The sequence below is a fragment of the Drosophila subobscura genome, chromosome U (assembly GCF_008121235.1).
Source record: "Drosophila subobscura isolate 14011-0131.10 chromosome U, UCBerk_Dsub_1.0, whole genome shotgun sequence".
Taxonomy (NCBI): domain Eukaryota; kingdom Metazoa; phylum Arthropoda; class Insecta; order Diptera; family Drosophilidae; genus Drosophila; species Drosophila subobscura.
This window is the reverse complement of record NC_048534.1, coordinates 20,893,010-21,168,291: the sequence shown is the minus strand read 5'-3', so window position 1 is coordinate 21,168,291 and position 275,282 is coordinate 20,893,010. Positions and strand designations below refer to the sequence as shown.

Below are 275,282 nucleotides of genomic sequence, written 5' to 3'. Positions count from 1 at the left end.
GCCTGACGAAAATCCTGAGGCGTGATTGATTAATATTATTCTCGGCTAATCTAACTTAAATGGGCCACAAGCAAAAGGCCCCAAACATATATATAACTTATTCAGCAACTTTTTTCCTTCGGTGAGACGCGCTGTGAGTATGACGGAAGGCTGAACGACTGAAAGAATGACTGACTGGAATGTGCGTGAGTGCGACTCGTTGACTACGCTTCATACATAATAAACACGCGGCGTGTTAAGTGCCCAAAAGCAACAACAAACTGCTGGATCTGCCAAGGAAACAGACAAAAAATCCTGTATATACATTTCATCTTATATTTATATGCATGAAAGGTAGACACGACTGTACAGCCTTCTACCGAAATAACCTTGTTAGAATAAAATTTGTTATGCATAAAGGAATGTAAGCGCAACACGATGGGACAGGGACACGGCCCAAAGTTTTTCTTTTGTCATCTTGTCAGAGAGAAAAAAAGAAGCAGAAATTTTGACATGAAAGTTAAGTGGATGTCCCAGCGCTTTGATGGAACCTTATTACCGAAAGTTAAAGAGTAACTAAATAAGAAAGAAAAGGCTTTATTTTCTTGGGCAGAAGTAGCTTCGGGGATACACTGGCAGGCTCATCAGTCGCCTGGTCCTTGGCTGCAAATGGAAATGTATGTAAATGTATTCCTTTCAACGCTCTCTTAATGCTGCATCGATTGGTTCGTTGCTTCATTTCTGAAGGAAAATAAATTTAATTAATCAATTTGCAGCCGCACAAATTGCGGCTGACAGCGTTTGTCCCGAAGGCGATTGATTGGTTACTTCATGGAGTCGCAGCTCCTCATTAATTAATGCAAACAAAAGTGATGGCAGAAAGAACAGCGGCATTAACTTTTGCGAATTTTCTGTTTGCGAATTGAACAACTGTCAGCAACATGTTGTCACCCCCGAGCCACCGCCTGATTGGCTTCGGGGCCAGCCTGGCATTTGACAGTTGCCTCATTTACAATATTTTCTGCAATTTTCCACCTGAAGTTGTTGACTTAATTAAAATAATAAATGAATTTTGGTTACAACCAGCCGATGGAACGCTCAAATTAATTAAACCTTTTTTGGCTCCGCTGCGGCATCCATAATTAATTTTTGGGGACATATGGCGAGCATACCAAAAAATATATTGTGGCATCAGTTATGAGGTGGCATAATTAGGCATCGAAATATTCTACCAAAAACTACATAAATCGATTGTACCAGCGAATATATCAAATTATATTACGCCGAATGGTTGGTGCATGATTTTACATGGAGTGAAAATAATTTATTAACTGGTATTTGCATGTGCATTTATGATTATACATATTTAAGCAGAATGTTTTTCCATTGCTATCATTTTAGATATCCACAATTACTACGAAAGACTGAATATTTGGAAGATAATTGAACAACACAGGACTGTGATCACAATTGGTGAGTAACATACGTTTATATTTATTTAAAAAAATTAATAAAGCATGAGGAGTTGACCAATTTCTCTCTATCGTAATATTAAAAGAATACTTTAAGTTTTCCTTCGCTTCATCCCATCCCTCTGTCCACAGTTTCTCGTCTTTATTTACTATAATTACGCTTGCCAAACACTGTCCATAGACATTGAAGAAATTCAACCTCAATGGAAGCCCCAGCCGAATCCCTTCTCTTTGGCAATGCAAATTGAATTCTGAATTCCTTTGGTGGAGAGCTCTCTCTTCCAGGAATTTTTCAATTAATTTTCGCCACGAATACCGCCAAAGCCTGGCCTCTGACAAGCGAGGGGGCGTGGCAAGTATCTGCCACAGAAAAGTTATGATTCGTGCAACACCAGCCCCAACCCCATCCCCTTGCCTTCCGCCCTCATCTGCTGTGCCTTCTCTTGGCCATAATTATTGTTTGCATTTGCTCGATGCGAAGTTTTTCATTAGTGACGTGAACAAACGAAGCAGCAAAAAAAACAAAACGGAAACAAAACAGCAGAGAAATAACATGGAAAGGAAGGAAAGCTGAGGGTGTCGAAGGTAAAGATACCCTTAAAGATCGATTTTTCCTATAAGATATATAAAAATTTGTGAAAATTATAGATTTCGGTGGCAGAGACTTGCTGAAAAGAGTGTTAATCCTTCCCAGAACCACATATACATATGTGCCATCCAAGCTTACTTTTCTACCTTGCATACATCTTATTATACCCACAATACCCTCTGAGAGGGTACACACAAATAATAATAAAGAAATGAAAATGAAAATCGCACAAAGTTGAAAATCGTTGCTGAAAGGAGGAGGAGCTGTGGAGGTGTGGCAGCAGGAGAGGGCGTGCTGGTGGATCCGGGGCGCATTTGCAAACGTGCTGGTGGCATGCTTCATTGGCTTGTGCATTATTTGTGCAACCTGGGTTGCATCGTAAAAAATGCACGAGCAGCGCCTGAAAGTGCAGCTGCTCCTTCCATACCATACCAAAGGGCAAAGGGCAAAAGGGGCACACAAACAACAGCGCGTGGAGGGTGTGCGGCATGCGGGGGCAGGCACTACGTGGCAAGGCGTGCCGACATGGACATGCGAGAACAAGCCACAGTATTTATGGTCCTGTGGCTGCCAGGGACAGCGGCAGTACGAGTAATGTGTGTGAGTGTGCCACCACTGCCTGCCCCATTCCTCAGAGGAGGCTACGCGAAGTGCTGAAGTTGGGTGGCAACTGTGGAGGTGCTGTGCAGAGCCTCGTCTGCCCATAAAACACAATCAAGCGTAAAAATACAGGGCGGGCACTTAACCCAGACAACAGCAACACCAACAGCAACAGCAACGACAACGACAACCGCGACACGTCAACTTTTTGTACCTTTTTTTTCTCTTTATACTCCCCTTAATCGTAGGGTACTCGGGTATATTGTATTCTGAATAAAAGAAGAGTGCATACAGCACTATATTTATGTGGAGGCACAACTCCTGAGCACATTTTTCCCATTCTGGAATCACTTTACCTCTTGCATCTCCTGCACTCCAATTTCTTCTGTCCACCACGGAACTGAATTTAAACAAATGGTAGCAGAGGGTATCCCCACAGTTCGAAACCAATATGCAATCTTCATGCAGTTGTTTTTCTTGGTTCCTGCCACCACTGCATCACTGTGTTATCCTCTTGTGTTATTCCTGTTGCTCCTGGGGAGGAGTTGTGGCTGCCTCGCGACGCCTTCGCTGATGTTTAAATATTTTAAAATGTTTGCTTAGCAGCTTCAGGGTTGTCATTGTTGTCGCTTATTTACTTATGCCAGTGTTGGCATTGCGTATTAAAATTGCATGATTTTAATTGCAGCGCTTGCAATGTTTTTCCGCACCGCCTGCATTTAATGTTGCGCATACGCAGCGCCGTCCCGCCCGATTATATGTGTCTGTCTGTCTGCCCGCCTGCTGCACATAATGTTTGCCTTTGTAATTGAAAGAGCAGCACGAAACGAGCATAGTAATGACCACGCCCTCTCCACACGCATACAAGTAAGAATTTATCTGCAGCCATAGTAGATCCATAGTTCTCCCTCTTCCGCTCCTCCGCTCTCCCACTCCATCTCTCCACTCTGCCCCTGCTGGTTAAATATTATCTTTGCCATTAGCTATGCTCTCAGCCTCCCCCATTTGTTTCGCTCATTTCGCTTGCTGTTTATTTATTTGCTCTCTGAATGCAGCTGCTGCTGACGCAGCTTCTAATATTTTTGCTCCTGCGGTCGAATACAGATTGTCTGGAAAGTATTAATTGGAATTTTCGCCACTGGTTCTTCCCTCCTAAAATCTACTATTCCATTAAATGTTTGATAAAATAATACGCAAAGTAAGCTCTTCAAACAATTTTTGCAGTCTTTATTCATTTCCGAGCACTTAATCCCCTGAATCCCCTGACCGCAAATAAATGTGCAAATAATATTTTGTGTTCGCCAAAGTTCATCTGTGAGTTCTCCCATAAATGAATTCCATTTAAATGGACATTTTTTCAATACCGTTTGACATTTTCCTTTGTGACTCTGCCAGTCTCTGGCACATTCAATTTTCCATATAATTTTATGAAATTCGCTTCCAGAACATTAGCGTGGGAAATGCGCTTGACATTTGCCCCGGTATTTTGAAAGCAATTAAATAATGTTTGCTTTTCTTTTTCCCGGAAGCAGCGAAAATCCCCAGCCCCCCCACAAAACATTTAAATTAATGAAATAACAAACAAGATCCTACCCAGGCAATGTCAAAACAGCGGGCAAAGAGCAAATGAGTTAAGGAACAATAAATGGCACAGTTGATACCGATGCTTCAGATACCCTTGCGGAAACATATTTTTTGCATTAGCTGTTATTTAAATTCTATATAGAGAATTTTGAATTAAACTTTTTAAGAACGCTTTCACCCAGTTGGCGAATGGTAAATATGTACACACAATTTTTCCTTCTTTTGCCTATCCACACCTGATCAAACAATCAAAATACCCCTTGCAGAGAGAGTACAAAAGCAGCAGAGAAAGCAAAAGAGAATGCGCTAATGGTAACTTTAATGCTTTAAGGCTTACCGAGAGAGTGGAGTGGAGTGTGTGTGTGCGAAAGAGAGGAATGGAACTCTGGGGCCGGCATAAGGATGCGCATAATGTGCAAAGTTTGCGACGCAAACTAATTTCAAAGTAATTACGTAGCACAAAAGTGTTGATATTAGACTGCAGGCACCACTGGGGCGTGGGGCGGGGTACAAGTGCGAGTATGCCCAGCTGCAAAAACAACATGACAAAATGTCGTCAGCAGGCAGACAACAAAACCAACAAACGAATACCAGCCAAAAAAAAAAAAAAGAAAGCCAAACTTGCCGGCAAAACAGCTGCACAAATGCGATGATGCCGCACCACTCCGCTCTTCACTCACCACTCTCCTCCTTAAACAAGCAACGAATGCGCCCCGTCAGCGCAGCATCATCAAGTGCCGTTACCCGACTTTTTGGCGCTGCCAACTTAACTGAAAGAAGAGCAAACCAAACGTCGAAAAAAAGGAGTCCAATGTAAGCAAACGAGAGCAGGACAGTGGCTATTGCGACTAATGAATACCCACTATGATCTTGGATGGATCGTTAGAAATAAAGATTTAAAACATAAATAATTTGTGTAACTTTCTACACAAAAAGCTTACATCTCAGCCACTGCAGTGCGCGGTATCTTTAAGCTCTTAAACACCCTTAAAATTGTATAACCAAAATGCTGTCACAACTTTTGACTTTAATGTGCGGTTGGGGAGAATATTAAAGACTGCAAAGGGAGCATTGAAAGCCCCAGGCGATATCCTAAGTAGCTTCATTTCAGCCCCACACTCCAGACCCCCCACCCAATCCCGCGGCACAGCACAACAATTTTCTATTTATTTGTGTAATATTTTACAATTTCATAAAGTAAACGAAAATTTGCTGGCAATGGGTAGGGCCATATAGATCTACAGGAGGCTGAGAAGCAGCCGGAGGACCTGCTCCCAAAGGCGCTAACAGGAAGACAAAACTCAGTAGCAAACAACACGCACACACACACACACACACACACACACACACAGCCAGAGACATAGACAGAGATAGACACAGACACAGACTTGGCGGAAACGGAAGCTGGCACAACAAGAAAACGCCGAACGGGCATAGCCGGGCACAAAAACAAAAGGAAAATGCAGAAAAGCTTCAGCTGCAGAAAACAAAAGCTAGGAACTCCGGCAACAGAAGTTGAAACAAGCAACAGACACACACACAGACATAAACACGTATATGTATCTATATGTGTACCCGCAAGAAGAGTCTCATGGACACACAATAAGCACACATGTCGTGCTTTAATGCACTGTTTGTAGCTATACTTGTCTGTAGATAATGTTTTTTCTAAGTTTTACACTATTTTGCGCTTAAAATGGGACACATTTCTGTTGCAGAAAGCCAACGTTTGCCGTCTAAAGTAAAATCATTACCTTAGAGAACTTTAAATTATATTTCTGAGGAGGAAACCATTCCATAAACTCTCTAAAAAACTTCAAGTCAATATCTCCATCACACCTGACGCTCAGGTGTTCCCACAACTTGTATAATTATTTAAAGCCATTTAACAGAAATTATTATTCCACTTAGTGGCCAGACAAAAACATGTTCAGATTATCTAAAACAGAGCCTGAGCCCATCTTGACCATTCGAGTCGTGAACTTTACCTTACGGAGGCTGTGGCCATCAGGCTGAACATCTCGGACATGCTGGGCACGTTCATAAACAGCCATTTTATGTTCGGTCTGGAGACAGCTGTTGCCTTTCAGGGCAAAAACCATAATGAAAATATTTACAAGACGAAAACTTGTTTCGGTTGGAGATCGTTGCCAGCTGTGGGTGTGTGGGTGTGTGGGTGTGTGTGTGCACTAGTAGGACATAAAATTAGCATTTTTATGCAGGCCAGCACACAATTAGAAACAGTTGCAGGACACTCTTCAGTCTCCACCCTGGCACTACACTCACACCCTCCCTCCCAGCCAGTCTAAAGTTTATGTGGAACTCATGAGCGTTGTAGAATGGTCTACATAAAGTGAACTTTAATGGCAGTCGAGCAAGCAGGTGGATAGGTTGGTTGACTCACATTTACATGGACATTAAATGGGGGGCACAGACCAGACAGCCTCCCACTCCGCCTTCTAAAAAAAAATAACAAAAAAGGACCAGGAAGGAATTCTAGTTGTGGAGGAATGAAACTTTAAATACCCTTTACGGTATGGATTACCTTAGACAGATCCATCTGGAAATCTACTTAAGAGTACATCCACCTCCTGCAACGTGTCAAACATTTCTCTTAAACTAATATTACCTCTCTGCTAGGGTACACATAAAAATGAAGCTAAGGAAGAGGGTCCAGGTCTGGGTCCGAGGGAGTTTTTAATGGCTCCAACTGCGAACACTTGGAGTGTCGTTAAGAGGGGGCGATAAAATTCAGAATGAGGCGTAGCCCGGCGACGGATGCTGGCGGAATGGAATGGAATGGTTACGGCCATGGTTACGGCCACGGTTACGGTTGTGTCTGACTGACCAATAACTGCAATTAAACTCACACCAGCACACAGATACACAGATACAGATACGTATCCCGTTCCATCCTGGTCGAATTCGCTGCTGCATTGAACTGCATCGCCCCAACCTGCCACGTCCCAGCTGGTGTGTTAATTGAGGTAAATTACGCCATTTTTATTTCCCTTACTTTTCTCTTGTTCTTTTTTGGCAGGGAAAATCCCTGAAACTCCGAACCGCCCTGCCCAGTCTCAAATAGGTTTATTCGAAAATTTATTTGTTTAATTGCATTATTTTTTTGGCGCTGCTACGGAAAAAGTCTGCCATAAAATTGTTTTTATGGCCCTGGCATAAGCTGGAAATTTATTATTGTTGTTTGCCAAACAGCCAAGGAATAAACGAAACGAACCAAAACGCAATGCAACCTACGAGCTGGCGCTTAATGAAATTTCTGATGTATATTTTTTATGCGCTTCAAACAGGCGTTATTTTCCGTATTTTAATTGGAATCTTTAGCATTTTGGTTAGAGACACACACGACAGGAATTTCTTGCATTTAGTCAAAGTAAAGAGAATATTTTACTAACTTTTTGGATTGTCACATAAACAAAAGGCATTTTTGTGTGTCTTCCTCAATCACATATTTCACACAAAAGGCAGTTAAAATCCAGCTACCAACTACATTCATTTCAATATTCATTTGCTTTCGGTTTAGGGCTTCTCACCATAGACAGATAAATGAGGCTCTCCTCTCCAGTTAAAACCTTTTTCCAAAAACTAGTTCAAAGCCAGGTAATCTCCTGCCACAGCTTAGCTCTCGTTTGGACAGATTTTCGCTTGGAGCACACCCAATCAGAATCGAAATCAGAATGCCAAAGCCCCGCAAAAACCAACTGAGCTAAGACACCCAAACGAATGGATCGGATGGGATTGGATGGGCTCCTGCTGTCTCAAGCATTTAAGCCTAATTTGAGGGGGAGTGAGGGTGTGCGAATATACAGAACAATGCACAAAGTGAATGGGTGGGGTATGCCCGTAGAGCTAGAGGCTGTGTGGAGCGCAGGCCAGGCAGGTCCTGGCAATTACAGTTAAGGCAATTTTCGCAACGTGTCGCTCGCTCTGCCACTCCCTCACGCCACAATCTACACTCGACAAAAAATCATTTGAATATTTCCCCTGGAATTGAAAAGGCTTAACTTTTGGTTTAAGACATTTTACATTCACAATTTAATAGTTGGCAAAAAGTTCTGCCATATTTTTCACAAGAATTGGTGCCTCGATTTTGTAACATAAAAGAGCGAACATTTTCAACCATTTTCCAATGCCACGATTGCACTGTTTTAATTTTTTTTTGCGCTGAGTGTATTTGAAAGCCCCTAGAGCAGACTCTAATCACATACCGACTGCAATCGGCTTTTGTGCTCATGGTGCTTCTGCCACGGCCCCCAGTCCGTGCCGCATCCTGTTGATGGCCTCGTTAGTTGCGACTTAGAACGAGCCGCAATACAATCAAACAGCCTCTACGGCCACACACACATGCGCCAATAAAAATGAATGTCCTGGCCTAAAGCAGCCAACAAAAAAGAAAAAAACCACGCCCGAAAAAAGAGGCCAACCAAATGCCATCAAGCCAAGGCTTTCAAGTTTTAGCTGCCATTTGCATTTAATGTGCAGCTCTTTTTTCCTCTCGCCCCCTCTCGTTTTTTCGGGCTAGCCCAAGAAAAAAAATAAATTGAAAACTTTTCCTTTTTTTTTTTTGGTGGCAGACAGAAAACTTTTGCAATTTAATTAAAGCGAAGCGAACAGCAAGTTGATCAAGTCAAGACACCTTTTCGCGTGAACTTTGGGCGTCGTTTATGGTGTGGGGCTGACATTGTAGCTGCAGGACCGTGGGTGGGGTGGCATGCAACTGGTTGCACGACATTTTATAGACCATTCAAAAGCGCTACAAAAATGAATCACAAGCGATAACAGTTAAGGCGAAAACTTGCAGTTTCCTTGATTACAGACAAGTTGCTTTTTGCCGGAGCGACACAAAAAAACGAAGGAGCAAAACGCCGGGGGACAGCGATTACTCATTCGCTTGACAAGAAAAGGAGGGACAAGAGAGAGAGAAGGAAAAGCTGTGCAGGGGGATACGACGATTCCATACCCTTGAACTGTAACTGTGTACTGTAAAGAGAGGGAATCTCAGGGCATTCATTGTCTCAAAGTGGGGATGATTCCATCTCCCACATAGCACTACACAAAATCTTTGCACAATACTTAAACTCTCTCCCAGGGTATACAAAGCATCTCTGGAGAAGGAGAAGAAGAAGAAGGATCAACTAATGCATATATAGGATTTAAATCTTAACTGTCATTAGGGCCACAGCAGAACTGGCACTGGAAGAGAGCACTCGGAAACGTTTAAGTGCACTTGAGTGGATTTTAATGGACTCCACTGGTTAAGAGGCAGGCAGGCAGGGGGAGGCGAACAGTGTAGAAGATTCTCTTGTCACTCTAATCAAGCCTTTTGTCTCTGTATCTGCGTTGTAGTGCGTAATGAGCAGAAGGAAGCTCCCACTCTCGACTGCCACTTTGTGTGTGCAATCAAGTCAGAGATTGCAGTTCTCAAAACTGAACTTAAATTTTATGTAGTACCAGTGCCAGTGCCAGTTGCATGGGCCATTTAATAACCAAAAACATGGCTAATTAGAGCGGGGGATTTGAGTGGCCGGGAGGAGCCATTCAGGAAATCAAAGCGCTGATGCGTGACTCAACAGTGGAGCCCCACCCCACCCTGCGGGGATACCAATGATGGGATTCCTATGCAAATAAACAACAACTGCAGGGGGTTGAGGTTGTGGTTTATTCAAAGGAAAGTGGCACGGGGGAACCTGGCACAACAATGACTGGGAAAAGTTGTAAATAGGCCAGGATTTCTTGTTACAAATGCTCCATTCAATACAGCAACAACAGAAAACAGAAAGCACAACTGAGCAGAACAGAACAGAAACTCAACTCGACTCGCACTTCTATGGCCTACTTCATTAATATTTATACAAAAGCGAGAAGAGAAGTTTCCTTTTCTCAACACACAAACATCCCAAAGCCCCGTCTGCCCCCCGCCACGTTCCATAAACATTCCCCACTTGTACTTGTGTAAATGGTTTCTCCTTTTGAATCTGTAATGGCTATCAGGGAGGTGCGGTCTTTGTTGGGTTTGTTAACTTCTGGCATCGTTTTCACTGTAATTGAACTATAAATGGGTAGATCTGAACATTTATATGCTTGTTTATTTTGGACCCAAAACACTCGCCATTTTGCATATGATTTACGACAGGCGAAGGAGCTGTATAAGAATATTTACCAACAGCCAAGTCCGCGCAAGCTCCCGCACAATCTTAGACTTTGTGCTCCTATGTAATATTTGCATCATACGAAAGTAATCGTTGTATTGCAAACAATGCAAATATCTGTCGAAAACATATCAAATATACCCAATAACCAATAACAGTCAACAGATTTACGAACAAGGCAATTAAAACCACAAATTGTAAATTAAATCAATAAAGGCAATTGCAAGCTAAGATTGTATTTAGTTTGCATTTTAATGTGTATTACATGACATCATATGATACCGGATGGCTATGAAATGGAAACCTGTTTTAATCATGTTCTTTTGAATCTTCATCTATTTGCAGAGTCGTTCAAACACAGCGTTCAAATGAATCAGAATGAGATTTTCCAATTTTCGGGGTAAGTGGACACAGCAGATTGAACGAACATTGACATTCAAAAACTCCCCACAACATCCGACAAACAAAGGCTCTCGAATAACAAAACCACAAAATCTGAAATTTCAAATGCAGTAAATCGCTTTTGAAGCTAAAACACACACAAAGGGCATGAAAATATTTCAAGTTGGTTGCACTTCTCTCGGAAAATTGATATTTTTGCTCACACTCATTGTGGCATGGGAGTCGGAAATGTAATTAAAGCAGCTTATAAGTAACTGCACAAATTTTGCAGCCATCATGCTGTCCCATTTTGAGGACAAATATTTGCCTTGTCTGGCGTCTGCACTTTGCAGTTTTACCCGCTGTGTTCCTTCTGTGTGGAGTTTTCCTCGTTTCTCGTGTCATTCAAATAAACAAACTTGCAAATTTGTCGAAGCAGAAAATTAATTTCCAAATTCATTCAATGAATTAAGTTTAGACGAATGGTGGAAGTGGAAGTTCGGGGGGGAGAGAGTCAAGAAGTTTGGGGCAGCAATCAAATCAATTTTGAAATACTTTAATGCCTTTAACAGTGGTGGAATGGAGCCCCAACTTATGTGTGTTTCATATTTATTTGAGCAAAAACAATTTACTTTTCAATTAGAATGTTTGTAAAATGTTTATATCCTGCATTCATCCTTCTAAATAGACTCTCCGAAACTACTTTTAAGTTCCACGAAACCAAATTCGTTCCTTTGATGAAAGCACTTGTCTAGTCCTTTTCCATTTAGCCCGCAAAACTTCATTTCCAAGAGCCATTTGTGTCTCAGAGAGAGCTATGTTTATGGAGGAGCTTGTTCTGCTAAGCCACCGCATGTCCTGCTCGGCTCTCACTCTCTCTCACTGCCCCTGGCTCTAGCCCCACTGTCCCTCTCACTCTGTTAGTGCACCGAAAATGAAGTTAAAGCTCTTTTTATGGCTCCAACATTGCAGCGTGAGGTTGTACGAGTAGTTGATGTTGTTCCTGCTCCTATTCCTGTTGCTGTTATCCTTTGGCTGTTTGCCTTATGCTCCGCATCTAGTTTGTTGCCCCAGCTATCCTTCCAACTCTTCGCCACGCTTCTTGTTGTTGCAGCTGTTTTATTTGCCGTACATCTTTGTTGACTTAGTGCTTTAGCCCTTCCCCCATCGTAGTGTAACTAACGTTAACGCTGTCCGCGCGCAGGAATTTAATTTGCCTGCAAATTGCTGGCAGGACACGGGACACACGCTGCAAAAGTTTGTTAGCACTGGAATTTGTTTGCACTTTGGACCGTTTCACCGTGGAATATTATGCAATTATTTCGTTAAATTCCACATTTTTGGGTGCTGTAAATGTTGGGCATGGCAAGTTAAGAGATTCTTGGGTCTCTCGTTTTTTTTTTTCGCCATTCACATTGGGTGGATTTCGGACCTTTTTTGCACAAATAAAAAGTATTCTTTCCATGCTAAACAATTTAAAGTGCTTGAAATTTTTCTAAGGAAGCCCCAAACGGAGCGTCTTTCAGCAGCTTAAAGTATTTCCTTTTCTTTATATTTCCAAGAGTGTGTGTGTGTTGTATTTGCCCAGCACAAGCAATGTAATACATATATTAACAAAAGCTGAAAGCCTGCATATGCTCCACAGACTTCTCTTTCTCTTCTTTATCATAATCCGAGAGCTGACCAGCTTGACTTTTTCTACCATTTCCATGTGTTGTTTGCTCAAGGATTTCGTTGTGGCTGCTGCATGCAAAAAGACATTCACAAATGCATTTATGCATGAGGAAACTCCTTTCTTGTACTCAAATGAGAGCTCAGAGCAAGGAGCTGTGGCACCTAATTGCATCACAAGTTTGATAGAATGGTCTATGCAAATTGCAATATTTTACAAGTCTAGCAAGGAGCTAAAGGGCAGGAAAATATGGCAAACAAAAAAGATTTTTCGGGCATATAAGATGCGACAGCTAATCCTTTTACAAGATGGTGGCAAGCCAAGGGCTGGCATCCTCAGGAAAAAGTGGTCATGCATATTGCATAATAAACACACACAAGGACATGAATAAATACAAATATAGATTTTTATCTGTGACTAAACAAAACATAACAGGATGTAAGATTTTACGTGCAGCATCGAAGCGTAAATGCCCTTCAAAAGGTATTTATTTTGCCAAGAAATATATTGAAAAATATTCGAAAATACCTTTCCGTATGTGTTGCAATCTTCAGAGACAATTTAAACTGCCATCAGGCAGTGTATCAACGAAAATAAATGTGCAAATCACAACCTTAACCAGCAAAATGTCAAACGTTTTTTCACAAAACCCGAAAACAGAAAACAAATACTAATAAGCCAGAGACAACTGGCTCAGTAACCGATTCCATGGCGTTTCAGTAGCAGTTACAGATGCAGATACAGCTACAGATATAGAGATACATTTACATTGTGTATCCCCAGTAGATGTAGAATTACATGCAGTTGAGCGTATGCATGGATTTCCTTTTTCTGGTCAGAATATTTGCATACAAAGCATTTGACTTTTGCTGCCAGCAAACAAAAAATAAATGACAAATAAAATAAATGATATACAATACAAATGCATGCACAGATGGTCGGAGGATAAGGCCCGGACTCCAGACTCCAGGCCAGAGTCAGCTTTGATTCTGAGGCATAGAAGGAGGACATTGGACATGGGACATTGGAAGTTCAACAACGGACAGTGTCTGACAGATACAGGCTCTCTACGTGACTACGACACGACCAATTAGTGTTTAGCCTGTCCACTGGCAGCGCCTGGGCCTGGGCCAGGCCTTCTGTGATAACTGCTAGGCAAATTAAAGACTTAAAGCATGTGTAGCCTCATGCCTGTGTACTCTCTCTTCCCCATTTGGAGGGCTGCCTGGCCCCGGCTGGGATGTCTGTAATTCAAAGCAGGCATTGAATTCAACACCTTTTATGAAGAACCAGCCCAACGATGCCTGCACATGCATACCAAATCCCACCCAGAACAAAAGAGTAGAATGTGGAAGAGGATGGGAGCACAGGACTCTACAAAGGAGTTGTGTGTGGGTGTGCGCCATTGTGGCAGTGGCAGCCTGTTTGTTATTTGATGACTATTTTAAGGACACTTTGCTGGGCGTCGTTTGGCCCAAGTGCCGGCTCACAAAACACTGAAAAAATAGCAGACACTCAGTCGCACACATAGAGAGGATCAAATGATAACAGGAGGAGACACAGACACAGTCACAGTAAAAGGAGTACGCAAATTTGATAAAATTCTACAGAAAACAGCAAATGAGGGGACATGGAAAGGAGATTGTATCCTGATTGGAGAACACTTTACGTGCAGCACAGTAAGAAGTACAAAACCTTTTTGCTGAATTTCTTTATGCTAGAAGGAATTATGGAATTTTTCAATAAAATCCTCAGGTTTTGCGTGCAAGAATATCCCATAAATGCAATCCTTATACCCTACAATCGATTCCATTCTTGCTTACTCATTTCCATAGCTCTCTGAACACTTAATCACTCCATTAGGGTCTGACTCCCCCCCATCAGAGGGTGTACGACAAATGAAATTTGCTCAACAGAAGCCCCAATGACAGGGGCCGACTTCAAAGTGAATGAAAATCGCAAGAAAAACTGATGAGAAAAACCCAACTTTTTGCAGATACAGGACCGAGAGAAGTGCCAGAGAAGCAGGATAAAAGAGGTGATGGGGAGGGGGGGACGCGGAGAGAGAAGGTTAAAAAGTAAACAACCATTATGCACTCTACGTAAATGGTGGGTGGATGTGGATGGATGGGGGGGAGTGGTACTGTGTGGATGATGCTATCGAGAGGGTAAATGGCAGTTGGGCAGCATAAACACATTTTACGGGCCCACTCTCTCCTTCTCACACACACACACAGAGAGACACTCACTCTCTCACACACACGCACACGCACAAAGCGAGAAAAATAAACAATTTCATAAGATATGCGGAAAAAACCTGAAAGAAGAGTGGGGACAACAACAACAGCACGAAAAAAAAACAGCCAGAAGAAAATGTTGGTAAAATATCTGAATATATATGGATGTATATGTGAGAGAGCCCGAGGGGGGAAAAGGACAACCGCAGGGAAAGAAAAAATGCAAAACAAACAGAAAATATAAAGGAGCAGGGGAAGGCGATGATGGGAGGGAGAGAGAGACCCAGGCGACGAGACACTTTGCCGCCAACGCAAACAAACCCCACTCCTCAAAAACTGAGGCGAAAAAGAAAAGGTGGTGGTGGCGGGGGCTGTGTTGGTGGAGTGGAGTCGAATATAAACCAGCGGGGAGAGGAAACTTTGAGGGGCGGCGAAACCGGTGGGGGAGGCCACCGGAAACTGCCGGCGACGGCAATGGCGACATCGTTGGCCACTCAGCAGCGTTTGACACTTGAAGCAAATGACAATGTGGCAAGGACAACGTAAGGACACTGCCAAAAGGGGACAACAGGAGTCACCAAAAAAAACAAGAAGTGAGAAAGGGCAAGATTCGAACAAAATATACTCTATATTTTGTCAAATTTTGAGATTGAATGAGCGTTTTTGGCACTGGAAATAGCTATTCCATAGAGATACAGAACAAAGTCCTAATTAAATATAGTTTAAGTATTTTAAGTGATGGTAGGTGGATCTTCCAGTTCCAATTACTCGAGCCTGTTACATAAATATCTCCCATATAATATACCCCTTCTCGCTGACCATCTAGTGGCACTATGTAATGGGTGCAAAACGAACAAAAACTGCTATAAATATTTCAATTTTTATGCAAAAATTTCACTTATGTATATTACACACACAATGTGTGTACATTCTGTATGTGTGTATACATTTATGTTCGTTAAGTTAAGATGAAATATTGAGAGACCATAAAATTAAGCATACACATATCCAAGAAGGAAAAAAAACAGCGTAACGGGGAGACTGGGCAAAATGCTAGAAAGAGAGAGAGAGAGGGAAAGGGGACAGTTGGCATAACAAACTGCTGATAAAGCGGAAAGACCGCACGCGAAATGGAGGGAAAACAGTCGAAAAAGAAAAACATCTGCGGGAGCAAACAGTCGTAAATAAATGGAAATACTGGTACTGTCCAAGAGATGGCGCCAAATGGTGAATATAAATTTTCATGTTCAGTTTCGATTCTGGTTGGATTTCGTTTTTGTTTGTCATTGGAAAGGACTGCCGTTCTCTAAACATCCATCGAAAAAGGGTTAATTTAGAGCTGAGCAAAGAATAAATGTAGAGATTAGGAACAGTGATTAGTGGCTAGCCCTGGAGCGGAACTGCATACGTTAAAGCTCATAGAAATCAGGAGAAATCCTCAATGGTAAATTATTTCCTTATGGTAAGCTTTTGCGTTCTCTCAGACTGCCATTCAGCTTTCGGTCTGCTAATGCTTGGTTCCATCTAAGCAATCATTACAGGTATTTCAATCAGTGGATCGATGTGAACTGTTTTCCATATTCTTAGCCATCATTTAGCATATCAAGTTTTGGCCACGCCGTTTGCTAGTCCCCATCATGGCCGGAGCCAAACCCACTCATATGCTATGCAATTGCCAATTCCCCTGTCAATCAGGACTCCAGTTGAAGTTTTCCTTCTTTTGTTGTGCCTCAGCTGTTGCCCTGCTCCCACCCAACTGCTTATAAATGAAGGCGCAAACTAAGACGCGCATTGAGTGGCCCTCTGCAAGGCATGGGGGCTAGACATTTGCAAGTGAATGTGGTTGTTGGTTGGTTTTTCGTTGTAACATTGACATTTACGCAACATGTCCCTGTTGCATGTTTGCAATTTGCATTTGCAAATAGTTGCAAAAACGAACATCAAATGTGGCGCTTGACGGGGGCGATGGTATGGGTGAATATCTATGGGTTGTTGGGTGCCACAGAGATTGACAGTGGCAGTTGTGGAGCTTGGCAGTACTCCTGCTGCTGCTCCTACTGCTCCTCCTGCCACTGGTTTTATTTCCCTGACTTTCCCTTCGAAAGTTTGTAAATATGCATGCAAATTTTCCTCCATTTCTGCTTCGTTTTTCCCCCCGCTCGCCACTATTTTTTTCGAGGATTTTCAATTTTGAATGCCTAGGGTCTGGAAAATGGTGGGTGGTTTTCCCACACACACACACACACAAACTGTTTTAGTTACAGTTTCGGTTTCATGTTTGGCATGTTGCGGCAGCTCTTGTTGTTTGCCTCATGGCATGCATTTTGATAGTTTCGGTTGCCCCTCCAGACCAGACCATGCCACCCCCTGCCCCCATGTGCAGCCCTGTTGCATAATCAAAATGGGGATTTTCATAAATGCAGATACAATATGGGATGTAGCATCGCATCTGTATGTCAATGCATGCAACGACATGCAACTGTGTATATATCCATGCACACGCTCTCAGATGAATTGGAATATTGGTTAGATAGTTATCTGTTGTAGTCTCGTGTAGTTTTTTGTATCCATTCAGGAACACTCGTGCATCAATATCCAATTTCTTGCTGTTGGCATTTTTCATTTGAATCCCCCAAACCGAACGTAGCGTTAATTTGCATTCTCGTATGTATCACACTTTATTCTCTTTTACTCCTGAATTAGCATATTGAGAGTTGATCCCTTGTGTGGGTTTTTATCTCTGTATTCGTTTGCTCTTTTGTGTGTCTCTGGCACACATTGTTTGCACTTCAATTAATGCACACATTTTTCGGGAAATATTTCTTTTGGTTTTCTCTTTTTTGTGGTTTCCCCCCTCCAATGGGAATGTGTTTTGAATGCCATTAGAAATCTGTTATGGTAATGACATATGGAAATTCTGTAAAATTATAGACCTCACCTGGAGAATGAATACAGAGAAGAGCATTTTAGTTATTTCTTTGAAGTTGTATTTAATTTTTTTAAAAGCTTTTTCCTGATCAGCCAATTGGAAAATTAGGGTACTCCAAAATCTGCTGACACAGAATTATGAAACATTTTTGATCAACTTTTTTAGCTTTTTCCCAACATCCACTCAAGCTCAATCAAGCGGGAAACTTTTGCTAAATGTTCTCTAAATTTAGAGCCAGAAGCAAGTCCAACTGAGACTGCAATTAAAAAACTGTTTGCCATCATTTCGGCAAATCACTTAAAATTATTAACAAACAAACTTCCTAAAAGCCTGTGCCAATGAAGTTACGAGCCTGGTCCATTCAATATGCTGGCATGACGGAACAAGAAAATAACGGAAGAAATCTAAGTAGAAATTCCCGAAAAGAAAATCACAACCATCATGTTTGAGTTCGGGGGTAAGGTAAATACATACATATATAAGTGCAAATCAGACAAGTTTTTCCTGGCTCTTTCTCTGGCTCACTCTTTGCTGACTTAACCACATACAAATGATGAAAATGAATGACTACATACAGGAATGAATGAATGAGCGAGCAAGCAAGGAAGCGAGCGAGCGGGTGAGTGTATGAGCGAGTGCATGAATAAATGTATGAAGTGATGTTTGCATGTGGAACGCGATGCTGAAAGCAGCTTACTCACGTTTGTGTAATCAGTGAGAATACCCCAAAAGAAAAACCAAAAGCTGAAGAAAAACCAGTACAAAAGTACTGGGGGGAAAAGCAGCCAGAAAAGCGATGTTCATTTTGTCCGTGAAGGCAGGAGGAGAAGTAGAAGGCAAGTCGGAAGGAAAAATGGGAAGAGAAAGAATGCTCCAAGTTCAATATATAGACATGACGACATGAGGCACTCCAGTCATACCTTCTCCCTGCCGCTGCTCCTGTTTCGCCTGCTCCTCCTCTCTGGCTTTGACTGACACGCCGTCGTTTGGCTGATGAAAATTCCATGTGACAATCGCTGTAAGCCATATACAGTGGGCGGGGGAGTTAGGGCGTGGCCAGGCAAATACCTTCATTGTATGTCAACGTGTCAAAGTCAATTCGACTTGCGGTTGCCGTCCTTGTCGTTGACAATTTTCTTTCCTGCTGGCTGGGTGGCTCTCCACCCACAATCCCGGGAGCTGTGCCCCAGGAGCTGTCTTAGATTGGCTTAACTTTTGGCCACAATGTTAGGGCCGTGTGCTTTAAGGCTGTGCTCTCTAACTGCGTTTGCCATGACTCAACAATTGCCACCACACACCCAAAGGCATTAAAACTACTTAACGAGCAATTAAAATCAAACCGCTAAAAAAACAAAAAGAAAAATGCAAGTCAATTGCATTTATCAAATGCTGCCAATTAGGGCACGAGCAAACGAACAAAAGAACTGCACAGGATGGGTCTGGCTCTGGGTCTGGGCCAAAAACAAAAGGCAAGTCGGAGCACTAAAAATTTATGACAGCAACTAACCTCAAAATGTGAATGGCACCAGCCAGGGGGGCCACATTACGACCAAAAAGCTCAGCCAAAGTTTGAACTCTACCCTTACACAAAGGCAGAGACATATCGGACTTGGGTATAGAATGTCTTGATCTTATGGACATGGAGAGTATGGAGAGTAAAGCGTTTGAGGAGAGGAGGCTATATATTGGATAGTGCGCACTATCATAGAAATCAATGATCAGGGAAGCAGAATAAGCTGGAACTCAAGGGAGAGTCATACGGAATAAAATTACTTAATTGGATCGAGAACCCCTTCGCGGAGGGTTATGAATATTATGTCCATACGGTATTAGATAGTATCCTCTATAAGAGTAGCCAATGATCAGGGGAACATAAGCAGAAAGCAGAGGAAACTAAGAGAGAGAAGAGTCGAAGCAAGCGTAAGTCAATGATAAGAAGGTGGAGAGAAAGCAATAAGAGATCATACTTATATGTATGTACATATGTATGTACATATTTATGTTTGTATGTTCGAGTAATACGCATATTTACGATAAGAATATATCAGGAGAGCAGAATTAAGAAAACAGAACAAAGCCTATGTGGCCGAACCAGAAGGGAGCGTACTACAGCTAAGCCATATCCATATAAAATATTAAGTGGAACTCAAATGAAGTCGAAGTCGAACTTGCACCCGAGGATCTACCGATAGTGATAAATTCATAACTAATATCACAGTTATAACTTATAAATCAATAAAGTATAACAATCACAGTAACACAAGATCAGGAGCGCAGCAAACAGAAGAAAGCTTTCATATGCAGCTGGAGCGAGAAAAAGCTGAGCTGGCATTAAGCGTTGATCAAACGAATGAAAAACCCGAGACATCCGCCGAATGCCACAAGCCGAAGTGCTCAGGCTCGCATGCACTAATGAAAGATGAGCCAAAATTTGTTTACCTAAAGGCCAGACATAGAGAAAAGAGACCAGAAGGTAAGCTGAAGCTACGAGAAGGGGGAAGCTATCAGCTCTCTAGTCGATGGGGGAATGGTCTTCTAAGACAGAGCGTGTAACGTAGGCAAAAACCAAAAGCCTTTGAAGGAAGAAAAATAAATTCATATAAATAAATAAAATAATTCAAGAATCTCTAAAAGTAGATTTCGTTGGAAGAGCAATCTTTGATTCAACAAGCAGATAAAAATGCTGAGTTCCAACTGTTTGATAATTTTCTGCTGAAATCTGATATGTGTATTTACGTACAAACATTGCCGTCATCTAGTGTGCTTACTAGCGATTGTTTACCTAATCGAAGTAATCGAATCATTGCTTAACCAAACAGCAATGTTATTCCAATAAATAATCATAATTAAATATCAACACTAAAGACTGTTTAAATATTGTTTCTTTGTCTTACAAAAAGAGCATTTAAGCTTCTCCTGACTCCAAGAACAATTTGCAATTCTCGCCTGTTTTCTGTGGTTTTTTTTTGCCTTTGGCGCCAATGATGTCGAAAGTTGATTACGGTTTAATGGCCAAGGCGTTGCACAAAGTTTTTACCCAGCCAGCCATCTCTTCCCACAAACACTTCCCCTCCTCTTGCTCTTCCTGGAAAAAACACATTTCTAATTATTTAATGGCTGCACCGCATGCAGTTTTGTTATGCAAATGGCCTCATGGCCTGCCAAATATTTACGACTTGGGGCGCGTACTGGTTGCAGTACATTTCCATAGCCTTTTTCACTCTTCTCTTTTTTGTTTATTTGGAATGCAACTGCAAAGCGAAACTTTCCAATCATTATTGCAGAAAAGGAGAGAAAGAGGAGAACCCCTCACACACACACACACACACACACACACAGACACACACACACACACAGACACACACAGTCGGCTTGGCACGTAATGGCCTGCCATCTCTTTCGTTTTGCCTTTGTGCAGTGATACGTGCGAGCTAAGCAACAATAAGAGAGAGCGGGAGAGCCAGACCGGAGAGTGCGGAAACAAAGGGCGCTAAAAAAGACCAAGCACAAGCCCATAACGGGTCTTAAAGTGCTCTGAAAGTAGGTGAAGAGCCATACAGTGAGGAGGAGGAGGAGGAGGAGGAGGAGGAGGAGCAAGAACTTGCTGTATAGTATTACGACAAAGGCCAAAGGTTTCTCCGTAATCTCACTTTGCTTTGCGCTCCCTTTCTGATTTTGTTTTATTGTTGTGCAAATTTTACACCAGTCTACTTGGCATTTTATCAGATTTCCACTATTTAAGGACTGGAAATACCCAGAAACTCCATATAAAATGGTATTTCCGTTTACAGAGGCCAACGATTCCTCTAGCTAAAGCAACTTACAACTTCAATTCGCTTGCAGGCATGAAATATTCGTACAAATATTTTTTGTATATTTTCCTGGGCGGATCTATCCAGTCAAAGCCAGACGCTAATTGAAATTCCAACCCAGTGGCAGAGTACACAAAAAGAGCGCAGTACAGTACACACATATGGACAGCAGGACCACACTCTTATATACAGACATGGTCACATTCCCTCGTAAATGGTTATCGATGCATCCGGCAGCTGTGGCTACTTCCGCTCGACTGCCACCCCCGCTCCCCCGCTCACTCAGACTTTGATTCGGATTTCTCTGTCGGAGCAGCCATTCAATGAGCGCGACGGATTAGCTTCTCGCCGACCACAAAAAGAGAGAGTCGGAAAAGGGAAGGGACATGGAAGCAAAATGAGCCTGACAAAAGCGGCATGCGACACAGTCCGTAATGATGCGGAAGTGGACAAAAGGCCCCACAGCCACACAAAAGGCAGTGGCCTCCTCCATGCCAATGCCAATGCCCCTGCCAATGCCAATGGCAATGGCGATGGGAGAGAAAAGGCATTCTAAAACTGCGGTCAATTGAAATGGCAATCAAGTTAGTGAGCACGTCCTTGTCAAAAGGCCACAAAGACAGACAGAAAGGCAGAAAGACACAATGGTGCCGGTGGTACAGTTCGACAATTTGTTGAAATTCACACCAACAGAACAAAAGGCCAAAGATTTGTCACCAATAATTACAAAGGACAAGGTAGATAAGGAAAAGATTAATTTACCCTGAAGGAAATAGAGGAGAAAGAGTTAAAACTTTCAGTTTTTATTTAACAAACAAATACTCAAATATGGGAAATACTTGAAGTTTCCTCAACATGAGGCATTGCCTACCATTTCACGCTCTTTGCATTGCTCTTTGAAGTCTATCCCCAAGCATTTACAAACCACCAAGTGACTCTCTCTTACAAAAAATTCCACCCAAAACAAGCCACAAATCAAGTGGATGCCGAAACGAAATTGAGACATGGTGCAAAAAAATTAAATAAAATGCTCTGCAGAGCAAACGACTAAAATTAATAGTGTCTAGAGAGTGACTACTCTGCCACTCTCTAAGGGAGCGAACACATTTTCCCGGCCAGACATCCTGGCATTTTGGAAAACGAGCTCCGGAAATGTCCAGCAGGAACACACACAAAAAAACACACACAGAGAGAGAAATGAGAACTTGAAGGAAAAACATCCTATATGCGGTGGTTCCCAAAACAGAAATGAACGGAATCCAGCTGGGTGGGGTCAAGGGGCAGCCATTGCCTACTTGCAGACGTTTAGCTCTGCTCAGCACTTTTCAATTTAGTTGCCATCGCCGTGGCAATTGCAGCTACCCGGGAAAGTTTGTTGCTGCCACAACCCCACGACTTGCAACATTCAGTGGCAGAGAAAGAATCAGCAGAAGAAGCTTCACCAGTTTAGCCAGCATTTGATGGCCTTTTAAAGCCATTTCAGGCCATTGCAGACAAATCCTTTGGCAGCAAGAGTTCTATCCAAAAACCCGAACCCGAACCCCAACCCCAAGAGGCGCCCCGCCAAAACAGCAAAAGACCAAAAACGCTTTGCGGTTTTCCAGCTGCCACTTCTTCTGCTTCTTCTTCTACTTCTGCTGGTTTTTCTCTGGTGTTCTGGCATTCTGGGGGCTCGGTTCCATTCTCAGTTCTGCGGCTGCCGCCGCAGTTTTGTGGCAAACTTGCCAAGCTCTTGGCAGCCCACCCGCTGCCACCATTCTAAATGGTTTTCCCCACACACACACACACAGACACAATTCAACGGCTTTTCCCTCGGACTTGGTTGTGTCTGTTCATGATTTATGTTGTCTCTCCTTGAAGCTCCCAAATCTTTGCTGCAACTTTTTGTGAAGCGCGAAAAGTGCAGCAACAGGAAGAAAAAAAACAGACGACGGACGGAAAAGAGATGAAAACTCGACTTGTCAGTCAATGCAGTTTGCGGTAGTTGTTATGGAGTTAACCTTTCGGCGAAACAACAAATGAAAGTCAGTGAAAATGGAGTACCAAAGCGATGCAGCAACAGTCAGAGATTCCGATTTGGGATACCTTTTAATGCATACACAAATACTACCTTGGATAGAACATAATCTAATTGTAATTCATGCTGGGATCAAGATGTGTGTGCAGGTCAATCAATTAGGAAATTGATCTAGGGAAAGATTGATGGACAGGTAAACCGACTAGGATGCTTCCTACGCCACCACAAAAATCACAACAACAAAAATAAAACTAAAATTCACTCAACAAAAACCTGCATGGAACAGGCAAAACTTCAGAAGATTTAGCTTCGACTCTTGAACTCTTTGGCTCTTGTGTAAGTTTGTGCTTGTCCTTCAGCATCAACCAGCACTCCAACCTAGACACCTTAAGCCCTCCGTCCCAGCTATTCCACACATTTGTTTGCCCAACTACTTTAAGCGAGCCTAATGGGCTGATGTCTTCGATGAGTTTATTTGTTTGCACAACTTTTGTCTTTGCCAAATTGTTTGCCTTGCCCTGGACAATTTAGTTAAGAAAATTATCGTTTCGGTTGTCAAGTGTGGACATGGCTTTCAGTCTCTCTTTTGCACTCACATCCACACATGGGGTGGTTGCAAAGAACAACAAATTTGGTTGGCAGAAGTTTGCTTAGAGAGTGCTTGACACGCAGAGGATGGCGCTACAGATTGTGGAGGACACGTGATGGAAATCTTGCATACGAAAGTTGGTTAATTGAATTAAAATCACTAGAAAGGCACAGAATGAACATGCGAAGAGGTGAATGAATGGTAAAATATACTCATGCCTGTTGGTTAATTGAATTAATCTGATAAACTTATTTGGACTAAGTAGAAATCAGTGATTTTGATTCATATTTAGATGTGGGACTGAGATATAATTTATTTATTACATTTATATGTTAAATATGTATTAATTTGTGTGGCACTAGCATCTTTTGAATATATATTATACATTTCTGTAGCTTTCCACAACGTACACGCAAAGCAATTACCTTCACTGCATTACTAATCCACTTGTACTTATTCTGCTCTGTTTCTTGCAGGACATCATAGCCACAATATTACGCTGCTGGCAATAACACAGCAAACATATTCTCAGGACATGGCCAGCATCGGGTTTATGAAGGTAACAAGCTAAAAAAATGCGAACAACTAGGAGAAACTAATCTGCAACTGAGGAAACTTTGCTGCCCACTTGGTATGTTAAATCTGCGTGAATTTATCAACTTTCGTAATGAACAAGGTTGCAGCACTCCTCCATATGAGTATTTCCCAATGTTACCTGCTCCGTGTTGGAGGCTAAAACTCGTCCTAAAATCTGTTTACATTTGCCACATGAGAAATTGTTGGGGCGAACACACAACATGGATATGGGACCACGGGCGATGCACGGCTCTCATGCATGGACATGGGAATCCAGGCGAACACACACACCACTCATGGACATGGGGAGCCAAGCAAATCCCGTTTGTCCATAACTTGTTAACGGTTTCACTTATGTAAGTTCATTAGCTGGCCAAACAGCAGGGCCCAGCAACGGTAACTGGCATTTGGCCATCAATCAAATCAGCAAATGACCGACTGACGCGATCCGCAACGTAAAGCGTTGGTTCATTGGTCGGTGGATTTTGCGGCTCTCGAGTGGAAATGAAATGAAAATTAGAATGCGCACACACACACATGTATGAGACATCTGATTGCATTGACTGACACGGAGAGACAAGTGGGGTGTGTGGTGCCACAGAGGTGTTGCATGAGCAGCATTGGATTGGACAGTGCTGGGGCAGAGAAAAACCAGTAACCGCAGGTTGGTTGCTTGGACAATGCCCGAGGGCTACGCGCCGTCACGTGAGTGCCCGAGCAGGGCAATCAACGAATCAGGCAACCAATCAAGCGGCGTGTGACATGCAACTGAAGCGTGTACGTGACCCAAGAGCACGACGCACAGTGGGTTGCACCAAAGCAAAGAAGCAAAAATTTGTTTTCTTTCAAATTGAGTTGGGACTTTGGTTTAATTTTGAAGAAGATCTGAAACTTTAAATTCTGCTGTGTTCTTTACCTTAAATTCTTAGGATCGAAGTCTGACCATTCTAAGATTATTTATTATCTTTTGACATCCATCTGCATGAGCTCTATGTAGAATCGATTGGTTTGTTTTCCATTAGCCCCTGAACCACTGTACCCTCCGTTCGTGAGCATCTGCCACAGCTGGGAGCAGCAGCTCTCTCGTTGCATTATGGACTCAGTGAACGTGCGTCTGTCAAGTTCCTAGCTCGAAGTAGTGCCTGGCAAGTCCCTGGCTTACAGACCAGTCCATTCCATTCCATTCCGTCTATCCTGCAGTCTCGCCTGGCTTCGCATGTCAGCACTCCTGGCTGACTGGCTGCCTGTCTGCTGCCTGGCTGTCTGCCTGCCTGGGTGCCTCCTCCTGCTCCTGTCGGTTGTCCGTTTAGTGCTTGCGACACGTCAATGCTTTCATCATTTAATTAACTGTTTCGTGTGGCTAAATGGCCAGGTGAAGTGGGTATGGAAGGCACCTGGACTACGTGCCCACACTTTACGTTTCAATTCACAAGATGCAGAGACATCAGCCGCTGTGGTACCACGAGTATGAGCAGGAGCAGCAGGGAGTCCTTGGTGGCACACTTTGCATGTAATTTTTGATTGATCGCTCATCTGTGTTTCTGATGCAGAGCGAAAGAGAGGTAAACGGGAAATTTAACTGTCACTTTTGCTCTGTCGGGCGAGAATTGTGTAAGTCAGACAACCCTCCAATGATGTTGGTTCGATGGAAGTAACGTATCTCCATCGAATGATATTGAGATGGGAATTCTGCTGAGGATAATTATGACCCGTTTACAAGCGTATATTTTGAGCATTGCAAAGCATTGCATTAAAGCATAAATATTAAATCCCAACAGCCTTTTCCCATAAATCAAAATATCTTCCAAATATTTCTTGTTACATATCCTCTTAAACTTGTTTCTAAAGCCAAAACCCAAAAGAGAAAACCACTGAAAGCAAACTCAGACTATCAAATTAGTTAGATAAACTTGTTTAGCAAATAATTTATGGTTTCCCGAACAAGTCAGAACAACAAAAGTGGAGGACGGAGGTTGGAGGACTATCTCTTGCTGCTATCCTCGCTACCTCTTGCTATATCCGTGACTTCTTTTGTGCAGATTGAAAAGAAATCCAAAGCTGATTTATGCTTTTATTTTGTGCATTATTTGGAGTTTATATTTAAAACATTAGACAACGTCAACGTCCATGGAGACTGAGACAGCGGCACTGAAGGGATAAAAACTGAAAGCAGCACAAATAAAACTGCAACTGCAGCAACAAAAATCCAAATAAATGTTGGTGGAAAAGCACTGAAAGCGGACGGGGGGGAGTGGGTGGCACAGATAAAGCGCCGGGCACCAAAGGGCAGACAGACAAATAAAGCGGAAATGTTAACATCAACGAATGGCGCCGGCGACAGAGAGCGAGAAAGAGGGAAGGAGCATTGAGGGGAAGAACGGTGGGAAAAGACAAAGCGAGAGAACACAGAGATGTATTTTTGTTCACACAAATTGAGGAGTACAAGCCATACCCTATAGATTTTATTGGTCCTATGAATAAAACTTTACGTATTGTTAAGGTTTTTGACCAAACACTCTTAACAGAAAAGTCTGAAAAGAGCCCTGTCTGTCATCAAGGGGAACCTTTACTCCCTTCGTTTTTACTGACCATTGGGTATCTAAAAGTCGGAAGTCCATTTATATTTTCTGCTTGACTGTACCTTCATTTTGTGCTCCATTTCCGCTTAAGCACCTGGGACTAGATTTCCCCACTCGATTAGGCGTATAATTTATGTTGCAATTTATAGATATATTTTTGGGAATTCCAATTGACTGCCACTCAAGTAGTGAGATATATGGCTACATGTTCAGTTGAAGAGGCAGGTGAGAAGTTGTTGCAACATTCTGTTGACACTAATGCCCAAGAGAGTGGCACAACAAAGTAAGAAAGAGCAACTGCCTCTTCTCACGGAAGGGAAGAGTGGGGGGTAGAGTGGCAAGTGGAGGCAAAGGACAATGGCGCAGGACCTGAATGAAAAGAAAAGAATAGCAGTCAAGTTGGAGGGGCACAGCGACAACGACAACACATCCCAACACAAATGTCAAGTAAATAGTTGTTTGTCCAACAATTGGCAACAGGCTGCCTGAGCAATCTCCTTCAACCCAAACAATTCCCTTCACGATGAATACAAATGTTCCTTTCATGTTGAATGGAAACGCTTCTCGAGCTCGTAAAGAAAACTTAAAGCATTAGCAGCTGCAGAAAACAAAGAGCCACAGAGAAGATGAGTCTATGTAACATATGGGAAACAGTTCAGAGAAGCAGTTAAGCCATTTAATTAAATATTACAACTGTAAAAAACTTAAGTCCTAGTTATGTAAAAGATGAACAATTACTTTAATTTTGAATATTGTTATATCTATTCTAAACCTAGTTTGCATGCAACCAAAATCCCTAGAAAGTCAGCGAATATTCAGTATTAGTTTCCCATTGGAGTAAATGTCCAAACTTTTGATGTGTGAATATAATTGCTATCTTTTATCAGCTCTGCATTCGCTGATGGTGACATTTTCTGTTGAAATTGACTTTTAATCCAATTATTTAAATATTTTTTTTGCCCTTTGTGTTGGTCAGAAACTTTTTCCATTTCAAATATATATTCATCGAATGTCAGTGAAGATTTTTACCTTTTTTGAAGCATTTTTTCCGCTGAAGCATGACTATTTTAATACCTTTATCAGGTTATTTTTAGCTCTGATAAAGTTTTCCCCTATCCAAATCCGAACCCATCCACTCAGCTTTAATTTGCCTGTCATTTCGCATTCCCTGCGAGGGTCTAAGCTGACATTTGGCCCATCCAATTCCCCCTGTACCCCTACCGCTTATAACCTTTTTCCCCCCCAGTTAGCTACATCTTTACCGAGCTCCCCAGTCCACCAAATTTTAGCCAAGCTGCGCACAATTTTCTGAAATGTAAGCGAAAAAAAGGGGAGAAAACTCGGGCACAGGTCGCCATCTTTCGCCATAGTGGGGGACGGTAGTCTACCGTAGGATGAAACTAATTACGTGGACGACTTTACACAAAGATAAGACTCGAATCACCAAAAATGAAATGAAATTTCTTTCGCCTCGGGAAGCGGCAAAAAAATGCAGAAAAAATTACGATAAATGGTGACTGCTGGCTGGCTGCCTCATCCTCGAGGCATGCAAAATGTAATGTATATAACGTCATTAGGCAAAAAGGCAGCAACAAAAGTGTGAAAGCCAAGAACGCGACCACGAAGCAGGTTAATTACGCAACAAACAATAAATTACTTGGTCCACGGAAATGCAAAAAAAAGGATAGGAACGAAAAAAATATTTGCAAGAAAATAAAGCTTGTAGACAAATGTGAGATACCCTTTCAGTTGTTACATGAACAGTGAATGAATTTGTTTAACTAAAGAAACAGATCTGTTTGTTAGTCTACTTTAACATAAATTATTGTGAAAAGCTAAAGTTCGATGAACAAACATATGTATATATATACATATATAATTTAGTTCGACTTGGAATGGTTGGGAAAAGATAATGAAATGTGACCCTTTACAAGAGTACATCCAAACAAATATAAAAGAAGATGAGAAAAGCTAGAAAAATAAGAAATTAGCGAAGGTTTGCTTTTGCTCCCTCCCTTTGGTAACCCTAATCAGCTTAGTTCAACCCCCAGCTCTCTGTGCCTCAGTACCCTGAAAGAATGATTAAATTTTTGTTTTCTCGTCAAATTCCAGACAACATTGCGCACTTGCCATGTGTTGCATTTAGTTCGCTTTTCATTCCGCTTGCTCTGCAGCATATCTTGAGTTTGATGTGCTCCACTGAACCCCCACTCTTCAAACTGCCAGTCTTGGGTGTCAGTCTCCTAAGCTGTGTCCTGCCTGTCGTCATTCAGTCGCTTCGTGTCCTGCTCCGTTCACTCTGTCCTTCTGCTCTCTCTCTCTCTCTATCTCTTGTTTTTTTCACTTAATTTCTTTTGCTCTTTCACTTTAGCACCGCTGTCTTTGTTTTTGTGTGTTCGTCAAGAAACGAAAGGAATTTTTTAATTATAAAATGTGTTTATCCGGAATTAATTGTTATTTTCCTTTTTTTGCTGTCTATTTTTTCTTTTTTCCACCAGCTGTCCGAAAAAAAGGAATCCAACAAAATAACTCTCTTTCTCTCTGCCTCTATGTGGATCTATCTTTTTTATCTCTCCTTCTCGTTTCGCTTTTGTTAAATTACTCACATTTTAAGCTTTGACTTTTTGTCGTGTCAGTGGCGAAAAATAAGGGGAAAAGGACTTTATATCCAAGCGGATTATAAACCTTTCGTTTGGGTAAAATTCTTCTGGCAAATGCTTTTGTGTATTATATTTTTTTATTTCCAGACAAGAATCATGGAATGCTAAACTCGAGCATTTTAATTGAGGAATTCCCAAAAGAATTTCCTTTGCCTTTCTCATCATATTTTTGTAATCATTTGTTTCCATTTAGTCCGTACAAATCTCAGTTGACCTTCATGTTCTGGATTGGCTATAGTTTTCAATAGAATAATTTCTTTACAAATTTCCTTATAGTTCCGATATAGTCCTATTTTCCAAAAGTATTTTTCTAGAAAGATGGCGCAGAACATCGCGACCCGCAAGCCAGCGGTTCCTGGTAAACCCAAGACCACAAAGATCGCCGAATCGACTGCAGTGAAAGGTAAGGTACCCTCGAATCAGTCTGCGCAGCGTCAGTTGGGCTTCCGTAAGCAGACCCAGGACACCCCGACCAAGACCAAGCCTCAGGATGCCAAAGGGCAGGACGTGCGGATTCCCAGCCAGGGGGCAAGGACGCCCGCACGCTGGAATATACCCGTAGCAGACGTCACTACAGCTGGTTACAACTCGTATCAGAGATTAATGGACCCTCCAGCCAAGAGCCCTAGGATCGCGATACCCGTGGCCACTGCTCAGCATGTTCCGCTCAAAAAGTCAAAAGGTTCGAAGGAGGTAAGGGCCAAGCCTAAGTCAAAGTCGCCCAGTCCCGAGAAGAGCAACCGCAACAAGAGCTTCTTCGACAAGTATCTGAAGTTCGCCTACGATCTGAGCACCCCCGAAGGTGTGCGCCAGCTGGAGGCGCATTTCTTCCCCACTGATATATTGGCGGATCAGCCGAGCACCAGCAAGGCCGCTACCACCACGACGACTACACCCAACAATATTGTTGTCAGCAAGCAAATGATTTCCACAAACGATCCACGTCCGGCCAAGGAGGAACCGAACAAGCGCGATAATTCGATTGAGACCATTCTCGAGAGGAGCAAATTCTACTAGTATGGAGAGGGGCTTTGGCATGGCCCTCGATTGCAAAAATTCCCAGTCATTATTCCATGTTATTCCACTGAAAATTAAAGCATACAAATTAAAGTTTGGACCTGGGCATTGGTGTGTGGAAATAAGTTTCTTTGCGATTACTCTGGGGAATTCGCCACTCAACCAAAAGGCCCAATAAGCGTTAACAACAGTTTTGTAAGTGTATGGGAATTAAGAGAAAACAACAGAGTAATTAAGGATTGGACATAACAAATTTTAACATACCCTCTGAAGGTTTAGGACTTCTCTTTGATACAATTTTAGAAGTTTAGAATTGAAGAAACTTAAAATAAGACAAATTAAATACACTACTGAACATCTTCGTTCTCATTTGTTCCACAAACATCTGATGATAACCATAATACCCGCTGCTTGTGGTATCGTAAACACTCATACACAAAAGACCATTTTGGCACACAGCTTAAATGAAATTTATTGTGTGGTATACAGTCATCTCACGCTCCCCCCACTCTCTTTGTCTCTTTTTGCTGTATGCAAATGCTGTATGTATTATGCTTTGTTCAACACAAATGCACACCCACACAAGCTCACACACACGCACGCGTGAAAAAGTACCGCAAGCCAGCAACAAAAGCAAACGCATTGGGCATTGTAAATCATAATCAAAACAATAGAACAAATGAAGCTAATGTGGCGCAAGCAGCAGCAGAACAACAACAGAATGCCAGGCACAAAGAGAGTGGGAAAGAGATAGTGGTGTGTGGGGGAAAGTGTGAACAATGAGAATGCCTAGTGGGAGGAGCATCATACAGAAAGCGTGGTCAGAAAAAATAAAACTTTAAAGTTGGCAAATCCATTAAAATCAAGTGAAAATTGGTGTTAATGTACGTATTTTTATAGACTAGGAAATACCTGGTAAAGCAATTTCGTTTGGTGTTCCTCTCAATCTTAATTATCTTTTGGTTAATTTTAAATTTTATCGCAGGTAAAGTACTGCCAGAAAACAATCAACAAACTGTTTTTGTAAGCATTTCATGAATATATGTAACATAGAGGGTATTACGATAGGGATCCCTCGGCCTACGATTTTGTGGAACAAAAAATAATTGTCAAAGATGACGGCCACTGCATTGTTAGTGTGATTTACTGCATTGGCATATTTTATTCAATTAATATTGTTTTGCAAAAATAAAATAATTCACCGCCCACAACAATGGCGTGTAATTAGTGGGAATTGATTTATGCGACTGCCGGCCGTCTGAATATTGTGAAGCCCCAATTGATGCTGGAACAAAACGTGCTTAATGAAATGCAAACAGTCCACAACAATATTCAATTCAATTCAATTTTGTGCTGTGTTTTTATTATTATGCGCAACGCTGTATGTAGCTGGTTGACATCGGGTCAGATCTATTTTATCAAGTATTTGGTCCCCTTCAACCAGCTGTATCAGTTGTTGATGTCAACATATTAAAAGCTTTGAAAATAGCAAACATTAAAGTGAAAAAACAATGATTCAACTTTTTGTTCTCGCGACAAACAACTGTTAAGAATTAATTAACATGCCATGCATTAACTGCAACATATTTTGCATCTGAAATTTAAACTTGGAAAATGTTCATCGATGAAACACAACAAAAAAACAAAACAAATCAATTAAATCAAACTTTGTCAATAAAGCAAGAGCTGCATAGAAAAACTTTTAGTATGAAATACCAAGCGCTGATGAATTCCTTCCCTATTTACATGGACCTCATTGTTAGTTACCGTTATTTGCAGGCATCGCATCATCGTCGTGCTGCGCATTCCAATGACACGGACCACGGCAGCTATGCAAAAAAATCTTCTCTACGAACGGGAGATGCAAAAGGGAGAGTCCGATAGGAGGCAGCGACAGCAGCAGAGTCTTCCTCTTTCTAACGAGCTAGAATTTCCCTGCCGTCCGTTGGCATTGTGAGAGGAATGGAATGCTATGTGAAAGAATGCCGTTGAAGCGATTTTTTGTATGAGCTGGCTGCCAGCAACAAAGACAGTAATGACAGACAGATTCAATAGAAATTTTTAATACCTCGACTCAAGGACATAATCAAATTAAAGTTCATCAAGAGATCGTTTGGCAATGCCTGAAATTTCATTTATTCTTTCGAGTTTCGTGTTTTAAAAATTATCGTGTAAGATGAAAGTGGTCGGGTCGAAATGTCGACTGAGCATTAAACGGTGGCAAATTACTTGGCGACTACCACCTTTACGACCTGAGGACATTTGTAGGGTGGCAAGTGTTCCTGGCAATATGACTCGATGGACTCCAACTCAATTTCGACATTGGGCGAGACAATGCAAATGACACAGAGTCGATGGCCCCACACCTCATTCGGGATGGCCAGTACGGCAACATCGTTGATTTTTGGATGCGAGAGCAGCACCTTCTTGACCTCCGAGCCGTTGAGCTTGAAACCCCCAACGGTTACCACATCGCACGTCTTGCTAATGAAGTAGAAGTTGTCATTGTAAAAGGCGCACATGTCGCCGGTGGGTATGAAGTTCTCCTCCACGTCTACTCCAGGCAGATGCTTGCAGGCAATCTCCAGCTGTCCAACCGCCACAGCTTTGCTGGGATCGAAATTGGCGACAGGAATTTTGGAGGCCTCACTGAGGGGCCCCGTTTTGATGGGACCATCGACATGGTTTTGGCACTTGAAGATCTCTTTGCCAGTGGGACTCATCAGGCGGGCAGTGACGCCCAGCAGAGGGGTGCCTAGCATGCCCGTCTTGTAGTTGGGTGGAAAGGATCTGGGCTGTGGTTTGGGTGCACGTATTTGGTTAACCACTTTGGGTAGCTCCTTGGGACCCTCCTCGATGGCATGCCCCAGCACGAAGCCCGTCTCCAACATGCCGTAGTACTCCAAAATGTGGTGGCCGGTGATGTCGCGCCAGCTATTGAATACCGAATCGGGCAGCATTGCAAAGCCAGTGGCCATTAAACGCATCTTCTCGCTACAGTGCTTCTTAATGTATTCGACCATGCGCGTATCCTTGAGGAACATCTTTTGGTATTCGGCAATCATTTGCTTGTATACGATGGGCATGGCCAGGAAGCAGGTGCAGCGCTTTTTGGTCGACAGATTGACGCCCAGCAGCGAGTTCCAGATGCTGCTGGTGTTGAAGCCGCCCTGCAGCACGACATTGCCGCCCACATGAAGCACTGCCCCAATGGCAATGTGCATGTGCAGCATCGGCAGCACGGGCAGCAGGGTATCGTTGGGCCCCAGGCGCCAGGTGTCGATCAGGCAACGGACCTGGGCATCCATATTGCGATGGCTGAGCATCACCGGCTTGGGGCTATGCGTCTCGTTGGATGTGTAGAGCATCATGGCCATGCTGTTCTCGTAAAAGTCATTGGGCAGCATGGCCTCTGGCATTAGTACGCCCGACTTTCCGGTGATCACCAGCTGCTGGGCATATATCGTTGTCGAGGAGATGTCCTTCACGGGCGGCACAAAGTCATGGTTTAGCATAATGGTGGCAGCGTTCAGGGTTTTGGCCAGTTCCTCCATAATGTTTTCGTTTTCAGGTGTGCCAAGCAACAGGCTTGGCCGACAATCAACCGCCTGGAGACGCAACAATTCCAGGGAAGGTAGCGTACGCAGTGGCACTGCCACCTGGCCGGACATCCAGCAGCTCCACAGCATCACAATCCACATGGCATTATTGGCACAGAAAAACCCCACAGGCAACGAAGCGCCGCTGCCTGAGAGCAAACAAATAGAGGTGTGAGAGATCCAGCCTATAGCCGGTAGTTTGTTCAATAGCTACCGCATATATTTGAGATCTGTATGGACAATCGCTTGGCTGCCATATACAACTGGAAGTAGGTGTACTCCCCGACATTATCCCTAACGGCCAGATCGTCCGGATAGAGCATAGCCTTCTTGTATGTCGGCAACAATACGTTGCTGCGCTCCTCCGAGTAGAAGCTGTTCCGCAACTTCTCAACATAATCATCCTGTGCAGCAAAACGACAGGGAGTGGTATACAAACTGGGAATATCGCTTGTTCAAACACTAACCTTGTAGACCAGATCTAAGCAGAAGTAACGCAGCGCCATTGGGCGACATCCTACACGCTGATAGCCACGCAATAAATTTGACAACATTTTTTCTTTTTGTATTACTTTGCTTGCAGCGCTCTCCCTCACTCACACCACGGTCTTAATAGCTTTACTGCAAGACAGAGCGGGCACGCACGATAGGAACAAAGCTATATCAAAACTTTGCGGAACTTTTTGTTTTACCGTTTTACGCTTTTCCGTTTCAATTTATTTCGATTTTGTAACTTATACTACAATTTGTGATTCGTTGCAAAAGTGTTTTATTCGGCTATGGGAAATTTTTGAGCAATTCTGACACACTGCTTTGATATTCTCATGACATACTAGTACCAGCAATAAAATTATGGAAAATTCAGCTTTTGGCTGATAATTCTAGGAAATTCAGACAACCCAATTACTCATTTTGGATGTCGAATGCATTAAGGCTAAGAGCATTAAGTATTTACTGTTTAAATACGTGAATGAGCGCGTATGTTGCACATTGTATTATATGCAAATATTTGTGAGAATTTCTGGCAAAGGCAAATACAAGTAAATCAAACATTTTGCATTATTGAAAGGCATCCACTCGCTCCTGGCCGTATCCGATATGAGCCGCCTGGACATTGCTTTCAGGTCTCAGTTGGAGTTCTATGAGCTGCGCTTATCAAACAAAATGAATTTAATTAATTTTATAGCCTGAGAGTAGGAGGCTGGCCGGCTAGCTGGCTGGCCGGCTGACTGGGTGGGCGGAAATGGCCACTCAATTAGTTAACAAGCTGCGTTGGAATTTTCACTCTAATCAACTCGAATGGAGTCCAGCCCAGTCCAGTGCCAGCTCCACTCAAGAGCTTGCCAGAAAATTTGCCAAATCAAGTGATATGCAAATATCCACCCAAAAATACAACCCCCTTTAAACAACAATTAATAGAATGAGTCTGGAACTGATTTAATAACTAGAAAGAGAGTATAACGCTCGGGACTTTTAACTGTCCATTAAAGTTGGCCGGATTTAATCGTCCACCTGTGATTGAGTGCTTATTTCCATAGATTTAGAGTATCCCAAAGTTACTACAAAATATTATTTAATTTCAAGTACTAGACACAGTCATAGATCTCTTCTGCTCGACCAATCAAGCCTCTTTCGCTTGCAATCTTGCAAGAAAATCGTTGATACCCCGCCCCCAAAAAGGGTAATATGTAAACTGCATAATCCAATTGAAAATGTAATGTTAAAGCCATGCAAAAACTAGTGAGAGATAGGAGCGAGTAGGAGCGAAAAGTAGAGGAGAGTCGGTTGGAAAACTTGATCAAAGACAACTTTGGTCCGGGGGCCATAAATTATTCAATTATGCGCAACCCGAAAGCAATCGAATCGAAATGAAACGAATCGAATCGAATCGAGCTGAATTGAAAGTTCAAATTGCATTGAATTTCAAAATGGTCAGACGCTTAATCAAGCCCCAACGAAATGGAGCAGAAGTAAACAAAAAAAAGTAGAAGAAAAAAAAAGATAAAGTTGCTTTCTCTCTCGCAAGCGGAATTCAATTTAATGTAGATTTACATGCAGGCGAGGTCGAGGCAGTTTTTCTTTATTTCTTTCTGTATTTTTTCAATGAGAACGCTTGACAAATCACCGCACAGGAGAACTGGAGTGGTTGAGGTGAGGGAGAGCTGCCTGCGGCCGTGTCATGAAATGAAATCGACATGAAACCAACGTGACCAACGTCATTAATTATCGCCGGCAACGCTGTACCCTGCTAATTACGACATGGCCAGGCGCCAGCCTCCTCTCTGGCTACGGACTCCCTCCCTCCATACTGAGGTGAGTTTAAGTGCGCATTGGTTGGAATGAGATGGGTTCAGGATGTGGCTGTGCGCTGTGTGTGGTGTGTGTGTGTGTGTGTGCTGTGGGGGAGGTACAGTCGTCGCTCTCGCAGCTTGGCAACATGACGGCGCACATTTTGCATTTCGACCACGAATAAAAAGTGTGTGCGGCCTGCCGCAAATAAGTACAGTGTGCAATGGCCCCGCGGGCGGGGGGAGATTGTGCAGTCCTCAATGGGGTCCACACAAATAAAGGCAAAGCCAATGTTAATTCGAGGGGGAATATATCCGGCGTCACACATTAATATTATTCATACGTTTCACCTTAAAAAAAATGTCTGACTTCCTGTCTGTATGCCAGTTGGACAGCCCCCCAACGGTTAGCCTAATGACTTTTATTTTTTACTCGTGGCAAAGACAACTTTTGCCACTTTTATATCAATTAATTAAATAGTTAAACACACCCAATGGTCAAGTATTTTGTGACTGAGACATGCCCTCGCTGATTTATGTTTCTTTTTGAATTGATTAAAGAAATTAGAGGATTTATTGAGAATTTCACATTCAAAAAACCAATCACTTGTGCATTTTCCCGGTCAATATCCTACTTATCACAGCTTTTGTAACCTCAGAGTGTATCCTAAAGTCCAATGGAGCTTGGGCCCTTCTTTCATTGGCTCTCAATTTGCTTAGAATTGTGATGGAGAGAAGTGAAATTTGATGAAATGTTGAGGAATTCAATGGAGCAGGACAAAGATGAAGAGCTGCTGACCGCACAATTCATTTTGTCATTTTACAAACAAGTCGCTGTAAAAGATAAGTTCCACCGAGCACTTACGCTGCTTGAGCCACTGAAAAGCGAAAGGAGACACACAACAGGCACTGTCACAGCAGCAATAAATCGGACAGCAACAGAGAAAGGAATTGCGTCCGTGTTCGAAACTTTTGATACCCATCATTCCCATTCCCAAGCAATCGAATCGAAATGAAACGAATCCATTAGCCCATTCTTGGCTATCTTCTATACACATGTATAGGATAAAGTAATATTATAATTGAGGCTCCAAAATATAACAGCAAAGATCTATGAACATTTTCACACTGCTGATCAAGAAAAACTTGGCTATCTTCTTATCCAAACTATGGTAAAATATAATGGTACCCTCCCTATAGTGCAAGCGGCACACAAATAACAACTGATAGTCAGAGAGATTTCTACTTTGCTCTCCACTCGGACCAATTCAGTGTGACCAAGCGACCGCAGTGAAAGGCACAAAGGACCCAGAGCCAGAGATATTTTTCGCTGGAAAAACCCTAAGCAAAGCATCACGAAGGGAGGAAGGGAGGAAGGAGGGCTGGGGCAATCGGGCGGCAAAGGAGGATTATGTTTTGGGGTGGCGATTCTGATGGTTCTGCGGTTATGTCAATATGACGACAATAGGATTTGCTACGATAAGCTTCTCTGTGGTCCTTGATTCCTTAGTGGAGTGTGGATGGGGTGGGACAGTGACAGTCCATTCGGTCCCATCCAAGTGACGGTTCTGCCCTGTGCCAGCTCTGACGTCTGAAGAGTTCGTCGCTGATAAATGAAATTCGCAAAATAAATGCACTGAAGTGAGCTTAACTCGGCCTCAACACAGTCCCACAGTCCGAGTCCCCACGGCACAGTCTCCCTCTCATTCCATACTGAGTGTCGACGTCAGCAGTTCATAAATATTTTGCCTCATTTTGCGGAGAGTATTATTTTATTCCCACTTGTCAAAGCAAAGTGGAACACAATCCACACAATCAAACTATAGCCTCTAGTTGGTTTTTCAAGGCCTGAAAATGTGGGGAAGCCCTAAAGAACATATTGAGATGGCATAGAGACGATAAATATTGGCTGCACGGCTTTACTGTGCGGAGAACAATTTAGGAGAATATTAATTACTTGTTCTTCAGTTGGCTTTTGCTGTAATTTATTGTAAAAAGAATCCATAGGAATAACCAACCATAACAAATGTTCTCTGAATCGCACATCATGAAATTTATTTTGGTATAAATTTAACATCCAAAAATCCTTTTTTCGCTGGTGAATTTATAACTGAATCCGATTTTAGTGCCACCTTTTAACACATACCAATTGATGAAACTTCAAGTGTCATTGCGGTTAATCCGATCAACTGTATTTTAAGAAAGTGCACTTCCATTAACAAAATTTATAGAGTGTGCTTAAAAAATTATGCCCATGATACAGTACGTTGCAAAAGCATAAGTATGAAGTTAAATTAAAACATTAATCTGCTGCTGACGTACATCTTTATTTATTGAAGCAAACAAGCCATTCATCAGAATAGAAACCCATAGAAAATAATTTACTGTAAGCAGCACATAAATAAGAGCCGACAATATCCAAAATCCATCGCTTAAAAGGATTTGAGAACATGTTTCTAATGGATCTTCCTATGCAAATATTATAATCCATCCATCATCTTCATATTTATGGTTCTGACTGTACCGATGGGTCATTAAAACTGATGCTCGTTCAAGTTTCCTCCATCATATAATTATCGTTTGTTTTGTCACTGGACTGGCAACATTCGCAATAATTGAAGTGCAGCATAAAATATTCCCCATTTAATGGCGAGCATTTTAAATAATTTTAAATGAACCGAACGGTGGGGCCATTCCAGAGAGCCATTAAAGAAATAATAAGTGGATGTAATTTACGGATTGCAGTTTTACACCACAAAATAAACATTACAGAAAAAAAACGTGTGGAGAAAGCAGAGAGAAAGATTTCACATTTAAAGGGAACAATTTCAGTTGATTTTAATTCACATTTTCTCTCTTATTTTTTTGCAAATGGGAAATCTCAAGCAAATAACTCACGGAAAGGACTTTGAAGAAATCTCTGCATTCATGTCCTTTGCAGGTGATTTGGTTGTGGGAGTCAGGCTTTAGGCTGCGAGTCTTCTAATATGGCCATATATCTTCTGCTGACATAACTTTTTATGCCCAAAAAGGACTAAAAGGACTAAGCGTCAGATGAGTGCGATGTCTCTGTCTCTGTCCTTGTCCCTGTCGCTGTCGCATTCCCTGTCGTGCTTGTCGCTGTCGCCCCAGTGCCAGGGGAGTTTTCAAAGAGTGAGAAGAGGACTTCCGGAAATACGCTTCACGTTTTACTGAATTTGAAAATTTGAAAATTATTCATGAGCATGTGGAAATTAAATTCAGGTCCACACAAAAGAGATTTATTTGCCCGCCTTTCTCCAGCTCTCTCTGCCTCTGACTTGCTGTATATTCGTCTCCTTTGCTCTATGAAATGGAATGAAATGAAAAGGCACTAAGACCAGGGCCAACTGGCTATTTATCTGCCTGACCGTCTGCAGCTCCACCTCAAGCTCTTTTTCTCAGTTCCTTTTCCATCTTCATTTATCGACTTCAATTCCTTGCTGGCTTTTTGGAGTTTTGTTATACCCTTTCAAGAACCCTAATCCTTACTTCGTTCTAAAACTACCACAAATTCATGAATAAAATCGGCGAAAAACACAATATGAATGAGAGTGTAGGTGTTGGTGTATCATTGAGAGAGTGTTTGTGGGTATTTATGCAGGTGAAGTGTCACTGAAAATGGTCTCTCGCTCTGTCTCGCTCTCCTCCTCATGAAATCCGCTAGCCAAATACCCATTTATATTTACATAGGAGAGAGAGCAAAAGATCTGCACACAGAATAAAGTAAATGTATTTCTCATTCCTTTTTCTCCTCTTCTTCACATGGCCAGGCCTCACGGGACCAATATTACACGCTTAAACCCTCCTCCCCTCACACATACATATACAAGTAAGAGCACATGAGTAAAGTAAAACAGAAATACGCAATTCAGCTTACCGATAATATTGTCCCGTTGGTTTTGCTTTTGTGCTTCTAATTCGCTACGCTGCACATGAGGTTCGCTTTGACTATTCGAAGAGAGTTTACTATAGAATCATGACAGGAAAGAGTATGAACAGAAAGAAACACAGCAATACAAAATTCCCCTTACCGATTTTGTCCTGTTAGTTTTGCTTGCGCGCTGCTCTTTTGCTGCGCTGCACATGAGGTTCGCTTTGACGATTCGAAGAGAGAGAAGAGAGACACCGCACGACGCTTCGACGACGGAACCCGCACCGAAACCGCAAACGAAACGAACGAAATTTCCAATAAGCGAGCACACATTTTGGGCGTATTAATTTAAGGTGAGGCATAAGTGGACGTAAGTTCGTGTGAACACACAAGATGAGAGCAAGTCAGATCAGCAGATTAGGAATGCCTCACCCTATCACTCACTTCACTTGGAACGCTCGTTCCTTTTTCACTTTCACTGCGCTTTTTTTATGCTGGAGTGGGAAAGGGACAAACTTAGCGCCAAATTTTTACACACACTTTGCTGGAACTGAGGCAATGACTTTTACACATTAAAAAAAAGACTTTACGCACAATATAATATGCTTATTTAGATATTGCCATTTTATGCCATTTTGCCTCTTTTTTCGCCAACACATTAGACCACTACACTTCACTTATTCGCCGAGCTGCTTCATTTTTCGCCATTTTCGCCAACACATTTTCTTACATTAAACACACACTTTGTTGTTTATTTTTAGTCAATCACAACAACACTACACTGTACATCACTTCACTTCACTACACATCACATCACTTTTTTGCCAAACTGCCATTTTTCGCCATATCGCCATATATGTACGCCTAGCTGCCATTTTCGCTTTTTGCCATTTCGCCAACGCCAAGTACTCTTTGTACGCCAAGCTGCCATATTCGCCATTTAGCCAATTCGCCGCCGCCATGTACGCCATGCTGCCATTTTCGCCTTTTTGACAATTCGCCGCCGCCATGTACTCATTGTACGCCAAGCTGCCATTTTCGCCATTTAGACAATTCGCCGCCGCCATGTACGCCATGCAGCCATTTTCGCCTTTTTGCCAATTCGCCGCCGCCGCTGCCGCCTTTGAGCCAACACATTTTCTTACACTAAACACACACTTTTTTGTTAGTTTTCAGTTAATAACAACAACACTACACTGCACATCACTTCACTTCACTGCACTACACTTCACTTTTTCGCCAAACTGCCATTTTTCGCCATATCGCCATATACGCCTCGCTGCCATTTTCGCCTTTTGCCATATCGCCAACGCCGCTGCCGCTCTGGAACCAACAAATTTTCTGCACTAAACACTTCACTTTCACTTACACTTTCACTACACAACTGCACCTCACTTTAGTTTTTTTATTTAATTCCCGAAATTCCCGATTTATACGGATATAAACGCGGAGACTACGAAAAGCGACCCGCACCCGGCACCGGTTGAAATTTAAAAGAGCGTGCACAGCGAAGATGCGTGGGCTGCTTAGCGCATTTTATGCCATGGTGTTGACATACAAGGTGACATCTTGACCGCTGGGCGGTCTCCCACAGCGTAAGCCTACACCTCGTTAGTAAGAAACCTTGCGCTGCTGTTCTTGACGTTGCTCTCTCGCGATCTCCTCTCTCATCAGCTAGTTTTGCTATGGTGGTGGTGGAATCTTTCGGTTCTTTTTGTCATGTACAGCTTCACCATCTTTTGCTAATTGCTTGCGTATTGGGAATTGACTCTCATTGAAATCACTGCCCCTTCACCTCTCCCTCTCATAGAGCAATAGGTAGCCAAGAGAGTGCGCTTGCGAGAAAGATGATGAGAGGGTGTTGGTGCATTGCCGTCGGCTTTGCTGTAGAACATTCTATGCTCTTGTTATTTTTCTCACCCCCCTCATGATTTAATGCATAAAAGAATAACTTATATTTCGGGTGTTGTGGGTGGGAGAGAGATGGAGGGGTTGGTGAGAGCTTTAAAGCGCGTGGTGTAGGTACAGCCAAAAATGCATGGGCGGCTGCGCTGCCGGCTTTGTTCTAGAACATTCCATGCTCTTCTTCTCCTCACTCCCCCCCTCATGAGTAAAGCAAAAGTCCGCACATTTCGGCTGCTGTTTGGTCACCTGTGGGTGGGAGTGAGATGGAGTGATTGGGGAGAGAACTAAAGCGCGTGGTGTAAGTACAGCCAAATATGCATAGGCGGCTGCACTGCCGGCTTTGTTCGAGAACATTCCATGCTCTTCTTCTCCTCACCCCCCTCATGAGTAAAGCAAAGATCGAACATTTCGGCTGTTGTTTGGTCGCCTATGGGTGGGAGAGAGATGGAGGGGTTGGTGAGAGGGTAAAAGCGCGTGGTGTAGGTACAACCAAAAATGCATGGGCGGCTGCGCTGCCGGCTTTGTTCGAGAACATTCCATGCTCTTCTTCTCCTCACCCCTTCCACCCGCATGAGTAAAGCAAAGATCGAACATTTCGGCTGTTGTTTGGTCGCCCATGGGTGGGAGAGAGATGGAGTGGTTGGGGAGAGGACTAAAGCGCGTGGTGTAGGTACAGCCAAAAATGCATGGGCGGCTGCGCTGCCGGCTTTCTTCTAGAACATTCCATGCTCTTCTTCTCCTCACCCCCCTCATGAGTAAAGCAAAGATCGAACATTTCGGCTGTTGTTTGGTCAGCTGTGGATGAGAAAGAGATGGAGGGGTTGGTGAGAGGGTAAAAGCGCGCCGTGTGCAGTCAAAAATGCATAGGCGGCTGCGCTGCCGGCTTTGTTCGAGAACATTCCATGCTCTTCTTCTCCTCACCCCCCCTCATGAGTAAAGCAAAGATCGAACATTTCGGCTGTTGTTTGGTCGCCTATGGGTGGAAGAGGGGTTGGTGAGAGGGTAAAAGCGCGTGGTGTAGGTACAGCCAAAAATGCATGGGCGGCTGCGCTGCCGGCTTTGTTCGAGAACATTCCATGCTCTTCTTCTCCTCACCCCCCTTCCACCCGCATGAGTAAAGCAAAGATCGAACATTTCGGCTGTTGTTTGGTCGCCCATGGGTGGGAGAGAGATGGAGTGGTTGGGGAGAGGACTAAAGCGCGTGGTGTAGGTACAGCCAAAAATGCATGGGCGGCTGCGCTGCCGGCTTTCTTCTAGAACATTCCATGCTCTTCTTCTCCTCACCCCCCTCATGAGTAAAGCAAAGATCGAACATTTCGGCTGTTGTTTGGTCACCTGTGGATGAGAAAGAGATGGAGGGGTTGGTGAGAGGGTAAAAGCGCGCCGTGTGCAGTCAAAAATGCATAGGCGGCTGCGCTGCCGGCTTTGTTCGAGAACATTCCATGCTCTTCTTCTCCTCTCCCCCCCTCATGAGTAAAGCAAAGATCGAACATTTCGGCTGTTGTTTGGTCACCTGTGGTTGGGAGTGAGATGAAGTGGTTGGTGAGTGATGAGAGGGTATTGGTGCAGCGCTGTCGGCTTTGCTCCATAACATTCTTAGTAAAGGGCAAAGTGGAAATGTTAAAACTTGATACACACTTGATATTTTCGTAGCAATCCATTTTGTGGCCTAATCTGCTAAAGTTTCTGCCTTCAAATGTATTTGTTCATACATTAAACATATGTATGTTTTAATCCTCTACACATCCATATATTATTCCATGGTTCTCCTCCCCACCCCTAGTGAATTCCAAACTTCGACCCACCACATCGAAGCTCCACTTGTTATTTTTTTATTGGTCCGACTTATCGCAAGTTTTCCATTATAAAATTAGGTCAGCTGCAAAAATAACTCAACTCAACTATTTTACTAGTCTTTTTTTATACTCTTATTCGTATATACTTTTTTCCTGCTGCGGTCGCCAGACAAATATTTAGTTGGTGGGGGTAAGGAAGCGGTTCCGGAAAATGGAAAAAATGCTAATTTGTCAGTTTTACGCTGACATTGGTCCGAGTCGGAGTCCGAGTGGGAACCCGACTCTCAGATAGGACTGCCAAAGTAAGATGCCATCCTCATCCTCATGGCCATGGCCATTTTTGTTGTTGATGTTGTTGTCACCCAATGCTAGAGCATAGCATGGCATACAATACGTACTATCCCATCCCGTTTTTGGGTTCCTTTGGTCTGTTGTCATAAAAATTGTTTCCATTACATTATGCTGATTTTGTGCATTTATTCAGGCCGAATGTCCCGTTCCCGGCATGCCGTTCGGAGGGTATCTGCTTTGTGGCAACTTAATTTCCATTTTTTTGTAGATTCCGTTTTTGCCAGAGCAACTCCACCATAGATTGTGTTTGTGTACTTTGACCAAAAAGCAATTTCTATTTTCTTCATATCGGACACACAAAAGTTGACTTTGTTGTGCTGCTGATAGTACAGAAAAAAAACCTTTGGTCAAACAATATAAATATTTTTTTTTCCTTAAGCTTTTCATATTTTCCGCTTGGACATGACATGGAGATGGCCCCCTTTGAAAAATGCCCGAAGAAACGAAAAATAGTTTATCCTGCCTGTCGATAACGGAACTGATTTTATAGGTAAAATTTATGGCCGGATAAGCATTTATTTTGATTGAAGTGGCCACCACTTATTTGGGTCCCTCGACTTCTCCACAAAATTTGCTGAATAAATGTCACAGATGTATAAAGAAATTTGCGGAGAGTGCCAAAATATTCTAAAGAAACAATAATAAAATGTTGCATATGTATGTACATACACGAATTAATTTATTCATAATTCGGTTTTAATAATAAATTGGTACTAATCTCTGTTGGTATACATCTGAAACTCTTGAAAAGGATAAATGATAATTTTAAGAGCATATCCAACTTCAGTAAAGTTTTCCCAAACACACCTCTACCTACGAGCGAACAAAAAAAAAAACGAACCGAACTCATCAACCGCCAGTCAAATAACCAGAAAGGAGCAACAACTATGCGACGCGGACAACCGACAGCCGAACGATGCGCGACATGTCAATGCAAGAACCGCAACAACAGTAACAATAACCGTTAAGAGAAGGAGGGTATAAAACGCGAGCTACCAAACACCGACGCCTTAGATACCCAAACATCGTTTCTCCTGTGGTCATCCTATATGATTAAATTTGCCAAGAATCTCGGTAAATTTAAAAGTTTCCGCAACACAATTCTTTATTTAGCAGACATTTAATTCAAATTTTATACTTTAATTGCGCCTTGTCTATCGAGCCTTGTTCTGAAAGTTAGCTCGTCGTAAAACGATACGATTTAGGCCTTAAAACCTAAAAAAACCTAAAGGAAAAGCGAATATCGATGTATTGGCATTGCTTATCATAGTGATCAAGATAAAACATTGTTGGTACGGAGACGTGTGGTGCTTTTTCGATAAATCAGAATACTCTACCTGCAAGGGTAAGCAAAACAACAACGAAAAACTGTCACTTTACGCTGATTGCATCAATTGAAGCTCCACTGTGGCGCACGTCCATTCATCATCCGGTTGCTTCATCAACATGAGATGACATGACAGCGGCGGTTGGGACAGCCCTTTTTTCTCTGTTCGAGTCCGCCCTATTCCATAGATCTACGCATGGACAAACTAAACGAAGGTTTCCACCAAGGAAGATTTGTATGAGGTGGGTCGATCTCAGGCGTACTTAAGACAGTAGCTTCAAGTCGGGGTTTCAGATCAGTGATGATCATATTTAGTGAACGTTACGAATGATTTTATTTCTATGAAAAAAATAATTGGGCAGGCCCCACCTTATAAAAGCCCACCCTGGCTTCTACCAACTAAAAAAAAAGAGAAGTAAAATAAGAAAAGAGAGTGTGACAGGGGGAAGAAGTGTGCAAAAGTTTTCAACTTTATTTCGTGCTTGGGATAGAGCGTGCGATGGTTGGGCAGTGGCAGATGCAGAGGCAGGGGCAGGGAACGAGGCACACACAAAGAAAAATAACGGATTCTTGGGCAAACAGAGGACTAAACGAATTTCGAAAATAAAATTACAACTTTTTGTCCTGGACCGAAAGGATGTCGAGCAAATTTCAGTTCGTTTGCTTGTTTCTCCCCTTCCACTGCCATCTACCAACCGAAAAATAGAAGGAATCCTGAAATTAGTGCCGAAATGAATGACGGCAGCGGGTTCGCGCACGTTTCAGTGGTGCACCATTCCCCCATCCGATTCGTGTGACCATGGGTGTCAGCTTCAGGCCAAAGGCCACAGGCACACGTTACGTTTTTTACCGATGGTTCTTGAGAACAAATATTTATATGAGCATCTGATGTGTCCTGTAATTTGTATTAAATAAAACGCGGAATATCTTAATTACATCGGTCATAAAACATTCATATCCATGAACAGATGGTACAAAAAAGGTCACTTAAAAATGAATCGTGTAAAGCCAACTGAAAGGAGAGAAGACTGAAAGCGATTGAGATTGGCCTCAGGTTTTTTTGTGGAGCTAATTCCTGCATTACGATTCGTTAGAGCGGACTTTGATGCAGACTTTCAGACCAATAGCAACACCAACAGCTATACAATTGGCCAAAAGTAATCAGGCAGGCGAAAATGAATTGCCCAGGAGCCGGTTACTAAGCTTCCCTGCCGCTGTGTCGTGATCCTGTCGCTCAACACTTAGTGATGACAATATCCAGAGATATTTATATATACTAAAGCATCTTTCTGTATAAGTATATTGTTCGTATCCTGTCACACATCATCTTAGCTCTTCGTGTAGCTCATCCTTTGGCACATGCATGTGGGTTTCATCCCTAATAAGCAGTCAAAAAGTTGAGCAGCTTAATTGCTTTCATTTGGCTTTGCCGTCGACGCATCAATATGACGCTGATTTTTATATGGTCGAGAAGGATACCCTGGGAGAGCGCTGAGGGGAAGAGCAGACAAAGAAGTGCAGGAGAGAGCACTACGGGCTCTGGGATGGATAGGAAGAAATTTTCCAGTGCACTTCACTTGGCAAACAATGATGCAAGAAATTGATTTTCAACAAGCTCAAGCTCAAGTGCGCTTCACCCAGCCACGCCCACACAAATGCACACCTCCTCTGTCTCTGTCTCTTTCTCTCTCTCTGTCAGTCTTTCTGGGCACCCTTTGCAGTTTGCCAGCCACCCCCTCGCTGTATACATTTGGTACTTGAGGGCGATGGCGGCAAAAGGCTCCCTCGTCTGACTTGATGATGAAACGTTGTCTAAGACAATTGCTTTTTGGTCCAAAGTGCAAGAAATAGATAAAATTAGTGAGGGGCGTGGCAGGCCAGCTCCAGCTCCAGCTCCTGGCCCAAGTGCTCCTTGACAATCGGAATGGAAAGGATAGGAAAAAGGAGCGGCTCTCTGTCTACTTCAAGTGGTGCCCAGAGCCATCATCAAGCCGCTGCAATCTCAGCCAAATCCCAAAAGGCAAAAATGAGAAAATCCTTCTTTTTTTTACACAGTATTATCCAAATTGTATTTATTTATTTTCTTGAAGTTTCTCGAGCGGCAACCAAAATTAGCAAACCCGAAACAGGTTTAATTAAATTGGTTATTTTCCTGTGGCCCATAGTGATAGGGAATGCTCGTATGAGTGGGATAATAATAGCTGCAATTAATCCATTAGGAACCTCCCATCCCTCCTGTCGTACCTCCGGGTTGGTAGAGATGCAGCGTCAGTTTGCCACTCTTATTGATGTGCACCCTGAAGGTGGTGCCTTCGACTTCCAGTAGATATTTTAGGTCCTTTTTTGGGGGCTGCAGGAGTTTCTGGACCAGTCGGTCCCTCAGCGTGGCTGGAAGAGTGTTGTTAGGTGTGCGGACCCGCCACTCCGTCGGCCCAATTACCCAGTCCGTGGACTTTTTGACCACCGGTTCTTCTGCTGCACCATCGATGATGGCTTCCTGGTCAGGTATCGAGGACAGGCAATGTGGCTTTGTGGGCGACTGGCATTCCGGGAAAGGAGGAGACATGCTGGACACCTCGGGAATCGCGGCTGACAGAAGCTTGATGTCCAAGGGCTCTCTTGGCGTGTCATGGTCTAGTCCACGTGGATCTTTCCACAAGCTGCTTTCCACCAACTGCTTCTCGGGCTCCTCCTGCACCATGATCTCTGCAAGCGACCAGGGAATGTCCCGACCATCTAGTCGTAAGGACAATCCTCCACACTGAATGGTTAGTTTAAAACTAAACATAAAATCTCTGCCTAGGATTAATTCCTCTCGCATTGACGGCATTATGATAAGCGGCATGTGGACCTGTTCAGTTCCCAGTCGTAAAGTTACCATTAGGTACTGGGACGCATTAATAAATGTGTCGTTGGCCTGTCTGACCCGTACATTGCTGGTCTTAACTTCTTGCCCATTATCCAATTTTCGGGCTAAATGCTCGTTAATGACACTCAAGCCGGCGCCTGTGTCAAGGTTTGCCACCACCGTTTGGTTCTGGATGTTGACCTGGGCGAGAAGCCTACCATTTTTTAGCATCAACATTGTTTTCCTCAAGCCCTCAAAAAGTTTCCAGATTAGATTCAGTTTCCGAGAGTCTCAAATGTAGGATTCTAGATTGCGCAGTGATAATTTCGTTCCTCTTGCAAATTCGTGAAAAATTAATGCTAATTAAAATCAGACTTTTAGCGATGACACAATGAAACGTGACGAGAAGAACTCGACGTATCGATAGGTCCGAACGATGGGATGCAATAGTTTAGTTAACGATTATTGAAATCAATAGGCGCGTTCACCAGGACAACCTTGATCACCGATCGATGATCCGATCAAGTTTTTGATCGGATTTTGAGTATTGGATCGGGAAAAAAGAACGATCCAATGAGCTCGTGCCTGGAACGTGCCATTGCTCTTGGCTCTTATCGATAACTGATATATCGATAAGAGCGAATCGGAAGAAGAAGAACGTAAACAGACACATTTTTTTTCTGAAATCCGCGTTACGTTGGTAAGGAATCGCTCGGACGCGTTAAATAAATTCACGAGAACTCTGGACCACCTCAACTGAAGAAAAAAGGTTCATGCGTGTTTACCTCCTATAAGTATGTATGTTTGTTCCTGAGTGTGTGTACACATTGCGTTGCTGCGTATTTAGTTTAATTGGATTTTTTCCACATTTGTTGTTTTTTGCATGGCCTTTCCTTTGCTGGCTTCCAATTTTCCGCCTCGTCAGGATTCCTTGGACTGGCTCGGGCTCTGGCTCTGGCGCTGCCCTCGTTGTTTCTTTTAAGGCGCTGCATTTGCATAATGCGCAATTATTTATAAAAGGCTCTGTCTCGCTCGCTGCATTTGCTGCTCTCTCTCTTTCTCGCACTCGTATGTACCTGGCCAAGACTCCCCAGCCAGCGATGTTAATTAAAAATTATTGTAATTTTTTAACGCGTAATTATGCTCGAGCACTCGGCCATGACGCTGCTTTTATTTATTGAAAGTGCAAATTTCTCCCACGGCAGAAAAAGCAAAAACCAACATTCACACAAATTTCATTAACGCAGTCCAAACGCCGCCTCACTGCATGCCAAAAGCATTTCTACTCTTATCACACTTTTCCTTTCCTTTTCCCATGCAGGTCAGGAAACCTCTACAATGGTATGATAAGCCAAGACGATGAATACAAATTCTCAACGGATGAAGACTCGCATAAGTGCCAAATCTCGAATTGGGAATGCTACGTGGGGAATTACGTTTCACTTGCGGCGAAATAACTGGACGAGCGAGCGATTTGGGGATTAGAAGAAAGCGCAAGGAGAGAAGCTTGCGGATGAAGACAGACGGCCAAAAGGTACGAAATATTTACTAGCGTCCGATTTTTGATGACACAGAAAAACTTGAGAGTAAATTACAAGCAAAACCTTGAAATTTCATGAATTTTCAAACAGAAAGCATATCTATGCATTGGCATATGGCAATCCACTTTGATCTGGCATAATTCCTAAACATTATCGATCACTCATATCCAAGCTAGAAGCTGTTAAAACTGGCCTTCTCACTGCCATCTAGAAAATCCTGCTCTTGCTGCTACCAATTGAAGCGGTTTGTGGGAGTGCAGAGCTCAAATATGGTTTGTATTCCAGGTGGCTGCGTGATATCGGAAGCATTTTCGAATGCTTGAGAAGATAGAGACAAAGCCTGCAGGCCAACAATGGGTGCACACATGCACTCACCCGCTTGCACACTCTCGTTTATGGAAATTGTCATTATACAATGCAGCGCGTGAATAATAGGCCCGACCCAGATGAGGTGCATTAACCAAATGAACCGCATCGCAAGCAATAACAATAACACACACACAAGCACAGACATCCACAAATATCCACCCAGAGAGATGCACATCATTCCCACCCACATCTGCACACCTCGCACATATACATATGTACATCTGCATACATATAACCCATAGCTTTCCACATCTTTTGTCAACAACCGCCCACGCGGCGTATGCGAAATGGGAGCTTAACTTTGGCCTTTTGCGAGATGCATGAGTGGCGATGGCAGGAGAATAAAGACCCCCTGAGAGATTGAAGAGAAGAAGTGACGGATAATTCAATTTAAGTGCAAAAATAAATCAATTAAAACCTTTGCTTATCGAATAAACATCTTAAAGCCTTATGCTGTTAGGGAGATATTAGCAAACTATTTCTTCAAACTGTTTTGTTATATAATTCTTTTAATATTTTTAATTAAAATATTTACCAATTTTTTTTGTTTATGTTGTCATTCACCTACGAAGGCGAGTCATCGAAAAAGCATCGACAATCGGTGCCAGATTGGTTCTCTCTGCAGTCGTAAAGCATTCCCGGTGGGCAGCTACGCTTTATCTTACTAAGATCGAAGTGCTTGCACTCGCATAACTTCTCATCCTTCGTGTAGATGCAGCGCAGAACCGTGTTTCCACTGCATGTACTTGGCCGATGGCCCCTTAATCCGTGTCCCGAGCAGCGGCAGACTATGATGATGCCGATGATGAGCCACACAACCGATTGCATTGCCCTCAACGATAGTGAGAACCCTGAAGAACGTTTATGGCCATTTAACAGCGGTGTGGCCACATCTAATCCGTTACGAATTAGACCTGAATTGTGGCAAATGTGTGGTATTGCTGAATGCAGTTTTAAGCGGAAAGAGCGAAGGCTCTACACTAGGAAATATTTTGTTAATATTTTGGTAAGTGATTGTAAACCCTTCAAACTTTATTCCGTCTTAAACTGATTCTTTATTTGGTGAAGGTTGAAAGGCACTTATTTCCTGGAACCCTTTGGTAGAAAGGGTTAAGCACTTTTAGAACCATTTCTTTTTTCTGCAAGTGTAACAAGTCACGACCAATTAGTGCCGGCCCGGTGGGCTCTGGTTGGAAAATTAATAAGCAAAGCTTGTCAGATCGGGTCTGGGAATGGGTTGGTCTGGTCTGGTCTGGAGCTGCACTCGTTGCGAGTCAGACTGGGACATGCACAAATCGCATTTGATTCAATTGAAGCTCAAAATTATTGATTGAAAGGCAGCAGCAGCAGCATCATCAAGCTGCAAGCTGAGCAGCCAGAAAACCCAGCCCCGATCCAGACTAGAGCGGAGTTTTCTTTCTGGAGGCGGTTGCGGCTGCGGAAAATTGCTCGTTTGCACATGAGCTCAGCTGAAAATTGCAACGCGAGACACGTAGAAAGGAACCCTAGCCAAATGATTGGCCGTGTCAGAAAAACTTATCACGACTCTCTGGAACGTCCGTTGGTTATGCTGGCTATTGGGTACGCTATGGGATTTGCCTGCCTTCCCCCTGCCTTGGCAGTTTATCAGCAGAACTCTGTGTTTTCAATTACGCTCCGAAGATAATATGCCATAAGCCAAAGAAATGGACATAGAACTTTTCCACCATCTCCCATTAGTTTTTGCTCTCGTGAAGTCTTCTGGAATTGACTGCCAATTGAAGCGGTTTCCAAGAGCAATAAAAAATGCACAAATTAGAACGAAATCTTTTAACTAAGATTGAGAAAACTTTAAGTAAGAGGTGAATATCAGAAGATTAAGAATTCGTCAGATGTCTACCTTTTTTTCATTCGAAATCCATCAATTGATCTCAATTAAACTGCTCTCGATAAAGCTTCGCAAATGCAATCTCATCGAGAAATAAATACCGACTTTATGTGCATCAAATTCAAATCCACTTAAAGTCTTGAAAAATCTCCTGGAAAGCTGCTCACAATGCCATCGTTAATGGATCAATGAATGCAATCAGCACCCACATCCACATCCACGTTCACGTCCAGCAATCAATACTCAATGACTCCGATTGCAGGCAAGCCAAGCTAAACCACAAACGCTTTGGGTGTAGTTGGAGGCCACTCGAAAGTCATCAAAGCTGTTATCTAATGGAATTCTTAAACTTCTGACCACCTCCAGTCCAGCGCCAGACACACACCCCATGGGGCGTGGACGCTGCACAGCTTGGCCATAATTAAACATGCAACGCATAATGGCGCCCTAATGGCTAATGAGGGAGCCAGCAGGGTAGGGAAATGGTTGGCAGGAGCAATGGTAGAAAGGAATGCCAAGAGAGATGCCAAGCTGAGGAATTTGCATTTTTATTCCATGCACTCGAAAGACTATGAAAGGGTCTATTGCTACAGCAGAAATGAAGCAGAGAATGCGTTTTTTCAAACCTTATGTCTGAAACTAAACCAACAACAAGTGTTGCCATTGCTATATGTATATCTAGGTACTACGAACCTTCTGTTATGGGGGATACTTTCGTCACCTTCCTACCAATTTTAACTTGTTTACGTATATAAGTAATATTCAATGGTCTGCGTGCCATTCCTGTCTTGGCTGCCGCCAATGGAATTGAAAATTAAGTCATTAAACTGGGGAAGTGGCCAGGGCCAGGGGCAGGGCCAGGCCAAGTGGCGAATGCGTATTTTTTTCAGTGGAATAACTGCCAGCTGGAATGAGATCTCGTCCAAAGATTAATGATTCTCGAAAGGCGATGGACGGGAGATGGACAGAGTTGGACAGGGAGAGCTGTCTGGTTGGGTGCAAATTTCCATGCAATTATTTCCATATCAACGTGAATGCTCCGTGAAAAGTCGCGCGACTCGAGCAATGAAAAACCGATTTGCTGTTGTGACAATTGTAATTTTTCACTCGCTTGATTTCATTGTTTGAGGGAAACTGATGCTGCCACCCACACAACCAGGACAGCCACTTCCTCATCAGTTGCTTTCCGCTGCTCCGCAGATAATCAGAGGTTCCTTTTTGCCCCTCAGATCCGTGTGCTTTTGGTTCTGCATTTCATTTAAATGATTACGGTTTTTCATTTTCCCTTTTGCCCATTTATGCTCTCAGTGTGTTTTCTTTTCTTTGTTTTTGCGTCCGCCTGGCGACCATCACGTGAGGCGCACATTTTTCATTGGCCACGGTCCCCCTCTCGCCTGAAGAGCGCCTGGGCCGTCTTTTGGGTATATTTTGCACTCCATTGGCAGTCGGAGGGGTCTCTGGGATGACCAATTGGTTTTATGGCCCACCATCCTCCCCACTTTATGCCTCCTGTTTATGTTGGCAAATTTTCTTTTACGAGCCTTTTCATTCCACTTCATTTTGTTAATCAATTTGTGTGTTGGTGTCTGTGCGCACTGAAAGAGAGGCTGACTAAAACAACATTCGCCTTCCATCAAAAGAAAGGGGAAAAAAGGCAAAAGATAACTCAGTTGGCAGCTCATTTCGCTGACAGACCAACTAAAATTCATTGTATAACATAAAGTTAAATTTACAAAAGAATTATTCTTTACAAGAGACAAGGAAACTTTATTATTTTGAGCAGAAGCTATCGAATTTCTGAGTTTCCTTGATCATAGAATTACACCTAAATAAATTCCAAATAAAGATGATACTTTTCTGCAAAGTTATCTCCGTTTAAAATTATGTTTTGCTGCTGGAACTTTATTTCTTTAAAATTAAATGGCTTAATCATATAATTTCTTCCAGGCAGACATCTCTTTTACGCCACAAAAACAGACGCAGCCACAGTTTAAGTTCGTCTAGAAAGGAAGTGTGCATATTTATGACCATGAGCACTTTAAACTCAAAGTCGTATAACTCTTTGTTAGGTGTGCGCCCGCTCTCGAGAGTTTAATAAGTTTAACCATGCTTAAGGCACAACTTTTGTGGTGGTGGGGAAACTGTTTTATGCATGCAAAATAGTTGAATAGTTTTTCATTTTCCCACTCAAAATTAGCTTGCCGCAAATTGAATACATCTAACCAACATATATGTACATACAGCTGTGTTCAATGAAATAGTAGTGCCGCACCTCACCACTTTCAAAACTATTTTTAAGACATTTTCAATCATCCAAATTAAACAAGTGATACCTTTTTAGAAAGCCTGGAATGTACATATTACGAACCAGAAGGAATTTTGGATTAATTGCATTCCATCTTCTTGATTTACATGACTTTGCAAAATTACCCATGAAAAGTGCTGTTCAATGAAATAGTAGTGAATTTTTTGAAAATCGAAAAAAAAAACCGAAACTTAAGTTAATACCTATCTTTCATATTCTACATGTTTCTTGAGGTTTAATATTTAGTTTTTTAATAATTTTGATTTAGTTACTTCCTTACTCCCGCCTGGAAGGAATTAATAAGGTCCTGCCCAAGCTCCAATAGGATTTTAGCCAATCCTTTTTCAACCACTGGCTCTAACCTTACTCTGGATCCCGGAATTGCATTTATTATAATGCATTTAGCATTTCCCCATAAGATTTTGATAACATTCAGATTCAGGGACTGATTTGAACATCGAAAATCGCCGATCTTTTCAGATGAAACCCAATTTCCCCACCCAGTTGGCGAGCTTTCTTGAGTATTTAGGATCATTATCTTGTTGAAAGCTCCTTTTCAAAGGTTTTTTCAACTGGAATATGAATGTAATGTATGAAAAAGCATGCTGGCCCACACAATTTTGTAAAACGCTCCAACTAGGAGGCTAGGAAGTACCACTTCATGTGGACTGGAGCTCATAAGGATCAGCCCAACATGCCCAATACCGTTTTTTCAAGAATTTGAACACTAATCTGATGTCTGTGAACGCCAAACCTATTCTTTTTTGTTATTTCTTACCATATTATACAACTTTACACTCATCAGTCAAAAGTATTTTTTTCACTGCGACACAGCTCAGCCACATGCGTTCTTGCAAACTTTAGCTGTATACCCCTATACTCTCAGAGACAAACGCGTAGCTTTCTGGGATTTCTTGCAATTAAATAATATGAAGTCATTCGTCAACGAGCTGTCATCACACTTACAGTGTGATATAAAATTGTTTTCATAATTTTTGAGGATATTGAAGACCTTGACCTTGCCTTCGACCATCTTCGACCATCTACTAAAAGACAATTTTTTTTCGCATAAAAAATCATTTTTCAGGGTGCTTTTTTAGTTTAAACTATTAAATATAACAGTAAAAGCACATTCAAATTAGTTTTGAAGTCCATTATACCTCCTGATTTTAGTTTTTAGTCTAATTCTAAAGTCTCCCATATTGGACCGTTCAATGATTACTTCTACGCTCCAAAAACAAAAGTACCGCTATATTCAAACATTTCTTTCATCAAAATATTCAATATATAAACTAAGCTTACTGATGGTAACTCTTTTGAATTGATTTAATTTGTTTTTTAATTTTTTTTTAATACTTGCACCCAGCACTACTATTTTATTGAACAGCAGTTTTCATGGGTATTTTTCTAAATTCATGTAAAACAAGAAGATGGAATACAAATGGAATAAGATTTCATCTGGTTTATAATGCTTACTTTCCAATCTTTTCAAAAAGGTATAAATTGTTTAATTTGAAAGACTGGAAGGGTCTCAAAAATAGTTGTGAAAGTGATGGGGTGCGGCACTACTATTTCATTGAACACAACTGTATGTGCATATTTCTATGAATGGTTAGACAAAAATGTAGCTCATGTAAAAATAATTTGAGTATGCGGCTTCGACTAGCCCCAGCCCTTGCACATGTCAATTATGCAAATTCGTTTTTCGCTTTTATGGCCACCACGAAATGTTCCCAAAATGTTTTTATAAATTCATTAGAAAACTAGTCCTCTACTTCATCTCTTTCTCTCTCTCTCTCTGGTCACAAAAATGTTTGCCTAATTTGATTTTCTTCTCAACAAAAAGAAGAAAAAAACACACACAAGGATAAAAGATAGTTGGAGTGTGGTAAACTACAAAATGATAAGTTTAAAGTTTAGTTTGATGAGGCGGAAGAAGCGTGAGTTTTCAGGAGAGAGCCAAACAAATTTAAAGTCATGTTTAAATTGAATAAAAACATGAAGAAAATAAGCTTCAAAGTTGGAGCTACATACACCACACACGGAAAGTCGCGAATGGCTAGAAGACATTGAATAGAATATTTCCATGCTTCCGCAGAGAGCTAGACATCCCCAAGCCAAATCGATCAATAAATAGCACAATTAAGTGGTCAATTTTTGCACCTTAAACCGAACCGCACCACACATAAAATGTAATTTGAATTTCAATTAGTTAGACACCATCACAGAGCGCACAAATATTGAATTAAATTTAAAATAAATTTCAATTACCAAAAAAATAAAATATGAGCCAAGCCGCATACGACCACTGACGGTCGACATGATACAAAAATACTCGTAAATGCAACATTTTTAGAATATCTCTTGGCTCCCCTGCACACCCCATTTGGTTGTTGTGTGGCACCGACAGACCAGTCCCTAAACCCAGAAGCCATCCAGAAAGAGAGTGCGGTGCCACTGATGGGGCATAGAGTAATATTTATTATCACAAAACATTTGTGCAAATGTCCTTCTCGCATAAGCAACGATGTCGGCGATGTCGGCCGGTCCTTGGAGAACATTTATCTTATTATCTTTGCAGCAACAGCAACAATGTCGCATAAATAAGACTCAGTACAGTCCGGAACAGCCAGAGCAACAACAAGGCCAACAATGAGATGATGAGCAACATTAGGCAAGGACAAACAAAAGCCAGAGCAGCAGGCTTCAACGAGGCTCAGACAAAAACCAAAAGTCAAGTCAAGCCAACAGACCGCAGAGCAGAAAACAACAACAGCCATACTCGCACTCGTAAAAGGGCCACAGTAAGAGCAACGTAAACAATAAAATACATGTAGGAGAACTATAGCCGATATACTAGCGGCTTTATGGGATATAGGATACCCCTCTGCAAGAGTTACTTCACGAAAATCACACTCAGATCATAGGAGATGGAAATTCTTGAAAGAAGTCCTCGAAATATTTGCCTTTAACTTGGGAATGAAATGCCATAATATATACAAAAAAGTATATCCTTTTCACCCATAGATTACAGGGCAGAAGCAGTTGAAATTTTTGGCTAAAGCCTTGCTACCCTGACAGCCAAGGAAGAAGGGCTTTAGGCTGAAGCAGGGACAGAGACAGAGACAGGCCGCAAAAGTTGCTTGCTTTTCTCTGCCTCTGGCAATTCTTTTGCTCCCCCCCCACACACTTCTCACTATTTGTGTGTGTTGATTTGCTTTGTTTTTCCCACACACAGATGGAAACTTTTTGCATGTGGGAAATTTTTTAATTGATTAAAGCCGCATTTGCATTGCGGCTTACAAGCAGCTTAACATTTTGCGTGTTCGTCCCCATATTATTTTTTGGGGCTTTCTCTATTCAACTGTAAGCCGCTGGCCAACTTGCAATTGAAATTTGTTTGCATTTTGCATTTGGCACTGTTGCCCAAACGGAGCTATAGTAATTAAAAATCTACAGAGAGTTGCGGGGTCCCCTAAGCAAACGGATTTACAAAAAAAATGGTCAAATAAAAAGTGCTGCATAAAATATTTACACAATTGTGGAAATGCTGAAAGTGATACTGTTAAGCCCGTGCCAGAATATTTGGACATCAAATATGGCGAGCATCTGTAAAAAAAATGGATTATATTGGTGGATTTATTGTGCGGCTTTTTGTGTTTCATTTTCGTCTGTTATTTTCAACTTTAAACATCAAGCTAGAAACCATGAAAAAATGCAAAACATTTCTCCGCTTCTTAAATAACATTTCCATCAAGCATTTTTCCTTTTTTTGAGCCAAAGATTCAACACACAAAAAAACGGTACAGGAAAAAGGTAAAAGGGACAACAACACAAATGGCAACCGAATTGCCCACGGGGATTGCAGTTAAGCAGTAAGATCCAGAGAGTGGAGTGCGGAGAGCACTCTCCCGGGTCTCCTCTGACTCTGACTGGGCCTAAGCCAATCTGCTGCAAATGGAAAAATAATAAAATCAAAAGGCCAAAAACCAGAGCCAAAGCAAAAACCAAAAACCAATGCAAACCCCAGCCAACGGGGCCAACCGAAACTTTAGCAATAAGCCAAACGGAAAACTTGGACTCATAATCAGGCGGTAAAGGTCGAACCATTGCTTGTGGCTGCCAAAAATTGATGGAAAATTCGAAATAAAGGGAATATGGAGGGTATGAATTTTCCTTAACGATTTGCATTGATTTCTCGGTCCTTCTGGCTTGATGCGCTGTGGCTGTGATTCTGACAGAAGTTGGGAGTACGTATGCGTAGGTGGAGAAGAAGATTAGCTCGTATTTGAGGTGTTTGTGATGGTAAAGGCTTGAACATTATTTTAAATAATTACTTTTAAGAACAATTCATAGCTAAAGTCTCTTTTTAGCGTAATAAAAGTGTACCATAAGAACAAGTATCAGTCATTAGAAGTCTCCTTATTAGTTTGTCTTTTATTTGCTTTGGTGGTTGATGGAAAATTATTTAAAGTTTTGCTTACCACATCATTAAAGTTATCCAGAAATTGAAATGCTGTCTGGCAGCAATTTTGTTGTTGTGTGGAAGAGTGGATGGATCCTGCCAATGTTTATGCAATCCTGTGGCCCCACAGCGGCAACTGCAACCGCAACACCAACAACGACAAAAACAGCAAGAACATTTTACCAACTGGAACAACAGGAATAACAACAACCAAGTCATTTTCTTGTAAAACATACAAAACATTTGGCCATTTTTGACTGCGCCTGGGCTCCACATTATTCTGCTACCCAAACAGGAGGGCATCACGATTTTATGCAGAAGTTTGTCATGGAGAAATAACTGAAAAGGCTAACGATATCCATCTGTCAGCTTCTATGGCAACTAGTCCTTAAGTCGAGCTTGTACATTGTTTTATTACATCATGCATCGTCCATCCCAATGTGAATTTTGTTGTTGGGCAATTATAGTACACAAGCTTTTGGCAGTTGCTGTTTTTCAATATTTGCTGCTATCGCTGCAACGACAGGCGCTATTGTTGTTATATTTGTTGTATCTGCGGCTGGCTCTGCTTTGGTGTGTGTTCTTTTATCGGTAGGGTTAAGGGGTATATCCGGTTGTATCTGATAGCAGAAATGGCTATAGGTACAGTCAGAGACACGGGTTTATATTTTGCTGCTAGTAAAAGTGTTTTTTTTTGTTTACTATTTTATTTTCTTGATTTAATTTCTTGCAATAGAAACTTACTAGTCGACGCCATAAAAATAAACCCTCAAATTATTTATCTTTTCTCCTATATTACGTACCCATTTGTTGTCTATTTTTTTGTTGCTGGCGTCGATTTTTCCATTCAGCATTCGCACAACTTCCGTTGTCAGTCGTGTGTTTTGTGTTTTGCTCGCTTCGCTACTAATTTTTGCCGCATGTTCATGAACCAAAAAATTGCTGTTGCTCCCATTGCCATGTTCCCCCATGCCACGCCACTGTCAGATCCGCACATCCTGTCCCTACTCCTTGGAGCCATTCCAGAGTTTTGACTCTTACTTCTTTCGACATAGCCAAATGTGTCTTTAATACCCCTATTTCTGGCTGAATAGAGATTCAAAGACCCATCTTTTTATTGATACATGGAATAATAAATCTGCAGGGTATCTAAAGCTTTGGATCATGAAGCTGTTTCTCTTACTTGTTGTTGAATTTTTGTGTGTTACTGTTGTTGAAGTTTTATGCTTGCTGTTGTTGTTGTTGTTGTCATTGTTGGTGGATTTTCTGAGTTTTTTGTTGTCTGACAGTTGGCAGGAAAAATATTAACGATGCCAGAACGCGTTTCAAAACACACACAGATGTATACACATTTTTGCCTTTTATGCTTTGCCTTTTCTTCCTTTTCTTTTTTGTTGTGAAAAATATTTACTATAGTTTTACCGTTATTCTCGGTTGGTTATGCTCCTGTTTTTTCCGCTGCCATTCGTTCGCACAGTTTTGCAAACTATTTTGCCGTAATTGCGGCACATTGTCGTTGCCATTAGCTCTCTCTTTCACTTCCACGTAGTACTGTCTCTTTCTGTATTTTTTTTTGGTATGCATGACGCACTCGTGACGGCAGTTTTTATTCACACTTTAAGAACATTTATTCATCTTTTTTATAAACATTGAATATATTTTTGGCACCGCGCGTTTCATGTTAATTGGCAGCGAAATTGACGTAATGAAATTTGATGGTTTTTAATTGAATATAATAAATAATGGACTGGAATATCTGTTTTGGGTATGTTCTTCAGAAAAAATACAAAGAATGCTACTGAAACCACTCAGAAAATGTCATCATTGATTAACTATATTCCATCTGTGTGTTTTCTTTTGTGTTGTCTCAATTACATAGACAAAAGCTACATATTCTGGTGTAAGTATTTTATTTTTATTTATTTAATAGTACAGATCGAGCAAAACTCTTCTTTAAACTCTTAAACCTCTTGAAATTCTCGGACTTTTCAAGTGTACTCCTCTGACATGGTTGCTCATTAAAGGAAAAAACCGAATAATACTCCTCTCATTCTCTTTTGAGTGCCATGTGCAGCTTCATCTCACATCGCACAGGAAGCTTGCAAGTAATTAAAAAATATACCCAAATTACAGGGCACAATGAGAACACAACAACAGCAACAACAAGAACATCGACGACGGCAAACGGCAATCATAATGATTGCATGAACGTAATGCAATTTAATGGCCAACAATGGAGGCGAGGACAGTGCCAACTGATGGGCGTAACCACACTCGGACGGAGGCTTGAAGTGTTGCAGATATTGGTCAAAAGTGCCGCCAATACTGTGCCGGACATTGAACTGCAGATGGAAGCGAATGTGGACAGTGGGATGCGATGTGGTGGCCAGAGGTGGGACAACAAAAGCCACAGCCAGAGAGCCGAAGCCGTCGAGAGATAAACGCCCACATGGGCAGCTATCCGTTTGGGACTCCGCACCGAACCGGACAGGATGAACTGATGGACGGACAGCGACAAAGTGCGTTCACATAATAATAATGGAAATAATTTAACTTATTGGATTTTAATGGGATTACACATGCGCAACATGGCCGCTGCGGGTATTAAAAGTTGGTCAACTTCCCGGACACGGACCCTGGACTGGACCAAACCAGACCAAAGCGGAGGACTGTAATGGCCCTTGGCCAGCTCCTGGCCAACGGAAATTCCGGCCAACCAACCCATGATGATAAAGATAATGATGATGTTGATGGGCCTTATCCTCCCACACCGAACAGGGAGCGGGAGCGGCCCATTTCATGCTGATTGCTGTGATTGCCGCCGCCTATTGATTTTTCTTTTTTCAAAACCGAAAATAAGTACATAATTTATACAAATCTTTTGTATGAAAACAAAGCTTAAAGATCAACATTAATTGACTTGAATTATATGCTCACGTGAAGGGCAACAATTGCTCTGAAAAACATTAACCAAAATTGCAGTTCACTTTTGAACTTGCCTTGAAAGTGCTTTAAAAATGCATCCTCAAACATCGTTTCAAGGTACTAGCACAAACCAAAACTGAGTTTCCCATAGGCTGCGTGATGTTAATATCGCATTTCTGTGTGCAAAAAGGCCTTGAGTCTTCCCAACTTTAGCCCAAAAGCAAATGGTCCGTTGTCTGACCTACTCCTGGCGGGCAACTTTTCGAAGCGTTTTCAGTTACCGTTCGTTCGCCATGGCCCCAAAAAAAAGTTTTTACCCGTCAGACCGACAGTCGTCATCGGGAACCACAGCAACAACTACAAGTACAACAAAAGCAACGACTGATGCATCAGTTTAGCACACCGCAGGAGCCACAGCTAACCACATCATTTCCAGGCGCAAACTGCCACCGAGAGCCATGTCCCTGTCCATGTTCCCTGTCCGTATCGGAGATGTGCGGCGCAGGATATTGCTGTTGATGACTTTGATATGTATACTGACTTGTATCTGTCTGGTTTTAGCTCTCCATCTCTCCTTCACTCTCTCTCGTTCGACTCTTTCTTTGCTTATTCCATCGGTTATGGACGCACTCTGCTTACTTCAGTGTGTAAGGATTTCAATTTCCATCGTAGGAAGTGCCAGGAGCGGACCGTGGACCTGAAAAACTTAATGCGGGCTGCAGAAATAAACATTTAAATTCGGAGAATCTGATTTGTGTGGCATTACTCAGTAGTACTGGGTACTCAGGAAGTTATAAGTGGTAGAATTATGGCATGGTAGAATGGTAATTCTCCCCCGTTCGCTGTTCATTATCAGTCTGACCGACTTTTCAGTTTCACCATACCGTTGCCATTGCCTACAGCCTACCCAGTTATCACTTCCCCGCCATCATTTTTATTGCCTTCCACACCCCCACATTTTCTGACCGCATTTTAGCTTCATTTACAGTTATTTGCATTGCCCCACCTGTACCCGTTTAGGATGGGTGAGGAGGGGTTTCAACCGCAAATTCAATTTTGGTTTAGAGCCGACAAACATTTTGCAGCATGTTTATGTCCGTGTGTCCATGTGTCCGTGTGTCCGTTCCATTGTTAGTTTGTTTCCCGCACCCAAACCATCCTACGCGCGTTTTAATGCAATTTATGTGAAGTGTTTTTGGCCCCGGCTCCGGTTGCCATTGACCACAAAACGATCTTTTGTGATATACTTGTACAAAGAGTGCCGAGTGGGCCATGAAGCGGGAGTTCCGTATGTAGATATGTATGGCCGCAGGGGCAGTGCAGAAATTGGACTCTAGTTTGTTTTCCATTTAAACATGACCGGGCCTGGCGCCAGCTGCCAGTCCGCCCGTGGCCATGTCCGTGTCACAGTTGGGCAGATAATCATCGTTGCCAAACGACAAACAATTTTGCAGTTTTGCAGTTTTGGCCTTTGTCTGGACACGTGGAACTCGCATCCGATTTCATTAATAAATGCCTAGCATATTGTGGCATCCGAGAGGAAAGGAAAGAAAGAGTATGTGAACTCCTTTGAAAATGAATGCCATCTAAACAATATCTAATAATTAAATGCCACAAAAATATATGACGCTGATTAACTGATTCTTTATCTATGTGTGTTTGTTTGCTGTGTGAGTGTGAGACTTGCATCAACGGTGTACATGCAGTGTAATATCTGGCCAAATATTAAACAAATCAACTGGTGGGATCCAAACAAGGTTGTGTAGCAGGAAACCTATGCGTAAATCCCACTACTTTTTGTCAAACTTGACGATGCGCATGTCATCGGCGAGGCACTCCAGATCCTCGGCATCGCGGCGAAAGCGATAGGTGCCAATGTCCTGGGAAGCAGACTCTGGCAGCTTAATCGTAATGCCCTTGTACGAGAATTCGCCTTCACGTTTCTCCGGCACCTTGAGCAACATCTCATCGTTGTATTCGTCATCGTTGCCAATGTCGATATCGGTGTTGTTCTGGACAGTCGGATCGGATTCATCGTCCTGTTTCCAGCCATCAATCTCAATGGGCGTAATCTGATTGCCATCCAAATCCAGCACGGAGCTCTTTTTGGCCCCATCACCATTGCCATCGCTAGCTGTGGGTGCCTGTGTTTCAGAGGCATCTTCAGTGTTCTTTGCTGAAGATTTATCCATGGTATTGGGTGTTGAATCTAGCAACTTCCCCGATGTCTGAAAGTTGCGGCGAAACTCCAACTGTCCCTTGGCGTCAGCGAAGTACTGCAAACACAGCTTGGTGCGGCACATCAGACTGGTGGCCATGCGTTCCATGGTGGCACGGTGATTGCCCTCAAAACCCAGCACATCACAAACCTTGACAGTGGAATCTGCAGGGAATAGATCACCATCGCTGGCTGTGGAATCTCCCTTGCCAAGATCGCGAATGTTGATTTCTGGATCGGGCTGCTTGCGGCACAGCAAACTGCTGGTCCAGCGGGACATTGTGGTACGGTGCACGAGTATTTCGTTCCTCAAATTTAATAGTTTGCCCTCCAAATCCATCTCAGAGCTAAGTTTGACGGTGGAATTGGCAGCTGCATCATCAACATCGCTGGCTGTTGGAGCCTGTGTCCCAGCAGCATCAGCAGTCGTCTTTGGGGTTGACTTCCCCTTGGTATTGGAAGTTGCGTCTTCCTCGGTCTTCGGCAGTTCCACCTCCGGGCGCAGCAACATCGGGGATGTCAGAAAATTGCGTCGAAACTCCAGATCGCCCTTGGCCAGGTCGTGTATGTTGATGTCAGTGATGGTAATATCTTCACCCAGCGACTCTGGCTTCTTGCGGCACAGCAGACTGGTGGGGAGCATGCTGCAGCGGGAGTTCATGCGGTACGCGAGAGCGCGGTGCATGAGCATCTTGCACTTCATATTACGAATCATTTTTAAATTTTACAAAAGAAAAAAAAAAAGAAAAATTTACGGAAATTGTTTTTTTTTGATTTTCAAACAAAAATTGGAATTGGTCTTGACTTGTCGAACTGTGGGTTTAGACTGAGATTCTGGTATAACCCAAACGACGTCTTACAAAAAGCCTGCGTAAACTCGATTTCAGTCGATTTTAAAGCCAAGTTGTTTTGGAAATAGGAAATATACTTGGAAACTAGCAAAATGCAAGCGAGAAAACAATCTAAGCAATGTATCCCATTGGACTTTACATAGATGTAAATGAAATATGAAATAGTTAAAGAGGACAAAGCTTATCTTAACAAGGTACTCCCCTAAAATAATTGAATAAATATTAATTAACAACAAAAGGAATTCGTTCATTTTAGCTACAATTTCTAGTTCAATTCCATTCGCAGAGATTCTGCAATCACATTATAAATTCGTTTCAAAATAATACAAAACAATATGTACCCCTAGCAGGGGTAGCATAATATATGATATACAAATGTCTTTTAACGTTTTCGTTTGGCGGCATTTCCTGTGGACTTGGCCACCTTTCGCTTGCCTGCGGCTGAGCGATCAGCCTCGGGAGAATCCTCCTCCTTGCCGGTGCGCACTTCCCGATTCACTTTGTAAGCTGCACTCATCCGCTTGATGTTCTCCTTGTGCACCAGCTCGTGCTTGACGATGCGATGCGGATAGTCAACGCCCAGAACGCAGCCGTATGCCCGCTGGTCGGAGAGTGTGGCCTTCCAGGGTTCGTAGATGCAGCCATTCGGATACTTGGCCAGCTCTGGCACATACTTGCGTATGTAGTGGCCCTGGGGATCGGTTTTCTTGCCAAATGCAACGGGGCTGTAGACTCGAAAGTATTGGTGAAAGAACGCCGATGCCGAGAGCCACATCCAGTTGCCGGCATTCAGGGCCCAGTCCTGATCCAACAGCAATTGCTCGAACACACGCTGTCCCTCCTCCCAACTGATCCAGAGATCGCCGCGCGTCAGGAAGCAAGCCACGGCATGTCGTGCCAGATGGTGTATCCAGCCCTCCTTCCGCAACTGTCGCATAATGGCATCGATGAACGGATACCCTGTGCGTCCATGGGTCCAGGCCTCCAGATGGTCGGCCTGCTCCTGCCAGGGTATCTGCAGGCAGTACACATTCCCGAGCATGCGATCAAAGTTGGGTTCGGCAGCAGCCACCGTGTAGTAGAACTCACGCCACATAACTTGTCCAACGAGGGAGACGGGCGGCTGCGAGTGCTTGGGCTGCCGCTTCAGAATCTCCTTCAACTGCTGATGGAAAAGCCTCGCACTGAGGCATCCAAACTTCAGATACGGACTGAGCACTGTGGTACTGGGTTCCAGGGAATTGGGTGCAGTGTTTGGCTTCTCGAAGCGAGCCACCCAAAGCTCATCCCGCAGAGACTCTTTCATGCGTCTCAGACCCTCGGTTTCACCTGAATCATCATTGCTTGTCAAACATTAAGTTACTCTACGTGAAATTTAATTGATTTCTTACCGCCAGGGAACTTATTGGGTCCCAGATCCTCTGGTCTCTTCACCAACTGCTGTAGAGTGGGGCAATCGTATGCTGCTTCGTCCTGCTGCTCCACTTCATCCTTGGGCGGCAGCGCTTTCTTTGACAATTTCTCTGGCAACTCCAGCACCTTGGGAGTTTTCAGCTGTTCAATCACACTCAAAAACTTTTGATATGTGATGGGAGCCTTGCCCAGGTTCTTGGCAATAACCAGCTCTGGATTGTAAATTGTATGGGAACAATGTGTGTCCACCTTGATGCCAGCGTCTTTGGCCAGTTTCTGAACAGCTGCATCGCGTTTCAGGGCGTAGGGCTCGATGTCCGTCTCGAATGTCAGGAGTTCCACGCGCCAGCTTTTAAAGATGCGGGGAAAAACATCCACGGGCTTGCCCCGCACCACAAACAAACGTGAATGGAGCTGCCTTAGCTGCTGGTCCAGGTCGTCAAGCGTCTGTTGAAGGAAACGCCAGCGGTTGGCTCCCACCTGCATCCAATCAAGGATGCCAGGATCCAGTATGAAAATGGGTCGCACATGGAATTTCTCAGGCGCAACGTTAGCCGCCGCAAAGATTTGCGACAAGGCGGGATTATCGTGGACGCGGAGACCTTTGCGGAACCAGTGGACGAGTGTAGTATGCTTGGCATCCATCATCCATTACCTCAAGGGCCAAAGAATACTTCCAAAAATATTTATCTGCAAATTCAAACACACGGCACGCGCCAGCTGGGAGGACAAAGCTGTCAACTTAACCCAAATGTAGTTACTTACAATTACAGAAACAAAGAAGGGTTTGAAACACGAAAAACAAGCTTAACTTTTTATTTGTAATAATTAATCAGTGCGTAGCTAAAACATTAGCGATTGAGATCGAGTCTGTTGTAAAAACAGCTGTTGTGTAACAAAAATACTACATTTCCTAATACCGAAGGAGTTGGCAGCTTCATCCATTATTTGGTGGTGCAAAAGAACCGTTTCACGGTATATTTTAAAAATACGAACGTATATTCTTAGAGTCCGACGGTATATTTAATCGATAATTCCGCGGTCACACTGGTGCACAAGCACCGGTTGCCAATATATAACTATTTTTACACAAATAAAACAACTAAATTAGCTATTACTGAAGAGTTTGATAAGCTCATAATCGTCGCCAGAGAGTGGTAAGTAATGGAATGATATTTTAACTGGCAGAGCATGCTAAATCAACCCAAATTTCCTTTTTTTTTGTGGCGGCGTCAGGCAGTAAATTAATCAACGAGCGAGCCCTCAAAGAACAGTACAACTGGGGGCAAAATGGATCTCCTCGATTCCATACTGAACGCCATGGATGCCCCTCCATCGGCCAGCGAGCAGCAGAAAACGCTTATCAAGAAGCAGCGTGAAATGATGGAGCGGATGCAAAAGAGACAGAAGGAGGAATTGTTGCGATTCCGAAAGTATGTGGACGAGCGTATGGCCCGCTTTGCCAAAGATGATCGGGTGTCCATCGAGTTCCAGCCCCTGGATAAAGTGCACCGCTCGGTCATTCACGAGATTGCGGAGAACGGCGGCTTCATAGCGATGAGCTTCGGCCAGGAGGATGTCGATCGCCATTCGGTGGTATACAAGAAGGAGCATGCACCCGGCGAGGATGAGGTGACGGCGCGTCGCAATGGCGATGGCTGGAACAAGGAGATTGCCAAAGAATACGCAGAACAACGAAAAGAGCGCCTGGCTCAAGAGCAGAGCGACAAAAAGGCTTCCACAGCAGCAGCCGCAGCAGAGGCGGGCTGCTCCACAGACCCAGACAATACAACGGGCGAGGTGAAGCCTACGACCAATTACAAAGCAAAATATGCCCATCTGATAGGTGAATCTGCGGGCCTGCAGGCAGCAGGCAAAACAGAAACAAACCAAAGCTATGGCTTTGTGCCCAGCAAGAACAAGAAGGACATGCGCTCCATCGAACAAACCCTGGCCGATATACAGGCCAAGAAACGCCTAAAGCTCCAGCAGCAGCAGGAGCAACAGCAAGAGCAAGAGCAGCAGCAGCAACAACTAGAAGAAGAGGCCTTAGAAGTCAGCCAGTCAGCGGCGGAGGATCCTCCCGGGGCTGATCATCAATGAAAGCAATAAGATTTCAATATTAGTTTTGTTGGTTTTGATTAGTCACATGCAATGTCTCGTCGACTGCCATGTAATAATAAGTAAATAAGCAATGTAATTTGTTGGCTAATTAGGACGCGACAACTAAATGTTTATAATGTTGAATATCAAGTGCAGAGTGTCCGATTCGCATTATCTATTTATATAATAAAAGCAAAATTTTTAACTGTAAATAGCGTCACACTTTTACGATACATAGCGGCTACCAGAGCTGCATCAAATCTATTTTCAGTAAGCAAAATAAAAAATAGAAAATGCAGTCTGCTTTTTGCGATCCATTTGTAGAACACGCGCCTGCAACGAAAATTCAAGTTCGTGGACTACATGGGGAATTTACGAGTTTACACGGTCTTGAAATAAATGTAAGCTACAAAATACACTGAAAAAAAATATATCAACAAATTCTCCTTAGAACGAACATTCCAAAATTCAAGTCCACCTATATGAGCAATGGTACTGCATTCCACAACATTCGTTTTTATTACTTCATAATTACAGTACATATTGCTTAATATTGTAATTGTTTATTTTTAGAAATGGAAATCAAGTTAACGGTGCCAATAAAACATCGATAGAGATCAACATAATCGGTGTATGTGCATGTATCGTAGGGCTGCAAAAACATCGATGGTCGTACCATCGGTAATTATAATAAACTAAAATAGAATCTACGGAACTTTGCTTTTATGGCTTTATGTTCCTATTTTTATGATAAGGTTAAGAAATCGCTTGTTTATTTTCTAGACTTCCCTGTAACGAGAGTGCCATCGATGGTCTTGCAGCCCTAGTATATGTAAGTATCGATGATGGCATCAATCTTTTTGCACCTCTAGCGACCGCGACACGTGTTGGATCACAAAATGAATTTTCAAAAAGAAATTTTTAATTTTAAACATAGTCTACGACCTTCGTGAACTAAGGAAAAGGTAAGCTCTAACTTGCAACTGAGACATCTGATAATTATTGCTGATTAATCATACATATGTATGTATGTAGATGACTACCATGCGGACAGTTCTCTTTAACCACAACTAATAATGCATTAATTTTGCTTTGCAGATGTATTAACGATTGACCAATTTACTGCAGCCTGCAGCTCGATTCCATTTGTAAGTGCAATTTATTAAGACCTCACCACAACACGTTGTTATTATGATGATAAACTATGATAGGGACATCTGATGTCCATGACTGATTTATCTTGATAATAGAACTGATATCTCAATGCCTTTAATGCGTATTATACTTTTATGAACATATTAAAATCCAAATTCGTCTCTTATTTACAGAGGAACCCTCACTTTTCCATGGACAGAACAATGATGTCGGAACTCAGCTTTGTAAGTATTGCCTTGGGTATACAATTTATTTTACTCTTCTCCTGATGATAACATGAGATAGGGACATCTGATGTCCATGACTGATTTATCTTGATAGTAGAACTGATTTCTCGAACCTTTTATTTTATATTTCCTTTTATAAACACTTTCTAATCCACATACCTTTTTTCTTGCAGAGGGAAGTGTGATTCACAATGGACACATCCAAAGACTGCATGGGCTAAGCCTACTTTGTAAGTATTTCCTTGGTTACAAAATATTTTCTGCACCTTTCTGATGATAACTTGAGATAGGGACATCTGATGCCCATGACTGATTTATCTTGATAGTAGAACTGATTGCAGCATTCTTTTTCTTCGCATAACGCCAGTCATGAGCACTTCTGATCAACATATCCATTTTTTTTTTTCAGGTGCTCGTCCCGTCGCAGTAATGTCCGTCTTAATTTGATTTGTAAGTATATTAAAGTACCAAGCAACTGCCACCTTTTCTGTGATGATAACTTGAGATAGGGACATCTGATGTCTATGACTGATTTATCTTGATAGTAGAACTGATTTGTCGAACATTGTATTGCATATTTACTTTTTGTAAACGCATTCTAATCCACACACCTATTTCCTTACAGATGACAGTGTGAATCTTAATAGACACATCGAAAGACTGCATGGTCCAAGCCTACTTTGTAAGTATTTCCTTGGTTACAAAACATTTTGTTAACCTTTCTGATGATAACTTGAGATAGGGACATCTGATGTCTATGACTGATTTATCCTGATAGTAGAACTGATTGCGGCAATGTTTCTCTTTTCATATCCAGCCCAGTCATGAGCAATTATAACTCATGTACATTTACTATTTCTTTACAGAGGAAAGTATGATTTTCAAGCGAAACCCAACGAAAGGACGTGCTTTATATTTCCCTTGTAAGTATTGCTTAGCTCTAACGTTTGCTGCTGTCTTTCTGATAATAACTTTGATAGGGACACCTGATGTCAATGAGTGATCTATCATGTTTTTTACATTCAGTTTTACAGTCTATTCACAATGACAGTTGATATTACTTTTTTATTTTAAATACATTTTTACTCCTATTATAGATTCACTCGGGCCGCAGAGGTGAGATTGGGATCATCCATTTGTTGTAACTATTACAACTACGATTGCAATTGAAGATTGATGTACTTAAATTAAACTATACTGATATCCCTTTTAGATGCTACTTTGCATGCCACAAATACATTTCGTGAAAAATCAAAAACCTAGTTTTAATTTATTTTGGTCTCAATCGAAACGCGGGCTGTAATTTGGGTGCTGCCAACTTGATGCAAGGAACAGCTGTTTGCAATTCCAAATAGGTTGGCAGTCCTGGCGCCATCTGTTGGCCACAACAATACTGATAAGGCAAGGAAAAAATCGCCGCTACCTTTCAATTCATTCAATTGCACGAGATCAAGATCAACCTGTTTGCCAAAATCCTACAAAATGCTGCCCACCAAAACGGACTCCCGTCGACGTCTCAATATTGGGGGCTCCAGCCCGGCGTCTGGCGACTACGTCAAGGTGATAGATGACCAATGTGAAACGGATGGGTTCGTGAACGAGCAATGGACAGAACCAAACTTGATACTTGAGCCAACGCCATGGAAAACGATACTCATCATCCTCACGCTGTTCATAGGCGGCACGGTGCGTTCAATAGTCGACCCCGAGGCGGCCCCTTGGTGACTCATCCACACGATAACTCTTTGCTTTGTTTTGTTCTCAGATATGTATTGGCTTTGCCACCATAGACTGGATGGCGGATATAAATCGAGAGCGGCTGGACCGTGTGTGGGCTTTGTCCATTATCGGAGCACTGACCATTATACCCGGCGGCTACTACATGTATGTGCTATCCTGCGTTATGCTGCATCGTCGTGGCTACACCATGGATGATATACGACGACTGGGATAGGGAAAGGGGATTAGCATATGTGTATTTGTCTTTGTTTTTATGTTGTACTATGTTTTGTCAAATACAGTTTTATTGCATTTACTTTACACTACAAATAATTCACACATTTCATTGGCATATTTATCTTAGATCCTTCGAGAAGGTAGCAACAATTCTTATATCTTAAATCCATGTGTATTGCCCCCGCGTCTATTGATTTTTTTGCAGTAGTTATTTCTTGTTTGTTGCATTTGCTTTTTGTATAAAAATATTTGTAAATACGAATTTGTTATCAAAATGTATAATGCTTGAGTGGTTTTGCTTTTTAGTGCGCGAAACATTTGCTATCTATATACACCACTTTGTAAGCCTAAAGCTGTATAACTCTGGATATATAAGATATATATATATATATAAGTGGACTATATTGATTTTATATTATGGCCATTGTCCCTATCAAGCATTTAGGTTGGTTTATATACGTTTTGGTTTATGTTTTGAGCTTAATTATATACAATTTATGCGTATTTATTTACTCGACTTAAAGTTTTGTTTCGCTTTACAAACAATTAATTGCTTTTGATATTACCACAAGCCTAGCGGTATAACAGAGCGGGCATCAAACTATATGTCCGGGGGATTAGCCAATACATACATACATATACACAAGAGACACACACACAAGCACGCACATATCCAAATATATGTTGTAACGAAATTAAACTAGAGACAAGTAACATTTCTTCACTGCTCAACAACGGTCACCTCTATGGGCGGTATAAACTTCCAAACATGCGCCTGCTGCTCATCATAGCTGGACGAGAACATTTCTAATTGACCTTCTACAGCATTTGTGGCGCTCGGACAGGAACGTGCTGACGTTGGCTTTTTCTGTTGCTGTTGCTGCTGCTGCTGCTGCGGGTTGGTGGTGCACTCAATGCCAGCCTTGAAGCGTCCAGGCGTAAAGAATATTACAGAGCAAGTGTGCTGCGTCTGCTCCTGTTTCTCCAGAATGGGAATGGCAATTCTGAAGACAAATGATTAGAAATTAACTAACATTAAAATATATCCATCAGCTCTCACCTATTTGGCCCTGAGAAGGCCACGCGTGTCTCCAGATTGTAGTTCTCCATTCCATTTAAATAATCCTGATAGAACTTGATGCTCAACACCAGATTCTTGAGCGGCTGCATCGAATCATTAGTCAACTGTATGCTAAGCAGCGCACGCTGTCCCACCGTACACACAAGTTCGCTGTGCGGCTGCACAGGCGTATCCTGAAAGCTAATAGCTAAGAGCAAAGAACACAAATGAAAATGGGTTTCTCGTACTCGATGCAGCACAACTTACACCACTGCAGGGGAGATACAGCAGTGAGATCCACCATGGACTGCGATAGGACTATGCCCCGCAAGGAGGCCATGCCCTTGATATCGGTTCCAGTCAGCAGCCAATTGATTTTCACCCGCTCGGCTATATGCTCCGAGCAAAGTTTGCCCAGAGCATCATTAAACGACAGCAGCTGCGTTCGAAAACAGAGTTCTGCAAAAGGATTTGAGTTTGGTTTTAAATCCACCCACACAGGACACAGGAAATATAGATCAAACCTCTCTCTAGATTCTCCGCAACTTCGGCTGCCCGTGCCGCACACACTTGCTCCAAAGAGCAACGATCCACTGGTATGGGCACACGGCAGCTCTCTTTGGCCTCGATGAGTATATTCTTGTTGTCTGTGTAATTGAGCGACATCTCTTGAGCGGTTAGATTGGATATATCCAGCACCAGATAGAACTGTGAAGCTCTAAAAACGAAGAGGAAAATGAATAGAAGTTCGCTTGATCATTCCTTCCACTTACATCTCGGCTGGCAGAACATCCCAGCTGGTAATCTGTGCACTGGGCAGCAGCTCCAGATTTAAGGACACCGCACACTGGCGACAATACCCAGCCGTCAGTGCCTCCCCTCCTGAGTATTTCAAGCGTACCTGCGCCTCAATGTGCTGCGAAAACTGCGAGCCAATGCTGGAGGGTTCAGGCTGCAGGCTCAGTGCCGCCAGCGAGGGCTGCCCACCGGACATGGTGGAGCGAAAGCTGGAGGTTTGCGGCTCGTGGCGCCGATGCTGCGGTGAGCCCACCCTCGAGGGCAAACTGGCATGCCCAGAGCCGGAGCCCGACATCAGGGAATAATCACCAGCAGCTGGTGCACTGGAATGCCCCACCGATGATGGTGGCTGGGGGCAAACGAAATCCGCCTCAGCATACACTTCCACCACAAAGTCAATGGTACCCTGCGGCGGAACTGGCAGCTTGGCCTGCAAAGGGGAATAAACCGATTAAGAATCGATACTCAGCGAGCATTTTTCCCACTTGAAACTCACCTGCAAAGCCTCTTCATCTATCCGAAAGATCTTCCTCTGCAGCTCCTGTTCTACATTTGAGTTAATGTTCACCTCCAGATATTCCAGCGGCAGGATGGCGCTCTCATTGGTAATGGTTATGGTGCAGCTGGAGGACTCTCCATTGTACAGCGTGAGGCTGGCCGAGGTGACGACAATGTCCGCACTATTCATATTGCTAAATGTGGCCGTCTGTGGCAGCGAAGTTTTCACAGCAATTCGCGGCAAGGCGGGTATCACCTCCACCAGATAGTTGGGCGGAAAGCTGCGCCCCCGCATATGCTTCAGTCGACAATTGGACTTGACGCCCAGCGTGTGCGTACTGTAGCCCTGAAGATCCAGCTGCCCCGTCTCAATGGGCGTGCCATGCAACGGCACATAGGTGGGCACATGCGGCTGTAGGACAATGGTCTGGGGCAGCGACTCGAACACAACGCCATTCGTCAGCAGTCGCATATCGGTGACGGTCAGCTCAAATGGCAGGGGATTCCTCAAACGCACACACACCTCGCTCAGATCGTTCTGAACCCACAGGAAAGCTGCAACAAAAGGAAAAGATGATTGTCATGGCTTCATTTCAAGTGCTTCTGGGACCTGCACTGACTGGCTCACCTATTTTATTCTTATCCTTCTTCTTGTCCCTTCTATCCACGGAATTAAAGTGGATGGGCGTGAACAGAAACGGCCCGCTGTCTGCCTTGGCCACCTTGATACGCTGCGGCCGCAAGTGGGGCGGTAAATCCTTCACCTGAAAGTCCAGGCAGTAGGGCAAATCTGTCAAATTTGCGGGCGGTATCACAGTGCCATTCTCCAGCACCAGCGGCACAGGCGAGCCCTCGCACTGGGCGCTCAGATTCTGCAACAAAATATTATTTAGATTTCATTGAAATACTAAATTTAATGGAGCTCCCACCTGCAGTTGTATAGCCATTTCGCTTTGTTCTGTGGGCGACATATTGTCCCATTGGGTCTGCAGCAGGAACGTCATGTGGCGCGTGGCCAGGGCCGAGTGTCCCAATCGCCGGGCAGCCGTGATCAGACTCTGAACCAAATCGATTTGCAGTGCCGGCCAGCCGGCAGCATTCTCCACTACTTCCAGCGGATCCAGGCACAGCAAGTAGCCCGTAAAGCTGCCCAACATCAAGCGATAGCTTTGATGCCAGTCCGGCGCCTGGCTTCCCTGCTGGACATGCTTCAGTGCCGCCAGCCGCTGAAAGAAGGCCGCCTTCCGCTGGTATCCAATCTGCTGATACAGATCCGTAATGATCTCGAATCGTTTGACACGCTCCGGCTCGCTCATACTCAGGTTTATGTAGAGAATGTTCTGCAGGAACATGGCCACGTCCAGCGGTCGATTCTGTTCGATGCAGATGCGTGAGGCCTTCAGCGCCGCCTCCGTTTCAATGGTGGCCGCATGCCGGTACTTGCTGTAGTTGATGATGGCCTTGCGATAGTAGTTGGTGATCTCCTCCGCCTTGAGTATGTTGCCGGGCAGCTCTCCGTTGCGCTGGTTACCGCCCAGCGGTGCTGCCGATATTGTGGATGTGGAAGAGGTGGTCGTGGACGATGTAGTTGGCGTGTCGGAGGCCGAGGAATTATTAGCCGTCGTCACCAAGGAAGATACCGATGAGCAGGAAGACGAGTTCGAGGTGAGCCTCTGCTGTTGCTGCTGCTGCTGGACTGTTGCCTCCCCATTCGTCGTTTCCGGTGCGGTGGTGACCTTTTTGGTGGCATCACTGGCTCGCCATTTCTCGGGGGTATGCCGCAGCGGTGAGGTGCCTGCAATTCCCAGTGGATCGGTTACATTTCTGCTTTTCAGGAACTGTTTTCCCACTTACCCGCTTCCTGCAGCGATGAGTTTCTATGCAGCGTCTCAATCTCTCGCATTTGCGGATACAACAGCATTGCCGATGCCGCACACAGACCCTCCTCGGTGGCCCCCACCCACAGGGAATCACCCACCGTTCTCAACGTTTCATTGGCGTTATGATAGAGACTCAGTGCGTCATCGACGAGGCCCGCTTGCAGCGACAAGTCAGCCAGATTCTTCATCACACGGCCCACGCAGCGTTTCCGATTGTTTCGCGACTCCATGTCCAAGCCCACAAAGTCGCGCTTCTCGAAGGGTGCCAGCAGCAGGCTCACCTTTTCCGCCTTCTCCCGCGAACGCTCCAGCCGCCGCGACTCGAGCACCCAAAACAGAGCGCTGACAAAGTCCCCAATGCGCGACTCGAGATCCGCACACGAATCCTGCTCGCGATAGAAGAACGCCTGCGACTTGAAGTTCGAGGGCGTCGTATAGTCATCCTGCAGGCGACGCGGCGTTGACGATTTCTCCTCGCCAATGGTCTCCAGGCCATTGGGTTCGTCGGGTCCAAAGAAAATGGCACGGGACTCGTAGAGTGTGCTGCCATACCGCACCTTCAGGGACTCGTGCAGGCGACAGAGCTCATTCAGCTCCGGTTGATTGTCAAACTTGCCAATGGTGACGAGGCCCAGCAGGCGGCGATGTGTCTGAAAGTCGCCCCAATCATTATGCTCCACGGGATGTTCATGGATGAAGCGCACCCAAATTGTGCGTGTATTGCCGCTGGAATCTGCAAGGGAAGAAGCATTTAGATAGGTCTCTGGGTAGCGTGCTCCCTCAAGTGTTTTACCATTCACTTTGATGCTGTTGACACGTCGCACTTTCTCAAAGGCCCGCTGGAGGATGCGTGCCCGTGAGGGTCCCACACCACGGAGCAGCACCAGCAGGGAGCTGTGATGCAGGGCATTCTGTTCGTAGTCGGGTCGTGACATAACTGGCTCCACGCTACCATGAGACAGCATAAGACCGACCGTAGCACGCATTTACACACACACTGCCTGCGCTCGCTCGCAATACACTTCGCCTGGTGGCTTTGGTCTGGAATTTCACATTTGTTCTCTTGATACGGAACCGCTTGCACACCCCCTCCGCTCCACGACGCACTACTGCCTGTGATTGATGTGCTGCATCAATTGATTTCCATTGTTTTGCATTGATATGTGGCCAAGTGGTTGAGCAGCAGCAGTGGAAAGGCGCCTCCCCCTTTTGAGGTGGTTTCGCTGTTTGATGTTGTTTCTGCTGCTTTCACCTCGAGAATTTCCTTTCTAGCACGTTCACTGCTTGGGATTCAAACTCGGCATGGATGAGGCAGCAGGTAAACCCGAGAATCTGGCTTTAATTGTTATACAAATTGAAGTAAACTGATAAAAACACTTTCAATTGTAAATTTTACAAAGAAATTGTCCAATCAGTGCATTGTCGGCTAGTCGCGGTGAATGGCAAATTGCAGAGATTTCTGTATTTCTGGTCACACTACTACTTGCTGGTCGATAGAATGTAAAAGTGTGTGGACAATCGCACAAAAGTACCGAATGTACCAAAAGTGTGTCGATATTTTGATACTCGCTTCGGGTTGTTTAAAAACTAGAACCAATAATAAATTCAACAGATTGCTTGTACGAAATGGTACATCTATATACAGTGTGGTTTGTAGCTCCGAAGATTTAGAAAATGCGACGGTTTATTTTGGTATATTTTCGACGGTCAGACAGTACATGTCGGTAAAACCGCGGTCACACTGCACCCTATTGACGCTATTTCACCGCCAAAAATTTGCAAGTAAGTGGAATGTTCGAAAAACCTTTGGATATTGATATTATTAAACAGCAACAATCACTGCAGATGCCTTTATCCATTACCAACGACATTCCAGCTGCAAAGAAAATGAAAATCGAGAAGTGTGTGTTGCGTTTCGCCAAACTGACGGAGCACGCCTTGGAGCCGGTCCGCGGCTCTTCCAAGGCAGCCGGCGTTGATCTTCGCAGTGCCTACGATGTGGTGGTCCCGGCCCGCGGTAAGGCGATTGTCAAAACCGACCTGCAGGTCCAAGTTCCGGAGGGCTCCTATGGTCGCGTCGCTCCCCGCTCTGGTCTGGCCGTGAAGAACTTCATTGATGTGGGCGCCGGCGTTGTGGACGAAGACTACCGTGGCAATCTGGGCGTCGTCCTATTCAACCACTCTGAAACGGACTTCGAGGTGAAGCATGGAGATCGCATAGCTCAGTTCATTTGCGAGCGCATCTTCTATCCAGAACTGGAACTGGTCGACAAGCTGGATGACACCGAACGCGGCGAGGCCGGTTTCGGCTCGACCGGCGTCAAGGATCTGCCAGCTGCCAAGAACGGCAACGGAGAGAAGGCACCGCCAGCCGAGCCAGAGGCCACCCCCACCCCCATTGCCACCTAGAGATTGTCTCACGCGCCTTAAGTGCTGCGGCGGTACACAACACTTGTAATTTTTAAGCTAAGCCAACACATTTGTCATTACCGGTCCATTACGTTGACCATTCATTCAATGTCCATACATAAGTACTACTTAAAATGCCATTAAACATTATGAAAATATGTATAAAACATTTTACTGTGGATTTCAGAAGCGCGATTGCGATTGCGACTGCAGCCATTTACAAAGTTAAATTGTGGGGGCTGCCAGATTAGTACAAGTAAAAAGAGAGACAAAGAGAAAAATAAGTAAAAAGTGTTTATCAGCAAACAGAAACAGACAGCAGCAAGCACTGGAGTCGAGTCACAGTCGTCAGAACGTTGAAAATTAAAAACGTTTATTGAAGTGCACACAGAAAGTAATTATAACTAATAAATAAATTTAATAAACATAAATAAATCAATATAAAAATAAATAAATTTAATTTAATAAATAAATAATAATACAAAATCATAAGAAATCTAATCGTAGTTGTGTATGAATCACTTGGCATTGTGTGCAAACATATGTATGTACATAAGACATATGTACATAAGTGATCGAAGCAAAAGCTCTTCCAGCGCGAACATAAATAATCAATAAAAAGCAATTTACGCTGTGAAATAATAATATCAGAAGCTGTGTATTAAATACCAAAAAATGAGCCACGAGAGCATCTTTGAGTTGTCACATTACAGCAAATTTGAAATATTTAATCAAATTAAAAGGAATTGTGAGAGCGAAAGACCAGGAGCAGTCGTGGAAATCAAGTATGGCGATCTCATTAGGCTCGCCGCTTGCTCTCAACATCTGGCCCGTATGCTCTTTGAATGGGATACACAGCTATACAGAAGCCTTGATCAATACATGATTCATAAGATCACAAGCATTTACATCGACTTTGAAGAGGTGTATAAACGCTTGGCGACAGCCTCGTCGAGGGAAAAGGAAACCTACTGGAGCTCCCTCAGCCATGCCATCAGGGATGCAGGTCCCAAACAAGTCGTATTGCGTTATGCACCCGAATCATACCACAGTGATCACATGGAAGCATTTCACACAGTCATGGGTCAGCTCCAAAACAAGCTAAATCTGAAAGAGTTGGACATATATATTCCAGGTGAGCATTACACAAATGTACAAACAGAAAGGTATAAACACAAAGATATTCATTGCAGGCTACACCCTAGAGGGTCTGGGCAAGCTTAAAAGCCTCGAGACACTCAGTTTAAATATTCGTATGGATATTGATGACTTGGTCGAGAGCTGTAAGCAGAACAAAAACTTGAAGAATTTGTCATACATGAATAACGAAACGGGAGGAAAGAGGCTGGCCACGATTGCGCCGCATTGCGGAGAGTTGGAAGAACTCACCTTCAAAATGAGACCCGATTGCGATGCAAGCGAGTACAAGCCTTTGGCCAAGATTCCCAAACTGAACCACTTGAAGATCGCGGGCGTGCACGAGAGGGGCACTCTGCAGCCCCTGCTGGAGGCATGCGTTGCCAAGCGGCGCAAACTCACCAGATTGTCCGTAGACGATGTCCCATTGGATAAATCGGAAACACAGGCAATGGCCCAGATTGAAACACTAACCAAAGTGAAGTGTGGATTTGACGATCCCCAGAGCATTGGGCTCTTGTCCCAACTGACCAAACTCGGCTTCTTGGATATACTCTCCAAGCATGATTTTCTGGCCATATCTGAGCAGGTTCTGAGCATTCTTAAGGACTCGATTGCGGAAAAGTGGATTGACATAGTAGATATTAACACTAACATCTGGTACCAACCAAGTGCAGGAGAACTTATTCTTACGATAAGGGGAGATAATGTGAATGCCTCCGACTTTGGTCCACTTGCGACTCTGCCAGGTTTGTGTTCGCTTGAAATAAGCGGATCGCCCCAAATTGGTTCACTTAAGCCGATTCTTAATGAATTAGTAGCGGCATTCCGGAAAGCACCCACTTTGACGTCTTTGAGGCTGGGAAAAATAACAGCAGCGGAAGTCGCCATCGTGTCTCAAATCGCATCCCTGAAGAGATTGGAGTGCGGGATTGCCGAAAAGGAGCAGATTCCCCTGCCCAAAGAAATGACTGAGCCTGTGCCATCATCCTCAAGATCCGCCCAGAAGATATTGGCATCACAGAACGCTGAGCTGCTGGCGCAGCTACCCTTGCTCGAAGAAATTACATTTTTATATCTGGGCCATTATCCCCAGTAATCCCACAGCGCTTCCTTACTGCTCTGGCCTGCAAGGAGTCGCAGACACTACAAAACCTTTGTTTCTTAGGGTGGAAAGCAAACATCGACACCGTGGCAGCAAAGGAACTGGCCCGCCTAAGGTCTTTGCGTACTCTGAGATGTCACTTCGCTGATCCTCTGGACATACAGCTGCTGTCTCACCTAACCGAACTCGAGGATCTGTGTCTGATAGCGAATGAAACGTTCGACAAGATATCGCCTGGGCTCCTTACAGTTATAAAGTCCTGCAAAAAGTTAAGCAGAATTGACATCTACATCCAACACAATCAGACAAGTTGCGGCCCTGGCAACACAACATCGCCTGATATATGCGCAATTTTGGAGGCCTCTCAAGATTTTATTTACATAGAGATCAACGGCAGAAGCGTATGGTTCAATCGGGAAAAAGAAGTTATTGCTTTTAAAAAGAAAGAACTTTGCGTAGAAATGAGTTTATTTGAAAATGAAAACTTTGCAATGGAACCTCTTGCCCGCCTTGAATCCGTACAGCACTTGCATATCCTGGGAAACAATAAAACTGTCTCATTTAGAGAGTTCTTCGCCGCTCTAGGAAGGAGAACTAATCCCGAGCTACAGAGTCTGGTTATGACTAGTCCGCTCGACTTTGATGAGACTATGGAGTTGGCCAAAATTACTTCATTGACGAGCTTCAATGGCTCCCTCTCTGATGCACGAAGCTTTCAGCACTTACTCCACTTAAGCGATTTCGATGTCAAGGAAATTTTTATAAGGTTTGTAATTGACTTGTTACTTTTATTGTTTAATCGCAAAAGTTGTATCCTACTCAGCAGACACATCGAATTTAACAAGAGCACTGGCGTTTTGCTCATTAGAATTTGGAAGGATGCCCAAGGGAGCGACACGGACCTAAACCCTCTTGCTAGGCTGCCGAATTTGCGGCATGTAACAATTGAGGGACCCTTCAAAGAGGGCTCCATGCATAGTTTCTTTGGGCAGTTGGCCACGTGGCAAGCCGAGACTTTGCAGGAACTGGATGCGGGCTATTACAAAATGAGCAATAATGAACTGAGGGAAGTCTGTAGAATGAGGTCTCTCCGAACACTGAATTGCAGCTTATCCTGTGCAAAAGACTTGGAACAGCTGGCAGAACTTCCACAGCTGGCAGAGCTGATTGTTGTGACCCATGAAAAGGGCTCCCTTCAGAACCTTCTTGCAAAGCTGGCCGGCAGGGAGAGCCACACACTAGAACACTTGGATGTAAGGAGCGCAGCTCTCACCCCCGAAGAGGTGAAGGCAGTGTCTGCAATAAGTTCATTGAAGCGGCTCACGTCTGCGTTCTGCTGCACAGAGGGTCTCGATGTCTTGTCAAAGCGATCCTGCATCGATGAACTGGTCATAACAACTGGGAAAGATGAAACCTCTCCGATAGATTTGCTCACTGCTTTTGGATCTCTTGGCGAATCAAAGATACAGAATTTGAAAATCAAAGGTCCGGCTGCCGATCAAGAACCAGCCAAGGTATTGGACATTGTTTCCCAAATTCCGAAACTAAAGTCCTTGGAGATCCCAATCAAAGATACCCAGGGCACGGAGGGATTGGCCGAGTCTTTGCATCTGGAAACGTTGACAATATCCTCTACCCCGGAAAGGGGTACTCTAGAAGGTCTTTTCGGTGCACTTTCATTGAAGGCTTCGAGCAAATTAAAGAATTTGGATTTAGGGAGATCTTTCGTTGGCCTTGAAGAGGCTCGCCATCTTGTGCAGGTTGATTCAATCACAAGTCTAGTGTGTGGCTTCAAAGATGAGGAAAGCCTCTCACTCTTGGCAAACATGACTAATCTTGAGACCATAGACATCACTTCCACACATGTATTTGATACTATTTCCGGACATCTCCTTGAAATCTTCCGTGGATGTCGAAAACTAGAGTATATCAGTTTGGGAAGCACAAACTGCCGCATGTGGGAAAGCTTCCTTAAAAATTCCGTGGATATACTGAAATCAGTGAGAGATCTCTCAGTTCAAGCTCCATTGAACATACGGATCTCCACATCATCTCAAGCATTTACAAACGAGGTAAGCCAAACACGAAAAGCCAAAACACATTCGCAATGTCCCAATTGGTGCTTTTTTTAATATCTTTCAGATGACTGCAAACGATAAAATGTATTTGACTGTCACCTCGAAATCCATGTAATAATGCATATGTACAACATAAGTATGGAATGGACATGGAATAAAAGACTCTTCCAGCTACTCCATAACACTTCCAAATCGAAATCGCTTCACTGAAATATACTTTTAGGCTGATGGGAAAACGTGCAAGAATCTAAGAGATACACACACATACAACGGCTGCATATGTAGATGCAGTTAGAACATCTAATTTAAAAAAAAATCATATCATAGCACACCAAAGTGATACGTATTGCAATTGGCTCTAATTAACATGCAGTGGCAAGCCAATCTCTTTGGACAAGATATGTTCCTAAGCAAACAATTATTGCTGAGGAAGCGGCAGTGGCGGGACCATAGTAACCTGGTTGGTTGTCAGCAGGGATGGTCTGTTGGGGATACTTGAGCCGGACTGGCGCAGTGAATTATGACCGAGTAATGAGAACCAAGGAGCGCCGATCCGATGGCCCACAATATCAGTTCGCGTGTCTCAAGTGCATTGCTGCGCAATTTACGCGGGGCCGATTTTAATAAATTCAATGACTCCAATTTGTAATTAGACGCTGGAGGTGCGCTGCGTGCTTTTAATTGTTTTGCAGCCATCCTTGGTTGCCTTTTGGCGCAACGGTTACGCTCGACCCGCGGCGCAGAGAGCGGTCCGGAGGTCAGCCGCGTGCCCATAACGCCTCAGAGACTGCAGTCAGAAGTGCAGTTTTACTATTTAAACCAAGACTACCCCATAGGGTATGTACGGGTATGTTGTGCATGTCTCAAAATTGGTTCAGAAGGAACTTCATCAGATCTCAGAGACTGCAATCGCCAGATTCTGAAAGGTACCACACTGAGCAAAGGGCATTTCATGTTCGTTCCATTATTTAATGTGTGTTGTATGATAACTGGTATAATTTATTTGCTTTAGCTTGCGAAAAATAGCTATATTTCATTAAATGTAAATAATAAATCAAATTTATTCTCTTTCCTAGTTTGCAGAAGGTCTGCATTCTGTTTCTCTTTCTCGTTCTCTTTCTTTTTGTTTAAGTTCGTTGCATACGGCCTATGTGTTAGAAAATGTTTCTCACTACTTAACTTATAAATAATTAAATAAAACAATATGTACACAGAAACTATAAAATAGGTATTTGTTTGTGTGTGTGTGTGTGTGTGTGTGTTTCTTCAAGTCTTGGAGCTCTTAAAAAATGATTTACAGTTCGTAAAGTTGAATTTTGAATTCCTCTGTGCATGGCCGCAGAAAATAAATGTAGATAAATACAAAATAAGGATACATCTTGAAAATAAACGATTTTTTGGGGGCTGTAACAATTGATGCCGTATTGCAATTAAAATATTTAAAATAAATAGCCTTTTACTTTCGTTTTGCTAAACAATATTGTATTGAATTCTTTAAGTTGTTAAGTTACTCATTTTGCAGAATTCTACGTATTTAAATGTTATGTGTATTACTGACTAGCAGTTAAAATAAAAGTCATAGAAAATAAATAAAATCCAATGCAAAGCGAGGGCGCTCTGCACTTAAGTACGTAAACGGAAACTCTTCTCATTAAATTGACTAATTAATTGATTAACTCTATACAAAGATGATTTGTGTCTGCCTATGTCTGTCTATGTATGTGTGTGTGGGCAAATGGAAGACTTTGCGATCGTTGTTGTTTTAGTTGTTGTCACTTAAAGTTTACAACTTTAGCTACTAGCAATTAGATTACACATTTAATTTATACAGTTATACAATAGGGTTTTCCTTCTCCATTTCTTTCTTGATTTTGTTTTGTTTTTGTTTTGTTTTCTTGAAAGCTCATTTGGTACAATACAACAATTTTTGCAGTTGAAATGCAATTAGTTAGTATAAATATCTAGCTGGGTTGGCAGCTACATAACTAGCTGGCATCGTTCATGCAACATGTGGCATTGCTCTGGCTACTGCTGTTGCTGTTGCTGCTGCTGCTGCTGCTGCTGCTCCCATTAAAGATCTCCGTTTTGATGATGCTGCAACTAGTTGGGGTGGCAGTGACCGCCCCTGTCCCTGTCCCTGTCCCTGCTGCAGCCCCTGCTGGCGGTGTTCCGCCCGTTTGCAAGGCCAACATTTGTTGCGCCTGCGCAACGCATGCAACACACGGACACGGCCCGCCCAATTTCCTCGCCAATATGGAGCGCAACTTGAGTGCCGGCCCCAGCTTCATGCCCAGCGAGTTAACCAAATGATCTTCGGTTAAGAGCGGCAGGCCGGTGCCATCGATGGACTGATCACGGAACGACTGCAAAGAGAACGCGAGAGAGCAAAGAGAGAATTATTAGTTGTGCTGTGCGCAAGCGTGTGTGCGTGTGTGTGTGTGTGTGTAAGAGTAGATTTATGTGCGCCATCATCGCGTCTGCACAGTGGTACATGCAACCAAATTTGCAACATAAAATATACAAAAAATAAGAAAATAATTGTCCTGCCAATACAATTGAATGTGGGGAATGTAGTAGCCATGTAGTCCAGTCCATTCAACTTCCACATTCATAGCCGTGGCAGAGTCAGAACCACAGTAGCATTTCTAGCCGGGGAAGCCTCGTAGGCACAGGGCATCCCACAGCTGCGTAGCTCTGTGTGTGTGTGTGTGTGTGTGCCTCTGATTAATGTGCCGCTTTTAAAATTGTTAATGAAAAACGATTTTAGCCCAAGCTGCCTGACTTGACTGTGGCTCCTGCTCTGCCGTACGCTGTTCGCTGTCTGGCCGCAGTAGCATTTTCATATTTGCAACGCACGATCGATTGAAAGTGGGCGCAGGGAGCGGCAGGCAGACAGGCACCGCACCACCCTGCCACGCCCCCCCACAGCTCTGGTCTAAAGCGAACTCCCCTTTGGGGCAAAACGAAGCTCGCGCCACATGAGATTTCTATTATAGATTGGCCCTGATTGAATTCCATGCCGCGCTCCTTCGACGGGGGCAACCTGTTTCAGAGCCAGCTGCTGCTGTTGCAGTTCCTACTGCTGCTACTGGTGCAACGGTTGCAACTGCTTCTGCTGGCCAGCAACTAACAACTGCCACTGTTTGGCCATCGAGCTGATGCCCGATGCCCGATGCCACTGCCCGAGCTCCATGTTGGACACGCCTTTATCGGGCGAGCTCTTTATGGGCTGCTCCACATCCAAATCGATTGCTGCGATTCGAACCATTCGCCGCACTAAACGGACCTCATCATCTATATATAAGAGAGGCAACCAGGGCGCTGCTCCAAAGCTTGGGATCGTAGCAGCGATGTGGAGGATACGGCTACTCACACTGGTCCTGCTGACCCTCGTCCAGCTGCAGGGGCGCAGCGTCCTCGGGCAGAAGTACTACATGAACTTTGCCTTCAACAACAACAATCCCGATGGAGCCATCAGCGGCGAGGGCGGCGGAGGTGCTGAGAAGACGGCCCCACAAAATTTCGGAGATCATGGGAACGGGGATGAGGCGGACCATGACAACGATAACCTCAGCTATCATAATGCTGATGGAGACGATAATAACGGAGATCAGAATGAAGAAGCCCAAGGGGATCACGGCGGCGACCATGATGGCGGAGGAAATGATGGAGGCGATGATGGAGGCAATGATGGAGGCAATGATGGAGGTAATGATGGAGGTGCAGGAGCTGATGGAGGCGGCGGCGGTGACCATGGGGATGGCGGTGGCAATGATAATGGCGACAATGATGTGGGCGTTCCCGGCGACGTGGGTGATGACGACGACAGCGACAGCAAAGACCCGCACGATCGTCGCCAGAGGATGGCCAAAGCAGAGGAGGAAGGAGGCGCCAATGCACCTGGAGAACACAGCCATCATAGCAGCTACGAGATCAGCATCGACGACAGCTTCGGCGGACGCTACATACGCTCCATCTACGAGAGCAGCGAAAGCCACGGCCACTCCGGCAGCAAGGGCGGCTCCGGCAGTGGGCTCAACGCTGACAGTTCTGCCAGTCAGGGAGGAGATGAGCCGGCAATGCATGGCCCCGCTGCAGCGGCACCATCCAACAGGGCCAAAGCAAGAACGTACGGGGACAGTGACTACGAGGAATACAACGGGGATAACTGAGCGTAGGTCCCTCGTCAGTGCCAGTCCAGCCAGAATTGATCTATTAACGTTTCTCGTTTACGTTTCTCCTTAGGCAGCATAACCCGGCCGTTGAGTTTCGGTGGTGGAAGAAGCCTCTTCACATGAATTCATTAACTATATGTCAATAAAATGTTAAATATAGAAAAGGAAATTTCATAGTTACGCATGCGGTTCGATTGCGGGATAGAATCTTTAACTATTTTTCGTTTCTTGGTTCGAACTCCAAGGAATCTTTGGAAGAAACCTGCCAAGAAATCAGTTAGACTTGAAACGGTATGAAAACAGATCTCTGCTCGCTGAAGTAGCATGTCCGTGCTCCCATCGACTCCTATTAAAACTGGACTCAACACGCACAAGTGATTGCTGGCAAAGAGACAGCCCGAGAACAACACCATAGAATATTGTTCAGCAATAATTTTGCCACTATCAGTGAATTTTGTTAGTTTATTTTAACTGTTTCACTGGTTGGAGGAAGCAGACACATCAAAAAATAAAATTAAATCATTTATTTTGTAATATTTTTATTATAATTGTAAATTTAATATTTTTCGCCTCTGCTAGCCAACCGAATAATGTGTCGATGGGCAAATGAACTATGAACTCTAGCAAACACGAGTTTTGTAAGTCCCGAGCTCGACTCTAACGAATCGCATGACAATTAATTGCCGCTTCATTCAAATTGAACTAAAGGTTGATATCACAATTGGCAATAGATAATAGAATTCGTCACATGGCAACCGGGCGAGGTTATAAAGTGAACCCGAATGGGTTCCATTGACTTTCACCCTGGGTGCGACCCAAGTGAATGTCGTCGCAATGCTGAAACGGTGTTTGTGGACAACAAGCCTGCCATGGATTGTCCTTAGCCAGACCTACTACATGAATTTTATCTTCAATAACAATGGATATATGAGCCGTGAGCGACATGAAATTGTCAGCGATCGAAGAAACCATTCAAAGTGGGTGGACATTGACGATGAGACTCTGGATATCAGTTCAAGGGATCCTGCACACATGGAGAAGATCTCGTTTGAGAGTTGGGCATCGAAGGAAAGCCTCGAATCTCATCAGTCAGCATCAAACACGGATGAGGTGGCTCAATTTGTTGTAATTAAACCCAACAAAAAGAAAACGAAGATGCCGACGGTTAGGACCACTAAGGAGGCCAACGCGGACACAACAACAACAGTTTACAACTTAGATGCCAAAGAGGAACCCCCAGAAGTAGTCCCAAAGGAACAAACCACAATGAAACACACGACCAAGAATCAGACTACTAAGAAACACACCACAGAGAAACCCACCACAGCAGGAAACCCAAAAGAATTGGACGTGGTTGGCAAAGTAGACATCCCAGAGAATAATGTAAACAAAAGAATAGAAAAAGCCACAGAAAAAGCCCAAGAAGTAACCACTGAACCAATACCCGAAAATGTACTAATCAATATCATAGAAGCATCCGACGAACGAGCAGGCAAGAACGAGACAGCAACCGAAATACCAGAGGAACCAAAAGAAACAACAACAACAGAGGAACCAAAAGAAACAACAACACCAGAGGAATCAAAAGAAACAACAACAACAGAGGTACCAAAAGAAACAACAACACCAGAGAAACCAAAAGAAACAACAACACCAGAGGAACCAAAAGAAACAACAACAACAGAGGAACCAAAAGAAACAACAACAACGACGGATGAAATGACAGACATAACGGATGGCACTTCAAAAGAGATCACAAAATGGAAAACCGTTACGCCCCATCCGCCGGAATTCTTTCAGTATCCCGGCGCCAAGTGTCACGAGGAAATGGATCTGCACGAGCTGTTTGGCATTAGCCTCGAAAGAGATCGGGGCCTGCCCAGCAAGGTGTTCTGTGAGTTCAACAACAGCTGGGGCGGCCCCTGGCACCTGATGACACGCATTGAGCTGCCTACCAGGGTGCACATGCGGCACTGGTTTTTCGGTTACATCACCGAGGACTACAAGGATATGAACATCAACTTCATGGCCCTGGCCCACATTATGAACTCCATGAGGATAGCCATGCTGATCATTGGGCAGGACAACAACGATCAGCTGGTCTACAACCTGTATGACGATGTCGTCATTTCGGGCTTCAACGATCTGTTTATGCTGCGCAAGGCCCAGCTGGTGGCTGCGAATACCACAGATCTGCTCTTCGTCTCCGTGGGCGATGTGATTACAACGTTTTCGGGCCGGAATCGCTCGTGTCCCTTCCACGTGATCGGTGGCTGGTGGGGCTTCAATGTGTGGCGACCCACATCCCAGTATTTCTGGTAAGAGCAGATACATGACTTTTCCGGCAGGACCTCCAGTGATTTCCTTTCCAGTGTCTTTCCTGTGGATAGGGACGTCAAGCGTCCTGGCTACATGGCCATCTTCATCAAGCCAAGTCCGTTTGCCATCAACAATACGGCCTTGTATGAAAATCTCGTCACCACACGACGTCCCTGGGTGCCCACAGTCGATGCCAGGCTCATGGAGATTGCTAAGGAACAAAAAATCAGGTACCGCAAGGTGAAAGATGAGGAATTTACACGCAACAAGGTGGCTGTGCTGGCTGAGCTGGGACGTCGCGCTGACATCTACAAAGACTTTGAAAAGGATCGAATCATGGAAAATGGTCAGCCGCTGGGCAAGGTGTAGCACCAAAACAGGATCCTAGGCTTAAGCACAAGAGAGCTGGTACTCAATCAAAAAACGCAAGATTAATTAGGCAATCCAAACAAATACTCAATAAATATAAGATTAACTTTTTCTATGGTCTTTTCATTGTGGAACTCTCGTTCATATTTAAATATGCAGAAAAATGTACGATTTTACGATCGCTTTTGTCAAAGCAATTTGTTACAGGAGAAGGCGATGGGTTTTTCCGAATGAACGTGATGTCTTATCTATTTGTCAATGAATGAAACATAATTGTTTTAGAAATGTAATTTGATATCTTTGATTCTAAGAACTTCAACTTACTTCCAGTGAAAGCTTGCTTGGGTTTCTTGGTCAGCCATTTCTTGCATTTCTTTGGTAATTTAATTATGAATTTATTTCCTTACTATCACCACAACATTCCCACAACAAAAGAAAAACAGCCGCAGAGTAGGAAGAACTGCAGCAAGATAAAAAAATATGTGAGGGAAAAAAACACAAACTTCTAACCGGAAATTGGTTGCTTTTACTCCAATGGCCAGGCCAGCGAGCTCTCTTTGGCTCTGTCATAATTCTGTGGCGAGGGGGCAAGACGGGGCTTTGATTTGGGTGCCTCTGTGGTTATGGCCATGGCTAAGGCCAAGTGCATTGGGCCGGCCGAGCATTGCATTCTAAATTCTGTGCCAATAATTGACAGAGCCAACAATAGCAACAACTGACCAGCAGCAGCAGCAGCAGCAGCAGGCTGGCAAACGGCAACAAGAACTTTGCATTAACTAGTAAAGGGGAGGGGGTAGGCAGGCAAAAAGCCTGGCCATAACAATACGGGCCACAAACAGATTTGAATTGTGAGTCTCTTAGCCAAAGCTCGGCTCTTGACTTTGAACTCCTTTCGCAAAAGAGTCAGAGCCGGTCTAGAGAGGTCTACACGCAATGTAATTGGACTGCAAGTCTCAGGTCCCGGTCCCAGTCCCAGTCCCAATCCCTGGCAACGCAGGCAATTTAAGACTGCACAAAACACACACACACAAAAAACAGGCAACGGACAGGCCATGCCAGCAAAAAAAAAAACGAGCAGGAAAAAAATATGGAAATATGCAAATCATTTTGTTGCATCAAACAAAAGACTCGAAGAAAGAAACGGGGCCAGCAGCAGCAGCAGCAGCATTGATGATCGGTTTAGTTTCTTCTAAACCCAAAAAAGAAATATTAATTAATGCAAAGGAGACGGGAATTGATGTTGCTTTGATGGTTTCGCAGCTAATATTTATTTGGCACACACACAAAAAGACACACAATTTTTGGATGATTGAAAATTAGCATAAATCCAATAATCCATCTGACATCGGGAATCTGCAATCCGTAACGACTGCCAAAATATTTTCAATCAAACTAGAGTCTGGTGCTGGCACGTGAGATGCTTATCTTTGAGCTACGCCCAGACTTTCAATCTAATTAAACTTTATAGTTCAAGTTTTTATGGACGGTGACCTGAGTTGACCATGGGACAGATCACAGATGGTTAAATATCAATGAGGGTTCGACTGGGATTTGCATACCGATACCGGGCACCCGCCAGCCAAAAGATTCGTCAAATGTTTGTTAGACGACGTCCACGTCCACGTCCACAGAGCCAAAGAACTCGTAAATATTTGTGGCTTCTTTTTTATACGACTTTAAAACTCCGGTCCAGTCTTTCTTTCTTTTCATTTGTTGGTGGCTTTAATAGAGCTATAAAGTTTAGGCCCAATAAAGTTATTTTGTTGCGCAATATTTACATAGAATTCAAGTGGGTTTCCATCATAAAATAGCCATATAAAATTGATACTCGTTTGGCTTAAAATATACCACGAAACAAAAACAAAAACTGATCTTACAGATGATAGAGATAAACTATCGCAAACTCAGGCAAGGAATTGATGATGTAAAAGGGTATTAAGAAGTAGTAAATATAGGAAAATTATATCTACGATATTCCTATGTCATTTCTTATATTCAAAATGCCGCAAAATAACTCTCAACTCTTTCAATTCCAATTGAAACACACAAATTATTGTGAAGAACATCGAATGCAAACGATAGGAGTCGGCCCACTGCCATCTCTAATATGCATATAAGTGGATTGGATTCAAATTGAAAGAAAAGAACCACCATTTGGGGGATAATCTTTAAGTTGTGGAATGTTTTGTTTTTTGTGCAAAATAAATTAATAGCCGGCTTCGGGTCAGCCGCATGGCGCGTCAAATGTGAAACGTGCCAGGTCCTCTCAGCCGCTCATCCTTCTGCTCTGTGCTGAAACCCGAATCTTAACCCAAAAGACACATCACACTAATAAGCAGCTACAAAAGTGCTTCTGGCTGCTTCTGGTCACTCGCTTGGACTCCGAGTTCTCCGTTCTCCCCCGAAATACATTTTAATTTGAAGACCGAAGACCCTGCGCTCGACACAACTGAAAAATGAATTCTACCCAGTGGAGAGAGAGGGGACCTCGTCTTTGCTTTGGCTGCGGCAGCAGCTCCTCTCCCAATTGTGTTTCTGGGGCTCAATTTAGTTGTACGGATTTTGACCTGCTTAACCCTACAGCCAGCCAGTCAGCCAGCCAACAGGCCAACACACAGTCCAGCCAGACCAGGGGAGGGACAGCTGGCTGGCTGGCTGACTGGCTGACTGGGAGGGGCAGACGAGTGGCGAAGACAACAATTTGAATTCTAAATTGAACAGCTTTTTGTGCTACCTATGCCCGGGAGCCCGAGTTGAACGTTGAGCGTAGAACGTGGGCCGACCTGCTGCCAACTTTGCAGAGGTTGAAGCTGTTCTCGAAGACAGAGACTGAGACTGAGACTGAGGCTGATGCTGAGCCACCGTCAATTGCGCCCAACTACCTACTCATTGTAATTCTTCATGTCTGGCTGGCTGGCATGGCCTGGTCGGGTCTGGCTTTGGCTCTGGCCCCAGCTCAGCCTCAGCTTCAGCTTCAGCCGTGAAGCTGGCCAAAAGCAAGCTCAAAGAAAGAGACTGACTTCGACCTGATTGCCGGCAGTGGCAGTGGCAAGTACCAAGTTCCAGTTGCCCATCAACAACCTTTGGCTCGGTTTGCTCGTATCGGTGGCTGCCCACCTAAAATAACAACAACTAATCGCAAAGCTAAGGAATAGTCGACTGTGGCATAGCCTGTAATGAGTGGCAAATACAATTTCTGGAGTTGCAATAATAATTCAAATCAATAACTTGAAATAAATGTAAGCATATAAGCAGCATAAAAATACGCAGAATATATCCTAAAATATTACTGATAAAAGGAACATCTACCCTTTCATATTCTCATATTAAAACGTAGCAAATGTCAAGAGCCCATGTTCATTCCCAGCCTAATCTACTCTCGCTCTGTTCGCGCTGTCAAAAGGGGTATGGAAAAGTTGACTTGTTTGCCCATCGCCATTGCGGGGCTACACTTCACTTGTGTCTTTGGCTTTGATTTTGGTACGAGTATTTAATGATATTTCTCTTCTCTTTTTTATTCAGGCCCAGCATTCAACCCAACAATTACGCTTAATGCCAAACATCCTCTGACGTCCGACTGTCCGACTGTCCCACTGTCCAAATGTCCGACTGTCCGATGAGCGGGGCCTCGTATCGTTTCCCCCGAGTGCGGTGGCTGTGGTTTGATCTTGTTACGCATTCGATGCTCTCCACAAAAAAAACTACTCTCCAACTACTACTACTACGACTACTACTAGGTGGCCTCGCCCCTTCTTGATTCTTGATTTTGTATTCTGGAATCTGTATTCTGGCATCTGGAATCTGCTGCAATCTGTGGTGGCATTTGATTGGCATGCCAGCCAGCCAGCCAGTCGGCCTCTCCGCGACTATCATCTGTCTTAGAAGATAGTTAGAAGGGTAACATCCGTTGAGCCAACTCCTCCAATGCTCTGTCTGCACTCTTTCCATTGAAAGTGTTTGGCAATTGCCAGTCTGCGCAAGTCTTTTGATTGATTTTCTAAACCTTCCTGCCATCTATTACTGAGAAACTTGTATTCTATATCAATCACTCGGCTGTTTCAACAGCCCGCTTATTATTTAAATAATTTAATAAATAATAATTGAAAAGTCGCCCCGGGGCCGTGTAATGAAGTTGAGCCACGGCTCTCTGGCCTGATGTAATAAATAAGTTTTATTTTTATTTCACAGCTACTGCCGCTGGCCAGACAGTGGGTCAAAATGGGTGATAAGTGCAACGATAAATATGAAATTTTAAGTAAAAGAATGCTGGGAATAGGAAAAGAAAACTAAAAGAATTTAGCGAATTCAATTCAACGAAAACGTATCCAAATATGAATATTCTCCATAATATTTGGCCATTTATTCAGCTATCTTTGCCCACTGTGCACAATGGCTACGTACCGGCAAAAGATATTGTATCTTGAGGTCAAAATATTAGCAAATTTTATGTGACCCGCTCGTCCGGCACAGAAACAAAAGAAGGCCACAAGGGAGCTCCACTCGGAACGGACTGCACACACACAAAGAGTGGAGTGGAGTGGAGTACGAGAGGACCCCTGCAGCCAAGGCTCTCGAAGAGATGCGGCCTGTTAATTTCGCGGCCCGAGAGAGCGGTAGGCACATAATCAGTTTATTTTGTAGCTTTGTTGGGCTGCTCCCCGGACCCCACCAAACAGCAGAAACAGCAGAAACAGCAGCAGAAGGCAGGCAAGGAGGAGCTGCTGCAGGAGCTGAAGATGAAGAAGAAGTGCCCCGGGTTACACGCCAAAGATACAATTTTAGATTATATGGCCAACTGCGCGCATGCGCATAATAATAATGCATGCAACAAGACGACCCGCGGACGACGTCGGACAACGACGATGGCGACGAGTAGCCAATTGCAGCTAAAGCCCAAGCCAAGCTTTGGGTCGGGGCTCTGGGTTTGGGCACTGGCACTGGCACTGACACTACGGAATCGGCTTCCTGTAGGGGCACAGAAAAAAGGCGTGCAAGTGGGTATAATCATCATCAGCTTTGATAACACACCACGAGCGACGTTCGCTGCCGCAACGACCCGACTGGGTCCGAGCAGCACAGCACACAGAGAGCAACCCAAAAGACCCCAGACCCCGGCATGATCTGCTGCTTGGCATTTGACTTTCGGTCTGACTCTTTTTTCTCTGCTGAGACTCTCTTTTGGTTGTGTGTGTGTTTGTGTGTGTGTGTTTGCTTCCAGTCATGCGCTGACTTCGCTTTGGTTCCGACTCTCTGAGGTCTCTGGGGTCTCAATGGGGGCTGCTGCCTGACTTTGCTGCTGATCCGCGGTGCTCCCTGCTGCCTGCTGCCTGACTGCCTGACTGTCAGTTAAATGGCAGCTCTGTTGCCGTGGCCACCTTATAACCTCCGTCTGGTGCACATTTCATCTAACCTCTGCTCCAGTCCGGCAGCCACAGTGGGACACTGCACGCCCAAAAAAACTGTACTGAAAACCAGTTGGAAAGGCAGGCAATGAAAGCCCCACCAAGTCGATCCATTTGGCACACAGTGCGAGATTAATTCCTAGTCTTACACATGTAAAACGCTCAGATTGATGGCTAAAGCTTTCATTTAACCTCTGTGAAACTGTTCACAATTTGTCTACTAATCCCCACTGTGCCACATGGTGAGAGAGAAAGAGTGAGTAGTAGACGGGGGACCTTGCAGGTCTCTCTCCCTCCCCAACCCCACCACTCGATTGCAATCATTTGCTTTCGTGCTGTGATTCCTGCCCCCAAAACTCTCCGTAAAGAACAGAGAACTTTTTCCTTCAATGTAGGTGATTGTTCGGATCGTTCGGACTGCCACAGCAGGTCGCTGCAGCAAGACTCAGCCAGCCAGCCAGCCAGCCAGCCAGCCAGCCAGCCAGCCAGGAGCAACATCATCAAACAGACGACATCATTATCGTGCAACATTATCAAAGAAACCAACCAAGAACTCCAACCCAACGCGAGGCAAGAAATTGCTTGTCGTTGGCCAATTTTTTGTCCATTCGTAGGCGGCCAAAAGTGGGAGCCAAGGTAGTAAGAAATCTTTTCGGACTCCCCCTCCTCTCCAGGTGCCCAATATATTGAAATATGGCGGTAAGCGGGCAATTTAAATGTTCCCCTTCAACGCCACCAACCGCCTGCCCCACCCGCTGCTGCTGCTGCTGCTGCTGCTGCTGCTGCTGCACGGAATGTGGTTTTAAGTAATTCATGGATTAATGGTAGCATATTGGTCTTGTGGCAAAAGACCGAAAGGAGCTCTGAGCTGCAACGCTGTCTCTTGAGTGAATGGTCGTGTCTGTGCCGCTGCTCTGCTCAGCTCTGTCTGTCTGTTGCTGCCTGTCTGCTGGGGCCTTGGCCGTGGTAAGAGTAGGAGTTGCATGTTTAGCACGTGCCTCCAGTTCCTCTTGTTGCTGCTGCAGTCTCGTGTGCGGCAGTTGTTGCCTCCGTGTTCCTGTTCCTGTTACCCGTTGCTGCTGCCGTTGCTGTTGCTGTTGCTGATAATGCGTTGACCGCCAACGCCGCAAACTAGATTGTTACGTTTATAATCATTAGGCAAGTCGGTGATTTGTTTTCCGTTCTCCACTTGGCTGCTCGCTGGGCTCACATTGATACTTTGGGCTATGAAAGTTGTTGCTGTTTTTTTTCTCTTACCACAAAAGCACCGTTAATATGGGTTCTTGTGAGCCCCGCTGGAAACGGAACTCGCGGCAAGCACACAGAGTGTTTTTTCCTGGCACATTTTTGTGTGCCGGATTTGTGGATCGCAGTTGGTCAGCATTTGCTCTGCCACAGAACTAGACCTGATCAAAATTAATTGGCATAACTTTCTATACGAGAACTTGTGATAGATACAATGGAAAAGGAATTTTAGCTCCTTGGTGTGTTATTTTGGGTTAAACTTTGTTAAGAATTGATCATTATATTGGTGTGCTGTAGCTAAAATGTTGCTTAATTTTTAATATCACACATTTATAAGCCAAACCAAACACAAAACCCAACTGCAGTCCCGCAGTTACATCAGACCTCAACTTTGACTCTTCCATTGAGGTTTTCTCCCTCAATCGCTCGCTCCACTGTCACTCTGCATAGCCGAAAAATTAATTTCAATTTTGTTTGTTTGTTGTTTTTCCTGTTGCTCTGTTGGGATACGCTCGTGTGGTGCAGCGTCATACTTCCTGTGGCAGAGGAAGAAGAAGCGAAGGCAGCGTTCGGGGCAACTTGCCACATAACACACTTCTCGCTGACTGACTCGCTGTGTGTCTCTCCACACAACTCAACAAATTGCATTTTAATGCAACTTTCCAAATCAATTTTCAAAACCAAACAGCGACAGCGCCAGAGAGTGAGAGGCGAAGGGGAAGGCAAGCAGCGATGGGAGCAGGGGCCACAAAACAGCGTTGGCCTGGCCAAAAGGCCAATATAAAGATAAATAAAACTTAAGTCAGCCATGTGACAGTTATGGATGGGAGGGCTGGCAGTGCACAACTCTGGCACAGTCCGGACCCTGAAGCTGGAGCTAGAGCTGAAGCTGGAGTCCTACTCTCTTGGATCCAAAAATAACAAGTTGCTTGTGCGATAAAAAATCTAACTTTAATACGAATTAAGATAAACAAATAATGAGGCATAGATACGGATACGGATACGGACCGGAGAGGGGCACACTCTGTGTCCCCGTATCTGTATCTGTATCTGTATCTGTTTCGAGTATCTGCATGTGGCAATGGAGACCTCTAGGGGCCCAAGCTCAAGTGACAAGTGCGCGCCTAGGTCTGGGCTTTTGACATTTCTTGAATACGATATACGAATGATCATCATGATCATCATGATGATGATGACGTTGACGATGACTCTGCGCTGACTTAAGGGGGATTTGCATTGCTTGTTTATGTTTTTGGTTTCATAATGCTGCCCCTGTCCCTGCACCTGCCCCCAACTGTTGTACGGATGAAACCCTATGCCTAATAATAGGGTCGTCTTTGAAATGCATACGCGAGAGCGCTGGCGAGCCGGCAAAATGGATGGAGTGCCATGCGATTGTCGGGGGCGTTAGCCATGGTGCAAAATCTAGAGCTAAAGTTGATCTCCATCTTCTGTTGGCTGTTGGCTGTTGCCAATGCTTGACATTTATGTGAACCCAAGCCAACAATAACACGTTGGTGTACCTCCTCGGTACAGGCAGCATCAGAGACGGAGACCTCCAGTTCAGATGAGTGGAGTGGAGTGGAGTGAGCCTAGACAGAACGTTCGTTCAGAGCCCGCGACACGACACCAACCCAGACCCAGACCCAGAGCTGGAGATGGAGACTGGGGACTACGACTGAGAGTCAAAAGAGCCAAACGATCGTGGGCAAAAAGGCAAAGTCAACTCTTTCCGAGTCATGAATCTTATGACGCCTACGTGTACTTTTGGCATTTGGCATGTCAAATACAATAAGTACAGCGGCGACGACGACTACGACCGACGAGGAGGAATTACGGGTATCGACGTGGAGAGGAAGAGTACATCCCAGAGCCATGCCACACCGAAGATGGAGATGGAGCACCCCAAAACGGTTGGACGGAGCAGTGCGGAGCACCTAGTAGGTTCCAGTTCCAATTTGAGTTCGTCTCTGGGGTTCAAGACATTGTTGGGCTGCGTTTGACAGCTTCGTTTGCGGCTTTGAGTTTCGTTGCTAAGGGGAGACATTCCTTGGCTTGTCATTAGCTGACAGAAACTAATTCGCTCCAAATAAGTTCACGGGAATTGCTGATAGATTGACAGGGCAAATGCTTGTCCTCTTTAGCCACAAAAAGATTGCAAATGAGTCAACCCAAGAAACTTGATGGAAAATTTCTTGACAGCTAAGCTACTCTGTGAGAGGGAGAATGTAATGTAAATATTTGAGTACGGGCCAAAGAACAGTGTCAAACCCTTTGCCAGGAGACTCTCAGTGATGGAAAATAATAATATAATAGGTATTTACTTTACTTCTCATCATTGATATTCCCCCCTACTTAAATACCAAAGAAATATTTCTGTTATCCAACTAACCAACCAAAGATCTCTCTTTACAGTCCAATTATCCTCGCCCAACTAGTGCAGGCAAGATCTTGTGTAGCCATCTACTAGCCATCTATCCAATTTCTAACCTCCACTTGGGTTACCGCACATTCCACAGTGCCACGCAGTGCCAGTGTCCCCTACTCTGCAGCAAAGTCAACCCACCTGCTACCTTCGGTCCACTTAATCAGCGAATAATTCATGACACAAATTCTGGCATGCAGAAAAGAGCAGAAACGAGGAAGGAGATACCAGAGAGGGAGAGAGAGAGAGAGTCGAAGTTGTCCCTCCTGTAGCTCGTGTCGCTGATCACGCATAGAAATTATTATTGTGCTTTAATATAGCCATAAATCTGTACATTTAAAATGCAGAAAATATCGCATCCTGCTGCGAGAGTCGAACCAGAATGGGACTCGGACTGGGACTGGGATTGGGATTGGCATTGGCATTGGCATTGGCCCCCAACTTATGACTTCATCTGCATTTTTATGGCGACTGCGAATGCTCTGGCGATAATAAACCCTGGCCTGGACTGGCCATCGAGATCGAGAGCCGTACCCAAACCGAACCGCCACCCATGCGTGGTCTCTCCTACCTCCTACCCCCCCACCCAGGGACCCTGGAGGAGTCTAGGCTGCCGGCTGGCTGGCTGCTTCTCTGAGGCAATATCAATAACACTTGCAACTCTGTCTGTGACTGCAACATGATGCGACAACGTCGCTGTTGCTGTCGTTGAGAGGCTCGGACAATGTCACTGAACCAGTTCTCAATGTCTTCATATAGATTTCCACCAAGGCACAGCCTCAGCCACAGCCACAGACTGCGAGGAGAGTCAACCTCTGCACTAAATATTTACAACCTCCACAATATCTCAGCGACCGACAACAACGACAACTAAAAAAAAAGAGGTCTTTCTATCGTTAGCCTGGCGGAACAAGTTCATGCAACTGCACCACAAAAGGTGTTCAGGCGAGCAAGACAGGCCCAAGAGCAGCCCAAGAGCAAGACCAAAAGCTGGCCAAGTGTCGTTGTGGCCATAAATTCAATTGAATATTACGCCAATTGCCTTTTTGTCTATTGCTGCTGCAAAAAAACAAAAAAAAGAAAAACCTTCGGGGAGGAGTCATCAGCATCTCACTCGCAAATCCTCAACCTCGTTCGTCTGGGGGGCAAACTGGTTCCATCACCATTATCATCGTCATACTGCAGATAGTCAAACTATTTTCAACTCTCGCTGCGCGGCGGTAAGCAGATTTGAGTTCATCTTTGACTGCACGCTAAGCCGCTTTGGGGGCTGCTAATTAGGCGACTTTCAAGGCGACTTCATCTCTCTGGCGGGCTAATATGCATCAAAATGTGTCAACACCTAGAGCTCTGGAGCAGGAGTCCGGCTTAATTGTTAACTTCGAACGTGTGCACATACACACACACACATGGCGGTTGGCTCGTACATGAATGTCTCTGCTATCTGGCGTTGAGACATGATTGCACTAGTTGGAGCAGACGGGACGGACCTCGCGGACCATGTTTTCACTCCATTAACGCGATGAAGTGGAGAGCAGGATCCTGAAGCCGTTGCTCTGGCAGCCGCCTGAACTGGGTCTGGTAATGATGCCTGACGTTGACCGATCGTCGACCGCAAAGCCAAAGTAAAACCTGGCCCCAGCCCCAGCTCCAGTCGCAGTCCCAGTGCCAGTGCCAGCTCCGGCCTGGCCTGGCTGACCGATCAAAAGTCGTTCAACTTGCCGGAACTGGTCGTAAAAGATCACCTGGCCACCATTCCAATGCCAGCTCTAGCTCCAACGACTTCTCCTTGCCTATGTGGAGCATTTTCTTCTTGGACTCGCAAAACGCAACTTCAACTCCAACTTCAACTCCAACTCCATGTCGAAGCTGAGGCTGAGGCTGATGCTGATGCTGAGGCTGTAGCTCGCGTGGCACAATATTAATGGCCGCCAGAGAGTTCAGCTCCGGCCATGGGGAGTGGAGTTCAAAACCCAAAAACATAGTTAATCTTGTCTCTTCTGCTGCTGATGCTGCTGCTGCCGTTGAGGAGCGTTGAGCAGCCTCCACACGGTTTTGCCGTGCGGTTTTTTGGGTTTTGTTTTGTTATTTTTTTGGCAGGAAACCCCCTTGAACAAAACGTCTGAATATCAGCGAAAAGTAAACGCAAACGAACGCGTTTATGTGCTGTCGATGTGCCCCTTGGGTAAATGAACTTTGACTGCTGAACGTTGATGGGGTTCAAGAATGCCACTCGCATCCATGTCCAAGTCACTCGCGAAGGTCTCTCAGTCTGTCTCTGAGGTAACTGCTGGCATTTTGGGATTGCTGATCTTTCGATTTTTGGGGATTGCTTTGCTTTGGTTTTTGTGGTTAGTAAAAGACGCTTTCAAGGTTTGATTTTGGTTCTCAACAGACTTTTTACTGAACTGCATGACAGATCCTAAGCGAATGTGGATTATTGTGGGCAAGATCTTCGATCTTTGCATTTGGAAACTTTATAAATGATTTCCCTCAGAACGTTCAATCAACGTTCCCTTTGAAAGAGTTTTACTTCCCAAAGTAAACTTAACTTTCTAGTGGAAGATATTTATGTGTACCCCCCCACCCGATGCTCCATAAACATCAATTAGTTGAAGCCCGTTTGGGGGAAATCTTCCTTTCTCCAGCGGAATCTCAATGCTTAATCAACTACAAATGGGGCTGCAGGGGGAGAGAGAATGGGTTCTGTGCTGTTCCGCTCACCTGAACATATTCGGCGCATATATCAATTCCACCCACAAAGCCGCACACATCGTCCACGGACCAGGAGTTCACCTCCTCGCTCTGTGCCTGACACTGACGCGGTCCGCCGCCAGAGGCTCCTGTGCCTGCGTTGGCGTGGGCATTGCTGGTACCTGGTTGGATCTCCTCGGACTGGTCCAGAAGTGGCGGGGATGGTGTGGATGAGGCTGTTGTCGCTGTCGTGGCCGTGGTGGCCGTTGAGCTGGCACGACGCGTCGTCCCTAGCAGGCCCTCGGGCTCGAGCTTCAAGCGCTTTGCGGCTGGCGGTTGGGAGCTCAAGTCTAATGGCGCCGCCGACGCAATCGATGAGCCACCAGCAGCAGCACCACCGCCACCACCGCCGGGCGCCACAGAAGTCGAAGTCTCTGTTGTGGAACGTGGACTAGACTGCCGCGAAGCGTGATGCGATTGTTGTTGCTGCTGCTGCTGCTGCTGCTGTTGTTGCTGTTGCAGCTGGGCCGAGTAGATGAAAGCGGGTGTAACAAATTGAGCCGCCTGCTGGAGCGCGGCATTCAGAGTGGAACGTGGCGTGCCCGCTGCACTGGCACTGGGCGACGAGGCATTGGAACTGGAACGTGGATGCTGTGAATGCTGCGGATGCTGTGGCTTGCCGCGCAGAATTTCCTGGATTTGGGCATCTTTGACAGCACGCACCTACAACGGGTGAGGGAGAGGGCGAAAGAATTGGCATAAAACGAGAGGTGAGCTTTAATTTGAAATACATTTTGAATAAATGATAGATAGTAAGGATATCCTCTATTTTTGTTACATTTTATTTTGTTGATCTGTTAAAAGTTTCCTGCCTGGCGCACACTTTTTCACAGAGTTGCTTAGCATTGAATGCTTGCGAGTCTTGTCCTCTCTGAGGTGCTAGCTTTTAATGTTTAAAGATATGAACATAGTGAATCTACATGTGAGGGCTCTATAATTATAGCTGCCATAATGTTATCTTGGAGTTCGGAACGCTTCAAAATCTCCGGGTACTCCGAAATCGAAGTGCTTATAGGGTAATATTTTGAACTTTTCAAGTTTAAATCATTTCCTTCTGTTACAAAATTTAGTAGAAATCCGGGTAGACCCTCCAAACCATCCACAATCACGGGGTATAATTAACATTTTGGGTGGCCCAATCACAGAGGAGTTTTTGTTTTGTATTTTTCGTGGATACAGTACTCACCAGCGTCATCAGGGCCTGGGTGCTGCTCATGTCTATCAGCGGCGGAAAAATGCCCGACGAGAAGGGCAAAAAGCTGGACATAAACGGCGAAACACTGGCGGCCGCCACCACAGCGGCCATTTGGCTCTTGGCCTGCTCCGTGGGCGACTGTGCAGCGGCTGGCGGTAGCAACGTTCCAACACTGGCCACAGAGCCCACGCCAGCTCCAGAGGTTCCGGCTCCTGCTCCACCGCCTCCTCCTCCTCCTCTGCCATCGGCCACACTCACTTTGGTCTCCTTGGGCAGACTGACAGCAGCCGCCGACGCAGCCGCCGAGGGCGAGAGCTTCTTGGCCGCATTGCTGGCATTGGTGGGGCAGCTGCTGCTGTTGTTGGTGTTGCTGTTGCTGCCGCCACCGCTGCTGCTGCTGCTGCTATTGGCATTGCCCGACTTTGTGGTGGAGCTGCTGCCACTACTGCTGCTCTGCTGTGTGCCAGAGGTGGCGACTCCTGATGTTGCTGCCGCTGCTGCTGCCGCCGAGTTGCCTGCGCTGCTGCTGTCGTAATAGGAATTGCGTCGTGTTGCATGGTTGCTGAAAAGTGGCAAGACGAGAGAGAGAGAGTTCAGTATTTGGGGCATGGGCCTTGTCAAGGATTCGGCGCTTACTCATTGGGATTGGTGTTATTGTATTTGGCCGCCAGACATCGCATAATGTCCGAATAGTTGCGGGTGGAGAAATCCGTGGCATTTATATTGGAGCTCGTTGTGGCACTGCTGCCCGAACTTCCTGCACCACTTCCTTGGTTCACATTGTTGCTGTTGCTTGTGCTGCTGCTGCTGCTGCTGTTGTTGTTGTTGCCGTTGTTCCCACTGCTGCCGCTGTTGTTGTTGCTGTTGTTTCGATGCTGCTGCTGCTGCTGCTGATGCTGTTGAATGGTATTCAACAAATTTGTGGACAAATTGTGTAGCGGCATGTGTGTCGTGGTTTGAGCACCAGGGGGACTCAATCTTTGTTGTTGCTGTTGCTGCTGCTGCTGGTGGTTGGGTGAGGCACCACCGCCACCGCGAAACGATGATGATGAGGGCGTGGCGCAGCGAGATCTACAAAAGAAACCAAAAACATCTGGATTAGTTATGTTAAGGAGAACATTTAGCGAGGCTTTGCATAAGTCCGGGGGTTGAGTGTGTGACATCAGCCCGCATAAATATTACACCATATATTTCTACAAATTCCATTTATCGCTTGTATCGCTCACAAAAATTTGCATTAATATTTAATTATCTTCCCCGTTTCCCTTGCGACAGGTGTCGCATACAATTGGATGATTTGTCATTCTCCTCTGTAGTGGTCCACATCCAACAACCGATCAGAGCCGAGACTTCTCTCGCTCGCAGATCGCTTATTTGACATGCTAATGAGTGGCTTCCGTGAGAAGCACTCCAGCAAGAACCAAACCCCTTGGCACAGGTGTCTACGTTCTACGATCTAAGTCTTGTTGACGTTTGATATTTAGTTAATTTCCATGAGGCATTGGCCATAATGCGATTATGTGCCAGCCAGTTGACATGGGAACCGTCCCGTCCCCACGAGGAAAAGGAGCCTGGGAGAGTTTACCCGCTGGGAGTTCTCTGGGGTTTAAGTCTGTTGAAATGTGTTGCAGAGTTCGCTTTTACTGGCATGAGGATCAATGCAGCTCTTCCTGTTGCAAAACAAACTAAAACTGTTCATTGAATTACACCACAGTTCCATTATCATTCCTTTTTAGTACAGATTTGAATCTGTTTAAGAAGCATCTTCAAATAGTTTAAGAATTTTCAATCTTGTTTTAATGCCTGCTCAAACAACATTTGCCCCGAAAAACAATTTCATTTTGGATGCAACGAAGAATCAAAGCCAAATCCATGTTAACCAATGTCGAGCATTTGTGGCAAACAATCTGCCAAGCATGGCCATAACTCATATAGAACTACCGCCAGGCCAGGGAGAGAGACATGCCACCAACATGGTGCATGGTCTCTACTCTACTCTACTCTACTCTACCCACCCATTATCCATTCCTAGAGCTGGACCTGTGGCTTTCCAACACGAGCCACAGCCGGGGCAGGCCGGCCACCCGAAAAACAACAAAAAAAAGAAGAAACCAAAAATAATCAGCATAGATTTCTGCCTAGATCGGCAGCGGGCCGCCGCCGGTCACCTCCTAAACTGAGCGCGGTGCCGGTGGCAGCTGTGGCAAGTGCCTGGCCAGGAGTAGCAGCACTCGCTATGGCTTCGGTTGCATGCCACACAACCAAAAAAAAAGAGTAACTCGTGCTGCACGTCGTCGTCGTCGTCGTTGGTTGGTTGGTCGTTGGTCATGTCGTGTCGCTTACGGAGGCTGCAGCACAAATTTATATATAGCAGCTATTGGAGGTGGTGCTGCCACAGACCCACCTGCTGCCACTGCCCCACCTCATCCTTCGGTTGCTCTGCCTGCCCCCTCATTTAGCTGCCTCTTGTGCCTCCTCCTCCTACTCCTCCTGCTGTTGCTGCTGCTGCTGCTGTTGTTGTTGCCATTGATTTATCGTGATCTGTTGGTTGTCGATTTTTTTCTTACTTGTATTCTTGTTGTTGTTTTTTGTTGCGATCATTCGTTGCCTGCCCCCTCCGCTGCTGCTTACAACTTTGTTTTTGTTTGTTCTCCTTTTTGTCTGTTTTTTTCATTTTATTTTTTTGTAGTAATTTTTTTTCGGTTTTGTTAAAAATGTTGATTATTGCAAATTGCTTTGGCGATTGGTAGCAGCTACTTAGTTGTGTTTTCCAGCCTGTTCTTGGCAATTGTTTGAACAGCAACAGCAGCTGGCAGCAGCACACGGGGGACGGAAAACAGAGGAAAATCCAAGTAAAAAAAAAATGGTTTATGGTGGCGATTATGTTGGCTACTGCCTAATGCCAACAGGTAAGCTAACGGTTTTGTATGCTGTCGTATGTACAGATAGATCTACAGATCGGTGGCATGCCTAATTGGTTTTTACGAGCGGCAACATGCGCCTTGTCCGCCTCGATATGCAAATGGTGTCTATTGTTACGCCTACACAGGGCGCTGCCCCTGCCCTGACCGATAAGTTACCAATAAAAAAGAAATAGTAAAACATACACACATACGCTGATGTATGGTGTACAGTGCGACTCAAGAGTGTAGAGCAATTATGAAAGAAAAGTATGGGGAGAAATGGCATGGAATCCAAGAAAATCTTCTCGAACCTTTCGAATCGAAATTTTACAGTCTTTATTCTTGGCAATATATCTATAAATATTATAACCAAGCAGGCTTCCGTTTTCTTATTCCTTTTCAACCACCGTAGAACTATTATTAAACATGAAATATTGCTTGCTACTGCCTTACAATTTTGAATCACACTGTCCGTGAATATTTATGTATTTAAATATGCTCTTTAAGAAGTATCATGTGTATGTCTAAGACGCCAAAAACAGAATGTCCATCATGGGAATGAGTTGTCAGAAACTAGCTCAAATATCGTAAAACAGACAAAAATCAAAACAAGAAAGGAAGGCTTTTGGACTCGGTGATCCGATGCCTCGAATGCCCTTGCTGTCACTTGATATAGGGGAGTACTTGAGAGATATTCAATCTGCTGCCTTAACTGGTCTAAAAGGGAAAGGAAACTGGACGTACAACAGTCAAATGTGAGGGTAGAGGCAGCCAAAGAATTCAGTATTCAAATTTGTCTAACATTTTGAGCATAATTTGCCATTTAATGACTTCTAGTCTAGACAAGTTGTTTGAAAATGTTTCATTGGCACAATAGAATATTTAGAACATTAGTCAGTTTTATGAATGAAACCTTTGGACCATGTTTGTGGTTCATTGAACCAAATATTGAATGTTTCCATAAGGCATTTTATGGTTTTTTCCTCATAAACTCGAAAACTGATAAGGATTTCAATCTGATTGATTTACAATCCATAAAAATCCACAAAATTAGGAAGATCAAAACAGATACGATCTCAATCTTCAAAAGGTTAAAGGTCTCAAGACCAAAAAACTGCTTGGGGACAGAATATTTGTGAATGAACCTGAACTATAACTTTTCGTGCGTCAAAGGGAAATTTGCATCAAATTTGCGTTAATTCCACGCAAAAATTTGAAAAAACAAAAGCTATAAATACATCTGTATTAAATATCATTCGAAATCAATTCAAGAACTCCTCAAAAACCTTCATTTATCATACGAAAATCATCGTCTGCTAGCTGTCCTAATAGGCCTCACTAATATGTGGATAAACAATTATAAATTATGAATATTATTCGAATTATCCCCATCAGCGACCACCCTGTGCGATAGCAGCAGCACCACAGCTGGGGTGCTACACAGATGCTCGACACAAGATACAAATCGTATCGTATCGAATCGAATGCTAAATCTAAATGACAGCCTATCGTGACTCTTTGTGTCTGCTCGAGCCACTCAAGTCCACACCTCAGGTGGCGATAGACTAGCATGTCTCATTAATATTAATAAGGCCCAGCCGGCGAGCGGCGACCTGCCCAAAATGTATCTCCAAAGAAGTATCTGTGTAGCTTTTGTGTCGTTACTCCATCTGTTTCCATCTATGCCGTGGCCAAAGGCTTGTTTATGTTTCTGGTTTTTTTTGGAATACAGCATCTTGCGTTGGGTATTGCCATTTTATGCAGAAGTTTGTATCTTTTATTCGTATATCGGAATGGCAGGTTTTTTTTCCTATATCAGGATGAAAGCTTAAGGGTTGTCCGCCTGTTTTTGTCTGTCTCTATAGGATTTCTGTCTCAAAGAAGTGCTTTTTGTTTTCAATAAGAACATTATTTACAAGATGTGTTAAATTATTGTTATTGTTCTCTAATTTTCAATAAATAATTACAAAATTAATATTTTTTACAGCCATCTATGGAAAGTGTATCAAAAACTTCGTTGCCACCGGAAAGCCCGACCGCCATTCGACTAAGGTTGCCATAGTTTCTGTTGGGTCTGTTGAGTGCTGATAAATTGCTTTTATTTATATTAGTTAAAATATAATCTTTGACGCCATTAATTTAGTTGTGCGTATTAATTGCTGCTGATCTTTGTAGACCGATCTTTGTTTTTGTTTTTGGTTTTGTTTTTGTTTTATTTGCATTTACATTTCAAGTTTTTCAAGTCGTTTTTCCTTCGTTTTCTTTGCCTCGATCGTGGTGTGTTCTTTGTTGGTGCCTTTTGCCTTTGCCTTTTGCCTTTTGCTTTTTGCCTTTCTGTTTTTGACAGCAGAAGCGTGCTCTTGTGTTTGTTATTTGTTTTTGTGCTTGGTGGCTTTGATTAATTTACTTTCGGTCTGCGAACAGAAGCAGCACAGCATCGATTTGGTTTCTTTTTTCGAGGTATTAATTTATGAAAATGTTAATTAATTTGTCAGGCGCTGACAGCCGTCGAGGCGGCCACAAATTACTTGATAAATAGTCTCGGGCTCGGAACGACTATTCTTTCTTTCTCCAAACCAAAACTATCTTTGAAATTTATGTGATTTGAAAAAAATACAGTTAACTCCTCATCCAGAAAGATGGCTGACAAGGAAAAAAAGGATGAGCCACAGGAAGAGGAGTCGCATCATGAGGTATATACCCCGGTGCACACGCCCCTACCCAGTGCATCCGCTCCCGAACGACCCATCCTGCGCACAGCCATCAACCCGGAGGCAGGACACCAGCATCCAGATGCCACCATATCCTTAGACCTGGCCGACGACGGCAACGAAATAGACATCGAGGAGCGGCCCTCGGACACCGAATCGATCAGGCAGCTGCGCCAGCGCAGGAGACGATTCGAGGAGTTGCGTCGCGATCATTACAATCGAATGTACTACGACGAGGGCAGCATTATTCGTGGATCACACTGTCTGGATCCAGAACCAAACGAAATTGAGATTGCCAGTGACAATGACCATGAGGGCGATGTTGGGAAGGAGAAAGGGAAGCCAGAGGATAAGGATAAGCCGAAGAAGTGACGACGAGAAGCATATTATAACCATTTAGGATCTCCCACCAATAAACTTCCTAACTTCCTTCTCTTGCCTCGCGCACCTTCATTCTCTCTCCCAGAGTAGCTTAGTTAGCTCTTCCACTCACCTGGCAAATGCTCCGACGGTTATGTCGCCATTGTGGCTGCTGTTGCTGCCGGGACTGAGGCGTTCTCTTTTCACGCCGAGGCTCATGTGCTGCTGCTGACTCGATTGATGGTTGCCAAGGCTGCCGCTTCCGCTACCACAGCTGTTGCCGCTGCTACTGTTGTTGTTGTTGATGGTGTTGTTGTTGTTGTTATTGTGTATGGTCACCATGGGCGAGGCATCCATGTGGCCACCATCCTTGTGGCCATCCATATGCGACAGTGGCGACATCTTTTCGTTCTTGACCTTCTCCAGATAGAGGGCGGCATAGGCTGCCGCAGCTGCTGCTGCCGTGGTCGCCGCCGGACTGGAGGACGTTGACGATGCTGAGGAGGTGGCTGTGGCAGTGATGTGGCTGGGTGTCGTGGCCTGATTGGAGTTGCCACCACCCGAGTTGCCACCTCCGGTGGCCGCTTCGCTCAGCTTCTTGGCGGTGCTCTCGATGGCCGCCCCATAACCGCTCAGCAGCAGCGATCGTTCGCTGAGCATTTTCGCTGCAGAGGGGGTGGAGGAGAACGGTTCGGAGAGGAGCTGGGAGCGCAAATCGCTGGCCAGACGCTCCAGATGTTTCCGCTTGTTGGAGCTGGAGCTGGAGCTGGAGGTGGAGCTGGTGGTGGCCGCCGCCGAGGAGCCAAAATGATGCTCGTCGCGGGTCGCCGGTTGCGTTGCACTGCGACCACCCACAATCGCTGTTGTGGCCTTGGCTGGCTTCTGCTGCAGTATGTCGGTGGGTGCGTTACCTGCAACGATGACAAAAAGAGTGGGACACAATTAGACTCACACCTTAAACTTCTTCTTATTCTCATACCCCAGAGGCAGGAGGCACTGCCAAGTGCGTGTTTGTACCCCAACGAAAGCTTACTGACAGCCAAACCAGACGAAAACGAAAAAGTTTCTGCTGTAAAAGCTCGACTCGGGAAAGTGTCGCGTAGCGTCGAGTCACATGCAAATCGGCCAAAGGTTAAAATAACTTATAATATGTTAACAAAACCATTGACCTGCAATGTTGAACCCCTAAGCTAATTATCGGGGTGACTGGGTGCCGACACCCCGACCAGTTGCTGCCTCCCCTCGTGAGAGTGAGAGTGCGAAAAGTGCACAACACACAACGCATCCGCACACTACTCGTAGTACAGACAGTAGAGAACACAACGGAATATGTACATATCTAGTACAGTGCGGTACGGTATTCTATGGTGGGGAATATTGACAGTGGATCAGCAATAGAGGAGTGGAAAATGCATAAAAGTTGAGGTGATCGTTGAAAGTGTTTGAAATAAATGTTGAAAATGCATAAAGGGTAGAGGGTTTTTGTATCTTGAGCTTCTATCAATTATCTCTGCGATCAATAAGTAAGAGTACAAAACATTCCATACAAACACCTCCTCAGATATACTACATTCAATCATATAACCATTCGTATATTATATAAAGACAATGTCACATTCGCATACATTGATCTTTTATGGTGTGGTTGAAACTTCCGTCGCAGACAGCCTGCCTGTGTAGGGCAGCGGTAGGGGCAGGGCCAGGGGCAGGGCGCATAAATTGTTTATTTATCGTGTGTATGAGCGCGTATATTTTTTTGTGTCTATACATTTCAGTTATTTACTTTTGGTAGCATATAAATAATTTAATTGTAATTTAAATGGCAAAAATTAAAAAGCAAATACGTGTATCGATGCGTGCACACAAGCATTGACCTTTAGCTGTCCGCTGGCAGTGCCAGTGCCAGTGCCAGGAAGAGAGCAGCCCAAAGCCCAAGCCCCCCGCCAGTAGGTGTAAATTAATGGAAGCCACACCGGGGACAGACCAAAATCCAACACACACACACACACACAAACCTGGAAACCCAAAGCTCCAGACCTTCCTTTTTGCTTTTCTCGCATGTTTAGCAACCAAAGCACACAGCATAAATAATTAAATGAAATATTTACAAGCGAAATTAACAACAATTTGTAGTTTTAAGCTCGTTACGATCCCCAATCGGTATCGGAATCGAACAATCAACGCCAGAAACAGAAACAGAATCATAGTTCGGGAATTGCATGGCAGATCCCCTGCCGATTGGTTTCATATCAAATTTCAACTCTCCCGGATTTAGATCCGATTCGATTGGCGATTGGAATATGCGTATATATAGTATGCTGTTTAATAAGTTAGTCGTGCGTTATCATAAAATTAAGTTTATCATTGGTTAGCATAGCAATTAAGTTGTGGGGGGCATACAAACAAAAACGACGAAGAGAGAAAGGGCAAACCGAAAACAACCGCCCCGAAGTGGTTGAACAGTGGAGGAATATTACTGAAATAAGGGTTTTGAACATGAATTTCTTTATAGATAATTTTTAATTCTCAAAGTTGTTATTTTCTTTCAATTCAATTTTTAAGAATTTTAAATCAACTTAAAACTTCCTGCAAAAACAATTCCCTCTCATTCGCATGCTCTTCCCCACGGTGGCTGGCATTTGGGATTGGATATTTTTGTCGTAGATCGTTCGCTCGCTCAGCACTCCCCATAGACCCCATCAATGGCCGGGGCCCGGCTGGCTGTGGCTGATTGGCATCGCTTGGTGCCAATGGTGCTAAGTGCCGAATGCCGAATGTCGAAAGCCGATGATGATGTGGAGGGAGGGCCAACAGCGACCGCAACGGACCCCAGAACGATGAGGAAGGTGAGGGCACGGAGAGATACAGTTCGACTGAGAGAAAGAGTGAGAGAGAGAGAGAGAGAGGAGAGGCGGGGGGGCCGAGACCGAGACCCAACATGTGCCATGCGCGACACTGTTGACTTTTTCCAAGTGTGGATGTTATGTTGATACCCGTCACACGTGGATCACAAGGGGTATGTTGGGTTCTACAAGAGAATGTACTTCAAGCAGGTAAAAGTTCGATGATATATTTATATATATATATTTCCGATCATGTTCAACGTTTAAATCTGTTTTCTGTTCATTTTAATTGATTTTAAATGACTTTGACTTGTTGCTGTGCCCTTAAGTCTTCATAGCAGGGTATTCTCTTATCTCAACGATCTTTCTTTCATGCTTTTGTTTGTGTTGTTCTTGTCGTGCCCATACCTGAGCGTGAGATTGTGTGTGTGCGTATGCGTATCTGAGAATGATCCGCACAGTGACAGGCCGCATTTCGGCCGCGACGCAACGCGACGCAACGCGACGCTGGGTCGACAAGTGTCAATAGTACTAATAGACGACGCCGACATCGAAACTTAGGACCGAGCACGTTCACACATAGAGAAAGAGAGATGGAGAGAGAGAGAGACATAAGGTAGAGAAGCGCATTGAGTTCTAAAAACGGTAAAGTTCATTGCCATTTGGTACGAGATGGCAAACACAGCTGTCCGCCCCGGGTCGGATCGACCTGTCATGTGACCATTTTTCATACATTGAAAATATATCTGCACTAAGAACAATAATAATAATAACGAGTAATTGTACGAATTTTGATGGATAGATTTCCCATTGAGTGGCAGCAGCTGCCTTTGATGGGTCACACACTCCAGCGTCTAGACACGAAAAGACCTTGTGGAAAAACCCTTAACCAGCCAATCATCGATAGTTACTGCCCTCTCGGTGGCCTCCTGTGGCCCCCCGTCTGAACCCAGAGGCGACTGTTCGTCGGTCGCCCCATTTGACTTGCATGAATCAGTGGAGAGAGTCCAACGATGGCGAGTCCAATGGAGAGTTCAGTTTGAGGGCTTATCAGCTGATTCTCTTTCTGCTTTTGTTGTGTTTTGACCTCATTTAAAAACCAAATGCCCCAGCAATACGCAACCAAGAGCAATTCCCCCTTACCCTTTATGCAAACTCTGCCTTTGTTATCGCCCCTCTACGGGGTGGACACAGGGTTCAACGCGTTCCATAACAAACATATTCTCGTATATAAAGAAGGTAATACTCGTATTGAGAAGTGCTGATAAATAGGGTCGGCCTGGTCTCTGGTCTCTGGGAAGCACTCATATCAGGGAGAGACGGGAAATGATTCGGTATAAAGCGACCCTGAACCGATTTTTGTGACGAACTCAATTCGGTTTGGCCTCTTGATCGTTGAGCTTCGCTATTTTCCACAATACTTTTCTGTTCTCTTCTGTTTTTCTTGCGCTCTTTCTTCTGTTGCTCTCCTTTATTCTTATTTTTTTGTCACATTCTTATAGATAAACATTTATAGAGGTCTATCTATCAGTATCTATCTATCTGCATCGTTCCTCCACTTCGAGTTCAGTTTCAGTTTCCTTTTTACGTGATTTCTTGTATCTCAAGTGCTGTGCTCTCTGGCCGTTGGGGTCTTATCGCACTCTGCCTTGTTTGTCCAAGTGCCAGTTGAACTATATACTCGTATGTATGTATAACGACGATGATGTGTATATTCCCATATAGTGTGGGGGCTTAGTACACTCTCATATATGGCCTTCTCATGGTTCATCATGTTTTCTCTGTGTGTTTGTTTCTCCCCCCCCATGCTTCCCTCTCTGCTTTCTGTTGCTCTCAATTCTTTTCGGGTTTTCGAAAATCATGTCGCATTTATTAGATCATCAAAAGGTGTTAAAGATTGTGCCCCGTTTCACTGATAATATTTTGGCCCTGCCTGGCCTTTTGTCTGTGTGTGTGTGTGTTTCCCTCTGTACGAGTATCCGTAGCTCCGGTTCAATTGTTGTGTGTGAAAGTATTTCAAAGTTCATTAGAGATCTCTCGCGGCTAACTGTTGATTTTTCATTTACCTCGCGACTTGGCCAGAATTTACCCCAAGTCTTTTTTTGCTGCCATATAATCGTGTTTGAGTTTCATATATTACCGTAGGAAGTGGCCCCCTTATCTTTATGGCATAGCAATTCTCTGGGGGCATGACATTTGATTCAACAACACAATGTGGAAATTACCCAAAAACAAAACAGAAATCTCAGCGAATTGGTAATCCTCGCAAGTTCAATGGCTTGTGGCAAAGGTTAATGAATCAGGGTGGGGTTTACTTTAAGAGTAAATGGGATTGCATTGTACTTAGGGTACCATTAGAATATTAAATAAAATACTACGTAACGAATTTACGTACCCATAAAAACTATGAATCGTTTGCCTCCTAATTAAATTTCTCAACGCATAATCTATCCTCAAGTTCGACCCATACCAATCCATACCACAATTATTTGATTAAAAAGCCAACACCAAATGGCCGTCAAGTGATGGAAATGGGAATTCCAAGAGGAAAAGCCAGACCAGCGTATGATCTGAAACTGGAACAGCCTCCATTGGTGCGGCCTCAAAGTGAAGCCTCCATTGGACAACCGCAAAAAGCGTTGCACTAACGGTTCATGACACTGTGCTGCTCCCCACAGAGGTCCACCAGTAAATTGAAATTTCAAATCGAATCAGAGCGCGCCACAAGACGGAAATGGCAATAGTTTCTCTCTTTTTTTTTTCGTTCAACATTCTGCAACTCTTTATAACGGCTGCCGCAAAAAGTCTAGTGAACAAAAAAAAAAATGGCCAAGAACCGAAGGAAAAATTTCATAAATTATTAACACCTCTGCCATTTGAACTGGACAAACTGGAAACCGTTCCGCGATTGTATCTGTATCTGTGGCTTTGGCTGTGCATCTGTATTTATATCTGTGTGTGTCGCGCCTCTCTTTGCGCTTCCCATTGAGGTAAGCTGCTGGTGCTGGCCGGGCTGTCGGATCGCCTGGCCCATGTCTTCGTACTGCATAATTGCTTTAATGGAATTTGATTTTTACCCAACCTCTCAACACGCTCAACAGCCATAGACTGGCAGAGACCAAAGACACAAGTGTCAGACATAGCGGCCAGAAGGTGGAAAGGCTCAAGCTAGACACAAAAGAGATGGCTGCGTGAGTCACGATCTATGTACGAGTATGTCCATAAAAGAAGGATTTCTAATATAATTTATTCCATATAACCTTTAACCTTCAACTTTTATCGCTTGGGTAAGCAATTGAAAGCTAAAACTGATTTAAATATCACATGAAATATGTATGTGCAGCTGTCGCTCATTTTTAAATGCAAACGCAAGCTAATAAATATCGTTTGCTTTATTACTTTAAGACTTGAGATTATTACATGTCTTCGTTTAATATGGAATGTGTCTTCGTAGTAGTAAACTTTGCCTGAATCATACAACATAAGAAATGGGGATAATTTAATATAATACCTATGAAAATTGTCTATAATCCCAGATCTTAAAGGTTGGAAAAGGAATGGGTAACCTACAATGTTCTGTATTCTGAATATCATCTAAATGTCTTTGGAAAGTTCTGCACGTATTTCGAAATGGATTTAGTTATTCCCTTTCGTTTTTCTAATTATCATGAATTCCCATACTTCAACAACTCATTAAATTTTACCAATTACCAAACACCAATCAATCAGCTAATAACTCTTCCATGGCTGCTTCCTTTCTGATTTATCCACACATCCACGTACCCACATCGTGTCACGGTGTCAGCTGTGGACTCCACCTTGTCGTTTTTTGGTCCATTGCAGATGATGTACAACTACTATTAGCATTAAAGTTTATTATCGACAACGACGCTGGTTCTGGATTCCTGTAAAACAGGTGCACCACACCACACAGCACAACACACAGCATAGAGGAGCACACACATGAGCACACAGTGGGGCCAGGCCTTTCAACTTTTAGCTAGAGATTTCTCCACCTCTGCCATAGCCATAGCAATACCCATACCCATACCCACACACCATACGATCCCATCCACATGGTTGCATGCAACCGATGGCAGTGCAGTGCAATGCATTTGGCCGCTAAAAGCGCCTTATTTGGTTAAATTGGTGCAGATTGCTGGCAGGCCAGCTCTAAATAATAATTAGCACAGGTTTTTTTTCTACTTCTTCTTCAGCCTCAGCCTCAGCTTCAGCTCATTCGCTATCTGGCTCTTCGGAGGGGGCTTTGGGGGCACCACTGGCTCTGCTTCTGCTTCGCCTCGCCTTGGTGCGCTTTTGTGGCTGTGGCTTCGGCTTCGGTTTTGGTCATTCAACAGGCGCACCGCAAACCAAAAAAAAAAACGAAGGAAAAAAATACACATACACATCTTGTTGCATGCCACATACGGGGTGAAATTTCCTTAGAAATTTCGTGCTTGCCTGCTCTGGTTTTAATTTGATTTTTACTTGATTTCCCCCTCCCCGCCACACTCCGACACTCCCAGAGTCTGCCACTCCGAAGGCTGTCTCTGTGCATCTTGTGGCCCAGGTTCAGGTTCATAAATTTACTAGATGTTCGCCCGATTTCTTGCCTCTCTCTGTTGCATGTTTAATGTTGATGCTTCGCTGCATATTCGCGTGTGCGCTATGCCTCTGTGGGCCGCCGCACACCCACAGCCTCTACAATGTTGCAGTTGCAGCGGCAGTTGCAGTTTCGGTTCGCAGTGCTCCTCCCTGTTGCATCTGTTGGTGTTGGTGGTGCTACATGCTACCCTACTGAGCCAGCCCCATTCTCCTTCCTCATTCGATCATCTCCGCCCTGCTCGCCCTCGGCAGATAATTGTTTTCCCCCTGGCATGCCTTTTACCTTTCGGATTATGAATACTCCGCACTGATATTAATGGGCTGTGCCTGTGCCTGTGGGGTGCTCTAGTTTTTTTAATCACGTCAACAGTTGACTTTTATGTGTTTAGAAATGCATTCTAAGCTAAAGGTATTTGTCGGGTTACTCCATTATTACTTGACAGATGTTATTTAAGAGTGTTATCCATGAAATAAAATATAATCAAAACACACGACAACTTTCAAAAGCTCCTTGAAATATTTTCTAATGGAAAAGTTCCTGTAAATGATGTAGAAATGTTTTCTTAATAATATTCCATCATAATTAAAGTCGCCTAATTACGTTTTTCAATCAGATAGAATCATACATTAAGCAAATAATGCCAATAAAATGTACAACCATAAATTGAAATGCTTCCTGAACACTTCAGGGAAAAGAAGTAACAAAAATGTATGCATAGAAAAATAAAATAAATATAAAACCAAAGGCGGTTTTTAGGTTTAAGTAAACTTAGAAAAAAAAACAATTTGCCAATTGATGCTGATATGACAGTTAGAGTGGGGAAACAGAAACCCAAAGAGACGGCATTGGCCCGTGGTGAGAGGGAGAGGTGGAAAACCAGATGTGCGCGCATGCCTCAAAGGCACCTGCCACGACAAGACATGCCGGGATCGGTGGCAGGGGCAGAGACTGAGACTGCGACTGCGACTGCAACTAGGGGCTAAGGCGAGGAAATCAAGTGCAGATTAATTAAATTCGATAATTAAATGAACGGACCTGAAGCTCTCTGGGAGCTCTGGCAGATCGTGTCTGCCTCCAGCTTCGAAGTTTGCTGTTGGTTTTAGATGAAAGCAGCCACAGCAGCAGCAGCAGTCAGTGGCAGCGGCAGTGGTATAATAATAAAAAAAAGAAACATTTGCACATTGGCTGCACATTTAGGATTGAGGTTGGAGTCTCTCTTCTCGCGACGGGTGATGACGACGACGACGACGACGACCGACCGACCGGAGGACCCCGTTCCGTCCCGTCTTTGGCTAATGCATTTCTGTGATTTTAGGCGCAGCAAATTAATGTGCATCGCTCTATAAATTTGTCAGCAATTAAACGAGCCACTCGCCTGTGCCTCTGCCTGGCTGAGCATCAGCAGCAGCACCACCTCTTTACAGCCACCCAACTGTACAGAGTGGTCTTTGGAAATATAACACGAAAAAGTATGAGTATTTTGGAGACAATCTTCAGGCTTCATACAAATCTATAGGTAGATTAATTCTTCAGTTTACATAGATTTTTGGGCTAAAAGAAAACCTCACTTATCCCCGAAAATATTAGAAAATTTCCCTTCCAAAGGTTACGAATTCTGACAAGACATTCCTCTATTTTCACTTCCGTCAAAGAGACAGAAAATCCACTCGACCCGAGCGCATTTCTTTTGCGTTCTTTAATGGATTTTTGAGTCGATAAAAGCCACAAACTCCTGAACTTTATGGACTGGACTTTAGAGAGAAGCCTCAGCTCAACCTCAAATGTGCAACGAATTTCTATGGACTTGATTGATATTTGGCGATAAAGAAATAGCCAAAGAGCCGACAACAGACTCCTCTCTTTCTCTCGTTCTCTATTTGTGCTTGTGTGTGTGTGTGTGTGTGTTTCTCTATCTCCATATAACATGTGTAGCAGTTGTAATGTATAGCTGGCAAAATCGGTGCATGTTGCACATAAATTTCATACGAGTTCAAGCCTCAGTTCGCCACAAATTTATGGCCAGAGCGAATGAGAAGACGACTGGGATTGTGGACATGGACTTGGACTTGATCTTGGCTGTGTCTATAGCTTTGGCTTTTTGGCTGTGGGTCTCTCTGCCTCCTCTCGTGTGGATGTTGATGGTTTTTTTGTTGTCTTTTTTTTTGTGGGGCGTGTTTGCCTTGTGCTCTGTCCTGTTAACAAGTTGTGAGTGTTGCAGCAGCAGCAGCAGCCGCATCTTGTTTAATGTGCATTTGGGGGCCGTATGTTGGAGGCTGGTCGTCGAAAGCCAGTTACAGCCAGAGATTGATGGTGCAAGGTTGTGGCGCACATAAAACCCCAAAGGTTGAAATTCAAGAACTGTTATAGTTTCCATAGGATGTCCGGAAATCGAACCCCTCTTTTGTTTTGGGCCACGTTCTTCTGCTTTAGTGCCTGCACACTGACTCTCTCTAGTTGTCTTTGATAACAGTTCGACTTCAGATGGCTTTGGTTTTTCATAACACACAAGAACAGATAAGGTTGCGTATACGTAATGTATCAATTGTTGAGGTCTTTCGTGGAGTGTTTTGACTTAGTTTTATAAGCACTGGGATTTTGCTTTTATCAATCAACCTGTACCTAACCTATCGTAAATACACTTTCCTAGAAAGCATTCGGAATATCCACCCACTGACAATGCCCACACTCCCATACATATGTATGTATATCGTTGTCGCTTGTCGTATTCATAATATGCAATTATAAATCTTAAACACGATCACCCAGAAGGCAGTCAATAATATAATTTCCTGCTCCATGTACGGACCAGTGTACAAACATACATTTGTGTGTATGTGTTGTATATGGGTTATATTGTTTATACATAGAAACAGACACGTTCGCTTCGGGGGCTCTGCCGCTGCCGTTTAGCTGCCTGCCAGCCAGTGTGTTGGGTGTACCGACAAGTTCAAGTAGTTCAAAACCTTTGCACGCGAACTTATCGCAAAAGCCAGAGCGACGCTCTGACTCTTTCTATCCCTCTGGCTGACTTTATTCCTCTGTCCCCTCCACCTCTCTGGCTGTCTCTTTCTCTCTGTCTGGTTAGGGTGGAGCAAAAAACAAAAGCGCTACAAAGTTGATAGACAAACAAAGTCTGAATGATTAAGGATTGTGGGTAGGGGTATATTTTATACCGAATTTTAACAAGCGTGAATGGAAAATGGCTTAGTTTCATTTATTTTTCTCTTTTTAATGATTTTTGGTAGATCTAACCCTGTACATATGTTAATAGATCATTGACAAGGCACTTTCAGATCATTTATCTTCCTATTGGGGCATTTGGCTTAAAACGGGAACATTACCATTTCAGAAGTTTTTATATGAAAAGTTAGGTTTTTAGGTTCCTCAACATTTTCGATTCATAAGCAATAAATATTTAATAACATCTAAAGAGGGTGTGCCCCGTGATTTTTTCCTTAGTTTCCCCCCCACTTCTACCTTTGTCCTACACACATTACATGTCCCTCGAACTTTAAAATATTCTTTTTGTGTATGCGTGTTTTATTTTGTTCTTGTTTCTGCTGCGCTTTTGCGTTGTCGCCGTTGACTGTTCGCTCTGTTCCCATTTTGCCCCCGAGTTGTTGTTTTTTTCTTCGCACTCACGCGCACTTTTGTATATATTTAAAACAGCGACCGACCGACCGACCGACCGAGCGAGCGAAAAGTCAAAGCAGCAAAGCAGCGGTCGACGCGTTCAAAATTCAACAGAATACAAAAACAACAAGAGCAACAGCGTAAGAACGGGAGGAATATGTCGCGTAAATACACACAACAGTCTATCAATAAGGTTTACGCACAGCAATTGATTACGGAACATAATCTGGATGGAATGGCACACATAACTGATACACCTTGAGAGGTATAATTAGAATGTAAACAGTTAGTTGTTGTCTGTGAGCGTCGCATGTAAACTTTTATCACCTACTGTAGAGCCCACCAGATCAGCCAGGCAGCAGCAGCCAAGAGCACACACAAACGTCAAAAAAGTCAACTGCGCCGCTGCCATTTGATAAGAGGCCACAAGTGTAAATATAGACGAGCAGCAGCAGCAGCAGAATAGCAACAACAACAAGCACGAATGTCCACGACACGACGACCGTTGACTGCGCGAGTCAAACGGTTGCTTGCTTGCCCTGCTGCGCTCTTTCGGCTACTTCTCGCTCTCTGGCTGCTGCTCTCTCTCTGACTGTCTCTCTCTCTCTTTTTCTGTCTGTCTGTCTGTCTCCTGGCATACATATGCGCCGACTCGAATTGATTGATATTGCCATTTGCCTTTGTCGCCATTTCATTTTTGCCTTCGGCCGCCAGTTCACCAGAGTTCACTCTCAGTGTGTGAGTGCGTGAGCGTACTTGTGTGTGTGTGCGTGTGTGTGTGGGTGCTAGAATGGGTGGGTGACAGAGGGGATTTATTCATTCTACGTGCTGCAATGCGACATGAGCTGGCCATTGCAGTGACAGGCACAGCGACAGGGAGAGAGGTGCTGAGGTGCAGGAATCGTTTACGATTTAGGGTTAACCACAAAATAGGTCAACACACTGCGACGGAAAGGTGGTGCAAGGGTGGTGGGAAAAGGCCAGAGTGTGGGTGGTGCTGTTGCGATATGGGCTCTGAGTCAGATAAGAGTTTGTGGAAGATCGTGAGCTCAGAGAAGTGATATGAGTCAGGGTTTTATAATAGGAGAATTTTTGGAAGATTCATTCCATTTTGAATGAACGCTATAAACCTTATTATTTTCCACATTTTATACAATAAATGGTATCTACACTTTAACAATTTGTTTTTTATTTCCTATGGCTTTAAATTGCTTGAAAATCAGCGCCAATGTTATGGTCTTATTGCTCAATCATTATGACAACTTCCCCTATACCTTATATAAAAATCCACCATCAATTGATTTGCAATTTCTGCAAATGACAAAGAGTTTAATCGCCGTAATTTATGCAACATAAATGGCCAGTAATGACACCCCCCAACCACATAAGCAGTCAACGATTTGTATTGCGGCTTTAATTTTTATTCGTTCGTTCGTTCGTTCGTTCGTTGGTTTCTTGCTCCCTGCCCTTCCCTTCCTGAACGATCGGAGAGAATAAAGACCTAAAGAATAAATAACGCGTGCACCATACAATTTAACAGCTCAATATTTGCATAATAACAGCGCGTGACACCAACAACAGGCGCGGGAAGAGTCATTCAGGCTGTGCTGTTGGCGGTGGAGGGTGGTACAGTCAGAGGGTTCAGACAAAAGATCAAGCATAATGGGGAATGTAGGGACCCACAGACAATGCGAGAAAAAGGGACAAGAATATCAAAAAATATGCAATTGACGTAAGTCAATTGGTGCGAGCAGAAGGTGCATCAAGAGGAGTTTGAGTTAAGGCGAACTTCTAAGCCGAAGCAGGAATACTCTTTTCGGATAGAAAATTAAGAAACCTATCCAATGAGAGATTATTCAAAAATATTATTTATAAAATGATTACATTTATGGACAGAAAAGTTCGCAGATCTAGAACGATTGCTTTCTGATCATTCCTTATGCCTTATACCACCTCCTCTGAGCCAAAGGGTAGGCACATTCTCAAGAAATAATCCTCAGAGAAATCCCCAAGAGAAGGAAAGACATATAGAGGAAGACTCCTCATAAATTACGAGACTAAACAACGGCGCTTCAATGACGGATTGACAAATCACACAAATCCAAACCCCAAGACAAACACAAACAAACAGAAACGGAGAGCGCAGAGTGCAGAGAAGACTGAGAAGACTGAGAAGACTTTATGTAAGTATATATATGTTTGTGACAAATTTATGACTGACTTTGTCTCCGTCCCTATAGAGAGAGAGAGAGAGAGCGACAGAGCGCGAGAGACCAATGAATGTTCATAATGATGCTCATGATCATGATGATTGTGGCACGTGAAGACATGCCAAATGTTTATGACTTTGGCCAAGGTAATAATTTGCCAACAAAACCATTTCTGGGGGACTGACTGACTGCTGCAGCAGGAGGCTGCCTGCCTCCTCTTGATGATGATGATGATGATGGGCCATCATAATGATGATAATTTGCATTTTAAATGCGCGACAAACTGCCACAAGACACAAGAAACAAAAGGGGCACCACTAGATACTCGGCACGTCTTGGGCATGGAGGCATCTCTATGTCTGGTGGGGACTACGGCTACGGCTACGGCTACCCATTTGAATACTCAACTCCTCAAGTCACATACATACATATCTAGGCATAAAGTACTCCCCATCACAGGTTCTCTCTCTCTCTCTCTGTCTATATTCGTAGAAGGAGTCACCATATTTGGCATTGAAGAGACCCGACCCAAAACAAAAACAAAATAAACGAAAACGACGAAAAAGATCGTCGTTTGGGCCACAGAGCCACATACAAATTTGTCACACGAAATTGGTGTTTGTGACAAATAGAGAAAGGAGTATCCAAGTATCCAAGTATCCAAAGAGCCTACGCGACGCAGAGGCACGGAGATGAATGCTCTTTTGAGGCGACAAGTGATTGAACTATTATGCTGAAGGCCCAAATAGGATTGGTGGCTCAGAGTCACTGGAGGATAATAAACGCTCGCTCATGCACAGTGCTTTGCACCTCATATGCATATTGTACTGTTACCAGAGTTTTGCATAATTTCCCCTTTGCTGTACCCCAAACAATTTGGAGTGGAGTGGATCCTCTGGGTGACAGCGTTGGCTGCGTGTTGTGTGAACTATTAGCCAGTGTGTCCCCCCCAAAGGAGTGACGACCAGTGGACGAGGTTCTTTAAATTGAAGTTAGGGCATACGGAAACTGAATCCAAGTTGATTCCATGAGAAAGTAGAATTTATGGTATGAGCTCTTGTTTGGAACTGAACTTTGGAATACATTTATTTATATTTTATATATCATTATATGATCCAACAATTTTCCTATGATCTAATTATGAATAAACTGATAAAGAAAACCAAAGAAAAACAGCGGATCTTAGGTAATCTCTTGCCAATATTTACACTATAAATAGATCATTCATGCATTCCATCAAAACTTCCATCAAAAAGTAAATGAAAAACTAACCCAGAAACATCTCTTGGCCCCTGTCTAGTAAATTCTGAGATAAGAGAACCCAAAGATCATTTACATGCTTTTGACAATGAGCCAGATAAGGGAAAACCTGAACTTTAAAAGGTGAAACACAACAGGGAGAGAGATGCACAGAGAACTCCAACGAGATACCCACTCGTACTGGCACCATTATTATCTGTGAGATACGAGTAAATCACTATTCACCGGCAATATCCGGGGCTAGAAGATAACGATCTCCGTGAAATGGCAAATTTTTTTTAATAGTTTTTCCCTCCCTCTCGCTCCTGCTCTTTCTCTCTCTCTTGAGGCAATCTTTGAATGCAGCCACACAAAAATCCACAAGAGACCAGCTAATTGAGACATCATCAGACAGGGGGCAAGAAGGTGCCTGGGAGTGAAGGGGAGGAGCTGCTGCAAGAAGAAGGCTAAGTAAACATTAAAAAAACGTCTAAGAAATCGTTGTGTTTTTAACGAATTTCCAATACTCTTTTGCCAGAGAAAGTTCTGGTTTGGAAGGGTTTTGAATTTAAATGATCCGTCTTTGAAAAGAGTTCATGCAATGGGAATTAAGATACACCATGGAAAATAAATCCCAAAAGAAGTCCAGACAAACCATTCCTTGCTGTTACCTTCCCTCAATGCCTTTACCTTTTTGTAGTGTATGGAAAAATACCTTCAACTTTAACTGCAGCTTCATGGGGCAAGAAGGCAAAAGTGTAAATAGCGCATAAAGCGCCAGAGGAAGTTGAAGTTGCAGAAGGAACGAAACGAAACGAACCTAAGCCCTCGCGTAAAAATCAACAGAACCGGGCAACAATTTAATGGCAATTTTACAGCCTTCTATCTTCCAGGTTCGAGTGCAAGCCATGCCCCGCTACCCCACTATCCCGCTGCTGTGATAATGAAGATTAGATGGCAAGGTAAAAGGCAAAGGTACCCGTACTCGTGGTAGTACTCTCTAGGCGAAAGTCAAAGCTAAAAATGATTGCAGATGTTAAATTTTGTGTCATTTTTGCGGTTGGTTCTTGCCAGGACAAAACAGGAAGTCGTTTTTAACGATGCTCTGGCTACTCTGGCCACCACTAATTTGAGGTTTCAGACGCAGTCGTAAAATAAAATAAAAGAAGGCAAAGTGAAAACTTCATTAGAAGCAACATAAAAAAAATATATTCATATAAATAAAGTGCTAGAAATTCACTTTGTTAAAAACATTTTGTTTGGCCAAGGGAGTGGACTGACTGATTGACTGATTGACAACTCTGACTCCGAACATTGACCTCTCTCTCTCCTCCAGATGGAACAGGCACAGACGGACTCAGGGGGTATGCTGTTTCTGTTGCTGTACTCACAATTTGGTTGGTACGTGATCGCATAATGAATAACTTTCAAATTGAATAATCAAACAGACGCGTCGAGACTGTGTGCCTGTGCCCGAGTGTGTGTGTGTTTGTTGGGTGTCATAAAGCCAAGTCGAGGCCGAGCGTAAAAACCTGGCCAAGACTGTTTGCCCGGCCGAGTGTCGTTCGCCGTTCGCTGATGTCTTGGGGTCACGCGCATCGTGAAGGAGGCAGAGAGGCAAACAAAAACCGAAACAGAAATGAAAAAAAAACCACCAACATCAACCAAAGAATGCCCAAAAAGCTGTTAAGACTTTGTCAAGATCTTTACTGTGCTTTTTTTTGGGTGCTATTCCCATTCCAATGTGGGGGATCATAACTGTTTTATGGGGCAAAAGTTGAGGGGAAGGCGCAGATGTGTCTGTGGGATCGAATCAGATATGGCAACGAAATTATCCATATAATTGCACCTCTAGGTGATTGGATGATATCTGAAATTAGTTTGGAAGTGGTTTACTTTCAACAGAATTTGATTTTCCTTTCATACGATGGCCTCGTAGAAACCTTGAGAGTTCCGCCAAGAGTTTCGCTTTAAAGAAGCTTCCAGTTCTGTTAAGAGATTTCCCTTTTTGGAGATCGTTTACGACCTCACACTCGCTCCTCCCTTCCCTTGGACACCGCCAACCACTAAATTGGTTAAAAATGTTAATAAGTTCTGACATTTTGGGATACACACACAGCAAACTCAGTACATCCCATGCCATTCCATACGAACCCAACCCAACCCAAACCCATTCCAGCCCATCCGATCGCACAATATGTATATAGCCTTCGATCTCTCTCTCTCTCTCTCTCTTCTTGTCTTCCCTTTCCTCTCCCTTACTTTATATTTAAGTTTTTTTTTGTTTTTTTGCCATTTCATCAATATTTTGCTCACGTTGCGACATTTTGTCAATATCTGCGCCAATGATCGTCGCCGTTTGGTCTGGACCCCTGCCCCTCCCCTCGTACAGCCTGTAGCAGCACCTCTCTCTTTTTCTCCAGACACCCCCGCTATATCCAGCTCTCTTCCACCTTCTCCTTCTTGTGCTACTGTTGTTTCTCCTTCTCCACGTTCCTTCATTACGCTTTGGGAGCAGGGCGCGCGCAAGAGTCGTTTCAATGATTTTTTAATTGAATTCTAAAAGCGTTTTCAGTTCTGAGGGGAGCTACGCTTTGGCATCTGTTTGTGTGTGTGAGTTCATGTACATATGAAGAGAGAATCAACCTTGTTATGCCCTGTGCGAGAGGCTCGTGCGATTATCTTGGTAGGTTTGGAACAAAAAGCCGGAAGAATTCCTTACTATCACACAGACTTCTAAAATCTGATTTCTAGCTCAATTTGAAAATTATCTTAATTAAAATTTGTTTAAAAATGTATTTTTCAGGTGGAAATATCAGTTCAAGAATGTTTTTACCACGATTCTGTGGGTGCAAAAACACCCATATTATAAATCTGAAAGTGTATAACAAATTCATTGCAAAATAAGTCAAAATTCCATGCATTTTGGAATGTGACTTGCTTCTGTGTTGGCCTGTGTTTGGTTTTTTTCGAAACTTTGGATACAACTTTGAGGTTTTGGAGCTCTTGAAGCTTTTTTAATGGACAAGACTCGACTTTGCATTGATTGTTGTTGCTTTTGTTTGCTGATGATTTTATTGAGCACTTTTTGTTGCTGTTGTTGTTCTGCTTCCCCAGTGATTGTTGGTATATTTTTTGTTGTGTTGAAGTTTTATTTTTTATTCGCTCGCGCTCTTGGACTTGACAATTACACGGACTTTTTTTCATGGCATTTCAATGACGTTCGTTAAATTTGTTACAGTCATGGTTAACACAGATACACACGTACAAATAAAAAATCCACAGTCAGACACACATACACACACTCCAATGAAGAGATACTCGTACACTCGTGAAATTTATGGGCGCCTAACGTTTTTTTTTAACGCTGTTTATTTTCTGTAGTTGCTTTTTGCTCATACGGCAGCCACACCATACAGTTCAAGTTCAATTGTTAATGTAAAAATGTGTCTCTTTTTTTTCTGCTGTATTCATTTTTAATTATTTGCAATTTTCGCTTGACCAGAATGAGGCCCCGTGGCAGGTGCTGGTACCATCCCTCGCTCTACGGATCTCCCAGTTGGATAGACTCCAAAGAGTGACCTTTTGCAGTTTCTTATTGCTGGCTGACCGAAAGCGCTTAATTAATATCAATTACTATTCAATTAGTGATTGCTAAGCTAAGCGGAGCCGCTGGAATAAAAGGTCACTGGGAATTAATGAACTTTTGGCTTTCTCTGTCTCAGTGCCCATAAAAGGTGAGACTCGGGATCAAGATGCTCAGCGAATGAGTAGAAACCTTTGGCGAAATGTCGGTGCTTAGGGGATGGGCGGAGAGAGAACATTGATTGGGCGGAGACGTTGGAACATACAAATTTTAAGTAAAGAAGACTGCTGTAGGCAAATCCAAAGAGTGAGAAAAAAAAGAGTAAAAACTGTCTATCATCATGGACCTCCCACCTGAGCACGTTTACGCGGCCTTACCTCACAGCCTCATGTAATAAATTATAATAAATCCATTAAAATTGAGTTACATTTCCCTTCCATCTCTATCAATATCTGCTTTATGGCCAGTACATAAATTTCCCTGTACTTAAATTCAACTTAAGATCAAGCTAAATGTAGGAGCTAGTCCCCTTCCGCTGGACATGGTTCAACTACACTTTCCAAACCAAAATTTCTTTGTCGTTTTGTACACTTGGAAGCCCAGATTCATTGGCAATTGAAAGCCTGACCCTAATGACAGCAGGCTGACTCTGGGAAAAGCGTTAAAACCAACTATTCAAAGCCGTTCTGTAATGCCTATAGATTACAGAGAACCAACAGCAAATACAGTGGTTCGCTCGCCTAGCCAAAGAATTCCAAGCCAGACAATAAGCATAACTCAAGAGACGGTGCAAAAGTCAAGTCAAGACTCATTATTGATGTGGGGATCGGCATGGCCTAGAGATGTGAAGTCTAGGAGTGGGATAAGAGGTCAAAATATATCATAGAAGTTATAACTTGGATTCCTGTTCATATTTGACGTGAGGCATGACATAATTTGAGTGAATGGGTTATCTAATTATCGATTTGTGTACCGATTGCCTACGACAAACATTATTTGCATCGATCTGCGATGTTATCTGCTTCACGCTACCATCTCTAGCATGCCGTTTAATGTACAGGCGTCACCACGAAGGTTGGTGCGCGGGTGTGTCGACACACACGTTGGAGCCAGTTGGACACATTGGGTGACAATTATCGAGCTCTGAACTGAGCTCTGACTTGACTTGAGTGGCAGCCAATAATCACTGTACGAGTATGTGATTACATACATATGTAGATACAAATCTGTGTCTACAGCTGCATTTAAAAATGTAGTACTGAAGACTTTACCTAAAGATCAGTCGAAATCCAGAAAGTATGTGGCAAATAATAATTTTATGAACAAAATGTATTACAATACAAATATTAGTCCTACGTTTCAATGTAGAACTCGTTTGTAATTTTTTGTTTCCTTGTATTTAAAGAACCGATTCTTAGTGCTATAATAATGAACACAATTGTACAATACCAGTGTCAACCCTCGGTCCTTAGCCCGGTGTTGGGTCGCCTTCGGCCCAGGCGGAATTTTTCGTTGTGTACAGTTTTTTTTTTGGTTTTTATTTTTCTGTTATTTGCTTTTGGCTGTGACCGCGACGCGTATAATTTACACGTTTTGCTCATTTGCGATTCTAGGCTCGAAACAGAAACAAAAACAACAAAAAATACGAAATGAATTAAAATCCGTACTCAATACCCAGCCAAAGAGAGAGAGAGAGAGAGAGGGGGAGAGCTTCTGCGGCTGAGCAACTTCGGCAAGAGGGTTACGATACTTTTTCCCTCCTTCTCACCCTCTTCAGACTGAGTGAAATTCCGACAAGTGGCATAATTGCGCCCTGCGGCGGCTACCGTGCCACGAGAGGGATTCCAGAGAGGAGGCAAGAGGCTGGCACCGGCACCCAAGTGGCCATCGATATACACGGGAGGAACAAAAAATCGCAAATCATAACTGCAGCAACAACAAACAATAAATAAGTGCACAGCGCACAGAAGAGAACTGCAACTGCAGTGCGCGCGCAACGTGCAGCGCTGGGGCACCACCACGTAAGGCCATGCCCCCCATGCCATGCCAAAGAGCAACAAGTGTGCGTGTCCCAAGTCGTTTCCACTGCCGCGCTACGAGTGCAAAGTTGAGAGCCAGACATAAAAAAACCGACTGCAAAGGGAAGCGATATAGAGGGAGGAAGAGAGAGAGAGAGAGAAGCACACTGAGAAGCTGCTGCGCAGTCGCCTTCCAAAGTCATTGGCGACGCGACTGACTCTGCTGCACGCCATCGGCATATAAAGCATGCGCAGGGAAGAGACGCGACGAGAGCTTAAAAGCTTTTCCCTATACTAAATGACAGATGCCCTTTCCAGGAATGGAATTTAATGGCACACACAACAAACGAATATGTTTTGAAATATTTTATGGAATATCTACATATACTCTGCACATGCGAGAAGGTACATCTCAAATGGAAACACTATAAGAGACAAAGCAAGCAACGCTCTTATGGATTTTTGGTAGTTTCGATACATTAAAGTTATTCATATAACAGTCGTCAGTCTTTTTGGTGAATTAATAGACAATGCATAAACGGAACTACAGCTGCAATATCACGGACTTATCGCAATAAATCAGAAAAATAGGTTTTAAATAAAAGAGCATCATAAATTCTTGTTAATATAATTTAAGGAACAAAAAACGTCCCATTACCCTCGCTTCTTATTCTTCTCATACAATATTTGCCTCTCTGCCTCCTCGATCAGCAGTACCGACAGAACGAACAGAGTTTCAGTCCCGCCAGACCCGAGACCCGAAAGACAAACAGACAGACAGCAAGAAGTCAACATTCCATGGCCACTCGCAGGGCATAGGTTCGCGTCAAAGGTTTCCGAGTCAAGTCAAGTCAAGCAAAAAAAAACCAAAAACAACAAAATCAGTGAGCAGAGGAATGGAATCATGGAGAGGGGGAGAGAAGCGAAGAGACGAGAAGATGAGAGTGAAAAGCGCAAAAGGCAAACACAAGAACAAAAGCGAGGAATCAGCAGCAGCAGCAGCAGCCGGGATGCATTATAACCTTTGCCTGACGCTGAAGCTGACGATGCTGCAGCATCTCATATTGATATTGTACAAGTATTCGTTGTCATACCCTGTACAGAAAGGGTATTATCAATTTGTTTGGGTGGTGTGTAACGCAGAACAGGTAGCACTTGGAGGGTTTTAAAGTTTTTAGTTATTTTTAGAACATTTTTGTCGATACACCATACACCTTTATGGAACCTATTAGAGCTCTACTATATCCTCCCACAAGGGTATCTTAAACTTCGCTAGAAATCTCTTTTAACCTTCTTTCTGGCTTTTATATTAGCTTGCTGTGGTCTTCGTATCTTGGTCGGGGTCTGGGTCTCCACGCAAGATCTGAACGGGTCGCTTCTGTATTGGAAGAATCTTGCCCTTTCCTCACTTCCTCGTCTGTGGACTTCAACGCTGAATCCGACTCGTTTTGCATTTTAATTTTTACCCAACGACGAGCGATCTTTTTCATCATTATCATCATCATCGTCGTCGCCGCATCGTCGCTTCGTCGTTGGCTTGTTTATTTTTATTTTTGATTATTTTCATTTTAAAGCTCCTTGCAGTCCGATATTTTTTGTTGCTTTTGTTTTTTATCGCCACTTGTCGGCCATTTGGGCGTTCATTTGTGTCTCCCTCTAACCTCGCTCCCTCTCACCACTCTTTCTTTTGGGGACCCGCAGCTCGGGCTGGAGCCCCGGTCAAAGTCAAGTCAAATCGCAAGAGGCATCGAAATTGCGTTCATTCCTTATATTTTTTAACTTTTATTTAATGAAAAATTTGCATGTTGAATGCTTAATTTTTGCCGCAATGCCCCAGCAATGCTCTCGAAGTGAACTTACTGATTCCGGGGAGCTGTTTGGGTAGCAGACATTTTTGTTGTATGGTCAAAAGGTTGTCACAACAGGCAGGGCAAGGCGTACAAGTTTCAGGTACAGTTTACAAAAGCATACAAAGGGATATGAGATAAGTACATCCGTAAGCTTTTAAAGCTTTACGTGCGAGTGTGGTAAGCTTCAGTTTGTCCTGGAAGCAAAATAATCTATAGCTGATGGCATAATTCATAGATATCCTTTAATTCCTTATTTCACTTATTTTAAACTGAAATCTTTCTCTAATTCAAACGAAATTTCTTCCGATTCTAAATTGCGCAGGCATTTATTTTTCACGAAAATTAAATTTTTGCCATACCTTCATTTCATTCATAAATTAATTTAATTAATACAATTATTATATTGCTAATTGCGCCACGTGCCGCTTTACGGATTTATTACCATTATTATGTTAAAAAGATCTGCTAAGCTACGTTGGAAGAGAGAGAGAGAGGAGTACTGGCAAGCTCTCGCGGAAGCACTTGCGTTAAGGAACTTGATATGATATGATAGTTCCACCCCCAAGACACTAGAAAAAAGTGATCTATCAATATTAAAACGTTAATCGAACAGTTGCAATCATTATAGCCATTTCAGTCACCTTTTCTGACGTCATAGAAAAACCCCAATTCTGTCTCGTTCGGTGACTCGGTTCGATCCGTTTTGTTTGTGATCTCCGTTCTACCTTTTACTTTTTTTTTGTACTGATTAACCGATTTATATCTATATGTATGGGTATGTACACAAGTATGTATTTATTTTCTGTTTGGCTTATAACTTTTTGTGTGTGTTTCACAATGTGCATGTCGAACAGAAATTCTCGTTTTTGCATGCTGACTGCCGCTGTCTCGGAGTGACCAAAGCAAAAGCAAAAGTTGAAGCCAAAGCAAAAGTTAAAGCAAAAGTCAAAGGTGAGGCCCCATGACATCATGGCTCTGTAGGAGACTTGTACTTGACTCCCTGCAGTAGAAGCAAGTGAAACGTTGAAAGATCTTTCAACAGAAAATAAAAACCCAGAACACCATTCAATCTAATTAATCCATCCACAAAAAACAAAAACACATCCACAATACAAACAAATAAAAAAGAAAACAAATGTCACACGCCCATAAATAAAATGTGAAAACAGAACCCACAACATCAGATCAACCTCCTCCCTCCGCGAGTGAGCCAAAGGTGAGACAAATTTACGGCAGCAACAAACGGAAAAAAATGTTAATAAAAAAAGCACAAAGCAAACAAACAAAAACAGAAACAAAAACCATTTGATCATAGACTGCAACGAGGGGGCCAGTCGTTGACGGCCTTTCGACGACCGATCCGCAAGAAATATAAACCCCGAAACGAATCGAAAAACATAAAGAATACAATAACAAATAAAGCAAAAGGAAAACAAATAGAAATTAGGAACATGTTTGGGCTATTGAGACACCCTTTAGAGAAAATATTCAATGCAAAGCAGCTCAACAGAATCGAGTGATTCATCTTGGGCATTATTATGATTCATTGAAGTACTCAAAAGAACAGTCATTAAGAAACAGCTTTGTTGAGCAATTTACTAACGTTTAAACGTTTCAGCCTAGCTGTGTCTTTGATTGTTAACTTTAGGAGCATAATATCAGAAGTTGTGAAATATAAAGTACTAAAATAATCATTTTCTTACTTTTCTTAAAGCCCTAAGTCCTAATCAACACCTCTCACATTCCGTGGCGTACAGGGTACAAGGGGATACAAAGACGGCTCAAAAACAAGAGCGTAAAGCGATAGTTGAACTTTCAACACCTTTTTCACTCGCCGCCCCGAGGCACCTATTGCAGGGGAGGAAGCACAAAGCATTACTTACCGGAATAACACCAGGCTGGCCATACTACTGTTGTCTCCGTATCAATTTCCTTCATTATGGGGGCTCAACATATTGTCAAACCACCGCTACTGCTGCCGCCGCTGCTGCTCCCACTCTCCCTGTCGCACTTTTCAACTATCTCTTTTGCTCTTTCCAGGCGGTGTGTCTCTTTCGCTCTTGCGTGTGTTACAAGTGGCCCCTCTGCAAGTGAGAGAAGTGAAGGCAGGAAATAAGTAGTAAGTAGTGAGGAGAGCATGGACAAATCATGAGTCTTATAAAATTATTTTAATTTTAATTTCAATTAAGTTGCCAGAGCCACAACTTTTGCAAGCAATTTTCAGTTGTGTTTTTGGCCATTTATGTTGCTAATTTATCTTTGTTCGTTTTATCCACCCGTCCGTCCGCGTGTCCCTCGTGATGGTTCAGTAGTCATCATCATCATCATATAATACTGGTTGTATCTGTGTGTACGCGTATCTATGAATGTATCTGCCAAGTGTGCAGTTTGTCTAGTCGTCAGGTGTTTGCTTAATTAATTTACCGCCTGTCAAATGTATCTACGAGTGTTCTTCTCTTTACGCTTTGTTTTTGGGTAATTAAATGCTATTAAATGCTGTCAAAATTAATGCATTTCTTGGGTTAATGTATTTATTTTGGCTATTATTTGGTAACGGATGGATTTTAATTCATATTAATTGTACAAATGAGCAGCAAGGGATATAACTCTAAATGTTTGCTAAATAAACATAGACTTAGCAGAGGTGCACACAGATCTTCAACCCTATAAACAAACCAAACATTTTCCTATAGATATGTATTTTCAAAATATTCTGTCTTCCATTCCAGCTCAAAACTAATTCAAAAGCTTATAGCTCCGTTTCTAGTGTTTCCGACAGCCCCATATAAGCTGCATTTTTCTGTCTACGAAATGATTCAACAACATCCACTAGGCAAATTCCAAAAATATAGAGCTAATGCCTAAAATCAAATATGACATTAAAACATGTCTTGGAACCTCGTTGGAATTGGTTCGGAACTTTAACCTTTGCTGTTTTAGTTGATGAAACAAAGGAAAAGTTTAAGGTCGCGTTGGCGGCTATCAAATATTTAAACAGCTTTTTGCATTTATATTATGCATTTATTGCTCTCCTCTCTCTCTATCTCTCTCCGTCGCTCTTTTACGGTTTGCTGCTTCTGCCTCTGTCTCTGTTTTTGCTTTGTTTCGGTTTGTATTTTTCCAACTCAAATTGAAATTTGAATTTACCTTTTTGATTGTTTAAACGTTGATTGCCCTCAACAAGTGTCTATTGTTGCATTTTGTGTTGTATTTGTTGCTAACTAACAGTAGTGGCGGCGAAGCTGCCAAGCTGCCAGACTGATTGACTGATTGAACTGCTGTCCAGATGTCATTTAGGCGTGTATCCGCCGTAGTAGTCTCAATATTTATTGTTTTTAAACTATGTCCCTTGTCCCTTGTATATCAACATATATTATGGCAAATTTTATATTTCTTGCCGGTTTTTCTGTGTTTTTTCGACAAAGTTTAAGTTTTACTTAGTTGAAATCATATATCGTACCACAAGCCGACAGCTTTGAGAATCTTTATCTTCTATTCTGTCCTTTAAAAGTTGGACAACCAAAAATCTTTGAATCTGATATTTTCCGAACTGAATCTGTATAAGTAACGGATAGCATTTGTCGAATTATTTATTTATTTAGTAATTTTTTTACCTTTTTACTTTTTTACGTATTTCCCCGACTTCTAGCACTTTTATACCGATTTAAATATAATAAAATTCTTCAACTTTTTGAAATGTTGTTGTGGTTTTATTTATATTTAATTAACGATTGGAAATTGATTTATTTTAATTAGCTTGCTGCTTGAATTTAATGGATACAAATAATATATTATTCGGACAATCAACATTTGTGTGTGCTTTGTATCTTTGAACTTTCAAAATATTGTTTATTTGAGGCCCGGTTTTGGAATATCTTCTTTTTATCTGTATTTTTGTTTGAGTGACTTTTGACTTTTAAACTTGATTTTTTTGCGTTTCACTTTTTTGGAGCTCTTGGATTTGCATATGTTCGGTATTTCTTTCTTTATCACTTTTTCCCCTCTCTCTCTCAAACGCACTATCACGCACTCACTCTCTTGCACACTATTTCACCCTCTTTCTCTTTGCTTTCTTTCGGTGTCCCATTCATTTATTGTTGGTCACGTGCACTGTGCTATTCAGCTACCCGCGTAAACCGATTTGTATCCGTCGTCTGTTGGGGACACGTGAGATTTCTGTGTAAAAATATCCGCCAGTAGTCGTACAAAAAACAGCTTCGGAATGAACTTTTGTTTTATCTCTTTGCGATTTATTTTTAGTTTAGGGATTAGTTGTGCTCCCCCTCGGCACGAGAGGCTGTTACAGTTACGGTTATGTGACGGATGCGCTCTCGAGTTGTATATTTGTTTGATCACTTTTAAGCTGCTAATCTGCTTCTCCGCACAACTCCCACGCAATTTTCCGTATATTTTTATATTCTGTCTGTATTTACGCGCGCGCGAATCGATCACTGATAAAGCGGTCGGTCTCTTTTTTCGCACACCTTCCAAAGCAAAGCACACGACGACGCAAGCACGAGCAAAACCGTACTGAACGAGCGGTCCCAATAAGAACGAGCCCTCGTCCAATAAGAAAACAACAAAACGAGCAAGAGGAAGAGGAGCCGCAGCACACACGTGCAGTCCAAAGAGAGTAAGACAGAGAGCCGCAGTCAGCTGTGTCTGATTTGAGAGAGAGAAAAGCTTAAGAGAGCGTTTGATGATCAGTCGATACTCACATAAGAGACAGGTGGCTTATGTTTTTGGTAGCTTTTTCCTGATTTAATTTGGTTTCTTAATTATTTATGCCATCCACTGAGCTCGGAGCTTCCGAGAAATAAAAAGTTAGCTTTTTGGAAGAGTTTAAGAGAGAGCCGGAGGCACTTTATCAGCACAGTAAATGCTCTCACGTGAACAATGTTTTTGAATGAATTTTCTGAATTTAAGAGAGTCTTAGTTATCAGTACAGTAAGAGCTAGAGTTTATTCCTCTCTTCTGCGGGCAAGCTTAAGAGAGCGTACGAAGTGAGTAAACAGTGTTTTATCAGTACAGTAAAAGCTGACAAGCGAGACAGGTGGATTTCCAATTATAAATCTCCTTCCGATGATGACCACTGTACTCCAATCTCTCTTTGAATTCTCTCTCATCTTTCATTTCTTCTCTTCATGTGAACTGCACTCCATATTCTCAGCGCAAAAAAAGGGTTCACTGAAGGTCAGCTGGTCAGAGTTCAAGTGGCAATGAGAATGAGCGGCCATGGCGGAATGTGACAAGAATGAGAGAGAGAAACGCAGCGGCGATAAAAACGGTAACAACAGCAACAGCTTTACAACGTTGGAAAGAGGTGCCAAGAGCGAGGAGGACAGACAGAGGTGGAGTATTAGAATATGTGAGGTGGGGTTAGGAGAGGAGAGGCCGCAGTCTGACGGATAACAAAGTGTAGGCGTAACTGTAACTGTATTTGTGGAGAGAGAGAGAGAGATACGCAGACAGACGCATATCTGTGCCGTTGCTGCGTCCGTCGCCTGGCCATTTGATACTTTGGCCTCGTCACTCGTCAATCAACAGAAACAACAGGGTACACGAAGGGGAAGGGGCTAGAGGAAGGAGCAGTGGCACAGTGGCAGAACCAGTGGCAGTCGCAGCAGCGGTGCAAGCAGCAGACATATTGCAGTTTGCAGTTTCCAGTTGTGTTCCGTTATTTGTCCAGTGTTGCATTGCACTTTCCCTCATATTTTTCTAGCTGTTTGTCCAGTTGTTGTTTGATAGAACCGAACCCCATAGATAGATTGGGTAACGTAAACCATATGCATATTAATTTCTCATATAACACCATTATATTCTAATGAATAAATCTGTCCATCGTCCTTATCGCATGACATATGCATACGTGTATGTATTTTCAGTGAAAATCAAAATCGATATGTGGCTCCAAGCGTGGATGTGGACGACCTGAACAACCTTAAGATCAACAGAACTCAGAAAACAGCAACAGGCCACAGACAGCAGACGTCAAATAAAAAGTATAAGAAAAATAAATGTGTATATATTGGATACCTCTTAATGGTGGAGTATAAAGGGTATATTAGACAGCTGAAAAGTTATGGAAGAGGCAGCTTTCTTGTCCTTTACTACTGTTTATAGTAAATAACTAAAGAGACTGGTGCAACTTGTTTCTCTATCCAAAATAATGTCTACTTTAAAATCAGTAAAGATTTAAGATCAATAAATATTCTTTTCATTTCCAAAGACCTTCTGTGATCAGTCCAGCACAGTTATCTACTCTAAATCATAAAAATCGTATGAGAAAGATCAGTTTCGAAAATCTCCCATTGATAAATCCAATTATCAAGTACACCCAATGTCTTAATGAAACAGATTTAATCGTTTTTGCTTGTTTTACATAAATATAAGTATTTATGTACAAACATATGGATGTACATATATAGAGTCCACAGGCTACAGCCACAGATGAGAGATCCGCACACTTAACCCAAAACGAGACCAAAAAGGCGAAACAGAGGCGACCGGGCCATGACGGGATCGGCGGCAGCGGCGACGACGACCAACGACCGACGACCGATGCGACGGCAACGTCGACGGCGACCTGAGTTGGCGGTGAAATATTTTTAGAACTCATGCGACCGATGGCGGCAGGGTGGGCCGGCGGGGGGAGGGATGCCAGGGGCAAAGGGGACATGCATATATTGTAGTACTCCGGTATCTGTATCTCAGGCAGAGCCCCAACCTCAGGTCTGTCTGCCTTTTTTTGCGCTTGCAGGGCGCTCAGCGAGAGAGAGAGGTCAGAAGGTCTGTGATCTTTTGCAAAGAAAAAAAAAACAAAAACAAAAACAATTCTCCGAACTGCAGAGAAGAACAAAAGGCAGCCTGGCAAGCGTTCGAGTGTGTGTGTGTGGGTATCTGTGAGATACATTTTTGCTGTTCACATATAGATATATCTATAGGAATATCTATATGTGTTTCAGTGTGTGTGTGTGTGTCTGTTGGCCGGGCAAAAAGTCAAATGACAGCAATCTTTGGTTAGATAAATAGGTAAAAACCCAAGAGATATGTATCTAGGTATCCAACAGATACTACACGCAGAGAAATCTTATTGCCTTTGTGGTAAAAAATGGAATTTCTACCTTCAAGTGACAGCCGTAAGTGATCCGGTAAACAAAAAGAATCGATGTTTAGAGAATTGTATCCCTATTGATTTGATTTCTCCAATTACCAAAATCCCAATTCATTGCAATGGCATTTAATCTCTTTAAATTCATATTAAATGTTGTATCTTTTTGTTTTAACTTTTTTTTTTAACCCCACACACAAGATCTTCAAGCGCAATTCATCTCCTCTTGAAATGAATATTTTGTCAAGGGTGTAGGCTATATATTCTCAGATACTATGCCATACATACATATATGCATGAATATCTTTACCTAAAACGTACGACAACCACGCAGTACATCAATGAATCAAAAAAAATAACCGAAGAGCAGGCGACAGATCGTTGGGGAGAGCACAGACCCCGTGGCAAGGTGAGAGGTGAGAGGCGCAGCAGTATCTGCCACGAGAAAACGAAACAAAAAAGAAGAAAACCAACAACGACAAAAGTTGACAACGAGATGCTACGTATGCGGAGTATATGCCACAGAATGCCGCCAGGTTGGCTGATGGAGGGGCAAGTCAAGGTGTGTTGAAGTATGGGCCCATGTCTCCCTCAGTGCTTGGGCCTGTGTGTGGGTCGATCTTCAATGTTTGCAAAATCGCAAGAAACCGAAGGAAAGGCTTGAAAGAGATGGCAAGAGATGCCGCTTTTGTGCCGCCTGCAAACCGAAAGACAGTTCGACAGTTCATACCAATTGAATCGTTTGCCAAACACGCGTCAACAACAACGATCCAACAATCCAAAAGATCCAAAAGATTCAACATCCCGCAGACAAGACTTGCACTGCATATCAGCGGATAACATGCTCTTAACCTTTCACAGTGTGGCTTAGCGTTTATGCTTTGTCGCTTTTATTTGCTTTCATAAGGTTTTAATTAACGAGTTGCTCGACTTGAGGAAAATAAGCAAAGAAATGTAAGGAGATGATATGATTTTTCTGTGTGCAAAGTGGAAAATATTTATTACAAGTATTTTTAAACATCCAAAAATCCTGGTGCGTTCTTTAATCTAAAAACTCGGCTGCCAACTTCAAATTCTTTGGAAAATATATGTAAGTACAGCTACATTTTTATGGCGTAATTCCGATTTTTGGCTTTTGACTTAGACATCGTTGGACATGTTCTTATTTCATGATTTCTGGAAAGACTTTTTTAATCTTATCTTCTACTTAGAGGAAATGGGGATCAGAGGATTTGCAGCGCAGAAAAGAAATAATATACATTGTACATATCGTCTTTAGTCATCACTGTTGAGATTATTGTACATATTTCGGTAGAACTTCTTCACGACTCGGGACAACCATAGCTGCATCTTCATAAATCTCGGTATCTAAAAGAATATACTCATAAATAATTCTTTTCCATGTGATCCCTATTCTCAAATTAATTGTGTTTTTTCGGAGTGATCATTAGATGTCCTCTGTCAAGCTTCCTCTCTTTCCCTGTAATTAGAATCTTCAGTACCACCGTACCATACGTCCTTATGGCTATCTCCATTTCTCTTGTGGCCCTCCAATAAGCCACATAACAAATGTGGTGCAAACTGTCGTTGGAGCACTCTCTCAGAGCCGTTTGTCACACTGTCAAAAATAACGTCAGATCGTTTGCCAGTCAGTCTGTCTGTCAGTCACAGTCACCTCCAACAGCAACAGCAACATCAACGCAGACACATTCAGATACACTTGCAATTTTTTGTTGCTTTTGTTGGATTTGTTTCTTTTTTTGCGCGCATCTAAAAATAAAACAACACTGAAAATGCTAATGCCAAGCGCCCGTACGACCGACCGATCGACACCGACATCGACCGATGCCCAGACCTCAACAAACCGAACGCCCGTTTGCCCTCACACAGATACTCGTACTCGCACTTCCCCCAGATACACCGAGACAGACACAAAGATACATCTACATCCACATTCACATGCAAACATGTCCCCAAAATGACAGCGACATATTGCGCGCCTCGAGAGTTCACTTCAGTCGAGAGTTTGAACTGATCTGAATATACTTTTAGTAGGCACTGCCTCTGTGCTTGTGTGTGTGTGTGGGGGTATCTTTCATGTGAATATATACATATGTAGGTATGTGGATATAGATATTCGTACTCTATATACCTTGTAGATGGACGGCGACGGCACACGCTGCTCACACGAGTCTTTGCTTAGGAGTCTGCCAATTGTCAGGACATATTCGTACACACAGACAGTGCATTACGCAGCTGTAAGGCTGGAAAGCTATAGAGCTATTGCAATTTATCGGTTGATAAATTGACAGGGTTCCAAGTTAAAATATGTTAAAATATCATTCGAATTTGAAGACCATTCGATTAGGGGGAATATGGAAGTCTTATTGGCAATCAGCATGAAATAAAGAAGATTTTTACTCATATAAAAAATAACAACTGAGCTGAAAACCCTTTCTTGGTCAATTTAGAATACCTTTTTTAGATTTTTCCAACATTTATAGCTTTGCAACGCACTGTAAGACCATAGGCCTGTGAATATGTACTTGTCTTTTTTTGCTTGCTTATTTTTTTGTTAACCAAACTACAACTCAACTCTCTGTCAGACGACAGACTGACTGCAGACTCTTTTTGGATAGAGGGAGAACAGGGACCCGGACTGAGACTGAGACTGAGGCTGAGACCCGACCCAAAGCTGGAGTCAAGTCGATGTCGAGGCGTGTGGGCAGCCCCCAGTCTCAGCCTCAACAGCCAGCGCGCGTGTTGAGTTCAGTCTTTTTTATGTTTTCTTCTCGTTTTGCACCAGTTTCAGTGAAGCCTGTCGCTGGGGATAACGACAGAAAGAAAAAACTTTAAGCCAAGAAGTGCTGGCCGACAAGACGACAAAGATCGTTTTGGGGCCGGCTTGAGGGGTCAGGTCGTGTGGCAACTGTACTCGAAAAGTGACACCTGCAAATGCAGGTCAAAAGCAAGCGAGGCGGAAGCAGATGACTAGAGTGGTTATGGGCATGACTGACAGCTTTGCGTGTTGCAGAATTGCAGAATGGAGAGGGCAGAACGAGTGGTTTAAATATCCTTGCCAGAAATAATAAGCTTTCAAAATAATTGTTTGAAGCAGATGATTATAAGTTGGATTTCTTATGTGCAAAGTTTACAAGTAATCGAAAGATCTGCATAAATTCTGATAAATGTAACTAGGCTACAAAAGACGTCAGAGTAACTCCTGAGTTCAACCCGTTTTGTAGGCACTTTATTATTCAAAGCGAATTTCGTGGGCTTCGCAACATTTGAGGCTTATAAATTACATAATTTAGTTCGTTTTCATTAATTAAAAATCAATAAAAAGAAAATTACCTACGCAAAAACTATTCTCAATGACTGGCATATTCTTGAGATAATTATCACATAAAGGATATTTCATTTGAATGATTTTCCAGTTTCTAAAAAATTCACTAATGATCTCTCGACCCTTTTAAACTGCGCTCGAAGAAATCAGCATATTTTAACAGCCTCCCTTCCACTTATCTTTATTGATCTTCAACCTCTTGACCCACCTAGACGACCGCACGTTTTAGCATAAACCCGACCAAAACTGAAAAGTGGATTAAAGCCACAACAAAACGCCTGGCTTGTAACCCATAAAGCCTAAAGCTTGATCAATTCAATGCATATAAATATTAATATTAACAGAAACAAAAACACACTGAAACTGAAACGAAAACAAAATGTAAAAACAATATGTATGCAGGCATTAACACGTTTTGGCCATAAACCATGAATAGATTCAAGCTATAAATAGACAACAAAGGCGAAAACCAAAATATTTATAAAACATATGATAAGCATTAAATCTAATACGGTTCTTGGTTCTAGGGCATATCTAAACGACTCATCACCAGTTAATTTATGCGGATAGAGACCACAGAAAAACGTCAAAGGTGAACCAGATTGTGGGAAAGAGAGGGAACAGAATGGTCCAGGCCATATCCATCTATCCACTGATTTCTAAACCTCCGAGAGCGGTTCGTTTTTCACAGAGTCATTCGTGGAATTTATATGGAATAATCTATGTTGTTTTCTATACTATTTTTCTTGTAGTTTCTATTACATCTAACTGACCTTTCGGTTATTCCATAGTCCCCAGTCTCGACTTCCGTTTTGGGCCAAACTTCCAACGGCTTTTTGTTTCTGAATGGAATTTGCAAGTTCATTGAAAAATTCGCAAACAAGCAGATGTCAGGGGAGCCAGCCATGGCTGGTGTGTAGCTATCAGATATCATCATATAATCAGGCGGCATATAAATGCTTACCTCACAAACGGACGGACTGACTCTTGTCACTTGATAGATCACCATCGTATGACGAGCATCGTACAAAATATGAAAAATATAAATGCTAATAATAACAAATTCAACAATTTCCTGCAACTCACATCATAATTCTGCTGTATGCCCGCACCGTTCCGTTTCTTCTTCTGCCCTGCCCATTTCATGTCATTAGCGGACTCTAAAGTAAATATTTGACGAAGACAAACGAACCCACAGAGCTCCACAGTAACTTCATCCATAACCCGTTCTTCCCCAACAGCAAAAGAGGAGATGAAAAATAATAATAATAAAAATCAAGTGACGATCACTTTGAGGGCTTTGAGGGCGTTCTTAGGGTGTATAGAAGTGTTACTTTTAAAGATAGAGCTAAAATGTACGACCCATAAATAATTGTATGAGATGTATGCACTTTTTTAAAATATATTCTTAAATTCTTATATTTAACTGCCAAGGGTATTAAATATTCGATACTTGCTGCGTCCTCTGAAGATCACTCCACTGACGTTTCCCCCTTTGGAGATGAGTTCGGGAATTGAGTAAACCGATCGCCGCCGACTCTGTTTTATCCCCCGTTTCTTTTGATTTTCTTGGGGCTTTTTGTTTGCTGACTGTGACACATTTTTGTCACATGAACTGGCGACGAAAGAACCGATCCCAGTGGATCCTCAAAAAAAAGGGCCAAGAAGTTTACTTTATGTACTCGCTGTGCTTGCCTTCATATTTTGTCAGCATTTTTTTCGTGGGGAAGATCTCACTGATCACTGTATCATAATTGAAACGATCGATCGCATTTTGTTATGGTCTCTCTCTTGCTGTATCTGATTTTGTTGTGTATTTCTTTTTTGCTTATAATTTGATCTTTTGACAGATCAAAGATCGACTGAACCTTAAGGTTAATCACTGACCGCAGCCTCGAACCGTTTTTGTTTGATTTGAGCCGCCTCGTGAAATCATATATTCGTACTCGCAGCATCCACTTTGTCTGCCACAGCCACAGCAGCTCTTTGCTCTCCCCCCCATGGATGATTGAGTGCCGATCTGGGCGCCCACACACTCGATCTCTCACATGTGTGTATGTGAGTGTGTGTGTTTGTGTGTTAATGATCGCAAATGTCGTGATTTTAGTTGAGAGTGGGTTGAGTTGAGGCGGCGAGGTGCTGAACTTTAATTAAACGCAAAACCGAAATGTGCTTTTTGCTCACATTCTGAACTTTGATACATTACAATGCAACGGGCAGCAGGCAGAAACAGCAGAAGGGGAAAATACATGGCAAGTTAGTCTGTGATGTTTGATGCACTGAAATTCGCTGATTAACAGATGGCTCTGTCCCCTGTATATGGGAGGAATCTATGAGCTAACAACAATCGCATAACGAGAGAGAACCTTCGAATATTGACTGAGATCAGTGAGGAATTGTATAACAAATTTTGTGTTGTGCTATTTAATTATTTACAGTGGCTACGAGTATTTAACCTAAAAGGTGTGGAAAATTTATACAAAGTTTCATAAAATATAACTTTTGGCTATATTTTACTTATTATGGAACTGTGGGATCTTTTCGAAACTATCGATTTTTATAAAGATGCATTCTTAAATATGTGAAATATTCCAGATTAGCCCAAATCTGTTGTGAACTCCTCGGATTTATTTTTAATTTGTGTTACACTCATTGACAACAATTAACAATTAATGGAAAAACTTGCAAAAAAGAGCTCGTAAAAGGGTACATGAAAGTTTGGGTGCTCCAATCCCAGAATAACCCAATGAGCCATGATCCGAAAACAGTTGGACATTAAAGAACACTGAATCACAAAACGTTTAGAATGTACGACAGAAAAAATGGCAAGGCCAGCAATATTGAATAAGAGAGGAAGAGGGATATAGAGGTAGCCAAAAAAAGCAACAACAACAAAGCTTCAAACAAAAATGCGAAATGCAAATAAAATGCAGGTAGAGGGCACTCACACTCTCTCAGTCTGTCACACCCATGCAGCAACTGTAACAATAACGGCAAGAGGAGACGTAACCGCAACAACAAAGAGTGGAGAGAGAAGATGTAGAGGGGAGTGCGCGGGAGAGCTGCAGAGTGTATGTGTGTGCGGTGGAAGGTAAGTGCGCTTATCAGGCCCAAAAGCAAAAGCAAACGCCGGATATGAGCGCCACTTTAAAACTGTAAAAACAATGAGCAGGCAACAAGTGTGTGTGACAAACAGAGACAGGGCTATCTGCAGAGACGAAGAGAGATGGAGAGGGAGTGAGAAAGGAAGGTGTAAGCAAAGAGAGTGTCCGATTTTCACTTACCGTTTTAAAGAGAAACAACAACATCAACAACAGAGCTGAGCATGGCAGGCAGACAGGTAGCCAATTAATGAAAGCGACAAAATGGCAAATAATACTTTGGCAAACTACAGTGGGACCTCCGTGTACACACACTGACTTAACGATATATTCTAGGAAACGTAAAAGTTATACTGAAAATCAGCATCCCTGCCTACAATATCTACGAACATCCGATACGATTTGAATACCACTTAAGCGAGCTTTCACTGTATTTAAAGAGAGGTAGAAAGAGGAGCGTCGTCCCCTCCTGCGCGTGCTACTTTGTCAGACGGACTACCACCCCATAAACAGTTACACTAATTGCAAGCATGCGTTGACGCAGCTTTCGTCACCCGCCAGTTGTGGTTTTAGTTTTACTAATTGTTGTTGTATTTGTAGTTGTAGTTCAATCAAAATTTACAGTTGTTCACCGAACAATTTGCTGAATCATTTGTTTATGGCCAAGTCAAGAAGAGTACGAGCAGTTTGTTGTTTGTCTTAATTACCGTTTTAAGCTGATTCTCCTCCTTCGCGTACTCTCCCGCTCGCTGGTTAGCTATTTAGGGTTGGTTGTCGTCAAACACTTCAATGAAAACTTTTATGTGGAGCAATTGATAAAGCCGCACACATATGTATACTCATGCAAAGGCACGCACACACTCACTGGCACTGTTACACGCACACACTCACAGGCATGCCATACATTTACAGCTATTTTGTACGTAAAAATTAAGTACAATCTCATTCACTGGCACTTTTCTATGTTGTGGTTGTTGTAAGTATTTTTTATAGCCGTATAACAATTAAATAAACATTTTTTCGTTGTGTGTGTGAGTTTCATTGATCGTCGCGTTTTGATTAATTGTTTGAATTACGTTTATTATTGCGATTATTGTTTATTTGTTTGTTCGTCTTCGTCTTCGCTCACATCAGACGAAAAAGCTCCACGGGCTCGCTCCACAAATGGCTTCTCTCGTTTCCGTTACTCCGAACCGCACTCGGGAGCGTTGCAAAAATCACTAACCTAACCGGCTGAAAGCTGAATGCAGCAGAAAACTGATCAATCGCCTGCGCCGATGGAGCCCATCATGCGGTTCGTGCTCTCTCTCTTTCTCTCTCCATCTTTTGGTTGCTCTCTCACAGTGCAGTGGAAGCCGAACGACAAGTGGCGATTCTTTTAGCCCCAACAACAACTGGTCGAGTGAGTGCGAGCAGAGTGTATAGAAGAAAGGGTGAGATTTGCCCCACAACTGTCACCTCGTTGCTTGTGTGCGCTGCACAAAGAGAACGAGAGATCGTGTGGCCACGATGACTCGAAGAGCGAGAAGGCCTTACCTTTGATTGAATACACCTTTGTGCGCGCGGTATGAATGAATTGGCTTTGGCACGCTCTGCTTTAAGAGAGCGCCACAAAACTAAGAGAAATCATTGTACGCTCTTTGATCTGATGAACTGATACTCTTTAATAATGTGTAGCAGGTTGAGTGATTATTATCATTATGAAGTGATCTGATTTGCTGGCGATATTAAAGCACAACCGGGCCCGGTCAATAATTATAGATGGGACGAGACCCGTGAGAAACTTAAAAGAAGCTAAAAATAATAATGTAGCGCATGATTAAAACCAAATCAATATGGTAGTAGGATCATCATCAGCCGCAGATACCCATTAGCTGCAAAACAAGATGGAGATATCACCTAGACAGGACAGGGCCTGCATGCAAAAACGAGGTGATAATTCACTTGTACAGCACCCTCTCACATTTGCATTTGCCATCCCACTAACTACGGTTATCCTCAATCAGCTAATTTATTTCCATGGAAAATATCGCCCCCACCTATAGGAAACCGAACAGTTTTCGCTGCCTCTGGTGGGGGCTATGGATGGGGCTGCACAGAGGTTCAATGGGAGAAACCAAACAATTAAGCAAACAAAACGACAGCCGTCTCGTCTTTGAGACTGGAACGGACTCCCAGTGCCAGCCAGCCCCGACCCGACTCTGATTCCCACTACGAATACGACTCTGATAGCCCTCCAGATAGAAACTGTCAAACAAAACAAACTACAAGATAGAAGCCAAACAAAACGAAGGCTCCCAAAGTGTGCTGAGACTTGGTCTTGTCTCTCTGCTACCTTTTAAGGTGCAAAGAGTATATTCTTCTCTTGTGGGTGTAGGATACAGATACAGAGAGAAGGAAACTCTCTAGACCAAATATTCTCTATCTTTATAATAGCTCAAGTCGATCTGGACATATCCGCCAGTCTGCATCTATATCGGGAAAATAAAAGAAACAATTCATTGGATAGGTCTGGGTTTAGTGGGTATTCTTTAGTCGAAGCCCCTTCAATGGCCTTCTTGCTGGTCGTTTCTTCAGTCTTTTGTTTTTGCATAGCAAATGGAAGACTAAGTACAAGGAAAGGCGTCAATGACGACCGACGGGCGACCTTACCCTCGAACATAGCCAACGACAGCCAGACCCCGACAACAAAAGCAACAACAAGAGGGACACATCAAAAAGGAAGTAAGAAACAAAAACAAAACACGCAAAACAAGAGGAGAAAACTGATTCTGATATGCGAAGCTTTTAATGCCCTGCCATAGCAAGTCCATCGTTATTACTATAGAAAAACTGTACAGGCTGTTGGAAATATCGATACCTGCTAAAAGGGTAAACGAAAGCACTCGCAAAATAGCTGGACGGAAAGGGAGAGAGAGATGCATCGAATATAAATTAACTGCCATGAAACGGAGTAATGGAGCAACACAACCACAACAGCAGCAACAGAAGAAGAAGCAGCAGCAGCAGCGGGAGAGAGAGAGAGCGAGACAAAGAGAGAGCTCGCGCCAGAGATATGTACGAAGGTAACAATGAAGGCTGCACAAAAAGGCAGAAAGCAAAACGACAAAACAAAGCGCAAGAGCAACGATGCTTAGTGGGCGTGTACCGCATGCCCCCCGTTACCCCTGGCGGCACCATACACCTTTCCAGGGTGCAATCTATGCCAGCGATCGGCTAAGTACAAATGGTTAGGAGATGCAACTGCAACAACTGCAGCAACAACACCAACAATAGCGAGGCGAGGTCAAACAGCAATCAATAAAGGTCGGCGACTACCGCCAAGGCACGCCTGAGTGCCTACCGTCAATGCCAGTGGAACAGGGAAAATAGCAGAATGAAGAGGAGGCGGAGCAGGAGGAGACAGCAACCAGCTCCCAGCCCACACCCAAGCATATCTACCCCCTCGGCTTACTCCTCCCTCTCTCTCACTCTCTAGTCATTTGCCCATTCATGCGGCCCACGATGAAGATGCTTTATGTTGCAAATTGAAAGCTGGACATCCAATCGACTGAAGAAGAACAAGACTCAGATGGGAGACGGAAGATGGAGATGGTAGCTGGAGACGGCTGGACGGACAAGGCAGCACCACAGACGACAGGAGAGGAGAAGAGCAGCAAAGAGCGACGGCGGCTGTAGGCAGGCCGACAAATGTAGACAGTTGCGACTGCGCAGCAACCAGCGGCAGCGGCATCAGCAGCAGCAGCATCAGAAGCCAAACGAAAAAGTGAGAGAAGAACCAGGAGAGCTTACTGCTAGGAGATGGATTAACCCACTAAAGGCAAAAGCAAGAAATACCTTATACTATATGTATATTCCCTGACTGCTTTCATTTACTCAAAACTCGAAAACCACAAGCCTCCTATATTAAGTTGCATTCCGTTTAAAAATCCATTGCCAGCATATGTAAAACCAAGTTTTGCATTGTATTTTATAATGATACTTAACTGGTGATACTCCCTTGATACTTAACTGGTGTCAAAACACAGATGTTTGCTGAGCGATTCGCTAACTGGATTCTTCGAAGCAACTCTGTAGCCAGCCACCCATTGCACTTTTATTTAAAACCGATTTTATGTCTATAAAATCAATAACTCTTTCTTGCGAAATAAAAATGAGCGACTCATGGGTACAATACTCTCAATTAAAAAGAATTCCAAAATGTAGGAATCTATTTTAACTCATATTAAAATCAGAGATGGGATGTTGTAATATGCTTGAAAGAATCAAGTTTTATCATGAATCGGACTTTATTTGTTGCCAGAAGAACCAACCCCATTGGCGAAGAGTGGGTTAACAAGCTAAATGGCGGATGTCGATGACTGTGGCATTAGGCGTATGTTTCTTGGCTATTTCTGTGCCTGCTGCCCCCTGGCTGCCCACTAGCCGGCGACCTGTCCCGGTACCGCCCCCCGCATTGTCGCCCCCGCAAGTGCAGCAGCTTCTGATGATGATGATGATGCTACCAAGTAGCCTCTGTGATGCAGCCACTACTGTGGCTGGATGCCACAGCCTCCACAGCCACTGCCACTGCCTCTGCCCGTGTGTGTGCCTGCCTCAACTCGGGATGTGTCTTGTGGCTGCTGCTATCTGCCTCGCTTTTGGCATACACAAGATATTTTTAATGGCCCAGCTTCCTTTTTACAGATGCTTTGCTTCGTTCCCTGGCTTTTTAGCTTCTTTCTTTTTGTTGTTGTTGGTTGGTCTGATTTTTGTGAATGAAGTTGTTTTAGATACTCTCACACACACACCGCGAACCGCACACACTCGCAGATACAGAGGCAGAAAGAGCACCATTATCGCACTGACATGTCTGGTAGATGTCGTGGCTCCCCCCTTTTAGTCACAATCCCCACAGATCCGCCGCCCACTTGGCCAGGGACTGCTGTCCCGTACTGCTGTGTGTCACCTGTTGATGGATTTCGTTGTTTGATTAACATGAAATGGCATCGCAGTCCCCAGTCCCAGCGATCTTGATGCCTTGAGTGGAGTCGCCGACTTTAAGTGACTCTCCGATTGCCTCGGGATGCCTGGCTAGACCCAGATTGATGTGGTGGATGGGCAAAGTGAGTGCGCCCAGAGTGGGATAACCAAAGGAAAATGGAATCACTGGTCATAAACTACCGAGGTAATCATCAGGTGGCTTCAGGTAGCCGTTGGACTTGCATCATTAGAAAACACTTAGGGTAAATCGGTTGCCAACTACCTAAACATCCTCTATATATTCCCCTCGTCCATGCCTCATCCAGCACATTCCAATCCCAGCTGCCAAGCAGTCAAGATGTCGAGCGTTAAACTTGTATTTCTCATCCTCATCGTTGTCACGCTGGTTCTCCTGGTTGCGGCTCGGCCCAGGTCACGATCTCCGATCTACAACGAGGTCACCTCCCTGCCAGTGAAGCGCGAGAGATTGAGCAATGAACTGCTGGCGGAACAGATCTCCCCGTGGAGGCGACAGACCAAAAAGGACTTCTACCTGAAGCGACACTCCTTCATCAATCCCAAGATGATGCTCTCGCGGAGTCCCTTCCTCCAGAGCTTCTACGATGTGCCAGAGCCGGACATTGCGCCCGGCGGAGCCAACTACTTTGGTAACGAGGTGTTGCCGCTGTCCACCTACGAGATCATGGAACCAGAATCCATGCTATAAGTTTAAAGATTCCTGCGAATTATATGTGAAGTAAATTTAATTTAATGCTTTTCAAATAGTGATATAATATTTCGTTCTTTTAAAGCAGTACCAAAAAAATGTGTCAATGAATTTAGAATTTTTCTTATTTCTAAAATTAATCTGAAAGAATAAATTGATTTTTAAAATGAATCTTAATGAATATCTACTTCCTGCGCCACTCACAGGGAACTAATGCACAAATCGGCAGGCAGCTGATCTGCAGCCAGAGCTAAAATTATGCCTAAACTTCCTCTCAAGAAAGCTCCACACTTCAAACTCTTCACTGCCCATAAGTTAACTTCTTCAGTGTAAAAGCCGTTTGGAATTTCTTTTCGCTGCTATTAAGCTTCTGCTGATCCTTCAAATTCGTACACAAAATATAAATATTTAACCTACCCATAATCTAACGGCAACCCCCGATATCTATCTCTCTGCTAATGATAATCTCGTGTAAAAATCTCTCACTCTGTTAATCAAAGCGAACAGCTCTGAGGGTCCAGCCGGCAGGCAGCTACCTACCGCGGCAGTCTCCAGTTGCGGCCGCTTGCAACAATCAACACTCAACAACAATCAACAACGATCTGAACAAACTACAACAACATAATCAACAGGAGATCCCACAATCCCCAAACCATAAGCAACAACAAAATGTTTAAATACGCAGCAAGGGAAAGAGAGGGAAGAAGAAAAAACCGAACCGAAAAGAGCATTGAAGAAGGAGCATCCCAAATGCCATGTTGGAATCCATGTAGGAACATTGTGCGAGTATATATGGTGTATATGTATATATATATTTATATATGGGTGTATGTATGTAGGTACATATCCCCAAGGAATGAATGTTTCTTGTTGTTGGAGGACAAATCTATAAGGTAGAAGAGAGGCAGGCAGAAGAGAGGCTGGACTGCCGCTGCCGCTGCCGCTGCCACACTGCAACAAGTGTTCCAAATCAAAACGGAAGCAAAGGCGGAGGCAACCACGACCACGGCCAGGGCCACAGAGACAGAGCGAAAGAGAGAGGCAGATGCTGCCACTAGTTGCTGCCCAGCTACTGGCCATGGCCAACAGCCAGCAGCAGCGGCAGCAGCAGCTCCTTTATGCCACATATGTACATGGCTTTTTGGTTCGACATGGCAAAAGCATTTGGAAAATGTAATTTACAACGCTCAACGCGGAGCAACAGGAGCTGCAGACGCACTCGCAACCAGAGAGAGGGAGGTGGAGGAGGAGGTGGAGGTGTGGACTGGAGTGGAGTGTGGCACAAGGAGGGGAACTGGTCAACTTTGGTCGGTCGCATCAAGCTACTCAACCTCAAAGTTGAACGGCATCACCTGCCACCGATCTCACACACTGCTTGAAGCGCGCAGTTTGCAGTTCGCTTGGATTGAAAAGCAACAAAACAAAGAGCAGTGGCAGTCAGGACTTAGGGTTTGGTGCTCGATTTGAGTATACCCTCTGGAAAAAGCTTATTAGTTAGGGTCTAGTTTTGAAAGCGAGAGATATTTACTAGATATTTGCAGGGAAAGTTAAGCCGGAAAAGGATAAAAGATTTTAGGTGGAGAAGATCCAAGACTTTTCCGTATCGAGATCATTGGTGAAATGATTTATTTGGAAGACTTAGAAAACCTTACACGAGCTCCACTTTCACTTTTGTCTGTTAGTTTTCGGGAAAACATAAAAGTTAAAACCATTATCATAATTATTAGAAACTTAATCCAAGTTTAAAGCATTACCTGAAACCTTTTCATTGCCTCTAAATTATGCAATGTCTCAACCCTTATTCCTACTGATCCTCACATACCCCATTGCTGATTAGATTTCTAAAGGGTATTTGGTATATTGAAAAACAAACCGCTCAACTAAGGAGAACAAGAGGCAGCGAAGATTTTAATTTTAACCTTTTTGTTCCCCGTCCCATTCTGTTCGGCTCCTTCCACTCCATCCTCCGATGGGCTTCTGTGCGCTCGCTGAAGTTTTCCTCGCTTGTTTTTTTTGTTATTTCTTACTTTTTTTGTTGTAATTTGCTGCTGGTGCCGCTGCTGCAGCGCTTCATAGAGCATTTTTCATTAAATTCCTGAATTAAGGCATTCCTCCCTGGCCTCGCTTTGGACGATGGTCATGTTCTGAAATAAGAGCAACATTGCAACATTGTCCAAGGAGTCCGACGACGACGACGACGACATGGTGACGACGATGGCCAGCGATGGTCCAAGCTACGGCTATGGTCTTGTTTCTGTGGCCAAGTGAATGCGGAGCCACGACACTGACTACCGGTTACGTTGGGAAGTTCGAGTTCGAGATGCGACTTGACCAGCACCAGCAGCAGCAGTGCCTTAAGTGCCCCGCAGTTGTTTGGAATTTCATATTTCTCTTCTCTTGTTGCTGTTGTCTTTGCCCTTTTGCGGCAGCCGAAGGTGCAGGATGGGGCCATTGGGTACTAGAGTGCAGGCCAATAATGACACAAAGTTCAAATCAAATCAATAAAGCGAATATGATCTTCTTTTTAGTTGGGATCTCTATTCCACAGGTACATTTTATAAACCCAAATTCTTCCTTTCTATACTAAAACTTTCCCTCAATCCATTTATCTCAACTCTTCAACTTTTGGAATATTTCTGAGCCATTCAACCCTGAACATATTCTCGCCCCATAGAAATTGCCTTGCCTGATCCGAGGGCGGCCCAGCTGGAAGCTTGTCTCGGGCACAATTCACTTAAGGCCACCGCCTCGCCTCGCCTTGGCCCCTAACAGCGTCCGCATGAATTCAGAGCATTTTTCTAACTTCCTTTTACCAATAGAACAAAACCAGCACAAAGCGCCGCGTTTAAAGTGGTATGACAACGGGCCTTGGGGCCAGCCAGGGTGCCCAGGAGGGGAATTGGAGTTGGCCGTGAGATGCGGAGAGAAAGATGCAGCCAGTGGCGACCCAAAGCTATGCGCAGAAGAAACGGGCACAAGATCAAGCCAAGTGAAGTCAAGTTCGAGTCACCCGACTGGGGGCTGGGGCTGTGGCTGGGGCAGCGACTGCTGTGGCGACTCCGCTGCTGCCGGTTGCATAGTTGACCAGATCAGGCCAAGCGAGAGCAGGCGATCCCAAGACTTGCCACTCCATTACCCAGAGATGGGCGTGAGTCGTGAGAGGTGTTTCGTGGTTACAAGTAAAGTGATGGAAGGGAAAGGTTTTTAAAAGTTATTAAAGTTAATTGAAGTTGCAAAATATTCAAACTTATTAGTTTGCTTTCGATTGAGACACCTTTAGGACTATGTTGTCAAGTATTGGTAGTCATCTTGTGTATCTTGCAAGATGTTTACGATCTATTAAATGTCTTTAAATTCTCACAGGAACCTCAGGGCACCTCAGACTAATCATTTAGCTGTTTCTTTCTTTAAATTTACTTTCTTTCTCCAATTTTACTTTATAAATTACTAAGACATACTTTCTACCCCACATATCAATTGCATAGCATTCCCTGGTTCGTGTCACGAGACCATCTCTACTTGCGCTTTGACTAGATACAGATATGCGCAACGACCGCGACGACTGCGACTGCGACTGCGCGGCTGCAGATACACTTTAGGGGCCATGACATGACTCGCATACGAATTATTATAAACGATCTGGCGCAAAAACTAACAAGCGATGGGGCCAGGCCTCGCCTGGACTGGACCTGGCCCCGGCCCGGCCCGGCCTGGTGCTCTGTGGGATGTGGATGTGGATGTCGAGATGTAGAGGTGGATGTGGATGTGGATGTGGATGCGGCGGCCAAATGGGCGACGAGGTGACGGCGGCAACGGGCGACCGACGGACGAGTTATGGTGGCCAATTGCAAAGTTAATGGAGTTTGGCTACTCCAGCAGTGAAAGATCAGAGTGAGAGAGAGTGGGGAGGGGCAGAGGGGAGACTGGGCGCAGACCCAGACGAGCGGATGCAAGCCGAAGAGATACAGCTACTGGTTCGCGACTTGGCCAAGATTGAACTTAATTTTGCACAAATGCAATTTATAGAAAATTGTTGCCACTTGTTTTCACGTTGATGGCACTCGAGTCGAGTAGATCAGCGGCAGAAGAGGAGCATTCTGTGGCAGCAGCAGCAACAGCAGCAGGAGGAGCAGCAGCAGCAGCAGCAGCAACAGATAATAAATGCAGGTAGCCATTGGATTCCTCTCTTTCGGATTCTGCCTGCAGCTTGGCCATTATTTAAATTTTCCTGCTGCTGCTGCTGCCTCCTTGCTGGCCAGCTTTGCTTTCTGCAAAAATTAACAATTAAAATGTCTAATGGCAAAAAGCAACAGAAAGAGAGATGAGAGCGGAGATCATAAAACAGGGTCCAGGGTGCAGCATCAGGTAGGTCGATATTGTCTCCTTCTTGGAACTTCCACTCATCAGGGCATGGCAATTAGTTTTCCCTTTTGTATCTGGTCTGAGGCAACATCTTTGCGATCACAAGAGAGAGTGCGGATTTCTTGTAGAGGAAGTGGAAATTGCCAAGTGGATTAGCGCAGAAATTGTTTATTGGGGAGTGGTAGGGCTATAAAAACTCTTGCCAATCGCTAATCCCCCGGGTTAGCAGAGGGGAGGGATGGCTCCTGGTACAGGTAACGGATATACTCAGTGCACTTGGGCTATAAAAGAGCGAACTGGAAACGCTGGACTGTCCAGTCTTGGTTTCGGACAGCGTTTGTCACAATATGCTAATCGTTCGCTATCTAATTGCCCTCGTCTTCTCCATCTTCATGATGGCCACCTCGCTGAAGATCGAAGAGCGCCACCGCAGAGGCAATGGCTTCAAGATCTCCACCCCGGATCGACTCGTTCTCCAAATGAAGCAGCGCCAGTCCATTGGCAAATATCAGGCCAAGAACTTGGAGGCGAGACGCCTGAATATCTGACAATATACGAGCCAGATAAATGTGATAAGGATGTACAGATCCGAAGGCGGATCGTTAATTGTAATTGTAATCAATTATATTCGATTGAATGGAGTGATAAAACAGAAGAGTTCTTCAAGATCTATGCAAGTTCAGCGGAAAACTAAAGGAGAAACCGCCTAAGAGGCAAACCATATCCATATTCAAAACATATAGAAAGTGATTTATGAAAAAAGTTAGATATAAGAATAACAAACTGAGATACATGAAATATTTCTTACAAATTGAATCAATTCTAAAACTTTAATGTTCCTAAAAGATCTTAAAAGTGTTTAATAAAAACCTAATAAATATGCAAGCAAAAATGTGTCATCTTTCCATCTCAAGATGTATATTTTAATTAAAAATAAATTCAATACAATGTTCATGAACATTGACAATGAAATAAAACATATTTGAAAAATAACAGAAACGAATTTGGATGAATATATAAAAACATAATTGATACATAATGCAATTTTAGGATGTTTCGGATGGAACATCAACAGAAACCAACTCCAGAATAGCCTCCAGAATTGTGTGGATTTAATACACAAAAACCATTTACCATGATATTTTCCTAGAGATTTTAGAGGGAGATATTAGTTGTTGCAAGAAGGTTAAATGCCTAGGTAGCTCGCAGCCCCGATCAAGGATGTGCTTATGAAATCTTTGTATTTTGAAACATCACAAGATTGACAATATCTCTAACGGTTTATACATACTTCCACATGATTATAAGAAACAGCAGATTAAGAAAATTAGTTCGTGGTAGGGCATATTAAGGATAAAATGTACAATAATGTAAATATTGTAAACATAAATATCTAGAAAATCTTTCTGCTAACAAGGTGCTATTCAAAGTTCAACCTGAAAATGGGAAAACTAAACTGTTCCTTCAGCATTCGCATTTATTTTGTACGTACTCGTACTCGTACGTAGTATAACTTTATTTAATTTATGTTTGCATATATATTACATGTATAGATTTTTATATGGATATTGTTATATGGCTCTAAGTTTTACATTTCATAAATTGCTGAGTTCATATTATACAAGAGAGCTTTGAAAGAAACATTTAAATGTACAAAAGCAAATTTCAGTTGCAATTCAAAATTATTCAAATTGTATTTTCATAAACGTTTATATTTAGGAATCAATTTGATATTATTTTACCACACCATATGCCAAGCGTAAATCAAGAATTGTTAGAAACCAACAACGAAATGGGCTTACAATTTTCATTTGTCTTGCAAATATATTTCAATAAATATTTATATGCTTTTTTCGCTTTTTTTTTTGGTAACTACAATGAAGCATTTTTTGCAGTAATTTGTTTAGACATTTATATATTTTCGATATTGTGTATATATATTTAGATATATGTAGTTTGAGTCTTAGCTTTAGTTTAATTGCACTAAATATTTGCGTTAAATTTTGTCTGAGGTTTTATGCTAAATTCCATGCTGGGCTTGATTTGGTTTTTCTCTATTCTCTTTTTGTTTTTTTGTTTGAAATGCTTGAAATGTTAATGTGCTATCCAAGGGTTCTTTCGGGTACACGGATTCACTTCCGGCGAGGTATGGATTTACTTCCTAAAGCAGGAGATGGGATTGAAGTAGCACTGCCGATACCTCACTTGACGCTTGCTCTCGGGCAGCCTATAGAGCTCATTCATATTGCCATAGGAGGGGGTCCTCAAGTAGGCGCTGTAACTGGGATATAGATTAATTATGCACCACTCCCTCAATCCCTCAATCCTCTTACGTGGGTCTGTACTGGGCGAAGAGCATCTGCAGGCGGTCCATGGGTATGTTGGGATAGATGGCCTGGGCTGGCATGTCATAACCTCCACCATAGGCGCCGCGCACATCCTCACCCTCCTGTCCCTCCAGTCCATCGGCATCCTACAGTCAAAGTAAATCATAGAGTTAATTCAGAGCTAAGGTCACGCTTGGGTTTGACCCTACGGGTTGTACTTACGGGTCCTGTTTCGGCTGTGGAGGGTCGGGCCTCGCTAACGGAGAAGAGCAGAGCCAGGAGCAGGCCATAGCACAACAGAATCTGTACGAATTTCATCATTTTCGTGCGGTTTTCTACTGAAAGTGTTAGAGAATAAAGGCAGGGAATTGTTAAGCATTGTTATAGTCACTCTCTTACAGAGTAGCTTAGCCATATGTAGTTCGAAATGCCATTTAATCTGTAACTAATATTGCACAACACGAAACTGCACGCAAAAGGCTTTGCCAGCCTCGCAGAATTTGAGCCAACAGTGCAACACACTCAACCATCCTTTTTTTTGTTGCCAGGCTAATCCTTTGAAGCTCAAAGCTGTGTTGCATGCAACACAGACTGTAAAAAAACGTTGGCGGGCAATACTTTTAATTAAAGGTCACAGACTCCTATTGCAGTTGTTATTCTTTGCGAGCATCGCGCTCAACAAGAGCTCATAACAAAGCAGATTGGAGTGAGTCCAGGACACTTGTTTCCACAAACGTGACCCGCATACCCTTTGGCCAGAAGGCCGGGTCGAGTGGCTTCACCTTCTCCTGCTTTTCACCTTAGTCCCGGCTTAAGTGCATTTCCGCAATTAAAAGCGGATATGAACTCGCAACCGAAACATTGCAACTGCCAGACACCCACGCGCACTGCATCCATAATGTGTAAGTACAATGCCAATTGTGCAACGTGTGGCAGCCACACAATAACTCCTGGACACTGGCCTTCAAACGGTCAGTGGGTGGCGAAATTTTAATTGATTTTGTACCGTAGCTGAGCCGAAACGTGATTCGAGTTGATATGGGTTCTTCGCATCCACAGCCACAGCCACAGATGTGTGAATTTATAGCGAAAACCCCTCCGCCATGACCCTCAAGGCTTATGTAAGTGCGAAGGAGATTGTGGAATCAATCAGAAAAGTCTCTGACAGTTTGTTATGACACTTCAAGTTCAACTCGTGCATTTATCAAGGATTTCATAACTTCAAGTTGAGCTTTTCTCCTTGAATTAGATCCTTGAATGGCAGATTATATCAATTGTACACAAATAAATCGTATATAATACGTTTGAATGGTTGAAAATAAAGCTGGGAGAACGGGGAATTTGTTAAAGTTTATTGAGAAATTTTTTTAAGATGAAGAAAACGTTTTCAAACGCTTCGATCTTTGGGTAAATAAAGAAGAGTATTATAAAATAAAATCCAGAAGCTGTTACAAAGTGAATGAGAAATCGTCAACATCAGCTTGAAAATCTATTTATCATCTATAAATAAATGTAAAAGCTTTCTAGCTAGGAGGAAGCTAGGCAAAACTAACATTAATTTCCCTTATCTTCAAACATCTTTCCCTTTGTAAACAAAAACATTAACATATGGATTGCTGCATTCCTAATTTTAGGAGTAATTTTACTCCTACATTCCTATGACAAACATCAAAGGTAGAGGCCATTTTTCTATTCATGGAATTGTCTCATGAATTAAACATATGCAGCATGCAGACCAAGTCAATCCACAAATGCCTTGCTCACATCGTAGAGCCAGAGAAGGGACATTTGCAGCACTCCTTCAGACAGTAACAGGCCACATCTAATTACTAATTTGTTGGCCATGAAGTGGGCGTAAAATCAAAAGAAAATCCCATACACAAAGCATGAATATGTAAGTAGATAAAGCTGCAAGGGAAATCAGGGTAGATAACTCCCTCGTATACACTCGTTTGGTCTGGGGAAATGAGGTCATCAAATGACTTTCAGTGTCATCAGCGTGCAACAGGTAAGCGACGCACATAAAAAGACGCCAGAGACGAGGCCCGGCCCTTGCTCCATGAAGGATCTTCTCAATGATGTGGAACCGTAAATGTTAATGACTTGTCTCATCTGGCTGCTGCAGCTCATAAAATGTTGCTTGAAGAAAATGAGAGGAGACACCCTAAGCAGCTGCCTAGAATTTGTTTATTGTACAGTGTTTTATGGCTTGTCATTTTTGCATTTTCCTGATTTTGCTGCTGGTTAAGGACATGCTAAGGAGTTTCTAACTATATCCTAAAAACCCTCAAAAACAATGGGATAAGTTCTCAATGGTTTAAAGATAAAAACAAATTGTCCTGGAACTAAACTAATTGTTTTAAACTATGAACTTTAGTTACCATTAATTATATTTAAACATTACAAATTCTCTACGTAATAATTTCCGCTGCAATTTGTTTCTATTAATGGCTCAAAGGCATGGCCATAAAAGCATTTTAATGGCAGGCTGCATCCTGCATATGGGTATATTTTCCATGCAGCAGGCGAACCCCTAAAACACTTTACAAATGTATTACAACCAAACAAAGATAATTACAATGCCTAACAGCAGCAGCAGCAGCAGCAGCAGCACTTTTTACCGTGCATGGAAAACGCTTTTAGCTCATAAAATATTTGATAGATTAGGCAGCTAGTGAGTGATAAATAAAAACTAATAACAAGGCTGTGGGAGGGATGGGTGGATGGCAAATTGCCTCCTCGAACTTTAGCCAGATCAAATGGAATAATAAAAGGCCCAAACCGGACCAGACCCGCACCAGGCCCTAAAGCAGGGCCCCGGAGCCAGGCATAATCAGGACACTTTTATTGCCACCGATAAATAATGCTCGAATGTTAATTGGAAATTTAATATCAGAGTCGGGCCAACCACAGCCGCGACAATGCAGCAGCAGAAAGGCAGAAACAAAAGGAGTGAAAAGTAGCAAAAGGAAAATGCAATTTTCACGTTGGTGTCGCTCGTCCCCACCGAACCATTGCCGGCTAATCCCTGGACCAGGATGCCAGAGCTCTCTCTCTCTCTCTCTGTCTGTGCCACAAGCAGCTTAGTTCCATTTTCAGTTTGAGTTTTCGTTGATTTTGTTTCCGTTGTTTCGGCTCCGGGCGAAATGGAACTTTCAAACAAGAGAGTGGTTCTACCATTAGAAGAGACATTTGGACTATTGGATACCCTTTACTATGATTGGAATGAGTTCAAACCGGATGGCAGCACTTGCAAATGGTGTCTGCATCACAAAATGATTCCTCCAGTACCAGACATCATGCCCCTCCACTCCAACAATTACAGGGTATAATTAGCTAAAGACCAAATATCGTTGGCTAAATATTTGCGCCAAGGACCTGCCGTGGGCATCATTAATGTGTGTTTGTGTCTGGCACAAACCTGCCAGCGCCAGCGTGTCCTTGGCCATGTGATTTATCTGGTCATATGATATTTTCCAGGGGCCATTTCCACTTGAAGCAAATTAAAATTACGTCAGTCACGTCACCCAAAACTTGGAAACTTCAGACATCTTCAAATAAACAGTGGAAGCCGAAAAAAATTGCTTTCCATTTTCCTGCTTTTGGGGCAGGAGCACTCTGCGGAGGAGCACTTGATGTTGTATCGAGTTTCATCGGTTTGCCCGTGCCTGTGGTTTCGCCTGGATTTGTGGCAACTTTGGTTCAAAGCCAACATCCTAAGCGGAAGAGTTGCTCCCTCAATTAGGTTTTAAAACTTCGGCAATGCCAAAATTCTCTGCTCAATTACTGGAGCGCTCTTTTGGAGATGGGGAAATGGAGGGGACAGATCAATTGCCGGAAGATAAGGGTTTCCGGGAAAAATGTGTTTGGGAAATGGAAGATTTGTCAATAATGTAGCCACTCAACGATAGACGGAAAGGAAAATAAATGTAATACAAAAATATTTGATAGATATGAACGTCCTAGAAAAATATTGCGACCATTTCCAGGAAGGTTGGAAATATCAAATGTGATTGAATTTTTACAGTAATCCAATTACAATTTAAGTCTTAAGTCCTTAAATGTATGATTTTTTGATGTCGGCAAATGCAGGCAAATATAAATTAATTTATTGTGGCAAACAGTTCAAGTGATTCATCAAAGTTGAATAAATTATGCTGAATGACCAACTTCATTTTGAAATAATTAAATATTTAGACGAGAGCTATTTTTGTTTTAACCCCAGCGGCAATAGGACGTGCTCCCTCTCCCTTTTTTTCTATCATAACTTCAGCCTAAAATTATCTGCTCCATTGATGCCCTCGAACCACAGTCTAAAAAATAAAAGAAAAAACAAACAAGGAAAGGGAAATTCTAATAAATATTAAATGCAATTTGATTGCGGCTTCAGCACGAATCGGTCGAGAGGCGAATCCAGTCTAGAACCAACTGAAGTCGAGTTATTTATCATCAGTGCCTTGAATGGAGATTGAAGTTTAAATCAAAAGGAGCACAGAACAGAGTTAGCTTTGCACTGGCCAGATTCTTCTACACTTCATTAATAATTCAAAAACATTTTCATTGAGCCAAAAGCGTAGGAGAAGGTTTCCTCTCCCACTCGAATGTTGTCTGTCATTACCGGGGGTCTCGAGCCAGGGTCCCCAAAGTGACGCAAGTACCATACATAAATTCAAAACAAAAAATTACATTTAAATACATCATGGGGGGCAAGGGCTAAAAGCTGATGATGTATTGACTACGAGTGGCATATATTTGCCAGCCTGTGGGAGTTTCTGGCTTACAACAAAGACCCAGCACCTCTGGCACCAACTTCATTGTTGTAAAATGTCAATCAATTTGTTGGGACTTTCTGCCCTAAGCTCTACTTTCGTTGAGCATTTCTGAGTGGCTTTAAATGCGAACAAAACAGAAATGAGCGGCAATTATTTTTGTAAGTAGGAAAAGTTTCTTTCAAAACCGCCATCAATATTTTGCAATTTTGAAGCAGCTTCATTCAGTTGTAGAATTTATGCATAATAATTGTTGTGTGTCATTTAAGGAAGGTTTATTGGAAAATTGTGGGAAATGCTGAAAGTATTTGCAGGCGATTAAACTTGGAAACCATCACACTTTTTAAGGAATGTTTTTTTTAAGTCTACCTTTGAATGATGTAACTATAACTATGCCATGAGCATGCTCATTTCTATTATCTTTGTATTCTTCTTTAAGCTGTTTCTCAGAATTCTCAGATTTGTCTTCCTTTTTTAGAAAAACTTTTTTTTTAGCTTATTGTGTCAACACAATTCTTGACATTAATTTTCACTATAAATTTAGTTTCACATTGCTAGAAATATTCTGTTGAAATCTAGGTTTATTGTAATCAAAGCCTTTACGTCTGTCTTCCACTTTAAATAAAAAGTTATGGAATGAAAAAACTGCAAACAGCTAGCTCGAAAACTAAAAGTAATTTAGAAAAATAACTTAATTCTCACTTACTAAAAACGTAAGAAATGTCTACATTTTTCCTATCAGAAATAAAGAAATCAAAGCAAGAAGTGATGGCATTAAAAATGTCTTTTTTAGGATAAAAATATCATTAATTTAGAAATATTCAATTTTGATTGAAAGACTGGAAAGCCTCATTCATATTTAAATCCAACAGTGGCTACTAATCCTTAGGCTATGACAATTAACCCATGGATTCTCGATATTTTCATGTGATCTGTTCCAATTTCCCATCACTGCACTACCCATATGAGCAGAAAAGTTTCTTTGCTCAATAATCCCTGTGGATATCTGCCCATATGATATGATATCACTGGCCATAACTCACTCGCCCGCCGATAATTCACTTGTCGCACAATTTCCGCGCCCACAAATTCATTTGCGTTGACACACAAATGCCCATTTCAATTAATCGCCAGGCACGCCGACTGGCCGGCCGGCGGCTTTAGTGTCCCCCCAGAGGGCCAAAAGGTGGGCCAACAATTTGAATGGCTTGAACACCTCCTCCGGGAACTCTACTCACCGACTGTCTGCTTGGGGGATGGGCTGGAAATTGCCGGTAATTTAAATGGCGTCGGGAAATTAGACAAATCTGGCGCCAGGCGTTGAACAGAAATGTGTCGAACTGTAGACGACGATTCCTGATGTTAATTGTGGTAACTATTTGCTCTTGGAATTTGGCCGAACTCTGCTGTGATCCTTGGACGTTTGGTTTTCACTTGTTGCTGCTGTCACTCTCGATGTGAACGCCAAGAAGGGAAATGGTTAACTCGATGTTGGCCATGTCTGACACTGGGCTTTATATACAAAATAGCCAACGTTCTGCTGCCGCTGGCTGACGACGACAAGCAGCAACGACAACGCAAACGACGAAGCCAACAGAGCCAGCAGCAGCAACAGCAGGAAGCACGAGCAATTGGGGAAGTAAGGAAGGAAGGAAGGCAGGGACTCTGCTAGCTGGAGGGGAAGCGTATGCTTAGGCGAAGCTTTATGCCTCATGTCAAGCGATACTGCAACAAGTATCTAACACTTGTTGTTATACTTGGCCTATAAGCAGGGTACATGGAGTACTTTTAGAACTTTAATAGGTGGTTGAAATGTCAAATTATAGAAATGTTCTGCAAAAAAGGTGAAGATTGAATATTTTGATGGTACGATTGTAAACATTTGAAAGGATTTATAATGAAAACACTTCTTTGCCCACTTTTTCTCATGTTCCTTTCATCGTATTTACCAATATCCTTTCTTAGTGTAGGAAATTATGGACAATTCAATCGGCAGTTTCTACCAATGTTCATCGGTTCGGTAAATGTCTGACTGAATATATTTAATCTGTGCATATTTATCCCATCATTCATGAAGTTGAAATTTATTTTGAAACTCCAACTTAATCCTCGTAAATTAAATGCAAGCAATACGGAGAAAATGGTGCCAAATTTGGAAACCTTCCAACACATAAAGGAATCTAGACACTTGTAGAGTATCCCCTAGTCACCAATCCAGCTAGCCAGCGGCTCTTGTTCACGCTCGTACAATGGTGCGTATGAACAATGTGTTGCGACTTATTAATTCACCACACGGACAGCCAACCTCAGCCCACCCTCATCCTCGCGTTCAACCACTCAACTCTGGGCGTGGTGAGTATCAGAGGACAGCGGCACCTGTTGACGATTTGGTCGCGGCGTGGCAGTACTTGTTGCATACGTTTCGACGCCGGGATCTGTGACGTAGAGGTTACATACCAAAAAGAGTCCAAAATGCACACAGACAGTAGTTGCTCTGGCTCTGTCAATGATTTATGGCCCATTGATAAGGAAATCGCGACATGTGGCAGGAAGAGATTATCGAGTGAAATGGCACCATTCTGTTGTGAGGCGGATTTCTCTCCTGATGGTAGCTGCAGAACATCAATTAACGAAGGCAATTAGATGCACATAAAAGACCATTAATGTCCATTCAAACAAAGTCATTAATGCGCTCTATTGGCCAATGAAATTTTGCCCTTCGGCACCACAAAAAAAACTTTAAAATGCAAAAATAAAGGAAATAAATGAAGGCATACACGTGAATCGCACACTTAAACCGATCATCGGAAAAGAGGGGAAGGGAAGGCTGACCTATGCGTAATTCTATGCATTGAGTGGCAAAGAGTGCGCTGAATAGTTTGCAAGAAGTTTAAGTGGTTAATTTGCATTAGAAAGGGCACGAAAGGAGAGGCAGAATATTGATGAAAAGGGGAGTGGAGTAAAGGTGTGGTGATAGAAATTGGATGTGATTGCAGGTGGGGCTACTAGAGATGGTAGCGCAGGAAAGAGTGAGTGCTAAGAGTTTGAGGAGAGTACAATTCAGGTGATGCAGGAGATACGATTCAAGGCTTAGAACCCATCTGGGATAAGCTCCTCCCATATGTAACTCTACCAGTAGCAATGCAACTATGATCATGATCCACATACTGATCGATATGTGTAAGTAGCACTTCCGCTCCCCAATCAGCAACCGAAAATAAAACGCAATGGGAGACACGAGTTCAGGGCATGCGTTGGATTTGGTTGGGAATAAAGTTTTATGGTCATGTCAATCAGCATTAAGCATGGCTGGGATTACGATACTCCTGTCCTGTGCCGTAATTTCCCCAAGAGATATACTACACTTGTCTGTCTGTACGTATATTTATAGGAACTTGGGAGTTGGGGTGCATGGAATAGAGAATATCAATTAATTTATTTATGAATGCGATTGAATTTATCATTTGTGGTTTATTTATAACGCAGTTTCACAGTGAGTTCCATTGATAAACAGAGCTACAAATACACCGATATACAGTTACAGTTACAGATACAGATACAAGATACGAGATACAGATACCACTACAGATACAAATTACAGAACTTGGGTTGTTGGATGTTGGGATTCTTTTCAGTTAATTGCACGAAAAACTCTCACAGCAGCCACCAAACGGGAAATGGAAACTGTCTCTAAAACACACATCTCTGGGGATCGTATTGTTACACTCCAGATGGGTATAGATTGGTTGGGTATTTTAGAAGCAGCTGACGGCATTGAAATAGCAACGCCAGTACATGCGACCACCGCCGGATGAATGGATGCGCCGGGAACCAGTGGGGGAGGAACCAGCAGCGGCGGGCGATCCACTTCGCTCCGACTCCGCACCGGCTCTTCTCTGAAAGCTCTTTGCCATTAACTGAAATTTTCTTACACATCGCGCTGCTAATTTTATGTCTTATATTACAATTTAGGTTTTATATTCCAACTTACTGTTTCGCCGGTGGCGCGATTGATTTGATTCAAATCTTTGAAATCATAATCCAACATTACGCCCGGATCATCATCGCTATACATATGCAGATTGATCCCTGTATCGAAACTCCAATGTCAGTTCAAATGGTGGGACTTTATTCCAGCACTCACCATCATCTCCTGAATGGTGCTCCTCCAATCCGTTCTTGTATTCACTCAATTTTGCATTAAGATTGTTCTTGTCCGCATAAAAGTCACCAATGCGATGTCCAACTCGTTCTTGTTCAAGGGCATGGTGCAGGGCGACCATCAGTCGATCCAGGAGTAGAGCAGCTCGCTTTGGGACAACCATCTGTGGAGGAAAGGTAATGTAAATTACCAATTAGTAGTAGAAATTAAAAATCAAACCATTAAAAATCGCATCTTAGAGCTTAGTATTCAAAATGCATTCATCAACATAAATTTCTACACAATTTTATTATATTACTTGCCATAATTTTCTGTACTTCTAAGGGTAACCTCAGCTATTCGAACAATGCCGTTATTCTAATATTTTCCATGCTTTACACATCAAAACAACTTCCCACGCAGCCACATAGGCCACTCCATTCTTGGAACATACCCCTAGACCAGGCCCAACCCTCATTAGGCGCACCAGCATAATCTTCACCTAAAACTTGTTCTAGGACCTTCCATAATCAAAGCGACGTGACGTCAGATTTTTTAGCACAAATTTACCTTTGGGTCAAAGTAAAAGCAATCAAATGAAAAATATACGATTTCAAATTGTGTGTAAAATGATAGGTGCCCAAAAAAAATAATAGCAAGTGAGCAAAAAAAGGTGAACCCGACACGGCCCACGCAGCTAGCGCTTCGTGGGTGTCCTGTGCCCTGTTTGATGTCCACTTACCGGGTACTCGTCGTAGCTATCGTCGGTTGGGGCACTGAATATCTCCTCGGGCTGGCTGGGAGATGACCTTCCTGCATTTCGCTTATCATCTGCAGCCATAGCCTCGGGCTGGGCCGCCTGTGCAGAGGCTGCAGCGCTGCCCAGGAAGGAGAGCTTGTCCTTGGAGCGTTTATCATTTGGCTGCCTCATCAATTGACGGCACATGTGGAGCTCAAAGTTCTGGATGAGTACGAGCAGGATAATCAACAAGGCTGGCAGGTGATAGGTTCTGCTGCTGAGGCTCCTGCCACTCCCGATGCTGTTGGCTTTGGTTCTGTTCCACCTGCGCCTCGGAGTATGCAGTGGGCTCTGCCAATGTTGGTGCTGCATTGCGTTTTAGCTGCAGGAAACTAATTAATGTCAATCCTGCTGCCTTCCACTGGGAAGATGTTGCTCGGAATTCTGCGTTCGACACTTTTGAAATTTCAACTGAAGCGTTGCCTTTATGCGTCTGACGCTTTTATAGCAGCCACACAGTCTCCATGTCGTTTGGATCTTTTTTTCCCTCGCCCTTTTTTACAATAATGAAACATTATAAATGCTTGTTAATCGCCAAGGAACAGCTTCAAAGAGGGGCGGGCAGTCAACAGTGAAATGCTTTTTTCATACTTTGATTTACGCTGCTTTCACTCTCCTCCTCGCGTCCTGTGGCTCCTTGTGGCTGTTGTTGCTGTAATTATTGAACATCAAAATCCATGTCCTGCCTGCAGCCAAGTTATTAACACACACATACGACGCTACGTGGGTGATATACGTATTGGATGTACACCGAAACAAAAACAAACACAAACCCGCTGTAGTCCATATATTTAAATCTTTGGATAACACAGTTTTTTTCCAGTTCTTCTGGGATTTGGGTTTTCTTAGCTCTCTTAGACTCTTAGAATCTGATAAAAGACGTGAAAATGCTTTGTTTACTCTACGGAAATTAAACATTTTGTTCTTTACGTGCACATCCATTGATTCATCCACTGACACATCCATTTATGGAGACTTTAATTTAAAAGTTGAATACTTTTTGTATGGCATGAATGGCAATATTTTCCTACAATTTTATGGTTAAAAAGTTTGAATTTTAAGGGATTTCATTTGATATTTAACTGCTTTTCAAAATAGAAAGCATTTAATTTAAAATTAATTTAATTTAACCTTTGAAAACTAAATTTTGTATACATATTTTGAATGTTTCTCGAATTCCTCTTTTTCTCAGTGCATGTGTGTTCTTGTGTGGGCTTATTGCAGCCTGTTGCGCTTTTTTGGTAGGTCCGTCTAATGAGCGATATACGAAGTCCTTTGGCAGGATTTCGCTGCCTTGGGTCTCCTTTGCTTCTGCCCACTTGTTGCCTGCTTCAGCCCTGAGGTGGGGGAAAGGCATAAGATTCAGGCATGAACGAACTCTGTTGACTCCTCGCTGCATGTGTCCTTTGCCACACTCTCGCATCCTCTCTTCCTCTCTGTCTGTGTGTGTGAGTGTCGATGTGTATGGATACTTAAGTATTTTGCATGTAAGAAACATTGGAATTGCAGTGCACAAAGAGCACTCGTAGACTGAATAGGTTCTGGGATTAAGGCTCATTAATTTTGGCGATATTTTGTAAATATTCAAAATATTCAGCTTGGACATACAATAATCTGTGGCGCGTGTTGATTTTCCAAGATATTGAATGCACAATTTTATCATCCTTGAAGTGGTTCATCCCTATCTTTCATTTTTTTTTTAATTCTCAAAATTTTATTTTGTGGCCTTCTCGCAAGGAAAGGTCAGTCTTCGAGCGGACACGGAATTTTGTTCAAAGAATTTTTATTAATTTCCACAGCTTATTTATATTAGCCAAAAGCTAATCCCACGTGCCCACCAAACCCTTAGATTTCAATTATATTTATGAATATTTAACATACATTTATTCGTTTTTGTTCCGATGGGCACTTATGTATGTACTTGCACACAAAAATACCCAGTCCAATCAAGAAGAAGCTTTTCTTGAAGAACAGCGGGAGCTCTGCAAAGCAAAGGTCAGTGCCCATAAAACATTGGCTGTCAAAAAGAATCCTACGGTTAATTACGCAGTTTGCGATTTTTGCAACATGCAAATCGCAATTAATGCTCCGAACTATTCCATGAAAATTTGGGAAAACAATTTCAAACATGATTCCCTATGGCCTATGGTCTATGATGGATTCACATCAGTATTAGCCCCAAGGAAGATAATAAGGTAAGGCAGATATTCATATCAATCATTTAGTTAAAACATAATAATTTTTCTTTGGGTTACTAAAATCAGTTACAAATATTTTCGCGCTGTGTACTTTCTGTGGCGCAGCATCCCTGGGAACAGCTGTTAAAATCACGCGTTTGCGCACAACTCACCCACACGGCCAGTAAGAGAGAGGCAGTAATCCAGGCAGCCTGGAGCCTGGACCTGGACCTGGCACAGCTTCCCAACTTGGGCAATGCTCAATTTGGACCTTCATTGATGAGCAGGCATCAACGGAAATAAACTGCAGTAACTTCTACCGCAAAAGCAATCAAAAACGAAAGCAGCAACAACAACAACATATACACATTTGGAACGGCGGCAGCAAGGAGGAGCGGGAGCAGCAGGAGGGGAAGAACGCGAAACAGCAGCAGCAGAAAGTGCAGTCGTGTGAAAATTTGTATTGAAAGTGCGTAAAATGTGCCACACAAACAATTAGTGGCATCCAACAGACGTGAGCATAACGGCACAAGCGAAGTGCCAAAACAAGAGACAGAGACAAAATCAGCTAAACAGAAAGCAAACAACATGTCAAGGACTTGAGTGTGAAGCAGAGAACGGGGTGAGAAGAGCTGAACTTAGAGCGCGTCAGGATTTGTTTGGAAAGATGCGTACCTACTACAGTGCAAAGGATATGAGAAAATACGGCGATTTGAGCTATGAGTGAGTACAGTGCGGGAGGGTGAGGGTAACCCAAAGCAACGGGAGAAGGAGAACATAGAGAGAGAGAGAGAGCGGAGACAGGTGTGTCATTGTGTGTCATCGCTGGTTTACTGTAAAGCACCCAGCATCGAATGCCATTTCAATGTTCAATGCTTACTGCTCTCCTACGTCACTATCGCACTCTTTCTCTCTTCTTTTCAACCCATTTCATTTGTGTGTTAATTTAGGTTTGAAAAAGGGTATTATGATTTTAACGAGATGTTTGTAACGCAGGGAAGGCAGGTAAGCCTGTCGATTTGTCCGTCAGTCTGCTATATACATACAGTACTCATACATACATAATAGACATTTATATGAACGTAATAGTTTTCAACTAACGGTGCCAACTGCAGTCTGTGTCAGAAATGCGTCCTGAAGGGTATCTCTTGCTTCGACTACAGCTGCCTAACCTTTCTTTCCTACTTGTGTCTGTGTGTTTGCACAAGTAAAAAGCAATCCAAAGTGTCAATTGAGAATTTGTTTTTGTACAAAATCGGATGGATGGGTAAAGAAATTTGTGTTGAATGGATTGCACCTGCACGAAGTGGGTTAACGGTAAATCTCGTCGTGCACTGCAACTGTATAGTGCTCAGAGCTGCCTACTTTCTTGGGAATGGAGCAGCCTCTCGTCTGAATATTTATGAGTTAAGCGCGAGCTTAAATAATTCTCTTCCTCAAGGAGCTTGGAAAGAAAAATGGAGCTCGGTGGGCAGCGGATTAAGGGCTTTCGGCTGAGTGGCCACTCGTGTTGCTGCCTCTTGTTGTGGGCATTCATTATGTTGTTTTGTAGCCTCAATTAATGGCTTGTCAGCCTGAAACAAAAATGCTCGAGTGAAGGCTAACAAAGACAATGAACCCAACAGGACGCGACGGCAGTGCCCATAGAAAGGTCAGTCAGTGTAGGCTGAAAGGAACTTGAGTGAATTATAAAGCCAATGAACCAAAATGAAGCATGAAGATGCTGCTTATGAAATTGCTACTGACAAACCAGCATCCTCATTCTGAACTCAACCAAGAAGCCTTCCCTGCCCCTACAAACCGGCCATAAAAATGGTCCGACTCTTTCGTTGCTTAGCAGTTTTTTCTGCAAGTTTATTTTGCTGCCATTACATTTTTGCAATAGATAATAAAAGCTTCTTGTAGTTAATGTACATTGTACATATTTTTGCATATATTTTGCATACTTATACATATCTAAACATAACAGAACCGAATGGATAACCGTTCCAAATGTGCAGATTGACAGCTAGAAATAGTTCCTATAATTTGAAACGCTTCGTTTTGTAGGCCGTTCACACGAATCGGAGTACCTTTTATTCTTAAATCAAATACTTTAAATATTGCCTTAGTTCCTCCTGCTGGTTTTCCTTACAAATAGTGTCGTATTTTATTTAAGGGCAGCGCAAGGTAGCATAAAACGCACACAAAATATAAATAAATACAAAAATATATCCACTAATTGAATCTCTTTCTATCAATTTCCATCTCTCCTGCAGAAGCAAATACCTGCTGGATCCAAAGTTTATGACAAAGAGGGACCTGCAGCATTACTATCGCTACTACAACATGAACAAGAATCGCGGACAGTTCAAGAAGATTGTGATTGTCATCTTCTGCCTGTGCGTCTTCTCGTATCTGTGCGTCGACTACAATCTGAGGACAAAGTTGCTGCGCTTTCGCGATGGCTTTGACTTTGTGGCACGGATAGAGGACTCGTATGGTGGCAAGCTGAGTCGTGCGTACTTTGTGGAGACCACGGGCTGCCGCATGCCACACTTCGAGGTGGTCGATGACAATATAGCGCAGTTTATTTTCAAGCCGAGTGCCTACAAGTGCAACAAGCCGCTGACGCGTACGAGTGACAGTGTGCCGGGGGAGCTGCATCTGAATTTGAGCCCCAGCGAGCTGCTGTTTCGCTACAACATCAGCGATCTGTCCGCCATAAGCTGCAACTATACGGAGGTGAAGCGCAAGAATGACTGGAACAATACCTATTCGCCAGGTGTCAGCTTTAAGCTGGAGCAGGTGATGCATCTGCCTCCGGAAATGGAGTTTGTTTGCCTCTGGTGCTATGACTCGTCCGACCGTTGCATCTACAAAGACTGCCACTTCTTTGCGGTGGACAAGCCACCACAGAAGATCACTTCCAGACTGGGTGTGGAGAGAGTTAGCTTCAATCAGAGCAAGGAGTCCGCCCAGGAGCGTCTGTCTGTGATGATCCTGGGCATTGACAGTCTCTCGCACCTGAACTTCCTGCGGCAAATGCGCAAAACCGCCGCTTACATCAAGAAGAATCTCTCCCACGTCGAGCTGTGGGGCTACAACAAGGTGGGGGACAACACCTTCCCCAACATAGTGCCCATGCTGAGTGGTCTGGACGATCAGGAGCTAAACATTGCCTGTGCACCCAAATCCAAGCAGACATACGACGGTTGCTCCTTCATTTGGAAGCGTTACCAACAGGCGGGCTACAAGACTTTATTCGCCGAGGATGTGGGTCGCATATCGGCGTTCAACTTCAATCAGAACGGCTTCCACAAGCAACCCACGGACTACTATTTGCGGCCCATCATATTGGAAATGGAGCGTACCCTGGCCTACAAGAAGGATGTCAATGTGAAGCTCTGCATGGGCGGCAGACGTACGCCGGATGTGCTCCTGGAATATCTAACGAAAATGGTGCCAAAAATGGGCAAAGATCTGTTCTTCTCGTTCCTGTGGACTGTAACCCTCACACACGATTATTTCAACTTTCCGGCACTCCTGGATGAGGCCATGGTGACGCGGCTCCGGCAGCTGCAGGACTCCGGGGTGCTCAATCGCACTGTGGTTATGCTGCTGTCGGATCATGGCCTGCGCTGGGGCTCCTTTCGACGCACCTACCAAGGCATGATGGAGGAACGACAGCCACTGATGACCATGCTCTATCCGCCCTGGATGAACGAACGCTATCCCGAGGCCATTGCCAATTTGCGCACGAATTCGCGACGCTTGGCCACGCCCTTCGATGTGCATGCCACAATGCTGCACCTGCTGGATATGGGCAACCTAGAGGCGGAACAGGTGCAGAAGAAGGCGGAAGAGTTCGAAGACGCCGACAGCGTCCTGCCGCGAGGCATCAGCCTGTTTCTGCCCATACCGGAGGTGAGGACCTGCGAGCAGGCTGGCATCGCCTCCCATTGGTGCACGTGCCACCAGCGCCAGGAGATTCAGACGAACGATGGCCGGGTGCAGCGTGCCGCTCGCTATGTGGTGCGTCTCATCAACAATCGACTGAAGGACAACTCGCAGTGCCGCACCCTCTATCTGAACTCCATACTGCAGGCGTTCATTGCGGCGCCGCACCACAAGATCGTGAAGAATATATCCACGGATTATGCCGTGGATATTACGCTGCGGATGCAGACAAAGCCCGGCCTGGCCGTCTTCGAGTCGACAGTGAGAATGTCGGGCTATACGAGTGTCCTCACCGGCACCATAAGTCGCATCAATCTGTATGGCAGTCAGAGCTACTGCATGAATGATCCGGCACTCAAAATGTTTTGTTATTGCCATAGATAAGATGGTGGAGGAGATTGGGGTTTGGGGAGGGGCAATTTGTCAAAGACTTGAGTACCCAATACGTAGCCTTAGCCATACCATAACTAAGTTTATTTCTATGAAATAGATATTGCCCTACACTTTGTATAAAGAATAATCAAATGTTTAAGCTCTTTTGCTTGTAAAGAGTTTCCATTATCTTGTGCATGTAATATGCGCTTGTAGTTTATGGTAGGTGTAGTAGAAATGGTTTAGTTTCCCTTAATCTAGCTGACAATACAATACAATAACAATTTAATCATAATATTGAACATTTGTTCCACCCCCAATTTATTTTTGTATAATAATCACTGAGATATGTAGCAGAATTGATAGCGAACTTATGGCTGCCATAAACGGCTCCCTTTAATGTGTGTGTGGTGTGTATGTGAAACGTTTTGTGTAAGAAAATATTGTGAAATATACATGAATAAAAGAAAATTAGACTTGCAGCAATTTAAATTTAAATTTCGATATGCCATCGATTAATGAGCACTTTCCCGTGCAACTCTACGTTCTAGTGTGACCAGTGGGTCACACGATAGGTTTGTTATTGTTAATCGTTCCCTCTTATCAGTTTCGTTTCGTTTTATTTTTATTTGTTTGTTGCAGAAATGGACTAATTTTTGTTCACCTGATTAACCTGTTCTCGGTTACACATCACCACATACATTCAACGGAAAAGATGCCACCAACGGAGACTCTGCGCTCGGGCGAGCGTTCAGGCGGTGGTGCTGGTGCCGGAGGCACAGGAATGGGTGGCGCTGCTAGCGCCGCCTCTGAACAGACATACATCATAAGGCAGAGCAACAAATACTATGAGCATCGCGATTCCCAGGCCACGGCCATGTCTGTGGACTATTCCGGCCAGTGGGTGCTGCTGGCGGGGCGTGGCCACCTGGCCCTGCAGCGCCTGGGCCAAGACGATGGCACCCTGCGACGTCACGAGCGACAGTCCAAGTACGAGGTGTCTGTAGCGGAATTTGCCATATGTCCCAGCCGTAAAGAGTACTGCGCAATAGCCGTAAGATAATGTTTATCGTCTCCTGCCGCAGCCTCCGATTTTTCACGAGTGTTCTTTGTCTTTTGCAGACGAGTCAACATATTGACATTGTGCGCTGGGGTCCGGCGGAGCCGTACTACGAGAGTTCGCTGCGTGGACACACGCGTACGGTGACCGACATTGATTGGCATGGCAAGGATCCCAATTTGCTGGTCAGCTGCTCTATTGACACCTTCTCACACATTTGGGATCTTCGTGAGCATCGAAAGCCCGCGCTGTCCCTGAATGCCGTCTGCATGTGTAACTAAATGTTCTCCTTATCCACATGGCTTGCCCACTCATTTGTGTTCCCCCTCTTTCCCAGCTGGTGCCACTCAAGTAGGCTTTAATCGTGTGTCGGGTAATCTTCTGGCTGCTGCACACGATGGAGATCTGAGGATTTGGGACATACGCAAGGGTAGCTGCCCAACGCATTACATTACAGCACATTTAAATCGTGTGCACGGCATCAACTGGAGTCACCGCCGAGAGACGTGCCTGGCCACTGCCAGCCAGGATGGCACAGTCAAGTACTTTGATGTCTGCAATCCCCGTAGAGCAGAGAAAATCATTACCACCATGTCGCCCGTGTGGAGAGCACGCTATACGGTAGAGCCAACAGCCTGCTGATTGGAGGTAAAATTCCCTATTTAAATCCCTCTTTTTGCAGCCCATTGGCAATGGTCTGGTTAGCATTGTGGTGCCACATTTGGGCCGCGGTGAGAACAGCCTCTTGCTCTGGAGCAACAGCAAGCAAACGGATCCCATTTGCTCGTTTGTGGGTCACACGGATGTCATTCTGGACTTTGCCTGGCGCCCAAATCGCGAGAATTTCACAGAAATTGTAAGCACGCACCTCCTGCTAAGACTTTTCTGTTTACTAATTGATTTATGCTTTTAGGAGCTGGTTACCTGGTCCAGAGATCGCACTCTGAGAGTGTGGAAAATCGATGACAATATGCTGAAGCTCTGCGAGCCATCCGCCGAGGAGGAGGAGCCACGCTATGAGCCCGAGCTGAGTGAACTGAGAGTGCCCACACCGCCGGAGTTCCTGCATCCACGCTCGGGGATGGCCGCTGGCTCGCTGCCCATTTCAACGGGCGATGGGGCATGCAACACGCTGCCCATGGCACGCTCGCCCAGCTTCGGTGGTGGCTACTGTCGCAGGGAGGAGCCGCATATAGCCCGTTCGCTGACAGATCAACCCACTTGCTCGCTGCATCATGAGTTCTCGCTGCTTAACACGAACATGCCGCACGTGGAGGTGGACATGTTGGATGCCATCAAGCGGTACGCTTGCTTCAAGATCTGTGCGGGTGGACACACGGTCATACTTCAGGTCACCTTCGCCACATCCTATCCCAGTCCCAGTGTGCCACCAGTGTTTCAGCTGTGCCAGGGTACCACGCTGTCCACCGAGGTTAGTGCCATTCTCCTCAAAATTCTGCGCTGCAACGCCCTGCAGAGAGTGAAGAAATCCCGCACTTGCCTTGAGCAATGTCTGCGTGCGCTGGTGGCGGCCATGAAAAAGAAGGTGGCTGCCGTCGGTGGCGTGGGCGAGGATCGAAGTCAACTGCTGCTGCAGAGCCCCAGATTGGAGGGTGCTCTGTCGAGTGCCCTGCACGATGCTTGCATTCCCTTTCCACGCACTTCGGGCGTGCACTTCAATGCCATCGGCATGCTGACCACCTTTGCCCAGCCGGTGAACAACAAGCGGCTGACCCTGCGACAGCATCAGTCGATGACTCCACGGACTCTGTCGGCCATCAATGGCAGCGGGCTGCTGGGCAATGTAATGGGCACAACCCAAAGGGATGCAAATGCTTCGTTTTATCTGCAGGAGCGAATGATTGCAGGCAAGCCCGGCAAACAGCGTGCCATTCGGCAGATGAACGGCAGTCCCGTGGTGCACGTCTACGATGCCAGCAGTCTGCTCCATGTCAGCCGCAACATGGCCAGGGAATTCTCGCTGGACAAGCACGACATAGCCGAGACGTGCCGACGCAATGGCGAGATCTGTCGCAAGCATGGACGCATGGACCTGTTGCCTGTTTGGCTGCTGGTCGAATTGATAGCCACTCCGCATGTGCCGCACGAGACAATGAACGAGCTGCTGTTCTACAAGGATCCGTTCAAGAAATCCCTGCTGGAGTCGCTGATCATGCACTATGCCAGCTCGGGCGATATACAGACGGCCGTGCTGTTGGCCTGCCTGTTCGACAAGTGTCCCACGGGTGGCATAATGGATGTGGCGGTGGCCTTTCACTTGCCACCGCAACTGAACTCGCAGCTGTCGCCCTACCACACGGTGCTCCCATTGGACGTGAAGTCCAGCTCTTCCAACCATTGGCAGCAGATGAAGCAGCTGCGCAGCAATTCCTGGTCGGATTCCCTCGACTGGCTGGACGTCAAGCAACTCCAGGCCGATGCCTACTCCTGTTCCCTGATCAGACGCATCAAAATGCCTCTGTTCGATCAGTTCAAGCGTGCCTATGCCGAGATTCTCTTTGGCTGGCAGCTACTCTCCAAGCGGGCGCTGATCCTCAAGCACACACAGAACACACCGCCGCCCATTCAGGGCGTTGAGTTTGTCACCGAGTGTGGCACGTGCAACAAGCCGAAGCGCACTCCAAAATGTGAATTCTGCAAGCGGCCGGCGCTCTACTGCGTGCTCTGTCGTCTGCCCGTGAGGGGTGCTGCAAATGCCTGTCTGGCCTGTGGCCATGGCGGGCACATGGATCACATGATGCAGTGGTTTGAGGTGAGTTCTCTTCTCTGCTTTTTACTCTATGAGTCTTATCTATTGTTATATTCCAGAAACACACTGTCTGTGCCACTTGTGGCTGCAGCTGCCTGGAGCGCACCTCGGAGCTGCTGGCACTGCTCAGCTGAACTTGAATCTGACAAAGCTTTAATATTCCTAGCCCCATTGATTGGTGTTTTTTTGTAGGCTCTAAGCGAAAGGATGTTTTTGTACTATTTGAGAAATATACATACCCATATGACCAGGATGATTATAGATCCTAAAACAAGTGGTTGAAGAAGACCCAAAAATAATTTGGCTTTAAGTTAGACAAAAAATTATAATTAAATGAAATATTTGTCGTTTCTTTCAAGTACATACATTCATACATTTATTCTTTACTTTTATAATTATAATTTTTTATTTTTTAGTTTAACTTTTCTTGTTGTTTACTTTTAGCTTATCATTTACGATTTTACTTGTAGTTTTTTTGCATTTGCAATCATTATGTGTGTGTGTGTGTTGAAAGTATTTTGTTTTTGTTTTTAGTGTTGGAAATAATTTTTAAAATTAATTTCTACAGCTCTGTTTTTTTGTTTGTTCTCTCTTCTTTCATAAGCGTCATAAAAATTAAAAAGAAAAAACCTCAAGGAACGAAAAGTTAAAAATTAAAACACGCATCGGGAACTGCTCGCAGCTCGCGTGCACAAAGGAAAAGTAAATTCTAAAGCAAAAGTGTATTGCAGGGATCCTAAACGAGAGAACAAAAACTTATATAAATCCCCTAAAACTAAAACGAAAAGCACACGTGCACAGAGACGAAAGAAAAAAAACAAAATTAAATTTAAATCCCGATGGAAATTTCAACATTTTAAGCTGCAGTTGTTGGGTGGTAAAAGGGGAATCGGGGGATGGATGGGGAGGGGGACACACTATCAATACCAGCCACTGGCCATGTTGTAATTCTCGTGATATCATTTCAGCTGATCCCGATACGTCATGATGGCCTTCATGAGCAGTCGCACATTGCTGCACTGCGTGCTCTTGGGACAATTCTTGATGAACAGCTGGCAATTGCGAAACAGCTCGGCGAGCACCTTGGGAGCATGCTCGCGGGTAATGGGATCCGCCATATTGATAGCCAGCAGCGCCTCATTGAGGTATCTGTAAATGTAACGTTTAAGTACACCTTCAAATCAATAAGAACTGCCCCTCCCTACCTCTGTTTAAGCTCATTGTGATTGGTCATATCAGCGGAGATTTGCTGGATGAGCGATAGCAGAACCTTCTGCTCCAGCCTGCATGCGTCTGGGGCAAAGGCCTGGTTGCTGTCCGTGTGCCTCAGTGTGTACTCCACCAGATTCAAATCGTTGGCCAGCAGCGCCTGGTGGAAGGCCTTATTTATCTGTCCCGCATGCAGCAGCTGCTTAATGTTGTCCCTCAAATCGTAGGGTTGCGCCGGTGTGGCCGCCTGCGAGCGCAGAGCCAGGTTCTGATTCTCCAAAAATTTGCGCAGCTCCGCCCGTATGGTCTCCTGCACCTGGCGGGCCAGTAGAATCTCCAGGCTCTTGACCTCACGCTGTGTCTCCAGCATGGCGTCCGTGAGCTCCGTGCGATGCTTGAGCAAATTACTTTCGACCAATTGCTTTAAGAGGCCGAGCTTATTGTTGAGCTCATCCCAATTGGCAGCGCCAGCTCCTTGCTGCTGCGGCATCTGCTGCAGGTAGGCATTGAATTGAACCATGACTGCAAGGGAAGGTAAAAACTTATTTAGTAGGCCCTTCTCCCCATCAGACTGAGGTACTTACAATCCTTAATGCCCACAGTGAAGGCATCGTGCAGCTGCTGGAACATATTCTGCGAGGACTTCTCATAAGCTGGTATCAAAGTGCTGCCCATGGACTCTATGAACGCCGTCTGCAGGCTGGTCTGCACACCTATCAGCACGGACTTGCCAAAGGAATCCATAAATTGCTAGCAGAAGATAAAAAAAATGCTTTTAATAAGGGACATTTAAATGCGGATGTTGCTTTTATACCTTGCTCTTGCATACTTGTGCAATATTTTCCTTGACAGCCTTCTCGAAGACGCCCAACTTTTGGACAAATTCCACTTGTATCTGTGCCTGCAGCTGATCCATTTTGGCATTCACCCTGGGCACCAATTGACGCTGCAGTTCCATGTTCAGCACGTTGCCAATAATGTCCGTAAAGTGTGTGAGCACATACTGATTGAGTACGGCCACCACAGATTCACGTAGTTCACGATTCTGGTTCTCCCTATAAGCAAAGATAATCCAAAATTAGGCATCTCTTTCAAGACTTAGTTTTCGTTTAAAGTCCTTACCTTGCCAGCAGAAACTCGGACAACTTCTTTGAGTGCTCGTTCTCGTATCGCTTCAGATATTGTTCCATCAATTTGGACAGCTGCATTTCGATTTTGTAGGCCAATTGATTGACATTCTTGGGCTCCAGGGAGGTATCGCTTTTGGCTGGCTGCACCGCCGTTGCTGTCTGTTGCTGCTGCTGCTGCAGCTTGGACACTTCGTTCTCCAGTTTGTTCAGCTGCTTGGATTGGGCCTTAACCAAATCTAAAATATAAATGGAGACAGACTTTAGTGATTGACCTTCTGACAGTGCTCTGATGATCTCAGAATGTATTTAACAGCTTTGAAGACCCAAATGCTTGATTATTCCTGGACCTCTGGACTCCAGACGACTCTTTTCTTGAGCTTAAAAGGCCTGAAGATAATCTCCAGACCCTCTTCTACTAAGTTATTGGTGAACTACTGCAAGTTTTTGGATTTACCTTAGAGTTTGACCTCTTCGTATTGTGTATTATGTGACTCTTGGACTCCAAAATACTCTTTCGAAGGTCTGAATCTTGACTTGAGCGATGCACTACAGGTTTGAATGAACTTCATGAAACAAGGTCTGATTTCAACTCGAAATCTGTTCTAATTTCTTCACATATATCTATCCTAAGTGCTAGGTTATGGATTGTTACAACTAAAGCATCTCTTTTCAGTGTGGTTACTCACCCAATAGCAGATCAATTTTATTATTTAGCTCAGCATTTCCTCCGGCCGTGCTCTCTCCCTCGCCGGCATTGTGGCTGCTGCTGTTGCTCGTATTCAAGGTGGTGCCAGTGTTGTTGTTGCTGTTGCTGGCGACGCTGGTGCTATTGATGTTGCCACCGCCGCCGAGTGTGGGCGGCACATTGCCATTGTTCTTGTGCTGCACCGCCTGTGACATGATCTGGGCTGCATTCTGCAGCTCTGCCGATTTCTTGATGGGCTTCACTTTGGCCGCCTCGGCCAGCCATTTGGCATCGACGGTGTCCAGCAGGGGCGATGAATTGGCCAGCTCCTCCTCCTCGTCGTCGTCGTCATCATCGTCGTCGTCTAGGTTCTCCAGCTCCGGCTCGTAGGCATCATCGCCATCATCCCGTGTGGCCATTATCTCCTGCACCTCACGACTCGGGCTCGAGCCGCCGCTGGCCAAATTCTCGGCTAGATTTCGCTCGGGATTCCGATCGATGGCAATAAACTTTTTGCGTGCCTCAAACTTATCCTTGATCTTCTGCTGTTCCCGGTCTTCGATCAAAGTATTGTTCATCAAATTCAGGATATTCGCATTGGAATTTTCGCTTGCCTTGCCCGCCGTCACGGTGGCCAGCATGCGGAGAGTATTCAAGACCTGAGAATCGATGGCATCGGTGGCCGCAGTCGCAGCAGTGCTGGCGCAGGCAGCAACATCAGTTCCTGTGCTGGTTGTGGTGCTGGTGGCCACCACCACAGCGGTAGTTGCTGTGCTGCTCGACTGCGTTCCACTGGCACTAAAAGCATCTGGTGTCATGAGATTCACCTGCGGAAAGGCGCTGCCAAACTGTGGCGAAGCGGACCTCGACTTGATGGTCGTTGCTGCCTCAATGGCCTGCTGTAGGATGGCCGAAGGTGCTGCGGCAGCGGCCACAGCCATCGCCACCACAGCGGAAGAACTGCTGCCGACCGTGGGAGCTGCTCTCTTGGCGGACTTGGCAAAGAGCGCATCGAGGGGAACACTGCCAGCGGCTGCTGCAACTCCAGCAACACTGTTGGGCGAGACGACAGTCGTATCCTTTTTGAGGATCAACAGATTATCTTCTGGGGTCGCGGAACGCCGCTTGCTCGGAATGCTGCTGCTGCTGATCAGACTCTTGCGTTCAGTCTTCTCGGGCACGCACGGCTGGTAGATGATGTGGCACTCCTGCAGGCTCTTGGCCTGCACCACAAACATATGCACCACCAGCGCGTATGTGGAATTGTTTTCATCATCAAAGTCATCCGGCTCCTCCACGGGATAGTAGCTCTCCACAGAGCTCTTCAGGCGCCGCATGGCCGCGTTCACAATCGAAAAGGAGAGTATGCCCGAGCTCAGCTTGAACTCGGCCACGTTTTGGATACGCTGATCAGTGCCCTCGCCATCACTGAGATCTGAGCCAGCATCGCCTGCCTCACTGCCAGTGACGCTGCCAATCTGCATGACATACACCGCCAGGTTATCCAGGCAAGACACCACCAAGTAGTTGGCACTGCGATCGATGCCCGCAATGAATTGTGCCCCCTGCATGGTCGCTGCTGTCGCTATATTAATCGTCTGCAGGCACTCCCACAGCGAGCAGTTCCACAATTTGATTTCCGTGTTGCTGTCGCTGGTGGTGATCACATGCTGCCAGTAGGATCTGCAATAGAAACAGTTTATCAGTAAGAAATCGGTGAGATATAAGCAATCTTTGAACAAACTTACTCCTCCACTGGCTTGTTAATGTTGTCCAGGAAAAACAACGAATTAACCTTCTTGCCATCGTGCGGTTTCCATTCGTGCAGGCAGCGTGGATTGCGTACATCAAAGAAGTAAATTTGATAGAAACGCACGAGACCATCGGCACAGGCAGCGGCCACTGTGGTGCCATCGGGCGACAGAGCAGCGCAGGTGATCAACGAATCTTCCTCAATCTTCAGATAACCAGCATCCAGAACATCCGGATTGATCTTGCCACGCTAACAAAAAGTATTTATAACTATCTAGCAATGGTTTGCATCCACCCACACTCACCCCATGCTCATTGATGATCATTTTCACATGAAAAACTTGAAATTGTCGACTGCGCGACCAAATCAATAGCTGATTCTCATCATCATCCTCGCTGGGTACACCGGCAGTCGTGCTGTTGCACACATATGGACACCAGGAGACCATATCGTACTCGGGCTGATAGTTGGCAATGGGATCCTCGACTTTCAGCACCAGATTGCACAACAAATTGCCTTCGATTAGATCGATTTTGTAGACGAAAAGGGAGCTCACGTCGATCACAGCCAGTATGCGTTCCCGATCTGTGTGGGCGAACTGCAGATCCAAGACCTCGCCGCTCATGCCCTTGATAAGGGCACGCGTGCTGGTGCTGATATTGCAGACACGCACCATGCCCTCCATTCCAGTGGCTTTGTTGTTGACTGCAAAGGAGGGGAAATTCTCTTCAATGAAAAGGGGAAATTCCAATTGGAGATAATCTCATACCATTGATGGCATAGGCCAGATGCTTGCCATCGCGATGCACGGCCACCAAATGGCCTGGATAATAGTATTTTCGCTCCCACTTGTAGTCGACAATGTTCTTTAGCTTGACCTTGGAAGAGCCACGGGTAGGCACAGAGGGGGATGCCAATATTTGCGCATTATTCGTTTTGATGCTGCGACAGATATACTCCTCGGTGAAGTGACTGCAAAAAGTGCCCAATCAGCATTAGAGTTAGGGAGTAATGATGATGATTCACTTGATACACTTGATATTACGTACATAATTTCCGATGCAAAGGGGTCTACTGCATTTCCATTGGCGGCTATGGCATGGCCCTGCTCCTGGTCAGCGTTGATGCTCATCCTGGATTTTAGGTAGATCGTTGGGGATGATACTAAATGGGCGGATGCGGTTGAGTTTGCTTTTGTTGCTTTGCCACACCTTGACAATTGGGGACGCGACGACGATGAAGATGGAGGTGGCGGCGGTGGTGGCGGCGGCTTACGAAATATTGGCAACTGTGCGAGCGCAAAAAGCGCGACTAACATTGACACATTAACTTACTGCAAAAGTTTGAAGGGAGGAGGTAAAAATCAGAACGTGCATGTGTATATGCGGCACAGGTAGAGCATTTATATTTTTTTTCACACTAACCTGCTCTATATCCAAATGCACTCTTGAGCCACTGGGCATGCAAAGCCTCCCCAGCCTGTGAGTTGTGCGGAAACCTTGTGTGGGAGTTAATTCGTTTTGCTTGCAGCCTCGTTTAACTAAACCATTTAGACAACAAAACAAATTTCGCTAACTTTACAAATTTTCGCAGAAATTTGCCGCAAAGGCAGTGTGACCGCGGAATTATCGATCAAATATACCGACAGACCCTCGGAAATATACCGAAATATACCTTCCCATTTTAAAAATATACAGTAAATATCTCGTGTTCTTAAATGATATTCCTCGATTTTGATGTTCTATTTGATATTACTAGCTAATTAGGAGACTAAGCGGAAAAAGTAAAATTTTATCTGATTTATTAATCAATTCTCCATAAGAGTAGATAGTTTTCACGGCATTCTTTTGTTGGAATGTTTACAAATTAAGTTTAAAACTAAAAAGGTCAACCAACAAAAATGGCATTAAACGTTACGTGAGTGGGAATAGATTGCTACGTTTTAACACTTTGACAATATACTGCCTGACCGTCAGAAAATACCGTAAAATAGCGAGGAAACAAACGATCTAAACCCAACTAACCCCCCTTTATTTAAACAAGTGAAAACCTTGAAAAAATCAACTTCTTTTAAAGTTTATCTTGTATGTGCATTCTCCCTCTTTACGTAAAAAATCATAACCACTACATCATTCACCTGAACTGCGCTAAAATCCTTCCAGTCTTATAATATTCGAGTGTTTCTTTACCCCCCTTGACGACAATGGGATTAGCTGCTCGATAGCGAAATCCATTAGGGATGTGCAGCGGCGTTGTGTGTAGTTAAATCGATAGCGATATCTTAGCGAGTGTTATCGCTTTTTCATACGAACTTTATAAATTCAAATGAAAACTTAAACGCGTTGGTTTGCTCTTCTCGCACTTATGCTTTTATTGCATTTTTTGTAGCTTTTTTAACATCAACTTAATACATTTATCTCATTTACTCATACAGATGTATATCCATCAAAACAATACACATTGATCACGCGCTGAAACGTAATAATATGTTTTCATAGTGTTTCAATATCACTTTGTTTACTTCTTTCTTCATTTTCAATGTTTTGTGTGTTTGTGTGTGTGGGCGGTTAAATGTTTAACAAGTTGAAGAAAACTCATACATCTAGTGGTTTAAGTATGCAAAAGAAATGACATATGATGGTATATATATCTGATAAATTCGACATATTTAGTGGTCCGGTTTAAATTAAATGTCTCTTCTCGGGTTTCCCATTTAACGTATAAAGAAATTTCGTTAAATGTACATAATATCAAGTTGTTTTTTGTGTGTTTTTGTTGTGTACACTATACATATAGAAAATATATATAATACGTATATACTTTTTGTGTGGGGGGAGCTACGCTTTCAAAGGAAATGACAAATAGTTTCGGTTTCGTTTTCGGGTTCTGTTTCAGCTTTCACTTTTCTAATACTTAAATATTAAGCCTGGCTTTCCTTTTCCTTACATTTTTGATAGATAGGATTTTTAAGATTAAATTTAGGTTTCGTTTTTGTGTTTTGTTTCGTTTCGGTTTGTTTTTTCTTCTTTTTGTTATGTTTCATTGCCGGAATGAATAAGAAATGTAGGTAGGGTAGGGTGGGGTATTGGAATTTCGAGGCATTAATAAATAGCAAATTGGCAAAACAAAAATGCAAAATGTTTTATAGCAGCGAAATATTACAGCTGGGGCGTTGGACCACTTTGTGGCAGTTTCATTATACACTAAGGGGCTGTGAGATACGAAGGTTCTTGCGAAGGATCTGTGTGTGTTTGCGGGCGTGTGTATCATCATTTTACTTTTGTAACAATTAGGAGAACATACTCATATGTATGTTTCAATATACATATATATATATATGTGTGTGTGTGTGTATATATAAATCGATCTGCATAAATATCTATAGAGGCGGCATTATTGTTTTTGTTTGTTTTTCGCATGATTTGTTGAGATTTAACTAGCCTACAAATTAAATTAGCGACTTTTATGTAGCAAAACACAAACTTGGGTGGAGCACATCCATCCATCCGTCTCACTGCAAACGTCAACAAACTGTACAAACATTCCAACATTCACGCCAGGCATCATTCTGTCTGCACAAGCGAAAGGAGAACCTCTAGAATGTTTGCATCGTTCTGTTACAGCGCGTTAAATAAATTGTGCAGAAGCAACACATAAATATGTGACAAATGATGACGCAAATAATGATTATATCCCACGCTGCTTAGACATTTGTGTAACCTGCTGAGCCTGAGGAGCCACCGGTCACATTCGCCGTCACTGGAGCCGATGATATCGACGAGCTTGTGCGCCCAGTGGCCTCGGTACCGCCATTCATGCTCTCCAGCCTGACACGCATCTCCTCCTTGCGCGTCTGGACGCTCAGCAGCTCGTCGCTGAGATCATTGCACAGGTGCAGCAGGGAGCTGTTCTGTTCGCGCAGTCGCTGCAGCAGCTCGGTGGTGCTCGTCTGGTTCTGCTTGAAGGACACATGACGCAGACTGTCACTGATGGCCGTCACTCGCTTCTCAAAGTTCTCGGCGCTTGGCAGTTGAGAGACCAGGGCCGGGGCCGGCGGTGGCGGCTGTTGTGGCGGCGATTGTGAGTTCCGTGGCGTCTGCGGCTTCCGATAGACCTCGAAGGCTGACACCCGCTGCTGTGTTTGGGTCTGCTGCAGCGTAATCCTCGTGGGGGGCACACCGCCAGGCGGTGGCGGTGCCGGCGGCAGCGAGTGCAGCTGCTGCTCGGCCACAGTTCCACTCTCCAGCTAGAAGTTGGACCAAAGATTAATACGATTCAAGCAGTGGGAAATGGTTTTCTGGTTGCTTGGAATGTTTTTAGAAGCTACTGAATTTGGACACAAGACACTAGTGGAAGCTACAGCCAATTGGTGTGGAATGCTTTTGCGATTATCAAACATTTAATTATTGACTTTGTGTTTATGGACTTACAACAACATTCGCGGCGCCACCTTCGTCGGCAAAGTGCGTGAAATCGGCAAAACCCGTTGAGGTTTGCATATCGAAGCTGGCTTGCGCAGTAATCTTAACAAAGAGTAGGTGGGTTGGTTGGGGGTTTCATATTTATATACACAAAACATATTATCGTTGTGGAATAAAGTTAGCAGAAATGTAAGAACAGGAGCTGGTTATCCACGGCCAGCCGAGGTCTCGCATACCCTTGCAAAAATATTTATGGTTTTCAGTTGGCAACGCAGATTGGTGCTGGCTTTTAAATAGAATAAATAGTCACTCTATTGTTGCTTAATTATTGTCTCATTTGCATCCTAAAACTTCTAGGCCCGTGGGTAGATAGACAGACATGCATTCTACCCTCCAAAACTTTACTCTAAAACAAGGACAAAGTGCACAGACTAGTTTGACGGAGGACAGGGAAACGGACAGAAATTAATTGGACTTTGCAAGGGTACAAAAGAATCTTCAATTGAATTAAAAAGTTAACACGTTGCAGGACAAATTTCAAACAGAAATCAACGATTCTCCGATGAATCACTGGTGCATCCACTCTCTACTCACCTCCGCTTGCTGTGCACCCCCCGTTGTGCCCATTTTGAACTTGTTCAAGTCCAGACTGCTGCTCCTCGCATGACGATGTGGACGTGGTGGTGGCAATGGCGGTGGCTCCTTCTTGGACACGGTCACTGTCGTGGCATAGACTGTCGCTGGCAGCGAATCGGAGTTATCGCTGGGGCCAGTGGAGCCAATGCTTGGCTCGCGTTGTGGTGGCGGTGGCAGCACACTGTTCTTGGCTGGCAGCTTCTTGGCCTGGGGACGTTGAATGGCACGCAGATCACTGCTCTCCCGATGCGTGGCAGTGGTCACAGTCGCTGCTGCTGCTGTTGCGCCTGTAGCGACTGCTGTTGCTGCTGATGCTGATTGATTGTTGACTGTGCTGGTGCTGGATGTGATGGTCTTGGGACTCTCCTCGCGTAAAACAACGACACCATCCATGTCGGACGACTGCTCACCGGAGGAAGAAGCTATGGCAGTGCCTAAAGGGAGAGAGATTTTTGTCATTAGAGCTCTGCCTTTCTATATTTCTATATCCCTTTACCTATTGGCGTCACACGCAACGGCACGGGATGTAATATTTGGGGATTGGAGCCCACATCCTGGGCAGTGCGCTTCATGTCGAACAGAGCTGGCTTTAGGCCGGGACTAGAGACGGCTGGAACAGCAGCTGCAGCAGCCGCACCACCAGCAGGAGCCGCTGTGACGGCAGCAGCTCCAGTCGTTGATTGAGCTGGCGCCGCACTCGTTGTGGGAGATTCACTGAACTTTGTCCACTGACTGGAGGCATTACTCGAATCGGCCGCATTTCCCGTGGATGAAACGGCGCCGCCCACGACCCTTTCGTGATTGGGAGAGTTCGAGATGCTGCGATTCTTACTTAGCGACGTGTTGGGTGGTGTCGCCTCGCGTCTCGAACTGTTGCTGGCCTGCGACGAGGTGGAAATGCTGCTCAGATTCATGATATTCTTGTCATTCGGCGGCACTGTGGGACGCGGCTTGCTGGTGCTCGCCGTCGTGCTGCTGCCACCGCTGAGATTTCCAGCAATGATTGTATTGTCCGTCTGCTCGTCCTCGTCGTCGTCATTCAAATGCAGGAGATCAGCCTCGGGAGGCTCTTGAGGTAACGAGGACGACGAGGAGGAGGTCACACCACCGCTACCACCGGCCAAGGCTGCCTGCAGCACATTCGGATGCAGACAGTGGGGCAGGCTGGTGGGCAGCGGTATATTGTTGCGTCGCAGCACCACCAGATGCATGGCAGCCGTGAATTCGGACAGACTCAACGCTCCATCGCGTGTCACGTCGCACAGTTGCCAAATGTGACGCAGCTCCTCCACGGGTATGCGACTCTTCTCAAAGAAAACCCTAAGAAAGAACCAAATTAAGAGGAAAGTCTGGCGAGAAATAGCAGCCTTAAACACTTACCGCGCTGCCTGGCCGGAGAGTAAGCCATGTGGATCACGTTGGACTGTTTTGAACTGTTTATTGTAGTATTCCCGCTGCTCTGGTGTGATCTGATAGACGGCCACCAGTTCGTTCTCGTTGTCATCGTCATCGCTGCTGTGGCGATCGGAGGATTCCTCCTCTGTGCCCAGCAGCTGGCGGTGCTCGTCGCCCAGCAGGCCCTGCCACAGCGGATCCTGGGCCCAGGGACGCTCCGCCACGCTATTGGTGGGCGTGGGGCTATCGCTGTTTGTGCTCCAGGCCTCTGGAGAGCCGCCACGTCGACGCTGCGCATAGATAACGAAGAGACAGGGAGACAGAGGGGTCAGTGTTAAGCCTATTTGCATATACTACGAGTATGCCATGATAAGATACGCACCCCGACATTCTCTCGACTGCTGCTGCTGACAACGCCACTGCCATCTGTGCGCTGCCCCGCCGCCTCGTCGATAGATTCGTTTTGTTCCACCTCAGAGTCCGTGCTGGGCACATCCGAGGTGTCCTGCAGCTGCTCCTGCTGCGAATTGCGACGCAACGAGTTCCGCCGATCTGTGGGCGGTGGTGGTGGCAGTGCGCCCAAACCATTCTCCGTGGCCGCTGGCGCTGTGGCAGCATCCTTCCAGCTAAAATGTGGCAATGGCAATGGCACCGTGGCGACTATCAGCTCCTGGCGCAACGGCATGGCTGCCTGATGGGCGGCAATCAGCTTGAGACACGAGTAGAACTGGGCACGTGAAATGTGCAACGCTGTCGAGGGTATGCCAGCCAGGCCGGTGATCTGCCAGAGATAGAGATTGAGTAATTAGTTTCATCACGATCGCAGGGGCGCGAATTGGACCTACCTCAATCACCGCCTCGTTGGCAATGTCCGCCGAGCGAAAGAGCTCCGTTGCCTTGAGCATTGGCACCTTGCCCGTCTTTTCCACATCGCAGCATTGAAAGAGTTCACTGTAGAAACGTGTCTCGGGCTCGGTGAGCGTTACGTCCATGCCGCCTACTTGTTGCTGTTGTTTTGCAAAGCCGAGTGTTAAGCTAGCCACGCCCCGTTCCGTTCCGTTCCTGGCGGGGTACTGTGCCTTTGATCTATTTGTTTATTTCCACGCCTAAACCAAACAGACTGTCGCTCGTCTACGGCCCCTTGTTCCCCTTCGCCGTAAAGTCTCTTCACTTTCGATGCTGCTACTGCTGCTGTTGCTGCTGCTGATGGCCCACACAGCGACGGTCTTGGGAGGAGGTGGGAAAAAAAAAAAAGCAAATAAGACCACGACAGCTCCAATTGCGATGGTTTTGCTAGCTTCACAAAGCCACCACGGCCGGGTTTGAGCTGGCGGCGATTAAAGCATGCCTTGGCACTTGTTAAGGTTCAACTCCAGCTAGCTTAAGCTGCTCAATTTTCCAATCAATATAACTTTTTGGTCAAATTTTTTCGCAAACTGTTTCGCACTGTGTGTGCGCTGGCTTTCGATAGATGGTTTTTACTGGTTGCGATGTATTTCCTATCGATTAATCAGCTGGCAGATCAGCCCTGCTTGTGAGTGTGTATGCAGCCCTGAAACAACTCAAAAGATAAGGTGGCGCAAGGTTTTTACCGCTCTTTGTTGTCTGACTGCTCTTCCAGAATTTTCCAAATGAACTATTACAAGACTTGTCAGTCAGGGCGACCATTTACGTTTCGGGATATTTTAACTACTAAAATAAGTTCAATGTGTGTTTCACTCTAATGTTTTTTACCGTTGATACTGCGAAAAGTGATCAGCATCGATAGTATCGATGGTGCTATAAATTTTCCCCAGCCCTAGTAAACAGTATTCAATCAAAACTATTCTAAATAATCATAGATAATGATAATATAATATCTCGCTAATTCAATACAAGCCAGCAACGCTAACCAAGTGACGTCTTTCCAATTTAGCAGCAGATCTTCCTTGCGTCACCTTAATTGCTTTCCCATAGATATTCTGTTATTGTTGTCTGAGAGCGGCTGCAACGCAATTAAAAAGGATTTGAATCAACTAAAAGTGTCTTTGTTACTTTATAGCTTTAAACTAGTCAAAAATGTTTGCTAAGAAGAAACCAGAGCCTGCCAAGCGACGACAGCATAATTTGGCACAGGTAAATGGTTTAAACAAACAACTAGATTCGCGTCTATTTATTAATTATGACTCATCGTTTCTTTGCATTCCCCCTGCACGCTCACTCGACAGTTTGGCTTGACGGAAATACCAGATGACTTTGATCCCAGCTCTGGCTATGGGGATGACGATGGCGGAGATAGCGATCTGGAGGCAGAGCTGGCTGCCATTGCCAGTGGCGGCGGCCAGAGGCCCAAGGCGAAGCCCAAGCCAAAGCTCCTGCCACCCAGTGATTTGGACAAAATGATTGCCGACAGCTTGCGTGATGTCAGCGATGACGATGATGATGAAAATCTGGAAAATGATTCCGACCTGTTGGGCGAACTGAGTGGCATTGGCGGCTTGGAGGAGGAAGAACCAGAGACGGAAGAAGCAGCAGCTGAACCAGCGGCTGCCAACGATGAGCCTGTGCAGACTTTCCTACCCACCACCACAGTGGATACGCTGGGCATAATCAAGCAGAGGCTGGAAATGTATAAACAGGCGGAGGCGAATGCCAAGACTACCGGAGATTCCGGCAAGGCGCGACGCTTTGGTCGAGGTCTCAAAACCTTACAAGATCTGCACAAGCAGGCGGCAGCCGGAAAGACCATCAATGTGGATGATATACCGCCTGAAGTAAGTGTGAAGCCAGCTGGAGGCGCCGTCGAACCCTCGCCAGCTGTAGATGAATCTCCTGCTCCAGCCACTCCAGTGGTACAGCCCAGACGTGTGGCTCCTGCTCCGCCCACACCAACATCTCCGCCAGCTGCTACACCTGTGGAGCCTGCCGCGCCAACAAATCCCCTTGTGGCTCAAATGCGCAGCCGTCAGAGTGAATACAAAGCTGCGGCCCTGCAATTCAAGCGCAGTGGCGACACAGCCAATGCCCTGCAGTTCCTCAAGGTGGTCAAACAATTCGATGTGGTGGTAAAAATGTGCGAGGATGGGCAGGAGGTTGATCTCAGTGACATGCCGCCACCACCCGGTGAATTTCTGGAGTTCCTAGCGAAGATGAAAGACGGAGCAGCCCCCGAAGCGGCAGCAGCTCCAGAGCCGACACCGGCTCCAGCACCAGCTCCTCCGCCAGCTGCTGCCTCAACCATGCTGGAGGCACTGCAGCAGCGCCTGGAAAAGTATCAGTCTGTGGAGGCGGCTGCCAAGGCCGAGGACAACACCAGCAAGGCGCGACGCTTTGGACGGATTGTCAAGCAGTACGAGGATGCCATCAAACAGTACAAGGCGGGCAGACCAGTGGCCTACGATGAGCTGCCTGTGCCGCCAGGTTTCGGGCCACTGCCCACGACAGAGTCTGCTCCAGCAGCCGCACCATCACTGCCAACATCACCCACATCTCCGCCAGCCACGGCAAGCACTTCTGCGGGTGGAACTCCCACCGGCAGCAGCGCGGCCACACCAACGGGGCCACGAAAGGCGGCACCACCACCACCACAGCCAACAGAGCTGACGACACGCGTCACAGGCAACCATCAGAAGAGTAATCTGGCCGAGCAGCAAATGAAGCTGCTGCTGGAGCGACAAAAGGAGTTCAAGGTGGCCGCCATCGAAGCCAAGAAAGCGGGAGAAATAGATCAAGCCAAGGAGTACCTCAAGATCTACAAGGGATTCGATTCGCTGCTCAATGCAGCCAGCAGCGGCCTACCTGTGGATCTCAGCACGGTTTGTTTTCTAGAATTTGTATCATTACGTTATCAGTGACACGTTTAATCCCTTCCAGCTGCCCGTGCCGCCCTCACAGCGTGACAATTTGGAGGCCTCGTTTGCCATTGTGTCGGCAGAGGAATGCGATCCCAGCGATGACATCTGTGAGATTGGTGTACGCATGGAGGAGCAGCTGGCCAAGCAGCTGATGATGTGCAAGAATACGCGAGACCATCACAAGGCCATGGGCGATGTGGCCGGCATGAATCGGTTCGAGAATCTAGCCCTAACTGTCCAAAAGGATCTCGATCTGGTGCGTTACTCCAAGCGCAAGGGCCAGCCACTGCCCAAGTTCCACTACGAAAAGCGCAACTTCAACATTGTCCACTGCAACACAGATCTGACAGACAACGAGCTGGAAATCGTTGTGGCACGAGGCATCAACTACAATGTGCCCAATCCCAAAGAAGTGGACACCTATGTGCGAGTAGAGTTTCCACTTCTCAACGTAAGCGAAAACGGGTATAAAATCAAACTCTTTCCTAATGATATGGTGTTTCCTGTTAGGATGAATCTTTCAAGACAAAAACAAATGTGATTAAGGACACAAACAGCCCAGACTATGATGAACGCTTCAAGGTGGACATTCAGCGCACCAATCGCCAGTTTCAGCGTATCTTCAAGCGGCACGGTGTCAAGTTAGAGATATATTCCAGAGGGTGAGTGGTGCGCCGTTCGCTCACTGTACATTTACATTATTTAATCCGTACTATGGCGCTTTCCATGCATTTTAATCCCGACTAACAGAGGTGATACATTGGTTTGAGTAATTAGTAATCTGATTTATAGCATTGGAAGTCTAGATCTTAATTCAATTTACTAATTATATGGGATTAACTACCCCTACCCCTACATAAAAAGTAGCTTAAAAGTAGTAGATAGATAATGAATCATTCATTATGCTTCGATTGACAGTTATTGATGTCTCAAATTCTCTTGGTTCCCATTCATAAATCCTTTTCAATTTGGTAGCAGTCCAACAATAATAAATGGGAATATTATTTAACGGGTAGGGTTGAGATAAAGCTTCAATGTGCAACATCTTGCACACATGTATTTTGTTTTGGGACTCACCAACAATATTTGTAGCATTGTTTGCTTCTTGTGCCTTCTTTTAATGAATAAATATCTGAGGAAATCACAAGATTTAACCATTCAAGATTCAAAGACTTTTCAAATCATTATTTTACAAGGAAAGTTCTTTGATTTGGAATCCGTATCTTATTTATATATTCGCTCTTTTTATTTTTGATTTCGATATATTTCTTCTCTTTTGCTTAATAATATTTTTGCCCACTTGCATTATAATTTGAATCTCCCCTCCCGTATTCAGTAGATTTTCTGTAGATCACTGCATTTTGGTCACTGGCTTCAGCACACACATATATCTCACCGTATATGATTACTACAATAAAGTATTCATTGAATTCATTTGATTTCCCATGTGGAATGGTTTTAATAAAAGATTCTCCAAATTGTTTACGCCTCAATTCCCAACAACAACAAAATCAAACACACCTATAAAATAAACTCATCCAATGCCACGCGTTCGTTACTCGTAAATAAATCGCAACAAATAATAGCTGCAGCATAGATTGTTGTGGACTAAGTCGTAAACTGCCCCTATGTTGTTTCAGAGGATTCCTGCGTTCCGACACACTGATTGGCACCGTCAATGTGAAGCTGCAGCCGCTGGAGACCAAGTGTGACATACACGATACGTATGATGTGAGTATAGCAAAGAATATGCCAGAATGTCTGCTAATTTCGGTTTTTTTTTAATTTCCAACAGCTGATGGATGGTCGCAAGCAGGTGGGCGGCAAACTGGAGGTCAAAGTCCGCGTACGCAATCCCATACTGACGAAGCAAATCGAACACATCAACGAAAAGTGGCTGGTCCTAGACGCCGAGGGTTGAACTGGATTTCGAGAGACTTATTTATAGTGCTTTGCTTGAAGCAAACTAAAAGTATTTTGTTTAAAAGAGAACTGGGGTTCTTGATCGTTTCTGTTGTCCTCTCTCTCTCTCTGTAAATACCCACGCCCAGGCAGAGAATGCTTAATGGTTACGCTTTTGGCCAGTTCCCTGCACAGGATAAAGGCATTTTATGCATTACGAACACAACACAGATTATGTACTATATACTAAATATTGTATATGATTTATATATATATATAAAGGTTGGCTTAAGGCTGAGGCGCATGTCCAGAAGATTTGTGCCCAATGAAGTCAGTTCGAGTTCCATTCCAAGAGATAGACAGACAGATAGAGGGATAGCGCCTGGCCGTAGCCTGATTATGTTTTTCATTTACTTTTTTGTCTAAATATGTATGTGTGCCTGATAAATTGTTTTTCTGTTAAATTACAACTCCAGATACTCGACTATTTGTGAGAACGGGCTGGTCTCATTGAACACATCCACACCGCGGACTTTATAGAAACCTGCAAGAAGACACAAGATTAATCATCTCTCTGCCCCTCAAGGGAGATCTTAACTCACCATTCACTGAGCTCATCTGCCCGTTGGGTGCATACTGAAACGATGGATAGGGCAAGTGCCAGTCTCGGGATATCAGCTGCCAGTCGATAGCAAAGCCCTGGCCACCACGCTGCTTGAACCACACCTCGTAGCTCTTCAGACACTGCGTGGACTTGGGATGCTCGCGCCAGCTGATGAACACCTCGCGGTGTGTGACCTCCACAATGGACAGCTGCTGCGGTCGCTTCAGTTTCGGCCACGTGGCGGAGCATACGCGCAACAGCATCGCCCAGGGCAGCGGTATGCTGGCCGAATTGATGACCAGCTCGCTGTTATACTGCCAAATGGGACCCGTTTCGTAGAGGCGTGGCGTCTGCGCCCGACGCATGGCCTCGCGCAGTGTGGCATTGGGATACGCTGGACTGCCTGCCTGGGTCCACAGATGGTATGGATCCGTGCTCTGTGGCACCATAAGCTCCGTGATGAAGGCCGACTCATTGGCAATAGACATGTTCAGCGTGTACTTGTGATGGAAAGGCGTAATCTTGGGTACAGCCTCCTCGGGACTGAGGAAAATTGTGGCCATATACTGCCCTGGGCCGCCCATGCCACCAGAGACGGTGCGCCAGACCTGTACACTGTGCTTGGTGTCCATGTTGACCAGCTCCATGTCTGCAGCGCGACTGCCCAGCTTGGCTAGCATACCCAGTGCAGCATACACCGGTTTCTGTACGAACTGAGAGTGCGGCGGCTGCGTTTCGTTCATGCGGAAGTGGGCCAGCAGTGTGCGCTGTGTGAACTCGTGCGGATGATAGCTGAGGAAGGCATTGTCATGGCTAATGGATTCCAGACGACTCAGCGCACCGCCGGATAGCTTGGCATGCCAATGCTGCATCACAGTGGACATCAAAGTTACGCCATAGCGCACATCCGCCTGGAATTCGCGAGGTGTGCTCCAACCAGCCACAGGATCAGCTTCACTGTGGAGGAAAGCAAAGGATTTTGGTTACCTTTTAGCTGCTCGCTTTGGATTCACTTACTCATCGGCCACTGGCAGTTGCTTGAGATTCGGATACTTCTCGTAGATCTGTGCCAGCAAAGATAGCGACGCATTGACGATCTCCACGGCAGTGCCATTGAGTCCCTTGCGATGAAAGCTGAGCACATCGATGGGACAGTGCACCATACGTTGATTGCACAGCTCGAGCAGCTTCCAGCAACGCGGATGACCGTTGAGGGACTTGAACAGGCCTGCTGGACCACGAAGAGCGCGGTACATGGGCAGATTCGAGCTGGAATGTCCATGGGCAGCACCCGCCTTGCTAAGACCGCGACGCACGGCCTGGACATAGTCCAGGTAGTAGTCCACTGTAAGATTGAGCGTATTGTAGCCATGCAGATCCGGCTCGTTCCAGGTCTCGTAACGCCAGTTGGCCATGCGGGCAGAGCCATGTCTTACTGCAGAAGGAGCGAGGAATAGGATTGAGTTTTTGGTTTCATAAACTGCCCTTCCAGTCCCCCACACACTCACCTATCTGATGATTAAGGGTTGTCTTCACCAGGTGGTCCCAGAAGAAGGAGATCTGCTGTGGATTCTCCGTAAAGACCTGCCCCGGATTCCCCATAAACTCCAGCACCGGCGACAGGCGCAGTTCCTCGTGCAGAAAGTCAATGAAAGTGTCAAACTTACCAAAGTCGTACATGGGCACACCGCTCATGTCGTACTGCAGGAAATGCACCAGCTCCAGCAGCCAGTGGATGCGTATGTGGGTCACAGCGCCCACCGGCAGGGCTGCTATTTGCCGCAGATTCATTTGCAGCTCGGGTGCGGCCAGGGCGGCGCTAATCCCCTCATGATCGATATCACCGGCTGGACAGAAGCCCACGCCCGTCCAGAAGTGCGACAACGGATGGTACACCACATCACCGCTGGTATAGTGGGCGTGGACGTTGTGTCCGGACACGCAAAGCAGCAGCAGAAGGAGCAACGGCGATGGCAACATTTCGAATGATTAGCGGTCCTCTCTCGTCGAAATCAATTCCGCTTTTGTTTGTTGTCTTCGATTTGTCCGATGCCGAATGCTGATAAGAGCCGCCCCTCGCACGATGTGTCGTGTGTCTGTATCTGTTGCCCGCCTTCAATCGTCGGCCGAGCCGTGCAGGGCAGGGCAGGGCTTAGAGCCCTCACCGTGTCGTGACGTCACAGGAGGCTGCTGCTGCTGCTGCTGGTGCTGCTGCTGTGGAGCAACAGCGTGCCAGTTTATCCACTCTCGCTCTTTCTCTCTCTTTCTATGTCTATAAGTATGTCTCTCCTTTGTCTGCCTGGTGTCTCCCCCAAAACGGTGTGGCAAAAGAAATGACAAAAACATGCAAGAGAGGCTTTCATCGTTGACCGCAGCTGTTGATACCCTTGCAGGTGGATGGTGGATCTTAATCTTGATTAGTTTGTATGAATTGTAGAGGAACGCATGAAAGATCAGTATTTTGATAACTGTAAGCATCCTTCCAATAGCTGCTCTATTTAAAAGAAACCTTAAAATGGTTTTTGGATGGAGCTCAAGTCTGATGACTGAGTTAAGTAAGCTTTTACCTCTTGCAAGAGTATACAAAGAGCAGTCACACAAACCTGGAGCGGGGACACATTGAATTGCAATCCCTCATTAGGGGTGGAAAAATGTGAGAGGCCGGTTGTCGGTATATTAATATATGTGCATACATATATGTGTATGTGTGCGTCTGTGTGGGTGCACATCGCGTGCCTGTGTTGGGGGAGTAAAAGGTGTGACAAAGATAATATTTCACGCATCTCGGCGATAATATAGCAATAACATTCTCATAACACATATCACATCCGAGGGTGGACTGGTCCCCGACTTGTGTGTAAAATGTTTGTTTCTCCCCAAACGAATGAATGTCCGATTTACAGGATTATAAGGAATTGAAGTAAATTCAATAAGAACATCAGGCGGCTTTGGTCACGAAAATTAATTGGGGTTGTTATCTGCAAAATCTGAGGATGGCAGAAAATACAAAACACTAAGAGCCTCTAATCCGAGTGTCTGTTTTTGATGTGTTAATGCAGGATAGGATAGCAATAGGATTTTGTAGAGCTTAAATTAATTAGATTTTATATTTAATCGCCTTTTATTTTTTAAAGTATTAAATTGGATTCAATAGTTAGGTAATTTCTGAAGAGAAATTGAATAGAGGATTATCTGATATTCCCCTTACTTGATTTCACAACATAATTTTCTGGGGAATACCCAAAGAATTCGTATGTGTATGCAAAAGCATTATCTATTATTCGCTGATGGATTAATTGATTTTATAGCTTCACTCTCTGTCGTCAATATTCAATATTGCACAATGAAAAGCAATTACTCTAATGGCCACAGAAGTTGGGCGATGATAACTAGGTCCCTGACTACCGGCCGTTGGCAGAATCAGATAAGTGTGGCCCTAACTGGCATGTGGCATGAATCCAGTTAGCCATATCCTCCGGCTAGGTCGTGTCAGTGCCTCGTTGGCAATGTCACCGAACACTTGGGTAATTGAAATGCCGACACAGAAAACGCGCTTGCATCCGTATCCCCGCCGGACATCCCCGTACCGGACACCCTCAGTGAATCGGAATGCCTTTAGCCATGAGGCACGTCCGCCACCACCACCGCCGCCGCTTCCGAAGACTCTGGAGCATCCCGTGTTCGAAGACATACGAACAATAATGTCCGTGCTGAAGGCCAGTGGCCTAATGCCCATCTACGAGCAGGTCTCCAGCTACAAAGTGGGTCCACCCACCAAGACCAACGAGTTCTACTCGTTCTTTGTGCGAGGCGTGGTCCATGCCCTGACCATCTTCAACGTGTACAGCCTGTTCACGCCCAGCTCGGCGCAGCTGTTCTACTCCTACCGCGAGACAGATAATGTCAATCAGTGGATCGAGCTGCTGCTCTGCATTCTCACCTACACGCTGACTGTGTTTGTGTGTGCGCGCAACACTAAGCACGTCCTGCGGGTCATGAACGAGATCCTGCAGCTGGACGAGGAAGTGCGCCGTCTGTTTGGTGCCAATTTGAGTCAGAACTTTGGCTTTTCGGTGAAATATCTAGTGGGAATTACCGCTTGTCAGACCTACATCATAGTGCTGAAGATCTATGCGGTGGAGGGCGTGATCACGCCCACCTCCTACGTACTGCTGGCCTTCTATGCTGTACAGAATGGTCTGACAGCCACGTACATTGTGTTTGCCTCCGCACTGCTGCGCATCGTGTATATTCGTTTTCACTTCATCAATCAGCTGCTCAATGGGTACACCTATGTCCAGCAGCAGCGTCGGAAGGGCGGCAATCGACGAACGACGGCAGCGCCCTCGCTAATGGAGCACTTTCCCGAGGACTCGCTGTTCATCTATCGCATGCACAACAAATTGCTGCGCATCTACAAGGGCATCAACGATTGCTGCAATCTGATACTGGTGTCCTTTCTGGGCTACTCCTTCTACACGGTCACCACGAACTGCTACAATCTCTTTGTTCAGATCACCGCCAAGGGAATGGTCTCATCGAATATTCTTCAATGGTGCTTCGCCTGGCTGTGCATGCATGTCTCCCTGCTGGCTCTGTTGTCGCGTAGCTGTGGTCTAACCACAAGAGAGGTGGGGACTTAATCTCTACCAGGATCAAGCTATACACTAATGAGTATATTTGCAGGCCAATGCCACGTCCCAAATACTGGCCAGGGTCTATGCCAAGAGCAAGGAGTATCAGAATATTGTGAGCCTACAATAAAAAAAGCGAAGGTACTCCATAGACTCAGCTCTCTATTTATATTCCCTTTCTCTGCTGTAGATTGATAAATTTCTAACCAAAAGCATCAAGCAGGAAGTACAATTCACGGCCTATGGTTTCTTTGCCATCGATAATTCCACACTCTTCAAGGTGATTCTTATACTGTACATAATAAAAAGTTCAAGTAAATAATTAAACCTTGGAAAACTTCAGATCTTTTCAGCTGTGACCACTTATTTGGTAATTTTGATACAATTCAAACAGCTGGAGGACTCTAAAGTGGAGGACCATGCACAGGAACAGCCACAGACTTGAATATAAATTATATTTTGTGTCTCTCAAATGTATTTTCTATACAAATATTACGACAATTTAACTAATAGCAAACAATAGAAATCAAAGCAATACAAAAACCAAAAACAAGGGAATTTTCTTTTTTTTTTTCAAAAATAAAAATAACAAAAATGCACCAAAGTCTAGCAGATAATACAATTTGGAAGGATTGTTTTGAATTTTTGAACCGACGCCCTGCCTTAAGGGTAGTTTATTATAATGAAACGAAAAATTATTTATTGATTTGTGGAACGTAAGATTTGTGTGAGGTTTGCTTGCCTCCTTTTGTCTAGTGCTTATATCTAAATGGTCCTAACAGTTCAACACTTTGGACTTGCGACGCGTCTCCCCGAACAGGAATGAGCAAATGCGATCCAACAGAAAGGCACCAATGATGTCCATCACGAGGACAGTGATCAATACGCGACGAAACTATAAAGATAATTTTACAAAATTAATTTATAAACTCGACAAAAGTGTGGGGTACTACGTACATCTGTGGGGAAATCGAAAATTTCGAAAAATTCCGTCAAATCGGGCACCAGGCCCGTGGACAAAAGCAACACCAAAGAGGCTGAGGCGCCAATGGCATACACCAGCATGCGATTGGAGCGCAAACTCTCCATGAAGGGATGACCCTAGTAATAGTAAAGTAAATAGATTATAGAGTTACACTCGTCTGGGTTTAGTGTATTTCTTACCTTATAGTTGACTGCAATGGTGGCCACCTGCAGTGATATGCAAATAATGTAGACCGTGCTGTTCACAATGTTTGGATCGAATTTAGTCTTCTCCTCGGCATCCATGTCAATAAACAGCTTTACCTTGCCCACTCTGTGAGAGGAAAAGGAAACAGTTAACACTTAGAATTGGAGTGTGAATCCATTTCGACGCACCTTGGTGGTGCCAATTTGGTGGCTTCACTGGTCAAATAATAGAGCGTTCCAAAATGCACTGCAAATTGCGTGAGGATCGTGGAAATTGTGTAGAAATTGAAGATGTTTGGCAGTGGTGCCACCTTGGACAGAGTTTTCAGTGGCTGCAACATTTAAATTGTGAGTACAGAGAGTAGAACGAGAATTTATTATAATTGGATGTACCTTGGATCGAGTGATGAAGAGAAAACAGGCAGCTATAAAGATGCCCTGCATGGTGGCCTGAGTATCGCTGAATTTGATGCCATCAATGTACAGCACGGACTGGCAATAGGCCTGAATGAGTGAATTCAATGCGAGGATCTTGAACATCTGCAGTGTGGTGACCAGAGTGCAGCGTCCCTGCTTGATTATGTGATTGACTGTTAGGAAAAACAAGAAAAAGGTACATCAGAAATGATCCTAAGAGACAGAGACCTCTCAAGCGCTACTCACCGCACATGATCGATGACGATTTGCTGGTGAATGGCGCCGCAATGGAGGCATCTCCCAGCTTAACCATCGTCTGCTCTTCCAAGTCGCGCAGAGCGCTCTGCATACGAGCCTGCGACTGAGTGATATGCTCCTGTCGCCGACGCAGAGCACGCTCTCGCGGGCTCAACTGTTGGTTGGCAGCTTGAGCAGCGGCGGCCGTGGCTGCAGCGGCTGCAGCATTGGCCAGCTGCTGTTCCTCCTCGGTACGCTTGCGCTTCGCTGGCGCACTGGTGAGCAGTGAGACGCCCACATTGGCGTGCTTCAAAGCGCCCACATCGTTGGTGCCATCACCGCACATGAGCGTGCAGAAGCCCAACTGTTTGAGTGTGGTGATCACAAACTCCTTTTGCTTGGGTGCGAAGCGGGCACAGACCGTCACCTGGGGCAGCAGCTGACGCATATACTGGGGCTGGTTATGCTGTAGATGCAGCAATCCCTCGCCAGTGATGCACAGATCGTGTGTGGCCAGCATGAGAGAGATGCTGCGGCTGCGCTCGTCCAGCGTATATGACTGCTCTCCATCGACGGATATCCAGCTCCAGGTTTCGCGCTTTGACGGCTCGGGCGGTGTCAGAATGAGCAGCTTCTTGCGTGTGAATCGCAGCTCCTTGGCCACATGACAGGCTGTCAGGGGGCTGTCGCCAGTGATCATAACCACCTTGTGGGAGGATTGTATGAGTTCTTTTATCACAGACTTGGAGTCGGGTTTCATGGGGCACGAGATGATCACAAAGCCGGCAAAGGTGAGATCGCATTCAACTTCATCGCGCTTCAGTTCGCGTATTCTCTGTGCACCCAGGCTGCCAAACTCCTTGATACCCAGTGCCAGTACACGAGCGCCACGACGAGCATATTCCAGGTAAATCTGCGAATAAATATTCAGTTTGGCTCTCCTGTTTGAAGGAATAAATGTGCACTCACCTTCTCATAGTCCGATGGCACTTCACGCAGCATATTCTGAATGACTTCGGGGGCTCCCTTGACGGCGCCAATATGCTTCACTTCGTTGGAGTAGGGCATCAGGTAGCCAGCAAGGACGGACATGCGCTTGAGGGCCGACGAGAAGTGATAGCGTTGGATGATCTTCAAAGGCTTCAGCTGCGCCCGCTTCGGTATGACACTGTCCATCTTTGTGAGGGTCCAATCGACGGCTGCCAACGTGGCTTTCTCCAGCGGATCTCCCACCAGTCCATCATCCAGCAGGGCCAGCGAGTGGCAGCAGGCCAGCACCTGGACAGTGTTCGCCTCTGCCTGCTCAATGGGCACACAGGTGCCATTCGAAGTGAGGCCCGCAATGCCCTCCACCATGAGGTTGTCCGTGGTCAGCGTTCCCGTCTTGTCGAAGCAGCAGATCTGAACCTTTCCGGCGAACGGAATGCGGAAGGGTTCCGTACAGAATACAAACAATTTGGTCAACTGAATCAGCGACGTATTGACGGCCAGGGTGAGCTCAATGGGCAGATCCGGAGGTATGATGGCAGTCAGAATTAGTGTGCACTCCAGGAAGAGCTTGTAGCGATTGCGCTCCAGATCCTCGCTGCCCTTGACCCACACATAGGAGGCGGCGGCCACAGCGAATACCATGAGGAAGGCAATAAACGCAAAGGTCTCCTTGTTGTTTTCCGTTGCGCGATTGGCACCGAACAGAATCGTGCGCAAGAGTTTGCCCTGCGATGTGTTGAATCCCGTCCGGATCACATAGCCAATGCAGCCACCATCCGGGGCACGCAGCGATTCCTTGGTGGGGGCCGTGTGCTGGACCACTTTGGTGCCACCAAAGAGCACAAACAGCTTGCCATCACCATCCACGTCCAGTTCGGTGTCCAGGCTGTCCAACGACTCCAAAGATTCTTTCATCAGCGGCACCGATTCGCCCGTCAGCATGGATTCATCCACAATGCAGGTGCCGCGCAGGATAACCAGGTCACAGGGCACAATATTATCGTTCTGGGAGCGCGTCACGGACACCAAATCGCCAGGCAGCAGCTCGTCCGAGCCAATGTGGCGCCATTTGTTCTGACGAAAGGCATAGATCAGGTACGGTTTGTTGCCCATTTTCCGAATCTCGGACATGTTCCGCAGCTGCTGCTTCACAATGGTGCACTCGAAGGCAATCAGCATGAAGAGCGTGAAGAGGGAGTAGTACCAGTAGTCGTCCATGCACCACAGCCCCACGGAGAACACTTGGAACACAAAGAACGGGGCCGTGGCGCGTTCAAGAAAGAGTTCGTGGAACTCTGGCACCACCATGTCCATCTCGTTATTGCCATACGTGGTCGTGGCTCGCTTCACAGCCTCGTCTGACTCCAGTCCTCGGGAGGCGGCATAGTTTTTCAGCAGTCCATTGACGGGAAATTCGACGGCTCGGAATGTTTTCCTATCCTCGTTCCACACATATTTTGTCTTCTGAAAGACCAGAAAATACTCTGTTGTGCCATCCTCCAGCTTGGTGGCGCGGATCGGAACTATCTTTGAGTTGCCATTGTTTGCTGTGGGCACCACCTTGGCGAGGACATTCAGGGCCGGCAGCTTCGTTTTGCGGCAGGTGAGAAAGGCCAAGACGTGAACGCTCCAGTAGCAGAAGAGTAATGTGAGAACGTGCAGAAATGCTATGGCTAGAACGGCTATGAAGCCAATGTCATTCCAGGCAATGGTCGAGTCCGCTGTGGTCTGGTTTTCCGACGAGATCAACTCCTGAGCGGTGGCCACAGCCACATCACTGCCGCCGTACACGTAGATGCATAAGTATAGGGCGGTCAGGTATAGCGGGACAAAGGGCAAAACCACGCCGCTCAGTGGCGTTGGTATGCGCACGTGTAGGGTCACATATTCCACCAGATCGTCCAGGTTGCCGGCCGTCGTCGCCGTCGCCCCGTTTTTGAGGAGCCTTTGCTTTGGATCGGTGTCGCCGGCAGCGCCTTCAGTTATTTCGTCTCTCGTACTCATGGGTTCAGCCTGACTCTTTCAGTCTCCGTATGTGTCTTTTCTTACAGATTAAATACGATTTTTTACAGAAGTTTCATAGCGGCAAAAACAAAATGTGAAAAAAAGAAGCAACGTCGTCGAACCTAGAAAACTGTGTGCCAGCTGTGTGTCCTATCGATATAGATATACATATATATCGATATATTGCATCAGCTGGGTATTGACGTTTGCCAACACTTTACTTGGAATCTTTACTTTACAGTTATCAATTTTATGTGTTTTACACAAATCACAAATTCTATTGTTAATTCAGCCTGTTGTACATGTCTCTTTCCTATGCCTTTCCAATTATATATTTTCCTGAATATTAAAATGTAGCGAGCAATCTCCTCGAGATATGTCGCTAAATTCTGTTGATACACCATGTCGATTTTTATGTACATGCATACATTGTATCTACATTTGTATGTATGAAAATCAACCAATAATTTTTAAACAAGATGTTATCAGCGTAAGCGAAATTAAAAAATTGCATATACTCGCAATTTCAAACATTTTAAGTCTGCGCCATCTATTCGAAGTCTATTGCCTTCGATGGTAATAAAACCATCGTCATTAGCCGATTAGTGGCAAACAAAAGTCCGCAAAAGTTTTTTTTTTTTTTCGAAAAAAGTTAAATAATTAATTAAGAGAAAGTCCCCGAAGTTCCCTATGTTGTGACTACATCGAATTCATTTACAAATACATGACAGTGCTTATTTTAGTTCCCTTCCGTGACTAGGGCGTCTACCAGAAGCAGAGCACATGTTTGGTTAATCGGATAGACAAAGGACACGTTAAATTCAGCAATTCGTCCATCAATCCAAGAAGCACTAAAGTGCTCATTGAATTTCAAAAGCCATTTATTCCTTGAAAATCTTTTTATTTAGTGTTAATTTTAATTTGTAAAGACAGGAACTTAAAAGTATTAAAGAACTGCTCACATTTGTTGTTCTTTTCTATGCAAAGCCCTGGTACAAAGCACCGTCAGCCTCTGCGTCAGGAAACGACTTGCAACTTTGGAAGGATCTGAATCAGTATGAAAATATCAACTTAAATATAGCTGTTGAATTTTTGTTTGTCCGAAGAGCCAGTTGTGCTGGGTTTGTTAAATAAAGGTATTCGAAAATTTAGTTTAATTAAAGAACTAACTGTGCATACAATACATTTTTAGTGTTGGGAAAATAGGAAACGGTATTTTTGCACAGGCTAACACAACACACACACGCATGCACACGGGAATAGCTGATGGTGTGTTTTTCGGCGGTAATATTCATTCATCGAGAGTATCCATGGGAGACTTCATTGACGGGTCAGTGGGTTTGCCTGCAGCAGCAAAGGCCTTCTGTATGTCTGTCTGGGACTCGCGCTTGGGAGTAACTCGCTTGTGTTCATTGGTGAAACTCACACTGATGCGCCCGCTGCCACGGACAGCGGACATTGGTGGACGCATCAGTGGCGTGGACAGACGAGCAGCAGCTGCCACTGGGGGTGGTGGTTGTTGTTGGTAGGAGGCGTTTGTGGGGGGACTGAGAGTTTTTGTGGATGTCTCCTTTCGTACATCCACGACGAGCGCCTCGCGACGTGCATTATCCTGGAACTGTTTGACGCGATCCTTCATTTCTGTCTCGCGCTTGATTTCCTTTGAGATTTCGGCGCGACGCTTGTTGTCGTATCGCTCCATGGCCTGCTGATCGCGCTGCTTGTTGCGCTCCACGATGAGATCGGCGATTTCCAGGCGCTTCTTCATGAGCGCCTCCTTGTCCAGCTTCTGAAACATCTCTGGCCAAACGCCTTTCTCCTTCTTCACCAGCACGATGCGGGCCTCGTTCTTGAAGATGCGGCAAAAGCTGAACAAAAATATCAGAGAATTATTATCGGAGGAAGAAATGGGGGGTAAATATATGGAAATTCACCTGGCCATCTCGTCGATCTCTTGGGCCAGATGACGCTCAAAGAATATTGGTGGATTGTTGAACTTTAAGTACTGGGGCAGCAGGACAACGTCCGGCTTGCGTGTCACCAGACGGTTCAGTTCAATGGAAATTTTGATGTCCTCCTCGGTCTGCGATATCTGCACCATGATGAGCTTCGCTTCCGTTGCCGGTATGCTGTCGACTGAGCAATCGCCTGCTGCTCAAACTTATGTTATAGGCTGCCCGGACTTTGGGAGTGTTCGTTCAGGCTGACAACTGCGACAGGGCCAACACTACAATGGCATACTACCCGCACAACTGTTCACTTGGAGTGCATATTGCTTCGATTTACTTTAATTTGAATATTAACCAGTCTTTGAATAGCCACGCCGGTCGCCCTGTCTATCGACCAAACAACGATTGGCCATGCACCCCCTGATTGGGACTCGGCCGGGACTTCACTCCCAGACACACACCACCTGTAACATTTTATGCATTTGCATTTTTCGGCAAGACAAGATAACGTGGCCTAGTCCAGGGCGCCAGCTAGGAGCAGCCTGCCTGCTATGCTCCTACTCCCCTGATTGAATTAGTCGCAGTTCCAACACGCAAGGCGAATTCCTATTTGCATAGCACATGCCACTCAATAACAGTTTCCCTCGACATTGATTGGCAAACGGGCTAGTGTTTTATGGAGTCCATGCCATGACGCGTACATATTTTACCATTTATTTGTTTTATTTGATTCCCTCCTCGATAATGTGCCTTGTAAATTAGAAAACTTTATGGGAATGACAAATGTTTTGATTTGTTTAGTTGGCGCGACCTTTCAACATTGTTTTATAGCTGACGATTGCAATGTTAGATTGCATTTGCCTGCATGAACAGGCTATAAGAACAGTAGACCAAAAGATTTCTTACTTTAAGCTCAGAAGGCGTAACAATAGATCTCAAAATTCATACCTAAAACTGTTGAATGAGTTCTTCTGACACATTTAAATGTCTGCCAAATGCTAGGGTTCAAATAATACATTTTAATTGGCATGAGGACCGTGGAAACCAGCCAAAATGTAGTTATAAGAACCAACGCGGTAGCTATGGAAACTTCAAGTTCATTCACTCTTTTCTAAAGGGTGATCACAGCAAGCAGATGATTACGATACAAGAGTTTCATGCATGCTGTGTATACTTAGTAGCTTTACAGAATTAATTACCAACTAAAAGAACATAATTGTTTCTTATCTTTTACAGAAACTACTGAGCATTGATGGTATTTATTGTACTTTCAGGCAGAACTTTAGCCACTTTGCGGGGCTCCTTAATGGTAGTCAGTGGACACTGCATTTCGCTCCAGCCCACTGGGACCATGGGCACACGGGTTTTGCGAGCATCGCTGGCATAGGCCACCACCACACCGAGCTCTGTTTCGGCAGTGGTTAGGAGAAATGATTGTTCCATTTGATTGATGACACGAGCCAGTATCACATCGCCAGGCTTGAAGGACTTGTATATGTCGACACGATCCTTTTCCGTTTCCCGCACATCCTCCTTTCGCAGTAGACCGCGATAGCTGCTCTCCAGCAAGACGTTTCGCACACAGAAGATGGCACATTTGGCGAACTTTGGTGTTGTGACCAGCACGCGGGCTGTGACGACGTCCCCAGTAGCCGGAATGGTCAGGTGGAAGCCCGGCTTGTGGACGCTCACAACCTGGCACTGTTCATTGGAAAATCGGTTGCTTCAATTCATTGGCATAGAATACTACCGGCTAACTTACGTTTTCTCCGGGTTCTTCAATGTTGACGACCCCCGACTTGGAGGCGTAGATATAGCCGTTCTGTTCGTACGTGCCTATGCCCAACACCACATTGTCCTCTATGCGGCACAAGCGTTCTCCTGGCAAGCACACAATTGTATCTTCGTCGCGTTCTGTGCTCATTTTTCTAAACCGCAATTTTTTGTTACAATAATATAAATAATGCGGCAAAATGTCACATGTGAGTGCAGGGCTTATCGATACTATCGATACATGTGCTGCTGTCGCTTTCCAGTACTTACTCTTGTTGCTTTTTCTCGTTGCCCAACACACAAACTCTTGGCGTGTTTAGGTTGCCGGTGGTGCCGCCAATAATTTCTATTTTCCGGTTTTAGTTTTAATAAACTCCGAATTTCAACATGAATGATAACATGAGCTATCGTGAGGTTACCACAAAAAACCTGAAGCCAGCGGACTGGACCGAAGTTAATATAAATACAGGTAGGTTTGTGCCAGGTAAAGACACGAGCAACAATAACAATTATTTTCTGTTGGCCCACAGAAACATTAAACACTCTTCAAGATACGAAAACATTTGAGATATCTGGCGGACATTGCTATAAAAATACCAATGTGCAGTACCGGAATCGCTTTATATATTGGTGAGTTTTTCCATGTAAAGCTCTTGAATTATAATTAAAAATGTTTCCTTAAAGGCGTACTAACAAGGAGGTGCTGGAGCTCGCTGAGATCAGCCTGGATATATCGCTTGTGAGAAACCACTTGCGTCTGCGCTTCACCGACTCGGCTGTGCTCAATGTCTCGCTTACGGAGCACAGCCAATCACTGACGCTTCTGGTCGTCACCGTCAGCAGTGTCCATCGCTATGTGTTCCCACTCAAGGTGGTTGGCACAAGCGTAGCCGCTGCCGCCGGCCCAGACGACCTGCAGTCGCAATCGATCTTCTATGACGTGAACGAAAAGATCGACGATCCGAGCGCCTTCTATGTTACGGATGGACTGGGCACAATGCCCACTGTGGCTGCTTCGTTTATGTCGGAGCAAGCTCAAGTGGCCTACTTTGCGGTGGCCTACCAGAACAAGTTGGTGCTGCACGTCATGAACTGTGTCACTGGCACCACTGTAACGCACGAGGTCAAGGAACCGCATCTGATGCCTCGCTTTCTGTCCAGCATCGCGGGTGCTCTAACGTAAGTTTTGCCCCCTTGTGTTTATGCCAACAACCCCCTTAATGTTTACTTGCTCTGCTATTTTAGGAGGCGGGCTGAATCTGTGGATGCGCCCAATTCCATGGCGTTCAGTGAAGTCGATGGCAAGACATATCTACTGGTTGTTTATAGGAGCAACGAGCTGCGCCTTTGGTCATTGGACACCATGCAGACAGTCTCAACCATTAACTGCTGTGGCGAGCCTCAAAGTTTACGGTCAGCACAAGGACGTGAGTGTTATAGTTCTAGATTATCGCTCCTTCCAGCTGCTAATTAGGTTTTATTTTTTCGCAGCGCAAACAAATCAAATACGAAAAGTTGACGATGAAAACTTTTGTGTATTCCTCTCACACAACGATGGAGCCGAGTTTGTTTGCGTGCAAGTCTGTAGGTTGGCAGATGAAAATCCCAAGGGCCTAGAGTTGATTCTAAAACAGCAGGTTGTGGCGCCGCAAATGGATCTGGCTGATTTCGATGTCACCCTCACACACATCTGGGCGCTGTGGAGCAATGCCGAAGGGGATTTCAATGTCTCGACAATATATTTTGGCTCAAATCAGGCTATCAAATGGGTTTCCTCGGTGCTGGAGCCGCCACCAGATCGTTATTGTCTCACCATGGAGCAGGGCATTGATCCACGCGAAGCCTACTGCTCGTACATCTTCCATCCGGGTCGTTTCGATCGTACCGTGATTATCAAGGCCTTATATGTAAGTAGAACAATGTCTGAAGTGCAGATTAATCTTGATTGCTTTCCCTCCCAATAGATGTTCCGACGCGTCAATTTGCAGTTCGATGTTAGGCAGCTGTCGATGACCGTGCTCAAGGAGCAGGTGTGCCAGGCCGTCGAGGATGAGATTCAAAACGAATTCAAAGAGTTTGTGGTCAGTGACGAGGAGTATTTGGAAATTGCCATGGGCCAGTGGGATCGTTTCTATTCCTGCTGCGAGCAATACCACATCAAGTACTCGGAGCCCATTGGTTTGTCCATTTTGGGTCCCATGGATGCGGCATGCCTCATTAGGCGTCAGTCTTTTGCCCTGCTGCGACCATGCGAAACGCTGGAGCATATTCTGCTCGTTGGAGAGCAAACCAACAATGTGGCAACAATGCTAGCTCCATTCTTCCGCAACGATTACACCATGTCGCAGGCATTCGCTGACCTAATAAGGATTATCACTCTGGTGGAAAAATCACTGCCAGAGGATGTCAAAATGGAATTTGATAAGAAACTCTATCAGCGCGAGACGCCCATTAATCTGGTGGCCAAACTTGTGTCCAGAAGCACCGAAGATGATGACATTTGCGCCACCCTGCCGCAGGACACGGTTGAGGACCTGAAGTTACAGCTGCAGAATGTTACCAATCTGCCGGAAGCTGTCGATATGCTGCTGAATATTCTTTGTGTAATCGATCCGGATGCTCCCCCGCCACAAGGTACTGCTTCACAGCTCAGCTTGATTGCCATATTGTTTTATCATGCGTTTTCCTTGCATAGATTATGGCAGATCCACGCGTTTCTTGCTGCCAACTGGCGCATTGCTTGGCAGCGAGTATGGAATATCCATTCTAGCCGAGACATTCAAACAAATGGCTTTGATACGGTAAGAAGGGGAAACGAAATATCTTCCATTTACCCTTCATTTAATTTTTGTATCCCCCTGCAGCTTTTCCGTCTGTCGCGATCTGCTGATTTTGCTGTACATTACGAAGGAACAGCACAGTAGTTTCTTGATTACTGTCAATAACTATATGCAATCGTACTACACACTCGTTTGGATGGCCGTAACGCCCATTTCCTCGAATACACCAGCTGGATTGTAAGCCAAATCCTCTATCATTCAACAATTTGTAAACGTTTTTATGTGCATTGCAGTGAGGCTTCCATACAGCGCTTGAATCGCGCACAGCTCTTCGATGGCTATTCCCGACCGTATTCCAGCCACGTGCGTGGCTATGGCAATGATCAGACCACGCTGCTCTGTTTGTTCCTGCGTTCCAAGGGTCTGTTCAGTGCTCTGTCCAGGCTGCTGAAGGAGTCGGGCATGGAACTGGAGACAGAGCCAGCGACATTGAGACAAACGCTGCTGCAGCTGGTCACCTACACCAATCAGATGCTGTATGTGGAAGAGCTTGCTCTCGAGGCAGCCAAATGTTTGTACTAAATGTATGTGTCTGTCTGCCTTTCAGATGGCCCGAGTCTCCCAGCTATGTATTCCCAGAATGGCTCTTTGGCACATGCCATCAGATAATTGTGCAGGACTATGTGCGCCTGCTGGCCGTCTGGTGTAAAAAGAAAGCCGATTGTCGTGAGTAGAGCGTCGAGACTGATTTTTCCTTCAATGAGATTTTCTCTCCCTGTATTGCAGGTACCTTTATGCTGGCTGTCTCGCTGTTGGATTGCGGCGAAACGCAAAAGGCAGTGCTACTATTTCAGGATGTGTCTGAAAAGGTGCTCGATGATGCATTCCTCATCGAACATGTGCTGAAGAATACACCGCTGCACGGCCAGCTGAAAGAGAGACTCGAACTGGGCAATGAGGATGGACCATCGAAGGAGGACAAGAAGCAGGCGTTGGTTCATTATTATCTAAAGGTCATACAGCTCTTTGAGCAGTATTCGGCCGTGGACTACATCATTCAGCTGGCCCTTAAGGCCATAAGTAAGCTGGCGGACCATGATCCACAGCTGCCCATGTTCCAGTCGATCGTTTTCAACAATCATATGCATTTGGGCCACTACGAGGAGGCGTATCACGCTCTAATCTACAATGCCGACATATCAAGGCGCAAGGATTGCCTGCGTCAATTGGTGGTAACGCTGTTCCAATGCAAGAGCCTGGACCTGCTCATGAAGCTCCCATACAGTGGTCTACAGAACGAGTTTGAGAACATTGTGGAGTCGCGAGCCCGCTCGCTGAGCATCGATCAGAATGAGGTCTATAACTTTTTGTATGCCTTTCACACGAGCAAGGGAAATATGCGCAAGGCCGCCACAGTCATGTACGAACAGGCCATGCGCTTGCAAGTGAGCAGCAATGCGCCCAAGGCCCTGGACAAGCGCTGCTCCTCGCTGCTGATTTGTGTAAATTGCCTGAATTTGGTGGACAGTCGGTACAGATGGATAGCCAAGCCAATCATTGGCGACGAGCGAGTGCTGGCCATGGATGTGGATAATGAAGATGATTTGCCGCCAAACGATGATGAAGTGCTGGTCCTAGAGCTGGCCGACATTCGTCGCGAACTGGTGTACGTTGAGGCATTGAAGGAGCTCTCCCACCATCGCAAGGACATAGCCGCCTATGAGCTGAAAGGTGCCGAAGAGCTGTCCTATCTTCTAACCAGCTACGGCCTATACACGGCTGCCCTGAAACTGTCACGCGGACACACGTTCCCTGTGCAGCCAATATTTGAGAGTCTGGCCGCTGCCTGTGTGAGCGCCACCGAAGAGAAAGCCACCGATTCCTGGGCCTGGCTGCAGAACAACGATCTGGCAGGTGCATAAATCTGACAAACTATGAAAATTCCAATGATTTAATCTCTCAGTATCCTCTTTCTAGATCTGCCACATCGTAATAACGCCGCAGATATGGCATGGTCCCTGCTGCAGAAGCTGATACTCGACAACGAGCGCAAGGACTCAACGCTCATACGCAAGGGCGTCGTTAACCGATTGCTCACGATGAACGCATTTGTGCCCAAGTGGCTGTACGACTCCTACAAGCTGAGCAATTGCCGCGAGCTGTTACAGCTGTATGTCAAGCACAATCGTTTGCTGGAGGCCGCCGATATGGCCAGCGAGATGATCTGCGCCATGCTTGGCGCTGGCAGCGAATACTTTGATTTCCAGCAGTCGATCAATGTGACAACGCCGCAGCTAGCATTCCCCATCAACACGATCGATTTGCTGCTGCACGCCCTCAAGGTGAATGGCAAGGAGCACTCAGAATACGAAGTGGCCTGCGTGCAGCTGGAGGATGATATGGCCAGATACATTGAGACAGTCAGCCGCACCACAGCGGATAAAATGAAAATGGCAATTTTGCGGAATCGCGAAGAGCGCCAGCAGCAGGCACTAATCCAGTAATTCAGTTTTATTCAGTTGTAGGTTCATAAAATGTATAAGTTTTTCGAATTAAATGTGTTAAAATTCATCCATGAGCAGTTCGGACGTGAACTTTTTGTAGATGCTCATAAATTGGGCCACAAATGCCTCCAGGTGGAAGATGTGCTTGGCGCCGTTCTGCATCCGATGCTCGTATTCGGTGGCCAGCTCCAACGTCTTTGCCTTGATGGACATATCACAGTTGTTCACGAGATGCTCGACAAGACCGCGGAATATCAGATTGGGTGGCACGCCCTGTGTCAGCAGTTCGTACAGGCGATCGCGTATCTTCTCCAGTTTGGCGGGCGTCTGCTCGCTGATGATCTGTGAGGCAGTTTCGCGCAGAAAGACCTGCCAGTCCAGGTCGGGGATTTCCTGTTGCGCCGTAAACGGTGACTTGGCCACCTTGGCGGCCTCGAGCATGAGCAGAGCGCGCCTCAAATTGCGCTCCGATTTGTCCACCACCCGTTTGGCCAGCTCGACGGGCAGGGCCAGGCCCTCGCGCTTGCAGGTGCTCTGCAGAATGGATGTCATCTCCGCTTCAGAGGGCGCAGCCACACGAATGCCCAGGCAACGAGATCGTATGGCTGGAATGATGCGAGATGTCGAATTGACAGACATTATGATGCGGCATGTGGCCACGTACTTCTCCATGGTGCGACGCAGAGCGTGCTGCGCATCCTTGGTCAGCTCGTCGCCCTCCGAGATGACAATCACTTTGAACTCCCGCTGGCCATTGATCTCGATTTGGTGGGTCTGTGCAACCTGTTTGATCAGATCGATGACCACCGTCCGATCGTACATGCCCGCATCCGAAGGGTTCACCTCCAAGTGGTAGTTGCTGCTGACAGTCATTACCTCGACTTTGCGATTGGATGGCGTTGTAAAGGTCATTGTTTCGCTCCTCAGTCGCTCCACGCCGGCTCCATACATTTCCCGGAGCAGGCACATGATGCGCGTCTTCTTACCGGCGCCCGATGGCCCGTAGAACATGAGGTGAGGAAAATCGCTTTGCTTGCATAGGTTACGCAGGTTTTCGGCTTGTTCCTGTGATGGATTGAATGGAAACAAGTAATGGATTTTACAGTTGTTTTTGTTTTAGTTGCATTTAAATGCTGGCAGCGTGTTTTACCTTGTGGAAATCTAACTTTGTTAGTTCCCGAGGCCGGTATTTGTCCACCCAAAGTGACATTTTATTTATGCATGCGAAGTTTATAAGAAATCTGAGAAAAACACCGAGTTTGATTTGTTTAATTGGCAAGCGCGCCTTTTTGCACAAACTCTAGAGCTACGAGAAACATCGATGATATCGATGGCGGGTTACTGGTTTCGATGTTTTATCATCTCCAACAATGTCGCACTCGGAACCAGCTGAATTGGTTCAAAGAATCTGTGAACTATATCTTTTGTTCAATTGTTTCACAATACCAGTGTTATTCTTCAACAATGAATTGGATGTTTGGTATACAATTTTAAAAATGTATACATAATCTGGCGTAAAGAAATTCGCAGCCAGCAATTTTTAACAATATATAACTTTAATTTCATTTTGAACTTAGCTCACAAGTCTGCGAACTAGTTGCAGTTTGACGATGTTGGAGAAAAACCATCGATGCTATCGATGTTTGTGCAGCTCTATAATAAATCAACACTACTTTGCTACCACATACACAAATTCTGCGGCGTTGTGAGAGAATTGCATTAATTTTAAGGCTTTGTTGATTGAATTCGAGATTCGAGACGAAGACGCATGGAGAACGGCGTGGAAAATGGCTCACTGGTCGATGGCGACCAAGTAGACGAGTCTGGCGAGAACCAGGTGGTAAGCAGCTCTGACGGTGAAGGCGATGGGGAGGGGGAGGTTCAGCAGCCGCCGCCGCCGCTGCCGCTGCTGCAAACAACAAATAATTGCGAGGGGGGTGGGGAACGTGATTTGTCGGCGTCGAATGCAGCCGTAGCAGACCCAGACCCTGAGCCAACAACGGCTGTGGATATTGCAGCAGCACCCGCGACCATATTAGACGACAGTCTCTGTGAAAAGGATGTGGACAGTGATGCGCCGGACGATGACAACGACGATGAGGTGAGCACGCCCACACATACAACCGAACCTGCTCGTGTTTGCTCACAGATACATTTATCAATTGTAGGCCAAGGAGAACTACGAGGGCTTCAATGGCACCGTCGGACGCAACGTCACGCTGCAAACGCTGATGGCCGCCAATGTGCTGCAGCCCGGCAAGGGTCTGATGACCATCGAGTACCTTGGCCAGAAATTTGTTGGCGACCTGCTCTCCGATGGCAAAATCAAATCGCAAGAGACTGAAACGATATTTCTCACGCCCAGTGCCTGGGCCATGCACTGCAAGCGCATCATCAATCCCGAGAAGAAGAGCGGCTGTGGCTGGGCATCGGTCAAGTACAAGAACAAGAAATTGGACTCGTACAAGAACACCTATCTGCGGAAGTGTGCGCTGCAAAAGGAATCCACACCGGACGACGGTGATCCAGGTAAAGTGTTCCGCCCAGCCTGCTACCTGACGGGCAAATCATAATAGATCCGGTTTCGTTGTAGATGCAGAGCGAAAGACTGACTCCCCGGAGATAATCGTGAAGAGAACCGTTTTCGCACACAACAGCATATCGAATCGGAACATGGTCCAGTGAGTAATTTCCATAACCATTGAAAGCCTATTTCTTATGGAAATTTACTCACAGCGATGCCAACATGCTCATTGAGTCCGTGCCGTTCACATCTGTGGGTAAACTGCAGCCCTTTTTGATCACCATCAATTCGTCGGCCCTGCTGCTGGCCGACTTCCACAGCCATTTGACGGTGCGCGAGGTCTGCGGCTACTTGGGCGGCACCTGGGACATGAACACACACAGTGAGTCCGGCTCGCGCTTCCACATCTCCACAGTCTAGAGTCCAGCTCTAACCGCGTCTGTAAACTTGACTCTTTTTACAGCTCTATCAATTACAAAGACATATCCTTGCCGCAACACGCGTTTCGATCGACAGCGAGCCGGCGAAGTGGAGCGCGACATACAGAAGATGATGATCCAGGATCAGCTGTTGCTGGTGGGATGGTATCACTCTCATCCCAAGTTCCAGGCGGAGCCCACACTGCGTGACTGCGACTCGCAGCTGGACTATCAGATACGAATGCGTGGAGCCAGCGATCTTACCTACACGCCCTGTGTATCCCTCATTCTTTGTAGGCTAAATAATCGCCCAAACCTTAGACCTTTATGCTAAATTCTTGTATATTTTTCTTGCAGCACCTTATTATGATGAGAATCCCACTTTGGAGTCGGTGGTCAAATGCATTTGGATAGTGCCGCCCAACGAAAACAAGCAGGCCATGGAGTATGGACGCCCAATGCTTATGCAGTACTCGGTGCTGCCGGACAAGGAGATACCCGAGGAGGTGCGCACAGAGATACAGCTGTGCGTGGACTACTACTCTCAGTATCGGGGCGAAGTGGTCAAGTTCCGCAACATCTTCAACAACGATGTGACGTACAACGAGAAGCTGAAGAACACCTTGTACCCGAAATTCCCATCGAAGCAGAGCGACAAGGCGCTGTGGAATTGGATATGTGCTGTGTTGGACTGTGAGCAAGAGGATGACTTTATACCACCGAAGACCATTAAGATTATCGACAACGATGAGCTGGATGTGAAGATGGAGACACAGCCAAGTGCTGTGGCTGTGGCTGGGGCGCCCAATGAGTCCTCTGGCGATGTGAAGCTGTCCTCGGCCAAGGAAGAGCCTCTCGTCGATGGTGTGTCGTCCATTGAGGAGAGTGCACGCAAAGCGGAGGAGGAATCATCTGCACAGGCCGAGCAGAAGGCGAGGGACCTCAAGGTGATGTCGCTGCAGGAGCAGCTCTGCATGCCATCGGGCCTGAACATGAATCCAGTGCGCATGCTGTCGCCTCTGGCGACACCCAATCCCACGAGCAGCCTACCCGCCGTTCTGCCAAATCTTGCGGCACCAGCAATGCCACCGTCGGCGGCCACCAGCCAGCTGCTTCCTCCACAGACGCCCGGTGGCAGCAGTGTGGGTGCTTCTGCTGCAATCGCCCCCTCAGTCGTTACCACATCAGCCCTGACATCTGCACTGACTGCCTCGCCGCGGGATAGCCCCATTACCATATCGAACTCTGCCAGTCCGGCCAAGTTCGAGGTGCCCGTGCGAGCCTCCCCATCGCCGGCCAAATCGGACACCTCGTCCCATACGTCCACGTCCCGCACTCGAAACTCGCCGGCGCCCAGTCCGGGCAAGTTCAGTGTCAGCGATATTGCCCGCAACAGTCCCAGCATCACGCCCAACAAGTACGAGGCAGCAGCGGCGGCGGCGGCCCTGGTGCCACCAGCAGCTGCCTGTCTGCCCACGGCCAACGATCTGATGGCCGCCAGTCTGGCCCAGCTGGCCGGTCAACTCCCGCCGAACTTCCTGCAGGCGGACCTGGCAGCACTCTTCCAGCAGCAGCGCAAGGATTACGGCAACTCCTCGCTGAATCAGTTGGCAGCAGCTGCAGCCAAGGTTGGAGGCTCCAAGCAGGGCAACAGCAATGCGGCGAATGCTGCATCCGCATCAGCGGCGGCAGCAGCGGCGGCGGCTCTGGGTGGCCTGAATGATCCCAATGTGGCTGCAGCGGTGGCCGCCTACTCGAACAGCTTCAATATGCCGCTGCCCACGGGCGCGGGAGGTGGCGGTGGTGGCGGTGGTGGCAGCAGCAGCAGCAACAACAACAACAGCCACAGCAATAGCAAATCCAAGTCTGAGAGGTCCTCGAAGTCGTCATCGTCGTCATCCTCCTCGAACTCGAGCTCCACCTCCAACTCGTACAAAACGAAGCTGATGAAGGAGCTGGACGAGCTGAAGAACGATCCGCTGAAGATGAGCGAACTCATCCGCTCGCCAGAGTACGCGGCGTTGCTCCTGCAGCAGGCAGAGGCACTGGGAGCCACCACACTGGGAACCCTGGGCTTCGGCTCCGACTACAGCTATCTGACGGGAGCGGGACTGGGAGTGCCCTCGGCCAGTCAGCCGTCGAACTCGTCGTCTGGCAAGTCCTCCAAGTCGTCCCCATCGACGTCCGCCTCCGCTTCGGCAGCAGCAGCTGCGGCTGCCCTTAATGCGGACTACAACAACTTGATACAGGCCTCGAAGTTGCTCGGCTACGACTCCTACATGCAGCAGAGTAAGCAGAGCAACGACCTCAATGCGTTCCTGCAGCAACAGATGGCTGGACTGGCCGCCGCTGCCATTCCTCCGCCTTCAGTCGCCAGCAGCAGCTCCAAGAAGCAGCAGCAGCAGCAACACCAGCAGCAGCAGCAACAGCTACAGCAGCAGCAGCAGCAACAACATCAGCTCCAGCAGCAGTCGGCCCAGGCGGACTACACGGCCCTGCTGCAGACCTACACGAAGCTGTTCGATCCCAACAATCAGTTTGCGGCGGCAATGGCCTCCAACAAGCACATGGCCGGTGCCCACAACGAACTCTCGGCGCTGCTCAACGCTGGAGCAGGCGTCGGCGGAGGTGGTGGCGGCGGCAGCTCAAAGCAGAAGCAAAAGGACATGGGCAACGACATGCTGAACCAACTGTTGCAGCTGGAGAAGCAGGACTCGGAGATCAAGGCGCTGTTGTATCGTCAAAACAAGGCTGCCGCCGACTTGGATGCTCTGTTTGCCACACCATCGGGTGCTGTGGTGGGCGGCGGCTCATCGTCGAACTCAATGAAGGGTTCTGGTTCGTCGGGCGGTGCTGGCGGATCGGGTGTGCAATCGCCCTCATCCCTTTCGAGTCCGGCTGCCTATTACAATGCTCTGGCCCAGGAAAAGATGCAGGACTATGCGGCCTTCTTCCAGCAGCAGCATGGCAAATATGGCATTCCAGATCCACTCTCGAAGACAACGCTGGCCGCCAACAACATGTTCATGTCGCCGTCGGCGTTGTTCAAGATCCAGCAGGAGTCCCTGTCGGCCATGATGATGAAGCCACCAAAATCGACAACACCATCGTCGGCGCGCACACGAGAGTCTTCGGCTTCGCCGGCCCTGGAGCGACTCACGCCAACCAAGTCGGCCACGAGCGGTGGCGGTGGCGGCGGAGGCAGCAGCAACTCGAACTCTGGTAGCAAATACAATTTTAGTGCCGTGGATCTGGCCATATCGAGCGTGCCCTCAAACACACCGTCTCCGTCGCCGTCCGATGGCAGCAGTGGCTCCTCGCACCGACGGCCATCGCCGGACTTGAGTCGTCTGTACGGTGAGCTGGCGCCACCGGGAGGACTGCTCGGCAGCGGTGTGCCCAAGAAGCGCATGGAGTTTGCCTCGGTGGCCGATTTGGCCGCACCGCCGCCAGCCAAGATGCCCAAGAGCAGCATGGGCGATGACATCCTGAACCTGTCGCATGATTAGGATCCTTCCTTGCCAGTAGCAGCAGCAGACGCAGTATTTCCCCAGCAGTATCTATCCTCATACGTATCGTAACGTAGCACCCATAAGCATGCACCAGTGTCGGTCATTTTAATCGCCCCCATCCGAGTGGAAGTATCACAATATCCTTCGGGGATAGGTCCTTAAATCCTAATTCTATTTATTGATTTCTCAACAATATTTCTCTATTAGTTGTAACCTTACTTAAGTCGATTTCTTTTTTAGGTGTAAAGAAACTCAGATAAACTTTCCTTGTATCGACATCCCTATAATCTGACCAATCAAAATATGATTTGATAGAGGTTCACCCATGATGCATCCCCATACCATTCCAGATATGCCGTGCATATTTGTCATCAGCCAGAATCATCTGATCTGTCTCCTGTATCCATCGTACATATATTTGTAGATTACGCCAGTACTGCGAGTGAATCTCCCGCTTTTACTCACGAGCGCTGCATGTCCTTAAACGTTTAATTTAATGTACTCGTACTAATTTAGTCTTAATTACTGCATAAAAGTACTTTAAGTATTTTAAATATATACAGACCGAACAGCAGACACACAAAGGAACCGACCGAACGGACATGAAAGACACATCAACTGTATTGTATTTGCCTACCGCATAACTATAACTTTGAATCTTTGCCGCAATAAATTACACGACTAGTTACTTAGTTTACTGATTAATTTACTACTTTACTACTTAAATGGTTTACTAGTTACTAAAGTAAGCATTAGCATTGCTCTCTCAATACTTAGTCTGCTGCCAGCATTCGTCAAACTGCTTGAAACTTGCATACAACGGAGAGAGCATCAAGCGGTCGGAATACAGATTTATAGATTTTACTTATACTTTACCTTTGTTTCAATTTAAAGAACTAGAAGCTGAAGGAAGTTTCGAAGTTTCTTATTAGTTGAATGCAGTTGGAATGAAAGTTTTGCTGTTGCTAATCATCTCGAAGACCCTTTGGTACATTCCCTGCTTCCGATTTGGTACACTTCTAGCCCTAGTATTGGGTGTTAGAAAAACCAGAATATCAGCTATGCAAAGTCAGTGGTTCAGTGCTTCGGTTTAGATATTGGCAAAATCAAAACAATCTCATTCCCATCGTCACGAATAAACATCTGGGGGGGCTCGTATGTGTTGTTGTTCGTTAGATTTTAGGGGACTGTCACTGGCCTTTTGCCGGCGACTAGTTTCTCCGGCAGGTATTCAAAACACTCGCCTTCTAGCAACTGGTAAACAAGTGGCCTGACTAGACCGAGCGCATATAAATACAAGTCTCTGCTGATCGACGGAGTTCAGTTGATACTTTTGAACGCTTGAGGATATGTCGCAATATAAGGTAAAAGAGTGCTCAAATATTTCGTGGCTTCTAAATCTTCATAAGGTGGAGATTGTGCTCAAATTAAAACTGTGCGCGAGTCAAAAAATATACTATGTACACATCGAATAATGGCAAGAGTAAATGTTCTTGATCAACAACTAGGAACGATGCAAAACATTTATATTTCTCCTTGCAAATATAGAGGATAATGTTTAAAGTTGTGCTTACCGTTCTTTGTACTTGAACAAGGAATTTAAAGAGGAGCCAACAGAGCACACGAAGTGATTAGGTTACATGTTAAATTCATAGTGAAAATATCTGAGCAATCGCACATGTGGCACGCGCCTTGAACTTGTGTCACAACCCATAATATTACTCTCCGGTTTCTGATAAATAAACAAGTTTCAAACTAGATTCGTTGTTCAGCTTGTGCATTAAAAAAATTGAATATTCCGGCAAGCACCGGGCATATTTTTCTTTACCATTTTAGTACCTGTCGGGCTTTGGCTCACACTTTTCATCCGAGGATGAGCGGTATCCAAATTCACTGCCAGTGGGTCAGAACTCGCCTCAGGTGTGCCCTTACAAACTTTATGCCGAACAGCTCTCTGGGAGCGCCTTCACGGCGCCTAGAACCGAAAACGTAAGAACCTGGCTCTACAGGAAACTGCCCTCGGCAGTGCATCAGCCATTCAAGCCATTCAAAGGAGCGACCTACCTGAAGCAAAACTGGGACGAGCAGCCACCAAACCCCAATCAGGTGAATATTTCTGGATATATTTTCCATGGAACTGTGTATGAATCTATATTTTTGTGTAGCTTCGCTGGAAACCTTTCGATTTGCCGCCTCAGCAGGGCAGAAAGATTACTTTTGTCGAGGGTTTGCATACGGTTTGTGGTGCTGGAGATGCCAGAGCTCGACATGGTCTAGCCATTCACATTTACTCATGCAACGAGTCCATGGATAGCTCGGCCTTCTACAACAGCGATGGTGATTTTCTGATCGGTAAGAGAAGGCTTCTCTCAGTTGAATTCTATAATTTGTTCATACCTTATTCTCCATTCAAGTGCCTCAGCAGGGAGTTCTGGATATAACCACGGAGTTGGGTCGCATGAAAGTGGCACCCAATGAGATTTGTGTGATTCCGCAGGGCATTCGATTCGCGGTCGCAGTGAACGGTGCCTCCAGAGGCTATATTCTGGAGGTGTACGATGGCCATTTCGTTTTGCCAGACCTTGGACCCATCGGTGCCAATGGCCTGGCCAATCCCAGGGACTTTGAAACGCCAGTGGCTTGGTTCAATGATCAACACATCGAAGGTGAGACCATCTACATGCCTGGCAACATTGAGTTGTAAAACTAATAAAAATCTGCAGACTTTCAGGTTATATCCAAATTCCAGGGCAGTCTCTTTGTTGCCCAGCAGAATCACAGTGTCTTCGATGTGGTTGCCTGGCATGGCAACTATGTGCCTTACAAATACGATCTATCCAAGTTTATGGTCATCAATTCGGTGAGCTTTGACCACTGCGATCCCAGCATCTTCACCGTGCTCACGTGTCCAAGTTTGAGGGCTGGCACGGCCATTGCCGACTTTGTCATCTTCCCACCAAGGTGGTCCGTTCAAGAGCACACATTCCGACCGCCCTACTATCACAGTAAGTACTTGTTTAACAACAAAAACGTATAAATATTAATGGTGTTTTGTTAGGAAACTGCATGAGCGAATTTATGGGCTTGATTTTGGGCAAGTATGAGGCCAAAGAGGATGGCTTTGCCGCGGGTGGAGCCACTCTCCATTCGATTATGACGCCACACGGACCGGATGTCAAGTGCTTTGAGGGTGCCTCGAACGCCAAGCTTCAACCAGAACGTATCGCTGAAGGAACTCAGGTTTGTCGGGGCTTTTAAATAACTTAAAAATAAGAGATGTGATATACTTCTTCCTGTCCCTTTCAGGCCTTTATGTTTGAGTCCTCGCTGAGTCTGGCTGTGACAAAATGGGGAGAGGAAACCTGCCAGAAACTGGATGCTGCGTACTACGAATGCTGGCAGTCCTTGAAGGATAATTTTCAAATTAACAAAGCTCAGAAATAGTCGAAAATTGAATACATTCTAATCATATGTATCTACGTATATGTATAATTAATTCACAAAAACATAAACATTGATGGACGTCAGGAAATATTTCCATGGATCGAATTAAGTGGATCCCATCTTAAGCTCCTCTGTCAAAGATATGAACATCTTACAGTCTAAAGGTAATACTTGGCGCTGATCGCGGACTGCGATTGTTAATCAGTTGACTGCTGTTCAAGCGACAGACACACAAATGGCTGCAGTTCATCTGCGTCGAATCGGTCATCTTCGGGAACTCTGGAGTCTCGTGGGAGTTGGTCACGTTGTCATCGGAGCGACGACTGTATAAGCATTTTGTGGCACAGTTGCAGGCGCCCGTTCTAATGTTGCTCGACATGGGACTGCGATACTGCTGCATCAGTGTGTGTTCCTTGTTGACGCGGCTCATGGAGCAGTAGGCATCCACAGTGTCCACGGTGCTGATCAGATCCGGCGTCAGTTCGGCCTGTAAACGTTTTGTGAGCCAGTAGGTGCGCATGTCACCCTTTCCCTACGATTGCAGTGGGTTTGTTTAATCAAGAGAAATCTTTTTCATATTTAAATATTCACCTTAATGCTGGTCAGACCGCGTTCGATGCAGACATAGCTGCCAATTGACTGTAGGAGTTGGTAGGTCAACTCTGAGATGTGAATCTTCATGGACTCCCCGGTGCTCTCCATGCGCGAGGCTGTATTCACAGTGTCCCCAAAGAGGCAGTATCTGGGCATCTAAAAGGGGTTTACTATGTCTCCTTTTTGGGGTAATTCACTTACCTTTTGTCCCACGACACCTGCCGCACATGGACCCGAGTGTATGCCGATGCGAAACTGTACCGTTTCCGTGGGCTTGTGTCGTATCTTGAGATTTCCCACCGTCTCCAGCAAGTGCAGGGCCAAGGAGGCTATCTCCCCAGCGTGTCTGTTGCCATTCTGTAGCGGCAATCCGGACACCACCATATAGGCATCCCCAATCGTTTCCACCTGTATGAGATCAATGTTTTTGTATGGATTTTTAACCTGATTAATGATATCTTATTCACCTTGTAAACATCATAGTTTGATATGATGGAATCGCAGCAGGTGTACAAATCATTTAACATCTCCACCACCTCAAAGGGTGTGCTGGTGGTGCACAGTTCCGTGAATCCCACAATGTCACTAAATAATATGGTGACACAATCAAAACACTCCGCTTCGACAGGATCTCCTCGCTTGAGTAACTCAGCCACAGTTCTGTCAAAAGCCAGCGATTTTACTTAAGCAAATCTGAAAATGATTCAAAATATTACCTGGGCAGCATTTGGTAGAGCAGCATATCCGTTTTCTTTTTCTCTTCGTAGAGCAAATTGGTTCGTTCCTGCACAAGTCCCTCGAGATTGTAGGCATATTTCTCCATTATCGAGAGCATGTTATCGAATATGTTGGGTTTTCTGTAAATGAATTGTGTGCAATTAAAGGATTATTAATGGTCATGCATAATTGGCAGAATAGAATTTATCGCAGATGTCTGCTCGTTTGTGGAAGTAAACTGTAAAAATGGGACCAAAATAACTCTTCCCCAGAAGGTGTCACACAAAGAGCGGATTCAAGTCAGCAGCACTAACGGAGCCACTGCTCTGTTAATGCCCATGGTAACAGTCTGTTACCGCTCCCCGTCAACAAGCCACTGCGCTCTTTGACAGCGCTGCGATCCACACTGCTCTCTCACGATCCACACGGTGCTCAAGCTGCGGAAGCTTGCAAGCTGATGATTGCAATTACGCAGTTAATGCCCCCTCATCTACCCCTTCACTGCATTTTTCACTCTCTTTTATGAATTTGTTGTTTGCTTTCCCGTTGTAATCCACTCTTGTGGTGTTTATGTACATACAAACCAGCCTGCAACTCCTTTAGATGCATGCGTACAAGCCGAATGTCGGGCCGCACTTCTGGATCCTCGTCCCAGCACTGGCACAGACACTGCCGAATATAGTCCGGTATGTCCAAGTGGGTGTGCGTCAGAGCCGGTCGGAATACGCCGTGCTGCAGCAGTTCCGGGCACTTGACAAACTTAATTATCTCTTTGAAGGAATGTAATATGAATAAGTGAAGTAAAGTAATATATTTTATTGGTTTTTGTTGAATAAATGCAGGGATTCAGGGGCTCACCCTCCTTCGTGTAGGCCGTGTCGCCCCAGGGACCCTTGCGGCCTATCATTTCGTAAAGGAGTATTCCGAAGGAGTAGACATCCCCCTTCTGTGTGCCACGACCCGGTCGATAGGCATCCCTCAAAAGCTCCGGCGCCATGCACAGGGCACGTTTCAATTCCAGTTCACTTCTGCGAACGTCACAAGACCACAAAGATGGAGTGCTTATGTCCCGGTGCAAAAGTTAACCAAAAGTAAGGACTTACTTGTTCGGCTCCTCCTGGCCGGCCTTAAGCTCTTGCAGGCCAAAGTCCGAGATCTGGCACACCCAGCGGGAGTCGATGAGGCAGTTGCTGGACCGCAGGTTGCCATGCGATATGATCTCCGAGTCGTGCAGGTAAATCATGCCCTTCAGTATGTCCGAGACCAGCGACGACACGAACATGTGATCCAGGTGCAGGTCCTCGTTGGCCAGCACATCCTCCAGGCTGCCACGGGCGCAGTAAGTGGTAAACAGTATAACGGAACCATGGTCCGTGGAGGCGCCAATGAAATTGATGATGTTCTCATGACGTACCTTGAGTTGTGATTAGTTAGTTTGAATTCTGGTATAACTTTCTTGGACTCGCACTCACTTCACGCATTATTTTCAATTCCTTTCGTATCGATCTAGTGATGTCCACGTTCTTCTTGTGTATCTTCTTCATGGCCACAATATTCCCACGAAAAAGAGCTGCATCAAATAGGGGAATTAAATAAGGTACTCGAGATGATAGGGAAACGTACCAATATTCGTAAAGGACCTCTTGTTGGGCTCACCAACCACAAGTATACTTTGCCGACAGATTTGAAACTGTAAGAGGGTCATGGAAAACAGATATCACACATAAATTAGATCGAATTAGAGGTAATATTTCACCCACTATATTCTTGTTGCTGGGATTGTTGTATTCACCCAGATTGATGACCGTCACCTCCTTCATGTCCACCTTCCACAATAGACCAGCCAGTGTCTGTTCATAACGATAATGTCTGCAACAGAATACATAATTATGATTAATAAAGCAAATACCAACTAATGGAAATATGGGCAACTTGCTTGATTAGTAGAGCGATAGCCACAACAACGACAAGGGCACACAATGGACCTGTGGCCAGGTACCGCCAATCAAGTCTCTTGCGAGGACACAGCTCTCCGTGGAAACCGCAGACAGGCTCTGCCAAAGGTGGGCGACCATTCAGCCATTGTATGGGTCTGTCATTCTTTATGTATCGAAACTCCTATGAATTTGGCAATTATTAAGTGTGTTTATGGTGTTCTTTTCAGATGTTTCTCACTGGTATCAGGGAATGCTTGTTGTAGGCAAAGAAACCCACTGGCTGCATGGACATCTTGGCCAGAGATACACCAGCGGATCCACTGCTCAAATCGTTTTGCAATGTTATCACCGTATAATTGCCCTCAGCATCGCCATTGGCATCTATGTAAACCTATGGTAATGAGGTTTGTTAGGTGTATAAGTCAGAATTTAATTGAAACTTAAGGATTAGATAATAGCAATATGTTTACTCCTTCAGCTATTTTCGCCTGCTGCGACATTGTTGATTGATGAAAGATACGCCTCTGACTGAATCGCTGACTTGTCATTTGAAAATGCTGTCCTGTTATTTCCCTCATCATCATCAACAGCATTGGGTTGACCCACAAGTGTGAGATTGATGACCCCAGCATAAGCCTGTGTTAACTACATACATTCCAGGGGAAGCTGCTGCCCAGAAGGCATATCTACGACTAAGCTGAAAGCACATTAGCATTGTGCGAACATTTTGACAAATGAACTGTTGACTGGTTGACAGTCCAGCCGATTATGTGGGCCATTTGCACCTGAATTGCTGCTTGCTTGGTATTTATTCGTATTTAAAATGTAATTATTCACTCGGAAATTGCGATGTACGAAAATTGCTGAATATTATCCTCCTTAGAAAGTGAAATTTGTCGCAAAGAACTTGTCACACATGTACATGTGAGTGATTCCTAATAGCTTTTCCCGTTTTACGACTTAAAGATTTAATTATTTCACATCCTCTTCCTATAAATTCTCCAGCAATGTGCACTTACATCAAATCCTTGTATTGAATGGTAAGATCTATTGAAAATATGACTCATTACTAGATTGCCATCGTATATGTCGCCGCCGAGCTTCAGAACCTCCGATATAGCGCGTACATAGATCATAACACTATCATAGAGATGCAGTCCATAAATGGGTACCTAGAGATGAAGGAGTCTTAAAGTAGAGATCAGATATTTAATTTTCTACCCACCGATATGTTGTCGAACACACGCTGATGATATGGCACCAAAAACGGAGTCTTACGCGCATATTCCTTTATTTTCGAACAAATATCGCTGCAAACACAATGGAAAAACGGAAAAATAGACGGACAAAATTGCGTACGAAATTTGGCATAATATTCATTGAAAAGCCATGCAAATGAATTACTTCAAATATTAATTTTAAAATGGAAAACTAGCTTGGAATTTAAGTTGAAACGGGAAACTTTTTAAGAAACTTTTCAAAAATAATTGGAAAAAGAAAACGTAACGCATGATATATAGTATTTTTGCCAAAACTAAAACCCTAATTGACATAATTAAAAACTATAAAGAAGTCAAAGAATATTAATAATTGTAGCTAAAACATGCTCAAAGAACTCAAACTACTGTTGTTAAAAGTTAAACTCAAATCGATCTTTTGAAAATATTGAGATCAAGATTGTTAAACGTTTCTTAGAAAGTGGCAACAGAAATACGCATAGTTAGGTAACTAAGATTCAGATAAATTACCGAATATGGGGGTTTTGTGGATATGTCATGCTTATTTTTATAACTGAACGAAATGAGATTTTGTCCAGTGATTTGCTCTTTTCTTTTCTAATATAAGGATCTAAATAATCTGGAATAGATGGTGCATGCATTAGAACTCTATCCGGGACCACCTAGACCATACAATTCACTTACTACGTTCCATAATGTTCACTCGTCGATTCGAGTCATAGATCTCGTCATCCACAGACACCACGATGTAGTCGCCGTTCTCGAGCAACCTTCGATTCTGCAGACCCCGCACAAAGTCAACCATTGCTATATGCTCTCCAATGAATACATAAACTGAGGGATATATTAATCAGTAAAATATATTGGCTGTACATTTATTTTCTTTACTTACTGCGTGTCGTTGTGTAGGTCTCTTCTATGATTTTATCAATCTGCGAAAGTGTTTTCGTGATTGGTATATAGTCCGATATATACTTAAAGTGGCTGATGGTAAAGTTCCTCGCCTCTGCCAGTTCCTGATTCAGCAAACCGCAAGTCAGTTGGACATACTATAGCCATAGAAATCGGATACTCACCTGTATGGCGCGTGCCACATCTGAGCCCCAAATTGGCTTGGAGCTCACGACGATGGCAAACTTTTGCCAATGGAAGGCGCTCAACAGGCTGATAACACTCTTGGAGACCTTTATGGGGAAATGTTTGATATATATTTTGGAAAGTTCTTAAGTCAGTGAGAGGCATTACCTTTGAGGCTGGTGCCAGAGTACGTGCAAAGGTGGGAAATGTGCTTTTGTTGGAGACAATTGAGTCAGAGCATTTCTACATAGGATAGATGGGAAATGGTGTACAGAAAATACTCTAGTAAATGCTATACTCTACAATAATGTATATCGTTTCACTCACAAACGATAGCATTGGTATATTCCAGGCGGAAGCCAGCAGTGCCTCCGTCGTGCAGCTCTCATCGGGTCCTATGAAGGCTGTGATGCCAGTCTCCCGCATTTGGGTCATGGCCCTGGTAACGTTAATCAAAAGGGTCAATGTCAGTGGCTCACTGTTCAGTTTGCGGAGACTCACCTTAAAGGCTTGATCCGATATGCACTCTGTTTGCCAATGTCTACGGGTTTGAAGGCCAACTTTTTGCCCGGCAGGAGATGTGGGTTCTTATTAACGTCCTCCACAGCCAGTGGCAGTCCGCCAAGTGTCACCTGAGGGAAAATGTGCCACATTAAAGCCAGACGAATAATTAGTAGTGCGGCCACCGCGGCAGGCAAGGGTTTGAGTGTGTGTTTGACACTTAATTTATTCATATTTTGTCGGTTAGTGGGGCAGTGCGGAACCCAAACAAACCCCATGCAAAACCGACCAAAATATTTCCCTTGACTACAACAGCGTTGGTGGAGGGAGGCACTATAAACATTGGATTTAAGCTGGATTTAAGCTTGTACATGAATATTATATACTAATGAGAATGGGATAAAGTCTGCAACTTGGGTTCGGTATTTGGGATAAATTCCAAGAGGGTTTCGTAGGCATGTTCTTGTCTGTAAGTATTTTGCAGATCCTTTTTGTATGGCTCTTATTTTATTATTTAAACTGTTGCACAATTGGTATATCTGAATTACAGGTGCCCAAAAGATATGCCGAGTGCCAGGATAGGTTCATGTTGCTGCAGTTCGTTGAACTATTGCTCCTGAGATAATTGTTGAGAATATTTTTCATGTCCCATGGATCAGCATAAACATCTTCAATGGACGCTTAACTAGCTCACTTATTAAATTATTACGGCGCTAGATGGTAAAATGACCACCTATTAATGTATCTGGGCGATCTTTAATGATTTTATTTGTAAAAATTATCCAAAAATCTCTTGAGCACTGCTTACGTATCGATAACAACCAATTCAAAGCCGAATGATTCGTTTATTGCCTGTATATAGGCGCGTAGCTCAGATGTTGCGTTCGTTTCGAGTCGTGTGGAGAAGATCAGTCTTTGGTTTGTCTTGATAACCATAAGAAATGTCCAAATTACCACGAACATTGAGATGATCCAAAAGGAAATGGCGGCAAAAGCCATGCAATAAAAGTTATTGATCTCGCCTTCGTATTCCATGAAAATGCAATTCCAGAGGCGTTCGGGATACGGCCATATGCCTTTACCCACCATCATTAGCCATGGCAGGATCATTATGGGACTGAGCTTGCGCCACAGCAGCACACTGGCGCTGCATAGCCGTAAGACAAAGCCCTCCGAAGGCGCATCTGTCCGCAGATATACGACACCATATCCGTAGAAAATTAAGCTCAGTGCGCACAGAGAATACAAAGGACTCTGTAGCACTTCGTGTGTATCGAAGTTTAACCGCACTACGGCTTCAGGCTTCTGGCAAAATCTGCAAGTTGGCTTCACAATTTTGAATTCCAGATCCATCATCGATATGATGGCCGCCGTCTGGAGCATTATGAATACACATGCCGACTTCATCGAGAAATTACCCATATTGAACACAGTAAAACCAGAAAATTTGGAAAAAAAACAATGAAAATACAAAATTACAAAAATTGTATTGTAAAGTGTAAAAACTGACAGAAACTGATTAGCCTGGCTTGCTCACTGATTATTGTTATACCTGGTACTCATGGAGCCCTTCAACCATTACCAGATTCCCAAGTCTTGATGCAATCGGACTCGCAGCACTCACTCCCCCAGCGAGGATTAACAATTGGGGGTGAGTTTTCTTGTCTCAATGTAGTCAAAGAGAGCGCAGCACCACAACCCTCTCCCTTTTCCCTCACATAGACATAATGCTCTCGCACAATGCATACAATTGACTTAAATTAAAACTTAAAAACTTAATTAGTTGCAGTCAAACTATTATTAGTGGTTACCAGCTAATTTATAGCATTTTTTCAATAGTTCACTAGAAACCACATTTATTATGAAATTATTAAAAAATAATTAGCCAGCCGCATTTCCGCTTAACTAACATATTTATTTAAATAAAAATCAATCTAAATCCACTCCATATTAAACCAAACATAAACGCAACAAATAGTCGTCTGCGGACATTTAAGTTGAAATAAAATATTTTAAACGCCATCTGGTCATCTATGAGATTTATGAATAATTAAAGCGTGGGCGGCACCTAACCCTCCATGCATTAAAATGTTGGACTATTAGATACATATTTCTAAATATGAGTGTACATATTTACACACATACATAAGTGTGTGGTTTATCCGACCATTTATGTTCCATGGCAAAATATTCTATATTAACATAATTATTTCAATTATGACATTTGACAGCTGAGTTAGGCCACGTCTGGCCAGGATCCGGCTATGCCGCTTATAGGTTTTGGGTTTGGTTATTAGAGCCCTAAATTCGCAAATAAAACAGGATGTGCTTTGGTTCTCGATTCTTAAAGCTGCCCCGAAATGGAAACGCACTGTTCGCGACTCTAACGACTGGAGTCAGGCTGCAGAGCATTGATTCCCAAGTGGCTCTTGCTGGGATATTGTATGCGCCATCTCGGAAAGCCTACTCTAAGCTAAGCCTAAGCTGTCCCTGTGCTTTATGGAACTGGTTAACATGGAAACCCCTCTCAGCAGTGGCAGGACATTTGAGTTAGGAACGGAATACTGCTAGAAAAATTCGTTAGTGGGATTTTTTACATTCAGAGTTCAGAGCAGCCATTTCTTTGGTAGTTATCAGCAATTTAAGCAATGATTTAAGTCCTTTACACTGCAGAAATGACGAGGGCCCTTGACCAGGCCGTTCTTAATGATTGGGCCCTGCGGTGTACTCCAGGAAAAGCTTGAACGGAGGGCCACGTTGAAAATCCCTCATAAACGGTCCATTCAGAGTGTACTCGAAATTAAAATGATTCGTCAAGGTTTAAGTGTGGAGAGGCAGAATCCCTTGTCATATGGAATTTCGGAAAGCTATTAATATAACAAGAGAAAAAAAGTGACTCAAAAAAAGGACACAAAAAAATACTCGAAAATTGTAGATACCGTGTACCTGAATGAATGCTAGCTAGTCCGTGGATTTTTAGCAGTCAACTACCCATAAGGTGGTCTTACAACGATTGGAACTAATTTTAATCTGAAAAAAGGCTAAACCTGTGCTGCTCGCCCGTACCAAGAAGTCGAACAAAATTCCATCTTTCAATATTATTTGCCTCTGTGAGCAATGGGTAACTGTCAGTCGCTACACGGACTATGCTGCTGCCTTTCGTACTTGTTTTAATTCAAATTTTAATCCACTTATACAGGAGCTGTAAATAAGCAGTCGGTTCAGGTCAGTGTCGATGGCAAGCTGTGGTCTGTCGTGTTGCTGGGAGTCGTCCCTTGTGCACTTGGCACGGCATGAGAGATGGGAGAGATGTGGTGACGCCTTGAGTATGCTCTTGGTCAGCAATTATGGAAATAAATTACGCTCTGTGGATGTAGCTACTTACATTTGAGTGTGAGTCTGCGTTTTTAATCATTTAATTTCCAATCAAAATTTTACCAAATTTTGTTTTTCAATTTGGTAAAGAAATATTTGGCAAAGACGTATTTGCAGACTTTAAAGGGAAAATGCCATCAATGCCACATGCCGGCAAGTTTTATGGGCTTATCCAAAAGGATTTCCATCACGTTCGAGTGAGCAATTATTCGAATCGCCATAGGAGCACAAATGCACACATTGTACCAAGTATCCAAGGACACACGTACGTCCGACCGGAAGGGGACGGGACTCTGCACAAACCCAAAATTTCCCATGGCAAAATATCGTTGCAGTTTCATCTTGCTGACGGCCTTTGCAAAATAGCAATTTGACCTACGAGACTCGGGCTAGAAATCGACTGCAATCATTTGGACATTTTGAGAGCAACAAGCTAATGAGAAGATGCAATCCAGTCTTTTGGTTTCTCGTTCTTCTCGTTACCCAGAAACGAAAGCGGAGAGAGAGTCAACAATGTGTCAATGTGCCAACAGAATGAGGGAAACAAAAAAATGGCCTGAAAAGTCTTCCGGCTAAGGACACACTTCTGTAACAAAGTGAGAGCTTTTCTGGCCGACAGTTGTTTGGATAAATAGTTTATTACTAATCTAAGCAGTTACTTCTTGAGTGATGGAAGATAAATTAAAGTCTTTGGGAGAGGGGAAATTTATGCAGTTTGTGGGTGCTTCTTGAGGGCTTGCATTTCCTCGTATTTACTTATTTAAGAAACATTTTAAATCATTAGGGAAGGGATTAATTTCAAGAAATGTTGATAACACAAATTCCCTTAATAATTATTATATTTATAATTGATGTTGCCAGAGCAACACAAGGACTTGAAGTACCTCAAAATGAGTGCATCCTGTGAGATGAAATGCGCACTGCAACCAGGAAACATACCTGTAATTCATATTGTTCATTTTCCGTAGTTTTGTGTACTAAGCCAACGGCATTCTTTTAATTCCTTTGGTTTAATTTAAATTTGCAGCTATTGAAATATATGCAATTCCTCATTTTAAAGGAATGTAATTAATTAATCATATTCTCATGAAAATGAAGACTTGCTGTCTTTTCCCTTTTTTAAGTCCTCAGTGTGTACGAAGTGGTGTAAAGAATGAAAATAAAAGTGCGCCCCAAGTGCATCCCGGCAGCCTTTTACGGAAATGAGAGGGAGGAGAAAGATGAGAAATATTCAGCGGAAAGGTTGGAAAACAAATTGCCTCAAGACCTACCACTTATGGAGGCACAGTATGTGTTTCAATGCCATAGCAACATGGAACAGTGGGTCTAGTAGGTAACATTTTCGAAAGAACAAAGACTCAGTCCACTGTTTTATATTTCAATGAAATACCCGCTGCAAAATATTATTAAAATATTCAAAATACAAACTGTGAAGCGCAAAAACTCCAGAAAAGGCCCACAGCAGCAGTTAGCATCATAGAGATGCCATTTCTTGGACTTAAAATAATGTGAAGTACACAAGAAAATCATAAAATCAGATTTGCTTAAGCCCCCCAACTGCCCAGGAAAATTCGCAGAAATAGCTGTTCAAAAACGCAGGGAATTTGTCGCTGCGGTGTCCGCTGACAATGTCCTCGTGCCATAAACTTCCAGCAATCAGTTCCGCCTAACTTTTTACCACTTAAATAAACATCAAGCATATTCTGTGCACCTAGGGAGCATTCCTGAAAGCGATTTAGAGTTCATTTGAGATACATGCGGCTTGCATTCATTTCAATCAATTCTATTATGATTCGACTAGGGAGCGATTTGAATAATTTCTGAGAATTTTGTTCATACTTTAACTGTGCCAAAAACCAAACAGCTGATGGCGAGACACCTACGCACAACGGAAATAAATTCTCACAACATTTAATATGCTTTAAAAATTTATTTTGTTTCCGCTTTTTGGTGTCATTAACCGCGGCTGACCTACCGACTTTCGCAGGGAGAAGGAGCTGTTGTCAAAAAGCTTGAGCACTCAGATTATAAATTTCTTTTCAAGTGAAATTTAACTGCTAGTTGGCTAGCCGGAAAAATAAATGCTTTTCTATGAAATTCAATAATTCTAAGAATATTTAAAGCTCTTTTTAAGTGGTAATTACAGCCTTCCATTATCATTTCATCAAATAATTGTATTGATATTGTTGATACCACTGCTGTTCTGAAGTCAATTAAAAGCAAGAATGACTGCGAAAGATTTAAATTAAATTAAATTAAATTAAAGTAGATTTTATCCTTTCATCTTACTTTGCTTGCTGCTGTCCTTTTAACGAGCTGTGGAAATTTGTTGCTGGGGTCTTTTACGAGCAATTTCCCGCTGTATCGCTGTTTTCCCGAATTGGCTGCCGGAATAAAATGTATGGGCCAGCAGAGGTATTGAAAGAAAGCGACACTGTAACTTTTATTCCTTGAAATTGAAATGAAATAAAAGCTATTTGATAGTTTCCAATTTTCTGAACTTCCGTAGAACATGAAAAACCCTCAGGGTAAACCAATTATTCACTCTGCTCAGTCATATCTTGACTTTATGAATGAACAATGCTTCTTTCATTCATTTTGTTGGTGTGGTGTGAATGCCCTAAAGGGCAATAAAAACAATCGCGAGATGGTACAATGGGGAATCATAAAACAGGACTGCGAAGCACAGAAAATATGCGATGAGTGAATATTTACGTAAATTACCTGAATACTCGTACGCCTGGCAACTCACTGTCAATCAACATGGTTTATGCCAGGCAGAATATAATGAACAAATAAAATTGCGTTCTCCTTAAGCTAGGACTTCTTATTAATATTATCAAATTCCTCCATGCGCATACTTTATGGCAATTTTGATTTTAAAAATAGTCCATCAAAATCTCTAGACAAACAGCCACAAATCCCAAAGATTATTCTAGATGATTGGGTGGTTTTGACATGCCATCATCACTCTATTTTAGATCCGCTCGCAGCACACACGCACACACGCACACACACAATGCCCACAATCTTGTGACAGCTTACCTCTGACCATATTACCCTGATGTATAAAACATTTATTTCCCATTTATACTAAGCCCAACTGCAAAAGGACAGTCGCCGAATGGCCAAGCTCCTCTGGCTTTGTCCAATTTATGAAGCACAACTGACACTTGATGGATTTGCCTTTGTGCCCTTTATTTTGCTTGGCCAGTTAGAGTCCGGTAAGTGGCATTGGTACTCTGAATTTGGGCTTATCATTTACATACATATGTGTATGGATGGACAGGATACAGCATCTGCTGGTTCCAATTAAATCGCATTCCAATCTGACGAAAAGCTTTAGTGTCCTGATAGGGATTACTGCCCAATCGATGGGAACTGCATAAACCTTATTTATCTCTCTGCGTATGCTACACGTATGTTGTCCCCTCTCACCTGACTGTAGCTTGAAAGCAAAACAAAACGGGAATCCTTGGGAAAGGTGTAACTTGTGCCACATACCCTGAAGGACAGGCGTTCCTTCACGATTGTCAATATTGTGCCTGAGCCTACGATACTGTTTAAATATAATTTGTGCGAAATTTCATTTTAATAACTGCAGAATGGGGAGGTGTTACACTGCGTCTCAAAATTATGCGACTGCGTTTAAAGTGTTGCCTAAAGTCGGAGGCATATTTTATGCAGAGAACAAAGTAAATATTCCTATTAATACATGTTTTAAAATTTAATTTACGTGGACTAAATTTGTTTCTTGTTTTGGAATGTATTTTAAATTATAAAAACAAACTATTGATGTCCTTGAAAACATCGAGAACTTCCAAATTAATCAATCCTCAAAAATTAAACAAATATTTTCATCAACAGAAATCAATTTGCTTGCAATTGTTTTCTTATAATTTAAAAATGAATCTGGAATTATCTGTTACCATTTAAAACTGTCTTCCACATATGCCACGCACTGTCGATAGTCAAAACTCAAGTCAAGAATTATTGGCAGACTATGGCCGTCAAAAGTCTCAAGGGAGGACACGCGCCTCGCCTGATGTGTTTGAGTTATTTTGTTGTCGCCCAATATCGAAGCTATAAATTTGATGATATTTTCCGCACAGGATGTGCGTTGACGTGGGAGCCCAAGTTTGGGTTTTGGAATTTGAATTGTAAATGCCATCAGTTCATATATTATGCATGCACATACACAATTAGTCGGGCACAAAAATGTATTTACAATTATGTGCGTCAGGATTTCGATAATTTCGTTGATATTTTATTTCAGATTTTTCAATGCAAACAAATCACCGCGAATGGGGGATAGGAGGAGCGTTGGGAGATTCCATTTACTTACCCTCATCTGGGAGTATTCCGCTAGGAATCCAATATTTATCGTGTCAGAGAGACGGCGTGTCGAGGATGCTGCTGCTGCTGCTGCTGCTGCACTTCCTCTCCCTGGCAGGGTGCTGCTCTGAGTGCCCAGCAGCAGAAGCAACACCAGGATGGCAGCAGGCAACGCGAGATTGCAACAGAATGCGGCTGTGGCAGTGGCAGGCATTCTTAACGGACGCAATAAAGTTTTATTTTACACGAAACTGATATCGTTACGCACAAGGACGGAGGGAACTCCGACAACAACGACCACGGCACTGTTTGACGGCACTACGTCACCAAGAAATACCATCACATGGTGCGGAGTAGAGCTCGAGAATCCATCTAATATAAACAACCGACCAGAGTCCGCACATATATTAAATATTCTAAATTCTAATCCCAACAGGTGATGGCTGCAGTTCTTCTCTGTTGGTCTCTGGCGCTGCTATCCGTTATGCTTTGCTGCTGCACCACGGCACTTCATCACGGCCGTAGTCTGGCGGAGACTGTGGCTGCTCGTGCCCAGTCGGTTGGGCTTTTATAGCCTACGAGCTTCGTGTTCTGCGTCGCACTCGTATCGGTTCCGGCTTTGGGTAGCAGAGGACGAGGCGTCGCGCCAAAATTAAGTGGTCTATGAATGACAAAAACCATGGAGTCCTGGGAGCAAGGGAGATGGCATGGTGCCCCCTGTCACTGGCCTCTTGTTGTGTGGGTTTGGTCAGCATGTGAAGGACTTTGTTTGTTTGTTTCCCCCAAGAGTCGAAATCTTCCGTTTTTCAAAATTATACTGACCAAATGCTGATTTGTGTACGCCACCAATGTCCGTGGGCGTAGAAGTAGGAGTCGATGTCACATCAGGTCGAATAGCTTCTGTCCTGTTGAGCACGTTACCTATTTCCTTCCTGATGTTTATCCAACACATTTTGCCTGCAAATTGCGAATCACATTTCCACCTGCAATCAAATGGCATCTTCAGTCAGTCTAGTCGTCAATTATGGAGATAATCTGACAACCTTTTTTATGTGTGGAGCAAATAGATTTTGGGTGGCATTTATTCTTTTGCTTTATTCTCATGTTTCCTAGGAACGCATCTACCCCCGCACAAAGTGGAATCGGTTTCCTTACGCAACTGCATTCGTAAGTATTTTGTTTTTTAACATTTACATCCTCTTAATTACCAACTTTCGAGGCGAAAGAAAAACAAACTTATTTTGTACTTTTCGCTGTGCTATTTTGAAGGAAGTAAGCCCCAATTATGTGTTTATTTTGGAGCAGGTAAACATGTTTTGAGGTGCCCAGTGGTATGTTTTCTATGAATGAAGCGCAGTAAGTATATGTATATGCCATTCAAAATAGTTAACATTTTGTTGTGATGATTTTTGGTATTTCTCAGAAATGTTGCCTCAAATTTGCTTTTATTTTGAAGCTAGAGATTAGAAAGAAATTTATGTTATCAGAAAAGCTGCCATAAATCAATTGTTTCATGGCAGCACAAATTTATTGCATTTAAATGGGAAAGCAGCTGATATGTAGATTTCAAATTGATATCAGTTAAAGGAGTTTTCACTGAATAAAACCCACTAACCATTGTCAGGGTTAGTCTTTTCAGCTAAGAGCAATGAGTGGGTTAATCGGATTTTCGGAGCACATTGCGGAGCAGCACATTGACACGATTTCCACGTGCATTTTTAAGGTTCAAGTTCAGGGCCGTGGTCACTGTCATGGTCATTCTTTTCAGCTAAAAGCTTTCTATGGGCAAGTAGACATTCTGCTGCAATGAGTGGGTTAATAGGATTTCCTAAGGAAACAATTTACATATTCGCAGCGCAGACATCTCTCATTGTCATCTGTAAGTACTCTCACGCTCTTCAGATTAGAAGCGTCGCGTATTGTTTTTAATTGCGTTTGTTCAATTATTGTATATCCACGTGTACGATGTCAACTAATTGAATTGTTTTTGCCCTGCGACTCTGGCATCACATGTCTTATTACGCAGCGCATTCAAATTCTTGTGTGCCTGTCTCGGGTTTGTATTTCAAATTGCCTAGCGAGAGCCGCAATTGTTCATCGATAAAGGTAATTTGTAACTGAATACAATTCTGCATACTCGCTCTAAGGGTGTACAGTGCCAGCCAGAGTTGTTTGGCAACCGGAAGAAAGGAATAACTACAAGCTGATAACTAATAATAATTCGTTGAATTCATTTATAATATAATTGATTTTGCTTGACCAAATATTTATTCAAACTTTTGTACTCTAGATCCCACTCTGCCATAAGACCAATCACGTTTTGGTTAATAGGTTATCCAACTAGCGACTCAACTGTTAAACATCCCTTAAGCTGACTGCTCTGACACGCACTGTACGCATCCTTCTAATGTTTAAGGGCTATGTCTGAGAGCGTTCTATGTGCTTGCTCTAGTTCAATTTCAATTCTGGCTTAACATTTGATTCCATTTGAGCTGAAACATAAGCTGATTGAAATGAAATTTTAATTTTAACTCCTGACGGGGTGACTCCTGTTGGTCTTTTACCACGACCATAAAATCATGTCTCTAGCAAACATTCACATAACTGTTTGAGGTCCTTTGTTTGTGTGTGTGCACATCCAAAATAATGTCGACACTGGGATTGGCAGCCCATTCGCTCAGGCTTCCTGACCCGTAAATTATGTATTTGACAGCAGCAGTTTTCATTTGATAGGACATGCGGAAACGTTGCTTCCAGTTGCATATTAATATTAAAATTTTTATGCAGCAGTTAAAGTTGAATTTTAGTTATTCATTTAAGTTTTTGTTTTGCTTTTATACGCTCATCAGAAAGTCAGGAATTAAGTTAGGCTGTACCTTGAATTTCATTTAGCTTAGAATAAATATGTATGTTTGATTGCTATTGTGGAGATTTTTCCTGGAAATTTCTTTGTGATATTTTGGGTCGTACCACATTTTACATATGAATGAATGGTTCATTCATTCTTGTTTGGAAGTTCCTTCACTATTTCTTTCTCTTCTTTGGGGACTGCTTGGAAATCGTTTACTGTTGAGTGTAAAAGTCAGAAAGAAAGCAACAAAAAGTTGCTTCAAGGGGTTAACTTTCACTTAGTTTACTGTTAAGGTACACTACAATGAGTACCACATAAGATACACAAGAGGGTTTGCTTTTGCAATAGGAGCTACCCGCCAAGGAGCGGCAAATAAGAACTTTTTCGATTAACACAGTTGTCCACGCAAGAAAAATACCCGCTAATTGACTTTCGACCGGGTTTAATACTGTAGTAGCACAGTGTCATATAACAGTGGTATACTTACTGTACCCTTGTTTCATTAAATTGGGTAGAGCTACGAATCTGAAATCAACAAAAGTATATAAAAAATATACATTTGAATATTCATAATCAGAATAAATGTTTTATGTTATTGTCGAAATTATAGATTTAAAAGAAAAATGCATTCATATTTGGTTAACAAATTATGATAAAAATACATAAATATGTTGATACATGTTTTATATACATATGTACATATGTATGTATACATATGTGTACATTCGAAAATACATTCGAACCGTACTTATACATACAAATGTATTTATGTACATACATATATGTAAGTATGTTAATAAATAAAAAAATAATAATTTCAGATTTATTTATATAAGCTGCACAAACCCGCATTAATTATCTTTTTAAACTTGAATCGACAAATAGCATTAAACAGCATTTACGATTGTGATAAGTAGATGTACATATGTACATATGTATGTATGTATGTACAAATTTATGTACATACATACATACATATGAAAGCCGTTGAATGTTGGTACAGTTGGAGGCTTTCACACTTGCCCAAGGCATAAGCACACATCCCATGCTGACGGCCAGAAAACTTTGTTCTCACTCTCCTTTTATTTATTGCCCGCAGTATGTAGTCTGTAAACAAGCAGAAATACAGTTATTTTGAGGACAAGCTCTTTGGTTGGACAATCCATAAAGGCAAAACAAGTAAATGAAAAGCTATCTTCCGGCCCTGAAGGTTCTGATGACACTGAGCATTTATTGCTTCTGATCTGAGCAGTAAGAGTATGCGAATTGAATACGAGACTTCAAGAAGTTGGCATTGAAAGAGAGAGAGAGAGAGTTTTAGCTTTAATTCCAGCTTAGCTTTCTACAAGAGCCAAGAGAGAGTTTGAGCTTTCTCGCTCTTTGGAAGAAAGAACCAAGAGAGTGCCAAAAGCGCGTTGCTCTTGCGCTCTTTCCTTGGCTTTGCTTATGCTACTGCCTCTCAGCGTTCTTAAATTTGTTTGTATGTTCAAAGTACAGTTGCGGTAAATTAACAGTTCGGTTATGTTTATTCATACATATTTCTGTTTTGTATTTACCATGAAAACTAATCATAAAACTGGGACCTCTCGGATCTCCGTCAAATGTTGAATGTTGTGAGAGTGCTTTAATTCGAATTTCTCCTGCAGCAACGATGCTCTACTGATAATGTGCAAGGGCCTCCTTGTTGATAACGCCCGCGGTGCTAGTGTACTTCGGGGAGCTGCCATTTAGAGCGATGAACTGCTCTGCCACCTCGACGGCAACACGCACTTGCGCCTCCGCTGTGCTGGCACCCAGATGGGGCGTGGCCACCACCTTCGGGTGACTGATGAGGGCCTTGGTGACCGCTGACTTGGGCGGCTCCTCGGGAAATACGTCGAAGGCGGCACCACCCACTTGGCCACTCTCAAGGCCGTCGATGATGGCTTGTTCATCTATGATGCCGCCACGAGCCACATTCACGACCTTGACACCCTTCTTGCACTTGGCCAAAGTCTCCGTTGAGATGAGATCTGCGAACAAGAGGAGACAAAGTTTATGAATACCGGATATCAAAACGTAAAATAAATCTACAGAATACTCACTTCTGGTAGCTGGAATCAGAGGCGTGTGCACAGTTATATAGTCTGCCAGGGGCCAGATCTCCTCCAGGGTGAGCTTCTGAATTCCCGCAGCCTTGGCCTCTGCCTCCGTGGTAATGGGATCATAGCCAATTATCTACACAACAAAAAACATTCCATGTTCAATTAATATTGACTTCTAAGGTAAAAAACTAATTCAATCCCACCTTCATGCCCCATGTCTTCATGCGGATGGCAACCTCGCGTCCGATGCGTCCCAGACCGAGAACCGCCAATGTTTTGCCATAGAGCTCCGTGCCGCTGTACAGTTTCCTATCCCAGCGACCCTCCTTCATGCTCTGGCCGGCGGGGACGACGGGTCTGGCCAGGGCACCAATTAGGATGCACGTCAGCTCACAGGCAGAAATAGAATTGCCACCCGGAGTGCTGAAAGCGACAGAGTTTAGTTAACCATTCCCTAAATGCCGTGACAGACAGTACGGGAGTGGAGTCAGAGGTTGGAGTTTCGGGGTGGCGTTTGTTGTGACTAGACAGCATTATGCAAATGTTCTTTCAAATACAAAAAAAAAGAAGCAAAGAGAACAAAAATATGGCAAATTTTCGCGCTTTGCTCCGTATCCTTGGCAATGTGCTGTGGCTTGTGACATCGAAGACCCCATTACTCCCACTATGCGCGACACTCGGCGTCCCTTAATTATGCGTGTCAAACGGCGTCAATTGACCCACCCAAGTCGTCGTGGTCTGGAGGCTGCAATACGATAGCGACAGCGAGCCAATCCGCCGATTGAAAATGCGCATAATTTTGGGCCATCGACAAACGCCATCCTCCATACCTCCATCCCTCCAAGGGCTGGCACTAACGGCTTAAGGAGCACTTACTTAAGGACAACGACATTATGCGCTGTCGCTGCAGGCACATCGATGTTGTCAACCCCGGCTCCGGCACGGCCCACAACCTTCAGGCTGCCAGCACCAGCGGCCAGAACTTCCGCGGTTATTTTCGTATCCGAGCGCACAATGGCTGCGTCATATTTCTGTGGGTAATGTGAGAAATTTAAGAATTACAGTAGACATCAATATTTATGATAGCCATGTAATAGTATAATCGGGTTTTCTAGTTGCCTTTTGATTCCCCATGCGTATCAGCTGGTACCCTAGGAGTGTTTTATCTTGCTCTACAAATTGTTCCCTGCCTCGATTAATATATTTTGCACACTTGTTGAGGCAACATCGTCTGATCGGTAGTTTGCTTGATAAGACTGATTCGATTGGGCCTACATAAAAGGCGATAACAATGTCTTGCGCCGTGATCTTACGGGTTCGTTGCTCGAAGTGTTATGACACATATTCATTATCAAAGCATTGGTTGGGTTCAGCCAGAGCCAACACTTGAATACCGTGTCCTCATGTTTTTAAATGTATCTTTTTTTTCGTTTTCTTTTAAATATGTAATCTCTAAATTGATTTCCACATTCTGAATATAAACACAAACCAATTGTTGATTTTTAACTATTATTCCAACATAAAATTGGATAAATTTTATGACTGAACATGTTCATTTTTGCGAAAATTCTAATCTTGTTAAAGTCTCACGACTGACTGATTTTATTGTACGAGTATTAAAGGGAAAAAGCAAAGCCACAAACAAAATATTTGCAAAGCTGCGTAAAAATATGAAAACCTGGAATAATCCTTTAGTTCAAAAATCAGTTAAATGCACTTCTGGACTGGAATTTCAGCTAATGGCTCACCATTTGGTGTGAGAGATTTAGTTTTTTTAAAGAGAAAAAAATGTAGGAGAATGTTTTTTGGTGTATTTTCTGTACTAATGTACTGTGTACGTCTATTAGCTAATATTATTTTATTGCAAAACTAAACTAAACATTAACTTTTGTTTTTTATTCTGTAAACTGTTTAAAACTAAACAGTTTGAAGCTAAATCCAATTATTTGAAGAGTACTGCAATATATTCAAGTATTATGAGCTCTCAAAATTATTGTCTGTACAAATGAACGTTGAGAGAGTGAGCAGATAATCGCTCTGCCACTAGCTGATAACAAATCAAACCTAAGCTCGTGCGAGTAGATGTTTGTGTGTATATATTTTGAATGTAATTTGTTGTTCTTGACATTAGTATACCCTTGCAGGGGGTATTGCTAAGTATAAAGCTGTAATATAACATCTATAAATATTAGTTACGAGTCGGAATCACTATTATCAGATGGCTGTAACATGCAAGTAGTCAAAGTTCCCTAGCAACCCAAGTTGTTTTGTAAAAAATGTATTCATTGGTGGGGTGCTTGGATCAGACAACATTTGATTGCCATCTGATCTTGCCTGGCAAGTGTATCGTAAACAGCCGTCTGAAATACTCTTCTTGGCTAAGCTTCACGTTACAGCAATGCATATGTATGCACATGTTTACGTAGTATGTACATATTATGTTACTTTGAATTAATGCATAACCTTACAAGCATTTGTTGGTGCTGCAGCAAATGCACGTGTCTCTAACCCGCAGTCAAATCACTTAAGAGGCTTTCACTTACATAAAGTTATCTCATTCGCATATACAGTGGGTCAAGAAAGTGCTTTTACAAGGGCACTAGATTTTGCTTGTTTTTAGTTAGAGCACCCTTTTAAGGGTTATTAACTTTTTGAACAAATTGTAACACTCCACAATTGGATTTATGAAAAAGGTTTAATGCAAGAGTTTCTTTATAAGAAAGAAATATAAATTTCTGAAATTTGGAAATGTAAAGAGTATTCGGTCTCAGTCACTTCTCATTTGCATAGAACCACAATTTACATTTTGAATACTCAAAGCTACAAACACTTTTTACACATACTGTAAGCACATTCATATTTACATACATGCATACAGACAAGGTACATGCATACATATACATTCATATCTGATTAAGAGTGTGTATTAAAATCCCTTGGCAACAACTCACCTTAACTTCCTTGCACAGCTCATCCACTGGGAGTTTCAGCTTGTATGTAACCTTGTCGAAACGAAATGCGTAAACAACTTTGATTAAATTGTGCACTGCAATCAATCAAGTGCAATTTTTTGCTGATTGTCTCTGTACATGCACTCATACATGCATGCAGACGTTTGTACATGTACACGCCAGTGTTTGCTTTTGCATTCTCACTCCATGGAAAACTTACATTTATGCCATGTTCTTGGAGCAGCTCCACACACGACTTGTCCACTGCATCGCAGACCAACACATTTTTAATTTTCAGCGGCATATTAAACTTTCCCAAACAAGTACTGGAATATCGGATCAACCGGTCAATTGTCTTGTTTGTATGAGAGAAATAGTAAACCTTCCGCAACTCGCGATCTGCTCGAGGAGACAAACGATTTTTAAGTGACTTCCACAGTGAGAGCAAACGGCCATCGAACCTGACTCTGTTCGCTGGCAATGCACTGCGGTTGATAATCGCTTGGGGGCGATCAGTGAGAAGAGAGTATTAGAGAGCGCCAGTTGACGCTCTTTGCTGGAGCTTTTGGTTGGCTTTTTTTGGCTGCAGCTTTCGGGCATTCGCTTTGGCGTGCAAAAACATCACTTAACCCATTGTTGTTGTACTACCATGAGAATTCTTTAAATATTTTCGTACCAAATATTTTCTGCATCATTACCCGACTTAAGATAATATTCATTTAAAGCGTATTTCTGATCAGGATTAGAGTCTTAAGGCCAAATATTCTCGTAACTTCTTTATTTACAAAATGTAAACAGTTTTTCGTAGACTACTGGATTACAGATTATCCCAACTCAAAAAAAAAAGTTGTGTGGATATGTCTTCCAAATAACTTGTTCTCGAAATTTGTAAGTTTTCCCCATTTAATTTTGAGTATTCATCCATTTTTTATTCCCCTCCCCATTGATTAGACATTCCGCACATGGTTTCAATATTTTTATTGTATTTGCTTTTATTTGCAATTTAGCTTTCATTTAACTACGTATTTTCCAAAAACATATTCCGAACAACAATTGAATGAGATAAATGAAAACAGAACCAACAAAACTGAGGATCGCGCACCGCAGATCGAAGATCGTTCCGATCATACGTGCTGGAAACTTAGTGGATATTCCATAGGGTAGTACAATAAATAAACTAAATAATTTGATAACAAATTTTAAATATCATAAACTATTTACATACAACTTTTGGAAATTGTTGATTTGTTTTAGTTACTGTTTTTTCTTTTGTTTTGTTTTGTTTTTGTTTTGTTTTTACAATATGTATAGTTTTTGTATGTATAAAATATTTTATATAAATTTGGATTCGATTTGGATTGATATTTGCACAATTAGTTTGTGTTCTGTGTGTGTGTGAGTGTCTGTGTGTGTGGACTGGAGTGGGGTTTTTCGCTTGGTTAATCATAATATTTGTTTTGTTTTTGTCTAAGAATTATTGAATAGGAAAATCTCAGGGGTGCTCTAGTCAAACTTTTCTCTCCTTTCCCTCTTTAAATCTTCTGTGACTTTTTTCCAGTTTAAATTTTTGTTCTTTAAGCTAACAAAAAATTATATTGTTTTTGCTTCTTATTAAAGTGGCTTGAAAAGTAGAGAAGTTATTACCGCTAAATAGAATTATATAGGCGTATTCTCTTTATAGTTCAGTATTTTCGCTATAAAACTTTGCGTGTGAGTGTGTGTGTGTGTTGCCGTGTGTTTGAGAGTGTCAACAAATTTAATTTTGGTTTTGGTTTTCGTTCTCGTTATATTAACTGGAAATAAGATTTGATTATTACAAAAAAAATTGCTCTATATTATAAGCAAACCTGTTTTGGTTTTGTTTTGCAAAATTTTCATAACGCAGCGATCTTTGGAGCTTTGTTTTTGCCGATCGATCAGACAAAAGAATTTACAATATTAAGGGAATATCTGTGGGACATTTCTTAGCTCAATCCATTATCCAATAAGCTATGTATATTTCAGAAGAATTTTTGTGTTAAGGAGTCAACTTCCCATGAGATCAGACAAAGTTTCGGCATCAAAGTTCGCTTCGCAGATGTCACTGAACATTATCTGGTACAATTTGTTATAGTTTTGTATTTATATTTAAATTTTTACTTGGTTTGCTTCGCTTACAAAATGCCGGCTGATTTCTGTATTCTGTATCCGTATTCGTTTAAATTTTGTTAATTATAGTAAGACCATACATACACATTCATGTATAGTATATCAATCAGTATATTCATCTTTATGTATAGGGGCGTGTATCTTCTTTATATATATTTTATATTTATATTGAAATACCAGTTCTGTGAATTATGTGCAATATTCTTAAGTACACACTCGCATCAGCAACTGTCTGCAATGGAGTTGCGTTCTTTAATCTTAAGTATTCCAGCTCGCTCCTCCCTGGCCGAGGAGGATCGTGTCTAGGTTTTTTGTCCTCAACTTTATACTAATATTAAAAAGTAATATTTCATTGATTTAAGTTTAGCTAATTTATAGATCAATTTTGTTTGCCACTTTATACAAGAAGTGCTTGCGTATCGTAGTTTAATCTCGTAGGTTTCCCTTCATTTCGGTTCTATTCAATGCGACACCAGTGCCTGGTCCAACCAATCCCCCCAACCAAGACGATCCCAACTTTGGACTGGTGGCACTGTTCTCAAGGAAATACATACATCATTCTGCACATGAGGACTCTGATCTTGAAGTCTTGTTCCCTTTTGTCTCGGCATCTCTGCATTTCCCTTTCAAACAATTTCCATTTTCAGTAGCTGTTTCAAATGTACTCTCCAAAAACTTTACTTATATCACCTTTGTGTGTGTAGTCTCTTACATAAAAAAGTACTAGATTTGTTTGCTTTTTGTTCTTCCCTGGGCCATGGCCTGGCCTGTCTGTCTTCTACATATAGGAGTGCACCGTTCCACCCTCCACCCCCCACTGATTCCGTCTCCTTGTCCCATTTTTCTGTCTGCACTGGGTTTCCCCCCAGTGAGGAGGATTCAGCTTAGTCTTGGACTTTAGGATAGGACTTTGAGTGGGTGTGCTTAGTTAATCCAAGTGGCGATCGATTTGAATGCAGTGCGTTTCATCATTGCTTTGCGCTAGGTCCACAAAATTTTGTTTTTGGTGGTTGGAATTGTAAAAGGAGTGCTCGTTCGGAATGGGCCAGATCAACGTATTTTACTTCAACATTTTACGTGTACTTACATTACTTGAACAATAATTTTGACGCATACGACTTTAGCGTGGGGAGGAGGCGTGAGACGTGAGAAGGGACTGATGAGTAAGGAAAGTTTATGGTGTAAGGAAATCTGTGTGTGTGTGAGTGAGGAGTTTATGTATTAAACCTTGTGGTGTTGGTGTATGCTCGATTGTGTTACTCGATTTGATGGTTTTTTAAGGCACTGGTAGTTTAAATCGCTAAACCTATAACTGGGTCACCCTGCTCAGCAATCGCTACTGGATGATGCTGCCCCAGTTAAGGCTCGTTCGCTAGCGATCCTTTTTAGGATTGCAAATCGGTGCGAACTATGCGTACATTGATTGGCAGGTGTGTGTGTTTGTGTGTGAGTGTGGCATGATATGGTGTGTGTGTGGCAAGGTATCTAGATTGAAGAAGATATTGCTATAGCTTAGGAGCAACCAAAATCTAGCTGAGAGCACAGTGCGTCTGCAAAGCCATAAGACAGTTACATCTGCGAATTTCTAAGTTTATTTTAAAGCTCATCACAGCTGAATCCATCAGCTAATATCTAGAAAAGGGAGAGAAAAACTTTGGGGAAGTGCCACAATTTATATAATTTTTGTTACCAGTTGCATCTGTCTTATAGCTTTGATACCCACTGTACTCGTAAGTACTTTCGAGAAGCCCATACAGGAAGTACACCTATGTATCTGATAGTAATAGTTAAAGGCTAGTATTGTAGCATTACTAAGGTAGCGGAAGAAGTAGAGGAAGAAATACCAATTTTGGATAGAGGATTTGGGGATAAGACATCGATTTGATACTATCAAGGAGATTTCAATCGGTTTAAAGTCAAACTGAGAGTCAGTGTGTGTTTGGTGTTTGGTGTCTGGTGTGTGTATGGCTTGACTTAGATATTAATACACGTTCACTAAATTATTAAAGCTGACACTTATTCATGTACTTAGTCAATCGATTGCATAACGAATACGAGACGCGAACCCCTTTCAACAAATGCTTGTTAAATTGCTGCAGGATAATGTTCCTCCTCCTTTTTGAACGGGCTTTTGCTGTCACTTGCTTAAATCTTAGGCTTAGACCTAAGATCATTTCTATAATTTAAATTCATATTATTTAAATAAAATCTGATTACACTTAGCTATAGCATTTAAGACACATAAGGCCCCACTTGGCATTGGGCTTCTCGCATTTTACTTTTACTTTTCCTTTTAACTTTACTTTTACACTTTCACTTCACTTTTTTCATCGTCTAAATGTAAGTACTCTTCGTGTTTGTGTATCCGTGTGAACAAATTGATCTTCGAATGGAACATTTACAAGTGTGATTTGAATTTTGTGTGTGATTTTGGCACTGCTCTTTCTCTTGTTTAGTGGGTTCCCCCCGAATCTGTGCAGCTCTCCAAGTGTGAATCAAATAAGGAGCTAAAGGGGTGACGACTCAAGCGCGCTGAAATCTCTTCAATAGAACCGATCCGTGCTCAGGATATCCTCCTCGTCCTCTTCCAAGATGATCTTGTTGCGGATGGCATGCGTGACAGCCTCGACATTGCTCAGGGATGGGTTGCTGAATGGATCGACCCTCGAGCCCGATGCCGCTCTCGGCGGATGGGCAAAGGAGGTCTCCTGGACTGGGTATCGGTATTGGGACGATGACGGGTGATGGCCTGCATAGGAATGGGTGTGGCTGAGGCTGTGGGGTCGGGCCTGGGGATAGGACTGGGGCTGGTGTCGCAGCGGGTAGAGTTCGCGGCGCGATCTCGGCTGACTGAACGAGGTCTGGGCGAGGGAGGAGGATGAGGAGGACAGCCACTGGCCGCTGGAGTGCGCCTGCGGGTGTCCAGGATGGGAGGTGTGGGTCAGAGGTGGAATGAACGGTCTCAAGGGTACTTGTGACAGGGGCAGTGGCTTGGGCTTGGGTCTGGGCTGTGGGTGTGGCTGTGGCTGTGGCTGTTGGATTGGTTGTTGTTGTGGCTGTGGTTTGTGTATCATGTCAAGATCAAAACTATTGTCGCGTGCTTCCTTTAAACCTGGCGCTCTCGAATCGATCTGATCCCACCCCTATATCCACGATTCCTACATGGCATTCAGCATTCTCCTACTACTCCCACCACCTCTGTGCGGACTGTATTCATCGCGATCGACAACGGTGGCCCCGCGCGGCAGATCGCGCGGATCGTCGATCCTCGTCGATGGGCCATACCGCGAGCTGGTCATCCTGATCTGTGGCTCCTCCCGCTCGAACTCCTGGTCGTCCATCAGCCGCCCACCACGCGACAGGTGGCCGTGGTGTGAGGCGCCGCTCGGCCCGCTCCGCATCGCCGGATACTCAAAGTTTCGCTCGTCCAGCAGCTCGTCACTGTTCAGATCGTAGTGCATGAGGTCTCGTTCTCGCCGCTCGTAGCGCTCCCGTTCGCGTTCCCGCTCATAGCCGCCGGCTCCGACGCCACCGCCCCGCTCCTGGTGGCGTCCCGCCGTGGTCTGCCGCCGACTGTGATGATACGAGCTTCCTCCTGCAAAATGGTCAACACAGAACTCGATTAGATGGTTTCCTTGTAAGGCTGTGGGTTTCAGTGTAACGAAAAATCAAAAACATAACCAAAACTAAAGCATTCAAACGGTTCTTTAGGCGGAGGGGCAGGAGGCCAAAGCCGAGGCCAGTAGCAAAGTCTCCGTGCTAGCTTTTTGGCCTCAAAAGGGTGCGATTTACTTAAACAACATTTGCTAAGGGGTAACTATTTCGGGGTGGTCCAAAAGGGAACAAATTTATAACTAAAATTGCATTATACTTTGACTTGAGGGTTTTTACTGCATTTGTCTATGGATTTTCATTTTATATTTTCAATAGCAACTGAACTTTTGTGCATCTTTAATTTTCGGACTCTGTTTTCAATGAAAATAAATAAGTACTTGAAATATCTGACACCTAATTATGATCAATAAGAGTATAAATTGCATCATTATTATTCTATTCATGGTATAAATTCGAAACGCTGTGAATGTAAATGAAGACTACTTTTCACTATTCTTTTCGTGAATGTTTACCTCCGAGTCTAATCAAATCATATTATTTCTGACAAATTTTATAAGAAGTATGAAAGTTCAAGTGGCTGTCTAGTGCTCTAGTTACGTTATGTTCTTAACAACTTTAATCTCAACATGTTAAGGATAAATATAAACAGAAATTTGGTTAGGGAATGCTGTAACATTCTGACATGGCAGGACATCCATATACAAGTATATGTCTCAATGTACATGAAAGGAAACTAAATCAACAAAGGAAATTGAAACCCTGGCATCAGTTATGCTTGGTATACGGATAGGTGGGGGGTCTGGTTGGGGATTTGGAGTTTTGGGAGTAACATTAAAGTAAACCAAAGAAATAAAGAACATCTCGGGGTCAGTGGTACTCACTAAACCAGATCTAAACAACGATTGCAACTTGGATGGTTTTGATTTGTTTTGTAACTTGAATTGGTGAACCACGAACCGAAAACATAAGGATATACATTAGGTGTCAAGGGAGTAGTACACATATACGCATAATATAACTGAGCTGTGGTTGAGTTGAGCTGATCTAAGAGTACACCCAGAAGAATGTGGGGAACGAGTAGAAGGACATGGTGACAGTTTAGAGGCGCACAGTGCCCGGAGTAACTAAAAAACGAGTACAAATTACAATTAAGAATTAAATGGGCATTCGATATTCGATTGATGGTCAGATGCTTTAGAGAAGCGCTGAGAGAGGTTCTTGGGTGAGTTAAGATCTAGAACTACATACGAGTATTGCGTGCGTCAGTTATCATGGGTTAGTTTAGTCTTGTGGTTAATAGAACTCAAAACAGCAAAGAGGAAGTCTTAACGGGCTATGGTTAGTGGCAATTTGGGTGCTTCGAAATGGGTTTTTCTTTTTTTTTTGGGTGCGTGCACACCTCGGTTGCAGAGTCAGAGTGTGGAGCCTCTGGGAAGTATTGGCAGTTCAGAGAGATAAGAGAGTTGTACTTGTAGAGATCGTCGGAGATGTACGGTCGGTGGGGAGCATTTTCCATTTCAATTGGTTTTTTTGATAACGATTTCGATTTTGATTTGTCTTTTGATTTGTACTGTTGATGTTGCAATTGTGTTGTTGGTCTTGGTAATTCGATTTTGATTTGATTTCAGTTTGATTTCGATTTAAATTTCGTTCTTTGATTTAACTTATAGCATTGTTGTAAAGGGACCGGGTATGTCACGTGCTGTGAATGCTGCAAAGTGTTGGCACAAAAGAATAAAAAATAAACAAAAAGTTGAGGATTCAGAGTAGTCTTACGATGTACGAGTATTTGTAGTTTGTATGTTCTATATATCTATATTTATGTACACAAAGGACTGGTAAGCGGGCTCAGCAAATATGTATGTATGCCATGATCTGTAACTACATACAATCGAAAGGGTGAAATGTTTTGGTGGGGGTACCCAGAAGCTACTTTAACCTGACACCATGACTGGGTGGATCTGTCTACATAAACGCCTTGAATTGGGACACAATCTAACAGATGAACTAAACAATTTACGGGTTTTCTATTGAGAGATCTCAACTGAGCGATCTCTAGATACAATCTCAGAGTGTTTGTTGCTGTTTTTGTGGCTTTACGATAATACTTATTTATTGGGTAAATAAACGAAACGAAATGATAAGGGAAAACAGTATAAACGGAAATTTACCTTGGTCCCAATCGAACTCTCTATCCCAATCTCTTTCTCGCTCTCTCTCCCACTCGCGCGCCCGCTCCCGCTCCCACTCCAGATCTCTCTCCCTGTCCTTCGAGCTGCGATCTCGGTTGAACTCCCTGTCCCAGTAGTCACGTTCCCGCTCCCGATCGCGTTCCCTCTCCCTGCTGTCACGATCCCGATCACGCTCCCGGCTACCCTCACGCTCCCCACTCGCCATACCCATGCTACGCGGGTCCTGCTCATCGATGAACTCCTCGCCATCTACTGCTCGCAAATCGCAAAGCCGCGCAAAGAGAGAAGGAGAGAGCCAGAATGAGAATCGATTGGTTATCGGTACAGTCATGGGAATTTGAATTTGAGAAAGACAAATTTTAGAATTGTATTTGTATAATTGTGTTGAGTAGTATGTTTGAAAAGCAAATGAAAATTGTATTACTGCTGATCTGAATCGGTTAATATATACATATACATATGTATAGTCATATATTATATACATATGTATATATAGATGTGTGTGCAATGGGACCGATCTTCATTATTTGAATTGTCGTACGGATATTCGGGGACGGGATGAGACAATGTGTGATCTTTGATTCTGATTTGTTCGAAACGATTTTTTCTTTAAAATTTTCACAGCTTTCACAGGCTTGGGTGTGGCAGGGGTGGAGGTTTTTTTGTTTAGGGGGATACGCGTATGAGTATGGAAATGCGACCGGTAGAATGAGCCCGAGCTGCAGGCTGGCTGTGGCTTTACCTGGTGGTGTCGGTCCGAGGCGTGCCGCATCCGCCAATGGGGAAGCCTCCTGCGGCAGTGGTCTGGCTATCGGCGGCTCTGAACGTATATCGGGATGTGTGGCCTTCCAGTAGGTCTGCAGTGGATCAACAATCGATTACAGATATATTTAAGATAATTATCGAGTGATAAACGTCACCTCCAAGTACTCGGCTATGTGCTCACAGGCATCTTCCAGTTGGTTCTCGTCTAGAATTACATCGAACATTTCCGGTGGACATTGGGATAACTTCTCGGCGGCAACCATTTGAACGGAGAGGTTTTTCGCCTGCGATTTGCCGCGTGATTTAATCAAACGCTGTAAAACCTATCGAAGCATAGAGTTATCGATTAGATCGATTATGTGGCACATATAAGAGATCACTCACCTTACTACTACTAATCTTTAAGTACACTACTGTTGGCGCTAATGAAGTTTTTGCTAATTGTGACGGATGATTGATTGTATCACAATCGAGTACGACTAACTGGAGCGAGCGGGCCAGCTCGAAGATGCGCTCGATCTCCTCCTGCACCTTGCCAAGATTATCGGAGCGACTACTCGATCGCTCCATAATGGCCCGCTTTGATGGATTGTTCAAGATGGAGCGCTTCGCCAGGGAAATGTCGGCCATCACGCGGGTGATGATGATGCGACCCTCGAAACGGTGCTTAAGGAAGTCGAAGAGCGCCTTCTGCATCATGTCGGTTACTTCGTAACCCTTAAGGCTTGGACCCACTAGGACGACGGGACGCATCGATGGCACCACATCGTACGGGCTGGCGGTTTCCTGTTTCTTGAAGAACGGCTTGCGCTTCTCCTTGTTCGGCGGCGTTGCCAGTGGTGTCTTCCCATGACGTCCTGGTCCCATGGAATCTGATTCGTCACCTGATCGTTAGTATCATGGCAAACAGGTCGGACGAAAAGAGATAATGGCAACGAATGAGCGAGCTTGTGATTTGTATGAGCCAGTACGATCGATCAGTACGAATTGCTAGGCCAATTATAGTATTTCATCATAAATACAAGTACTTAAGACACGTGTTTTTCTCTGTGTGGTTAGTATTTACATTTTTTTGTTTGTTTGGTGTTTCAGTTTTGTTATCAGAGCAATTTCCTCTGGTTTGTGATTGTGATTGATCAGTTTAGTGTGTCTTTGTGTCTGTGTCGGTGGGTGGGTGGTGTTTTGTGCCAGGAAATTGTGTCAGACTATTGCAGATTTGATTGGGTTTTTGGAATTTGAATTTTGAACTTGATTTTGAATTGTTCTGGAACCGTTCTACGCACCGTTGAATGCTGTTGTAATGTCAACTCGAGGGTGAGGTTTCTTCCTAAAATATATGTATGCATATCTTAAGGCTATACGACGAGTATGAAGTGCTCTATATAGTACGAATATCTTTCTATAACTCTATAACTAATTTGGAAACTTCTCAAGATACAGGTTCTATTTGATACATTTTTGTTTTCTTTTTTTTTCTTCAGTTTTTAGGTTTTTTGTTTATGATTCGATTACATAAAGCGTGGGACTGATACAAGAAGAGCTACAGTGTGTTTCAGTGATATAAGACGTGTTCCTAATCAAACATTAAAATTTGATATTTGGTTAACAATTTATACAAATGATTGGTGTATGCATTAGAGAGTCGACTCAATGAGGTTTTGCGACTCCAAACATTTTAATTAGTTAAGGGGTGGGTTATTTATTGTGGAATATTAATAGAGTACTTCTGATTCGCTGCTTAAACTTCGCTGAATTTAGCACAGGGAGATTTTCTTGGGAGATATTCGTCAAAAGTGAATGAATGAAACTCCAACTCTATCATTTCCGTTGAGAAAATCGAGCTAATTATTCTCTAAATTCAGTTATTGTCGAGGACACTATTGGAATTATTAATTAATTATTTAATTAATATGACAAATATATGAAAGGAATATCTAGAATACGAATCGTAGATATTTTGTGGTTTCAAAATCTGAAATTTAGCAACATTTTCTTTTCATGGAATTGGCAATTTCTTTGGGGATTTTCATTAATTTATGTTGGTTTTATCCTGCCACTGTTTTATATCCTGAAACTCACGTACATTTTTAAGTAGGTGTCTAGCAAGAGATTCTGCGTTTGAAATGATTTTGCTGAATATCTGATGAGAGACAAAGGACAAACCTGTTTTTTTCTTTCGTGGTGTTGTACTGTAGGGATCTTTGGTCGCGTTGTTGGTGTTTTAACGTGGTTGTTAGTTGGTAGTTAATTGGTTCATTGTTTTTTGTTTTTAAGTGTTAGACAAGAGAGAGTTAAGTGCATTTAATAGTGTTCTGTTTGGTTATGGCTATTGCCATAGCTAATACACAAGCAGTCCATGAAAAAAAGGAGCATTTAAAAGGGGGTCAACAAACGGGGAACGTGTTTCTGGTGGTCTCTACGGATTGAAAGCTGAATACTTGTGTTCGGACTTTGTGGTGTGTGGAGGAGAAAGAGGCGGTCTACACCGATCCGTAGAAGGCTTCGGCTTCGGTGTTTGCATGCGGGTTCTAGGACAGACAATTTGCATAACTGTTTTGGGGTTTTGGGGGGTCGATTTAGCAGCGGATTTACCGGTGAACTCAATAAGCATACAAATTGCAATTGCACTTTATGAATGTCGCATGATATATAACTGATGAAACACAAAATGTACGAAATTACGGGAATTTTGCATGGCCCATTTGTGGATTGATTTCGAATTCGGTTCGCTTCAAAATGAAAATTATAAACAGTTTTCTCTTCCAATTACAATGGACATTGGTCGGACATCATGTTCGAGTCTGAATACAGATCGAGTTGGTCGGGCATCTGCATCCGTCTGCGGTACCTATTCAGATGCAGTTTAGAGATCGTATAGAGATACATAGATAGAGAGCTAGTGGGAGAAGTTCGGTAGAGAGACCTTTTCTATATATGGAAATATCGTATTTTGGGGAAGACGACGATGACGACGACGACGATATACAAAAGTAAACATTACATAGAAGACAGCGAAAATAAATTAGATTGAAATTAATTCGATTCGACAAATAGATACGAAATTAAACCTCGCCCAAAAGAAATCAGGAGAATGAAATGTGTGTCATACCAGGTGTGGGGGGTGTGCTACCTCGTGATGGCTCCGCACCTGCTTGGCCTCCCGCGCCCAAATTGCCGCTCGACGAGCCCTTTGTGCCATACAGTCTTGAGGGTCTGGTTTGGTTCTGTCAAAAGATTCGAAGGATTAGATTTCCAACATTGGTCAATGGTTTTTAGGCAAACCAACCTGCATACGAATGTTGTCTAGCTTAGCGGGGCTGGGTATGAAGCCCACATCACTGCCTTCTCGGACCAACCGTCCGATCCACCAGTTATTGTCATACTTCTCTTTGATGTGCAGGAACTCCCTGATCTCGAATGAAACGGCGCCACCCTGTACGGGCGAATCGTCGTCGATAGCGCCATCGTATGCTACGTTGGTTCGCACAGCGAACGCCACTGGTTTGCTCTATTTAAATAAGGTAAGAGTGTAAGTATAAGGCTCTTTAGGGGATTAACGCAGGTACTCACCCTCGCTTTTTCCAACTGGCTTAAGGCCTGACGTTCCTTTTCTCGCCGAAGCGATTCCTTTTCCTCGTCTAGCGACAGATCGGATGACGGTTGTGAGTAGTTCGAGTCGGCAGAACCCTGTACAAATCAAAAGTAAACCAGGTCAGCATACAAATTAGCCGGGTTACATGGACAAAAAACTGATGGAAAATTCATTTGCTCAGCCATCTAAAAACCCAAACAAATTTAATTGGCCCCATGCCAGCAGCAGCTCAGGCAAAAAGGGACTAAGGAATGCAACAAACAATAGTTGATTTTATGTCTTCTTTTTTCATAAAAGCAAACAAGCAACAGTTGCTGTTTGTATTATAGATAAATACCGCTGTTATGCCTTTATTGAATGGAATACATAATTGAATTTAAGTTGAGTCAAATTCAGATTGAATAAATAAAATTGCATAATTATAATTGGATTGGGAATATTAAATCAAATTGAAAATTTGTTTGGCAGTTGACAAATGGAATTTGTATGAGTTAAGCGGAGTTGAAGAGTGGATAAAATTCTTTAAATTCAAGAATTCCATAATAGGTTATCATAAACAACCCTTTTATAAATGTTCGACACTCTTTGGGGAAGAGTTTCCTGGTTTATCATTCAGCAATGCATCGCTTGTGCTATGAATCCTATTATGGTAAATATTATTCAATATAAATTCCCTTTAATTTAGGGACAGGGATGATAGGGAACATACGAGTATTTATGATGACCTATAAATGGTCCATATCATAGACCTTATAGAGGAACTTTCTTCAATATCTGGACTTTTGGAATGTTCATTACTCTTCCATAGTTCTTGACTCTGAAATCCGCAATTCTGTACACTTTTTCACTTTGTTGTCCCACCCTACAACAAGTTTATCTTAGAAAACTCATTAATTTCTCTACATGAAACCCACATTGAAAATTTCGTATAAGAAGAGGGGAATATTGTTAATGGAATAGTCAATAATAATGGAACTCCTTATTCTTCGTAATTACATAGAAAAAGCTTCCAATAATATATATTTAAAAGTATTTTTGCACCTGTGTGAATAGTTTGTTGTATCCACTTTGGTAAGACGTGTATCCAAGGCCAAATCGAGACTCTCGATGTTGGCCACCCTGAACGGAGGGAGCATCCGAGGATGATGCACGCTGCACCATGGGCCTGTCAGCCCTGTAGTCTTCTTCGAATGAAGATATCTTGATGATATTGTCGACGACAGGGTGCGAAAGCGACAGCGTTCCCCTGCGAATGCCACAGCTGGCAAATGACCGCAGATGTTCCGATGATAATGATGATGATGATGGATTGCAGAACGTTGACGCTGCTGGCAATGATTAGGCGATTGATTCCAAGGCAAAGCGACACTCCGAATCAAACTCCGACTGGCAGTTGTCAGAGTTTCGGGTTGTAAATATACAAATATTCTAGCAAAAGGTTTTAATTCCACTTATTGTTTCACAGTTTAGTTTTGGGTTTGTTGCATTAACATTGGCAATGATGGATTAACAATAATATTCATCAGATCCGGCCGAGTCCGACACTGACACTTGTACAAAAACACCGACAACGTCACCGACACCGTCACCAACAACGACACCGACACGCACACTGACAGCGACTGTGCGTGCTTTTAAGAGAGGGAGGGAGGCGAGAGTAAATGGGGTACACCAACTGTAAATGCTGAATCTTTACTGGAAAGGAATTCCTTTTTCGGCTGCTGCTGCTGCTGCTTTTGCCTTTGCTTTTCCCTTTGTTTGGTTATTGTTGGGGGCAATTTTGGAGCGTCTGGCAAATTGATTCCGTATCGACGCTTTTCGCTTTTCTCTGCCAGTTTAAAAATAGGAATTTATGTCAGTCGAATCGAGTCGAGTCGAGTCGCGACTCTCTGCTCACATCACTTTTTCTAGTATATGCACAAAACGAACTGGAAAACAGTGTCGGGCTGGCGAGCAGGCGGGCTGTCGGGGTGGCAGAGGTTACTGGTGGAGAGGTCGCGAAAAATGATTTCAGTTAAGCGTGGCCGTGTTTTTCTTCTCTATAACTTCGATTCACTGCGATTCCCGGTTCTATGCTTTATCAGATTTTTATCACTTTTTTCCTTTACCGATTTCGTCAGTCCTTTTAAACAAATTTCACTCCATTCACATCCACATTAATCTCGATTCGAAATTCGCCCTCGACATTCACTCGATACTACTCCGCACGCAAACTGAATCGTTTCTGTATGTGGAAAATGGTTTTTCCGCCACGGGAAATGAATTTTGTGTAGAGTTTTCTCGCTCTCTTCCAGTGCGTAAATCTGCCTCTTCCACGCTGCCGCCACACGCCATGTAAACAAATTCGTTTTCAAGAGCACTCTCCGCGATTTCGTGCCACTGTGCGCACGGAGTTATTTTTTTTGGTTTACCAACTACTTATTCCAGCAACAAAATTGTAACGAAATGAGCGCGCGCTGTCATCGCTGGTCAGTGTCGTGTCAAGTCGGGAAAATCAATAGCGCCCGCATATTGTGTGACAGTCGGGGGTAGGTCTGACACGGGGGAGCGGAGTCCACCTGTTGGCAGCCAGCCCCGTCGCCATTCAGCCGCTGGCATCAAACCCCTTAAAGGGTTACAGCTGTTGGACACAGTTACATACATACATGCATATGAATTTACATCTCTGTACGCGAATAAGTGGTACACATACCGTTACGTACAATGCACAGGGTTTTAATGAGCGTGAAATTGATGGCACAGCCTTCAGCAATGGGTAAAGTTTTGGCACAACCTTTGAGAATATTGCTAAAAATCGTTGAATTTAATGTAATGTAATGTAACTATTTTAATACAAGTTGTGTGATAGATGCTGTCTACGTCATTTTAATATGATTTATTAATGGTTTTGATCTTTAGTAATTATTAAAAGCGAATTTCACATTACTCGAGATAAGTTGAAAGTATCAATTCCATAAATTTGTTTTTGAAAATGTTGGATACAACATTTTAATATTTAAATGAATGCTAATTACTGCAGATTAACTAATCTTGCCGTCCCACTGTGCCCCTTTAACGTAAACATTCCGCTTTCCATTTCCATACGCCAAATTACAGGAAGAGAGAGGTAGAGCGAGAGCGTAAAATTATTTCCAGACCAGCGGAGAGAGTGAGAGTTTGACAAGTTAATGAGGGAGAGAGGACGCATGCGCCGTTGCAATTCTCCACTGCTGCATTGGACATGCGTGGACTTTTTCTGTTATCTGAGCACTCTTTCGCGGATTCTCTTCCCTTTCGACAAAGCATGAGGTTTGTAGAGAAGGTCGGGGGTCGTATGTGAATTTCGCCTTTACACTTTTTCAAAGGCATAAACATTGGAGGGCCCCCATCCGCACACTCGTAGTTCCCCATGGAATTTTTGGGAGATGGGAGTGTTCGGGTCGATTCTTTGTTTACCTTTTACTGATTGCCCAAAAGTCCAATCGAACGACACAAAGTTTGAAGCCGTGCCCAAAACTACTAATGAACTTTGGTTGCCATCGATACCCTACCCTTCTTCCCTCTTTGACATTCCTTCCCCTCTTTGTGGTCTTCTTTTGTTGTTGTTCGTGCTGCGGGTGGGGGTCAATGTTCCGCACTGCGCTTCCAGTGCAATTATATTATTGCTCGGCCCCAGCAAATATGCGAGTATTCATGGTCAGCAAATTTACTTCCCCATCACTGTCGTTGACCGCGGATGTCAGCCGCAGCTTGACGACAGCATTTAAAGGTGGGTCAGGGCTTTCGATTTGGATTCGTGCTATGAATATTTATGTATTTAAGTACTATATTGAGTGCATGGAGAAGAGTTATTGATATTACCTACAATGTATTTTCTTTAGAGCACCACTTAGGAATTAGGATATTACTTAAATTACAAGCATTATTGAACACATTTATTCTTCGCTTAATATCTGAAAATAATTATTTCAGATTACTCTCAGATCACATTGATTTATGTGGTCTGCAATCGTAATCCTCCCATTAGAATGCAAATTCCACATAAAATACTTCTTGTATATCGCGAAAGGCCATATAAACAACAAATAAATCAAGGGAAAACCCAAAGATCCGTAGAAATTGTTTACAAGTGCCAGAAAAAGTATCAACATTACGGACAATCACGACAATGCCGGGCAGGAGGATTCCGTCGATGAGTAAGAGCTGAGAGAAGAGATCGACTCTCTAAACCCCCCCTTAAATGATTTGTGTGGGGCATGGGAGCTGAAGAGAACAGACGGCCGAGAATACGTATTTATACAGTGCGCGACAAAAATATAATGCAGTAACAAGACCAATTAATTGAAAAATCTGTAAGACACTTTCGGTTGCGGAATTTATCCTCAGACCATGGGCAACATCAAATATTTATTTTTCGTTTTTCGACAACTAACAATTATTTCACATACTTTTCGTTTCCTTGGATTTCCTACATTTCTATGCTTTCCATTTATGAAACGCACTGTATTATATGCACTGTATTTATACACATAGTGAATGAGTCGCCGTGAACAGCGAAAAGCTGGGCGAGCGGTGAGCGAGCGATCGAGTGGATAAAAATATACAAATTCCGCCCAGGCCCGGGGGCAGGGCCGAGCCAAAGACACAGCCATAGACGGCTGGTGGGGTGGTACATGGGGGTCCAGAAAGTTAATAGGTTTTCCCATCAACAACCTGATCTTCGGATCATTCATTATCTTACCCGACGGTTTTTATTATTCCGAAAAGGCTTGTAGGACTTGGCCTTGTGTTTGGCCCCCAGATGCAGTTTCTTCATGGCTGCTGCAATCACTCACACAAACACACAGACACAAAATCACTATCGAATAACAATCCGAATTGGACACTGGGACAAGTGGGGGTCACTTTTCATGTACCGCGACGCGCGCCAATTGTGAGTTGTCCCCAAATAAATTATGCAATCATTTTTGGAATCGCTCTGCGGTCGCGCGGCAATATAAACAAACACTCAGGCGTTATGGGCCAAGTGCCTTAATGGCAGTCGTTAAATGGCCAAGACACACACAAAGACGCTGAAAGAATTGGGTCATGCTGGGCCCGTGGCCAGAGCCGGACACATGGCAACGATTGAGAAGCACTTGCCACACCATCCGCGCAATGGCAACAAATGGCTGGAAATATGCACAGACTATCGTAATGAATGTCTGGTCTATATATGTGTATGGGGTCCACTTCGATATATAGAACAGTGCAGAGCGAAACGAGACCGAGACCGACCACAGAGAAGACAACAATTTCGACTGACAATATTTTTTGGCACCCGCACCGCATCCATTGACAAAAACCACCGCGAGAGAGCCGCACAAATCGGGGATCGGATCGGATCAGAGAGAGAGAGAGAGAGCTGAGAATGGGGAGAATGTTGGAAAGGGAAACAAATGTCTTATCGATGCAGGAGATATGTTTATATGTAGAGTTGATGCAGATCTAATCGTAAACATTTTCTAAGCTACTAAAACTACGCGTACGATGAAAAAGTATCTCAAGAATGGTCTGTGCCTCGCCTCCGCCTTAGTACTGCTGGCCCTGGATGCCCTGGCCCAGGCTGCGCAGCTCATCGATCAGCGCCGCGTTGCCGATCCTCTGGTGGTACTGCTGCATCTGCTGGTAGGGTGCGAATCCAATGTAGGAGGGCACCTGCTCGGTGTAGGCTCCTGCCGATCCGTAGGCGGCCGGCGCCTGCTGGGCACAAGGTGCGGGCACCAGGTTGGGCTGGCAGCTGAACAGATAGTTCTTGGGGCACGGTGGCGCTGGCACCGAGGATGCAGCTGGGGCGCCATAGGAGCTGGAGCAGGAGGCGCAGGCAAAGGCCGCGATCACGACAACGAGGAAAGCAACGGTCTTCATGGTGTACATTTGGTTCTGGTCTTTCAACTGATACTTGGCTCTCCCCAAGCTCCACTCTTTATAGGGCTTTTTGGGCTTTTGGCAAACTGCAAGTCTGCAGTTTTCCTGCAATTTATCAGTTTATCAGTTTGCAATTTAATCGAAGAAAAAACTGCAAAGCAACGTCAGATTGTGGGTGTCTAAAAGGGCTGGAATTTTGTTGGGTGAGTGCACTGGGAACGGAGATTTAACTCAATTCTAGACAGTTGCCAGCCAAACTTTTTATTGCTGTGTGCAGATGATTGAAAAAGTGTTAATTGGTCATTTAATGCATTGTTCTGAGTCGCTGCCTAAGGGCTTTAAGTTTTGCTGTGACCTAAAGTTCGCACGTGTTGAGAAATTGATTTTCAATTTATCATTTTGAAGACATCTTGAGTTAATATAAGATACAAAAGCCGTTCACAAACATACTGATCACAGAATATGCATAGACAGACTAATGGATATTGCAAAATCTATTTAATTTGTCTTTAAAAGCAATTGCTGGTAAGAGAAACAAGTTATCAACTTTTCATTTCAAATTTCGATACTTCGATTTCTTCGACTATTATATTTACAATCGATCTACAGGAAAGCGCCATCTAGCGCTCTACATCTTCCAACAAAGTTACGCTGCATCTTCGCATTTACGAAATTGGCAACATATACCAAAAAAGATGTAACCGTACTCTACAAAAATACTATTTTAAGTTTCATGGGCGCAAAATTCAAAATGGATCGCAATAATTTGTGAAGATCAAGTTGCAATAATTTAAATGAAAGGTTAAGCTGCACCATAGATAACGATAATGTTACTATGTGTACATGCATACAAAGTATTGTTTACTTTGTATATCGTACAATTAAGTTAGAGACCCAAATCGTTCTTCTAAGCAGGTTTCCGTTTACTGCAATTCTTAGTCGCTTCCAAAATATGGAAATATTTCGTGAATTTATGTCGAGTAGCTGTCATAACTTTGCGTTTGACCTGCCTTCAGTTATTATCGAAATTCGAATTGACCCTGCCGAGGCAATCATAAATTTTGTTGTGCAGTGCATAAATCGAGCATCCAAATCCAAATGTCTGCGGATACTATGCAAATGCAACAATTACAGTTTTCTTGGAACAAACTTAAAACAAGGAATTGTTCTAAAAAATCGAGGAATTGTCCAATAACTATGGAGAGTGGGCTTCAAATTTGAATTCACATTTCTGAGGCACAGAAAAAGTTGCAGAAATAATATTTATTATATTCCAGAATTCCAGAAACTATTATTTTTGATGAGCTTCATGAACTAACAATGGAGATTCATATCAATTATACATTTAAAGTTTTCCAATCAGTCTTCTCTGATCATTAGCATCGAAACGGCAGCTATCTTATGGCCCGAAAATCGAACTGTATTTTAATGTGCACCCAATAATATTAGTATGCACGTAATTGTAGCATTAAAACACAATTTTGTCTACAGATCGATGAAAATAAACCGTTCCCAATGCGAAAGACAAAGCCTCTCCTCCACCCCTCAACAACTTGATTTTGTTTTGAATCTAACTTGTGTGTCAGTCTGCGCGCAGGTATTTTGTGTTATTTTTGTGTCCCCCCCTTGGGCTGGCAGAGTAAACTTTAATTTGAGAAGGATCGAATCGGATCGCGATCGGTGGATTGGGAATGGGATGGGCAATTACGCGCATGCACATGATGATGATCCGCCTGCCCCTGTTTTTCGAGCCACGGCGCAGTATCAGACCTAAATTTTAATCATAGGGTTCGTGCCGCCTGCCTGCCGCTGGCCTTCAAAGTGGGGCACACACACACACAGCCAAGCAGAGATCGGCGAAAGAGAGAGAGGGAGAGAGACAGAAAGAGAGCCGTTTTGATTGCCCCACAACCGTCTAACGGTAAACAAATACTTTGGCCCTTTGTGTGCCAGACCAGACATGGCCCCAAGATATACATCTTAACTGGAACTCCAATTGAAGATGCACTCGCTGGGGCGGGAGATCAATGAATAATGATTCAAATTCAAGGATCTCTTCGGTGCAGGAAGTGGAGCGCTTTCAGGCATGGAATTTCTCTTCTCTTTTCAGAGAACATTTTAAAGGAACTTCGGATCGTTCCAACCTCGATTCAAATGTCTTCTTTGACTCCTCCTCCTGCAACATTTCTCAATGTTTACTTTGCCTTTGTTTTCGAGCTCATTTTTTTTGTCTTAGTCCAAGACTTTTAATCGGAATTGGCTCGAGCCACCTGCCTGCGCTTAGAGGCTCTAACCCAGCTGCTCTTTAGTCTGGTCCTGGTGCTGGTCCTTGGCTCTGCTCCTGTGGCCGCGAAGGAGGAGCCCGAGCAGATACACAAACAGCAAAACACCAAAGGCAAAAACATACAAGCCAAGAACGTGTCTCGGTACTTACGGCGCCGTATCCGCTCGCGACTCTTGCACCATGGGGCACCCAACCATGTCCTTAGCAAGCTCTGCACATCCTCCACATCCTTGGCAAGCGATCCACACCTCTGCGATTCGCTCGGCGCAGTCTAACTTTTTTTATTGCATCTAATTTGAACGGCGGCCTAAAAGGAGTCCATGTCCAGTCAGTGTCTGTTGTCTGTTGGCACCGCCGTCTCTGTGGTAATTTAAGACATTGTTCCCTTGCCACCAGGAGTCGTCAATTATGAGTTAGCGCTGCCGTTCCTTTCCGTTCCGTTCCCCACTTTCCCTCCAAAAGCGTTGACGAAATGCCGAGCTTTGTTTTAAATTAAATTTAATTAGCAACAGCTCAGCCGAGCGAACAGCGACCGTCGTTTCGGGCTTCGCGAAGGAGATCCAAAGGGCAGCTTATAATTCATGCCTTTGGAACATGGCACGTGTCGTTTGGCAGCTGCTCCTGCCACTGCCACTGCCACTCGAACAAACGAACGAGCTTCCAGGGAGCGGCAGGGACTATGAGGAGGGGAAATGGAGACCCATATGCAAGCAGCGCTAACAATGCCGTTATAAGTGGCCCATTAACACGGTGTCAACCGCCATGCAACGGCAATTTCCGTCGCTATTGCCGTTTATCGATTTTCAAATTCCATTCAACGCGAGTGGCCTGGTCTCTAGGCAGGGAAAGGGAACCTGCTTCTATATAGCATACTCCCCGCATCCCACTCTCTCCACTAATGGGGCCAATGAGTTGTCGGATGCTCTGGCAACGGAAGCTGTTGGTTGGACTTTGGTGTGTAAAAAGGCAATTCAGTTCGGATTACGCTGCTTGTGGGTCATTGCTATAATAGAGGAGTGCATTTGTGCCTTAAGGAAGATGGCTCATCCCGGGTTATGCAACCATAAAGGGGAATCAGTGACATTTAGGAAAAGATTTCTGTAAACTTTAGCGGCATTTATAGATGAAAACCCTTCCTTGTTGAATGAATATTTCAAATATTTGATCCCACTTTAAAGTTTATAGATGAGCAATTGAAATAATTGAATTGCAAGTGGTTTGGAATATATCCCCCAATATTAAAAAATACAAAACATTTTAGAAATTAAGAGTCATAGATCCAGGCACTAGTAAAATTTCAAGCTATAAATTGCCTAACCATAAATCTTCAAAAATATGACAAAACATGCCAGAAACTTTAAGCTATAATCTTTATCCGTAAAGATTATTTGAATAGGGTTTACCGTACCTGTTGGTTCCGCAATTCTCACGGCGTACAAAAGTTAGCTGCGGTTAGCTGCCTGGGCCTGTGAGCTATAACCTCGTTGCTTGTTCTCGTGCCTGGTCCTTATGGTGCCGCCGCTCCTCCAAGTTGTAAGATGAGATCACTTTGAAGACCTGTTGCTGCCTGGCTAGCTCTCATCTGGAATGGCGCAGAGAAATAAAGAAAATAAGATAAGTAACCAAATTCCGAAATTGCAGCTACAGCAGGAAATCGAAAATAAAAGCACGAATTGTCAGGCGCGAAGTGGAAAGGCAACAAATAAACAAGTATGGATACATATGTACATACATATGTACATACATATATACATACATACATACATACTACATGCATGTACATATAGACTTGTGTGTGTACATTCTTGAGTTTTGCAATGAGAATTTCAAAGTCAAGGTTAAATGAAACATTTGCTCTTTTCTCTCCCTTTTCTGTCCGTTTTGGCCTTCGCATTCGCTTTCGCTTCGTTCCCACTGTCCCAGCCAGCACTCTGCAAGTGCTTTTGTGTGCGAGTGTGTCGGTGTCTAACAGCTACGCATGCGCGCATCGCACTGCAGGAGCCGTCGTAGTTGTCGCTGTGGTTGTGCTTCGTGTTCTTCCAGACTTGCCAGACAACGACAACAACAACAACAACGTCGCGAACGTCCTATCCTGTCCGTCCAGTGGCGGAGCAGCGGAGTCTTCGCCTTGCTGCTCACTTGATCAAACTCAAGTACAGCGAGGGGCCTGGAGGCTTTTAATACTCTTGCAGAGGGTACTTTAGTTTTTGGAGAAGTTATATTCTGCATTTCTTAAGAACCTTATGCTCAGTAAGCTATACTGAAATCTCTCGAGGAAACTCAGCATTCAGGGGGAAATTAAAGCGAGGTAGGCAATGGCATAGTAGAGCATTAAAACTTCGTCCCATAATTAACTGCAACATTTTAGTAAAGGCATACATACTGCTGCACGGGCTTTTTGTTGTTGTTCCTGTGGCGTGGCTACTGTTACTGCCCAAATGAATGTCATGTGTTGGCTGCAGCCGCAGAAGAGGAATTCAATTTTTTTTGTGTGCACGACTCGCCAAAACAAGAACCAAAAATAAAATAAAATAAAATGAAGTAAAGTAAGAGAAGGACACAACTCGTTTAGTGTTGTAGACAGGTCCCAGACATGTGCAGATGCCTCCCCATTGGAGCCACATACTGCCCCTCAGGGTAGTCGCAATTGCAAAAAGGCTGCCGAACTGCAGGTGAGAGTACTCCACTCCGCACCGCCTGTCTGATGCAGAAAAGTTCAACGAACTGGCCACGCCCCACCCGCACAACCACTAATACTTTCTCATTACGCCAAAATTCCATGTAAAAAGCCCATGACTTGCCCAAAAACAAACTTCAGAGAGCTTTGCCAACTGTCCGAATCGATCAGCATTGACGAGGGTCAAAGTCCAAGTGCAGGTACAAGCGAGTGAAGGTACAGAAACAAATCATTACCTGCTCACGCTGCTCACAGAATTGTGTGGAAATGTGTAATGCAAAACGCAGACTACAGAAAACATTAATTACTTATACATATTGGTGATGTGTTCAACATTATGCATTAACATAAACGTAAAGTAAATGGCATCGAGAATAATTGTTTGTTTTTGCTTTTCTTGCATTCTTCCACCGCTCTCTCTCTAGCGCTAAAGCTTGCGCTCTGGCGTTCGATCTGAGCTTTTGACTGCTGCTGCAGCTTGCCAGCTGGAGTTAGAGCAGCTCCTAATAAGCTCCTGAAATAATTCAATTGCCTCCACAACTAAGCTCTAGAAAAAAAAACCAAGAAACTTCATCTAAACATGGAAACTGTATTTCATTGAACCCGCGCTGAAGCAGTTAAATTTGTATTCACATGGACTGCAAATCCATTAAACTACTTCTTCAATAAAGTAATCTTTCAGATTAAGCCATACGTCATTCAATGACAAACAGATTTATGTGCACAATATGCAGATTTCTGCTCTGTGCACTCATAAAAAGTTTATCGAATAAAAACTGTTCATCAAATATACTAGCACCTACCTTTTATTGAATACAAAAACTACTCGCACAGCCTTGAAATGAACAATGCACGGGAATGCACAGAAACCCAGAATGATTTGAGAGCTTTTTGTAGCCTTTTCCATTCATTTCGCTCTTACACACACACACACACTGACACTCAATCTCCGCCGTACTCTCACTTCACACACTTCATGCGTTGCGTTGCGTTTCGTGCCCTGTAATTATATTTTGAGCCCACACTCGCACTCGTACCGCCCTTACCCAAAAGCCTCAAGAGCGTTGCCATTTGCAGGGATTGAAAATAATATTGTGGTCAGGTCTGGGGTCTGGGGTCTGGGGTCTGGGGCTTGATTCGGTGAAATATTTCCGCTGTCCGTCAACGTGCCTGCATGTTAAGTGAGCTTTATATTAATTTTATAATTCATAATTGCATCATGTTGCGCGAATTTCTGAAACCAAACGCAATGGAATTTAATTAAGTTACCCCTGCAGGTGCTGCCTGATGCTCTTTCGGTGTGCAGTTTTGGCATACACTTTGAGAGGGTACTGTACTTTTTTGCAGAGAAGCGAAGTAGAAAAGTAATTTTCTTTGGTAACTTATGGCTGAACATTTAAGAACCATTAGGAATGTATCCCTAAATCCATAAGCTGCTCAATCTTAACTAATGGTATTAATGATTAACCTTCAAAGTGTATTCAAGGCTTCGACTTCTTAATTTTCGCTCCTTTTTATTGTATTTTTTCTTCTGTTGAATGCCTGCAGGTACTCGTCGTGAATTCTGATTAGTCACAGGCATCAAAGGGAATCAAGAATTTTGGAGTATAAGTACGCAAACTTCCGATGTGATTGCCATACGAAAAACTAGCACTGGAATACGATTATAAGAAATATAAACTCTTATTCTTTAATACAGAAGATCTCTGAAGAAAGGTTCTGCATGGGCCTCCAGGATAGAACAAACAAATTGAATATGTTATCAAGCAGAGCGAGTTTACTTTAACATCTTGACACCCCAAGTTGCAAGTTGTTGCCCCCACCTCGCACCACCATGAGAGTTTATAGCCAAAATGATGGGCAGGCGACAGACCAGGAGACGGATGCCTGAAAGAGGGGCTGACCGGGGAGCAGGCTTGAGCTGGAGGAGCTGCAGGAGAGTGCATGGCCACAGGCATCGTCGAGGCATCGCATGCTGAGTCAGATGCGAGTGCTGGGTGTGTGCTCTGGGGTTTTGTATGTCCCAAGTGCATGGAGGATCTGTGGGATGGATGGACGTGGAAGCTTGCACTTATTAATGCTTAATAAATGGCATTTCATTTCTTATTATTCCCGGACTCGTGTTGGTGGAGTTTTATTGCACTACCTCTGCTGAGGCTGTCTCTGCTGCTGCTCTGTTGTTGTCGTTGTTAATGCGAGTCGATATATTGGCCATGACTAAGGATGCATATGCACGCAGCTACACGGAGAGCGAAAGCCAGACAGTTGGCCAGGCCAGGCCAGGCCAGTCGTATGCTAAAGTAATTATTTCATTTGAGCCAACAATGAGGCTGCAACTCTGATGTGGTTATTGTGGCCGAGTTGCTCCTCTGGCAATGGCAATGGCACTCGGGCTCGAGCTCTGGTTCTGGTTCTGGCTGAGCTTCGCTTTGAGCGACTGGGATGGATGATTGACGAGTGGAAATTAAAGAAGCTGGCGGCCGCCGGACAGTTTCACTCGCAATCGCTGTACTAAAACAGCTTTTTAGCGGTCGAAGCACTGGAGATGCGAGCGCATCTTTTAACGACTCGCGTTGTCTGTCCGTTCTTAAAGTACTTGGAATGTAAATGAAGCGGGTGTCGCTGTCTCTTCAGCCAGTTCGAGGTCATCTCAGTGGTCATTGCACCCACGCACGCCTTTTGCAAAAACACTTTTACGATTTGCAATACAAATGTAGCCTTTTCTTTCTTGCGTGTACTTCTTTATAAGCTCATCCATTCCATTTGGCTATTTTCGCTTTTTGAATTCAAATTTTCAACTTGCGCGCTTTCATAACCTATCGGTATATCGTCATGCGCACTGTGATGACAGTATTACTGGTATCATTAACAAAGCGCAGTGAAGTTTTCACAAAACCCGATAGGCCCTTTACAGAATTTTCGGTCAAGAAGTGGACGGACAACCAGGGTGATAAGCCAATCTTGTAGATAATTTAATGGTGAATCAATACAAATTAGAGTTTTAAAGCTGAGAGTCGTAACTAGCTGGTAATATTAAACAGAAGATCAAAGTCGAGGAAAATTAACTATTTATGGTATATTTACAGTATACTTTGAAAATGAAAGGGTATATTTTGGTATATTTCCGAGGGTCTGTCAATATTTTGAATCGATAATTCCGCGGTCACACTGCGAACAACGCTAAAATTTTTGCAGAACTTCAAATCAATTAAATAGGAAAATTGTAATATTAAAAAGGTAAGTGGCACTGTTATTAGGCTGCCTGCTGTATAGATGATTGATTTCCCTACTTTTCACAGATGCCGCAGCCGAGTAGCAGCAGCATTCCACCCGGAGCCCCCAGCGGCACGGCTACAGCCACAGCTGCCGCTTCTGGCGGCGACTTGGCGTCGCGCGGCTGCAATACTCCAGGATGCACAGTGTCTACCATTGTGGAGAAGACCAAGCGCAAGTGCTCGCAATTGGTGTCGGCGCCTTACGTGATGCCCAAACCTGTGCTCGTCAATGGCCACACGTCGATATTCCAGATTGGTGGCGAGATGGCCAAAATGGTCGACATTCCATCGCTTTCCAAAGCGAGTGGCGGCGATGGCGGCAAGCCCATCTACCGCATCAAGCCGGGCACCCATGCTCACGTAATAAACTTTGTGCTCGTCGACGAGGGCTCCGATTCGATGGACAAGGCCGCGTCGGGCGACCAGAATGCCATGCGTATGGTGATTGACTCCCAGCGCGAGTCTGCCATTAGCAAGCTAAACAAAATGATAGCCAGCCACCGTGGTGCTACAGCAGGCAAACCCAATCCGGCAGGCCCTTCAGGCCTTCACGTGACCACGCCACAGATTCATCCAGACTTTTCGATTGCCAGCGTTGAGGGTGCAGTGCCCTTTGCTGGCGGCATAGCCCGTGCAGCCGCACCAACAGTTGCCACAGCACCTGCCCCAGTAGCAGCAGCAGTCGCCGGCCAGCCCGTGTCTGCCCTCAATGTAGGCCGTCTGCAGGCCGAAGTTAACCAGCTGCGTCGCACGGTCGCTCTGCTGGAGGAGACTCCGCGCCGCTAAACTCATCGAATTCAAGCCTGACTTTCCCTTTTGGGGGATACTAAAACCTAACCAAATACGCTTTATAATAATTAAGTGTTGCACCATGCTAAACACACAATAAAATAATAGTCTTTGTAGCAAATAATAGTACAAAAACATTCCGAAATTAACTAAACCCCGCCAGGAGGAGCTCTTTATTGATTGATATTTAATTTACGGCTGGGTAATCCAGTTTCTGTTTCAAGTCTGCCAACGAGCTTTAAATTTTGGTGTTCCTGCCACTCGGATTCTCATCAAAATTCATTTATATTTTCTCATATTAATCTTGTTTCGCTTTGAGTACCGCTGATAGCTTGCCTTTCGCTGCCTTTCAAAATTGTTTCCTGATTGTTTTGCTCAAGCGAAAAGCACCGTTTCGCTAAGGCTTGAAGTTGATGTAGGTCTGCTGTTGGTACGAATTTGGCAGGCACTGTTAGGACTGTGGGAACATAATTTCCATATCGAAACTTAGCAGTGAGAATCATCTTATAATATACCTTCAGAACCAACTATAAGAACTTCCGAGTACCGAGTTGAAGTGTTGTTAAAAGCTTAGAAAACATTTAGCAATGGTAATATTGGAACCCTTATAAATATGATTGTTCATAAAGAATGCACTGGTTTAAGTGCTCGAATATTGTTGAATAAATTTACACACTAAGAAAATAAACCTATTTAGTTTAAAGCATTTAAAAGATAACTCATTCAAAATCATAATATATCAAAAAGCTTATGCAATCTTTGAAAAACCTTTTGCTTATCTTTTAAAGTACTTTTTTGTTGGGTCGTTGAGGAATATCAGAATATCAGTATCAAATGAGATATTAATTTCTGGCAGGCAAACTACCAAAACTTCAAAGCAATGAGAGGTTCAAGGTGGAATTGCCGAACTGCAGGCATGACTGGAGGCAATATCAGCATCAGCCACGCCAGCCGGCAGGCGGTGTGCGGTCCTCGGTTCCCGATTCCTGGAAAGGTTTCACGAGTGGCCAGCTGAAGCGCGGTGGGGCACATAAGCGGAGTTAAGCCAACTGGCCAACTGTGCTCCAGGGCCATTTCTGCACTGGCTGTCAGTGTTAGTGTTAGTCTTAGAGTTATGCAAAAAAAAGAGAAGTACACAAACTGATCAGAATGAGCACAGACTTTGAGAGATTGTGACTGGTCCCCCAGCCACTCCGGGGCAGACGCCATTTTTTGAAGTGAACATTTTTATACCGACTGAGACGGTGACTGAGACTGAACCGAAACGGCGTTGGGTGGGGGGCAAACAAATACAAGAGTTGGATCTTAAGGGGCCGTAAATGTGGCATTTTATGTGTCATCAACGACAGCGTCGGTGGCGGCGCTCGGACCAAGGCGAAAACTTTGCAATCGAACGTAAATTAATTTTTATTGGTTGCAAATACTGCGGCCACTGCGACTGCCTGCCTTATCCACATTCTGTGTCGCCACAAGAAGGTAGGTAGGTAGCCCAAAGCGGGAAGTCTGTACATGGATTTGTACTTGGGGGTATGGCATGAGTAGCGTGGCTTCGAGACTCTCAAAGTTGGGTTGCAAAAGAGATATTTTATTGATTCGTTTGAAGGAATATCCGGTGTTAAGCTGCGATTTGAGTGCCAGAAATGGAGCCAATCGTAAAGTTAAAGCTCAAATCTGGGCAGAAAAATTGGGAAGATTCTCAACACAATTAAATTCTTATTAAAAATCATTTCTAGCTTAGGGGATTATCTCCCTTAAAGATAAATACTTTCCAGGTTTCTTTCTTGAAATCCTTGAAATATTATTCCCATGCATTACTTGCAGAGCTATGATGATGCTCCCGGGATAAGTAAACATATAAATTTATACATAAAAGCTGGCAACAGGTAGAGGATAAATGCAGATGTAGGTACCTATGGAAGTGGCACTTCAACACGGACGGCAGAAGATCAGGACACAATTGTGGGGACACGGCGGCAGAATCAAATTCGATACGCTGTGCCACGAAGTGATCCTCGCCGTGGCTGTATAAAAAGTAACGAATGTGCGCAATAATAAAAATCATTAAAATAAAAATGTTTATGAGAAGGCATAAACACGACTTTATGGAAGGAGCAACGCGGTCTGCAGGCCGGGGGTCGGTGCCAATGTTGGGGCACTTGATGGCGATGCCCGGGCAGACTGGACAGACGCACTGAAGAGCAGAAAAGCAGCAGCAGCAGCAGCATAAAGAGGCCAGCGGAGCGCAGAGAGTGTCAATGGGCAAAAGTATCTGGGCATTTGCTTCGGTTGGAGGACAGACACACACATAGAGAGAGAGAGGTAGAGATGCAGGAAGTGTGATCTCCATAGACTTGGGGATACTCAGTGATAAAATTTGCAGAGATATATGAAAATTTAGCATGTAAAATTACTCTGTTTCTTACGATATAAACTCCACTGAAGTTGTTTAGCAGATCTTGGGGATTTTTGGCAGATTTATAGCTAATAGCTGAATAAATGACTCTGCCAAATATGAGCTTAATAGCTGCAAAACTGTGTGAACCACGGATTTTCTGGTTGCTCTCCTTAGATTCTCATAGTCTTCGACTTTGTTTCCATCCCACAAAAGAAAGTTTCCTGCCTGTGTCATACTCTTCCCCAACCCAACATACACTTCTCCAATACTATGACGAGGTAGCAATCCGTGGCAGAAAACGAAGCCAGTCGGGGGATTGGGATGCTAACTCATTTTGGCGGCGGCTGCCGTGGCTGCGGCTTCGACTGCTTCTGCTTTTGCGTCTCCTGCGACGGGATAGTCATGTGATGAGCACTGCGGAGGCTGCACGGGCAGTTGGGTTGCAGAGTCCGCTTCAGCTTCGAGCTTCGGGCTTTGGGCTTGAGGTTCAGGTTGTGGCTGAGAAGCAGGCGCAGGCGCTCGGCTCAAAAATAATTTGCAATTTCTTGGAAATACTCACTTTTGTGCGCTGCCTGCGCTGACGTCGTCGCTGGCGCAGCTTCTCAAGAACCTTTAATGGAACGGCAGAGGGAGGGGTACCAGCGAGCAGCTTCATGGACCGGTAGGGGCAGGGGGGGCGAAGGTGGCCGTAATGAAAATTAAAATACGAAACACTCAGGCAAAGGTCGCGGGACAGCACAGGACAGTGGTGGAGAGAAGAGAAGAGGAGCCAGGAGCCAGTGAGCGGGTACAGGGTATGCCCCCTCTACATACTCTTACCCCTCCTCATCCACTGTCAACAGTTGGGACCACTCTTCGTCCCTTCCCTCTCCCGCGGGGGGCTTTTGGGTGAGTCCGCTTGGTCGGATTGCTTGTCGTTATCTTGTCATGTCAAAATGGTCTTACGAAAATGTATCTTTTGTATTCCAAGTGCAAATGAGCAGCACAGATACAAAACAACATACTCCAGCCATACCCATACCCCGCAACGCTGAGAAGATCGCATCC

The 275,282-nt window shown here is 44.0% G+C and overlaps 36 protein-coding genes, 1 long non-coding RNA gene and 6 other non-coding genes across 70 annotated transcripts; 24 read left to right on the top strand and 19 right to left on the bottom strand.

Annotated features, from left to right (window-relative positions):
• Window positions 1-32,951: 32,951 nt before the first annotated feature.
• LOC117901671 (malonate--CoA ligase ACSF3, mitochondrial) lies at window positions 32,952-35,089 on the bottom strand. Its single transcript, XM_034812511.1, has 3 exons — window positions 34,927-35,089; window positions 34,674-34,863; window positions 32,952-34,608 (listed from the first exon to the last, which is right to left on the bottom strand). Exons 1-3 carry the CDS (start codon window positions 35,011-35,013, stop codon window positions 33,086-33,088), a joined length of 1,800 nt encoding a protein of 599 aa, XP_034668402.1. The 5' UTR covers window positions 35,014-35,089; the 3' UTR covers window positions 32,952-33,085.
• Window positions 35,090-63,960: 28,871 nt separating this feature from the next.
• Window positions 63,961-65,303, bottom strand: LOC117901811. Its single transcript, XM_034812725.1, has one exon. The coding sequence runs from the start codon at window positions 65,269-65,271 to the stop codon at window positions 64,129-64,131; it is 1,143 nt and encodes a 380-aa protein (XP_034668616.1). The 5' UTR covers window positions 65,272-65,303; the 3' UTR covers window positions 63,961-64,128.
• Window positions 65,304-65,649: 346 nt separating this feature from the next.
• LOC117901810 (cryptochrome-2) lies at window positions 65,650-67,559 on the bottom strand. The gene is made up of 2 exons (XM_034812724.1): window positions 66,799-67,559; window positions 65,650-66,736 (listed from the first exon to the last, which is right to left on the bottom strand). Exons 1-2 carry the CDS (start codon window positions 67,466-67,468, stop codon window positions 65,790-65,792), a joined length of 1,617 nt encoding a protein of 538 aa, XP_034668615.1. The 5' UTR covers window positions 67,469-67,559; the 3' UTR covers window positions 65,650-65,789.
• A 289-nt stretch (window positions 67,560-67,848) lies between these two features.
• Window positions 67,849-69,135, top strand: LOC117901812 (sperm-associated antigen 7). The gene is made up of 2 exons (XM_034812726.1): window positions 67,849-67,977; window positions 68,057-69,135. Exon 2 carries the CDS (start codon window positions 68,111-68,113, stop codon window positions 68,921-68,923), a length of 813 nt encoding a protein of 270 aa, XP_034668617.1. The 5' UTR covers window positions 67,849-67,977; window positions 68,057-68,110; the 3' UTR covers window positions 68,924-69,135.
• A 525-nt stretch (window positions 69,136-69,660) lies between these two features.
• Window positions 69,661-70,692, top strand: LOC117901809. The gene is made up of 4 exons (XR_004649342.1): window positions 69,661-69,888; window positions 70,022-70,071; window positions 70,252-70,302; window positions 70,479-70,692. It is a non-coding gene; the product is annotated as an uncharacterized LOC117901809 (long non-coding RNA).
• Window positions 70,109-70,183, top strand: LOC117902838. The gene has a single exon (XR_004649437.1). It is a non-coding gene; the product is annotated as a small nucleolar RNA Me28S-Cm2645 (small nucleolar RNA).
• LOC117902841 lies at window positions 70,338-70,412 on the top strand. The gene has a single exon (XR_004649440.1). It is a non-coding gene; the product is annotated as a small nucleolar RNA Me28S-Cm2645 (small nucleolar RNA).
• Window positions 70,570-70,642, top strand: LOC117902842. The gene has a single exon (XR_004649441.1). It is a non-coding gene; the product is annotated as a small nucleolar RNA Me28S-Cm2645 (small nucleolar RNA).
• A 96-nt stretch (window positions 70,693-70,788) lies between the features above and the next one.
• LOC117902839 lies at window positions 70,789-70,863 on the top strand. The gene has a single exon (XR_004649438.1). It is a non-coding gene; the product is annotated as a small nucleolar RNA Me28S-Cm2645 (small nucleolar RNA).
• A 158-nt stretch (window positions 70,864-71,021) lies between these two features.
• On the top strand, window positions 71,022-71,094 carry LOC117902840. The gene has a single exon (XR_004649439.1). It is a non-coding gene; the product is annotated as a small nucleolar RNA Me28S-Cm2645 (small nucleolar RNA).
• Window positions 71,095-71,171: 77 nt separating this feature from the next.
• Window positions 71,172-72,338, top strand: LOC117901808 (transmembrane protein 230). Its single transcript, XM_034812722.1, has 3 exons — window positions 71,172-71,228; window positions 71,403-71,991; window positions 72,071-72,338. The coding sequence occupies exons 2-3, from the start codon at window positions 71,788-71,790 to the stop codon at window positions 72,257-72,259; spliced, it is 393 nt and encodes a 130-aa protein (XP_034668613.1). The 5' UTR covers window positions 71,172-71,228; window positions 71,403-71,787; the 3' UTR covers window positions 72,260-72,338.
• Window positions 71,261-71,333, top strand: LOC117902843. The gene has a single exon (XR_004649442.1). It is a non-coding gene; the product is annotated as a small nucleolar RNA Me28S-Cm2645 (small nucleolar RNA).
• LOC117901801 (protein brunelleschi) lies at window positions 72,300-77,943 on the bottom strand. Its single transcript, XM_034812714.1, has 10 exons — window positions 77,291-77,943; window positions 76,472-77,230; window positions 75,547-76,412; window positions 75,246-75,489; window positions 74,616-75,172; window positions 74,095-74,549; window positions 73,846-74,039; window positions 73,589-73,780; window positions 73,322-73,529; window positions 72,300-73,265 (listed from the first exon to the last, which is right to left on the bottom strand). The coding sequence occupies exons 1-10, from the start codon at window positions 77,481-77,483 to the stop codon at window positions 72,983-72,985; spliced, it is 3,951 nt and encodes a 1,316-aa protein (XP_034668605.1). The 5' UTR covers window positions 77,484-77,943; the 3' UTR covers window positions 72,300-72,982.
• Window positions 77,944-78,146: 203 nt separating this feature from the next.
• On the top strand, window positions 78,147-79,075 carry LOC117901807 (deoxyuridine 5'-triphosphate nucleotidohydrolase, mitochondrial). The gene is made up of 2 exons (XM_034812721.1): window positions 78,147-78,279; window positions 78,343-79,075. The coding sequence occupies exon 2, from the start codon at window positions 78,343-78,345 to the stop codon at window positions 78,904-78,906; it is 564 nt and encodes a 187-aa protein (XP_034668612.1). The 5' UTR covers window positions 78,147-78,279; the 3' UTR covers window positions 78,907-79,075.
• Window positions 79,076-79,454: 379 nt separating this feature from the next.
• On the top strand, window positions 79,455-81,336 carry LOC117901804. The gene is made up of 2 exons (XM_034812718.1): window positions 79,455-80,041; window positions 80,100-81,336. Exons 1-2 carry the CDS (start codon window positions 79,582-79,584, stop codon window positions 81,140-81,142), a joined length of 1,503 nt encoding a protein of 500 aa, XP_034668609.1. The 5' UTR covers window positions 79,455-79,581; the 3' UTR covers window positions 81,143-81,336.
• Window positions 81,337-81,489: 153 nt separating this feature from the next.
• On the top strand, window positions 81,490-83,502 carry LOC117901803. Of its 2 annotated transcripts, none has more exons than XM_034812717.1 (3): window positions 81,490-81,914; window positions 81,975-83,220; window positions 83,291-83,502. In XM_034812717.1, the coding sequence occupies exons 1-3, from the start codon at window positions 81,610-81,612 to the stop codon at window positions 83,339-83,341; spliced, it is 1,602 nt and encodes a 533-aa protein (XP_034668608.1). In that variant the 5' UTR covers window positions 81,490-81,609; the 3' UTR covers window positions 83,342-83,502. The 2 variants fall into 2 exon arrangements, with proteins under 2 accessions (XP_034668608.1, XP_034668607.1); XM_034812716.1 differs by having other exon boundaries at window positions 81,972-83,220.
• An 835-nt stretch (window positions 83,503-84,337) lies between these two features.
• Window positions 84,338-145,836, bottom strand: LOC117901802 (sericin 1). Its single transcript, XM_034812715.1, has 8 exons — window positions 145,335-145,836; window positions 132,953-133,153; window positions 109,218-109,995; window positions 103,994-104,181; window positions 103,747-103,939; window positions 103,102-103,672; window positions 101,886-102,578; window positions 84,338-85,589 (listed from the first exon to the last, which is right to left on the bottom strand). Exons 2-8 carry the CDS (start codon window positions 133,005-133,007, stop codon window positions 85,212-85,214), a joined length of 2,856 nt encoding a protein of 951 aa, XP_034668606.1. The 5' UTR covers window positions 133,008-133,153; window positions 145,335-145,836; the 3' UTR covers window positions 84,338-85,211.
• On the top strand, window positions 86,562-87,581 carry LOC117901805 (accessory gland protein Acp32CD). 2 transcript variants are annotated; one of them, XM_034812720.1, is made up of 2 exons: window positions 86,562-87,400; window positions 87,472-87,581. In XM_034812720.1, the coding sequence occupies exon 1, from the start codon at window positions 86,577-86,579 to the stop codon at window positions 87,396-87,398; it is 822 nt and encodes a 273-aa protein (XP_034668611.1). In that variant the 5' UTR covers window positions 86,562-86,576; the 3' UTR covers window positions 87,399-87,400; window positions 87,472-87,581. The 2 variants fall into 2 exon arrangements, with proteins under 2 accessions (XP_034668611.1, XP_034668610.1); XM_034812719.1 differs by having other exon boundaries at window positions 87,476-87,560.
• LOC117901008 lies at window positions 88,212-90,286 on the top strand. Its single transcript, XM_034811605.1, has 3 exons — window positions 88,212-88,988; window positions 89,085-89,719; window positions 89,774-90,286. Exons 1-3 carry the CDS (start codon window positions 88,236-88,238, stop codon window positions 90,087-90,089), a joined length of 1,704 nt encoding a protein of 567 aa, XP_034667496.1. The 5' UTR covers window positions 88,212-88,235; the 3' UTR covers window positions 90,090-90,286.
• Window positions 145,837-149,817: 3,981 nt separating the features above from the next.
• On the top strand, window positions 149,818-150,405 carry LOC117900917. The gene has a single exon (XM_034811479.1). It carries the CDS (start codon window positions 149,903-149,905, stop codon window positions 150,314-150,316), a length of 414 nt encoding a protein of 137 aa, XP_034667370.1. The 5' UTR covers window positions 149,818-149,902; the 3' UTR covers window positions 150,317-150,405.
• A 4,479-nt stretch (window positions 150,406-154,884) lies between these two features.
• On the top strand, window positions 154,885-155,511 carry LOC117900248. Its single transcript, XM_034810547.1, has one exon. It carries the CDS (start codon window positions 155,026-155,028, stop codon window positions 155,224-155,226), a length of 201 nt encoding a protein of 66 aa, XP_034666438.1. The 5' UTR covers window positions 154,885-155,025; the 3' UTR covers window positions 155,227-155,511.
• A 1,219-nt stretch (window positions 155,512-156,730) lies between these two features.
• LOC117900247 lies at window positions 156,731-163,250 on the bottom strand. 2 transcript variants are annotated; one of them, XM_034810545.1, is made up of 4 exons: window positions 163,013-163,250; window positions 157,228-157,343; window positions 157,012-157,151; window positions 156,731-156,959 (listed from the first exon to the last, which is right to left on the bottom strand). In XM_034810545.1, the coding sequence occupies exons 2-4, from the start codon at window positions 157,324-157,326 to the stop codon at window positions 156,833-156,835; spliced, it is 366 nt and encodes a 121-aa protein (XP_034666436.1). In that variant the 5' UTR covers window positions 157,327-157,343; window positions 163,013-163,250; the 3' UTR covers window positions 156,731-156,832. The 2 variants fall into 2 exon arrangements, with proteins under 2 accessions (XP_034666436.1, XP_034666437.1); XM_034810546.1 differs by having other exon boundaries at window positions 156,731-156,953.
• Window positions 163,251-165,403: 2,153 nt separating this feature from the next.
• Window positions 165,404-167,112, bottom strand: LOC117900713. 2 transcript variants are annotated; one of them, XM_034811174.1, is made up of 4 exons: window positions 166,658-167,112; window positions 165,919-166,099; window positions 165,766-165,863; window positions 165,404-165,691 (listed from the first exon to the last, which is right to left on the bottom strand). In XM_034811174.1, the coding sequence occupies exons 1-4, from the start codon at window positions 167,024-167,026 to the stop codon at window positions 165,530-165,532; spliced, it is 810 nt and encodes a 269-aa protein (XP_034667065.1). In that variant the 5' UTR covers window positions 167,027-167,112; the 3' UTR covers window positions 165,404-165,529. The 2 variants fall into 2 exon arrangements, with proteins under 2 accessions (XP_034667065.1, XP_034667066.1); XM_034811175.1 differs by having other exon boundaries at window positions 165,404-165,670.
• A 2,188-nt stretch (window positions 167,113-169,300) lies between these two features.
• LOC117901816 lies at window positions 169,301-173,609 on the top strand. Of its 2 annotated transcripts, none has more exons than XM_034812733.1 (2): window positions 169,301-169,614; window positions 171,150-173,609. In XM_034812733.1, the coding sequence occupies exons 1-2, from the start codon at window positions 169,559-169,561 to the stop codon at window positions 173,212-173,214; spliced, it is 2,121 nt and encodes a 706-aa protein (XP_034668624.1). In that variant the 5' UTR covers window positions 169,301-169,558; the 3' UTR covers window positions 173,215-173,609. The 2 variants fall into 2 exon arrangements, with proteins under 2 accessions (XP_034668624.1, XP_034668625.1); XM_034812734.1 differs by lacking the exon at window positions 169,301-169,614 and adding an exon at window positions 170,993-171,060 and having other exon boundaries at window positions 171,150-173,608.
• Window positions 173,610-173,793: 184 nt separating this feature from the next.
• On the top strand, window positions 173,794-177,293 carry LOC117900458 (GATOR complex protein Wdr59). The gene is made up of 6 exons (XM_034810831.1): window positions 173,794-174,256; window positions 174,325-174,535; window positions 174,600-174,883; window positions 174,945-175,118; window positions 175,176-177,035; window positions 177,092-177,293. The coding sequence occupies exons 1-6, from the start codon at window positions 173,918-173,920 to the stop codon at window positions 177,164-177,166; spliced, it is 2,943 nt and encodes a 980-aa protein (XP_034666722.1). The 5' UTR covers window positions 173,794-173,917; the 3' UTR covers window positions 177,167-177,293.
• A 598-nt stretch (window positions 177,294-177,891) lies between these two features.
• On the bottom strand, window positions 177,892-183,438 carry LOC117900456 (enhancer of mRNA-decapping protein 4 homolog). The gene is made up of 11 exons (XM_034810828.1): window positions 183,234-183,438; window positions 182,859-183,142; window positions 182,579-182,781; window positions 182,114-182,514; window positions 181,805-182,058; window positions 180,058-181,739; window positions 179,364-179,607; window positions 179,056-179,296; window positions 178,826-178,991; window positions 178,238-178,763; window positions 177,892-178,181 (listed from the first exon to the last, which is right to left on the bottom strand). The coding sequence occupies exons 2-11, from the start codon at window positions 183,125-183,127 to the stop codon at window positions 177,992-177,994; spliced, it is 4,176 nt and encodes a 1,391-aa protein (XP_034666719.1). The 5' UTR covers window positions 183,128-183,142; window positions 183,234-183,438; the 3' UTR covers window positions 177,892-177,991.
• A 1,365-nt stretch (window positions 183,439-184,803) lies between these two features.
• LOC117900459 (ralBP1-associated Eps domain-containing protein 1) lies at window positions 184,804-189,740 on the bottom strand. Of its 3 annotated transcripts, none has more exons than XM_034810832.1 (7): window positions 189,107-189,740; window positions 188,644-189,042; window positions 188,247-188,551; window positions 187,363-188,186; window positions 186,825-187,300; window positions 186,240-186,332; window positions 184,804-186,055 (listed from the first exon to the last, which is right to left on the bottom strand). In XM_034810832.1, the coding sequence occupies exons 1-7, from the start codon at window positions 189,251-189,253 to the stop codon at window positions 185,513-185,515; spliced, it is 2,787 nt and encodes a 928-aa protein (XP_034666723.1). In that variant the 5' UTR covers window positions 189,254-189,740; the 3' UTR covers window positions 184,804-185,512. The 3 variants fall into 3 exon arrangements, with proteins under 3 accessions (XP_034666723.1, XP_034666724.1, XP_034666725.1); XM_034810833.1 differs by having other exon boundaries at window positions 186,243-186,332; XM_034810834.1 differs by lacking the exon at window positions 186,240-186,332 and having other exon boundaries at window positions 189,107-189,739.
• Window positions 189,741-190,069: 329 nt separating this feature from the next.
• LOC117900460 (coiled-coil and C2 domain-containing protein 1-like) lies at window positions 190,070-194,407 on the top strand. 2 transcript variants are annotated; one of them, XM_034810835.1, is made up of 6 exons: window positions 190,070-190,376; window positions 190,469-192,055; window positions 192,114-192,545; window positions 192,605-192,756; window positions 193,681-193,825; window positions 193,890-194,407. In XM_034810835.1, exons 1-6 carry the CDS (start codon window positions 190,320-190,322, stop codon window positions 194,013-194,015), a joined length of 2,499 nt encoding a protein of 832 aa, XP_034666726.1. In that variant the 5' UTR covers window positions 190,070-190,319; the 3' UTR covers window positions 194,016-194,407. The 2 variants fall into 2 exon arrangements, with proteins under 2 accessions (XP_034666726.1, XP_034666727.1); XM_034810836.1 differs by having other exon boundaries at window positions 190,072-190,376; window positions 193,735-193,825.
• A 42-nt stretch (window positions 194,408-194,449) lies between these two features.
• LOC117900461 (alpha-L-iduronidase) lies at window positions 194,450-196,986 on the bottom strand. The gene is made up of 4 exons (XM_034810837.1): window positions 196,109-196,986; window positions 195,618-196,035; window positions 194,599-195,557; window positions 194,450-194,540 (listed from the first exon to the last, which is right to left on the bottom strand). Exons 1-4 carry the CDS (start codon window positions 196,578-196,580, stop codon window positions 194,461-194,463), a joined length of 1,929 nt encoding a protein of 642 aa, XP_034666728.1. The 5' UTR covers window positions 196,581-196,986; the 3' UTR covers window positions 194,450-194,460.
• Window positions 196,987-197,797: 811 nt separating this feature from the next.
• Window positions 197,798-199,881, top strand: LOC117900462 (gustatory and pheromone receptor 32a). The gene is made up of 4 exons (XM_034810838.1): window positions 197,798-199,231; window positions 199,287-199,349; window positions 199,425-199,514; window positions 199,578-199,881. The coding sequence occupies exons 1-4, from the start codon at window positions 198,053-198,055 to the stop codon at window positions 199,677-199,679; spliced, it is 1,434 nt and encodes a 477-aa protein (XP_034666729.1). The 5' UTR covers window positions 197,798-198,052; the 3' UTR covers window positions 199,680-199,881.
• Window positions 199,882-199,907: 26 nt separating this feature from the next.
• On the bottom strand, window positions 199,908-204,195 carry LOC117900457 (manganese-transporting ATPase 13A1). The gene is made up of 7 exons (XM_034810829.1): window positions 202,028-204,195; window positions 201,068-201,971; window positions 200,798-200,994; window positions 200,594-200,736; window positions 200,399-200,531; window positions 200,192-200,335; window positions 199,908-200,129 (listed from the first exon to the last, which is right to left on the bottom strand). The coding sequence occupies exons 1-7, from the start codon at window positions 204,050-204,052 to the stop codon at window positions 200,010-200,012; spliced, it is 3,666 nt and encodes a 1,221-aa protein (XP_034666720.1). The 5' UTR covers window positions 204,053-204,195; the 3' UTR covers window positions 199,908-200,009.
• Window positions 204,196-205,174: 979 nt separating this feature from the next.
• On the bottom strand, window positions 205,175-206,273 carry LOC117900465. Its single transcript, XM_034810840.1, has 2 exons — window positions 205,987-206,273; window positions 205,175-205,920 (listed from the first exon to the last, which is right to left on the bottom strand). Exons 1-2 carry the CDS (start codon window positions 206,151-206,153, stop codon window positions 205,344-205,346), a joined length of 744 nt encoding a protein of 247 aa, XP_034666731.1. The 5' UTR covers window positions 206,154-206,273; the 3' UTR covers window positions 205,175-205,343.
• Window positions 206,274-207,217: 944 nt separating this feature from the next.
• Window positions 207,218-207,997, bottom strand: LOC117900466 (exosome complex component CSL4). Its single transcript, XM_034810841.1, has 2 exons — window positions 207,764-207,997; window positions 207,218-207,702 (listed from the first exon to the last, which is right to left on the bottom strand). Exons 1-2 carry the CDS (start codon window positions 207,923-207,925, stop codon window positions 207,241-207,243), a joined length of 624 nt encoding a protein of 207 aa, XP_034666732.1. The 5' UTR covers window positions 207,926-207,997; the 3' UTR covers window positions 207,218-207,240.
• Window positions 207,998-208,063: 66 nt separating this feature from the next.
• LOC117900455 (nuclear pore complex protein Nup160 homolog) lies at window positions 208,064-213,132 on the top strand. The gene is made up of 12 exons (XM_034810827.1): window positions 208,064-208,243; window positions 208,305-208,404; window positions 208,459-208,953; window positions 209,020-209,201; window positions 209,266-209,681; window positions 209,739-210,408; window positions 210,470-210,575; window positions 210,639-210,791; window positions 210,848-211,090; window positions 211,162-211,280; window positions 211,341-212,468; window positions 212,532-213,132. The coding sequence occupies exons 1-12, from the start codon at window positions 208,162-208,164 to the stop codon at window positions 213,056-213,058; spliced, it is 4,221 nt and encodes a 1,406-aa protein (XP_034666718.1). The 5' UTR covers window positions 208,064-208,161; the 3' UTR covers window positions 213,059-213,132.
• LOC117900464 (replication factor C subunit 3) lies at window positions 213,012-214,369 on the bottom strand. Its single transcript, XM_034810839.1, has 2 exons — window positions 214,209-214,369; window positions 213,012-214,123 (listed from the first exon to the last, which is right to left on the bottom strand). The coding sequence occupies exons 1-2, from the start codon at window positions 214,266-214,268 to the stop codon at window positions 213,116-213,118; spliced, it is 1,068 nt and encodes a 355-aa protein (XP_034666730.1). The 5' UTR covers window positions 214,269-214,369; the 3' UTR covers window positions 213,012-213,115.
• Window positions 214,370-214,707: 338 nt separating this feature from the next.
• LOC117900680 (MPN domain-containing protein CG4751) lies at window positions 214,708-220,205 on the top strand. Its single transcript, XM_034811126.1, has 6 exons — window positions 214,708-215,159; window positions 215,227-215,587; window positions 215,652-215,739; window positions 215,795-215,964; window positions 216,046-216,294; window positions 216,359-220,205. The coding sequence occupies exons 1-6, from the start codon at window positions 214,827-214,829 to the stop codon at window positions 219,508-219,510; spliced, it is 4,353 nt and encodes a 1,450-aa protein (XP_034667017.1). The 5' UTR covers window positions 214,708-214,826; the 3' UTR covers window positions 219,511-220,205.
• A 561-nt stretch (window positions 220,206-220,766) lies between these two features.
• LOC117901354 (homogentisate 1,2-dioxygenase) lies at window positions 220,767-222,966 on the top strand. The gene is made up of 7 exons (XM_034812063.1): window positions 220,767-220,877; window positions 221,350-221,619; window positions 221,679-221,865; window positions 221,928-222,179; window positions 222,237-222,518; window positions 222,572-222,753; window positions 222,820-222,966. The coding sequence occupies exons 1-7, from the start codon at window positions 220,863-220,865 to the stop codon at window positions 222,955-222,957; spliced, it is 1,326 nt and encodes a 441-aa protein (XP_034667954.1). The 5' UTR covers window positions 220,767-220,862; the 3' UTR covers window positions 222,958-222,966.
• A 65-nt stretch (window positions 222,967-223,031) lies between these two features.
• LOC117901356 (guanylate cyclase 32E) lies at window positions 223,032-237,249 on the bottom strand. Its single transcript, XM_034812065.1, has 23 exons — window positions 236,742-237,249; window positions 229,022-229,152; window positions 228,848-228,959; window positions 228,689-228,763; window positions 228,520-228,627; window positions 228,336-228,459; window positions 228,128-228,277; window positions 227,954-228,062; window positions 227,431-227,515; window positions 227,225-227,377; window positions 226,444-226,596; window positions 226,205-226,386; window positions 226,029-226,137; window positions 225,892-225,958; window positions 225,741-225,838; window positions 225,372-225,682; window positions 225,127-225,296; window positions 224,849-225,038; window positions 224,268-224,408; window positions 224,019-224,211; window positions 223,753-223,959; window positions 223,549-223,707; window positions 223,032-223,489 (listed from the first exon to the last, which is right to left on the bottom strand). The coding sequence occupies exons 1-23, from the start codon at window positions 236,943-236,945 to the stop codon at window positions 223,109-223,111; spliced, it is 3,612 nt and encodes a 1,203-aa protein (XP_034667956.1). The 5' UTR covers window positions 236,946-237,249; the 3' UTR covers window positions 223,032-223,108.
• LOC117901355 lies at window positions 229,419-230,477 on the bottom strand. Its single transcript, XM_034812064.1, has one exon. The coding sequence runs from the start codon at window positions 230,441-230,443 to the stop codon at window positions 229,826-229,828; it is 618 nt and encodes a 205-aa protein (XP_034667955.1). The 5' UTR covers window positions 230,444-230,477; the 3' UTR covers window positions 229,419-229,825.
• A 3,857-nt stretch (window positions 237,250-241,106) lies between the features above and the next one.
• Window positions 241,107-245,051, bottom strand: LOC117902571 (D-3-phosphoglycerate dehydrogenase). The gene is made up of 6 exons (XM_034814030.1): window positions 244,838-245,051; window positions 244,618-244,668; window positions 242,543-242,697; window positions 241,870-242,089; window positions 241,667-241,799; window positions 241,107-241,594 (listed from the first exon to the last, which is right to left on the bottom strand). Exons 1-6 carry the CDS (start codon window positions 244,919-244,921, stop codon window positions 241,239-241,241), a joined length of 999 nt encoding a protein of 332 aa, XP_034669921.1. The 5' UTR covers window positions 244,922-245,051; the 3' UTR covers window positions 241,107-241,238.
• Window positions 245,052-246,351: 1,300 nt separating this feature from the next.
• Window positions 246,352-262,157, bottom strand: LOC117902568 (voltage-dependent L-type calcium channel subunit beta-2). Of its 20 annotated transcripts, none has more exons than XM_034814027.1 (10): window positions 261,650-262,157; window positions 256,908-257,024; window positions 256,624-256,845; window positions 256,468-256,561; window positions 253,722-254,209; window positions 253,493-253,660; window positions 253,315-253,429; window positions 252,552-252,824; window positions 249,928-250,360; window positions 246,352-249,768 (listed from the first exon to the last, which is right to left on the bottom strand). In XM_034814027.1, the coding sequence occupies exons 1-10, from the start codon at window positions 261,722-261,724 to the stop codon at window positions 249,309-249,311; spliced, it is 2,445 nt and encodes an 814-aa protein (XP_034669918.1). In that variant the 5' UTR covers window positions 261,725-262,157; the 3' UTR covers window positions 246,352-249,308. The 20 variants fall into 20 exon arrangements, 17 of the variants coding, with proteins under 17 accessions (XP_034669918.1, XP_034669917.1, XP_034669920.1 ...); XM_034814026.1 differs by lacking the exon at window positions 261,650-262,157 and adding an exon at window positions 257,971-259,111 and having other exon boundaries at window positions 253,722-254,221; window positions 256,447-256,561; XM_034814016.1 differs by lacking the exon at window positions 246,352-249,768 and adding an exon at window positions 255,501-255,536 and having other exon boundaries at window positions 249,778-250,360; window positions 256,447-256,561; window positions 261,650-262,156.
• A 194-nt stretch (window positions 262,158-262,351) lies between these two features.
• LOC117902573 (vitelline membrane protein Vm32E) lies at window positions 262,352-262,866 on the bottom strand. Its single transcript, XM_034814033.1, has one exon. It carries the CDS (start codon window positions 262,822-262,824, stop codon window positions 262,480-262,482), a length of 345 nt encoding a protein of 114 aa, XP_034669924.1. The 5' UTR covers window positions 262,825-262,866; the 3' UTR covers window positions 262,352-262,479.
• An 8,058-nt stretch (window positions 262,867-270,924) lies between these two features.
• On the top strand, window positions 270,925-271,957 carry LOC117902572. Its single transcript, XM_034814031.1, has 2 exons — window positions 270,925-271,013; window positions 271,076-271,957. Exon 2 carries the CDS (start codon window positions 271,076-271,078, stop codon window positions 271,835-271,837), a length of 762 nt encoding a protein of 253 aa, XP_034669922.1. The 5' UTR covers window positions 270,925-271,013; the 3' UTR covers window positions 271,838-271,957.
• Window positions 271,958-275,282: the final 3,325 nt, after the last annotated feature.

Bases quoted from the DNA above. Each gene is read 5' to 3' on its own strand.
- LOC117901671 (XM_034812511.1), bottom strand. From the start codon at position 35,013: ATGTTGTCAAATTTATTGCGTGGCTATCAGCGTGTAGGATGTCGCCCA. The intron at 34,864-34,926 runs GTTAGTGTTTGA...TTTGCTGCACAG, and splicing joins GCTTAGATCTGGTCTACAAG to GATGATTATGTTGAGAAGTT. The intron at 34,609-34,673 runs GTAGCTATTGAA...GTTTGCTCTCAG, and splicing joins ACAGATCTCAAATATATGCG to GCAGCGGCGCTTCGTTGCCT.
- LOC117901811 (XM_034812725.1), bottom strand. From the start codon at position 65,271: ATGATTCGTAATATGAAGTGCAAGATGCTCATGCACCGCGCTCTCGCG.
- LOC117901810 (XM_034812724.1), bottom strand. From the start codon at position 67,468: ATGATGGATGCCAAGCATACTACACTCGTCCACTGGTTCCGCAAAGGT. The intron at 66,737-66,798 runs GTAAGAAATCAA...ATGATGATTCAG, and splicing joins ACCCAATAAGTTCCCTGGCG to GTGAAACCGAGGGTCTGAGA.
- LOC117901812 (XM_034812726.1), top strand. From the start codon at position 68,111: ATGGATCTCCTCGATTCCATACTGAACGCCATGGATGCCCCTCCATCG.
- LOC117901808 (XM_034812722.1), top strand. From the start codon at position 71,788: ATGCTGCCCACCAAAACGGACTCCCGTCGACGTCTCAATATTGGGGGC. The intron at 71,992-72,070 runs GTGCGTTCAATA...TTTTGTTCTCAG, and splicing joins CGCTGTTCATAGGCGGCACG to ATATGTATTGGCTTTGCCAC.
- LOC117901801 (XM_034812714.1), bottom strand. From the start codon at position 77,483: ATGCGTGCTACGGTCGGTCTTATGCTGTCTCATGGTAGCGTGGAGCCA. The intron at 74,550-74,615 runs GTGAGTTTCAAG...TCCCCTTTGCAG, and splicing joins TAGATGAAGAGGCTTTGCAG to GCCAAGCTGCCAGTTCCGCC. The intron at 73,266-73,321 runs GTGAGAGCTGAT...ATTTGTCTTCAG, and splicing joins GCCTTCTCAGGGCCAAATAG to AATTGCCATTCCCATTCTGG.
- LOC117901807 (XM_034812721.1), top strand. From the start codon at position 78,343: ATGCCTTTATCCATTACCAACGACATTCCAGCTGCAAAGAAAATGAAA.
- LOC117901804 (XM_034812718.1), top strand. From the start codon at position 79,582: ATGAGCCACGAGAGCATCTTTGAGTTGTCACATTACAGCAAATTTGAA. The intron at 80,042-80,099 runs GTGAGCATTACA...TATTCATTGCAG, and splicing joins GTTGGACATATATATTCCAG to GCTACACCCTAGAGGGTCTG.
- LOC117901803 (XM_034812716.1), top strand. From the start codon at position 81,610: ATGAGTTTATTTGAAAATGAAAACTTTGCAATGGAACCTCTTGCCCGC. The intron at 81,915-81,971 runs GTTTGTAATTGA...TATCCTACTCAG, and splicing joins GTCAAGGAAATTTTTATAAG to CAGACACATCGAATTTAACA. The intron at 83,221-83,290 runs GTAAGCCAAACA...AATATCTTTCAG, and splicing joins CTCAAGCATTTACAAACGAG to ATGACTGCAAACGATAAAAT.
- LOC117901805 (XM_034812720.1), top strand. From the start codon at position 86,577: ATGTGGAGGATACGGCTACTCACACTGGTCCTGCTGACCCTCGTCCAG.
- LOC117901008 (XM_034811605.1), top strand. From the start codon at position 88,236: ATGCTGAAACGGTGTTTGTGGACAACAAGCCTGCCATGGATTGTCCTT. The intron at 88,989-89,084 runs GAAACAACAACA...ACAACAACAACA, and splicing joins CAACACCAGAGGAATCAAAA to GAGGAACCAAAAGAAACAAC. The intron at 89,720-89,773 runs GTAAGAGCAGAT...TTTCCTTTCCAG, and splicing joins CCCACATCCCAGTATTTCTG to TGTCTTTCCTGTGGATAGGG.
- LOC117901802 (XM_034812715.1), bottom strand. From the start codon at position 133,007: ATGAAGGAAATTGATACGGAGACAACAGTAGTATGGCCAGCCTGGTGT. The intron at 102,579-103,101 runs GTGAGTACTGTA...CACCCGTTGTAG, and splicing joins CCCAGGCCCTGATGACGCTG to GTGCGTGCTGTCAAAGATGC. The intron at 85,590-101,885 runs GTGAGCGGAACA...TTCTCTTTGCAG, and splicing joins TATGCGCCGAATATGTTCAG to TCGTTCCGTGATCAGTCCAT.
- LOC117900917 (XM_034811479.1), top strand. From the start codon at position 149,903: ATGCCTCATCCAGCACATTCCAATCCCAGCTGCCAAGCAGTCAAGATG.
- LOC117900248 (XM_034810547.1), top strand. From the start codon at position 155,026: ATGCTAATCGTTCGCTATCTAATTGCCCTCGTCTTCTCCATCTTCATG.
- LOC117900247 (XM_034810545.1), bottom strand. From the start codon at position 157,326: ATGATGAAATTCGTACAGATTCTGTTGTGCTATGGCCTGCTCCTGGCT. The intron at 157,152-157,227 runs GTAAGTACAACC...CTTTGACTGTAG, and splicing joins CCACAGCCGAAACAGGACCC to GATGCCGATGGACTGGAGGG. The intron at 156,960-157,011 runs GTAAGAGGATTG...TCTATATCCCAG, and splicing joins TTCGCCCAGTACAGACCCAC to TTACAGCGCCTACTTGAGGA.
- LOC117900713 (XM_034811174.1), bottom strand. From the start codon at position 167,026: ATGCAGCACCAACATTGGCAGAGCCCACTGCATACTCCGAGGCGCAGG. The intron at 166,100-166,657 runs GTAAGTGGACAT...TTTCCTCCACAG, and splicing joins ATAGCTACGACGAGTACCCG to ATGGTTGTCCCAAAGCGAGC. The intron at 165,864-165,918 runs GTGAGTGCTGGA...GTTTCGATACAG, and splicing joins GCACCATTCAGGAGATGATG to GGATCAATCTGCATATGTAT.
- LOC117901816 (XM_034812733.1), top strand. From the start codon at position 169,559: ATGCGTACCTACTACAGTGCAAAGGATATGAGAAAATACGGCGATTTG. The intron at 169,615-171,149 runs GTGAGTACAGTG...TCTCTCCTGCAG, and splicing joins TACGGCGATTTGAGCTATGA to AAGCAAATACCTGCTGGATC.
- LOC117900458 (XM_034810831.1), top strand. From the start codon at position 173,918: ATGCCACCAACGGAGACTCTGCGCTCGGGCGAGCGTTCAGGCGGTGGT. The intron at 174,536-174,599 runs GTAACTAAATGT...CCTCTTTCCCAG, and splicing joins CCTGAATGCCGTCTGCATGT to CTGGTGCCACTCAAGTAGGC. The intron at 177,036-177,091 runs GTGAGTTCTCTT...GTTATATTCCAG, and splicing joins ACATGATGCAGTGGTTTGAG to AAACACACTGTCTGTGCCAC.
- LOC117900456 (XM_034810828.1), bottom strand. From the start codon at position 183,127: ATGTTAGTCGCGCTTTTTGCGCTCGCACAGTTGCCAATATTTCGTAAG. The intron at 182,782-182,858 runs GTACGTAATATC...CACTTTTTGCAG, and splicing joins CCCTTTGCATCGGAAATTAT to TCACTTCACCGAGGAGTATA. The intron at 178,992-179,055 runs GTATAAAAGCAA...ATCTTCTGCTAG, and splicing joins CACAAGTATGCAAGAGCAAG to CAATTTATGGATTCCTTTGG.
- LOC117900459 (XM_034810832.1), bottom strand. From the start codon at position 189,253: ATGGACGTAACGCTCACCGAGCCCGAGACACGTTTCTACAGTGAACTC. The intron at 188,552-188,643 runs GTGCGTATCTTA...ATCTATGCGCAG, and splicing joins GCAGTCGAGAGAATGTCGGG to CGTCGACGTGGCGGCTCTCC. The intron at 186,056-186,239 runs GTAAGTCCATAA...TCCAACTTCTAG, and splicing joins GTGGCGCCGCGAATGTTGTT to CTGGAGAGTGGAACTGTGGC.
- LOC117900460 (XM_034810835.1), top strand. From the start codon at position 190,320: ATGTTTGCTAAGAAGAAACCAGAGCCTGCCAAGCGACGACAGCATAAT. The intron at 192,546-192,604 runs GTAAGCGAAAAC...GTTTCCTGTTAG, and splicing joins TAGAGTTTCCACTTCTCAAC to GATGAATCTTTCAAGACAAA. The intron at 192,757-193,680 runs GTGAGTGGTGCG...AACAAATAATAG, and splicing joins TTAGAGATATATTCCAGAGG to CTGCAGCATAGATTGTTGTG.
- LOC117900461 (XM_034810837.1), bottom strand. From the start codon at position 196,580: ATGTTGCCATCGCCGTTGCTCCTTCTGCTGCTGCTTTGCGTGTCCGGA. The intron at 195,558-195,617 runs GTAAGTGAATCC...TTTCCTCCACAG, and splicing joins CAACTGCCAGTGGCCGATGA to TGAAGCTGATCCTGTGGCTG. The intron at 194,541-194,598 runs GTGAGTTAAGAT...GTCTTCTTGCAG, and splicing joins GCAGATGAGCTCAGTGAATG to GTTTCTATAAAGTCCGCGGT.
- LOC117900462 (XM_034810838.1), top strand. From the start codon at position 198,053: ATGAATCCAGTTAGCCATATCCTCCGGCTAGGTCGTGTCAGTGCCTCG. The intron at 199,232-199,286 runs GTGGGGACTTAA...GTATATTTGCAG, and splicing joins GTGGTCTAACCACAAGAGAG to GCCAATGCCACGTCCCAAAT. The intron at 199,515-199,577 runs GTGATTCTTATA...GGAAAACTTCAG, and splicing joins ATAATTCCACACTCTTCAAG to ATCTTTTCAGCTGTGACCAC.
- LOC117900457 (XM_034810829.1), bottom strand. From the start codon at position 204,052: ATGAGTACGAGAGACGAAATAACTGAAGGCGCTGCCGGCGACACCGAT. The intron at 201,972-202,027 runs GTGAGTGCACAT...ATTTATTCGCAG, and splicing joins TGCCATCGGACTATGAGAAG to ATTTACCTGGAATATGCTCG. The intron at 200,995-201,067 runs GTGAGTAGCGCT...TTTTCCTAACAG, and splicing joins ATCGTCATCGATCATGTGCG to TCAATCACATAATCAAGCAG.
- LOC117900465 (XM_034810840.1), bottom strand. From the start codon at position 206,153: ATGGTGCAGATATCGCAGACCGAGGAGGACATCAAAATTTCCATTGAA. The intron at 205,921-205,986 runs GTGAATTTCCAT...ATTTTTGTTCAG, and splicing joins GAGATCGACGAGATGGCCAG to CTTTTGCCGCATCTTCAAGA.
- LOC117900466 (XM_034810841.1), bottom strand. From the start codon at position 207,925: ATGAGCACAGAACGCGACGAAGATACAATTGTGTGCTTGCCAGGAGAA. The intron at 207,703-207,763 runs GTAAGTTAGCCG...TCCAATGAACAG, and splicing joins TTGAAGAACCCGGAGAAAAC to TGCCAGGTTGTGAGCGTCCA.
- LOC117900455 (XM_034810827.1), top strand. From the start codon at position 208,162: ATGAATGATAACATGAGCTATCGTGAGGTTACCACAAAAAACCTGAAG. The intron at 208,405-208,458 runs GTGAGTTTTTCC...GTTTCCTTAAAG, and splicing joins CGGAATCGCTTTATATATTG to GCGTACTAACAAGGAGGTGC. The intron at 210,792-210,847 runs GTAAGCCAAATC...TGTGCATTGCAG, and splicing joins TCGAATACACCAGCTGGATT to TGAGGCTTCCATACAGCGCT.
- LOC117900464 (XM_034810839.1), bottom strand. From the start codon at position 214,268: ATGTCACTTTGGGTGGACAAATACCGGCCTCGGGAACTAACAAAGTTA. The intron at 214,124-214,208 runs GTAAAACACGCT...AATCCATCACAG, and splicing joins CAAAGTTAGATTTCCACAAG to GAACAAGCCGAAAACCTGCG.
- LOC117900680 (XM_034811126.1), top strand. From the start codon at position 214,827: ATGGAGAACGGCGTGGAAAATGGCTCACTGGTCGATGGCGACCAAGTA. The intron at 215,160-215,226 runs GTGAGCACGCCC...TATCAATTGTAG, and splicing joins ACGATGACAACGACGATGAG to GCCAAGGAGAACTACGAGGG. The intron at 216,295-216,358 runs GTAGGCTAAATA...TTTTTCTTGCAG, and splicing joins CTGTGTATCCCTCATTCTTT to CACCTTATTATGATGAGAAT.
- LOC117901354 (XM_034812063.1), top strand. The intron at 221,620-221,678 runs GTGAATATTTCT...ATTTTTGTGTAG, and splicing joins AGCCACCAAACCCCAATCAG to CTTCGCTGGAAACCTTTCGA. The intron at 222,519-222,571 runs GTAAGTACTTGT...GTGTTTTGTTAG, and splicing joins CCGACCGCCCTACTATCACA to GAAACTGCATGAGCGAATTT.
- LOC117901355 (XM_034812064.1), bottom strand. From the start codon at position 230,443: ATGGGTAATTTCTCGATGAAGTCGGCATGTGTATTCATAATGCTCCAG.
- LOC117901356 (XM_034812065.1), bottom strand. From the start codon at position 236,945: ATGCCTGCCACTGCCACAGCCGCATTCTGTTGCAATCTCGCGTTGCCT. The intron at 229,153-236,741 runs GTAAGTAAATGG...ATTTTCCCTCAG, and splicing joins CGGAATACTCCCAGATGAGG to GTGACACTTGGCGGACTGCC. The intron at 225,839-225,891 runs GTACGTTTCCCT...TATTTGATGCAG, and splicing joins GAGGTCCTTTACGAATATTG to CTCTTTTTCGTGGGAATATT.
- LOC117902571 (XM_034814030.1), bottom strand. From the start codon at position 244,921: ATGCCGCTGAAAATTAAAAATGTGTTGGTCTGCGATGCAGTGGACAAG. The intron at 242,698-244,617 runs GTGAGTTGTTGC...CATTACCCACAG, and splicing joins AGCTGTGCAAGGAAGTTAAG to AAATATGACGCAGCCATTGT. The intron at 242,090-242,542 runs GTAAGTGCTCCT...TGTCGCTTTCAG, and splicing joins CATAATGTCGTTGTCCTTAA to CACTCCGGGTGGCAATTCTA.
- LOC117902568 (XM_034814026.1), bottom strand. From the start codon at position 258,090: ATGGTGCAGCGTGCATCATCCTCGGATGCTCCCTCCGTTCAGGGTGGC. The intron at 256,562-256,623 runs GTTGGTTTGCCT...ATCTTTTGACAG, and splicing joins TAGACAACATTCGTATGCAG to AACCAAACCAGACCCTCAAG. The intron at 252,825-253,314 runs GTAAAGCCACAG...ATTTGCGAGCAG, and splicing joins CCTCGGACCGACACCACCAG to TAGATGGCGAGGAGTTCATC.
- LOC117902573 (XM_034814033.1), bottom strand. From the start codon at position 262,824: ATGTACACCATGAAGACCGTTGCTTTCCTCGTTGTCGTGATCGCGGCC.
- LOC117902572 (XM_034814031.1), top strand. From the start codon at position 271,076: ATGCCGCAGCCGAGTAGCAGCAGCATTCCACCCGGAGCCCCCAGCGGC.